At 48.2% G+C, this 242974-nt stretch overlaps 3 protein-coding genes, 2 long non-coding RNA genes and 3 pseudogenes across 13 annotated transcripts; 2 read left to right on the top strand and 6 right to left on the bottom strand.

Moving 5' to 3' along the window:
* Window positions 1-10523: 10523 nt before the first annotated feature.
* Window positions 10524-11610, top strand: LOC149337130 (uncharacterized). The gene is made up of 2 exons (XR_016284602.1): window positions 10524-10878; window positions 11467-11610. It is a non-coding gene; the product is annotated as an uncharacterized LOC149337130 (long non-coding RNA).
* Window positions 11611-23073: 11463 nt separating this feature from the next.
* Window positions 23074-154487, top strand: LOC149337125 (uncharacterized). Of its 7 annotated transcripts, XR_016284363.1 has the most exons (4): window positions 23074-23316; window positions 24107-24198; window positions 153038-153141; window positions 154099-154487. It is a non-coding gene; the product is annotated as an uncharacterized LOC149337125 (long non-coding RNA). The 7 variants fall into 7 exon arrangements; XR_016284366.1 differs by lacking the exon at window positions 153038-153141 and having other exon boundaries at window positions 24107-24268; XR_016284364.1 differs by having other exon boundaries at window positions 24107-24268; window positions 153038-154487.
* On the bottom strand, window positions 29297-31144 carry LOC149337129 (uncharacterized; annotated as a pseudogene).
* On the bottom strand, window positions 61082-63297 carry LOC149337128 (uncharacterized; annotated as a pseudogene).
* LOC149337127 (uncharacterized) lies at window positions 89311-92198 on the bottom strand (annotated as a pseudogene).
* LOC149337126 (uncharacterized) lies at window positions 114077-114601 on the bottom strand. Its single transcript, XM_089553633.1, has one exon. It carries the CDS (start codon window positions 114599-114601, stop codon window positions 114077-114079), a length of 525 nt encoding a protein of 174 aa, XP_089409759.1.
* A 19170-nt stretch (window positions 154488-173657) lies between the features above and the next one.
* On the bottom strand, window positions 173658-227043 carry LOC149337124 (uncharacterized). Of its 3 annotated transcripts, XM_089553338.1 has the most exons (12): window positions 226907-227043; window positions 220724-220954; window positions 219040-219270; window positions 207988-208035; window positions 206600-206831; window positions 199875-200099; window positions 191169-191420; window positions 187137-187367; window positions 183161-183391; window positions 178013-178238; window positions 174982-175161; window positions 173658-173927 (listed from the first exon to the last, which is right to left on the bottom strand). In XM_089553338.1, the coding sequence occupies exons 8-12, from the start codon at window positions 187307-187309 to the stop codon at window positions 173895-173897; spliced, it is 843 nt and encodes a 280-aa protein (XP_089409464.1). In that variant the 5' UTR covers window positions 187310-187367; window positions 191169-191420; window positions 199875-200099; window positions 206600-206831; window positions 207988-208035; window positions 219040-219270; window positions 220724-220954; window positions 226907-227043; the 3' UTR covers window positions 173658-173894. The 3 variants fall into 3 exon arrangements, with proteins under 3 accessions (XP_089409464.1, XP_089409465.1, XP_089409466.1); XM_089553339.1 differs by lacking the exon at window positions 207988-208035; XM_089553340.1 differs by lacking the exons at window positions 207988-208035; window positions 219040-219270; window positions 220724-220954; window positions 226907-227043 and having other exon boundaries at window positions 206600-207637.
* A 9720-nt stretch (window positions 227044-236763) lies between these two features.
* LOC149337123 (uncharacterized) lies at window positions 236764-240146 on the bottom strand. Its single transcript, XM_089554828.1, has 4 exons — window positions 239283-240146; window positions 238988-239089; window positions 238716-238895; window positions 236764-238252 (listed from the first exon to the last, which is right to left on the bottom strand). Exons 1-4 carry the CDS (start codon window positions 240094-240096, stop codon window positions 236847-236849), a joined length of 2502 nt encoding a protein of 833 aa, XP_089410954.1. The 5' UTR covers window positions 240097-240146; the 3' UTR covers window positions 236764-236846.
* Between the last annotated feature and the right edge of the window lie 2828 nt (window positions 240147-242974).

Here is a 242974-nt window from a genome sequence, read left to right as displayed (position 1 = left end):
TCAGTCTTGCTTGTTTTCCTTCTGCTTCGCTATGGACAACATGAAATTTTGGGAAAGATAGCTTTCTTTTCTGAAAAAAATCGTCTGCATCGTTCCGCCCTCTTTTTAGAGAGCGATCTGGTTTGGAAAAAGGGGAAGCCATAAATAATTAATGTTTTTCAGTCATGGTGCCAGCCACCCACCATGGAGCCCAACAAGGGGACGGGACAGGAACTTACAAGCAAGTCCTGCCCACGCCAGCTGTACACCCCAACTATAACCTAATATGACTCAACTCAGGGTAGTTGGTCACACACGGTTAACCCTCGCCGCCAGGAAAAAGAGGAAAAAACTGAAGAAGAGAGGAGGATACAGGAAAGTTGTAAGAAAGGAAATAGGAAAGTGATAGGTAGAGGGGAGGACAGGAAAAGGCGACTGCCGATTTCCTCCGGTTGGGTCAGGCCGGAGGTGCCGTCTACAGGAAGCTGGGGCCAAAGTGGTGTGTTGCCTCCGCCGAGGGGCCTTAAGGGTCCAAACGCTCGGCATCGGCTCAACCACCAGGATCCCCTTTTCCCCGGACACGGCGATGCCACGCACGGCTAAGCGCGGATGCTCGGGTCCGTGGTGACGCATTGTTCACCATCATCCCCTTGCGGGGATGTCCCTGCGGATGCTCGGGTTAACCCCGTGGTGTCGCCACTCACCAACGTCTGCATGTTGCAGACGCCTCCCTGCGGGGGGAAAGAAGAATGAGGGGACGTAATGAAGAAAATGAAAATTGCGTTTGAGGAAAGGAAATTATGCAGTAACTGTCTCACATATCTCAGTGGACACCCAAAAAGCAGGACACATTTTGTTCAGGACAACGCTGAGCCATTAAAGGCTTTCGCCTTAAAACAGGTTGGGATGTCAAGACATGAGCAGATAAAAGGGAAGCAGAACAGACAAAGCACTGCCTGGAAAGCAGCGAAAAGGTTAGCAAGGTTAGGTTAGCTCTGAAATTTTCCATCCATATCGCTCATCAAAAAAAAAAAAAAAAAGATATGTTTGGCACCAGAGCGCTAATTAAGGCGCACCCATATTTTCCATGCAACCTACTCTCATCTTTGTATTATGCCTTTGTACTACATAGCCATATTACTTATGGGATTATTGCATGGGGAAATACTTATCATTGCCATTTATTGTCTCTGCAACACTTACAAAACCAGGCCGCCCGCATTATTACGCGTAGCCCTTTCTCAACTAATGCTCGTTCTTTATTGCATGAGCACAATATTCTACCAGTCCACCAGTTTTTCCAGTATCAACTTGCAATCATGTTCTTCAGGTTACTACATGGCACCTTACATTTTCAGTTTGTAGTCCCCATTCCGCTGATCAATCACAACACTACCAGATTTGCAGCAAGAAACAATTTTCTGCTCCTCAAAGTCCATACCAATTATGGTAAATCGACGTCGTCTTTTCAAGCAATTTCATTTTGGAATACATTGCCACCTACTCTAAAAACATCAATTTCCTGCCTGCATTCAAAAATAAGCTCAAGGGGTTTTTGTTGGAATGCTGATGTGTTATTCTCTTTTTATCTATATTACCTGCGTTATTGTGATTTTTGACTCTGTTTTTGTGGTGAAGTACTGGTTTGATATTTACTATATTTCATAACTATCCGCTAACTATGCTGTAATCTTTTCTGCAGCAAGCGGAGTGAATGCATGGCTAATGAAAATACGCTTTTCTAATGAGAAGCATTGAAGACACACTGACACAGCAGCCTTTCAGCGATACCATGGCAATTTCCACTGGTTGGTTTAGAGTGCAGTGTCAAAATTTACGCACTGACAACAAAATCCACCATGGAATGGACCTTGACTGACCACCAGACAATAAATATAATATCCAGCAGGAAGTATATCCTCCGTTTCATACATAGCAGGCAACACTGCGGAGGTTGCTGAAGTAATGCGTCAGCGAAACCATGTTACTCCACCACATATCATTCGTTCTTCTCCAAACTCCGGTCATTGTTTGGACGAATACAAAGAACGGTATAAAAAGATGTGGTAGCACTGAAAATCACGGTTTAAGCTCTGATGCACTCAATGTTCGGGCTCTCTGGCCATAATTTTCATGGAGAGTGAACTACTTTTTGGGCACGGATTTAGTAGAAGCGATTCGCCCTACCAGCAGCATATCATACCACCACGTGTACTTTTTGATTCTCGAAATCTCGACGTGTCGCAGGACGAAAATGTGGCAAGAGGTAAAACGAAGTGCAGGAGGTGCCAGTAACGGCACTTAAGATCTGTCGCTACGAAATATGTTTGTGTTCACTTTTTGCGTGCGGACTTAGCCTGCGCAAACAGGCGCACTAGCATTGGCAGCGTTGCCTGCTATGTATGAAACGAAGTATAGTAAGAGCTGCGATACAACACAGCCGGTATGAACAAGTATCCGTCTGCAACATTTTGGTTCTCAACAGTGCTAAACACCTGTGCACCGCACTTCACAAGGCCTTATGGCCAACGACTAAGAAGCTCCAACTCCAATAATATATACTTACTTAGTGCACGTACACAGACTTCTTTGTCAAAACTGTATGTTATGGCGCTGATGCTGATAAAGGTGAGAAGCATAGCTGCTGGTCCACACAACACCATTTCAGCGATGCAAAAGACTGCACAGGCTTACTCAGCAATTTCCCAAGAAGCGTTTAAACCAGGCAAACTCTTACAGTTGAGGCAAAGGTCATAGCTGGATTACAGAAAGATATGCTGGTAAAGTTCATCTGACAGTCTCTTTTCTAGGCATTAATTATTCAGTGCCTTCAATCGCCAACTATATATCAAACATCCACAGCAAGTGGTCATGAAGACTTATCCTGCCTTCGTATTACATGCCCTGCCCAAGCCCACTTCTTCCTCTTGATTTCAACTAAGATGTCATTAATGCGCGTTTGTTCTCTCACCCACTCCACCCGCTTTCGATCTCTTAACGTTACACCTATCATTTTCTTTCCATAGCTCGCTGTGTTGTCCCTGGGTTTAATGTCCCAATATGACTCAGGCTATGAGGGACCTTTAAGATCACCACTGGCCACAAAGCTGATCTCAAGATTGCCCGATTCACCACAAGGAAACATAGAAACCCTGCAACTCAGCAAGCCAGCCACAAGAAGTTCAGCATTAAACTGCACTGCGAGAGCACTTACCTTTGGTTGAACACACACTTGTCTTCAGTGAGGCTGGTTCCTGTGAATGGCTTCATCACATGCTTCCGCAGGGGCAGCGCACTGTCTGTGACAAAAGCGGGAGGCAGCAGAACACTGGGTGAGCTTGCCACCTCCACAAGTTCCGGAAGGCGGGTACTCCTCTCCTCAATGGCCTTCGGCAGAGCTGCTTTCTGCCACAGTTCAACACCTTCCTCTCCACCCGGGAGACCCACCTCTACGTAGATGAACTTGCCGTTTGCATCCACAGCTGCGAGAAGAATCACACTGAATGTCTGCCTGCGGTTCCTGAACAAGTAGCTGGACCTCGCCGGCTTCTTGATGGTGACGTGTTTGCCACCAATCGCTCCTATGCAGTTTGGGAAGTTGCACTTGTCTCCAAAGAGTCTCATCACCTCCTTCCAGTCATCGCCGGTCGTGGGTAACTTCATGAAGTCCTTTCTCAGTTCCTCAAAAATGATTACGCAGGTCTTGTAGATGAGGTCACGCACCCTGGTTCGTGCCACGCGAAACTGCTGGCTCAGGAACTCGGGTGACTCTCCTGCAGACGTACATGCAGGGAGAAAAAGAGGCGTAATACAGGTAATTCCAAGAGAAGGCAAACGTAGCAGGGGGCAGCAGAAAGTTAGGTGGGCGGATGAGATTAAGAAGTTTGCGGGGATACAGTGGCGGCAACTGGCAAGGGACAGGGTTACTTGGAGAGACGTGGGAGAGGCCTTTGCCCTGCAGTGGGCGCAGTCAGGCTGCTGCTGCTGATGATGATGACAGGTACAGTCCTTGTCAAAAGTTTAGAGCCCAGGGGGTTTGCTTCTAAGCCTCACAGTGGGACTCCTGTAACATTCGTGGTAGTCCTACCCATTGGAGGAGACAGGACCAGAAATCTTCTGACCTTCAGAAAATTTGGAGCGCTGGAGATGCATTACGAACCACACAGTGTGCTTCAGAAGCAAACCCCCTGGGCTCCCAACTTTTGACAAAGGCTGTACTTCACATCTGACCAGGAAACAAAGTGAGGAGGACGAGTGTTAGAACCAAGACCTGCTGAAGTACAAACCAGCACAGACAGCACTGCTCCATTGCGCATGTCCTAGTTCATGCCTTTCGCCGCTAGGATAGAAACACTACCGGCAGTGTGGTGCTAATATATACCCGCTGGGAAGATGGCCTCCTCCATCATGTTTTTTAAAGAGGAGACTTATCATTTATCCACGTAATCAAAATCGTCAAATTATCTATGCTAGGTGCATTGGTGCCGACAAAAAGAAATGGGGGCAAAAGGGAAAACGCTTGCATTTCTCTCAGAGAGCGGGAAAAGTTGTAATTGCGGCTGTTTTCAATGCTGATTTCAAGACAGCAGGGAAAGACAAAGTAAATGTCCTTAAACTGCACAACGAAATAGTAGACAATGATGATTATTATAGCAGGAGAAGAGGGCTACCAAGCACCCTCAACGGCCAAATAGCTAACGAAAGTTGGTGCACACAGCTCCGTTGAACTCCCCCATCTGTGGAATCCAGTAGTTCTGTGGGTTTCGGTTTTAAAACACCATCTTGACATATGCAGTTCTCATTTCAGTGAACATCGATAAGCTCAAATTTACTGGGGTAGAAATAAGTGGTTCAGGACACCACACATCTGTATAAACACTAATTAGTGATTAGTACAAGGAACTTAGAGCACAAGCTGTACTTAGGGATGTATATGCACACGTTGAGACATCCTGAACAGCCAGACAACATAGGCTTCACAGTGTATTAGTGAAAATAAGGGTTTGGACAAGATTGGGATATCCCTAGAGTAACATATTCACCATGACTATGTGTTCAGAAAAACACTCAACATGGAGGCTGGCAAGCAATATCCACAAAGGCGTGCGCGATAAAGCGACAGTGCAAAGCTACACAATTGTTTGAAAGTTTTTTGTTGTATCCCTTCATACTGGTGCAAGGCTTGCCGGCCACTGCCACTATAGAACAGCCCGAAGACCAAATTGAGCTGGCCCCAATGGCTGGCTAGATTCCAAGGCAGGCCGAATTTGCCACACACTCAAATCACCAGCGAGATTTTTGTTACGTGCACGAAACCAACCTCGTTCGCACGTCAAACTGTTCGCCACTTCTGCGTTCCTCTGTCATTCGCTATCATCTCGTTACATGGGCTTATGTTCGAGCCCAGATATTATTTGAAAAGGCTGTCTAGATATGCTCTGCAACTGAAATCTCTACACCTCTACACGAAGGATGTTGTTGCAACACATGTGAATAAAAATGTAAACAAAATGACGGTGAAGACTCGCACACAATACGCCCCCTGATCGCGTTCTCGCATTTATCACCAAACTTCTTGCAAATAAAAACACAAGCCTTCGTCACTGCGGAGAATTGACCTCGTTCGATTGGTATGTGCAGTCGTTCAGTTTTGCCTGTCATTGTGCCGTGGGGTCAGAAACGTGGTGGCAGCGTGGCCACATGTAACCCGCCGAACAAAGTAGGCAAGCAAGAGACAGACGCACGGACGACACTTACCCGACGTCAGGTACCGCAGCGTCACTTGCAGCCGCGTTTCAGCGTTTACTGGACGGCGTGCCCCGGTAGCGGCATTTTCCTTTTCGATCCTCGCGCGCACTCGCGCGAGAAGGTGCAAGAACTGCTCTCGGCTCACACGCAGCAAATTCCTGTACTCGTCAGGGTCAGAGTCCAGGCGCTCCTTGAGGATCCGCTCTTGTGGGCTCACCACCTGCTCGCGCGACCGTTTTGCGACAGGATAAACGAACTCGTTGTCCTCCAGTCCACGCAAAAGTACCGCCAAAGCTATTAAACGACGCTTACGCGCATCCATCTTAGCGATAATAGAGTACAGAGGACACAGTTGGGGTGTCCCAAAATCGTGCAATGCGACGCTAGGTTAACTGAGCCTCGCTAGCCGCTTTTGTTGCCAGCCGCAAAATATCGCGTGTTGCGGAAATATACGCGCCCCGTAAATAGACTCTTTCAGCTAAACGGGCGCATTGTTCGAGCTCAAATTTCGCACAGAAATGGCATTTGGTCGGCAGAATTGTTTAATACCACGTTTGCTTGGGGTACTTACCTGATTCGAACAGAATAAGTCGGATATTCACATCGTCTGCGGCGACGACGAAGGAAATTAAGCCGCTCTGTCAGCGATCGCACTGGTGGCGCCATCTCGTTTGTTCGCCGCGAAGTTTAAGCAAATGTGGGGGATGTTTGCGGGAAGTTTGAAGGCTCTCTTTCAAATGTTTTTTAATTGGTCACAAAAAACGCAGTTTGGCAAAAACTGCGCGAAATTCGCAACGTTTCGAATGCCTTTAGCAATAAATCTTTCCGAGCTTCGAGTGTCGTCTGCTTTCGTCTGTTCGCTACCGGTGCGGTTTGATGTCGTACACTGCCACAGAATAAACGCTATGAGCGCTCTGACACCCTCCTGAAAGCATTTTTGCATTATGTTATCTGTGTAGATACCATTTGGTTCTCCTTTATTTGCAGAGGATCGGGTAAGGAGTAGCGGCGGTGCGTTAGCTCCCACCAGACAGGATTTTGGTGGCCCTGATAAGGGCCGTTTCGCGACTTGTTCTTGAGATCCTGTGCAGCTCAGACGTCAAAGTGGCCGCCGTTGGCTTGGATGCACCTCTCCAGGCGCTCTTCATAGTTTCTGAACACGTTTCCCCGCATTTCATCAGTGATCTGGTCAAACGCGTCCTCAATGCGGGCCTTGAGCGCAGCGATGCTCGTCAGTGTGCCGGCGTTGTATACAAGCGATTTTATGAAGCCCCAAACAAAAAAAATCGCACCGGGTGAGATCAGGTGACCTCGGAGGCCAGGGCATGTTTTCGGACCCGCGGCCCATCCACTTGCGCGTGAAATTTTCATCCAAAAAACGCCGAACCTTTGAGGCGTAGTGCGCTGGGGCACCGTCGTGCTGGAAAATGCACACCTCTTGCTGCATGTGTCTTTCGTTCAGTTCAGGAAGAACATCGTTCTGCAGCAGCGACAGGTAAGAGTCGGCAGTGACAGTATCACTGAAAAAAAATGATCCTACGACCCCTTCTCTCCAAATCCCGCAGTAAACTGCCACACCCGGAGAGTGAACAGGACGCGTTGTTGAAAAGCTGGGGTTTTCCCGGGACCACTGGCGCGTATTTTGCCTGTTCACTGCGCCGTAAAGATGGAAAATAGATTCATCAGTGAACAGTATGAACTGCAGATGTCCAGGGTCTGCAGCAATTCTTCTCTGTTCGGCGCGACAGAACTCCAATCGTTGTGCCAGGTCCTGGGCGGTAAGCTCTTGGAGCACGCGAACTTTGAAAGGACGCAGCCCTTTCTTCCTAAGGTGTCGGCTCACTGTTGACGCTGTGGTGCCGAATAGCAAACCTGCGCGTCGGCAGGAAAGCCGTGGGTTTGAGTCGAAAGCGCCCTCAATTGCATCAGCAATAAAACTCCTGGAGCTTCCAGCATCGCATCTTTTCGTTCTTCCGACACTTCCAGTTGACAGAAACTTGTCGACCCACCTTTTCAGAGATTCTCGATGCGGCGGTCGACGATGGAACTCCGCACGAAACTTCTTACGCACGAAGCGCATGGAATTGGATGCGCACATCCATGACACGGCCATGGCCTTCTCTTCGTCAGTGTACGGTCTCATTTGTCGGTAGTAAGCTTCCGTACTTTACGAAAGAAGGCAAGACTGAAAGCACAGACTCAGAAGCTGCAGTCGGTAGCGAACAGACGAAAGCAGACGACACTCGAAGCTCGAAAAGATTTATTGCTAAAGGCATTCGAAACGTTGCGAATTTCGCGCAGTTTTTGCCAAACTGCGTTTTTTGTGACCAATTAAAAAACATTTGAAAGAGAGCCTTCAAACTTCCCGCAAACATCCCCCACATTTGCTTAAACTTCGCGGCGAACAAACGAGATGGCGCCACCAGTGCGATCGCTGACAGAGCGGCTTAATTTCCTTCGTCGTCGCCGCAGACGATGTGAATATCCGACTTATTCTGTTCGAATCAGGTAAGTACCCCAAGCAAACGTGGTATTAAACAATTCTGCCGACCAAATGCCATTTCTGTGCGAAATTTGAGCTCGAACAATGCGCCCGTTTAGCTGAAAGAATCATTTTACGGGGCGCGTATATTTCTGCAACAGTCGATATTATTAGGCGCTGCCAACGCTAACGCCTTTCTGAACCCTGGACCTAAAGCAGGGACTCACCTGGGACCAGAGGCGGGCATCCTCACGAGGGCGTGCCCTCATGACATGCCTCATGAGGATTTCACTTGGTGCAGTGAGAGAGGATTGGCGCATGAAAATTTATGAGGACGCGGAGGCCGCGTTTCGATGGACGCGGAACGTTAAAGGCGCCCGTGCGTTGTGCGATGTCAGTGCACGTTAAAGGGGTGGAGACACCAAATTCTGAGGTTATAAAAAAGCCTGCTTTGGGATTCCTCTGCACGCAAGGGCGCTCACAGCCAGGTGTTAGACGCAACAAACGTTTAAAAAATATTTTAATTCGGTCCCAAACATTACCTAAATGCTCACTCTCACGATCTAGACCCAGCGCCAGCGCAATCAACGCTGACGTAACTACACTGGTAGAGTAATCAACGTTTTAGCTTCATTTGCTGCGAACCGCCATTCACTCGGTTAGTTTAGAGCGCAGCTCTTACGCTGTCCGTTATAACCAGCCGTGGACAGCATTTAAGTTGCGAAAGCAATGGAGCGGGAGCTTGGAAAGGAGAAAGTAAAAGCGCAACCTCCTCCCCTCCTTAGCAACCGGCGCGACAGGGGGGCGCAGCTGTGCATAGCAACCGTGACGTCACACAGTAGCGGTAGAACGAGCGCGCGCGTGTCGGCGGTGGCAGCTACACCGCCGCTCCTTCGCCAGACGTCTCATTGCAGTCGAGTGTGACGCATAGCTCCGCAGCGGCCCAGTGATTCCGCGCCAAGCAGTTCGGGGAAGCGGCAGAGGGCTAACACTAGCCTAGCCAAATAAGAAACCTTGTATAAGAAATCCGCGCTGAGTTCGCACAGGCGGTGGCCCCGCTTTCCCTCTAGGTAATAACAGAGTCCTTCGGTGCTTGTTAGCATTGATGATCGGACTGTGGTGATATTGAGAAACTCTCTGCGCTTTCACTCCACTCGCTTTGGGCACCGCGCTCCGCTATTCCTTTTCCTTTTTCGCCTCTTGCTCCCATATTCCTGGAAGCCGCGCTAGACCAACACTACACCACGGCCGCTTGATGCAAAGCGCTTGATGCAAAGCGGCCGTGACTACACTATACCAACAGACTTCTAGGAGGTGTTTGCTGGACCAATCCTCTCCCCTTCCCCGTTCCTCTTCTCCAGGCTGCCGTGGTCAGGCTTCGAGGCCAAAAAAAAAAAACACCGACACCGGACAATTTTTTTCGAGTTGGAGCTTCTAACGCTGACGCGTTGAAGCCATTGACTTTAAAGGGGCACTGAATCTGAACTCGTCTTTTTACCGCGGGAGCTCGATCTACACGTTACGAGCGATTTCCCTAATTTAAATCGGATTAAACGTCCCGGCTCCCTCCTTTTTTGAACTCGCCGCAGACTGTAGGAGGAGTCAACTAACCTCTCGGCCAGTGCCGTCCGCGGCCGCTTGCCGCTCTGCGATCGGCGGAGTGATACGCAGCGATTGGCGAAAGCAAAGAACCCACGCGTATTTTTATTTCCGTAGGCCTAACTTGCGACTGTAGTCTGCGACTGGGTCTATTTATTCCCGGAAACCTAAAAAAACAACAAAGCGAAGCCGTCACGCGACTGCCTGAAAGGCACCCCACGCGTTAGATGACTCCTCCTACCGTCTGCGGCGAGTTCAAAAAACAACCCAAGCAACCACAGATATCCGTCGGACGTACGAGCTAGATCCGAACGTCCTTTGCCGAGATCGGACGTCCATCGGACGTACGAACAGAATCCGATTTCGGATATCCGTATTCGTACATCCGCCGGACGTGCGGACAGTGTCCACTTTTGTATATCCGCATGAGAGACGAGGTGTACGTCCGAAGGATGTAAGGCCGAGTATTTTCCCAGGCCATGAGTATGGGCGTTTTTTATTTCACAGAAAATTCGCGTCTTTCGTGTATGTACACTGTTTTATTTGCATCAGTTGGAGGGTTTGCCGCGAAGATGTTTGTAAATTGGTGCGATTCCACTCCTTCCTGCAGTGCAAGAGCCGCCAACGAGCTAAATTTATCTAAGAGGAGAAGGAGGTGTTGCAGAATTTTGCAAGAACGCAATGACTAGTTTTATATTTGTAAAACTTCTCCAAATTAGTGGAGTTGTGCGACATGTCCACCGTTTTGCTAGCTAAACTTGCCGTTGAAACCATACGCAAGTAATGAAAACCATCATCATAGATGTCAGTTCGCGGTCAGTCCAATCCAATCCATCAGTACGGCTCCGTAGCGCTGTTGTTGGTTTGTCGGGTAGTGTTGTCGCGCAAGAGCTTTATAGCTCTTTTATTATAATTTGTGGCTTTGTTCGGTCTGTGGACGAAAGTAGTATGTAACTTAAGCAATTCGAAAGATACGGGAAGCGCCTGAAGCTCTTCTGGAACGCCGGAATCCCGTACTGCGTCGACCTTGGTTTAAAGAAGGCTTAGTGCACGTGTGATTGCCTACGAAGGTATGTATCCAGTACACTTCTTGGAACTTGCTTCTGGGACAATGCATGCTCATATAACATTCGTTCACAGGACAGTGGGAGCAGTAAGCGCGAGGAGATGGCTTCCACAAGTGTGTGCTGTTCTCACACTTTCGGGAGCCTACATCACACAGCTGCGGGAGCCCTCAACTCGCGCGGCTAAAGTTGCGGGACGGAGTATTTTCGCATCTTGTTAATTTTTAAGGCATCGCTAGGTTCACTGTGCCTATATAAAGAGTGACAACGCGCGAAAGGCAGACCATAGGAAGCACGTGTAGTTCGCAACGGAAGCTTTGCGGCTTTCTGTGCACAGTCGCGTACAGTGCTGCGCAGGTTAGTGCCCTAAGGCCCATGAGAATAAATAAAGAACAGATACATTGTCAAATATGGTGTGGAAAAGTGAGAGCTGTTATTGCCTTATTCTTATTGAGGTGTTTGTTAAAGTGCATTGTCTGTTATACTTGCAGCATTAAACACTTCTATTAATTGGTTCCAATGTTTTTACTTCGGCTGCTGCATTGTGCCATTCGTTTCACGTGACTGATGTTTGCCGCGTTCTTTTTATTTCAGAAATCCTGTGGGTGGGAAGACTACGGATGTGTGTCCCAAGCTTGCCACATTTGAAGAGTCACATTTAAGAAATTTTCCGAATATAACCCATTGCTCTGCTGATGTATCATCAACCACAATAAAATATGCGTGCTGTGCATCAAATTGTTTTTGGTTTTATTGCATCGCGCGGAGTGAAAAAAGCACGCATGCACCATATATGCGAATATTCGAGAAAGATCCGCCAATGGACGTACTCAACTGGACGTCCGTCGACGGGCGAACCGTATACCTTTGGCCACCTTTCGGACGGCCGACGGACGTCTACCGGCTGTTTGCGGATGTTCAGCGGACGTACAGAACATCCCAAACAGACCTCTGTCGGCCGTCCGAAGGATATCGGTGGTTGCTTGGGAAAGGCGGAAGCCGGGACGTTTAATTCGATTTAAATTATGGAAATCGGCCGCACAGGACAATAATTCGAAGTTTCTAAGAATGTTCGGAACGTGTAGATTAAGTTGCCGTGGTGAAAAGACGAGTTCAGATTCTTCTTCAGAGCACCTATAAGCTCTGCGTCCAGTAAAGTACAAATTGAGGAAATCCTCATTTGGATATTTATATATGGTACAATTCCCTGCCTTAAGCGCTGCCGCCCTTTTGCACTTTATAGACCAAGCACTTTGTTGTAGCACTTTCTTGGTCGCGTCTCTCACTCCAGACAACGCAAAGACGTCCAGAGTATCACCTCAGGATGTCCGCGTCATGACATTCAGACGTCCTCAGGTTGTCTGTAACTGGTCGTCAAGCGCTCCAACTAGGATCCATTTGTCCATCCGTTGCGCATACTCAGGATGTCTTGAGGGTCATGTTTGGGGACGCTTTCGGTACTACTTCAGGATTTGAATCGACCTTTTTTTTCACGAGAGTGTAGCGTTCAAAGCTAATGTAAGCGAAGGCAACCATAATGAGCAAATAGAATGGGTTCACCAAAGGCCGCAGGGTGTAGTTCTCCGAAGTTGAATTCTAGCTGCTGCCTGCGGTCCAAAAATCTAAACAGTATACAACCCCATCAGAACCATGCGATGCATAACAAGAGGTGCAAGCAAAAATACCTTAAGATATCTCCTCAAGGGTTATAATTTTGGGGGCCACAACCGTTTCCTTCGTTAGATCACTATTGTACACACATATCGTTTAACAAACCTGCAGTTCTTAATTAATGAGAGCAGAGTGCGAGATACAGCTGGCTTGATCTCAGTTCGGTTCCACAGTACTATCCTGCAATAGGACAATTGTAGGACATTTGAGGAATTTTCTCTGAGTACCAGCAAAGCACAAATCCCTCAATATCCTCATGAGGACATTTAGCGATTTATGCACTCAAAAGGTACTGAGAATGTCCTGTTCAGGATGAAGACGTTCTGATCATTTGAGGACGTCCTCAGGACGTTTGGTGTTGTCTGGGACATTGTCCTCTCTCTTCCATATATCTCTTCAGTGTTCTCACTTCACTGAAGTCGAATATTGTTTATAAAGAGGACTAAATGTTGCAAAGCATGGCAGGTCGTCCATACTATCTTCCTGTTATTCAGGCACTTCGGCATATGGGACAAGCACGTCCGTGACGTGCCGCCAAGAAAGAGCAGTGCATCGATGCAGATGCGCGCTCTTGGCGACGCAGACGGGTCTTGGTGCCGCCATAATACTCTTTGTACGGCTGCTGCTTTTGCACCCGCTTCGCGGCGCCAATTAACATTATGCTCAAATGATCTAATCTCTCAAAGACTACTCTTCCTTACCTTCAACGATGACGCCGGGGATGACGAAGTATCCCACACACATGAGCTTGTGATAACTGTATGTAGAGCCACATTATAGACACGAAATCATTGCAACGAACTGCATATGGCCGCACGTGATTAACGCGTTCCTGAATGATGCTAAGATGGTTTGGAAGCGCGTATGTATATATCCTTAACTAGAAAAACTCTCTCCCCAGCGATTTTGTAGGAATTAAGACAAGGAAGCTTCAGGTTGTAAGCAATGGTGAAAGTTGTTTTTCAGCGTTTTCCTCATTTTAAAAGAACTGTTTGGGATAGTTGGAAGTCAGACATAATAAACGGACGGAAGCGGTGGCGTAGTGATCTGAGCATCTGCCTCGCATGCAGGAGGCGCGGGGTTCGATCCCCAGTGCCGCCGGGCGCCCACAGGTGATACAAGGGCTACAAGCTTTCTCCTGGCCTGTGCTCAGCTTCTTTCGGGTGAAATACTTGGGACATCTCTTTGACCCAACCTTGAGAGGACAAAAAACAGATTGTGCTATGGCACTCTAGATCTTTGGCCCCAGATGCTTTTGCGCCACAAAAATTCATGATCATCATCACATTATAAAAGGATTCAAGCGTCGAGACGTACTTACAGCACAACACGGGCGCTTATACTCAGAACTGTTTAACGAGGTGAAAGCGATAGACATATCATCATCGTCATCGCGACTACGTCCACTCCAGGGCAAAGACCTCTCCTATATCTCCAATTAACCCTGTCCCCTGTTATCCATACCCGTCCTTTGCCGGCTGTGGCCACCGTATCCCCGCAAACTTCTTAAAGACATCCTAACTTTTGGGTGCGCTTTTTTTTATTTGTAATGATGCGCAAGACATTAATTACCTCGTGGTATTCTCCTGCTACCACAAAATGCTGTATAATCAAATTTGTTTCTCGTGCTGTTTTGGCTTCGATTTCAACAGCCGACCAATGACTGTGACTCCAAAGTGTGGTTATAGCCCACGTGAGTCATGAAAAAACTGCAATATAATAGCAGCTGCTACATTTATATTGTAATTCTGGCTAGCTTGCTTCAGCACTGCAGTAAATAAAACGATGAGGCAGCGATTATATACTGCCGCGAATCTAGCGTTTGTTTATTTGTAAGGCTGCCGGCACGCCGCTTTATCCCTTCGTTTTGACGCAAGACGCGCCTAGAATTATCTCTATTGATCGCAACCGGACAGAGCCGTTTCTAGTTTGCGCCAGAATGTTCTAGTAACTTCTAAAGCTTTATCTCGAAGGTTCGCTATCAGCTTTAAAAAGAGCACGGCCGACAGCGGCGGTCATTCTGTACGACAACCGCCGAGCACGCTACGCCGCCGCCGAGTGATTTACTTTGCGGGCGCAAGTAAGCCAGAATAAAGAGTTTCGTTTCGAAGACATTCTCGCTGTGTTCCTGTTCGCCGGACTGGAGTCACCACTACGTTGGCTATAAATTTGCTACCAGGATAACCGTTACGTAATACAATTAACATTCAAGTGCGCACTACTTTCGCCGCGGAGGCTGTTCGGTGGCGCACCTTGGAAAAGCTGTTTCCAGATACGTGCCTACTTGGCCCAAGATTCGCCATTACGTTCGCTTCCCAACAAACACAAAACCTCCTCAGAAACTCCAAAAAAGGATGGAATGTCCCAGTCCCAGTACAACGTTTATCAAACGTTTCCAGACCATAGAGGCACGACATAGAAACACAAGCAAAAAGGCAGTGCTCCCACTAAAGGTCTAGAAACGTTTTTTCTGGAGTGTTAAGCAGCAACAAAAGCGAGTTAATGCATTTTCGTCCCAGAAATGTAACTGGGCATAACGTTTTGGGACCAATGATTTTCAACAAGAAATAAAAATCGACTGCTCGCGCTCTCTTTTCTCTCTCCTTCGCGCCACAAGCTGCGGGGAGAGAAGGTTTTGCTCTTGCACTCGTCGTTTTGAGAGATGAAACGGCAGTTTCATTCGAACAGCCGAAGGAAGCGGTTAACCGCCGCATCTCTCTCGGTGCATGCGTTTCTCGCACGTGGGCCGTCGGCTTCATGCTGCAGGCAGGCGGCGGCGGTCTGCATTTTCATCGCGCCGCCGGCAGCGGCGGTCAACATCTTTCCCATCTTCTAGCGTTTTCCCAGCTTGCGCCCAACTTCAAAATTGTGTGGTGGTTCCTCCAGGCGTCTCCGACTATCGGCACTCCTCGCTGCGCCGCTGTCTAGCAGAAGTGCGGTAATGGCCTCCCGTCGCTCGCCCGGCTTCCTCGCTGGACGGACGCCATTTTGCGCACGTGCGCTTATTCGCGCTGCCCCAGACGTTCGAGCACAAGCCCCAGCGCGCGGCAGTTCTTGCTCTCGTCACTGCGCCAACTGGGCTGTAGTGGACTTCGTAGCTACGGATTCACGGAAGTTTTCCCGCGCACCTCGGCGTGCCCACACCATTCCTTTTGGAACTGTTATAGCGGGACAATCTTTAGGGCCAAGCAACCCTGAGCTACCATGTGTCACGTGTTGGCGGCTTCCCCGCCAGTCTGTACCCTGCCACCAGCAATAAAGGACGTAACATATAATTGGCGACGAGGTAAAAATGGCAACTGCGCTGGGCACGATTGAGGAATTCGTTCCAACAGAGGCGACGTCTTGGCCCTTGTATTTGGAGCGCCTCGAATTTTTCTTTCAAGCAAACGACATCGACGGTAACGAGAAGAAGCGAGCAACGCTCTGCAGCGTTTGCGGCCCAGCAACGTATGCCATCGTTCGCTCCCTTTGTTCTCCGGATGCGCCGTCGGCCGTGGCCTACGATGAGATCGTCAGGCGTCTCTCAAACCACTTCTCGCCGCGACCGTCGGTGACAGTACAGCGTTTCAAGTTTGGCACACGTCAACAGCAGCCCGGTGAGTCAATTGCCGACTACATCGCAGAATTGCGACGTCTCTCGGAACACTGCGATTTCGGTGCGTCGCTCGATGACATGTTGCGCGACCGGCTAGTGTGCGGGGTGCGAAGCGAGACCCTTCAGCGTCGGTTGCTGGCGGAGCCGGAGCTTACGTTTGCTACAGCTCGGGAGAAAGCCATTGCAATGGAATCTGCGCAGCGACAGACCGAGCAAATTCGCGGCAGTGCCGCATCGTGTGAAGTTGGCAGCGTGAGCGGGCAGCGTTTCGACCCGTGTGTTGCGAAGGTCTCTGCGCCAGTGACAGCCAAGGAGGGTACCCATAAGCAGGCTGGTTCGCCTGGGAGCACAAGCGTATGTTTCCGCTGCAAGGGTGCGCATTCGCCAAGCAGTTGCCCATTCATGAATATGCAGTGCCACTTCTGCAAGCAACGAGGGCACATAGTGAGAGCATGCAGGAGGAAGGCGGCAGCTCGCGCTTCGGCTGAACCCAACTCTCAGAACAAAAAACGGGCCAGTGGAGGCCGTCACAAGAATGCTGCGTCGGACGTTTACGACGTGTTCGTGCTGTCTGGTGAAGAGCCAGCCGTGAGAGTGGAAGTGCGCGTCAACGGAAGTCCCCTAGAGATGGAGGTGGACTCTGGTGCAGTGTGTTCAGTCATCAACGACCGGACTATGCAGAAGCTGCGAATATCGAAAAGGGCGTTGCGCCCAAGTAATCTTCATCTCCGAGCTTACAATAACAAGGAACTACGAGTGTTGGGTGAACTGACCGTGAAGGTGGAATTCAAGGGGCAGGAACATCGCCTGCGATTGGTGGTGGTTAAGGGTGCTAGTATCGGACTTCTCGGTCGGGACTGGTTCAAGTCTTTGGGAATAAGTCTGAGTGGTGTTCACAGTGTGTACGAGCCGAGTCGAACTGGCAGTAGGGGAACAACAGCCTTGCTCAAGAAGTATTCTTCAGTCTTTGAGCCTGGACTTGGGACAAGTAAAGGGCCTCCTGTACGCATAGAGGTGAACCCGGCAGCTCCACCGCGATTTCTGAAGCCACGACAAGTACCGTTTGCATTGAGACCGAAGGTGGACGAAGCACTGGACAAGTTGGTGAGCCAAGGCATTTTCCAGCCTGTGCGGCACTCGAGGTGGGCAACACCTGTCGTTCCAGTTGTCAAAAAAGATGGATCGATAAGGATCTGTGGGGACTACAAGAGCACAGTCAATCGTGTAGTGCAGTGGGAAACGTATCCCCTGCCGACACCGGAGCAGCTGTTTGCCAGGCTGGCAGGTTGCTCGAAGTTTTCAAGGCTAGACCTCGGACAGGCGTATCAACAGAAGACTGTTGATGAAGAAACAGCTGACTTGTTGACGGTTACAACACATCGGGGACTGTTCCGCGTAACCCGTCTTCAATTTGGCGTGGCAGTGGCAGTGGCTATCTTTCAGAGGTACATGGAAGAACTGTTGCATGGAATTGATGGTGTTCTTGTGTTCTTGGATGACATCTTGATCGGTGGAAAGGATGAGGTGCAGCACAATGCTCGTTTACAAGAAGTGCTCAAAAGAATTCATGAAGACGGTCTGCGACTAAAGTTTGACAAATGTCAATTTGGTGTTGAGGAAGTGTGTTACTTGGGATTCCGTGTGAACTCTGCAGGTGTGCAGCCGACAGAAGACAAGGTGCGTGCTATTCACAAGGCCCCAGAGCCGACATGCAAAAAGGAACTTCAAGCCTTTTTAGGAGCCCTGAACTTTTACAACAAGTTTCTTAAAGGAGCAGCTCATGCCTTGGAGCCACTGTACCGGCTGTTGGACAAGGGTCGCGAGTGGCGTTGGATGGAAGCTGAGGCGGAAGCATTTCGCCAGGCGAAAGATCTGCTACAGTCATCACATGTTCTGGTGCACTATGATGTCAACAAACCCCTAGTGCTGGCCTGTGACGCATCCCCGTACGGACTGGGTGCTGTGTTGAGTCATGTGTGCGAAGATGGCAGCGAGAGACCGGTTGCATATGCGTCGAGAACTATGAGTGCGGCAGAACGGAATTATGCCCAGACAGACCGAGAAGCGCTCGCCATCGGCTTTGGCATAAAGAAGTATCATCAGTTTCTATATGGGAGACATTTCAAAATTGTGACAGACCACAAACCCCTCTTAGGACTGTTGCACCATGCCAAGCCCATTCCCCAGGTGCTATCACCACGGATGCTGCGTTGGACCCTCATGTTATCGGCTTATGACTATGAAATTGAGTATCGACCAGCGGAGAAGCTTTCCAATGCTGATGCATTCAGTCGTTTACCACTGAGAGCCAGTAGGGCAGAGGAAGAGGAGCAGCGTCTTGGGGAAGTAGGGATGCTGGAAATGGCGCCGGAAGTAGCATGGAACTCTAGGAAGGTGGCAAGATTCACGTCAAGGGATAAGCTGTTGGCTAGAGTCTGCAATTGGGTGCAGCATGGGTGGCCAGAGGGTAAGCTGCCAGAAGAGTTTGCAGCGTTTGTGAGCCGCAAGCATGAACTGTCGGTGTACCAAGGTTGTTTGCTGTGGGGCAGTCGTGTGGTCATTCCAGAGCCAGCTCGACCGTATGTCATGGACATTCTTCACACAGCTCATCCAGGAATTGTCAAGATGAAGGGGCTTGCCAGAGGAGCCGTGTGGTGGCCAGGAATCGACAGAGATGTTGAGCAGAAGGTGAGAGACTGTGCACGTTGTCAGGAATCCAGGTCTGCGCCAGCAGCTGCAAAGATTCACCCTTGGGAATTCACCAAGCGTCCTTGGACAAGACTACACATCGATTTTGCTGGGCCCTTCCAAGGCAAAGTTTTCCTCATTGTGGTGGACTCTCACTCAAAGTGGTTGGAAGTGTGCCGGATGAATTCCATGTCGACAGCTACAGTTTGTGCGAAGCTTCGTTTCCTTTTTGCTACCCATGGCATTCCAGAAACTGTTGTTTCTGATAATGGCACTGCCTTTTGTTCGGAGGAGTTCAGAGACTTCATGTGCCGGAATCAAATCCGACATGTGACCGTTGCCCCATATCACCCTTCTTCGAATGGTCAAGCAGAACGCATGGTGCGCGAAACCAAGGGAGTACTCAAGCGAATGGTTGGAGGCGATATCGACACACGTCTGGCTAGGTTTTTAATGACCCAGCATATCCTGCCTCATGCTACAACAGGCAAGAGCCCGGCCGAATTGCTAATGGGCAGGAAACTTTCAACTGTGTTAGAGCGTCTGCATCCTGACCTGCAGTCCAGTGTGCAGCAGAAACAAGAGCAGGTGATGCAGCGCCGTAGCCAGGCAGTGCGACTGTTTGATGTGGGAGATCGAGTGTTTGTGCGCAACTATCTCTATGGGCCCAAGTGGTTGCCGGGCATTGTGGATGCTGTCACAGGACCAGTGTCGTACTTGGTCGTCACCAAGGACGGTCGTCGATGGAGACGTCATGTTGACCAACTCAGAAGTCGTTCTGCCAGCTACGCATTGGACAGTTTCGCTTCTGGGATGTGTGAAGAGGAGGAACCGCTGGTTGCTTCCCCGGCAGGGTGTTCCGGGCTTGGCATTCCTTCAAGCCTAGAGGACCCTGGAAGACGGGACCAAGGAGAAAGACTGGAGGAGGCTGCAGCGCCCAGTACCGAATCTGCTTCCTGTGGTGAGGACCGTGAAGCGAGTACTTCCCTTCAAGTCCAGCGACCACAGCGCCAACGCAGCCGCCCTGCGTATCTGAAGGACTTCGTGACGTAGGGGGGAGGAGTGTTATAGCGGGACAATCTTTAGGGCCAAGCAACCCTGAGCTACCATGTGTCACGTGTTGGCGGCTTCCCCGCCAGTCTGTACCCTGCCACCAGCAATAAAGGACGTAACAGGAACTGATGCCGCGGCTGCGCATCGCAAGTCCTTTGCGCAGCTCCACGGCCCTACTGATGCCGCTGTTCGAGGCGGCGTTCGTGGCAGCGGAGTTCGTGGCAATAGGTGACTCCTCGCACGCACCCTGCATTCCTCAGCGCCTCCGACGACTGCAGCACGTTGGTGGTGGCAGCGTGGCCGTCTACTACGGTCTGAGGCGGGAAGGACCTTCCGAGACCCGCCACTCTCTTTCTGCGAGTGCCCATGCATTTAGCCTGCTCTACCAACTTCTCCACCGCGCAGCTATCCTGCCGCAGCGGTATAGTTTGTGCAGTGTTCGCGTGGTTATATTGACTCTCTCCCACTGGATTAATCGTGCCTTGATCTTGACTCCCACGCTGGACTGTGCCGCATGCGCGGTCTGCCGCACCATGGATGCAGCGCGCCACCGCACGTACCTGAGCACGTTCACCTTCCCGCCTGGCTCCAAGCAGTCTTATCTCCACACTTAGTCACAAGAAAATAAAACTCCCAGGATCGTTACGAGGGTGTAACGCGTAGTTTGAGCGCTCGCTGTGCTGTGAGAAGGCGCAGGACAGAAGCCTGCGTTTAATTTATGGTTTCAGCTGTTGCAGCCTTGTATTTCATCCCTGGGTTTCCGTAGGCAACGTCGTCAAGGTATGTTGGTTTATTTTAATTATTTATTTAATTTATTTATTTAAGCATACTGCAGGCTCTTCTCGCATTTTTTTTTATTTTCGCCTAGTAGAAATAATATTTTTTTCTGTTTTGATAACACGTCGCTGAAGCTTGCTCCGAGTCTCTAAGCGTGAGGGGGGTTTCAACTTGAAGAAAATCCGTGACCTGAAACTGCGTGTCTGCAGCGTACGCCCATCTCGTCTTTTCTTTTGTCACCGAAGTTGCTCTTTACATACGTTTGCTTTTGCATGTGCATATCTGCATTTGAAGCCCTTAGAATGCTCGTTTAAGGTGCATCAACTTTCAGCCTGTATTCTGTTTTACTTGCTTCATATTGCAGATTTCTCAGGGCTGGAGAAAAAAGTGGCCATCATATGCATGGCGCCGTAGTGTTATGTACACTGTGTATTAAATGGTGCATACGTTTGCGTCTGCTGTTTGTATTCATTCAGATTTGCGCCGTTGAACGTAAGTTTTTCGGCACGGACTTTCAATTCGGTCTGTATTGTTTTTCTTTGTCTGAAACATGAATGCATTTTGATTGTGGTGGTGTATGGTGCGGTCGCCGGCATGGACGACAGGATGCAATTCGTGCTAAGAGCACACCTAGTAAACTGAAATTACTTCTGTATGGCGCTGCTATTTGCTCTTATATGAGCCAAATCGGGTGACTTTTTGAGTTCATATTTCCTTTGTGTGCAAAATGCTAGGACATTTCACGTAAATGGATAAGTGCAGAACGGCCGAGCCAGCACGCATTCAGACGAGTGGAAAGGTGGATTACACCACCTGTAACGTAAGTATGCACCTGAAATTTGGCACATATGTGCGCTTGGATGCCTGCAGGCTGCATGAAAAAAGGAGGAATAATTTTATTGAACCAGAGCCGAGAAATCGAGCATTAACCTTTTGGGGCTTTCCATGGGACGCACAACTTTTTGGACATTGCTAGTTGTGGGGACGTTTTTTAGATGTGTTCGGGAAAAATGAGCACCTCCTGGGGAGATTCCAGATGTCCCGATGGGTCATTTTTGGGAGATTTTGAGGAGGTTTTGGGTTTGTTGGGTTGCATGGTGACAAATTCTTTATCAGCACTCTGACCAATGTCGCCGTAATTCAGCTCGGTAGCCAAGATCTTTTACATCACACAAGCTGGTGTTTTCTCAAGCACATTGGAAACCAATATGAATCCCGACCATGACCGATCATTGGCTGTCGAAAAATGCTGCGTCAGCATACACCAGAGGTGTGACGGCAAGCCGGAAAACAACGAAAACAAAACTCTTCATTGGGCCATATATCCTATTACGTGGCTGACTTGCGCCCGCAAAGTACTGAACATTCCGTGGTGACAGTGCAACAAATATGTGCTCAGCAGTCGTCGAAGAGCAGAATTATATCCGCTCTCGAAGATGTCGAAGACTTTTCGAGATTAAGGAGCTCGGAGATCGCCTACGTATACGACAATTTCCAGCAGCGTAGAACTTGTTGCGGGCTGTAAATCTGCATGGTTGCATATTTCTTGTCAGAAACAAATTTATAAAGCCGCGTGCCGGTGGTTTTGAGCATGAACAAATAAACATTACAAAGCTTTTCGGCAGCATCTTTCCTAATGGTCCAAGAACACATATTATGGAGCGCACCCTTACCAAGCGCTAGCCGTTTACTCTTAATTCCTTCTGTACCGAACATTGGCAGTCAACGCAGTGAGGCGAATGCGGCCACGTGTCGTCACCTTGCAATGTCAGCCAGAAGCAGCAAAGGATGGCTCAGGTCTCGAATCTTCATGGTAGCGCCTGCTCATGTCTTTCGGGGTCAGTCTCAAAACTGAAATCGGCATTCCCTAGTGTCCCTTCCACGTGATCTGCAGCGAAACATCCCGTACCCGCTTTCCCGACGACTCAGTGTTGAACTGCGCATTGATATGGAGCCACCATAGCATTGACGAGCTCGTTCTTAGAGCACACAGGAAAAACCTCGATCACCAGTGACATGGCCATCGCGGTGACAAGCTCTGTTACTTCATATCTAAGTCCTTTATTTTGAGAGGAAGGCATAATGTCACTTTGGGGGGAAAGGGGGCACATATATACTGTGAAAGTTAGCGTTTCAAAGTACTAGCGAACATTTTGTAAACTCAAAAATTGCGCGCTTTAGGAAAAAAACAAAATGGGAGAAAACAAAACAAAAAAAAACAAAACAAACAGGCTAACTTTATGGTAGAGTTAGGAAAAATAAAGACAAAAAAAACGCTGAAAAGCCTTTAAAGTCTTTTTTTGTATTATTTGCTACAATATTTGTGTTTGAAATTTTTTTTTTGATAAACAAACTCTTGAAACGTGTTGAAAGTTGGAAGGTTGCCATATCGATTATGGCAACATTGGCATCGAAGCGCCGGACGCGCGAACACGAAGAAAAAACCTCCATGCGCGCGAACATGTGCGCAAGTCTGCGCTCTGCGCAAATTTAAGCGTTCCTTTGTGGCACGTCGTGGCAGGGATGCTTCAAACAAGTATTGTCACCTGTTGTCACCGGTAACTGCAACGAGGAACGTTACGCAGCTTCGCTTCAGTTCGGGTGGCTCCTTCACTGGAGATGCCATGTGATGCCAAAAACGCTGGAACGCCACCCAGGTAGTACGCCACGTCGATTTTTCGTCAATAATCGCATTTATTTTTTCGTGACCACATGTCTGCACGGGAACCACGCTTTTTGCTAGACCGCTCCTGCCAGTGGCCCTGCCTTGTCCCGGTCGATAATCAGCGTCATCAGTCATGTATCGAGTATCAGCGTCGTCGGACGCCACTTGCAGCGTTCGGAAAGACGACGCGCGCCGGGCAGAATATGATGCTGTGCTGGTGTTGTCTAGTTACGGAGGGCGCATTTTGCAGTTTTGTGTCAGGTCACCTTTTGCTGCTGTTCCGTAAAAAGAAAATGCTGCACCATTTGTGGCGTTACTGCACCAAACAGCCGCCCTGACCTGTCATTAGGGAACAGCGCAGTTTGCCGTCGGACGCAGTAGCGAGTTTTAGCACTGTTGTAAGGTAAACACGGTCGCGGTGACTGCTACGGTGCGGCATATGTGGCAAGCCTGGCAACGGAAGCAACGGCAACGCTTTACCGTATTTGCACCAATGTGCCGTAGGTGTTTGTTTTTTAAGCACCCCCCCGTGCAATTCAGGAAGGAAGCACTAGTAATGAAACTATGCAGCAAGAGATTCTGCCATTAGAATTAATTTTCTTTGTGCAAATTGAGTGAACAGTGTCATGTTCTTTAGACTAGAGTGAACTTTGCACCAGTCGCACTAGCAGCTTAGTGGCCTGTACGGCATCATAATTTACGTTGTGGCGTTTCTTCGGCATGCCACCGCTTTCCAGTGGCAATATGTTCTTAGTAGCCCATGGTATTATTGTCGTTTCCAGGAAATTTCTGCATCATGGATGAATCGTGTACACCTAGAGGGATCTCATCTCATAGGACCCCATGAATCGCCCACTGAAACAGTTCTGCACCAGTAAGTAGGCTTGGCAGCAGCAAGGCTGACTGGCAGTGTGCTCAACAATTCGTCCTGCTTCGTGATCCAGGTCAGAATATGTTTTCCTGTTGATTTCTCTTTTCGTTGAGAGCAGGTTTTTGTTGCTGTTTCCTTGCCCACTGTAATTGAGAGAGAGAGAGATACAGAGAGGTGGGAAAAGTAGGGATGTTAACCAGAAAGGTTTCCGGTTGGCTATCCTGCGCTGTAGAAAGGAATGAGGGGATGGAAGAGGGAAGTGAGAATGGACGGGAAACAAGTCTCAATCAAGGCAGTCTCTCGCAAAAAACAAAACAGTGCCTTGTAAGCCTTGGTGACAGTCGACTGTTTTGGCCACAGACTGAGGATCTTGGCCTCTGTGAAAGGGCGAGGATCAAGGCGGTCCAGAGCGCAACGTAGCTTGTGCCTTTCGTTCTCAAAGACAGGGCACTCACACAGGGGATGATTGATTCTCTCTTCCCAGACACAGTTTACACAAGAAGGGCTATCGGTGATTGCGATCCGGAAAGCATATTGTCACGTTGTCGTATTGTATCGTCGGTCGTCGAACTACGAATGTCCGCTGCTCGCGGCATTGTTCAATTTAAAGCCGGCAAGGAAACTTCGAGATAACAGGTCGAGATCATCTAGAGTAATCTAGAAACATGTAGATGCAGCTATTCATGGCTGTGAACAATCGAGATTAGTCCGGCCGCTTCTCACGTCACGAACAAAAATGATAACACCCCTTTTCTGCGGCCTTGCGCGAAAGAATGGACGCTACAATGATACGTGGCAATATTGATTTGTGAAGGCAACGCTGAGCCATAGACGGCACAGTAATGTTGCTTTGTGACGCGCTATATCATATGGAAAACGGAGGCCCAGTCCAGAGTCCTATGCCCTGAGGCGACGGTTGCAGAATTCTCCCGTGTTCCACGCTGAAAGTGTGAGCTCCAGCCTCAAAGAAAGAAGCCGACATGCTGCTTCAGCTCTCGTTACAGTGATATTGACAGGGATACCGTCGTTGTCGGCCGAATGGGCAGCCTTGTCTGCCTGGTGATTTTCAGTAATACTGCAGTGGCCTGGCAGCCATTGGGAAATTATGTCATGTCCTTTCAATGTGCCGTCGTGGTACAGCTTGTGGATTTCTGCAACACTGTAACTTGAAAAACCTTCCAAAGCGTCCACCATGTTGATCGCTCTGCAAAAATGGTGTTTGTTGTATCATAACTAGGACTCGAGAAGAGAGCAGTGGCAGCAGTCGACCTCATTCAAGCTGTTCTGTATTTGACCTCCTTCGTTTCTCATTTCGCATGTGCGTGGGCAACGCTTATCTTTTTCACTACATTTCTGCCACACTTAAAAAAAATTCTTGGTGGTAAGAGTTCTTCTAATCCTAAACTTTCCAGGTAGCTTCATTTGACATGTGCTTCTGCGGGTTGCAGTAGGAGTTTTTGCTGTTGAGGTACACAAGGGTTGAGGAGTGGTTGTCGGTTGTGGAGTGGGTGAAACCAGGCGCGATGAAGGGCCCTGACTGACGTCAGTGGTATTGAGGTTATGCTGGGTCGGAGGCGTATTGCAAGACGAACTCTGATTCACTTTTCCGGAATCTGGAGTGGTCGGCACTCGTGTGCAGTCAATGGGCGGCGAAATGTCACCAAAAAGAGCCGCTGAAGCTATGGACGATAATTGCTCCTCAACGACTTCCTGACGAACAGCCGAAAATTTGGATGAGTGCCACACTCGCCCATCATCTAGCAGGTATAAGGCAGGTCCACGTCACTCCACAACTCTATGAGGTTCAGAAAAGTGAGCAGACAGCTTGCCTCATATAATTGGCTTGCAAACTCGCACATACTCGCCAGTCAGAAAGGAGCGGTGCTTGACTCCACTCCACTGCTCCGCATAATGCTTATACTTGGCTTGCTTCTGCTCAAGCCTGTGTCGCAAGAGCATCGGTAGACACTGAGTTAGTCAGCAACAGCAACACGTAGGTCATGTTGCTCGTACAGAGCCAGCTGAGCATATGCCTTGAAAACCATATTAAACCGTTCAACAAGTCCATTGGCTTGGGGGCGATAAACCAAAGAGAGCTATGGCATATCCCCTATTCCTAGAGGAAAGTTTGCATATCCTCAGATCTGAATTGTGGTCCGTGATCAGACACAGTCTGCTAAGGATAACCCTCATGAGAAAAGGACCCAAGTAGTGGAGGAGGAAGAACATTTATTTCCGCCGAATATGGCGCGGCAGCCACCTCCGGCTCCGCACGCAGGCGTCCGGGGAGGCAGTCTGTCGCACCGCGGCCGGAGGACATCCGATCCCGTCTACGAGAAGAGGTCTTCAGCCTCGGCCGCCAGGCGGACGGCGAAGCGCTGAGTTTTTTCGTCGGAGCTTCTCAGCGTGGTCTCCCATTCATCTCTAGTTTTAATCGCGTTGTGCCCTGGGGCACGAACGCATCTCCAAATTATGTGATCTACTGTTGCCACGTGGCCGCAAAATTGACAAATTTCGGTTTCTGCACCGTCCCTCTTCCGCCCTCTGGCACCCGTCCAACTCCTCCACAGGGGCGAGAAGACATTTCGAGCTTGGAGTCTTCTCCAGTCGTACGACTCCGTTTTACTCAGGGATCTATCCGGTGGCGGATATATCCTCCGGTCTTTCTTCAGATTTTCGGTTACATCCCTAAACGTACCAATACTCTCTTTGCTTTTAGATGTTGTGGAGGCGTCCGCAGCACACCGAGGTAATGAGGAGCGGGCGAGCATGTGGGCAGCCTCATTGCTGGCGAGACCGGCGTGTGCTGGGGTCCAGATTATAGTCACGCTTTCGGCCAGAGACGACTCGTTCAGAATTTTGGCAGCACAATTGCTGACTCTACCCTTGCTAAAATTCCTAACCGCCGCTTTGCTATCGCTGACGACGTGTATCACGCCTGGTCGTGCAATGGCAATGGCTATTGCAATCTCCTCCGCCTCTACCGGCGGTAGATCTCGGTTTCTTTCGATTCCTATGGCGATCCCGGTGTCTAACAGGGCGACTTAGGTTACGTCGCCTTCTTTCCCGATCGCTGCATCGGTGTAGGCGACCGATCCCGGCGGGAGTTGTCCAATTTGTTAACGAGGTGCTTATCTCTGCTTTTCCTCCTCCCCTCGTCGTGTACGGGGGTGCATGTTCTTCGGTATGGGCGAGACGTATAGATGCTTTCTGATTTCTCGATCTATGCTTTCCCTGACACTTTCGCCTTCCCCGGGCGCTGGTAGGTTTACCCAGTCGAGGATTTGTCTACCTGCCGTCGTTCCTGCGAGTCGCTCCCTCTGGGATATCCTGACCGCCTCAGCCAGCTCTTTCCACTCATTATGCAACCCCATTTTCTCTAGAATGTCGTTAGAAGTAGTTATGGGGAGCCCTAGAGTGCACTTCGTGCATGTCAACCAAGCTCCTAGTGACTGTCACTTCGCAATCACACTCACGGACTACTATAGTCAGTGGATGGAGGTCTCTTTCACGAATACTGTCACAACTGCAACAGTTCAAGAATTTCTCCTTGGGTTGATATCTAAGGAGAAATTCTTGAACTGATGCAGTCGTGACAGTATTCGTGAAAGAGACCTCCATCCACTGACTATAGTAGTCCGTGAGTGTGATTGCGAAGCGACAGTCACTAGGAGCTTGGTCGAAAGGTCTCATGATGTCAATGGCAACCTTGTCGCAAGGCTTGTCTGGGAAGGCGACAGGTTGCAGAGGAGCTGCAACTGGTTGAGCCAACTTGTCATTTTGGGTAGAAAACAGCACGAACGGACAAAAGACCGAGATAAGGAGACACACAGACGAGCGCTGTGTCGCAACCACATTTTTTATTCAGAAAAAGACATAACTAACAATCACATCACCTAATAGCTCCAGCGCACATGCCCAGTGTACAATCTTAGGACCACATCATAGGTCAGTGGCTAAGAACCTCTACAGCCTAATAGCAGGACAGCTGAGACACAAAAAAATAATAAAAAAAAACAATAAAGCAAATCACGTGTTGTCCAGGAAAACAATCTCTTTACTGATTAGCAATAACGAGGGCTGACTAATGCATTCATCCTGTCTTTTTTGAATATGGTATGCTTCCATTGACTTCGTTGTTGTCTTATCTCTGTGATAAGATGAAATGCGTGTGTGTGCGACTAAAGGTCTGCACACTTTACTGTTTTCCTTCCCGCGATACTGGCAGTGCTTCTTTAGATGGGAATAGGTTGAATTCGAAAGCGCTCGAAGATGTTCCCTGAGCCGAATATTAATACAGTGGCCGGTCTGACTGATATAAACTTTATTGCACGAAAGAGGACGCTCATACACCACTGAGCAGACACATTCTACACATCTTGGTCTATGCGATACTTGACAATGAAATGGGCTGTTTCTTGGTACGGTGTTACTCGATTCTTATCATACAGCAGAGCCCCCCCAACTTGTGTGGTGCAGAAAACACTTTGTTCATGTCAAACTGTCCCACAACGTTTTTAAGGTATGTCACCACCTTTTTCAAATAAAAAAAAAATTTTGACCATTAAATTTTTATTTCACATTGACCGTATAAAGCACCGTTTTATATGATATTCAAAAGCAAAAAAGAGTGAAAAAAAACCATGCTGGCATTTGTTATTGACAAAAAATGGCCCAAACTTGGCTGTTACTCGAACATTCATAACTAGCGAATGGAGAGCAGGAATTGTGCACTTTTTGGCACAGAGTTAGCCAACTAACCAGACTGTGCAACCAACTAGGATCTTTGCCATCCGATAATTGGGAATCAAGTTATAGCAAAAGTACCAAAGAAAACAAAAAAATGCGTCATTTTTTCCCTGCATTCCTTGACATAAAACATGATTACATCAGAACTTACCATTCGATTTCATTCATCCTAGTTCATTGCACAGGCTGGTAATAAAGGAACGAGCGTGCAATGCTTCATTGAAAAATATTTATTCATTTCGAAGTTATAAATTGTTGGCGCAACAAGAAAGTACAAGAAATCAAGTTTTGAGAAGAACAAGACTAAAGTTTTTCAATCCTTGTAGAAACAAGATCGTCATGCCCTAGGAAGTTAAAATCCTCCAGGTTCATAGCTAGGGCCCTCCTTAGCTGCCACGAGCTCTCTTTTGGCTTTTGTTGCTGCCCGTCTTTTCTTGCGGAGATGTTTTGCCTCACCCATTGATTGACGCTGGGCCTTCTTCACGCGGTACTTGTCACTGGTGCAACATGCTACTTGAAAGCGGTGGCCAGGTTCGATGCCTGCTTCCCTCAAAATATCTGCTGTACTGCTGTGGCCATCATTGAAGTAGCACACAGCATCATGTAAACCAAAAAGTAGGATGGGCAGGCTCACGTGGACGTCTTTGGGAACCCGTTGCCAAGTCATGCCGTTGAAACTCTCATTGGCATTTTGGGTTTTTCCCATGCAGGCACTTCTCTAAGAGCTCACCCGTACAAAGGTCAGTGTACGCCGGCTTCACTTTGTTGAGTGCCTCATTGGAAAGGCCTCCCTTGTGCTTGCAGCATCCACCACCGAGTCCATTTTGTCGGTTAAACTGCTCCAACTCTCAGTGCCAAGAGGGCACAGACCATGCCTTGGTGTTTCAGGCTCGCTAATGCAGCTTGCTTCATGGCTTGCAGAAGTACTTTGATTTGGGCTAGTTGGTTCATATCTTGAAAGTTCGGACGGCGCGAAAACAACAAAGACAAAGGAGACACGAAGGAGACATGGCGCCCGTCCTGTTGTCTTCGTGTCTCCTTTGTCTTTGTTGTTTTCGCGCCGTCCGAACTTTCAAGATGGCTTGCAGGTCTCCCACATTCGCTCTGATGGTAATACCATAATACTAGTTATGCAGCCGATCGATGAGGGCATCCAACTTTCCTTTGCCTCTAAGCCCACGAACACTTTTTTTTTTCAACTTTTGTAGTCAGCATCCTACACGCTTCTGTACATGCCCAAGGCCCTCCAGTTTTGCACGCTATTTGCGCCATATATATATCCTTTATAGCCGCGTGGCTCTTGGAGTCGCCATCTCCATAGAAGTCTGCGTATTTTAAACCACGACTTCTTTCTGCACGCTCGAACATACGATAGAGCCCTACCGCCTCCATACCACCAGCACTACCAGTGTAGTTCGCTTGGCACTGGGTGTGATTAGCCTTCCACTCCAGAAATTCAGTGCTTGAGGGGTTCAACTTGCTTTTCGAATGGCATGCCGTACATTTACTTGACATGCCTTCTACGTCAGTTACTTTCCCAGTATCAATGAATATCAAGGGCACACAGCCGTACAGTGAAGAATGCCCATGCCTTTGCCATGTGCCATCACCTGACACACCACACTCGGTACTTTGCACAACACAACGCACTTCAGCAGCGGCATTCATCATTGACGCAACAGTCTCTGCAGTTTTATAGAGCTTTGCAGATATCTTTTGGTAGGCAGAACGCCAAGGCGGGGGTGGCGTGCGTGTTCATTACTTTCGTCAGCGTTACAGCTCCAGAATATCCCTTGCCCAGCTGACGTCTTGCGTAGACAAGACACAGGTTATTCTCAGGAGCACTTCCAGCCTTTTTTGACGATTGAATTGAATGTGCATATGCGCACACATCACATAGAACAGCATATGCACATGATATCAGAAGCTGCGAGCATGCTTCCAACCTGAGCGACGCCTTCTTGCATTCCGGGCAGGCCAGTTTTTCAAAAACAGGTGATAGGATCTCCATATCTATAATCCTATTACCTTGCAGTAAAGGTTCTTGCAGCGGCACTTCACTATTGTTCAACAAGTTCCCAAGCTTTGCAGCACTCGCCGATACATTCACGTCTGCATGTTCTTCGGTCGGATCATTCATCATGTGGCGATTGCCAAGAAACTTCAGTTTCAATCGCCTTTTTACCCTGAACTTGGCCATGCCTTCTTATAAAAACGTCCAGCCTATGTTATTACTGTTGCTACTAAAATAATACCTACAAAAAGGACGAATCTGGTAGCATTCAAAGCAGTAGCATAAAGCACACGCAAAGTAAACAACTGAGATGCTTCTAGCGTCATGCATCCCCCTTGCAGAAATTTAAAGCTGTTTGAAAAAAAAGGAAGCCTCACAAATTGCCTGTGAGTAATCTTTTACATATCAGGCTAAACATAACAGAAAATTTCCAATATACGCCGTTGATTATCGCTGAGTTATCAGTTTCTGTTACCAACCACATCAGTTTCGGCTTCAGAACTGTTCACCACCTGTTCGAAAGTTGGCTATAGCTTTTGAACTAAATAAGATACGAACATGATTCTTGCTGCAAAACGTTTTTGAATGTTTGGGGATTTTCGAGATTCAAAAAAGAAAAAAATGTCATTTTTACAAAAAAACGCCTTTTCAAAGGTGGTGACATGCCTTAAGATTATGAGTTGTTCAGTGTACATACAGAATAATTGAACCTTTCCTATCTTTTTTGTCTAATCTGGCTTTTGAGAAATCTTCCCGTACTGCCCGCAATAGCTTCTCGCAAGTTGCTGAAATTGCTACTTTTGGAAACCTTGCAGCATACCTGTAAAATCTACATACCTGTAAAAGCACACTGTCCACTACGCAGTGATAACATGAATTTGTCAGGCTTGAATGTATGCTCGTTATCGTTGCTCTACTTTTTACTAGTTTCGAGTGCCCGAGTCAAAACTTGACACTGGATTTCGGGGTCTGGGCGAATACATCAAGCAGACGTGTGCTTCCTTTAAAAACACCTTTAAGCTCAAAAACTGGGGAGCATTTTCTGAAGGCAACTCAAAAGTGAAAGATAGCCCTTTACCACATTCTTTAAAAACCTTTAGGATGTCATTACTTCTTGTACTGGAACTGTCCCTGTTAACCAAAATTAAAAAATCAACAAATCTTGAAATATGTTTTGCAAGCCCTCCAATCTTGTTCTTGATTTCCCTGTCCACCTTAGCAAGAAAAATATTGCTGACTGGCCGGAGCAACTCTTGAACCAATACATATGCCCTTTCTTTTTGGATATAGACATCCCCTTTCCAGCCCATGTACGTCGATTTCAAATAAAAAGACAAAAGCTCAAGGAACGCAGACACAGAAATGCGGCACCGACCCACAAAACTAGCGTCGTTTTTCCTTTCATCTGTGCGCTTGCGTACAGCTATCAACATGCCTTTTAGTGGAAGAGAATAATACCGGTCCTGTATATCAGTGCTAAAACCGGAACACCTCCCTGGATTTTCTTGCTTCAGGGACTTGACCAGTACATCTGCATTTTTCACTGCAAACAGATCATCCACTGTCAGACCTGAAAGGTGCTTAGACCAAATTCTACCAAGTGCCGGTTTCGGAAATGATAGCCCTAAAGGGGACATCAGTTTTGTTGGTTTTTGCCAACAGGCTCATGGGAATGCGGTCACATCCCACCACTGTCCCCGAATCCACTCTCTTGCCTGCTCTTTCCAACTACCGGTGCCCGACGCAGCTCAGCCTCCATTAGTTCCTAGGTAGGTCTCGGGATGAATGTACAGTCGCGGGTAAAAAAGATTAGCACACGAGACGGAACACCAGAGCGCCGGAATGACAACGCGTGCCGCTGCGAGTGGCGAAGAGGCTGATAACGAGAGTGCCGGGCCGTTCCCATTCTACAGTATTAGGGGGGTTCAGTGGACTGTCACGGACCAGCAAAATTACTGGCTAAAAGCAGCGCTATCAGCTATTGTTCCCGCGAGTTCCTTTTGACAAACCATCGCGGACTTAAAAAAACAGTAATAGAAAGAAGCCATCTTTTCTCATGAAAACCGAGCCAAAATAAATGCCGCATGCACAGTCACGTAGGGTCGGCACTTCAACGCTCGGGCAGTGCGCACTTGATAAAGCTTACTTCCTGCCGTACCCCCCTAGGCTGCAAAACATGGAAACGACCCGATAAGCAGGTCTGCGTACCGCAGCGCCGCGTGGTGAGATATACGAATTCTGATCGCCAGTGATATGTGCTAATATTTTTTGCTCGCGACTGTACCACCTACTGTGCCTCACGGTGTCACGTCCACCGATCCTTGGAGTGCCTGAAACCATTCCGTCAGCACCAGCTGGCAGTCGGGCCCCTTGACCATCTCGGCATCTGACGTCTTGCAGAGAGTTTTCTGGTGTGTCGTTGCCACTCTTGCCTTGATGTGGCACCAGAAATGCAGCGGCGCCTGTCGACCAGCTTCCTGCAGGTCTTCCGTAAACCGCACAAGTGCTGTGGAGAGCTCGTTGCTCCGAAGGCCTCCAGACGACGTGTGGCATCTATGGGAATGCGGAGGAGAGAGTGGAACACGTGACCATGGATAGTAGTTCAGGAGTGCAAACTGCTGGGCTAGTTGGTTCATATTGCATATAAAGGGAACCAGCGAAAAGAGACGCAAGACAAGAACAAAGAAGGCACACACCACAACGCTGTTTTTTTTTTTCCCACATTCAACCTGTTGAGAAGCCTTAAGGCCAACGCCTTGGCCTTACGTGGTTTTACTTCTGCCTTCTTGAAGTTCTCTGTAGCTTCGGCCGCTTTCGTCTTAAAAAGGGAAGAGGGAAGCACCACGAACCCACCTTCCTTGTCAGCTTGAAGGAGACTGAGGCTTTCTTGTTGGAAGTGGGTGACCAAAGGGCGCAGACCCCTGCTTGGTTGACGTCGTCCCATCCAGGTTCTCATGAGACAGTCAACTCTCTCTGAGATGCAACGAGCTTTCTCCTCAAAAGGGGCCTTGTCAGCCACTCTGTGAACCACTGCCAGAAGCTCGTGCTTGCGGGACCTTGGTTCAAGGGAGAACTTAGGTCCGAGCTTCAGGATGTCGTCGAATTCTGAGGGAAGAGAGGCTTCGCCCAGGTACGTGACAGCTGTACCAGTTGCTTTCTGTATTTTTTTCCTGGGCAGAAATAGCCGAAAGTCATTCCAGTAGGCTTCAGTGAGTAGTGAAGCGAGACGAAGATGCTCTCGAAGCCTACTTGCAGCCGCCCAAGGTTGTCCGGCTTGAAGGCACATAAGTCGCATCCATTCCCGCAAGTGCCGGACCTGCCGGTAGAGCCCCACTGGCGTTGTGGTGTGTGCCTTCTTTGTTCTTGTCTTGCGTCTATTTTCGCTGGTTCCCTTTCTATGCAATGTGACCGTGGAATGTCTGTCCATTTCTCCCTCAGCCTGCACATCATCGTGGCCAACTGCACTCTGGTTTAGGATGGAAAGCGACACAGTCGCAGCGGTTGGGGTGACGGAGAAGCGGCTCGAATATTGGTGGCAGCATGGAGCAATGCGGAGTGGATGCTACCCACTTCGTGTAATGTGGGAGTGTAATGTCCCAGACAGGACCTTTAAGGGTACAGTAAATGATGATGATGATGGTGGATTGCCATTCACCACTCTAAAGTTGTAAGTTTTACGAACGTGTTTTTTTTTCTTGGCTTCGCCGCACGATCTACGCAGCGCCGACCCCCGCTACATCACCATCATCTGTGATGAGGAGAGCTTGTCTGCTGCTCCTTTGTATACTCTTGTCAATCTTCACAAGCCAGTGATTAAACAATGGTGCACTCTCTTGTTAGCATCTGAATGTTTTTGAAACGTTCATGATGTAAAAATAGTGCACAGGGAACACAAGGGACGGAAAGTAAACGACACAGACAAGCGCTAACTCGCAACTGAGGTTTATTGCTGACGCGCTTAATGTTTCTGAAACACCCGGGCTTGTGTGATTTGCCAGCGCAGCTGTTCCCCTTTATAGGACCTATTGACTACCTTCGCCGTGATAGAGGGGTGCTGATTGTGGTGTTTGGTTCCTCATTTCTTTGACCCACTTAATCCTTACGGTCTCAAGATCATGGTGCTTTGAAAGGCCGAGTCCTTTCCTTATGCTGGGAAAAGCTTCGTTTTGATAAGTTTTCTAGACAGTCTTCCTGTTCGCTGGTGTATGTTAACGAAGTGCTCAGTGGGGTGCCATTCTTCTTGGGGATCTCATGTTTGTTTTCCTTCCCTGCGTCAGCTTCACGGAGAATTCGTACCTTTTCCTTTACTCTCTGAGCATGGTACTCGCCTCATTAGGACAACTTGCAGCTCTAACATAACTTGAAGCAAGTGTTGTAGTGGACAAAGAAAGGAGACACAGTGTCATGTTCATAGCAAGGCAACTGGGCGTACCGCATGACTCTGACTGAAAGGAACGACTTTATTCCGTGAAAGTGGTGTTATGTCAGGATGGTTGTGGATTCAGAATGCTGTGACGAAAGACAGTGGACGCCATGGTGAGCGGTTGATATGACTCTGGCCAACTCCATGCTGGGAGATTTACTGCCTGCAGAGATTGCCGAGATGGCACGGTGGCAGAGTTGGGCCGGCTGCTAGGCCTAGCCTTGACCCATGCTAGCGGGCGAAGCCGCAGCAATGAACTATCTCAAGACCAGAAGCCAAAGACCCTTTATTTCCGCCAGCGTCTATATTTATAGGGCGGAACAAGCGCCCTCTACACTGCCTAAGTCAACAAAAGGATCACATTGGGAACCTTGAAGAAATTCCCAATGGCCTTCCCGAGCACATCTTATTTGGCAGTGCTTGGAGTGACACCGTTCTCAGGTTTGAAGGACGGCCAGATGGAGCTCTTGGGTATAAGGAATGGTGAAGATCATAGTCATTTGTTGACTCGACGGGACAGTAGTCTTCAGCAGTTGCCTGATGATCCCTTGAGTAGTGTCTCACTCGTTGATGGTATCGGTTACGCATGTACACAGCATTGGTTACCATAATGGTGTTCTTCCATGGCTCTGGGCTTATGTGTTATGACTGCTTTCGCTCATTTCTTTGCAGGCCAAAACCACATAGGCAGGTTCTTGCTTAATGTAGACAGATCTTGATCTTGTCAGATCAGGTCTTGTCGGGCCAGCCTTTCTGGATGTACGAGGCTTCATTTTGGGGTGTGCTGTCAACAGCTGTGCAGTTCCGAACCTCAGCTAGCTTCGGGTTGAAGCTTGCACTAATGTACAGGCTAGAACCTGACGCTCTTGGTTCTGGGTCTTAATAGTCTCTTCTGGATTCCGCGCTCGAGACAGCGTGCCTGCAACTGTCATGTGTTTTCCAGGAACATACATCAATTTCGCAGTGTAGCGTTGGAGCCATAGTAGTAAGCGTTGTAGCCTGGGGCATACTTTGTGGAAGTTCTTGCACTGGAGACCGACTAGAGGTTTGTGATCAGTCTTGAAGACAATGCTTTGACCACAGATATAATAGTGAAACTGCTCACAGGCAGACAGAATAGCTAACAGTTGCTTTTCAATTTGCGCATAGCGCTGTTGTGCTGATGTAAATGCTGCAGATGGGTTACTCGGTATTCATTCTGGATGAAAACACTGCCGATTCCATAAGAACTGACATCCGTGGCTATCGCAATAGACTGCACCGGGTCGGAGCAGTGCAACACTGGTGGTGTTGTCAGCTTGCTCTTGATCTCTTTGAATGCACTGGACATCTTGGGGAGTTCAGTGCCAAGCAGCATCAGACTTGAGAAGTTCTTGAAGGGGCTGCATCCTTGTTGAGAAATTTGGGATGATCTTCATGAGGTATGTGGCCATTGCCAGAAAGCAAAGAAGCTCAATTATGTTAGTTGGTGCTGGTATAGCGCTGATAGCCTTTACCTAGCTGGGATCAGAGGTGATGCCTTGCTGTGTCGACTGATGTCTGAGGCAGGTGACTGAAGGCACTCAGCTTGAGCTTCTCATAGTTCAGTTTTAGGTTGTTAGCTCGTGCTGTGCTGTGCACTTGCAGATGAGCTCGTTTTCCACCGAACTGAGGCACTTCAGCTTTTCATCACTCAAGTCATTCCCCATGCAGTAGGATTTCATTTTAGCTAAGGTATCTATTGTGTCCCTGCGCGAGACTTCTGGCATGTTGTCTATGTCGTCGGACTAATCCGCTGTGCTTCCTGCAGTGCAACGCACCGGCGCAAAGATTGCCTTGTCGGTGGTTGCCTCATTGAAGATGTCGGAGACGTTTTCATTCTTGTCGACGTTGCTACGATGGCTAGAAGGGGAGGTGAGAGCATCGGCCAATGCGGAGTGTAGCAAGAGATTATGCTTGCAGCGGTGGTGCTGCTGTCTACACTTAGATTGCTTAGATCGCGCTTGGCGGTTCACTTCCCGTTGTACATCCCGTTAGACATCCGTTAGACATCTAGACCCGTTAGACATCTGCCTTACAAATGATGCTGTTGCTGCACTCGAGTCAGCATGGCACACCCATTCATGACATCTTGGTACGCACTAAGCCCTCTCAGTACCTCGTCGCTAAATATGACCTTCATTTTCTCAAATCCATTCGGCTCACTGACTGCCCTGTTACATGTGCAATTGCTTATAGCCTTGCAACATCCCTGTTGTCACATTTCGAGGCTTCTCTTACCATATCCATTCTAACATGTCCTTCCGATGTGCGAAAGCCTTTGGACACAACAGAATTACATACACATTTAACCAGATGAGGAAAGTCCGACAAAAAGTGCAAACTTCTCTTGTCATCTGCAGGGTGCTTGACCTTGCAGACTGTCTTCTTGGTGGTTCCTTCGATGCCGAAAGCACGCCACATGCTCCTGTTCCATGATGCAGTGTCTGTTGTAACAAAATCCACGAACAGGCAATACTTTTCAGCTGCTAGTGTGATGTAAATCACAATCTTTGAAAGAACATCTGCTTTCACATTGCTTTGTGAACCAAAGGTGGCAAGGATCTGCTGGAAGTTGCCAGAAAATGACTGAAATGATACCACTAGACCAAGGTCACAGGTCTCCTTGCTTTGGTCTGGAGAAGTGTAGGCATCCTTATCTACGAAGCCCTCTATAAAACCATGGTTTGTCACTTACAGGCTTTCTGAAAGCTTCATTTCATCGATCAGAATGCCTCCCTGCATCTCAAACTTTCGGCGATTGCGGCAAACATATTCTCACTGAGGCCAAAAGAGCTCTTATAGCCCTTCATATACTAATCATATACTAAAGATATAAGAATCTTGGAAGTGCAAGGCTTCATCTCAGCTGTCGGGGTTTTTTGCCCGACATTTGCGACAGCAGAGGTAGCATGCCAAATTCTGGGATGCCCGCACGAGGCAAGCGCACTCTCTGCCACATGCGCTATAGGTCTCCTCCCTCGCCGTTGGTTTCCTGCTAGCAAAGAGCTCCACTTCCGCGTCTTCGTGCCTTTCACTCTCCACTCGTCAATTTTCGCGCGCCAAGGCGTTGGCGATCCTCCGCCAGCCCCATCCACTCGGCTCCTTCTCTGGCTGCCGGTGCACGTGGAGTGGCCGCCGCCGTGGTAGCTGTGCGATGTCTGAAAGAATTTGGCACAGTGAACCAGTGATAATCCTTGGTTGCTGATGTCACTTGCACAATGTGACGTCATATTTCATTTCATTTATTTCACGTACTGAAAGGACATGAGGGGGCGAGAGAAAATAGCTGCCTTACGGGCAGCTTGACAAGCTCGCACCCCCTGTTACATATGGACAAGGGGAGACACAGTACATGCGCGAAACATTAGGAAATTACATATTTTGTAAAGCCATTAGAGTAACTAGATAACAATTATTATCAAAACACATGACAACTCTATAAATACTGCAATAACATGCAAATTTGACAAACCAGAGAGTGGCAATTTTCCATTGCCGTGTAAAAAAATGTCGACATAATACACACCACTTTCACACACACATATACACATCAACTGCATTCATCAGAATTCATATACCATAAATAAAATCAACTCTACAAGACGTCAAGGTTTCTAATATGTTCATGCATTGTATGGCCTTTATTAAGATTATTTAACAGTCTTGGAATTACATTACACAACATTTGCATTCCATAGTTCGTTCGTGATGAGGGAACTTCCCAGAGTTCTGTGTGCCTTGTGTGATATGGGTGAATGTTGTGACCTAAGTTTGCTAACTGCAAGAGGAAGTTACTTTGTTTTTTATCTTTCACTAGGGCCTTGCATAAACAGAAATCATAATAGTGTTCCATGTTTACTAAGTTGAAGTTCTTTAAGAAGTGCAATAGATGAACATATTGGAGGTGAGTTTGTAATAATTCTTACAATTATTCTTACAATATGCCAGGTTTTGCTCTAAAGCCCGGCACTGCGCATCGCCGCGAGGTGCAAAAGTGGGAATTTTTTAAAATGTATTGCTAATTTCCCACTCGCTTTTGAGATCTCGTACGCGACATGCACGCTCGGTGCTCTGTACTGTACATAGTGCAATCATTTTAAAGCCAAGCTCGAACACCCTTTTCTGTGGCCCTTTAATGATTGGTCGCTCGGGAAGAGAAACTTGGGCCCACCGCTGGGAGCACCTGCCATCACAGGGCAGTGGTGCATCGCTTAACTGCAGTGCAAGCTCCAGGAGGGGTTAAATGTCTCCCAGGGATGATGATAATAATAATAATAATAATAATAATAATAATAATAATAATAATAATAAACTTTATTCATACAATATTTACAATCTCGTACAGGCACACCAAAGCCACAAGAGGGCTTGTAGGGTGTCGCCCGGCAGCAGCGACAATCCAAGTACACAATTTATACAATAGAGAACGAAACACACACAAAAAATGTATATATACCTATGTACTATTGCGCTCAATATGAGTTGCAACGCGCGGTCATCGACCGGGCTCGTTCCGTGGTGTGCCTCCTCCAAACAGTCGCTCGGAATTCTGGGAGAAACTTTTTCCTGAGCTGGGGTGCTGTTGTTTCCTGGAGCAGCAGTTTCTCCCAGAAATCCGAGCGACTGTTTGGAGGAGGCACACCACGGAACGAGCCCCGGTCGATGACCGCGCGTTGCAACTCATATTGAGCGCGATAGTACACGTGCACCGAAACTTGTGCACTAAAATAAAGAATGAATAAGATAAAGAATGACCTTCTGCATATATGGCAATTAACTCATTACGCTATCACTTCATACCTTTAAGGCATAGCTTAAATATCTCCTTCAATTTTTTCTTGCTGTACCGTACTCTTTGTGGTGCATTTTTTTTCTCGGTGCGCCTGTCATTGGAGTGGCAAGTTCAGAGTAACGGGGTTATAATAATAATAATAATGTTTATTTCCATCATAACAGAAATGGTGGAGGTGGTGAGAAAAAAAAAAGAGAGGACGCTTGACTGAGTTCTCACCACCTCTCGGGCAGCGGCATACAGCAAGAAACACTGCGCTCTGTACATACTGCACACATGCAGCAGAAACAAAAAGGAAAGTACAACAAAAGAATTAACAATACGTAATACAACATTAACACACATAGTAAAGCAAAATAACACATAATGCAAGGCTTCATTCCAAAAGTGGTGTTAGTGCTGCTTATGAATAAGAATGAGTATAATTACATGCTTTCAATTATAAACTCTATGGCTTCTGCAAGGTCTGGTCCCCTTGCAGGGCACGATCAGCAAAAGCTCTTTAATAGTTCAGAATGAGCAGAAGTTGATCAGATGGGTACAGCAGTCCCCTTCGGTCTTGGCTGCGAGTGAAATGCAGGAGTGGCTGGTTGCTGACCGGCTTCGTACACAAAGAAATGCAGTTCGTGAAATTGATATGCTCACCTACAAATTGTGCAATGTGGCTGCCCACATAGGTGGTGGCGGAGATCTGAGTAGATGGCAGGTGCTGGGGCAGAATTGTTGCAGTCAGTCTCTGCTATACCTATATTGCTCTTGACACCTTCGGCGCTGCTTGCACAGCTGGCGTCAAGGGAGGTTTTGGAGAAGTAGATGAAATGGTATCAGCGAGCATGGGTCCTGACATAGCAACTCTCTCTGTGGGTGATATCGGACGCTGGAGTCGACGCAGCAGTCCGGCTATTTTGCATGTAGCGATATGCCTGTCGCAGTCAAAAAGTCTCTGCCATGCACAATGCCCCGGCACAGATCTGGCACACACAGGAAGCGCTGTTGTGGTGGCCAGTGGTCCACACTATTTTGCATTTTAGGGAAGTGGTGGACTGCGACCAACCTGTTGCCAGGTGGAGTGCTCGTTCCTGTGTCCTGAGTTTGGTGCCCGCTTCCTCTGCCGCCCTCATTGCCAGCGCTCCCAGCAAGCTCACACTTGAGCCTGTGTCTAGCAAGGCCTGGAATGTAGTCTGCCCGATCCGCACTTCCAGAAGAGGCTCTTTGCTGCCGGCCAAGGCCGCTACCCGCGGTGCAGTCGCGCAGGTGCTCGCCGGAGAAGCACCTACTGTCTCCCGTTTCCCGAGCACTGGGAGCGGAAATGTCCGATTCCGTTGCACCGGTAGCAGCGGGGCGGGCCACTTCGCCGACCTGTAGGGCACTCGCGGGCTAGGTGATCGGTGCCTCCGCAGCGATGGCAGGTAAATTCCCTGGAGTCGAGCGCTTGGTATCCTTGCAGCTGTGGCGGCGCCGGAGGACGTGGCCCGGTAGCGGGCAATCTGTGCAATTGGTCTCGATGGTACGATGGCTGTATCGCCGCAGGATGCAACGGCCAGTTGGGCGCCGCCAACTGATACTGGAATGGCGCGGCTGCCGCCGCCACCATAGCGGTGGGTTGCGTTCCAGGCAGGCCAGTTGCGTTTATAGCCGGCTGGAAGGCTAGGTCTCTCGTCACTTGGTTGGCCGGAGGCGGTGGTGGCCTGTACTGCAAGTGCCTCCAATAACGCTGCATGAGGCTGTCGGCAGCCTTTGCCAACTCCGCGAGGCTGGCAAACTCTTTTCCTTCCACCAAGTCTTGGAGCTGCGGGTGCATTTGCCGCAACACGCGGTCCACCTTTTCCGACTCCGGCACTTCGCCGCCAATCCGGTCATAGTAGGCAGCGATCGTGTAGATGAATTCTTTTAAATTTTCTTCCGGGTGCTGCGTGCGGAGCTCAAGTTCTTGCTTCAAGCGGCGCTTCGCGTCAATGGAGGAGAATTCCGCAACGAAGACGGTGGTAAATGCCTCCCAAGACGCAAATGGGCTCACAAAGCGCCACCACAACTTCGCGCTGCTCTCCAGCACAGCAGGCAAGATGTGAGTAAGCCTTTTGTCGGCGGCGACGCCGGTGACGAGGCAAAATGTTTCTAGCCGGTCCAAAAACTCCTCGGGAGACTGGGCGTCGTTGAATCCCGTGTATTTTGGGAGCTGCCCGGAGGTGCGCGGAGCGCAGTCCACCGCTGGTGGAACCACCATCGTCGTCGCCGCAGTCACGGAGCTGGCCGGCGCTGCCTCCGCCACCATTAGCCTTTGTCGGACGGCCGCCGCGATTTGCTCACGTTGTATGGCGGAGCCGTTGGTTTGCCCCAGAAGATGTTGCAGCAGCGCTTCAGGAACATCCACAGAGTCTCTGTCTATATTCATGCCAATCCCGGACGGGCCCCCACTTGTCACGCTTGACGACGGACTCGCACGTAGTACACGTTCCCAACCCTTTATTCACACCACCAACACCACATCGTTCTTCCCACTCCGCCGCTCGTCTGTCCCTCAGTCCCCTGCCTCCCGCCAGCTCTCCTCCCGCGCGTGCCCTCTGGTTCTTGCTCCCGAAACCACAGCTCTCCACACGGCCTCCGAGACCCGCGATCCACACACACACACACACACGCACACACAGCTGGCCTCCGAGATCCGCGACCCACATGCCCGCACTCACTCCTCACAGTACATCAACGATGCGGCAGTGATCGGACATTTAAAATAGTGAGATCAAAATACACGTACTGTGTACACAGTGCAGAGGTGTGCGAACAAAAAGCATGGCAAGCACACACGCTATGCATTCTTTCAGCCATAAAGCACTCGCGCAGTCTGTCTGTCTCGTTTTTGAAGACTGAGACGTGAGGCACTGCACACGAACACTGCTTGCGCGATTCTTTTAATTTTAAAATGGTTCAGTTGATTTCTCTGCACGGCGCTTCAGTGTTGTGCATCTCTTGTACGCACCACTGGCTAATCGGGAAATGCCTCTGAATGTTGCACACAAAATGCGTGACCAAAAACAAAGGCTTTAGCTTACCTCTCCGAGTAGCATCACCTTCTCTCCCTGCAGCCGCTTCGCCGACAGAGTTTTCACCCAGCCGTTCGTGAAATAGTTATGGGCTTCAAGCGATTTGTATGCTTTCATCTCTTCCAGAGTCGTGAAACTTGAAGACAACACCAAGTAGTTCACAATGTCTCCGTGAGAAACCCTGGGGAAAGTAGTTTATTTATTTATTTATTATTTATTATCAATACCTCAAATGCCCCAGGAATGGGGTATTACATGAGGGATGGGCTGAATGTGTCACTAATGGAAGATTGGATGGCAGCCTTGAAGTGCAGTGGATCGGAGTGGTGCACGGAGTCGAATGGCAGGCCGTTCCAGTCTCGAGCAGTTTGCACGAAGAATGATCGAAGATGAGCTGTAGTCTGTGCTGGGGGAGGGTAGACTGTTTTGGGATGGTTGGTACGGCTTGATAAGCGATGAGCTGGCAGGATAGCTGAAACATCAAGTTGGCTGTGATAAAATTTATGAAAGAGGCAGAGCCGAAAGATGCAACGTCTGGACTCGAGATTAGTAAGATTAGCCTCAGATTTAAGTGCAGTGACGCTGGTGTGATACGAGTAGTCCGAAAAAATAAATCTAGCTGCGCGATTCTGAACTGATTCGAGGGTGTTTGAAAGGTTAGATTGATGAGGGTCCCAGACTGAGCATACGTGAGTACACATGGCGCCCATTTTTGTATCCACATCCGGTCGCTATGTGTTTGGGTCCACATCGTCAGAGTTTTAGCTTTTCTTGGTATCGCGTGTGTGCCGACCCGATCAGTCAAGCGTAATATGCCTTGTTGAACGCAGGCTTACTGTAAACAGGTGGCGTTTCTCGCAAGAAGCGGTGACATCCGTCTAAAAACAACGACAAACAGGAACACTGCCAACACTACATGATGAGCCAGTGCAAAGTTAGCAGCGGCGGCAGCGCGGTGCTCCAGCATGGATCTGATGCGTTGGCACGGCCGGACGTGACGTCACGTGCAAGCCATGTGTACTCACACTTGAAGTGCACTGACACTCGCATCCACTCACTCGCACTCAAATCCACTCACACTCGTATCCACTCACACTCGTATCTACTCACACTCGTATCCACTCACTCACATTAACCCACATTCACATTCACTCACATCCACTCACTCACATTAACTAACTCACATTCATGTCCATTCACTGTGATGTTTGCAGTGCATGTTTGTGTCGACGGTGGCCTTCTAGCTTTATTTCTCCGTGTTTGCTGGCAACAGTGGGGTGAGAGTATTACTGCCGTGGCCGATGATGCTCGTGACTTCCCTACGTAGCCTGGCCAGCACAGTGCGGTGACGAGCTGCCCGGGGCTTCATCGATCTATTCAGTCAATTTTGAAAGTTTCGGTGCTGTAAGGAAGTGGTCACTTATCGTGTAAACTGTTGTTTATCAGCCACTCACGTATTTGGGAGGAACGCCGCTTTGGTTGCTCTTCCCGAGTAACCTCTCGCAACAAATCCTTAATTTAACTGTCACCCACCACAGTGAGCAGTTTGCTCACAATACGGTGGGCAGAGTGCCTCCTACCAGGGTGGCAAGTGGGTCGCCTGCTTTTTCCCTGAAACGCTGCCGCACTTTCTGCTGAACGGGAGACTTAACGCTTAACACTAGGAAAAATGGAAGTCCTTGTACTGAAGGGCCCTTTGAAAGGGTAGCAGTAGGCAGATTAGAAACTTTGCTACAAACCTGAAGTCAACCTTTCTGCCAAAGAAACATCCCTTCATCTTGGAGGTGCAGCTCATCCTGCTGGCTGGCGACTTCACAAGGCAGACCCGCACCTTTGCTTAATACCTCTAGCACGACATCATTACAAGCCAGAAGGGTGCCGCATATTTTTAGAACTGGTACGAATTGCGAACTGAATTTTTGCGCAGTGAATTCAGACAAAACAGAAGCCATTTCCTTTCAAAAAGAGAAATTTATTTGCAGGCACTGCAAGCCACATCTACCTCAGTCACCATCAGCCCTTCCCAGTCAAGGCTTTCGGTGGTTGTCAACATGCTAGTCGCCATCCCACATCGCGTTGTTCTGAAAGGATTGCAGACAGTTCAACGGCAGGGCTTGCATTGGTGCTTAGCGTCTGGCAAAGCGTTGTCTTCAGGACTGCACCAGTAGCCGTGTGTATGGTATGTACATTCACAGCAGTCCAGCAGTTCCGTTGGCGGAGCTTGTTCCTTACTGGCATTCCCCACCTCCTTGGAGCTGTCGGAAGAGTAGCTTGGTATCTGCGGCGTCCAGTGTACCCACAGCAACTGTTCTGATGTTTAGTGGAAATTTGACAGTGTGTTGGGGCGGTCTGCAACCCACGACTTGAACCACTTTGTCCTCTGCACGCAGTCTTGATTCCTTGGATTATCATCATCCTGCCCCTCTACGTCTTCAACTGCAAATATGCAAATAGAGCCATGTTGGAGGGTCAAATAAATGCATTTGCGAACTACAAATCGAGGAGGATGGTTGTTTTATGTAGACGTAACTTTATAAATTACTTTCGAAAGTCAATTACGGAATCTGCAGATGAGTAGAAGGGGACTCTGCTATGATATCCATTTCTGTCTTAACTTGCACACAATGCAGCAATAAGTGCGGCACGAAAGCAGATTCGGCAAAAAAGACAGTGGGCAGAACTTATGCAGGCACTTTCCAGAGTGGGACTCAGAGGAGTCCTCGTCTGAATTGTACTCTATGGGAGATGCATATCTTGTTTCTGTAGACCAGAGACGCACGATGTCTTTCTGCAAGAGCTGCAGACGTCATTGTCTATCCACCATAGGTTGGAAACGGCCTTTTTATACCCTGGAACCTCGTTCTTCCCTGAACCTTGCTCGGGACAGCTGACGTGCATGCTAGCTCTGTCGTCAGCATGGGTTTGATTAGTCCACTCTTTTCCCAGTCTGACTTTTCGCTCAGACTGTGTCTTTCTTCTGTCCTCGTCCAAGTTCGCGCTGTTAATTCAGAAACATGTCGTACCAACTCGCCCAAGCTTCCGCTCTAACTTCGCTCAGAGCCCTTTGGAGGGAGTAATGCGCTCTGTTACACTTCCTTCTCCCAATCTTGGCTACCCCTCTCTCTATGAGAGATGTTCTTTGGTGTGTGCTTGACAGTGCCTGGATAATTTTTGAGAGAGGGTGTAGCCCCCTGACCTTGCAGACCACATGCCTCGCCACCATCTCTGGTACACCGGTTTTTGTCTGTTTGCTGACAGGTGAAGGCTGCTGGTTTAGAGCTGTAGTACTCTTTTGTGCTTTGTCTGGTTAGGGAGTTGTAGCGTTGTCATAGCTGTGTCGTCATTCAGTTATGTAGATGCATCCTTTTATGTAAATGAAATCTCATAAAGCTGACCTTTCTTTTCCAACTGTACTTTATATAGCGGTCATGTGTTTGACGTCCCAGGGGAGTCCTTTATTCTAAAGGCATCTAGATCCCAGAAATTCTGCGGCGTACTGTGGACCTAGTCAGCCATTTCCAAACCTATTCTTAACTCTTTCCTGTCCGCGGGGAGAGTGGTGGTTTTTCGGGTGGTGTCATTAATTTTTTTTCTTTAACAAAACTTGCTTGGCACAGGAGTGTGTGGTATCAAATTGTAGAGGAGGAAATTCTCTTCACGTTGTTATTAGTCACAGTCAACATGTTTATTCGCTAGTTTAGACTAGGAAACAGTAGTCCTAGTGACTATCATGCCACCACGTGAAACAGTACCTTGTTGCTGTGAAACAGAAGTTTGCCGCACATGCCTAGCAGAAAACATTTGTTTTTTGTTCCACCTTTCTTTCTTCAAGGCACAATTTGCAGGTTGTAGTGTAGGACGTCTTCGAAGGTGCTGTGTCGCGAACGGCTAGCGGTACAGTCTCGGTTCAGACCAGAGGCAGCGATCAGTCTAGCACACGCACGGGCATCGGCACCGTTGTCTTCGTCATCTTCTTCCTTAAGCCAGCCGCCAAGGGTTCGGGAGCCGAAGGCCTGTATTACAACTGCCCCCGGGTGAAAAGGCGCCATCCTGGCGGCCTAGGGTGATGTGACGACAGCGGGGTCGTAGTATGGTTTGAGGCGGTCGGTGTGGACAATTTCACAGCCGTGTCGACGATGATCAGTGGACGGTGTAACGGGCTCGATGAGGTAATTGACGGGGGATGTCTGCATAAGAATGCGGTAGGGGCCCTGGTACTTGCTGAGAAGTTTGGAGGAAAGGCCGGGACTTGAGGAAGGAACCCAGAGCCAGACCAAAGAGTCAGGAAGATAAGTGGGACGTAGTGCAGAGGTATCACAGGTGCTTTTCTGCTGCTGCTGGGAGTGTGAAGTGAAAGACCGGGCAAGCTGGCGGCATTCTTCGGCATAAGTGGTGGCTTGAGAAAGAGTTGTAAATTCAGAAGCATCAGTGCGGTAAGGGAGAATGGTGTCCATTGTGCAGGAAAGCTCACGGCCGTAGAGGAGAAAGTATGGAGCGAATTCGGTGGTGGCTTGAGCAGCGGTGTTGTAAGCATAGGTGACGAAAGGTAGAACGCGATGAAGGATGCAATGTCGTGGGCTGTACCAGATGGTAAAGGTGACGTTTCGGCGTAGCGGGTAAGATGATCGATGGTGACGATGTTCTAGCGGTTGCCTGCTGATGTGCTGGGAAGAGGGCCGCAGAGGTTAATGCCAACACGATCGAAGGGCTGCACTGGGCAAGGCAGCGGTTGCAAAGGAGCGGCGGGCGAAGGGTGTGGTTGCGCCACAGCATCCGCGTACGTTAAAGGAGCCGCGATCAGTGGCTGCTGAGGAGGTGGAGGAGGAGAGGGCAGTACCTCGGTGACCTGCTCCTGTATGACACGCTGGAGGTTGGGAGTGAGCGGCGGCGCAGGCATAGGTGAGCAGGTAGTAAAAGCACAGCTGGCGGGTGACTTCCTCACGGACAAACTGCTGAATGTGCTGGAGGAGCGACAGGTGCTCCAGAGCACCGTCCCCGGAAAGAGCCAAGCTGGATATTGTTTCGTCTTGAAAGCCGGCCCGCCGGGTGGAAAGGCGCTGCTTCCGCAGCTCATCGAAGCCCTGGCAGTAGCTGATGACATCGGACACAGATTGGGGATTTTTGGCGACGAGCATCTGGAAGGCGTCATCATCGATGCCTTTCATAATATTTCTTATTTTGTCGGCCTCACTCATGGAAGTGTTGATGCGCTTGCAAAGGTCGACGACATCTTCTATGTAACTGGTAAAATTTGCACTGCTTTGTTGTGCCTGGCTGCAAAAGCGTTGCTCGGCACGAAACTTACGCACAGCGGGATGGCCAAAGACCTCCATGAGGCTGGTTTTAAAATCCGTCCAGCTGGAGATGTCCGCCTCGTGGTTGCGAAACCTCAGATTGGCAGCGTCGCTTAGATAAAATTTAATATTGGTGAGTTTGACACTGTCATCCCACTTGTTATGTGTACTTACGCATTCACAGGAGGCCAACCAATCCTCCACATCCGTGCCATCCGTGCCGCTGAAGATTGTAGGGTCATGCTGACGGACGGTACCGGAACAGATGACAGCAGTGGCAACAGGCTGGGCAGGTTGGGCCGGGGTGTCGGGCACCATGCTAGAGCCTGGTAGCCTGGGCGTCGTGGCGTATCTCGAGGGTAAGAGCAGACAGCACTTCCACCAAATGTAGTGTAGGACGTCTTCGAAGGTGCTGCGTCATGAACGTCTAGCGGTACAGTCTCGGTTCAGACCAGAGGCAGCGATCAGTCCGGCACACGCACGAGCATCGACACTGTTGTCTTCGTCATCTTCTTCCTTAAGCCAGGTGCCGAAGGTTCGGGAGCCGAAGGCCTGTCTTACAAGTTGCTGTATTTTTCTATTTTCTGCGGCTTGTGCTGCAGCCGCTGAGGGTGCATCATAAGGCGGAAGCAGAGGGCAAACGTTGGGGTCCCCAGGAAGTGGCTCATCAAATTCGCGGAGTTGCTTGATCAATTCAAGTCTGAAAGCGAGTTGATCAAATCTTGAGGTCTTCGACAATTCTGGCACTTGGGGATGCTCCTGCCGATGCGCGTCAAAAAGTATGAAAGTGTCGACGACAGCTATATCGATGCAGTGGAAAAGAGCGTATTCCACCAGTGAACGCTCTTTATGAGGCTTCCGATCAGTTGATCTTACTTGTCCACGCCGAGCGTACCAACATTATACTCATCGGTGAGTTCTGGCTTTCTGCTTTCTGTTCATTTACTGTCCACTTTCTTTCGTTGTTTGGTGAGAACGAACTTGTTTGCCGCGTACGCTGTAGATATCATGTTGACGACTTGCCTGTCCTTCCACTGGAGGCACGAAACATCCTTATCTCACAGCCAGCAAATATCCCCTCCTTCTGGTTTCTTCCCCCATTTTTATCCTTTAATTCACAATTCACTAGGAAAACCACGGTGATCTTTTCGCTTGGTACCGCAAGTGAGTGTTTTGCGCTCAAGCAGATGCGCAGCGTAGACGTGTAGAAATTGTCCCAAAAAATTATGTAGATAGTTATTGCATAGCCTCGTCACAACATTGAACACCAAGTTTTGTGGGCTAGGTGTTTCGTGCTTTCCCGTGTATACACTAAATTGAGCTGTGTAGCTGGTTTTCGAATCGGCGAGAACCCATAATTTATATCCCCATTTTATTCCCTTGTGTCGCATGTATTGCTGAATTCCAGACCGCCCTTTCGATTTCACCTTTCTGTCATCAACGGATAGGTAGCAATGTGGCTGAAAAAAATCCGGTGATGATGTGTTTATGTGCTCACTCAGAGGAGAAATACGGTGAAGCTTGCCGTGGGATGGTGTAGTGGACTCCTCTGGATCTCTTACACTCAAGAAGGCTAGCAATGCCTTGAATCGTGTTCTCGCCATCACTTTCGGCGGAACCAGGCCTGTAAACAAGCTTCCTGTGTTGCAGTACCAGTGCAATCTGAGGACTTGAACAATAGCCATGTATATTATCAGTCCAGTAAAATTTCTCAACTCTTCCGGAGTGACCTTGCGCCAAGATCCGTCTTCTTCGCTGTAAGAAGGTTTTTCCAAAATATGCATCCACGTATACTTGTTCGTGTTCGCACATATCTCCCTGATGATTTCCGTGGTGAAGAAAAGCAGGGAGAAATCGATGACTTTGGAGCACTCCGGAGTGCAACGCTGAGGTCGACCCCTGCCTGCCTTCTAGCCGAAAACACGACTCTCTGCGCTGCCGGCGGCGAGTAATCGCGCCCGAAAGACGTTGACACTTTGGAGATAAGTGTTGTGACCTTCAGAACATTCTGATCTTTTCCGATAAGCGCGCACAAAAGCGGAACTTTTTGGAGGAGAAAGCGAAACTTACCGGGGCGTGGCTGTTGACGTTCCGGGTCGTCTGACGCAGTTTCGCTGTCGGTGCTGAAGTCTGAAGAGCCGAAGTCGTCTTCTGGATCATCACTGCTGCTGTTCTCATCCAAAAACGATCTCTCACATGCATCAATTTCCGTGGGAACGTGCGGTTTCTGCGCAGCAGCGGCGCGCGACGTCGACGCCATGGTGTGAACAAGGTGCGCCGGTCACCTGACTCCGGAGGGTCTTTAAAAATCTCTGCGCAACGGGAAAAATAAAACAAAAAGCGAAACTGAAAGTTTCTTTGTTTCGCACTGGATGGCACTTGTTGTCCAGGAACGTTTCGAAAGCAGGAAAATACAAATTTGAAACCATCAATAGCGGGGCAATCGCCAACCTTTTTTCTTTCATTTAATGCCCCTTTTTTATTTTCTTTTTGCATATTCCTTTATGCCCTGAGGCAATAAACAGCGTTATTAAAAAAATCATAATTTTTGGTACCTAAGCAGTACATGCACGCCGGACAAAAAAAAACGCCAAACTTTTTACATCTAAGCAGAAGAAGGAACAGTTGTAACGGGGGGTTTATTATGAGGCACTGGGGCGACGGGAACGGCGACGGCAACAGTCTGGCATCAGGTCGGCGAAGCACACACAAGCGTAGCGCTGGCAAAACTCGTGAGAGCACTGCCACCTCGTCTTCGTCTTTTCAGATCATCGGACGCATCTTCGTCTTTATCCTTACACAATATTTAATTCCCGGAATGTAAAGGAAACAGTGAAGCATCAATTTACAATTTCACGTTTTCTAGACTGTGGCTTATGAAAGAACGTTTTGTGAGTGTCAGTCTTATCAGTGGCAGCTAAGGCATAGTTCACGAGTAACGGCTTTATAAATCTTGCACACACCAACTTGCCTACATCATGGTGGTGCTGGGTGTTGGGGCAGTGAAGGAGGCCAGACTTTGAGACAGCTGGCACAGCAGCATCTAAGAGCGTTTGCAGAGGTTTGTAAAGGGTTGGGCATTTTTTGAAGTGCTTTCTAGACAAATATCCGTTGGGTCTGTAGGACGTGAAGCAAGTTGTCAGAAGGATATAACAGCTCGCCTCTTTCCTGGGGAAAAGTGAGCATTGAAGTGGCTCTTTAGTTAAAGGCTTGGTGACGATTTCACAGTTCATATGCTCCTTGACAACACAAGCATTATATCCACCAACATAAACCATTGTTAACACTTGCAAACCTTGCCACATTTGGCTGCTTGAGATGTTCCAGTACATTTATAGCTTCCTTTGGAAGCTCAACCAAGCTGTCCAACACCTGTGGAGTTTTGAGTTTCTCTCTTGAATGGTCCAGGCTCTACAGCGCAAAGAACATTACTGTCCTGCAACACAGCTGAAATGCCTGTCTTCAGAACTTTTTCTAGCCCCGAGATGACGGGACGAACATCTAGCTGGTCATTGCAACTCACCGACCGCCTCAGTGTCCCAAAAAATGATTCCATGGGATCACTGCTAAACTTCCTTGTTAACACAAAACCAAACTTTTCTCTCATGAAAAGGTAGCGAACACTATGAACAATGAGTACGTTATGAGCATTAGTGCTCCCTACGTTTCAGCTGTAAGGAATCTACGAGTAGATTCCTCCGTGTACAAGGGGAACGTAACTTCTAGCCACTCAAGGCGATCATCACTTAGGATGTCGTAGTGCCTCGCATCAGGAAAGCATTGATGGATATGTTGTATGTTGTTGCTTGTGTCATGCAAAATGAACCATCTATATACATTCCTCATGAAGGTTATTGTCGGTCCCACAGCAGCAAAAGCAGTATGGAAGCTGTGGCCTGCTTGCTTCACGAGGACTTCTAGTGCTGCGGTAACATCTGAAGAGAATATCTCCACTGTAGGGGTGTGCGAATATCAAATTTTTCGAATACGAATCGAATACGAATACTTGGTTCCGAATATCGAATAATCAAGAGCAGACGCATTTAACCACTACAAAACATTATTTGCGCACCCAAGAACATCACAGTTCAACTATTAGTGATGAAATGAACAAAAAAGATGTGTGTGGCTGCACAAAAAGTATCAAAGCCTCGAACATTATTCTTAGAAGAGTGGAAATATCAGAGAAGATTGCCAGCACACAGCATCCATTAAGGTTAGCTTGCCATAAGCACAAAAGCGCGTTGCTGAGATGAACATGAAAGGTTGTCGTGAAGGAAAACCAGCTGCTCCACAAGGTCAGGCAGAAGTAGTTAGTTCCCTTCTAGGTGAAGCTACTTCTCCAGCCACAAAAATGCCCTCTCACTTGGCACTGAACTGGCACGTATTGCGAGGTATTTCGTGCACAGCTCTGCCTATACGAGCTTCGCAGGTATAGCCTCAAAGAAGCTCACCAGCGTAGTCAGCTACTTCATGGCCCAACGTTACGCATTGCTCTGGGCGCCGCCATATTGTTATGTCTCTGTTGATAGGATTTGCGGACCGAAATGAACGCCGGTGGTCGCAATAGAATGTTCGGCTGAGTACGAATATTCGCGCCAGGTCGAATGTTCGAAACAACACGAATACTTGGATTTCGAATCGAATCCGAATACTAAAAATATTATATTTGAATTATATTCGAAAATTTCGAATATTCGCGCACCCCTGCTCCATTGCTGTCTTAAAGGGGCACTGTGACGTTTTCCTCGGTACCGATTGATATCATTAAGTCGATTTATCATGCGTTCTTGAGACCAGTGCAAAAAGTCATTAAAATTGGAGCACGCAAACGAAAGTTATTGCACTTTGAAAATTCGAAATCAAAAGATGAGACGGAAACGCGTTTCACTCACCTATTTCACTCACCCGGTACTTAGATTGGGTGCTACCAATCAGAATCGTGCCTAGCGCAGACGCAGAGGAAGCTTGCATGCAATTGTTGCTTTCTCGGGGCAGCCGATGGCCGCGTATTTTGACGGAGACTCCCCCCCCCCTCCCCCCTCCCTGTGTACGCGGCACCGTAGACAGGGTAGGGGCAAGGGAAGCTCCCCGACGTTTCTTTGTTGGTAGGATTGCAAGTCTGTCGGCTGTTCCCCCCTCCCCACCAAACTTGTCTCCCTTCTCCTATCCTGCCTTTCTCATCGCATTTTTGGGCAAGGTGTGTCGACTGGCTTTTTTTTTTTTTTCCGCTGCCTCCTTGGCGTGGTTTGAACAGCGCTCGCCCCCACGAAGGTTTGAAGCAGAATGGAAGGTGCCGCCCCTAGCGTTATTCATATTAGTTTTCGTTCGCTGTCACTGCTTCTTTCTAGTTTTTTGGCGTGCGAAAAGCTTCGAGTATTTGGAGACATAATATTTTGGATCCATATCGTGAGTGTAGAGGAACAATGTGCAAACTGTATGCACAACCAATCAGAGGGGCGGCGCCCAATCTGAATGCCACCTCAATTCCGCTGTCGAAAATGGCCGCTGCGTTGTGACACCGTCGGCTCGTAACGAGCATTTCTGGAGAAGATTGAAGTATTAAATATTACGATTTGGGCGATCTCTTTGGGCGTTCAGGAGCCACAGTGCCCCTTACGCTGCATACAAAGAATAAAGACTGCATGCTTTATCTACGTCACAGGGCACCTTTAACATTTATCTTTTCAATATTGTCATGGCTGAATGGATAAGGCATTCTTCAAAAGTGTTGGAGAAGATGACATCATCCAGGTGCATGAGGCAGGACTGCCATTTGAGGTCGGAAAGCACAGTGTCCATCATCCGTTGGAAAGTTGCTGGAGCTGAGCATAGACCGAAGGGGAGCACCCAGAATTCGTACAAACCGTCTGGGGTAATAGATGCGGTCTTCTCCCGGTCACGTTTGTCCACCTCTATTTGCCAATAGCCACTGCGTAAATCGAGAGATGAAAAGCATTTGGCGTGGCGCAGCCAGTCTAGGGAGTCGTCAATGCACAGCAAAGGATAAACGTCTATCTTAGTTACTTTGTTCAAACGTCGGTAATCAACACAAAACCACAGGGTCCCATCTTTCTGTGCAACTAGGACCACAGGCGACGCCCACGGGCTCTTCGATGGCTGTATCACGCCGTCCTGGGGCATTTCTTGAACTTGCCTTCGAATTGCATCTCGTTCCTGTGAAGATACTCGGTACAGAGACTGGCGTAATGGTCTCTGGCTTTCGTCGACTATAATTCGATGTTTTGTTATTGGCGTTTGTCTAACTCTGGAGGTTGATGCAAAACAGTCCTGGAAAGAGTCAATGACAGTCTGCAGGTTACGTTTTTGACTAGGCAGGAGATTCGGGTTCACGTCGAGTTTAACCGGAGCATTCGTTGATTCTACTGATTTCGTAGTCCCCGTCAAAGCGTACTCTCCGGAGCATTCCCCGAGTTCTTCAAAATAAGCAATCGTTTTGTTGGCCGCTAAACATTGGGGTTCACAACCGAAATTTGTTATCAAAAGCGCGGTTCGCTTACTGTTCAATTCTATAAGCCCGCGAGCTACACACACTTGCCGACCCAGGAGCAGCGACATGTTGGCTTCATATGCCGGCTGCCATGCGTGCCGGCGCTGTCATCGCACTCCACAGTTACTAACATGCTCGTTCTCGACGGAATCACCATGTCATCATTGCAGACCAGCAAGTTAGTCCTGCGTTGCTGGGATTCGTCGTCAGCAGTGCCATGTGCGGCAAACGAGACGATGAGCTCCTTAAAGTCGATTACCGCCCCGTATTCCCGAAGGAAATCCAAACCGAGTATGAGGTCTTTAGAGCACTCAGGAAGCACAGCAAAGCAGCCGGGGAAAGTGATGCTGCTGATCTGAATTCGCAAGGTGCAGACGCCGGTTGGCGTGTCAACATGGCCGCCGGCTGTGCGGATCTGCGGCCCAGTCCAAGGTGTCAAAACCTTTCTGAGGGTCGTGGCTAGCCGGCTGCTTATCACAAAAAAGTCAGCACCGGTATCCACTAGTGCGGTTATTTCACAGTTATCGGTGGTTACTGGTATTTCAGTAGAAGCCAATTGCTGGCTCTTCATCGGTGGGCTCGTCGGGTCAGGTGGTCGTCGGTCTCGTCGTCGCTGCAAATCGTCGAGTGGAGGCTCTTGTCTCTTTCCAGCTGCGACGGTCCTGCCCTTGGAGGACGCCGTCTTCAGTTTTCCCGCCGTGGGGACGTGCCTCTGAATTCGCCAGAGGTCAACGGGCGGCTAGAAGAGAATCTCCTTGGCGATGGGGATCGAGACTGGCATCGCGCCACGATTGGAGCCTGCAAGTTGGATGTCAGGTACTGCTCAATCTCCTGAGGTTGCTCGCCATAGCGTGGTCGAGGAGCGTCTGAAGCAAAACCCCTTAACCCATTCGACGGTAGGGGCAGTTGCGCAGGATGTGGCCGGGCTCACCGCAATGGTAGCAGAGTGGCTGGTTCCTCGGCGTTCGCCACACGTCCGCTTTATGCATGGCGGGCCTGAATTCCTGCGGCACGATGGTGGATACAGCTGGACATGGTTACTGCACAGCCGGCACAGGTCAAAAAGCTTGTGCCACTGCCGCAGGCCGTCGAAGTTCCTCGCTGTAGGTCATGGTGTAGGGCTGCGGCTCTGGAACAACTGGTGCTGGCTGCACCACTCGCCGGATTTCATCCTGCACCACGTGTGACAGTGCAGCGACGCTGGCCTGTGGGCTTCAAAGCGGAGTTTCACAAGTTCTTCGTGAACGATGCTCCTGACGAGCTCTCGAAGATCCTCAGTGGGCAGCGCCGTAGGCATGCAGATTTGAGTGGCTGCCATACTAGCCTGCCAGCCGTACTGCGCAGCGCGTTCCTGCAAGGAGTGCTCCATGCTCATTGCCTCTCTTGTGAAATCGGCCACTGTTCTTGGAGGGTCGTGGACAAGTCCAGCAAAGAGCTGTTCCTTGACACCCCGCATTAGGTGCCGCACTTTCTTGGCCTCGGCCGTAGCAGGGTCGGCTCGATTGAAGAGGCGCATCATGTCCTCAACGAACATGGTGACGCTCTCATTTGGCTGCTGCGACCTGGAGTGCAGAGCGACTTCAGCCTTCTCTTTTCTTTCACTGTTGCCGAATGTCGCCAGCAACTCATGCCGAAAAACCTCCCAGGTGTCAAAAGAGGTCTCGTGGTTCTCGAACGAGATCTTGGCCGAGTCCTCTAGCGCGAAGTAGACGTTCTTCAACTTGCGCTCACCGTCTCACTGGTTGAAGGCTGCCACACGTTCGAAACTGGCCAACCAATCTTCAGCGTCCTCGAACCTGTCACCGTGGAACGTCGGCGGTGACCGGGGCGCGTAGAGTACAAGCGGAGCGTCAGCTCCAAAATGTTGAGTGGTCTGGCTACCAGTGGTTGATGTCATCTCCCTTGACGGTTTTGTCAGGCCGCTGAACTCTGGCTGTAGGCCTTGCAGGCGGCGGCTCGCTTTGTGGACGGGGGTTGTGTCCACGCACTGAGAACTGGCTTCAAAGGCATCCTCGGAGTCAGTGTACATGGGACGTTAGCCAGCACCTCCACCAAATATGTCACGGCTAGACAGATATTAGTGTGGGCTTAAAAATAAATAAGAAAGAAGTGCCCTGCCCGCACCGTCTTACGACACAACGGGCTCACGGCTAGACAGTTAGGACGGCCAGGACACGTTTTACTGGGAAGCGCCAGGCAGCAGCGAACTCCTGAGTGGCAGACGAAGAAGAAGCACTGCCCGCCACCATGGCTAAGGCTAGCTAGGAAAGCGGTTAAGGCAGTTTGGCCGGGAGACGGCACCACGAGAATGCCCTGGAATGTGGCGATATGCCTACCTCAAAACAGTCTGTCCGTTTCCAATGTTTGAAGCTTGTGATGGGTAAAGGCTGCTAGTCCGCAAGGTCCTGTCAGGCCAAAAGTCACGGCTCTCGCATCCAGACAGTCGTTACTGCCAGAAATTTGCCGCAAAGAACTGAAGAGGAGCTCGACGGGGTTGCTCGAGAGGTTCCTTGTTAAAACATAAAAGAAGCCATTCTCGAGAAGGTACTTAATGCATAATACAGTGGATTTGCTTGTTAGCAAAAAGGCTTCATAAGTTTCAGCACTAAGAAACTTTTTCCCGCTACTTTTACAGGCGTTGCAGATGGTTTTGAGGTAGTCTGGCAACTGCTGTGCCACATGAAAAATGAACTGCTCCGGAAGGAGAAAGGTTAGCCCTATCTGCACACTGTAGCAACTAGTAAACCAAGTACAATCGCGGACAAAATGTGTACTTTGCTTTAAAGAATTTTATCCTCTGTTGCCGATTTCGAACAGCAAAGCAGCATGACCTTAAACACAAAACAGATCCCACACACTACCCAGTGCTTCACTTCCAGACTATAAAACGCGGCGCACCATGACGAACATCAGTAAAAGTGGCTTACCTCGAGGCGTGCAACGATCGTTGACACTGTATCGCTATTTCAAACGAACAAATTGTTTCCGCCCACGTAGACACAAATGAAATCTAATTGAGGCCGAAGGTGAATTCCCCGGACAAGATCCGGCAGCGTCTCCGTCGTGTCTCCACCGAAGCTAAAGGTGACGACGTTCACCATATTCTGCAGCGGGATTCGGACTCTCTCGAGAAACTTAACCTGGCTGTCGCCAACGACAACTCCGCGCACGCTGCCTGGCATGTTGATCTTCCCGCGGCGCTGACGACAAAAGGAAAAAGTGGAAAAAGGGCAAAAGAAAAATCCTGGTGACAGGTTAGACCCAACTAGGGACATCTGTGTCTTCTTTTAGGTACTTTCAAAACACATGCAGTTCAATGCAACAGGGAAACCTAGGGACAACCTCACATTCCTATTGCCGGCGGATTTTAGTCTCGTGCCTGTAGGCGTTCGTCAGTAGCGCGAAAGAAGTGCATTTGGTCACGCTTCCTCTTATGCACATGGGCTGTTCGGTTGGCTGCATTGTGGATGGAAAACCACTTCTGCATCATCTTCATAAACAATATTGTTGCGTCTGCATTTCTGAACTGTTTCGCCTGGGGGTGGTAACCGGGATAGTCTTTCAAAAAAGAAAGCGCCAAGATAACTTAATCTGAACATAGTTGCACGGCTCTTCCCACATGCATTTTCTCGAAATTAGTTGGCTCCATGTGCTTCTATGTCAGAAATCGAACTGGTTTTACGATTTCGTGTTTTTGAAGAAAATATAGATGCTTCGCAAATTGTCCAGTGATTGGCTGACTTCCATCCGTCATGTCCTCCTCCGGCAAAAGGCTTCGCCCACACTTCTCAACTTCAGCAATCACTTCTTGTGTCAGGTGATACAAGAGCTTTCCACTTAATCGGTTAGTGGAGAAAAAGCCACAGGGAATTTTGTACGACGTGGGTACGCCTGTTGCTACAAAACACAGCACTTTGTTGGCAAGCACGATGTTGTTTACATTCTCTTCTGTCCCAACATCTTCTTTCACAGTCTGCTGACCAAAAAAGCAGTCCATTTTGCGATCGTAAGTGTATTTCGAGCTTATAGCCATTTCATCTACAATGATTGAGCAAAACCGCGCTTGCTCCTTCAGTTGTCCGCCCTTTTAGGCGTTCATTCATCAATGGTGTGATCCCACTTTCACTGTTGGATTTGCCAACATAGCGAAGCCGTGTATTTTGTTAAGGCAGTTTCAACAGACCTCTGTTACGTATGTAACGGTATGCCTTAGGTGACAAGTAGTACAAAACTACACATTCACGGACAAAGTCTGGTGACCACACGGGCCGTTGCCTTGACGCATTGGCGATCTGTTTTATTAGGCAGTCTTCTAAGCAAAACTGAGATGTGCCCACCTTGTCCAAGCGCTTTCACAGGGCCGAGTGCAGAGTGTGGTTTTCAAAGCCACTGAGCTTTTTTTTTTTAGGCGGCTGTTTTCCTGTTGCAGTCTCCTCACAGCATCTGCTTTCCTAAATAACTGCACTCTCACTCGGTTGATATTCCGTGAATCTGTCTGCTTGCGCGGGAGAAGGTCATCGGAGGTTTGCGTTGCGCAATCAGCTGTCTCTCCAGACTGCGGCAGTTCACCCGACTGCATCTTGTGCACTTCTTTCCTCATATTGTACACCTTCAGGACTCGCTTCGTCATCTCCTTCCAAAGGTGTGTGAGTCGGGCCATCTTCATGCACTAGAGGAAGCGAGCAGGCAGAAGCCGACGAATGGCCTCTGTTTTTTTCGTGAGCACAGGCTCGATAAATTAGCTGTCCTTTTCAGATCTGGAGGAGTATCCTATGGCAGTCGCTCCAACTTGCGTCCTTTCCTTGGCTGTTTTGCCTGCATGTAGCTCGGGTAACTAGCGAACACGTTGGGAACAGTGTCCCGTTTCAGGCGCCTCACCTTTGTGGACCCCGAAGAATAATTCGATTCTAAAAAGTGAAGGCTGCAGATGATACTGCTTGCGGACTTGCCAGGTAGCGGTCAGGTAGCGGTGCACGAAGCACAAACTCCTTGCTGCCGGCAAACTGCATTTTTTGTATGCGTTATTTTATCTTCGTGTTAGCAGCAAGGCTATCAACAGGAGATGCGATTAGCGAGCCTAAACACATATATCACGCATATGTTATGTCTGCACGGGGGGTTGTCAGAAATGTTACTTACCACCGCAAATGGCGACAATGACCGGTTGACAATCACTGTATATAAGCACCCTCTTAAAATTCAGGCGAAACGACAAATAGGTGTTGTGGTTAATATGGGCTATGAAGTGTGCTGTTGGGGAGCGCTCTCGATTGATTTCATTCATTGTCGCCGTGGCCAGGGTCGACCGCACCCGCAACCTTAGTATCAGCAGTAAGATGCTAAAGATTCTGAGCCATCGAGTGCGGTTAACTTTGCCTGGTCGTTTGTTCAGACGAGCCAGAGCAGTTCTGAAATATTTTGCTCTAGAATATGTAATGATTTTCGGCACACATGGCTATGGTCAGCTTTTTCAGCAGCCTTGTCGATTCTAATGAAAGCTTTATTTAAAAGTTGAAATACGTTGCGTTCAGGCAAAAAAATTCGCTTTTATTTCAGTTCTGCAGCAACAAGCAAGAAATACTCATAAAAATGACATTAAAGGCTCACGTAACACGACGCATTTTGAGGAAGTGCATCCTCTGCCTCCTTGCCTGCACTGCCCGATTTTGAGCTTTCACAAGGAAATGAAGTCTTGTTAAAGTATAGAATTTAATAGACTGTTTGTGACATCTTGCCTATGTTGGGGGCAGCCGACAAAGTTTGAACTGTGTAGTGTCAAGCAGAAGGTCAGGGCAAGATGACTGTTCGCCTTTAGCTTGTTGTGGCTAAAGCAATAAGTAAAAGTCCTCAGTCTTTCAAACAAAGGCCCGGAGGTCTTCAGAAAGGTAGAGTAGTCTGCCCATATCAACTTCCTTCGTGAGGAAGGCTTCTGAGGTGCCTCACACCCAGTGGGTAGCAGCATTGCCCTTGATCATTCTTCGGATATTGTTTTGTTGAGCATCTTGCAGGCAACATAGCTGGTAACATAATAAGTTATCCTTGAGTCACTTCTGGCAGTAGCGGTTGAACTGTGATCAAGGAACATATTTCACGACTCAAGGGGTTCATGTACCTCATTGATGTAGCCAATGTCCATTAGGTGATGCAGCTTCAACTGGGCTTCCTTTGAGTGTTCAGATTTTCCTATCAGGCTCCTGATGGCAGCAGACACATTTCCGCTACCAGGCGCTTTTGCTAAACTGCTAAAAGCTAGACAGTTTGTGGAAAGCAGGAATTGTGTGGGAGTGGGGTGATCGTTGCTTCGGGACATTTTTCTCAAGATTCCAAAAATATTTTCGAGTGTGTCTCGACTCAAACGTGAGGCTAACAATGTTAATATTTGTAGCTCAACTTTTCTGTGACCTAGTCAAGAATTGATACTGTGCTGCTTAACGTGACACGTAGCCCGTCTGCAGTTGGCTGACTGATGAAGCCCAGCTTTGCTTCGGGTTCCCAAGTGTTTAGGTTGGAAAGAAAATTGTTCACCTCGGAGAAGGCTTGCGATTTCAGACGCATGGCATCGCGGCTGCACCTTGACGTCATTGCGGAGAGGAGCTTCGACATTCTATCGATAAAAGACACTGTTGCGTCACTGCAGCCTTTGCCATAGGCACTTTCAATGCCATCTTTGTACCGTATTTTCCGGTGTATAAGACACAGCCTTGTATAAGACGCACCTGCCATATATGCAAGCTGTCACTGAAAAAGTTCGTATATAAGACGCACCCCAGTTTACCCAGTTAGGATAGTGAGGCTTAATTAAACACGCTTGCGCGACTATCGCGAAATGCACCGTACCTGTGAGCAATCCTTAAGCAACGCTAAGTGATCGAAAAAGGCAACACTCACGCCATACCCGTCCACGTCTTAGCAAAAAAGAAAGAAAAAACGATACAGCTCCCCATATGTCCATAACAACATTTTATTTCTACTTGAAATCTTCGAAGTCTTCATCTTCAGATGCGCTATCAAAAGGTTCACCCATTTCTGGAAGCAACTCGGCTGAAACATGCACTACGTACACGCAACAAAATAAGTTGCAAAGGGTGACTAAAAAAGAACGCCGGCTTGTCTTGACAGTGGCGAGAAGCGCGATTGTCACCATCTTTTGGCGCTTCTCATTACTTTTGCTTGGGGCCTCCGAAACAGCCGCGCGTTTGTGATCCCGGAAGTCATGATCCCCGCCGTTTCATGATAAAGATCACCTAGAATATGTCGCGCACGGCGGTCCCGGTATTGAAATATTAACCGTGTTACAACCGCGTTATTGGTAGTGATATTTTTTAGGTGAAAAAAGCTTGAGCATGAACCGGAGTAATCGATGAACTCGCAAAAAAAAGATGAAAAATTCGCATATAAGACGCACTCATGTATAGGACGCACCAGCAAGATTTTTGAAAAAAAAGCCGCGTCTTATACACCGGAAAATACGGTATGCTGAAAACCCTCTGAGCACCGCATCACTAAAATAAGTGAAGGCATAATTAACTTTCATTTTTTCAAACCCATTGCGTTCTGTGACAGCCCTTGTCACGTGAGGCATTGCTTGTAATCCGACAACATTTCTGTTGTCGCACTTCCATTCATCTTTCAACACGTCATTTCTCACTCTTCCTTCTGGCATCTGAAGGCCTGTCTTCACAACACTGTTTCGTACACATTTCACTAAGTGAGGAAAATCTTACAAGAAGTGGAGACTTCTGCTGTCATCAGCTGGGTGTTTGACTCTGCATACAGTCCTCTTCATGCTTCCTTTGATGGCGAACTGCTGCCACATACTTCGGTTCCATGAAGCACCATCTGTTAGAACAAAATCAACAAACAGGCCAGTTTTCTCTGCAGCCAATGTTGCGTCCGGAGTAATCTTTGACAGGACATCAGCTTTGACATTGCTGTGAGAACCAAATACCCCCCAGATTTGCAGAAACTGGCCAGAAAATGGCTGAAATAGCACAACCAAGCCATGATCACATTTCTGCACGGTTTTGTCTGGAGACGTGTAGGCTCCTAAATCAACAAAGCCCTCAATGAACCCACTGCTAGTCACCTTCAGGTTCTCAGAGAGCTTCATCTCATTTGTAAAGATTCCTCCGTGCCTCTTGAACTCATCCATGGTTTAGGTTTTTTCCAAAGCTGCAGCAAGCACACTTACACTGAGCCTAAAGCTGCTCTTATAGTTTTTCATGTATTTCAGCAAGCAGCTCTTGCTGAGAAGCGCCATTATTCTGTGTTGGCTGTTGAAAGCATAGTCACGGGTTTCCTGTTCTGCTATTTCACAGCCTTTATTCCATGCGAAAAAAGAGTGGAGCAATCACCCCTCTGCCGGCTCAACTTTTTGAATTCTTTCAGCATGTTTTTACGATGCTGCCTCGCAGTCCCGACAGCATTTGATTCTGATTCCTTGATGCGGAGAAACAGCGTTGGAGAGCTGTACCAATTGTCCATATATATGGTATGGCCATTTGGGAGGTAGTCGCCTGCAAGGTCGATGACAACAGCCTCGCTGCAGAGCATTCCAGCGGTCACAGGCAACTTGTCACTTTTTCCTGTATAGATTGAAAATTTTAGGCAGTATCTGCTGCTTGATTCACAGATCTTGTGGAATTTTATCCCAAAGCGTGCTCGCTTGGACGGATTGAACTGAACGAAGCAGAGTCGACCTCGAAACTTCATAAGGCTCACGTCCACTGCAAATCCTCTTGCGGATAGTAGGCACTTGAGAAAGCCTCCAAGACATAGTCTGGAACTGAGCGCAGCTTCCAGAGCCTGTCACCGTTGGTTGCGACACTATTGTCTGAGGAATGCAGGTATTTACATAGCGCCTGATAGTGCTGCCTAGGCATCAGAGATGCAAAGAATGGTGTGCTGATTACAGATCTCTGTGCCCAATAAGATTGAACTGTATTTTTTCTGACCTGGGCCATCAGAACACAGATAGCGAAGAAGACTTTCATTTCACCTGGTGATGTAGGAAACCACAAGGGCTCTGGCGACGAAGCCTGTTTGACAGCCGCAAACGCATTTGTTTCGTCAGCAACCATCTTCCAAAACTCTTCCTCAAGCCATTGAATGCCGACAAAGCCGTGGGATTGGCCGCAAGTGCTGAGTGAAGACTTCTCTGCATACCTGAATTTCCACTGAACAGCTACTTCTCTACTTTCTCATCGCTGTCGGTGATCCTCCACTTCCATTCCTTGACCCCCGTCACTTTAGGCAGCACTGGAGTGACGTCCGTCGAGTTTGACTCTGCGCCAGAGCCTAAATCTTGATCACAAGAGTCACTTTCACAGTCACTGCTTTGTAGGTCATCAAGAACCACAGTAGCATCGCTGTCCGATTCGTCGTCACTAGCAAACAGAAGCATCTACATTTCTGAATCTGTCTGACTTCTGCCTCTCCGTGATGCCATGTTGAACTTAAGAACAAGCGCATCAAGTGGGCAGGGAAGTATTTTTTTCCCGCCAAATATTTTGCGTATCTCACAGACAACTATTGCCATCTGGTGTAGAAACTATAAACGAAAACCAAGGAAATTGTCATGAAGCGCTATCTCTTATTCTTTACTGACAACGAACCGTTTTTCTGTCGGACGGCGATTCGCCGCCTTTGGCCAAATGGCCCTTTTTCCTTAGGACAGCGAATCGCCGTCTCCTGACAGGAATGGGTTAATGCAGGCACTGTTTTAAGTGCAAAAAAATACCAATAGGATAGGATAGGAAAACTTTTATTGTCCAACAGAAAGAGGGTAGCCAGAGGGCCACCCGCCTAGACGACGGCCGAAAGGTCTTGACTCTCGGCGGCGGCTTCGGCCAGTCGGACGAGTTGTAACTGAGTCGCCGGGTCGGAGCTCAGTAGCAAGGTCTCCCATTGGTCTTTCGTGTTTATACCTCGTCCCTCCCGGGGGGCATGAGGACATTCCCATAGTGTGTGGTTCCAAGGTGGCCCTAAGTTCGCAGTTTGCACATTTCTCTGAAAAGTGCCCTGGGTACATAAGACTTCAGAGGGCTGGGTTTGGAAAGGTGTAAGTTTGTAACCGGCGCCAGCTGATGGCTTGGTGTCTGGACAAGGATCTATCCGCTGGAGGAAGTCTAGCTCGTTGGAAACGATAGTGTTGTGTAATTTCTCTGTAGGTCACCATGCGATCCCTGTCTGTAAAGACCACCTCGCTCGGGTCCGCCCGGAAAGAAAAGCCTCGGGCGAACTCATGGGCCGTCTCATTACCAGGCAGGGATGCATGTGCTGGTGTCCAGACTAGTGTAATTTTCCGGTCTATTACGTGACGGCTAATAACGGCAGCAACTAATAACTGTATGTCATGTTCCATTCATGATTCCTATACGTGCTGTTGTAAGTAGAGCGAAAGAATAAAATAATGGGATTCTTGCTTTACTTTTGAAACTTGGCTCAGATTAGTCCAAATGCCCTTGCTTTATAAACAGTGCTCTTTCTGAAAGGATTACGTATTGGGCTTCTCTTTGTTGAGTCATTATAAAGACGCTGCTATTTTCCCTTCAGTAATCCAGTTATTACCGTCTAAAAAACTCGAACAATGTAATGTTAAGTTTCCAGTGTTCATAATCTGCTGGCGTGCATACCTGTGCTCATGCAGTAATTCATTCAGACAGGTCCACATAGACACAGTTTTCAATCTGGCCCTGAGAGGGGAGGGAGGAAGGAAGGAAGGAAGGAAGGAAGGAAGGAAGGAAGGAAGGAAGGAAGGAAGGAAGGAAGGAAGGAAGGCAGGAAGGAAAAGGAAGGAAGGAAGGCAGGAAGGAAAAGGAAGGAAGGAAGGAAAAGGAAGGAAGGAAGGAAGGAGGAGGAGGCTGTCACCACCCTCTCTCATGTTCATTCCTTCCCTGAAACTAACCAAAGCCCTTTTTCGTTTGGCAAACTATAGTAGGTCTAACAAAACCAAAAGGTCGGGTCAATCAAACAAATGAATTCATGAAATAAATTTTTGCTAACAGCCTGCAGCTTGCACAAGAAAGCATAAAGGGAAAGAAAAACAGTGTCAGCTGTGAAGAGTGCTTACCAAAACTTTAGAAGTTGAGCAGGCCAGGAGGTTCTCTGAAAACCACTGTTGAACAGCCCGTGCTTAAAAAGAAATGCTGTGCAACACCTGCTGTGCACACTGGAATGGCTTACCAAAAAATTCAAGGAAGCCTGGCCGCCGAGGGGCTACTTCCTTACATTGTTAAACAGCCAGCACACATACAGAGCAGTACCACTAAGTAGGTTTCCTCTGTCGTAGCTATCAATCTTAATGAAATAAAAACTTGGCAGGTCCAACAAGTCTATGCAGTAATGCATCCGGATTTCCACGGTTCCCTCAGCTCCTTTATTCTTTCTCTCGGTTCATAACCAACTGCAGGCCTAAGGCAAAACGCAACACTTCCGCAATCTTTAGCAACAAGGCATGTACAAGTGCAAACAGCAAATGAAATAGATCAGGGTGACCCTGCTCAAATAAACAGAAATCAGATAGTCATGTTTTCATCAACACCTGGAACAAAACAAGCCATCGACAATATATTGCTTGAGTTCTTAGTTTGCTTGGCTTATGCGTGTGGTCACTGAATTTCATGAAACAAATACAATTTCCGCTACATAATTACTTGTAGATTGTTAATTTCGAGGTTTAACGTCCAGAAGCGATATATGGGCAACGAGGGACGCCGTAGTGATGGGCTCCGGATTAATTTGGACGAATAGACATTCTCTTAACGTGTGCTTACTTAAGATAGCACACAGGAGTTTTCTTATTTCGACTTTAACGACATACGGCTACTGCGGTCAGCGTCAAATAACTTATGATCTTGGAATCGGTAGCTGAACGCAAAGTCACGCAGCCACCACGACGAGTTTCAAGATCACTTCATGATAATGGATACTGCACATTCTGGTTTGGTTTGGTTTATGGGGTTTAACGTCCCAAAGCGGCTAAGGCTATGACAGACGCCGTAGTGGAGTGCTCCGGAAATTTCGACCACCTGGGGTTCTTTAACGTGCACTGACATCGCACAGTACACGAGCCTCTGGAATTTCTCCTCCAAAGAAATTCAACCGCCGCGGCCGGGATCGAACCCGCGTCTTTCGGGTCAGCAGCCGAGCACCATAACCGCTGAGCCACCGCGGCGGCACGATACTGCACATTCTATTCTGCCATTATAAGCACAACCAAAGCCTTCTTAACACGAGTGTCTCCTGTAGACACAGTGCTACAGGAGATAGAGAATTTAAAATGTATATTGCGTCCCTGTAGTTTTTTATTATTCCACGGCAGTTCCAGTGGATAAGGAACGCCATGATTGTTTTGGATGGATGTACTTAAAACTTTAGGTCCCTCTTTGTTCGGGGCCTCTTATTGGAACTTTTTTGCGCTCTAGCGAGCTCCGCCGCCGCTGCGGCGGAGGTGAACTTCGACTTGTGTCCATCACCTCGACAGAGGCTACCGCTCCGTCGCTCCGTACCTCTCTACCGCTCCGTCGCTCCGTACCTCTCTACCGCTCTTCAGTACGGTTCACTTTGGACTATGGATGCATTGTGTATGGGTCTGCAAGGCCATCATACCTAAAAAAACTAGATCCTGTACAAAACCTAGGTCTCCGTCTATCAACTGGTGCATACAGAACATCCCCCATAAACAGGCTATATGTAGAAACAAATGAACAATCTCTTGCAAACAAAAGAGCAAAGCTTACCTGTGCATATGTACTGAAAATTAAATCCTCACCAAAACACCTTTGTTACCCCATAGTTACTAAGTGTACATCCAGAACACTGTTCAGTAATAAACCACAATCAATCAGACCTTTGTTATTACGCTTTGAAGATGCATGTGATGAACTTGGAATACTAGATGCTATACCTGTAATCGCTCCGAGACACAATCCACTGCCGCCGTGGTACTGCCTTCCCGCTACGTGCGACTTCACACTAACACAGTTTCGTAAAAAACAAACACCACACGGACACATACTACAAGAATACCTGGCTTTGAAAGAGAAATATGCAAACTACAGGGAATTTTACACAGATGGCTCCAAAACAACAACACACGTTGGAAGTGCAATAGTATAGGGTAAATGGGAAAAAATAGTAAGATTACCAAATTATGTATCAATTTTCACTGCCGAATGTTATGCAGTGTGTATTGCTCTGGACAAAATAGTACACGAGAACACCAAAAAAAGTATAATCTACACGGACTCCCTCAGCCTACTCACAGCGCTACAGTCAGGAAACGCAGTTGAACCCCTTGTAGGCAACGTCATTCACAGCATCGAAAAAGACAAAACGCGGGGACATATGGTAAAGTTCTGCTGGGTCCCAAGTCACGTTGGCATAGAGGGTAACGAGAGAGCCGACTCGGCTGCTGTCGAGCCCGGAGTGATGAAATAAAAAATTTGAACGTACCCTATACAGACTACATGAAGTTTATACATAGTAAATTCAAAAATAAATGGCAGAAAGAGTGGGATAATGAACTTAACAACAAGCTACACTCCATAAAGCCCACCTTGGGGGAATGGAAGTCATGCACACATCAGCAACGTTTCATTGAAGTAATCTTGTGTCGCCTTCGCATAGGACACACACATTTGACACACAACTACTTACTGACAAAACATGACAAACCAGTTTGTGAAGGATGTGGAGAGGAACTCACACTAAACCATATTTTAATCACATGCTCAAAACTAGAAAAACTAAGAAAGAAGTATTTTACTAAATTTTACAGTGAACACATACCTTTTCATCCAGTCTTCTCTTACATGATAGTGCCATTGTTAACATAGCTTCTATTTTTCGCTTTTTAAAAAAAGCAGGCATACTCGAAAAACTGTAAATATTGAACCACTGGCTCGCTTTATTGCATGATACACCTCAGCCACTTTCTCATTCCTGAGAAGAAGGCTGAGGCTTTTATTAGATTGGTTGGGATCCTCGACATCCTTGCCCAACCAAGGATGGACACTGCGGCTGCCTGACCTTTTTTTAAAGCTTTTACCATTAGCCGCTCTTAAATCTCGTTTTGTCTCTTATTACTAGGTAGTTAAACTTTTTAGGCCCTTTACGCCACTGATCACTTTCTACATTTTTATTAAATCCCACAGCAAACATTTCCTATACCTTGTGTTTGGCGCATGATGGCCTTAGATGCCTATGTGCCATTAAACCCAACACAACACAACTTAACACGAGTGTCACTGTTATTAATCAAATTAAGTTGAATTCGAACGTTTGCGATGATAGAACAGAGTTGTTGGCAGCAATAAAATCCTACCAGGATGCAATCGAGCAGACTTCAGTGTGCAGAAATAATTTGTGCCTTTCCTACCTGTGTTTAAACAAAGCTTGGTCGCTTTGAAGCTATGTCACAAATGATGACACTTGGTTTTTCTAGGGTTCCAATTTATGGACGACTTCCGTAAGAAAGCAGCTCGTAGAGAATGTTAAATATGCGAGAGGAACATAGCGGTACCCACTTAACGAAAGCTAAAAAGTTTCGAACACCTTGTTTTCGTACATCGAACATTACACTTTGGTATGAAAACACTGGCTGACACAGCTCTGCGATTTGCAAACCAAAGGAGGGACATACTAGCAGACAGTTGAACCAGGTGCATTGGTGGCTTAGCTGCAGTAAGGTTGATGCTTTCAACACACAAGAGAAATGGAAGGGGCTTACTTTTGCGGAAAACGAGGTGCACCTTTCAGCGCAGTTCTGGTAGTAAAAGACATTGCTGGAGAACTGCAAACAGCAGCGTGAAGCGGCGCCTACAAGCGCAAGACAAAGAAGGCAGAGAAACGTTGCAAGCGTTCATTTCTGCGCGTAGCAAGCAACTGCTAGAAACTGCAACGCCAAATGGCCTGACAAAGTTCTGCATTCTAAACATGCAAAAGAAACAAAGCAACAATATAAAAAGAATAAACAAATTGTATCATACTTTTATGTAATGCTAATCACTTACAACTTGCAGAAAGATTTATTTTTGCTTGAAATGGTTGAATTCACATAGACAGACTGTACAGTGTATCGCCACTGAGCGGAGCGACACCAAGCAGCAAGCTGAGGCATTCAGGGCGTGAATGGAAGAATGCGCGCGAGCCGCGAGCAGACTGCACCAACTGATTCCTGCGGCTAGAAAGAAATGGCTGAATACTGGGGATCTTGGCTTTGAAGGGGAGGAACCAGTGTACATTAACCTCTTCTCTACCAGCATAAGAAGCAGTCGAAAAAAACTGAATCTTTTTAAATGTTTTTATTACCCGTCTTGTTAATAGTGCATATGGAAAAATCTATCAAGAAATGTTAGTTATTTTAGCTGAAACAGGTGTGTCCACAAATGTGGACATTAGTTGTCAGCATCGTGAACAGGCTGTCCCCAAACGTGGACATTAGTTGCCGGCGCTGTGAAATTCAACGAAGCAGTTCTGTTTTTGAAGACACAGGTAGACGTTGCATTTGGTGCACCTCACTCTTGTTTTTCCCTTGCAGTCGTCTCTGCAATGTTTTGCATTGTTCAGCTGGCAGTATTCTGGGAAATGGTCAAAGCGGTCACTGCGGGTGTCTTTGTTGGGGAGTTGTACAGGCCTTGTCTGGTTGGCCGCGGGGCCGTTGCTTTCTCTCAGAGTCCTGGAGTGCTTTGCTGGGTTTCCCCTAATCAACGTTTCGGCGATGTCTTGCCTGAACTCCAGGAGGGGAAGCAGTTCTTTTTTCGGAACATCCATGGCTTGGCAGTCACGCCGATACTCAATCCAAGCATTGCACACAGCGAGGCCAAGAAAATGTGTAAAAAAACCGTATCGTCCATTTCCTCGTTCTTATTTTGATCCTGTAATAGGACACGTACCTGTCAGCCAAATCCACACTGCCCATGCGCCTGCTGTACAGCGACACGTTGGCTGGCTGTGGAACCGAAATATTCTTTTTATCCTCCTTTGACCATCGCTAGCATGTACCCATTGGATCACACCCAACTGCACTTGGCAGGAAAAGAACTCCCTTATTGTCCTTCCATTCCACGAGGCAGACACCCCGTCGTCACGTACGAGGCAAGCAGCGTCACCCCAGTTTATCGATTTGTCATTTGGCAGGTTTGTGACTGCCCCTTGCGTGCGGTTCGCATTCACTGTGCCTGTCAGGAACATTTCCTTTTCTATAAGGTAGTCCATAATTGACAGGCCTGTGAACTACCTGTCCGTGAATAGATGCGCCTTCTTCTCGGTTATGGTTGTTGCAAGACTTCACTACAGCACCACCCAGGCCATAGGACTTCATGTCTTCTCAAGGCAGTGTATTTTTCCCAGTGTATGCCAAAAAGTCGAGCACCAGGCCATCGGGGGAGGCTAGAGCAAAATTCTTCAAGCCAAGTGGCTTCGGCTTTGAATGAAGGTACTGTCTAAATGAGCACCTTCCCGAGAACGCTATCATCTGCTCGTCTTCCGAGTATTCTTTTCTCCATGGCAATGATCGGCAAGCACTTTGAAAACTATTGACTATTGGTCTGACAACCTGTAGCCTGTCTTCTTTTTGTTTATTAGTCATTAAGGAAAGGTCGATAAAGTGCAGATTGTTGCGCAGCTCATAGAACCGGTTCCAGGTCATGTGGTCTGCAATGAAAGGTGTCCGTGTTGCACGCGACCAGTACAGCTCCACTTGTGGAAGGCTCATAATTCCCATAATTCCCATGAGCCATGGAAGGCTCATAATTCCCATAATTTCCATGAGCCATGGAAGGCTCATAATTCCCATAATTCCCATGAGCCATGGAAGGCTCATAATTCCCTTAATTCCCATGAGCCATGGAAGGCTCATAATTCCCATAATTCCCATGAGCCATGGAAGGCTCATAATTCCAGTGTATTTAAATAGTGTGCCACAACAAAGAGTGAATAATTTCAAATATCTTGGTGTACATTTTGATTCTGACATGCACTGGAAAAATCAAGTAAAACAGGTTTGCACAAAGTTAGCTTATGGGTGTCATGTTTTATTGCAAGTGCGAGAATGTTTCGATTTTTCAATCGTTCGCATACTCTACTTTGCTTTTATACAGAGCCGACTAATGTATTGCATAGAGTCATGGGGTAACACGTATCCTCCATATCTCGAACCTGTAATCCGATTACAGAAGAGAGCGGTAAAAATTATTACTTCTTCAAAATTATCTGACTCTAGCAAACCGCTCTTTAAGTCAACCCATATCCTGCCTTTTCACTCAATATTCACTTTAAAGGTAGCAGTGTGTCGCAATAGTTACGGGCAAAGACTAATAGTATACTTGATGATATTAAACTGAAAACAAACTTTGTGCAATCTTTCAAAACGTCCCTGATGAATATGTGAAGTTATGGTGTATTGTTTTTCGTTTTGTGAGGATGTGTGTATTGTGTACGCTTACTTTTGTTTATCTCTAAATTGTTGAGAATGTGACTTTTATTTTATGAACGCAATGTGTCGTCTTTGCATGCCTCATTTATAATGCACAGTATTGTGATGGACCCGAAACTAGCCTCTGGCTATGGGTCCTAGAACATTGGGCGTATTGTACCCTTGTCAGTCGATTTTCTTTTGAAATAAAAAAATATATCTAGCGCTAGGAAAGCAGGACATTATTTGGGGTATGATGCACGTATTTGCATTGCACTCTCAGCACGCAGATTTCATACTAATAGCCTTCGTAATGCTGCGCTTAATGACACACACGGTAGATGCGTGCTGCACTTCAGTTTGATGTCACGCTTGTCTCTCATCAACAGCGTAAGTATTACACCACTCGTAAGTCGGAATAGATGAGACGACGGCAAGGGTGCACGTTGTCAGCCCACTTCCTTCGACGGAGCTTACTTTTCAACAAAGTGCGCAAGTGAACGCTGCGCAGCACGTTTCGCTTGGCCTAAGCGGATGATTCCATTAAATGCTCACTTCAGAAACTGAAACGTCGTGCGCGCGACTTGCAGCGTGAAACACCAGACCTGACTTATGACACTCCACTGCCAAGCCACGGCCGTCTCAACAACACTCTGACGACACAGTGAACGCAACTGCGCACAACACATTCTGAAATGTCTCTTTCGAGCAACGTGGCGCTACCCGAGCCGCGTGTGACTGCCGCCCCGAAGCTCGGCGGTGGAGGAGGGTTGTGGGGAGAGAGATAAACGGAGGAGGAGAGACGAGCCAACTTCCGGTTGCGAAGGCGGCTTCACAAAAAGTGACGTCAGGGCCTCTCCTTAGCTCTTTCCTTCCTCCATGCATGGTTGCTTAGGAGCCGGAAGTGAGGGCAGGGTTGCCAGGTTCTTGCAGAGTGACCTGCCAAATCTTTCACTCGAGATAGCCCAAAAATAGCCAAATGTCAACCCATAAAAATAGCGCAAAATAGCCAAACCAGAAAACTGCACACAGTATATTTCAAAAAAACTGTTATTAAGATGTTTGCTACAAAGACTTATTTATTTACAGAATGAATGAGAACAATAACCAAGCATCACTCGTTTGGAGTACATACAGCTCCACTAGTGTACATTTCAGCGGTATTAACCCTTTAACTGGCAAGATAATGAGCAATGCAATAATTTTTTTTCTTGGTTTGAATTTCATTTTATTAGCCTAAATATGTGGCAAAAGAAAAATGGGAAAGCTTTTGAGGAAGGATTTAGAAAAATGGAGAACGTCAACAATTTTGTCGATCTGCCAAGATAGGGAGCAGAAAGCAGGGAAACTGCCCCGCGTCAATAAGTCCTACTTGAGGCGGAACTAGAGAAAACAGTTGTTCCCACTTTTCAGGCACAAAAAGACGTCACACTTGGTGCACTTGGAACCTGACACCCGTTTATGGCAGAGAGCACAGCGCCCTCTAACTTGATGTGTTGAATGCGACTTCGGGTGGTGCTCGCTAGCAGCCACCGGGCCAGTGACTTGCGTTATCATACCTGGAATCGTGTGGGCAACGCATGGTTTTGCACCGTAGTTCCTTGCTGAAGGCTGTGCAAGGAGGTCCTCCAACAAGACGAAGGCTCATCACCTGCTGAGCTGACTTGAGTACATTTCCAACTGCAGCATGGAAAGCCTTCAGTGGCATCGCTTTCTCTGCTAACACTGCGTAGTCCATCTTGTAAACGAGCCAGGAATTTGCGATGCAAACATCAATTGCATATCCAAAAAGAGGAAGATGCCATCTGTTCTCTCGGATCATGAATGGTAGCTTACCTATATCCCTGAAGAGAAAAGTATACAACAGCTGTATCCTACCGGTACTCACCTATGGGGCAGAAACGTGGAGGCTAACAAAGAGGGTTCAGCTTAAGTTAAGAACAACGCAGCGAGCTATGGAAAGAAAAATGATAGATGTAACGTTAAGAGATCATAAGAGGGCGGAGTGGGTGAGGGAACAAACGCGGGTTAATGACATCCTAGTTGAAATCAAGAGGAAGAAATGGGCTTGGGCAGGGCATGTAATGCGAAGGCAAGGTAACCGCTGGTCCTTAAGGGTAATGGAGTGGATTCCAAGAGAAAGCAAACGTAGCAGGGGACGGCAGAAAGTTAGGTGGGCGGATGAGATTAAGAAGTTTGCGGGGATACAGTGGCGGCAACTGACAAAGGACAGGGTTAATTGGAGACATGGGAGAGGCCTTTGCCCTGCAGTGGGTGTAGTCAGGCTGATGATGATGATGATGCCATCTGTGAGATTTGGTCGGGGTCATATACAGGTGAACCAGCATATCAGAAAGGTCAATGCTGCCCATGTGTGGGCTATATTCCTTCACTACCACTGGGCAGCTCACGGGGGACTTTTGACTTAAGTGCACTGCTGTATCGCTGTACTGTGCCAACTGTCTCCACACCATGGGCGTTGCTTAGAAGGGTCACGCATTTGTTGTGCAATTTTACTGCAACTATACCGTCTGATGAGTGGAAGTCGAGAAACCCACATGCTTCCTTTGACAGTTCTTTGTCACTTTTTAGGACGTCGTTTGCTCTGCCTGCTCTGTTTCCGCGAACAGTGCCGACGCAGTGAATGCCAAACTTTTTCTTCATTAGGTGGATTAAATCATAGTTAGTAAAAAAGTTGTCAAAAAACACTACTTTGGTGTGGGGGTTCCTCAATGGTCTTGGAGAGCATCGAGGCGATTTTTGCACCCAGAAGGGGTACTTCATCAACCGAGCCCGCTGGCACATTGTAGAACGTGCTTGATCCTTGATACATGATAATGTCGTGGATTATTTCATTTGAGCTTGACCGACAGAACAACTTGAAGCCCCACTTATCAGGCTACTTCACAACATACTGCCGCAGGCGCGCGGCATGTGTCCCCTTGTAGGCAACCATAACTTCGTCGATGCTTTGCTTGCTGTCTTCTGGGATCTTCAAGAACTGTTCCCTAAGTCTTTCGAAGAGCGGTGGTTGAAGAAGCGGTCGCCATCCGGAACATAACTGAGGTTATCCATGAAGTGGACGTACCGCCTGAGCGCCTGGAACCGCTTCAATGGCATTGCATCGGCGACTGGTGGAAATCGCCCCTTCAACGACAAGTAGTCTTCAAGGGGTGGGAATTTATGTACTCCCATGAGCACAAGAATGCCAAGGAAGCGCCGAATCTCTTGTTGCGATGCGTTGAGACTTTTTTGCTGTTGAGTGGAATACAGATTTGTTTGCTAGGTTATGTGCTCCACCAGCTCATCCGTGAATAATGACTTGAAGTATGTGTACGGGGTGCACACATTTTGTGGTGATGTACGAACTTTTTCAGGAATGTGTATGTTTGTGATGTCTTCTTTCTTTCAAGCTCTTGGCTTCTCCCGGCTTCCAGTTTGTTCTTTAACATGAACACGGGCAGAGGTATAATGGACGTCATCGACTCGCCGGTGATCTCACCTCCATCGGCCGTGCACCCTAGTCTCCAGGAGGCGGAGGGGAAGCACAACGCCGAGGAGAAGGTAACCACCGTTGGCGCTGAGGTGGCGGCGTCACACTGCGATCAGATGCTGGTGATGAACTCCGCAAATTTGTCAGATGGTATGTGTCTCAAGCGGTCATAGTCTGGGATCGCTGCTGTTCAACGTGCAGTTGTCCATGAATATTCTCCGGGGGTCGGTAGTCTTGGGCAGTCGGGAAACGCTGGCTGCAGTATCTAGCGATATGCCCTGCAATGCCACACCGGTAGCACCAAGGTTGAGAGCGCTGTTGGACTCGGACGCCGTGAAGTCAAGTATTTATTCGGGCAGCAACACGACACAACAGACAGAAACAGTTCAGTGGCTTCGCCTTATAAAGACAGCCTGGGTGCAACTGAGGCATGCCATTGGCCAGCAATACAACTGCACACGTGAACAGTAATCGCGAACATCAGATACGCGGTGCACAGTAGCAAAGTGCAGCACACTTGATAAGTGCTGCGCCCCCTTATGTAATGCCTCAACAGAGGCCTTTAAGGGTAAAATAAATGATGATGAAAAAAAGTGATGATACAACACTTCCCCTCCGACAAGATCAGAAACTGTCATACATCAGACGATCCGGCTTCTGCCTTTCACGCATGCTGCGCCTGGGTAGCACTGACGAACAGGCATCGCTCTGTTCTGATGTTGACGCACTTTGGGCTTCAGTTGCGAGTGGGCGACCATCACTCCCATCCAACACTTGTGGAGTTGAGGCGGGTCCAAGGGAACACTCACTTTCTAACATATCACTAGCAAGTGATAAAGGTATCTCATTTTCTTTAACAACAGTAGTCTTCACACAAGTATGTCGCAAATGGTCCGCATGCACAAACCGAGTCTGTCCATCCACCACGACAAGATGTGTCATAGCAGATTTCACATCCACAACCTTGCCTGGACGCCACATCACCTGTTCCCCACGTACTGAACGCACAAACACCCTGTCCCCAACAGAAAATGCTTTAGGTGAACTCCTCTGCTTGTTTGCACTGCGTGCATTCCTCTCCGATTTGGCATTGACTGCATCTTGTAGACTGGGTTTCAACAACGATAATCTTGTGCGCAACTTCCTTTTCATGAAGAGTTCAGCTGGTGTTTGGCCAGTGAATGTGTGCGGCGTTGTTCTATAAGCGAACAGAAAATTATCGATTCTGTGCTGCATTGACCTGGAACTTTTATTCCTCTGATCTTCGAGTAATTGCTTCAACAGCGACTGCTTTACTGTTTGAACCGCGCGTTCTGCCGAACCGTTCGACTGAGGATGATATGGCGGAGTGAGCGTGTGCTTAACCCCGTTTGCCAACAGAAATTCCTCAAAATCTTTTGCACGAAACTGCGGTCCGTTATCTGTGACTATCTCAGTAGGTAAGCCATGACTTGCGAACAACGAGCGCACTGTTTCGATGGCTCTTTGCGCTGTCGTTGACGTCATGATCTTGATTTCCAACCATTTGGAATAGGAATTGAGAGCTAAAAGGAACGTCTTGTTTTCTTTTTCAGCAAAATCAAGATGTACCCTCTCCCAACTGTTTGTTCTCCATTTCCAAGATGAAAACGGTGATAGTGGCCCCACAGATTTTGTGCTTTGACAAATTTCGCACTGCTTCGCAGCTTGTTCCAGGCAGTTGTCTATCTGTGGCCACCAAACCATTGACCTTGCAAGGGCTTTCATCTTAGTAATGCCAATGTGTTGTTCATGCAACAAACACGTAACTTCACTTTGAAGCGACTGGGGAATCACGACCCTGTTGTTCCACACCAAACTACCACAATCCACAGTAAGTTCAAATCGCCTCACGAAGAAAGGTTGATAAGGAGCGTCAACAGCATGCGGCCATCCATGCCATACCATTTCACGAACAGTGCTGAGCACTGGATTTTTCACAGTTTCTCGCTCGATATCTTTAGCTGTAACGGGGAGTTTGTTGACAGGCGAAAAATAAAAGATTTCTTCTGCCTCGTCACCGGTTTCCGGCAGTGGAAGGCGTGATAGTCCGTCTGTGTTGGCTATCTTTGTTCCTGCTCGGTGCGAAATGCGAAAGTTGTAGTTTGCAAGAAAGGTCCCCCAGTGATGTACACGAGCTGCAGCTACTGCATTTGTGTGATGCTTTGCCTCAAAAAGGACGGTAAGGGACTTGTGATCAGTGACTACATTGAAGCTGCGCCCGTACAGATATTTATGAAACTTCCGCACTCCATAAACAACTGCAAGAGCTTCTTTTTCCACTTGCGCGTAGATCCCAGGGTGGTGGTCATCTCTGATGTCCTCGCTTGCCGTGGCGTCTTCGTCGGGTCTTTGTCGGTTCTGCTGGCCGGATCCATGCTTCTGCACGAACTATCCCATCCTCGTTGCCATGTTGGACTCAGACGCCGTGAAGTCAAGTATTTATTCGGGCAGCAACACGACACAACAGACAGAAACAATTCAGTGGCTTCGCCTTATAAAGACAGCCTGGGTGCAACCGAGGCATGCCATTGGCCAGCGATACAACTGCACACGTGAACAGTAATCGCGAACGTCAGATACGCGGCGCACAGTAGCAAAGTGCAGCACACTAGATAAGCGCTGCGCCGATACAACAAGTGCCAGCGGCCGCCATAAGAGTCCTGGCGAACAAAGTCGCTACGTTGGTTGTAGCCAGGCTCTCGCTGCTGACGAACCACGTCTTCAGGGTAGGTGGGCCTCCTTTCCGTCGGCTCGTGGCTGTAACGTTGGGCAATGTTGTTCCGATCGTCCATAGGCAAAGCGCTGCTAGGTTGAGCCCACGGAATCGATAGGGCGGCAACATCTGCCTGCGGTACAGAACTGTGCCGCAGATATTCTGTACGGCAGAAGGTGTCCCTGGATCTGGACAATTCCTCGCATACAATCTCTCGTCTCATATCAGCCATAGAATGTGGAGGACAGGCTTCAACACTGGCTATAGAGGTGACATTGGCCAGTCTTCCGAATTTAGGAGTGATTTGACGCAGCTTAAGAGCTTCAAATGTTCTACAATGTTTTATGAATCAGCGGTGGTGCTCAGGCACTGTTTACTAATCAGGAAATTATAAGTGTCTTTTGCAAATCCTTTTAGAAGGTGGCCGACTTTGTCTTCTTCAAGCAGACTGGAATTCACTAGCTTGCATAACTTTAAGATAACTTCGACGTATGCAGCGCAAGTTTCTCCGGGTACTTGCGCGCGGTGAAGCAATGTCTGTTCCGCACGTTTCTTCTTTGCCGATTCATCCCCAAAATTTTTCTTCATCTCGCTCGTAAAGGTAGCCCATGAACTTAGTCAATCCTCATGATTGTCGGAACCAGTCAAAGGCAGTGGCGTCAAGGAAGAACACCACATTAGCCAGTTTAGTAGCAGCGTTCTAGCATTATATTTGCTCACCCTTTCGTAGTGTTTCAGGTGCTCGTCAACGTCCTCCTCAGGTTTTCCAAAGAATGTGCGGGGCTCTCGATAATGTGGCCGGTTGTTTGCTGTGGATGTGTCCGAGTTGCTTGGTATTGTCGTCTCCAGGCATGTCCGATGGCAGTGGTGGGAAGCCTGCGAGTATACGGCTCCTTCGATAGATGGAACACTCCGTGGTCGGTACCCGGCACCTCTCACCAAAGCTGTTGCGTGCTTACCACGCACGGGGGTTTATTTACAGAGAGGATCGATAGAAGCAGGATGGCGACGAAGCCTACAAGCGTCCTTCTGCTCTTTCTCTTCCTTTTCCTCTACCGGTCAGTCCTACCACTGTTCTTCTGCTTCTTCCATCGATGTTCTGTGAAAGCGCGTGACAATAATGTTACGTGATGGCAAGCAATGAAGACAGGACTGCATGACCGTTGGCGATGATCTGATTTAATGTCTGTGAGCCTAGCACGAGCGCTCCTGCCCATGCCACTGCCCGCTTCGTCATCTTCTAGTCCGTCACACGACTTGGGGCCTGTTAAGGACTAGGTAGCAGCATCCCACCGCTGCCACCAGTTTGTTAAATACGAGGTAGCATGGTCGTGTGCCGGAGAGAGAATGAGGGACGTCTGAGACACGGCTGCTGGAAAAAGACAATGAGAGAGGACTTTATACAGGAATTTACATATTTACAAGTGAGCTGCAGGAACGCTGCATCACGACAGCTCATCAGGAGATCATTCGATGACAAAAAGCTCCTTGGCCGTTCCGCTGCCGGGGTTTTAAAGAGTTCCCTTCCCTAGGGTCCCTAGATGGGGGCCGGGCCTGCAGGGGAAGGAAGTTCTCACTGGCACCAATCACAGACACACACGCACTCACTCACTCACTCCCGAGAGATCACACCGCCGTCACGCGCTGGGAGAGGGGGGGGGCGATGCCATCACCGTAGCGTAGACGCCGGAATGTCCATGAGCGGCGTTCCCGCGCATTACGAACGCGCGTTCACACTCTGTGTAGGGGAAACGCTCGCTCAACCGGGCAGACGGACGCGGCTTCCGTGGCAATCCAGGCGCTCACCCAACGCGCGTCTCGGGGTTTGTCGGCGTTTCGCTGCTGCCATGTCGTTGTCTTCCCCAAGTGACTAGTGCTCTGCTAGCGTTAGAACCACGCCGAAAACCCGACCGCTCAGTCCGCAAGCACGACACAATCCCCACTAAGCAATGCCAGGCTCTTTCCCTCTTAGAAAGCCAATTAATCCCTGGGAGTGGTCCAGCAGCACTCAGAAAACTCCCACAGATCGGCACATTACACCACAAAGCGCATCTCAAATTTGAAACAATAAACAAAACCAATAGGTGCAAAATCCTACATCAGGAAGAAAAAGACCAGCAAACCACAACTATGATGCTGACTCTTGCGCTAGGGACGTCGACGTAAGCCATCGGCGTTGCCGATGAGACTCCCCTTTTTGTGATGTATTCCGATTCGTAATGACCACAACAATTACGAACACACTTGTTTCCCCGCAAAGATTCGCTCAACATCGGAGCCAAAGTCACCTTAATTTCCCAAATTCCAAAAAAATCAAGTGACTCCATGCGCTTATGCTAGTGACCCACAATAGCCCATCTTGCTAGCACTTCCGCGTGTCAGCGGACGCTGCTACACATGGGCACCACTAGTGCATGTTTCAAAACAATTTCATATCAAAAGAAACGCTTTCAATACAAACAACGCGTCGGGAACCTATTCCTGCTCAAAATTTTTTTTTTTTTTCTGCAAAACTTTTTGTCTGCAGGAATGGTTTAAAAAAAAGAAAAGCAAACAGCAGAGACATCCTCGGAATCTGCTGCTAACGAGCCGTGCCGCGGCTCAAAGGGGTCACCTATTTTTCAAATGCGCCCTGCGCGGACGCACACCAACAGTGGCTTTAACAGCCGACAATCGATAAAATTCAACTGCTCTTCGACACCTGCAAGCCCCAGACGCCAGGCAACTACGATTTGTTCCGCACCCCGGCCGCGCGTCTCCAACACCTGAGCCGCGTCTGAACATTTGAATGCGAGGGGTTGACGGTCGCGCATGACAGAAACGCCTGCGTGTACTCTCTCGATTCATGAGTACACTTCGCTCCTTTTTTTGACTGGAGCGCGCTCTGCTGCGTTCCCTCATGAGGTAGCAGGGCGTTCTTCTCTGTGGGCGGCTCCAAGTTTCACGCGTTCTGCTACCGCAGCGTTGCCACAATGGGTCAGGTGGCTTTCGCACTGTCTGTACACGCCTAGCCAGCCTGGCCTTTGTACGGCGCTTATCGCATCTGGCGTGCCGCGATGACAGTCTTGGAGCATTACATGGTTGACCGGCCTTCACCCTTACGATGCTTTGGGCCCGTCCTTTGTCCGTTCTGTCCCGACTGCCCTTTCGCATGGCTCTCCTTGCGCGCGGTCGCCTTGCGGAAACTTTCCTAGCTGTTCTGTCCTGCGCATCTCCCTTTCTCGCGGGGCACTCAGCCTTTTCATCAGCTTTTTGACTCAGCAGCGAGCCGCCTTTTCTACTAGAATTCGAACTATCGGCTCGCTCTTTCGATGAGTCACTGCGTGTCGCAGCACTTAAGTGTCCCGACTGCCCTTTAATTTCTGCTGGGCATAACTTGCTCCCCTGAGGCTTGCTAATCGATCCTACTACCCTAACGCTCTTGCCCGGAACTTGAACTATGAGACGCTGTTCGGCTAACGTAGCGTTATTGTCCTGGGTACTACCTTCTCGATCGCAGCAATCAGCCTCCTTCCCGGAAAGTGCATGGTTCTCTGGGCTCAAAACCAACGCATTGCCCCTTTCCTTATTTTTAGCAGTGCCTACATTATCCTCCGAGCCCTCATGGCTGGCGGATCTGCACTCTTTTTCATTGCTAGCCTTAGTGCCTATATTATCCCCCGAGGCCTCACGGCTTGTGGATCTGCACTCTTCGCTAGCTTCTTGACCGAACTCCTCGGTCCTCGCTGCCTAAGTGGCCTTTCTTTCCTGGACCAAACCTGTCCTATGCCGCCACTTCTGCACAGCACTCGTGTCATCCGGCGACTGAGCGGAGCTTCTAACTCGGTCCCTGACACTATTGCGGTGTAGCTTACCACCGTCAATTTGGCCTTCCAAATCTGCCTCCGCGGGAATTCGAAAGTATCGGAGGAGCGCACTTTTGGTTATCGCATAGTTGTGGGCATCCTCGTCAGACAACCTCGCCCAGACATTACAAGGTTCACATGGGAGGAATCCCATCAACACAATTGGCCAATAATCCTCGTCTAGCTGCTCCTCCATGCAAATTCTTTCAAAATTTTCAAGAAAAGCTCTGAAATTTTCGCCTTTTCTAAGAACACTTAAACGAGATCGCACACTCATTCCTCTGATCGCGTTAAGTTCACGCGTGAGTTCCCGCATCTCTCTTTCGTATTCCTGTACCCGCAGCTTTGTTTCGCGTTCCTGTTCCCGCAGCTCTCTTTCGCGTTCCTGTTTCCGCTGCTCTCTTTCGAGTTCCTCCTCCTTTTTCTTTGCCAATTCCCTCTCCTCAATGGTCTCAAGGCATTCCGCAAGCTCGTCATCTTCAGCCTCTAACGCAAGAATAGCCTTCAGCAGTTCTGGTTTTCCGAGTTTGTCTGATACATCCAGACCGAACTCTTTCGCAAGCTCCAGTAACTTTGGTTTGCGCAGCGTCTTCAAATCCATGGCTGCTCGGAGTGCTGCTTCTCTACTGCCCGCTATTGTCTTGCTGCAACTAACCCAGCAGCAACGACAACCCAATTACCAGCTCTGTTCCTGACACTAACAAAAGCCTGGCAAAACTCAGCAGAAGAAAGTCCCGCACTCACCAAACCTCGCAGCCAAGAATCCAGCGCAGTTGGTCCGCTGCAGGCAACTAGTCATCACAAAGGGCTGTTGCACTGCCCCCGACTCGCCGTTCTGCTGCTCTGCGTCTCGTTGTCCGCAACTCTCCGCTGGCGTCCGATGTTTCGCGTCCCACCGCTGCCAACCAGTTTGTTAAGGATGAGGTAGCAGCACCCCACCGCTGCCACCAGTTTGTTACAGACGAGGTAGCAGCATCCCACCGCTGTCACCAGTTTGTTTAATACGAGGTAGCATGGTCGTGTGCCGGAGAGAGAATGAGGGACGTCTGAGACGCGGCTGCTGGAAAAAGACAATGAGAGAGGACTTTATACAGGAATTTACATATTTACAAGTGAGCTGCAGGAACGCTGCATCACGACAGCTCATCAGGAGATCATTCGATGACAAAAAGCTCCTCGGCCGTGCCGCTGCCGGGGTTTTAAAGAGTTCCCTTCCCTAGGGTCCCTAGATGGGGGCCGGGCCTGCAGGGGAAGGAAGTTCTCACTGGCACCAATCACAGACACACACGCACTCACTCACTCACTCCCGAGAGATCACACCACCGTCACGTGCTGGGAGAGGGGGGGGGGCGATGCCATCACCGTAGCGTAGACGCCGGAATGTCCATGAGCGGCATTCCCGCGCATTACGAACACGCGTTCACACTCGGTGTAGGGGAAGCGCTCGCTCAACCGGGCAGACGGACGCGGCTTCCGTGGCAATCCAGGCGCTCACCCAACGCGCGTCTCGGGGTTTGTCGGTGTTTCGCTGCTGCCATGTCGTTGTCTTCCCCAGGATGAAGGCGAGACGTAACAGGCCACTGAGTGATCGTCCCGAGCGCGAACTAGAAGAATGGCATAGACGATGACAAGCAGGACGTGACGATGAGCGTGGCAGAACATATGAACAGAGAAGAGAAGATGAAGGGCTTGCCATCACGATGAAAGAGATGATGAGCGAGTGAAGCCAGGTCCATGAAGACTGAGGGGCCACCGGTTTCCGGAAGTGAACGTCGAGGCCCGCGGACACACCTAACGGCAGGGGCTGGGGTACTTGTTTCCCGTGTGTGGGTGAGTGCTCAATGGGGTCTCTGGTCAGTGGCGTCGTAGGTCGTTGGGTCTTCTAGGTTCTCATGTGGGTTCTCATGTGGGCGGTGAATGGGGTCACAGGGCAGTTGCAGCAGTCGTTGTGTCGTCATGTGTTCTGGTCGGAGCTTGGGGCGGGGCAGTGAAGAGCGGCGGAGTCGAGGCATACCTGGCAGGCTGGGGAAGTGCCGGGAGGTGCGAAGCCGCGAGCACAGCACAGAAGACCTCGGTGGACAGCAGGCTCCTAAGCTCCGGGACCAGGATGGCGATGAAGGGACCCCCGCACCTCACACCAAATGTTACGTGGCGGCCAGCCGAAGAATGAGGCGTGATGAACGATGGATAAGCAATGATTTAATAGCCACTGGCCTAGCGCGAGCGCTCCGTCCCACGCCACTGCCAGCTTCGTCTTCTTTGCAACATTACCCAGGCCACCAAGCAATCATCCCAATCGTAAACTGAAGAAGACATGGACGAGGGGATGCGTGATTCAGCGATGGCTTCCAGGGCAGAAAAGAAGCGGCAAGGTTGTGAAGTGCCGGCCGCCACGGTGGATGAAATGATAGGCGGATGAGCCCCGATCCACGAAGCATCCGGGCCGTAGGGTGCCTGGAGCTGACGGCCGAGGTCCTTGGACGCACCGAATGGCAGGGGCAGGGGGTTGGTGTCCTCGTGTGGGCAGGGTCTTGGGTCGGTTGGGTCATTATGGTCGCGGCAACGTCGTCAGTTCATCGTGTCTTGTGGTCCGGGTGGGGGACGGGGCTGGGGTGAGCGGCGAGGTCTGTTCAGGTCAGGCGGGCTGGGGCACGGCCAAGCGGGGCTGACCAGGTACTCATGGCTGACGTCCATGGCAGGCGCTGGACGCCGAAGGTCCGGGCTTGGTGGCCGGACGCTGGATTTTCCGTTGGAACAGATAGCAGGTGTGAGATCCAAATTTGCAAGTTCCTCTCGCACGACGGCTTGAATAAGGGACACATCGAGCAAGGGGTGACTGTGTCGGTGATGTTGAGAGGCGAAGTGGGAGGTGTGCTAGTTGGTGGCTGCTGCATAACACACGAAGATGTGGCGGCCGTATGGGGAAGTCATTGAAACTGTGGAAATATGCGCCGGCTCTTTACTTGCTCGAAGAGACGGCACTCCTTGATAAGGGCATCCACGGTATCACAGCCTTTGCATAGAAGCAAATGGAGAGCGTTCTCCGCAATCCCTTTTAGGATGTGGCCCACCTTTTTGGATTCCGACATGGCGGTGTCAACCTGGTGACATAAGGCAAGCACGTCTGGAATGTACGTTATGTAACTTTCACTGGAGGACTGCTCACGCGACTCAAGGTGCTTGTGGGCTGCGAGCTTCGAAGCATCCAGAGGTCCGAAGAGAGCGCGAAGCTTTTCTTTGAAGATGTCCCAACTCGTTAATTTGTCCTCATGGGTGTCGTACCATTGCCTCGCTGTGCCAGACAAATAGAAAATGACGTTTGCCAGCATTACGGTGTGGTCCCACCTGTTATGGGTGCTGACACGTTCGTACATCGAGATCCATCCATCAGCGTTGTCAGTTGAAGCACTGGAAAAGATGTCGGGGTCACGGGGATGAGCCATGACCATGAATGTAGTGGCAGTGGGACTTCGTGAGTCGCCGGGCTGCGTCATTGTAGTGGTCCCGGTGTAGCGACCGTGCGAAGCTCCGTGATGGGTTAGGCCAGAACGAGGGGAAAGGAAGAGTCCTCATCTCCATCAAGATGTTACGTGGCAGGAGACGTACACACCACACAAAACACTGGTACATTCACACCGATCACAACACAAGCACAGGGCTCACCGGATGCCAAAACACAGGCCACTGCACAGGATTCGGAGCCCGAGCACGCGCCAAGCGCCCTCACACTTCGTCTGCCTCATCTTCTATGAGTCGATCCGTAGCAATATTATCACCTGAACTGATTTCTAGCAATGAGACCAGTGTATCCACTTCACAGTTCCCGGGGCTGATTGCTTTCACGAGGCCATAAAAGGAGAGATAGTTTATAATGACCAAGAACTGGGACGGCGTAGGGTGATCATTGCTGCCAGAGTCTTGTCTCACAATTCCAAAAAGGTTGACAAGTTTATCATGGCTAATTCTTGAAGGAGTCATCAGATACTTATATCCAACCTTCTCAGCTAAGTAGGCAAGCAATTCGGATGTTCTTGGGATGGTGACGCGTAACCGTGTCGCAGTAGAATCACTTATGAATCCCCCTTTGCCATTCGCATGCTTCTTCCATTGATGCCAGTACAACAAAAATTCCTTGAGCGCTGTCGCATGAGAAGAATGTGGTTGTAGGGCTTCTCCGGGATGCCTTGATGTCATTAGGGTGATCAGATGATGAAGCTTACTGAAAAAAATATTGAAGATTTAACTTTAGTGTTAGAGCACATTGCGAGAGAAAGAAATAAGCTAAGCTACAACCATTAGTGTTATTTAGTGTTTGAAATATCTCGTCAAGTTTCCTCACCGCGAGAATTGCTGGGTGGCAGTTATGGTGCCAAATATCTTGTCTAGCTTTTCTTGGTACAGATGAAGGGCTTGTAAGATCCTTGTTCCAAAGAGTTGAAAGGCGTAGGTAACTCTCATTTTCTCAAACCCGTTTGGTTCTAGGTGGCGTCGTGTGGTTTGAGGCATGGCTTTAAGGGTCGCGTTGCACGAGTCTGTTTTGAAGGCTTCCTTCACATGCTGCATAGTAACCTGCAAGAAATATGAAGCTAGCTTAATATCACGCCCAATTCTTCGACAAAATACGTAACCACGATCGGGTACAGCTGCGCTTGACTATCGTTACTGCCGTCCACGGCCACTGAAAACACACTCTTTTTCAGGGCACTCACCGTGCTCTCTTGCGCGGGGCGCGCCATTTCACCGATAATTGTTGTCGTCTTGGTTCTAGAACATGCGTAGCGCTTCGCAACGTCAGACTTCGGGAACATTTTGCGCAACAGAGGTCCCACGTGCTCAGAGGCACTCAGCGGGATGTTATGTTCCAACAAGAAATCAGTAAACAAACACTCCGCACGGATGACATCGCTGTCGTCTTGTGCACCGAAGAAATCTTGGAGACGCTGCTGCTTGTCTTGGCACTGAAGGTTGCTTGAGTGCTTCTTCGATGAAATGTGCGTAGACAAGTCCGTTCTGCCGCCGTGCGAGATGCTTATGTCACAATTGCAGACTGTGCAGAACGCATGATGCTCGCCTTTCCGAGACGGCACAATACATCCAAACTCAGCAGTATACTGCCTTAAAAAGACCTGGAGAGATTTTTTGCGCTCTTTGCTTAGCGCCATGACCGAAGACTACGTTAACGCGGCACCAAACAACACACAACGCACGCCTCCAGAAAACTGCACTAGACCATGCAACTCAACTGCCGAAGGTAACAACGAACAGAAGCAAGCACGGAAGTTGCCTAAGCAAAAACCGGTGTTAGTGTAGAAACATTATAGGCAGAACCTTGGCCACTGGAACTTCAGACAAAACCCGACCGTAGCGCCACGCCTGAACCGCACCAGGCGGTGGCGGCGCTACAGTCTCAAACAGCAAAGTGGAAGTAGTTCTGGCAGTTTTCACTACTGTGCTTGGCCGACTACGCTTTTTAGACTCTTCACTGATCACGATGTCAATTGGTGTCAAGCGCTAGACAGCCTTGGAGCTATGTGGCCAGACTAGAAAAAGGATTTGGCCAAACGTGGGAGCGCTTCCGGGAGATTTCTGTTTTGGTCGTACAATCGTACAAAAGCATCAAGATTCGGGAGTCTCCCGGATAATTCGGGAGACCTGGCAGGTATGGAAATGTGATCTGCGGGCTAGCTCAGTTGGTGTGATTTGACCCATATTGTTCTGATCTGTTCTTTAAAGGAAAGTTGACTGGCTTAGCTTGCCACTACAGTTGGGGTTGCTTTACTTTCGGTTTGTGCCGCCGCGGTGGCTCAGCGGTTACGGTGCTCGGCTGCTGTCCCGAAAGACGCGGGTTCGATCCCGGCCGCGGCGGCTAGAATTTCTTTGGAGGAGAAATTCTAGAGGCCCGTGTACTGTGCGATGTCAGTGCACGTTAAAGAACCCCACGTGGTCCAAATTTCCGGAGCCCTCCACTACGGCGTCTCTCATAGCCTTAGTCGCTTTGGGACGTTAAACCCCATAAAACCACTTTCGGTTTGTGGATTTGGCTCATTTCGAAAAAAAACTCCTCAAATAATCAATCTTATAAACATGCTGCTGTCTTAAACATCTGAGCCAACTTACATGACCAGCTGGAGTGTTGAAACCACATTTCAAGAGGGAGTTCCGGAGGCATTTTATGAGATGTGGAAAGTCTGAGACAAAAAATAAATGTTGGCATGAATCAACAGGATGTTGCACTTCACAGGTGGACGACTTTGCAGTTGCCTGCACTCCCATGATTTTCCACATTTTGCGATTCCAAGCAGCACCATCAGTGGTAATAAAGTCTACGAAGAGACCACTCTTCTCGGCTAGTATCGTAGCCTCTGTCACAAATTTAGCAAGGTTAAAGCCTTTCATATTCCCATTTGTAGTGAAACAGCCAATAATTTAGCTCCATTTCCCTTGGAATGGAACAAAGAGAATTACCATGCCATGGTCAGATGGTATTTGCTTACCTTTGTTGTCATGAATGGCCCGAGATCTACAAAGCCCTCCACAATGCCAGAGTTCTTAACAGACAGGTGTTCCGAAAGTTTCAGTTCATCGATTAGCAGGCCTCCATGCCTTTTGCAGCTGTCAAGGTTTGTTGCTTTTGTCTTCAGTTTCCGCAGAACTTTTTCACTGAAGTCACTGTGGGGTATGATGATGAATACCTTTTAAGCATTGCTTTACTCAGAAGAGACAAAATTTTGTTCCTACGGAGGTGTTCATAGAGGCGAGGGCTCTTCATCTTCATCATGATATTGTCAAGCACCCAACTCTTGCTGTATCGCAAACCATTGGGCTTTACCTTAGATGCTGAAAAGCACTGCCTCACAGCTTCCTGCTGTCGCGGGGGAAGGCTTGCAATGTTTTCCTCGAGGACCTCCGCGTTGATGACGAAGTTCATCTTCTGCAGCTTTAAACTCTGCTCGTTGGCATGGCCGAGACGAGTCAGAAGCGTCTGGTTCTTCTGGATTGCAGCTTTAAGTTTCCGTGAAGCAGCACGGTTGGCATTTGTGGTGCTGCGTTTAATCCTTGATTTGCGCATGAGCAATGCTTGCCTCAAATACTTGCATGACACGCACTGCACACCTGTGAAAAAAAGAGGAAGGTAGAGTTCAATTCAATTCAATTTAGTTTTGCTGCAAAAAATACATCCTGCAGAGGTTACAGGGCTAAAAGCTGTTAGTAAAACAGCTTGACTGGATCCAGGAACCTCTACAATGGCAGTAGACGATGAGATGCACATAACTGGATGATTTTGATTTGACAATAATATTTAAGCAACATGAAATTGTGAAGAGATATTAGTAACAAGTTTAACATGAGTACATAAGTCAATTTCTACAGCCACACTAGGTACAAACTTGAACACAAGCATCAACTCATTCAAAATAATGTTGCATGAGCAAGCTATGCTACATTATAGGCAGCTTATTTTTCACACTGATTAAAACTGGGACCTAGGAGAGTTGGTACATAGTCACACTGGGGAACAGATATTAGTTTGGGCTTAAAAAAGAAATAAGAAAAAACTGCCCTGCCCGCACCGTCATACGACACAACGGGCTTAAACCAATAAAATTAAAAAATTGAACAAAAAAGAAGGAAGAAAATTTTGCATTTCAGAAAAGAAAGTATAAAAAATTGGAGAATGAAAGGAAGAGAGACAAAGAAAGGAAGAGAAGGAGTAGTACCGCCAGCGAAACCACCGCAAAGGGGCCAGGCCGGGCAACCTCAGGGCGTTTATTTATTGTTTGTTAGTTATCTTGACTTACAGCGATTTGTTTGTTTTCTTGACGCACAATAAAGTTGTGTTAGTACGATGGGTAGCTTGTTTCGACTTCACTCTTCTGTCTCCAGTCCCGCTCATCCTGGTATCCACTTCATGACCCAGGTATGCTCGATTCTTGACTGTCAGGGTGGCTCGCCTGAAAAACTCCACTCAAAAATTTCAATTAGTACACATCGCAGAACACAGCCTTCCACTTGAGAAATTGGGTATTGTACCGTGTTCTGTAACTTTATCGGCAAAGGTTTGAAAAATTCTCCCGCCACAACCGTTGGCTCGTTTGTGGTGAAACCGTGCACGAAGCTTCCTTATTGTTGTCCGTTTTAAGGCATAGTAAGTATAAAAGTGGTACTTACCAGGTTTGGTCACGCGAGATGCGAAACCAGAAGCACCCGTGTTGAAATCGAGCCGCCGTCATCGAATTTCTGCCATCTGGCATCGCTGAAGGAAAGCGCTGCGATGGAAGCGCCGAGGCGAGCGCTGCAACGAGCGCGGCGGCTTGATTTGAATGCATCCTTCGGGCCATGTCGTCTCAGGTATCGCTGTTATAGTGCTTTACAGTGCCGGCAATGTAAACCATAGACCGTTTCCAGGATTATCTATGACGATTTACGCAATAAAAGTGAACAGCATGCGTTAGTCTTCTCGAGCACTGTAGCAGAACGAGAACATTGCCTTTTCTCGGCATGCATGCTCTGTAGTCGGAAGGGGAATATGCCGGCGTTTGAACAGGAATACAATGATAAGTCAGTGGCGGTATACGGTGTGAAACGAGAAAAAAAGACGCTTTGTCGAGCTATTAGCAGGCAGAAGTTCGTGCTATAAAGTGCTCAGTTGTTTCAGTCCTCGAAGTGACCGCCGGCAGCATCGATACACCGCTGCAGCCTCTGGGCGTATTCCTCAAAGACGGCAGCACGCATCTCGTCAGTGATTGTGGTGAACTCTTCTGAGAATGCTCTAGCTAAATTTATTTGGAGAATTTTAGTTGTGTGAGCCATGTTGCCTGTTTTGAATTCTTTTACTGAAGGTTCTCGACTAGAGCTCTGGTTTCAGCTGCCTGTGCCGCCAGGAATGTAGGACAGGTAAAGCTCCAGAGAGAATGCTGGCATTCTTCCCTCGCACGACCAGTGTCCGCACAAGCCCTGCAGAAACATTCCGTCTCATTACACTGCCTGACGTGATGGTCTTGTCCGCAATCAATGCACCTTCGTGAGTTGTTGCATACTCGTTCTGTGTGCCCAATGCATGCACAGCACTTATACCTTGGTACGTAGGTTGCATCGTAGAGAGGACATTTTGTCCACTGGATGTTCACGTCCCTGCGTCCATTGAAGGCTTCGAAGCCTTTCTTTGTTAATTCCAACACTGCTGTTCTTCCCAATTTGCCATCTCTTTCATAGACAACTTTGGCATCATCCTCGGCACATTGCATGTCGTTCTGGGCAATAATCCTCGGGATTATTTCTGGCGTTGAAATCTCCTTGGGGATTCCTACAATCTTCACCTGTGGGAGCTTTGTTTTAGGTCGTCGTAGCTGTACCTTTTTCCTAATGGCCTCGCATTTGCCCACTTCCTCTTCTATCTTCTTGGTGGTCTCTCTGGAACCTGATGAAATGACAACACCTGCTCTTGCAGGGTCTCATAGTCACGTCCCTCAGTCCCAGGGCACATGGGTCCGTGTTCCTGTGAGACAAAGACGGGACAAGCACTGGTCTCATCCTTGTCCCGCCTTTGTTGCGCTGCTCCCCAATATGAGCTTATTTTTCAGTGCAATCTATATCTAAAGGGTCATGAATAACAAGTACCTTGTTTGGAAACTGAACCATTACAGTTGCTGGTGAAATACACTCCATGGCACATTAGGACTTTTAACTTTTCTCACAGCGGCGATTCTTGGTAGTCTGCTTTTTTTTTTTTGCCTCCGCATCCTTTTTTCAGTCATCACTTCGCTCATCAAAACACCTAGCCGGCAAATGTCTTGCAGATGGGGCTGGATGACGAGTGAAAAAACATGACGACCTTTTCTGACTTGACCTCTCCTTTCGAGGTCAACAACGATGTGCAGTATATGACGCCATCGCTATTGGGGACTTTGTGCATGTTCCAGTATTCCGATGGCGTTTTCAAGCAGCACAAAAACTTTAGACTGACTTCACTGCTTCCTGAAACTTCCTGGGCATGTAGAGAGATAGATAGATAGATAGATACAGATAGAGGGAAAAGGCAGGGATGTTAACCAAAAAGGTTTCTGGTTGGCTACCCTGCACAGGGGAAGGGAATGAGGGGATTAAAGAGGGAAGAGGGCAGGAACGAGAAACACAGTCACAATCGGTCAATCAAGGCAGTCTCTCGTAAAAAAACAAAATAGTGCCTTGTAAGCCTTGATGGCAGTCGACTGTTGCGGCCACGGACTGAGGATCTTGGCCTCTGTGAAAGGGCGAGGATCAAGGCGGTCCAGAGCACAACGCAGCTTATGTCTTTCGGTCACAAGGACAGGGCACTCACACAAGAGATGAGTGATTGTCTCTTCACAGGCACAGTTTACACAAGAAGGGCTGTCGGCCATCGCGATCTGGAAGGCGTACTTATTTGTGAAGGCAACGCCGAGCCATAGACGACACAGTAATGTTGCTTCACGACGCGGTATATCGCATGAAAAACGGAGGCGCAGTCCAGGGTCCAATGCCCTGAGGTGACGGTTGCAGAACTCTCCCGTGTTCCACGCTGAAAGTGTGAGCTCCAGCCTCAAGGAAGAATTTAGAGAGCTTTCGAAGTAAAGTTCTAAGCTGTCTTGATGATTGGTGCCTGCATCACCTTCGGCAACGCCTTCATTGCCAGAGCATGGCACTTTAGCTGGAAGTTCACAATGGTCTGGTCCTTTCCTTTTTCTAGGTGGTCTCTCCTGCGGTCTTTTTTTACAAGTACGTCGGCAAGTTAGGTAGAATAGTTGGGACTGCGTCGGCACGAAAAATCTGCTTCCCATGTGAAATTCGTACTTCTTTTCCTTTGTTGGTGTGCACATAGTCCCGAAGCACAAATTGCGGCTCAAAATGCAATTCTCAAACCGCGCTCGTGTCTTCCAGGGTTCTGTCCGCGCGGTGCAGATTCTTCTCCCATTTTTTTTCGCAACTCTCCGTTCTTTGGGACACCAGATAATGATATCTCTGGGGCAGCCTTCACGTGAACGTAACCCGTCCTTCACCCAGGTGCATAGCAGTGGTTTTGTCGGCATTGAGGTACGCTACCTAAATTTTATGCGAAGTCTTGGTCACGTTCGCTGCATACACCTTTTCCACATGTTACTGGAGAACGAAATTTCACAGACAAAACGCGAGCAGCTCGACGTTTCAAGAAAACGATATAATTAACACAAGCGCGCACGCACAGGCTCCAACACGGTTGACACGGTCCAGCTAGTACACTTCAGCTGCTTCAGGCCCAGTGCTACAGTGAAGTTCACATCAGTGCCGCGACGCGGCCTTTCGGTGAATAAAAAATCATTGACATTTCCGGCGCCACCGCCAGGGGGGGCTTGGCTGGAGAGTAAGCCCACTGCCCTCTTCGAGTACGCTTTAGCACCATGCTGGAAAGAGTTGTAGTTGGCTTAGCACATGCATGACGTGTGGTGAAACTGAAAATATGGTTTTCCTGTTTCCTAATTATCAGTGGCATCTTTGATGCTTGGGGGTTTATTGAGGATTAATGTGCTCTTGAAAACAAATAAAAGCCTTGCACACACCTTGTACTCTGGAAGCATTGGTGTCTTCTTTATGTACATCCTCGCTCTGCAGCATTTTAGTGTGGAAGCACTCCTTAATGGGGTCCAACTCCAGCCAAGAAAATTGTGTGAAGCTTGACCTTGAAGGTGACCCACGTGACCACAGCTGGTTACTGGCCGTGCTGCTAGATGGCGCCATGGGACCTGTGTCGTCAGCACGTGCATTACATGAGCGCCAGTAGCTCAGCATGTGCCACCAGGACTGCGCGTGTGCCTCTTGGGCTTCCTTTGGGCAGTTTGCTGGCTTCGACTACTACGAGACTCCGAAGACGCTGTTGTTGATGCATAAGCCACTGTGGTGGCGACACAGCTGTAAGGACGCTTGCTCAGTTCATTTTGATGCCAAGCTGAACACATGTTTTCGCACACCTACTCGGTTCAACTAAGTTAAAACCATACCACTTCTTTTTTGTGCCCTGAAGATTCATTTTCCTCTTGGGAAATGTTGCCGGACACTAATCAGTACTGAAGTTCTTTTTGAGTCTTGTACAGAAAGCAGAGGCAACAGTGAATAATCGAAGCGGCTGTTTGGACGAGTTGGCATGTCATGACAAAACCTTTAGTGCTTGAAAACAAGGACAAACTTGAAGACATGTGTGCTAACCTTGCTCTGCAGAGAGCTGTTGTTATATACGACATGGTGATAGCCGTACTTGCGGAAATGCATACGGACGGGCCCGATGAACTAGAAATGAACTTGATCAGGGTGGCTGTTCAGGCGAGTTGATATGTCATCATAAACTGGCATAAAAATAAAATGCCTTAGCTTTATTATACATTATTGTTGTTTCATACTGTTTTTTATTATCAGTGTATACGCTGCTGGGAGCTTTCGTTGCAGAGTAACTTGCTGATGACAGAAAACGTGCGGGAAATTTCTGCAAATGATGATGCTTTGTGAACTGATGGGAGGTAGTAATTTGTGAGCACGGCTTCCAAATCTGGATCCCAGGTCACATGGTCATGCTTGGAAATGACACAGCAAACTCGCTGGCCCGCGTGTACCTACCGGGCACCAGGCATTTCCAGTGGACGGGAATCCTAACAATGCGAGAAGGAACATAGTTCACTGAAAACACTGCAGTATCTTAACTATGCATTCGTCATCTCACACAAATCAGCCACCTAAAGAACCTGGATCACTACTCCAGCTACGTACGGGAACCTTACACACATTACTTTACTCGGGCACCACACTGTGTAGTTTCCCATGCAGAGACAACCCCTGATGCGTTAATCCTACACTCAGCTGCCCTGCCGATCACATATTTTATGCGATCGGCCAGAATGGAAAAAGTTTGAGAAATTTGCTCCGTGCGGACACTTGTGGCTTCTAAACACAACTTCACCTGATCAGTTCATTTTAGTCGAACGCACAAAACAAGTATTGCAACTACAGCAAAACTAAAAAACTATGAGAAAAAGACTGTGAATGAAGGGTCTCTCACAATGCTTATGCTGTGATAATTCCACGTTTGTCGACAAACGACTCTGTGCTACTCCTAGTGCTGTTCCAACCTCGGACGCCTCCAATGACATGTCTATGACATCATTGGGTCCCAGTAATAGGTACTCAGAAAATTCTGGCACCACCGGCATAGTTGCTCACTCTTGGACTGCATCCAAGGCTGAGCACTGCGGTCCACAAATGTTCCTGCTTCACAAGACTACTGCACCTTGGTGAAGATGGCGCCACGTGAGCCAACACCCCGATGCCATCCGCATAGTGTACTGAAGGCTGTAGGCTGGCAATTGTAGTTGATGCCTGTGTAGCGCCAGTGAGCACATTGGAACCTGATCCTGGAGAGACAAAGACAGGCAGCTGCTTTCTTGTACATGGGTGATGCCTCCATACTGGCAACGCTGACACACACTGTGCTTTCATTTGTGTGTTCTACTTGGTGGCGATGGGACAGTTTGCAAGTGTCTGCCAATTTAGGAGGAATAATGAAACTGCAGAAAGAACAATGCCATGCCAAAGATCTAGGAAGACCAGTGCAACCAGAATTTCAAATGTCGGTGATCAGGACAATGCACTAAAGGAAGTTCATGTCCTTCCGACTGGAGGTGTGAGCTTATCGCCAACAACTACGAATTCCAGGACATGCTTCTTTCCATTTGTGGCTGTTATCTCAGTTGGGCTTGGCCTTTTGAGCAAACTTCATTTCCATTTCTTGTCCGCAGTATCGTTGAGCTCGCTCTCAGCTACTGTGGATGGACGTGTTTGGCTGCTATCACGTCAACTGCCACTCCGCTGTCTACTTGAAACTTCACTTTGTTTCTGTTCACTTCTAGGAGTGTGTAGACCGAGCTGGGCTTTTCGTTGTTAAATGTCCCCTTCATTGCTGTCGACCTCTAGACGAACCACTAACTTACTGCTTTTGTACACTGCTGCTAAGTAGTTTTTTTTTTGCACTTCATGGACACTTATTTATTTGTACATACTATCGGTCAAACCTGGACCAATATAGGAGTGGATACAACATCAGACTTGTGGCATACGCAGACCAGCAGGAGCAAGATGCAGTCAATACAGTAGAATCAATAAAACGGTTTTAACAAAGTGCATTCATAAAATACTTGCTTCCAAGCTGGGCAGGCTGTTCTTTTCCGTTCGTGGCTTTCTCAGCAGTACTGACATTTTAATGGAATCGCCATCGAAGATTTCCCTCCTTTTCTTTCGGCCTTTTCCCATTGAATGTGTGACGGTTATGCTTCCTTACAGTGTTGACTTTGCTGTCACTTGTAGCCGATCCCTCTTTAAATGCTTTCATTTGACATTTTGTAGCCTCGTGAGCAAGACACACATTCACTACTTTCTAGAGGGTTGGGTTATCGAGCTTTAGGATGTCCGCTCGCGTTCTTTCACCTCGAATTCCACAGGCGATCTGGTCACGGATCACGTTATCTCATTCGTTTCTGAACCCGCACTCGCGTGCTTTCAGTTTCAAGTTTGTGATGGAATTATCGAACTGCTACTCCGGGTACTGCATTCTCAAGCAGAAGACATATCGGGAGCACAGTTCATTGTGCTTTTGTCTGATTACATGTCTGATTACAGAAGGCTGATTACGTTTGTGTAGTTAAATTCTGGATGTGCTCTTGCTTCGTTCTGCTCTTCGAAGTCCGAAGTGTTATAAATGTCAAGAAGTGTGGTGCCCCCGACAGTCAAAAGAAGTGCTACTTGCTGGGCACTGCTGTTGCTGTGTTGTTTGCTTCGAAGTATAGCGTGAAGGTCTGCTTGAAGGGTCGTCATTGTTCCACTGTGTTGCCGGTGGAGTTGAATTTCGCAGGTGGTGCAGTCTCTGTGGTCGAGGCGCTGATGGTACTTTTAAGCCTCTGACATCATGTGTTGTGCCAGCATATTGTAGTATTGCTTAATAAGCAGGACTGCTTAATGAGCAGGACTTCTTTTTCAAAGGGATAACTGAGACTGTAAGCTGGAACCGCATGGAGCGTTTTTCGCGAGCAACGCGACGCGTGGCGAACATACCTACTGAAGGGACCCATGTTCAGTAGGTACCTGTGGCAGTGTGAGCTTGCAGTGTAGCTTTTTTCACCACTACCCATGTTTATCTGCATAATAAAGAAATCGGGGATGACCTTATTGTTCCTATATGAAACTTAAATGAAAGCAATGAGGCAAGTAGTGCGTAAGCTGCGATTTTTAATGTGGAGGGAGAGGAAATGAAAGCAGTTTTTTATGTTTACGAAACTTTATGCTTTGAAAGATGCAATCTTATCACAAAGTGCTTGCTGCTAGCATGGCTGATAGCCCCATCTCTCACTCCAAAGCCATAGAAACAACTACTGTGCCTTCGAAACCAGTATATTATTTTGCAGGATGATAGATGTCTAGTAGAGGCATTGCTCTCCAGCTTTACAAAAATGACACCCCTAACCCTTTAGGCCCTGAATTTTTCATTTCGGTGGCAGATTTTGCTATATTTTTATTGGTCAAATAACATCCCTAGAAACTCGGCTGCTGGCCCGAAAGATGCGGGTTCGATCCCGGCCGCGGCGGCTGAATTTCTTTGGAGGAGAAATTCGAGGCCCGTGTACTGTGCGATGTCAGTGCACGTTAAAGAACCCCAGGTGGTCGAAATTTCCGGAGCCCTCCACTACGGCGTCTCTCATAGCCTTAGTCGCTTTGGGACGTTAAACCCCATAAAACCATAAACCAAACATCCCTAGAAACTATGAACCTCGTAGTGGAAGTAGGTACCGAGTTAGCGATATGGTTGCAAAATAGAACATCGGAGCTCAAGGGTTGCGAAATGAAGTTTTTGGATGGTTTTATTCCCGGAGTTCCACGAAGCGCCAAGAAACCACAATTTCTTTAGTACTGAGTGTGAAACACTTTGAAAGGCACAAGCGGACTTTACATTTCTCACATTGGATGCGAGATTTTCCAGTGCAATACTCCATTTTGCATTGCTGCTCCCTTGAATCGTCATGAATGGACCATTGTTCGATCTGATCAAACCTGACATCTTGAACAGGCCTGTTTTCTGTGAACCTAGCCTGCTGTACAGGCTGCAGAGGGGACGTTCAGGGCCTTCCTCTCTTCGGATCCAAAGGTTTGCTCTCAGCTGCCGAAAGCACCTCAGTAACGCTCAAGGTGAATTCGAGTAAGTCAAGCTGTTTTGTTGACGGGATAAGCTGCCTGTCTGCTTCTTTCCTGTATTCAAGCCAGGCGTTCACTGCTGCCAGATTCATGAAGTGGAATATCATACTGAGGGTCCACTTCCTTGACTGGATGGTTGTACGGTAAAGCTCCTCAAGAAAATCTGCTTTGTCGACGCCATCTATGCTGAGGTTGTATGCACAGACTACAGCTTGTCGTCTAATTTCCACAAAACATTTCTCTGTTTTGCTCCATCGCCTAGCGGCGTCTTCATCCTTTACGGCAAGAAGGTTGGATACCAAGCTTGCCGACCTGTTGTCCAGCCACTTAGTCACTGCCATCTTTCTGTCCCTACTTGCAAGGCAGTCTGATGAGCCGTGCCCCCTTTTCTGACATCCTTTTCGCTCATCAAGGGACACTTCTCACATCAATTAGACCTTATTGTTCCCGCAGCAAATATTTTCTCCTTCCGCATTTCATATAGCAGAGGCAAAGAAGTAAAATAATTGTCAAAATGCAACTTGTGTCCCATACCAGATGGAATGCGCTATGGTGTCATAACTATTGCACCTGTGATGCCCAAGTGTGGTGGTTCGCCGCGCCCGTCAAAGACGACACCAATAGGCGCGTTAGTTACGACACCTTTATACGTCGCTGCACCTTGACACACAAACTGCGAACAGGTGTGCACACAGGCAGGCGGTGGTCTTACGGAACACGGCCACGTACGGCTCCAATCTATCCGACGGCGTTCTAGCCAATGGCCTAATGCCTGCGCGGCGACAAACGTCCCGTGCCACTCACGGTTCGAAGTGGGTCCCGAGTACACGGTGGAGTCGCTAATCTGGAGCGTTGGTTTGCCAGGCGACACAGGTCGGTAGATGCCCAAGCGAAGCGGTGGCCGCGACGGCGGCGAACCAAAGTTGACGCGTCGTTGCAACTCTCCAAGACTGGCACTGGTCAGATGGCGGCTCAAAGCCGTCACATTACTGCGGCACAGCACACATGGGTCTCCCGCAGCTGACCCAGCCACAACCGCGGCGTTCGAACACTGCCACGTCCCCTACACTCCACGCGCACTCCACACCGTCATCGTCTTCGCCGTGCAGGCCACTGCAGCAGCGCCACCACCACACCAAGTTACGCTTCAGGTGGTCGGATATGGTAGCTGTCGAGCCTTGGTATGGCAGGAAGTCGTAAATAAGGCCAGATTTGCCGCAAAGCATAACTGTTTTCACGTCCCACTGGTGTGGCTTCCTGTTGTGTATTGCTTGATGTCCAGATGGCCCTTGAAGGGCACAGTCTGCTCGTCAATGCGGAGCCGCCCCTCTGGCAGCACGAGCTCATTGCACCGTTTCTGAAAAGCATCCAGCAGGGGCCTCACCTTCCAAGGGCCTTCTGTCTTGCTAGGGTTACTGCTGTCAACGATGTGCAGGTTGTTCTGGAGTTTTCCCGAAACAGTTTCGTGACAGGCTGACTGACTCAACAAGACCAGATTTCATGCTAGGCTTCCAGTATAGTCTCAGCCTTGGATAGCACAAAACACCCATTGTGAGATGAAGTGTCAGAAGCTGTCTTATCTCTTCATTGGTTTTGACTGAGCTTCCTTCCTGCAGAAAACAGAAGTTTTCACCTAATTTTTTGTTTGCTGATAGCAGAGCTTACAATTTTAACGTCTCTCCAGTTTTTGGGGCTTCTGAAGCGGGGGCTTTTGGCTCCTTCAAGATGATGCTGTTGAACCAGTACCTCCCTGAAAGCTAGATGATCAAAGGAAGCATTTCTGGCCAGTTCAGGGACTTCTGGATGTAATTTGCGGTATTCCTGGAAAAGTGTAAAACTGTTGATGCATGATGCCTGCAGAGTCGATGCAGTGGAAGAAGAGGGTCTTCCACCAGCGGACGCTACGCATCAGTACATTGTACTAGCCAATCATCTGATCTGATTTATCCACTCCAAGCATTCCAGAATTGTAATTGTGAATTAGCAAAGGCTTTGGGATAGAAGTTTGGGTCCAGGTACTTCCACTTTGTCTTCTTTTTGCGGTGACTGTCTCGTGGGCTGTGTGCATTGTGCTCATCATATTTACTACTCGTCGGTCTTTCCATTGTAGATCGAGAATTTCTTGGTTGCGCAACCATCTAATTTCGCCTTGTTTAGCTTTCTTTTCGCAGTATGCATCTTTCAATTCAGCAGGGAATCCCCGGCAATCGCCCGAAAACTAAAATGCCAATTATATTGTAATCAGCACCAGTTATAATTGCTGGAGCGTTGCAAGAACATGCATAAGTATTAACGAGGTTTCACTACTGATGGAAACGGGAGCACGAATGGCACATGCACACTGCTCGCGTAATACGCCAACAACTGCTCTGTAAGTGGTCACACTGAATCGCTGGTGAACAAACAGCACGAATGCCCCTCAGCGAGCAGCGGCGGTCTCCCAACGGCTCCGAGCAGTGTCGCAGTAGATGAAATGCCCATGCGATCATTGTCGCCGAGCACGTTCAAATCCGTGCACATGGCGTAAGAGTTTTGCACTGAATTCCACCTTGAGATGTGACTGAACGCTGTCAACATCAGCGTGTGAGTCCAGCCAAAAACAAACTGAAGCAGGTGAGGAAAGTACGCCTACGCCGCACCGCAAATGGTACGCTGTGGCCCTCTGCGACCAAACTTGCTTGTAAATAGCAACTACAACGCCGTTGCTAAGCTGTGCTCAGACAAAACGACCTCCCGATTGAGAAAAGCCACATGATTTCCTCCACACCTTTTTGTCCCAGGGCGTTGTATGGGAAAGGCCTCTCCTCAGTTTTCCTTCCTCCATGTCACAAGGACATACACGGAGCAGTGTCGTCTGCTACCATTGTTGCTGCAATGCGGGCTGCGAGATCTCTTGTCCCGTTTTCATGGGCAATGGAAGCAGCAGTTGTCGTTCATATTGTTACGGCTATAATCTCACAGCCGGGGTGTTCTAGCTGGTTCAACAGGCCAGCGGCGAGAGGTTGAATTGGCGAGCGGGAATCAGCGACTGTGGCCACCAGTTCACCGCCGATATTGTTGAAGAACTCTTTCGATTGTGCACAGTGCAGTTCAGACATTCTACCCTGCACCTCCACCACGATGTTACGGCTACAATATATCAGCATTCGATGAGGCGGGTTCTAAGCTGCGTGCCCAGATGATTATAGGGAACACGTGGCCGTGCTTCTTCGTCCTCTTCAAGTTCTGGCTCATCTCCGTTAGAAAGTGGGTCCCTTAAAGAGAAGGCAATGTTCTGAAAAGCTGCACGTGCTGTGGTGATTGCAGTTCCTAAAAAGTAGGTTTTCAATTTCTTGCTCAGACACGCACACCTTCCTTTCCATACCTAAAACCCTAAAAGGTGCGCTCAGTAAAGTTGCGAGTTTTTATGTGGCTCCTTTGGTGCCTAAAAAAAAGTAGGGAAGAAAAATAAGCTTCTATATTTCAAATTTTTTTTCAGCCTGCTTAGTTTTGGGCACAAATTCTACACTAGTAATGGCATCATAGTATTACCTTTGATGAGAATCCATTTCATTGTCATTTGCATCACTTTGGTTTCTTGTGAAGCAACGTTCGATGAGGTTGGTTCTAAGCTGCGTGCCCAGGTGACTGTAGGGAACACCTGGCCGTGCTTCTTCGTCCTCTTCAAGTTCTTGCTCATCTCCGTTAGAAAGTGGGTCCCTTAAAGAGAAGGCAATGTTCTGAAAAGCTGCACGTGCTGTGGTGATTGCAGTTCCTAATGAGTAGGTTTTCAATTTCTTGCTCAGACACGCACACCTTCCTTTCCATACCTAAAACCCTAAAAGGTGCGCTCAGTAAAGTTGCGAGTTTTTATGTGGCTCCTTTGGTGCCTAAAAAAAGTAGGGAAGAAAAATAAGCTTCTATATTTAAAATTTTTTTTCAGCCTGCTTAGTTTTGGGCACAAATTCTACACTAGTAATGGCATCATAGTATTACCTTTGATGAGAATCCATTTCATTGTCATTTGCATCACTTTGGTTTCTTGTGAAGCAACGTTCGATGAGGTGGGTTCTAAGCTGCGTGCCCAGGTGACTGTAGGGAACACTTGGCCGTGCTTCTTCGTCCTCTTCAAGTTCTTGCTCATCTCCGTTAGAAAGTGGGTCCCTTAAAGAGAAGGCAATGTTCTGAAGAGCTGCACGTGCTGTGGTGAATGCAGTTCCTAAAAAGTAGGTTTTCAATTTCTTGCTCAGACACGCACACCTTCCTTTCCATACCTAAAACCCTAAAAGGTGCGCTCAGTAAAGTTGCGAGTTTTTATGTGGCTCCTTTGGTGCCTAAAAAAAGTAGGGAAGAAAAATAAGCTTCTATATTTCAAATTTTTTTTTCAGCCTACTTAGTTTTGGGCACAAATTCTACACTAGTAATGGCATCATAGTATTACCTTTGATGAGAATCCATTTCATTGTCATTTGCATCACTTTGGTTTCTTGTGAAGCAACGTTCGATGAGGTGGGTTCTAAGCTGCGTGCCCAGGTGACTGTAGGGAACACCTGGCCGTGCTTCTTCGTCCTCTTCAAGTTCTTGCTCATCTCCGTTAGAAAGTGGGTCCCTTAAAGAGAAGGCAATGTTCTGAAAAGCTGCACGTGCTGTGGTGATTGCAGTTCCTAATAAGTAGGTTTTCAATTTCTTGCTCAGACACGCACACCTTCCTTTCCATACCTAAAACCCTAAAAGGTGCGCTCAGTAATGTTGCGAGTTTTTATGTGGCTCCTTTGGTGCCTAAAAAAAGTAGGGAAGAAAAATAAGCGTCTATATTTCAAATTTTTTTTCAGCCTGCTTAGTTTTGGGCACAAATTCTACACTAGTAATGGCATCATAGTATTACCTTTGATGAGAATCCATTTCATTGTCATTTGCATCACTTTGGTTTCTTGTGAAGCAACGTTCGATGAGGTGGGTTCTAAGCTGCGTGCCCAGGTGACTGTAGGGAACACTTGGCCGTGCTTCTTCGTCCTCTTCAAGTTCTTGCTCATCTCCGTTAGAAAGTGGGTCCCTTAAAGAGAAGGCAATGTTCTGAAGAGCTGCACGTGCCGTGGTGATTGCAGTTCCTAAAAAGTAGGTTTTCAATTTCTTGCTCAGACACGCACACCTTCCTTTCCATACCTAAAACCCTAAAAGGTGCGCTCAGTAAAGTTGCGAGTTTTTATGTGGCTCCTTTGGTGCCTAAAAAAAGTAGTGGAATGAAGAAGATGACTCAGCACCGCCACCAACGACGACGGAAGCGCTAGTGCCGCCCGTGGAAGGCTTGTGCTGGAGAACTGCCGCTTGTGTGCCGGGCTCTCGCCTCGCTGGTTCCTAGACAACTTGTGCCCGGGTCTTCGTCGCCAGCACTTCAACGTGCCAATATACCGCTCTACATTTGGTGGAGGTTGCTGCATTCACCGTTCCCCATCACCGTGGACCTTCGCAGTCACAAAATCTCGATGTCCAACACCAGTCAACAGCCCGCCCCTCCGCCGCAGCCAGTCATCTGCTCCGGTGCCGTCCGGCAGCGCGACCCCGCTGTTTTCAGCGGCCACAGCGACCAGGATGTGGAAGATTGGCTGGAATCATACGAACGGGTGAGCCGCCATAACAACTGGCATGTCACCGTCAAACTGACAAATGTTATATTCTACCTGAGCGACGTAGCGAACCTGTGGTTCCGAAACCACGAGGCCGACATTCCCACCTGGGCTGTTCTCAAGAGCACTCTTACGGAGGTTTTCGGCCGTCCCGCCGTGCGAAAACTGCGCGCTGAGCAAAGCCTGCGTGTCCGAGCTCAGCACACGGGCGAGACTTTCACGAGCTACATTGAAGATGTAGTTGACCTTTGCAAGCGTGTCGATTCGGCTAGGTCTGAGGCTGACAAGATTAAGCACGCCATGAAAGGCATCAACGACGACGCTTTTCAGATGTTGTTGGCGAAGAGCCCCACCACCGTCGCCTCGGTTTATTCCCTGTGCCAAAGTTCTGACGAGCAACGTCTTTCCGCTCGTCGCCCTCCCCCGCCGGTGGAAGGCTCGTGCTGGAGAACTGCCGCTTGTGTGCCGGGCTCTCGCCTCGCTGGTTCCTAGACGACTTGCGTCCGAGTCTTCGTCGCCAGCACTTCAACGTGCCAATAAACCACTCTACAGTAGGGAAGAAAAATAAGCTTCTATATTTCAATTTTTTTTTCAGCCTGCTTAGTTTTGGGCACAAATTCTACACTAGTAATTGCATCATAGTATTACCTTTGATGAGAATCCATTTCATTGTCATTTGCATCACTTTGGTTTCTCGTGAGGCAACGTTCGATGAGGTGGGTTCTAAGCTGCGTGCCCAGGTGACTGTAGGGAACACTTGGCCGTGCTTCTTCGTCCTCTTCAAGTTCTGGCTCATCTCCGTCAGAAAGTGGGTCCCTTAAAGAGGAGGCAACCTTCTGAAAGAGCTGCACGTGCTGTGATGATTGCAGTTCTCAAAAATTCGGTTTCCAATTTCTTGCTCAGACAGGCAAACCTTCTTTTCCATACCTAAAACGCGCACTCAGTAGGTTATGTTGTGTCATTTAATTACCCACACAGCACATACTTTATATAGTGGGCTCCAGTGTTAAGGAAACAAGGGACCCCAGGGCCAGCGCTCTTCAGAACGCCGGCTAAAGCTAACGCATAGCATGAACTTTAATAACATCACGCGAAGCCCACATGGACACATCACCCAACCGTTGAAACAACAAGTTTATCCATTCGTTGAAAATGCTGCTGACAGTACTCTGGTGGATATGAAATCGATGGCCAAGAAGGTCTTTCTGAAAAAGCCCAAGCCGAAGAGTCACCAAAATTAAAAACAGCTGGTTTTCTGCGCTAAGAACAGGATGCCGGCCTGGCTCTTTTCTCGAGGCCGTGGTGTTGTCTGCTGTACACGTGCTGCCAGGCTTCAAATAGTTTCACAGTTTTCTGAAGTCTGCGTAACAAGGCAACCCAGTGTAAAATTGCACATCCTCGTCACTGTCCTTGAATTTCTCTGTGGAAAATTCTGCTGTTGCATTTTCCAAGTACACACACCTCCTCAGAAGTAGAGAAACCCGCGTTTCAAGCCTTGCGTTCTTGTCTCGTTTTTCCTGCAGCTCACGACCGAGTTCAGGAATTTCTTGGCCTTTTTGAAACTCTGTAGATTGCTCCTGGCATTCTTCCAGAGCAGAACTGTCGTCTAAAGATATCTGAGAAGGGAGGGCTGTTGTCACTTTCTATGAGATTTGATGCTTGTGTTGACTCGTGAAAGGCAGCGGTCGGGACAACTGGATGAGGGCGAGCTTTTGGTGGCTTTTGTGTTTTCTTTGGCTTGGAGAATGCAAACACTGATGGTACAGCTGTGTAAGCATCCTGCGCCCACTAGCTATGCTCCTCAGGAAGCCATTTTCTGTGAAATGCGTTGAGCAAATGCGGGCACTCGCATTGTTGAACGAGGGATCCCTCTTTATGGCGATTAGCCATGCTTTCAGCATCTTCGGCTCATCTGGGATGCAGTGGAAAGACACCTGCAAAAGAAAAACGCACAGTAAAATATGCTGCATACCTGGAAATAATTTTTTCTGCATTTGGCTCAATGCATGCTTTGCACAACATCTTGTTTACATTGGAACTAGGAAATTTCATAGTTATGGTCCTCTGAAAACTGCTACTTAATGCACAATTGCAAGATAACTTCATGTACCATGCTACAGTGAGGTTAATTATCTGAAATAAGTCAGAATCTTCTTTCCAAACTTTCCAAACCTTCTTTTCCATACCTGAAACGTGCGCTCGATAGAGTTGCGAGTTTTTATGTGGCTCCTTTTGTACCTATAAGAAAAGGAGAACAAAACAATAATAAGCTTCTATACTTCAAATCACTACTGTAAAATTGTTTTGCCTTTCTTATGCAGATGTTCTAGGGTTTCCCAGTGATGTCATAAGATGAGGCACACTGTGTATCCCTGGTGACCAAGTAGAATGCAAAGTACTTCCTTCATGGACCGAGCTGGGCCACATTGCGACGACGTCATAAATCAAGTGCAGGGCCTGTGACAGCCTGCAAGCAAAGAAAACTTGATAACTCACATAAAACACCCTTGCAGTCTCAGGATGTGCAGTTTAATGTGAAGGGCATTGATGCTGCTCTACCAATGGGCGGGTTTAGGGTTTCAAGCTGTCTTGATGGCAGTTATTTTGCTGACATTTACCATCACTAAGTGTCCTTCATGCAAATAAAGGAATAATATTTCAACGATTAGTAACTATTACAGTGAGCAAACATAGGCAGGCACTGTTCAAAGAGTGTATGGCATTCACTTGCCTGCACATTTAACGAAAAGACACCTTTTCTATTTCCCTAGATTTTCAGTGTCATTCCCACCGAGACCCTTGACGGCCTCATGGGTGCAATCAGTCCACCGCCTGACACTGGGAAACCCGCCGATCTAAAATGTGGTCATCCTTCTCTTTGCTTCAGTTGAGCTTGGCACGCTCACGTACTTGAGAAATAGACGCACACATATTAGTTGTGTCATCTCCCAACTGCTTCCGCAGACTCCAGGCTGAGACACGTTCACAAGGTCCCCCAGAACAGTCTGCATGGCACCGGTCCTGTAAAACCGGAGCGCAGTGAGCAGCTTCAGCACGGGTGGTAGTGGAGCTCCTCTGTTGTCTGCCTTGTTCCTAATTTGCAGTTCCGCCGCTAAGGCTAGGAGAGCTTTTTGGAGAAGCGGTAGCATGCTGAAAACTCGTGGTCATTGTATTGCTCTAACGGGATGATCTATACACACTGCTGTGCAGCTGCGCGGCATAAAACCTTTATTAGGCTTCAAAACTGCCGACATCAGAGACGTACGCGCGTGGCAGCATTCTCACGAAGCACATTCGGCAAAAATCACGCGGCACAGCAAGAAAGACGACGGGGCGGGCACTTCACGACAGCTGTGCTGGCTCAGCGGCTGCTGCTTTTGCTACGCGTGCTCGAAGCTGCAGCGTGGGGCATATGCGAACTGCGTGCAGTATCGCCTGTAGGGCCTTGTGGGAAATCAAGCCTTCAGTTAGAGGAGAGAGGTCCGGAAGCATCTCTGTTTGAGCTCAAGGCTGCCTAAGTGGCAGGGAGCACCAAGGAAGCCTTAATTTAGTGCCCCTTAATAAAGGAGGAGGCAGGGAAAGGCAAGGGAGGTTAAGCAGAAGAATAAACCTTTCTACTACCCTGCACAGGGTGAAGGGGCTGCAGCAGTGGTGTAGCCAGAAATAGTTTTAGGGGGGTGTTATATATACCGCCGGTAAAAAAAATTGAGAGCCTGTGCCCGAACAATATGCCTTAGTCATTTTTCTGCTGTAATAAAGCCGAAGGGTTAATTGTTCTGTTGACTGCAATATCTGCATAATACAATCGCACACTGTGGACTCCGAGGACTTTATTCATAGAGAACATTTGTTTACTCAAAAAAGAAACACTCTTACGAAAAATCATGGATATTTACAATATTTTCGCATAATATGCAGCACATGCTTCTGCTCTACAGCAAAGCTAGCAGCTATGAATGAATTGCATTTGTTAGGCTTCTACCCATGCATCTCAACCTGTGCCCGGATGCAGAGGCGCAGAGGTCGAATTTCAATGGAGGCGAAGTTCTAGACACCCGTGCACTGTGTGATGTCATTGCACATTAAAGAACCCCAGGTGGTCGAAATTTCCCGAGCCTTTCACTACGGCTTCCCTCATAGCCTGGGTCGGTTTGGGGCGTTAAACCCCAAAGAACCAAAACCAAACATGACCATCGTGTTATGACATACTACGTCTTCGCTATATCCGTGATTTCATTATAAACGAAACTTAAGTTTGAACTAATTACCAATTAAGTCTTAACGAAGTGTGATTGACAGGTTGTGCGAACACTTTCTGAGGACTGACAAATCCTGCAGACACCTTGCTGATCCATGAGCCTGTTTTCCGCCTTGATATATTTGCATGTGCAGTTGCTCAAGGTATCGTTTTTATTCTCTTAATTTTTCCAGTTTGCTGGCTTCCGAAATGTGATACGATGTGTATACGGCACCTACATACCCATGCGCTGCCCAAAAGTTTCGAGTACAGTGTAATCTTATTCAGTGCAAGACGTTATATTCTGCTCTCTACATTTGCCTTCGCAATGTGATGTTGTGGTTCTTTGATGAATGAAGCATTTGTGTGCAGCGCGTGCAACTGTCTCTCTAAGCGGAGATCACCTTCGCTGCGCTGCACAGGGGGTAGGGGTTGAGGGAATGAAAGAGAGTGATGGGAGAGGGTCTGGTTGCTTCAAAGGGGCACCGGAGGGGAGCGCGGAGACGGGGGCGCCAAGGCAGGCGCGCGGAACAACAACAGCACAACAAAAAGCGCGCCGGTGGTATAGGGGGAAGCCTGCTTGGGGAGAGGAGGCCAGGGACCACGAGGGGAGGCAGCTGCCCTCGCCTAGAAGCGTCGCCGTAGACCAGCGTGGACGAGCGCGGTCAATGCACTCTGTGCTTTTCGGGGGGGCCCTGGGGAGAATGCGAGAGCGCCGACGGTGTCCGCTTGCAAACCGAGCTCGCGGTATTTGGACAACATTTCCGCGCGCGCGCTTGCGTGAGCGGGGCACTGACACAGCAAATGTTCCACAGTCTCCGTGTCACCACAGTCGGCACACAAGGGGTCGCCCTCCCCTCTGAGGCGATGACGGCGTTCAGCTGGCCACACACAGCCGATTCGGAGCCGCAGGAGAAGAGATATGGCCGCGTTCCCGAAGGCATGGAAAGGAAGCGACCGTGGCATCTTTCCCGATGCGACACGCGGATCTGGGTGGCACAGAGCGACGTTGTATCGCATGAGGTGACGGGCCACGTCGAACACAGTGATGTTCGTGCACAGTGGGACGGCCGTGTTGCCGTGAGCAGCTTTGGCCAGTCGGTCCGCAGCCTCGTTGCCAGGCAGGCCGACGTGAGATGGCACCCACTGCAGGACGATGTCGCAGCCGCGCGCACTGAGCTGACATAGTTTATAGTGCAGCCACTGCACACACTGTGCGCCGCGCTTGGGGCGCTGTAGTTGTGCGAGTGCAGCGCGTGAGTCGCACAGAATTGCGACCCGCGTGAGCTCCGGTCTCTCAGCTAGGATTTCGGCAGCGAGATGGAGTGCCGATATTTCTGCCGTGGTGGAGCTCGTGAAGTGTCGGAGGCGGCACTGTCGTTCCACTCCTAAGTCTAGCACAGTGCACGCTGCCGTGGCCGAGTTGCCGTCTTGGGACACCGAGCCGTCTGTGTACAGTTGGATGCGCACGGCGTAGTCGCCCTGGACGCGCTGGGCTGTCTCCTGTAGCATGGCGCAATGTGGAGTGGTCCTCTTGGAGCGACTCCTGGGATGCCCAACTCGAACGTGATGTGCGGCACTTGATGGGGCAGCTGGCGCGGTGGAGCGCCAGCTGCCGCTCGGTTCCACATTCCCGCTCGGTTTCCACGGCAGTGGGGAGCCCTGTAGCTGCAGCGGCTGTGTTGTTTTGGCGGCTGTGGCTCTAGGATGGAAGAGCATCGCCACGGTCTTCTCAGGCGAAACCGCGAGGCCGATAGATGTTCGCGACGATGGCGATGTCGTCCGCGTAAATAGCGAGCCGGATGGTGTGGTTGCTATGCGGAACGCATTGGGAAAGCCGTGCGAGCGCCAGGTTAAACAAAAAGGGACTGATGACGCTGCCCTGCGGGACTCCCTTCGTTACTGGTCGCTCGGTGCTGGTGGTGTTTGATACACGGACTTTAAACGTCCTGCCGCTGAGGAAGGACTCCACATAGCGCAGCAGTCGTCCAGTGACGCCCAGCCAGTGCAGCGACTCGATGATTACCTCATGTGGCAGCATGTCAAATGCGCTGCGCACATCGAGGAGAACGAGGTAAGCTGCATGCCGCTCGCTCTTTCTTGGCTTGCTCCAGTATGGACGTGACGTGGGCGATGCAATCTGCTGTGCAGCGCCCCGCTCGAAATCCACTTTGCGCGGGAGCCAGGGCACTGCGGGCAGAAGCAATCCATTCCAGCCTGGTGAGCGCCATGGCCTCGAGGGTTTTGCCCGCTGCCGAGGTGAGCGAGACCGGCCGATAAGACGTGATGGCTCGCTGGGGCTTCCCTTTCTTATGAATGGGCACGACCACGGCGCTCCGCCACTCGGTTGGGACCTCGCCGCTGCGCCAGACTGCGTTGAACGCAGCGAGCAGTGCTGGGCGCTGGTCCCTTGCGATGTTCAGGAACATTTTGTATGTGATGCCGTCCTCGCCGGGTGCGCTGCGGCTGCCGCGTCGTGCCTCCAGGGCTCGCTCGAGCTCGTGAGCAGCCAGGTCTGCTCTGCAGACCTTTGCGATAGCAACTTGGAGCTGGGTTGTGACGGGCGGGAGTGGAGCGTTCAGAGGCGAGATGGCCTGCGCCGCGTAGTTCGGTGCAGCAAAGCTGTCTGCCAGCTTTTCGGCCAGCGTCGCCGTGTTGTAGCCGGCTGCTATGGCGATGGCCAGGGCTGGGCAGCGAGGCACTGGGGGGTTCAGCATGGCGTGCAGAATGCGCCACGCTTGGCCAGGGCGGCGGTTGTCGTTGAGCGCGGCGCAGAGACGCTTCCAGCTCTGCTTTCGGCGGCGTACTGCGTGGCGGCGACAGGCCGCGTCGAGGCGGTTGTACAGCGTCCAGTGCTCGGGCTTGCGGGTGCGAAGAGCTCGACGCTGCGCTCTTCGTCTTGCTGCCCGCAGGTTGAGTAGCTTTATGTCCGGTGCCGGGGTGCCAGTTGGCACGGTTTAGCGGGTTGTAGCGCTGCGCGCACATTCGGCCACATGTGAGAAGTAATCCGTGCTGGGAGGAGCCGCAGTGGAGCACAGGTCGCGGAAACGCGACCACTTCACAACACTGTAGCACCGCGTGCCCGCACGGTCACGATAGGATGGAGTGAGGGTGATCGGATAGTGGTCCGAGCCCTGGGTGTCCGCGTCGTGCTCCCACTTGTACGCGCAGCTGCTTGTGACAAGCGAGAGGTCTATCGCGTTATGGCTACCCACTCGCTGCACATGCGTGGGGCAGCCAGTATTAATAACGTGCAGGTGCGCTGCCTGCGATGACGCGAGTAACGCCCGACCACGTCGGGATGTCCCGCTGCACCCCCAGTGGGTGTTGTGGGCATTGAAATCCCCACATATCACAGCGTCCCTTCCCAGTCGGTCGGACAGTTTGCGCACGAAGTCCGCGTCCCACGGTATGTTTGGGCGGACATAGACCCTTGCCACGGCTGTTTCTGTGTTGCAAACGCGCACTATCACTGCACAGCACTCGACTGATTCGCCAACAAGGTCGTCCACCGTCACCACAACGTGCTGAATTTGGAAATTGCTGTCAATTAATTTCACCTGGCGTTTCATTCTTAGTGATGGGGTTACAGTGTGTATTATTCGTGGCTGTTCTCAAACAACTCACTTTATGCTGCACACTCTTTTATTCCACAGAGGTGAAATGACAATATTCCATTGTGCTGAAAGCACAGTTCTTTTTATGGTCCCACAATAATTTCTGTATTGCAGTGCTTTTGGTTCCAAGGACTTCCTCCATCTAACGAGCAATCTGCTCGTACATAGCACGCTTTGTCCTGAACCTCATCAGTGGACCCACTTTTGGCGTATGCAGCGCATATTTATCAAGAAGGTACTTCGTTTCCCCAGAGCTCCAGGCCGCTGCGTGAAAAACAAAGAGAATATTAATACATTCGGGTGTACTTGTAGGTCTCGGCAAAACAGGAACGCAAAAATAAAACAGCTACTTAATGCCACTGCAATACAACAAAATCGATTTCATGAACAGCGGCTTCGGATTATTTCCTGCAATGCACAACACTTTCTGAAGCGCACATAGCTGAACTGGTCTGGAATGGCCATGGAAAACATTAAATAACGAAGAAGTAAACGTGGTGAACGGCGCACTAGGGCTGCATTCGAAATAGTCCATCATCTCCATATTATGAGATTTCTTTGTCATCGTCATTATTGCAGCACTAAAAGCCAGCCTGCCTCAAGAGCCAGAGAGAGTTGGCAAGTACCACATGGTGATCTGCATTTACTAGTGTGTTACCAATCATTAAGAAAACATAGCAAGTAAAGTTTGGTGTCTGTACTCCTTTGGGGCATGTCTTATGGGACGGAAAGAGAATAGTTTTTGTTACGTAAAGGAGATGAAAAGCATGTCACAATATTTAATAAACACTGGAAAATACGTGGGAATACATGGGAATATTTAATAAACACTGGAAAGTACATGGAAAATACATGGGAATCCCTACAATTATTCACTTGTGCCCCGTGCGTGCACGAATACTTGTTTCGTCGGTTCGGTGGATATCCAGCAGCCAGTTTGGAGTGTCCAAGTCACTGCTGACATTCATGTCTCTCTTAGTGGCAGTTGTGACTTCCACCTTCACGCGCCTGTCTATACCACCTTATCCTTCCATTTGTTCTTGCTTATTGTTGCACTGTTATGTCGTAAAGCTGCTAATGTGTCAAATCGGGTTTTCATTCCAGACTTCTTTAGTGTGCTTCTCTGGTAACCAAGCAACAAGGGATGAAGGAGACCTGAGTGAATAATGAATTCGAGCACTGACATTTATATTGCTGAGTTCTTGCGTCAATTCGTAATGTGAATGGGGTTAAGGCGGAGGCTTGGGCAAGTTAGTGCATCATATGTAAGTAAAACAGCGCTAGACACGTGACGAAGGAAGAACAACACAGCACAAAGCGCTGCTAGCACCTCGATTTTTATTCCGCCAGAAGTGAAATATATATCCGGAAAGTAAGAACACAAAAACATAAAGATAAACAGTACAGACACTCGGATACATAAAGTGTAGTCATTGCAGGTGCATGCAGAGGTCACAAAGTTAGGTAGCGAATTTCTTTGTCAAGTAGCTTAATGGATGGCTTGCTGACGCAGTTCTGTCCTCTCTGTAGTGCCTTGTGCTGTGTTGTTCTTACTTCGTCCCGTGTCTAGCGCTGTTGTACTTACATATGGATGGGGTGCATGGTGCAATTTACTGGTTACTCAGATTTTTTGGCATGCACATTGTATTCTGTGTTGCATCCTTTGTCTTCCTCTTTCATGTCCGTGTAAATGAAGAATGTCATGGTTGTGAGGAAGCTGGTATTGGGCTGTTGTACAGCTACCCTGTTCACGAAGTCCAGTGTCAGTTTTCAAGCATCACTCATTTGCTGTCGCATTCAACATAACAATCAAGGCTCAGAAAAGAGAGAGCAAAGCTTGCCTTTTATTGTGGCAGGAAGCAGATTTGTCAGACATTCACTCAACAGATGGTTGCATCAGCGGAGACTGGAAGTTAGTCAGTATAGCACATACAATCCACATTTCGTTTTTTATGATGGGGCCCAGAGAAAGCGGCACGGGCCTGTCAAAGATATTAAAACTTTTGATGCACTGTATGCGTCGCTTAACATGTATCCGCAGGGATGCTATTTCTTCCGTTTCTTTTACCTGTTCTTCTCTGAACTTACCTCTTCTGAGGAAAGGCGGGTTGTTCAAAGCCACGTTCATTGTCTCGAGCATTTCTTCAATCTTAAGACCTTTGTCCGCCATAACATCACCATCATTGTCAGAAATGGAACCTGGAAGCAAATTGGAGACAAAGGTCGCTGTACCCTCGGGTGAGATGCCAGTCAGTCCTTTGAAGGTGTTCGTTGATTTGTACGATGACAATGTTGCCGACTGCAGTGCAAGTGAGCTGGCTGCCTGGCATTCAATTTCTGTTGCAGAATACTTTCCTTGGAAGGAAAGCGGCATTTCCCTTCGAACGTGTTCCTTTGACATTGATGGAGGTATCTGCATTAGTTTAGGGAAAGCAAAGCTGGCCCAGGTTAACGCAGATTCTTGATACTGTGGCAGTTGACACACAAAACGTGGCAGAAAGGTCCTCTTCAAAAAGTCCAAGGCGCATTCTTACAAGAAAGAGGAAAAACTCGTTTTCCACTGTGAAGCTTCTTGGCCTACCTGCGTGCGATAGGCGTGCTAGTGGTCGCTGCACCAGGAGGCTGTTGTTGGAGTTTTTCCATACAGGGTTGAGGAGGTTCCTGCCCATAGTTAAGTCTGGACACGTGTCTTCGCTGACACTGTTGCCTATCCTAGTTAGAATATGAGGGTCCGTATATAAGGTGAGCCAGTTTTGGCTGATAAATTCCGATAGATGCCTGACTTATACCGTCATTCTGTGTGATGGGTGTTGAAGTGACAAAAATAGGAGTTTTTCGTTTGACTGGGGCTTGATACAGTCCCAAAAAAATGTTCTATGTTGTGATGGGGGTATTCATGTATCTTCTTTGATAGTCGAACAGGTTACGGAATCACAAGGCCAGCTAAAAACTGCAAAAACACAGCCCATGCGGAGCACGTGTGGCCTCCCAGCGTCGTTCCTCCTGGTGCAGAGGTACTTCAGCGTTGGCGCTCTCGAGTGTTCCAGGCGCGCTTACATAACCGCCAATGATTGTTCTACGTTCTGCTTACCGGCGAGTGTGAGTGCAGACTCGGCATACTCGACGTTCAAGCCTTTGATAAGCGCCCCTTCACAGAGGTCCCGAAGCTGTAGGATGCCGTACTTGTCGGCTGCTGCAAGAAGGGAGTCGTTTCTGCGTGCAGCCAGTGTACACAAAGCACAGCAATATCATCTCACCGATTCAAGCATCTTGTGGCTCAGCATGGCTTGAAACACTGGGGAACACTCGGAGAAGCCTGCCGAAATCATCGCAGAGCTGACGCAGCGATAGTTCGGCATTGGCCCTCTCACGTCTTACAAGCACGCGCACGTAGCCACCAATGATTGTCACCGCAGAGTTTATGCCTATACCGAGGTCGTGTGCCGCCAAGCTTTCCATGGCACTTGGGATAAATTCGCTCCAACCCCAGCTTCCGTAATCTCTACACTAGTATGCTCTTTGTTCCACTCCTGTCCACTTACAGACGAACATCACGGATGCCTGTATAAAACAGGAATAGAGAGGTAGTCCTGGTCATCATTGGCCTTCTTGTGAAGGACGGCAAGCTGTACATTGTGCCGAAAATAGCCAGAAGTCTTAACAACCAAAGGAAGGAAAGCTTTTCGGTTTCGATCTCTGTTATGCAGCTGGGCTCAATCGCAGACATGGTGGTTGTTTACGAAAGGTGGTTGCTGTGTGTCCGAGGGTGTGCTTTCCGCTGGTCTACAGAACACTGTGTCTCACTGTAACACTGTCCCTGGCAAAGGCCTATTCTAATACTAGTATGCTCTTTGTTCCACTCCTGTCCACTTGCAACGACCATGCAAAACACAGTGTCTACATAAACAGCAGGTATGCTTGTATAAAACGGAGAGAGAGATAGTCCTGGTCATCATCGGCCGTCTCGTGAAGGACAGCGAGCTGTACATTGCGCCGAAAATAGCTTGAAATCTTTTAGCTGCCAGAAAAAGGAAAGCTTTTCGGTTTCGATCTCTGTTATGCAGCTGGACTCAATCGCAGACATGGTGGTTGTTTACGAAAGGTGGTTGCTGTGTGTCCGAGGGTGTGCTTTCCGCTGGTCCGCAGAACACTGTGGCTCACTGTAACACAGTCCCTGGCAAAGGCATATTCTAATACTAGTATGCTCTTTGTTCCACTCCTGTCCCCTTGCATCGACGATGCAAAACAGTGTCTACATGAACAGCAGGGATGCTTGTATAAAACAGGAAGAGAGAGATAGTCCTGGTCATTATCGGCCTTTTCATGAAGGACGGCGAGCTGTACATTGCGCCGAAAATAGCTTGAAATCTTTTAGCTGCCAGAAAAAGGAAAGCTTTTCGGTTTCGATCTCTGTTATGCAGCTGGACTCAATTGCAGACATGGTGGTTGTTTACGAAAGGTGGTTGCTGTGTGTCCGAGGGTGTGCTTTCCGCTGGTCCGCAGAACACTGTGGCTCACTGTAACACAGTCCCTGGCAAAGGCATATTCTAATACTAGTATGCTCTTTGTTCCACTCCTGTCCCCTTGCATCGACGATGCAAAACACAGTGTCTACATGAACAGCAGGGGATGCTTGTATAAAACAGGAAGAGAGAGATAGTCCTGGTCATTATCGGCCTTTTCATGAAGGACGGCGAGCTGTACATTGCGCCGAAAATAGCTTGAAATCTTTTAGCTGCCAGAAAAAAGATAGCTTTTCGGTTTCGATCTCTGTTATGCAGCTGGACTCAGTCGCAGACATGGTGGTTGTTTACGAAAGGTGGTTGCTGTGTGTCCGAGGGTGTGCTTTCCGCTGGTCCGCAGAACACTGTGGCTCACTGTAACACAGTCCCTGGCAAAGGTATATTCTAATACTAGTATGCTCTTTGTTCTACTCCTGTCCCCTTGCATCGACGATGCAAAACACAGTGTCTACATGAACAGCAGGGATGCTTGTATAAAGCAGGAAGAGAGAGATAGTCCTGGTCATTATCGGCCTTTTCATGAAGGACGGCGAGCTGTACATTGCGCCGAAAATAGCTTGAAATCTTTTAGCTGCCAGAAAAAAGATAGCTTTTCGGTTTCGATCTCTGTTATGCAGCTGGACTCAGTCGCAGACATGGTGGTTGTTTACGAAAGGTGGTTGCTGTGCGTCCGAGGGTGTGCTTTTCCCTGGTCCGCAGAACACTGTGGCTCACTGTAACACAGTCCCTGGCAAAGGTATATTCTAATACTAGTATGCTCTTTGTTCTACTCCTGTCCCCTTGCATCGACGATGCAAAACACAGTGTCTACATGAACAGCAGGGATGCTTGTATAAAGCAGGAAGAGAGAGATAGTCCTGGTCATTATCGGCCTTTTCATGAAGGACGGCGAGCTGTACATTGCGCCGAAAATAGCTTGAAATCTTTTAGCTGCCAGAAAAAAGATAGCTTTTCGGTTTCGATCTCTGTTATGCAGCTGGACTCAGTCGCAGACATGGTGGTTGTTTACGAAACGTGGTTGCTGTGTGTCCGAGGGTGTGCTTTCCGCTGGTCCGCAGAACACTGTGGCTCACTGTAACACAGTCCCTGGCAAAGGTATATCTAATACTAGTATGCTCTTTGTTCCACTCCTGTCCCCTTGCATCGACGATGCAAATCTAATACTAGTATGCTCTTTGTTCCACTCCTGTCCCCTTGCATCGACGATGCAAAACACAGTGTCTACATGAACAGCAGGGATGCTTGTATAAAGCAGGAAGAGAGAGATAGTCCTGGTCATTATCGGCCTTTTCATGAAGGACGGCGAGCTGTACATTGCGCCGAAAATAGCTTGAAATCTTTTAGCGGCCAGAAAAAGGAAAGCTTTTCAGTTTCGATCTCTGTTATGCAGCTGGACTCAGTCGCAGACATGGTGGTTGTTTACGAAAGGTGGTTGCTGTGTGTCCGAGGGTGTGCTTTCCGCTGGTCCGCAGAACACTGTGGCTCACTGTAACACAGTCCCTGGCAAAGGTATATTCTAATACTAGTATGCTCTTTGTTCTACTCCTGTCCCCTTGCATCGACGATGCAAAACACAGTGTCTACATGAACAGCAGGGATGCTTGTATAAAGCAGGAAGAGAGAGATAGTCCTGGTCATTATCGGCCTTTTCATGAAGGACGGCGAGCTGTACATTGCGCCGAAAATAGCTTGAAATCTTTTAGCTGCCAGAAAAAAGATAGCTTTTCGGTTTCGATCTCTGTTATGCAGCTGGACTCAGTCGCAGACATGGTGGTTGTTTACGAAAGGTGGTTGCTGTGTGTCCGAGGGTGTGCTTTCCGCTGGTCCGCAGAACACTGTGGCTCACTGTAACACAGTCCCTGGCAAAGGTATATTCTAATACTAGTATGCTCTTTGTTCCACTCCTGTCCCCTTGCATCGACGATGCAAAACACAGTGTCTACATGAACAGCAGGGATGCTTGTATAAAGCTGGAAGAGAGAGATAGTCCTGGTCATTATCGGCCTTTTCATGAAGGACGGCGAGCTGTACATTGCGCCGAAAATAGCTTGAAATCTTTTAGCTGCCAGAAAAAAGATAGCTTTTCGGTTTCGATCTCTGTTATGCAGCTGGACTCAGTCGCAGACATGGTGGTTGTTTACGAAAGGTGGTTGCTGTGTGTCCGAGGGTGTGCTTTCCGCTGGTCCGCAGAACACTGTGGCTCACTGTAACACAGTCCCTGGCAAAGGTATATTCTAATACTAGTATGCTCTTTGTTCCACTCCTGTCCCCTTGCATCGACGATGCAAAACACAGTGTCTACATGAACAGCAGGGATGCTTGTATAAAGCAGGAAGAGAGAGATAGTCCTGGTCATTATCGGCCTTTTCATGAAGGACGGCGAGCTGTACATTGCGCCGAAAATAGCTTGAAATCTTTTAGCTGCCAGAAAAAAGATAGCTTTTCGGTTTCGATCTCTGTTATGCAGCTGGACTCAGTCGCAGACATGGTGGTTGTTTACGAAAGGTGGTTGCTGTGTGTCCGAGGGTGTGCTTTCCGCTGGTCCGCAGAACACTGTGGCTCACTGTAACACAGTCCCTGGCAAAGGTATATTCTAATACTAGTATGCTCTTTGTTCCACTCCTGTCCCCCTGCATCGACGATGCAAAACACAGTGTCTACATGAACAGCAGGGATGCTTGTATAAAACAGGAAGAGAGAGATAGTCCTGGTCATTATCTGCCTTTTCATGAAGGACGGCGAGCTGTACATTGCGCCGAAAATAGCTTGAAATCTTTTAGCTGCCAGAAAAAAGATAGCTTTTCGGTTTCGATCTCTGTTATGCAGCTGGACTCAGTCGCAGACATGGTGGTTGTTTACGAAAGGTGGTTGCTGTGTGTCCGAGGGTGTGCTTTCCGCTGGTCCGCAGAACACTGTGGCTCACTGTAACACAGTCCCTGGCAAAGGTATATTCTAATACTAGTATGCTCTTTGTTCCACTCCTGTCCCCCTGCATCGACGATGCAAAACACAGTGTCTACATGAACAGCAGGGATGCTTGTATAAAACAGGGAGAGAGAGATAGTCCTGGTCATTATCGGCCTTTTCATGAAGGACGGCGAGCTGTACATTGCGCCGAAAATAGCTTGAAATCTTTTAGCTGCCAGAAAAAAGATAGCTTTTCGGTTTCGATCTCTGTTATGCAGCTGGACTCAGTCGCAGACATGGTGGTTGTTTACGAAAGGTGGTTGCTGTGTGTCCGAGGGTGTGCTTTCCGCTGGTCCGCAGAACACTGTGGCTCACTGTAACACAGTCCCTGGCAAAGGCATTTTCTAATACTAGTATGCTCTTTGTTCCACTCCTGTCCCCTTGCATCGACGGTGCAAAACACAGTGTCTACATGAACAGCAGGGATGCTTGTATAAAACAGGAAGAGAGAGATAGTCCTGGTCATTATCGGCCTTTTCATGAAGGACAGCGAGCTGTACATTGCGCCAAAAATAGCTTGAAATCTTTTAGCTGCCAGAAAAAAGATAGCTTTTCGGTTTCGATCTCTGTTATGCAGCTGGACTCAGTCGCAGACATGGTGGTTGTTTACGAAAGGTGGTTGCTGTGTGTCCGAGGGTGTGCTTTCCGCTGGTCCGCAGAACACTGTGGCTCACTGTAACACAGTCCCTGGCAAAGGTATATTCTAATACTAGTATGCTCTTTGTTCCACTCCTGTCCCCCTGCATCGACGATGCAAAACACAGTGTCTACATGAACAGCAGGGATGCTTGTATAAAACAGGAAGAGAGAGATAGTCCTGGTCATTATCTGCCTTTTCATGAAGGACGGCGAGCTGTACATTGCGCCGAAAATAGCTTGAAATCTTTTAGCTGCCAGAAAAAAGATAGCTTTTCGGTTTCGATCTCTGTTATGCAGCTGGACTCAGTCGCAGACATGGTGGTTGTTTACGAAAGGTGGTTGCTGTGTGTCCGAGGGTGTGCTTTCCGCTGGTCCGCAGAACACTGTGGCTCACTGTAACACAGTCCCTGGCAAAGGCATTTTCTAATACTAGTATGCTCTTTGTTCCACTCCTGTCCCCTTGCATCGACGGTGCAAAACACAGTGTCTACATGAACAGCAGGGATGCTTGTATAAAACAGGAAGAGAGAGATAGTCCTGGTCATTATCGGCCTTTTCATGAAGGACAGCGAGCTGTACATTGCGCCAAAAATAGCTTGAAATCTTTTAGCTGCCAGAAAAAAGATAGCTTTTCGGTTTCGATCTATGTTATGCAGCTGGACTCAATCGCAGACATGGTGGTTGTTCACGAAAGGTGGTTGCTGTGTGTCTGAGTACGTGCTTTCCGCTGGTCCGCAGAACACTGTGGCTCACTGTAACACAGTCCCTGGCAAAGACATATTCTAATACTAGTATGCTCTTTGTTCCACTCCTGTCCCCTTGCATCAACGATGCAAAACACAGTGTCTACATGAACAGCAGGGATGCTTGTATAAAACAGGAAGAGAGAGATAGTCCTGGTCATTATCGGCCTTTTCATGAAGGACGGCGAGCTGTACATTGCGCCGAAAATAGCTTGAAATCTTTTAGCTGCCAGAAAAAAGATAGCTTTTCGGTTTCGATCTCTGTTATGCAGCTGGACTCAGTCGCAGACATGGTGGTTGTTTACGAAAGGTGGTTGCTGTGTGTCCGAGGGTGTGCTTTCCGCTGGTCCGCAGAACACTGTGGCTCACTGTAACACAGTCCCTGGCAAAGGCATTTTCTAATACTAGTATGCTCTTTGTTCCACTCCTGTCCCCTTGCATCGACGGTGCAAAACACAGTGTCTACATGAACAGCAGGGATGCTTGTATAAAACAGGAAGAGAGAGATAGTCCTGGTCATTATCGGCCTTTTCATGAAGGACAGCGAGCTGTACATTGCGCCAAAAATAGCTTGAAATCTTTTAGCTGCCAGAAAAAAGATAGCTTTTCGGTTTCGATCTATGTTATGCAGCTGGACTCAATCGCAGACATGGTGGTTGTTCACGAAAGGTGGTTGCTGTGTGTCCGAGTACGTGCTTTCCGCTGGTCCGCAGAACACTGTGGCTCACTGTAACACAGTCCCTGGCAAAGACATATTCTAATACTAGTATGCTCTTTGTTCCACTCCTGTCCCCTTGCATCAACGATGCAAAACACAGTGTCTACATGAACAGCAGGGATGCTTGTATAAAAGAGGGAGAGAGATATTGTCCTGGTCATCATCGGAGTTCTCATGAAGGACGTTGAGCTGTACATTGTGCTGAAAAGAGACCACGCTGCAGAGCGTGTTCGTCCTGGAAAAAGGAAAAAGCAGAAATCGCCATGACCTTCTTAGTATGTTTTGAGGGCATCAGATTATGATTTAGCCCAGAAAATGTGGGTAATTATTTGCTTAATTATTTGGTAGGCAGTGTGTCCACAGGGGTTGTGAAACAGCTTTCTTTTCGATTCGTTTGTCTTGGATTCTAACAAACAAGTTTTGCAAAAGTGCACATTGTAAGCAATTTGTCCACTTATTCACTGTCTTATTTTTGTGTCCTGCTCTGTGGCAGGACAATAGTGGTAAGTCGGCGCCTTGATATCATAGGGCAAAGACCAGGCATCAGTGCATGAGCAGCTAGTTAACCAGAAGCTGCGAGCACGCCCGAAGCTTGCAAAACATGACATGGGGATGGACTCGCTTCACTTCAAGGCCAAGTATACATCTAATGACAACCCTGAATAAATGCACGTAAGATACTTATCTAACGGACCTCATATAGTGACAATGGGTTCACTGCCTTGCAACGGCACCTGCATTAAAAATGTAATGGCCGAAAAGATTCTTTGTGTCAGCAGCACTTGCTCTGTAGTTTCTAGACTGCGTTTTTTTTTTTTTTCATTCATTCATTTTATTTCTACTTTTGCCATACAAATTACCAAAACACTGACTGAACCCAATGCCAGAGGCTAGTGTGGGGTTCAGAAACAAAATATATGAAGGCAATGACACAGCGCTTGTGAAAAATGAAAAGCACAAAATCACGGCGAAAGACCCAAATACATCATACAACAAGGAAAGAATAAAATAATGTGCATTTTACAGCAGAATGAAAAAAAAAAAAATCTTTCATGAACAACATGGTACAACAGACACAAACCGAAGACAACTGTCACATATGTCAAATAAGGCTCATAAAGTATGTTCGCAATTCTCTATTTGTTTCATAAGACTGCTTTATTTATTTATTTATTATTCCTCAAAGGTCCCTTTCGGGACATTACTATTACGGGGCTTTATTTCTGGGGGTAAAGCATTCCAAACCTTGGCTCCTGAAAACTGCACCAATCTTTCGCTGTAAACATTATAATTCGGTGGTAGATTAAAGTTACTATGTGTAAGGTTCAAGATGTGTAAGGTTCAAGATCTAGCAAGCTATCTGACACAACTTCACTTCTCCACTTCCCTGTGACGATATTCCCATAATCGTCCTTGGAATCCACATAGCCTGGTGGGGACAGTAGGTTGTTTCCTGGGCAGAAGAGATGAAGTTATGCTGAGTGCAGCAAGCCACGACAGCAAAGGTTGCATATTTGGCTAGAAGGTTCACGGGCCCAAGCAAGATGCCTGCACCACATTTTGTAAAAACATGATTATTTGTAGCTTTGCTGTAGCATTACACATGTTATTTTACTTCAAAGAAGTTCCTTCGAGTGCGCTTCATCTATTATTAATTGAAATATCACATGAGAGAACATTCGCTGAACCTTGTTTCAAAGGTGCATACACTCCAAACTTTAGTGCTGCATTCACTGCTTCATTGCCTTAATTCACCATAATTAATGAGAAAGCAGATGTATGCGCTGCACAAGCCCGGAATGGCCAAATAAAGCAAGTGAACATACCGCACAGGGATTGTTTAAAGTTTGTATACAGTAAACTCAAAAATAAGTGGCAGGCTGCATGGCAAGAGCACGTAAACAACAAACTACATTCTGTGAAACCAATTTTAGGGGAATGGCAATCATGTAGGCATCAAGAACGTTTTACCGAAGTCATTTTATGTCGGCTCCGCATTGGACACACTCACCTCACGCACAGCTTTCTGCTAACCAAACAAAACAAACCTCTGTGAAATGTGTGGTGCCGAACTCACAGTGAACCACATTTTAATTTCATGTGTCAAACTAGAAGAACTAAGAAAGAAATATTTTACAACATTTTATAGGGAAAAGCTCCCATTACACCCCATGTTACTTTTAGGCGATCGTGCACTGGTTGACATCTCATGTATTTTTAGGTTTCTCAAGGAAGCCAACGTTTTAAACAAACTCTAAGTATAAAAAGCTTCACCTTTAACAAAAACTCCAACCTTGTGTTTGGCGCATCATAGCCTCAGTTGCTTTTGCGCCATTAAAATCAATATAACTAACTAACTAACCTTTTTTCCCCACAACACAAATAAAACAATGTCATATTTTTACAATGGCATTCAATACCTTGCTCTGCTGGTAGTTGAATACCCTCCCTCTGGCTTGGTTGCATGCCTTTGCCGGGGAACGGACGCAAAAAATCACTCCTCAGTTGGAATGCTTCGTCCCCGACATAAACATGCGGCGCAACCTTCTGGCTTTGCGCTGGTGTTGATAGGGCCACGACGCCATCGTAGAGCTTTTTTCCAAATGTGCCGGTAGTTGAATACCCTCCCTCTGGCTTGGTTGCATGCCTTTGCCGGGGAACGGATGCAAAAAATCACTCCTCAGTTGGAATGCTTCGTCCCCGACAAAAACATGCGGCGCAACCTTCTGGCTTTGCGCTGGTGTTGATAGGGCCATGACGCCATCGTTGAGCTTTTTTCCAAATGTGCCGGTAGTTGAATACCCTCCCTCTGGCTTGGTTGCATGCCTTTGCCGGGGAACGGACGCAAAAAATCACTCCTCAAGTTGGAATGCTTCGTCCCCGACAAAAACATGCGGCGCAACCTTGGCTTTGCGCTGGTGATGATAGGGCCACGACGCCATCGTAGAGCTTTTTTCCAAATGTGCCGGTAGTTGAATACCCTCCCTCTGGCTTGGTTGCATGCCTTTGCCTGGGAACGGACGCAAAAAATCACTCCTCAGTTGGAATGCTTCGTCCCCGACAAAAACATGCGGCGCAACCTTCTGGCTTTGCGCTGGTGTTGATATGGCCACGACGCCATCGTTGAACTTTTTTCCAAATGTGCCGGTAGTTGAATACCCTCCCTGTGGCTTGGTTGCATGTCTTTGCCGGGGAACGGACGCAAAAAATCACTCCTCAGTTGGAATGCTTCGTCCCCGACAAAAACATGCGGCGCAACCTTCTGGCTTTGCGCTGGTGTTGATAGGGCCATGACGCCATCGTTGAGCTTTTTTCCAAATGTGCCGGTAGTTGAATGCCCTCCCTCTGGCTTGGTTGCATGCCTTTGCCGGGGAACGGACGCAAAAAATCACTCCTCAGTTGGAATGCTTCGTCCCCGACAAAAACATGCGGCGCAACCTTCTGGCTTTGCGCTGGTGTTGATAGGGCCACGACGCCATCGTTGAGCTTTTTTCCAAATGTGCCGGTAGTTGAATACCCTCCCTCTGGCTTGGTTGCATGCCTTTGCCGGGGAACGGATGCAAAAAATCACTCCTCAGTTGGAATGCTTCGTCCCCGACAAAAACATGCGGCGCAACCTTCTGGCTTTGCGCTGGTGTTGATAGGGCCATGACGCCATCGTTGAGCTTTTTTCCAAATGTGCCGGTAGTTGAATACCCTCCCTCTGGCTTGGTTGCATGCCTTTGCCGGGGAACGGATGCAAAAAATCACTCCTCAGTTGGAATGCTTCGTCCCCGACAAAAACATGCGGCGCAACCTTCTGGCTTTGCGCTGGTGTTGATATGGCGACGACGCCATCGTTGAACTTTTTTCCAAATGTGCCGGTAGTTGAATACCCTCCCTGTGGCTTGGTTGCATGCCTTTGCCTGGGAATGGACGCAAAAAATCACTCCTCAGTTGGAATGCTTCGTCCCCGACAAAAACATGCGGCGCAACCTTGGCTTTGCGCTGGTGATGATAGGGCCACGACGCCATCGTAGAGCTTTTTTCCAAATGAGCCGGTAGTTGAATACCCTCCCTCTGGCTTGGTTGCATGCCTTTGCCTGGGAACGGACGCAAAAAATCACTCCTCAGTTGGAATGCTTCGTCCCCGACAAAAACATGCGGCGCAACCTTCTGGCTTTGCGCTGGTGTTGATATGGCCACGACGCCATCGTTGAACTTTTTTCCAAATGTGCCGGTAGTTGAATACCCTCCCTGTGGCTTGGTTGCATGCCTTTGCCTGGGAACGGACGCAAAAAATCACTCCTCAGTTGGAATGCTTCGTCCCCGACAAAAACATGCGGCGCAACCTTGGCTTTGCGCTGGTGATGATAGGGCCACGACGCCATCGTAGAGCTTTTTTCCAAATGTGCCGGTAGTTGAATACCCTCCCTCTGGCTTGGTTGCATGCCTTTGCCTGGGAACGGACGCAAAAAATCACTCCTCAGTTGGAATGCTTCGTCTCCGACAAAAACATGCGGCGCAACCTTCTGGCTTTGCGCTGGTGTTGATATGGCCACGACGCCATCGTTGAACTTTTTTCCAAATGTGCCGGTAGTTGAATACCCTCCCTGTGGCTTGGTTGCATGCCTTTGCCTGGGAACGGACGCAAAAAATCACTCCTCAGTTGGAATGCTTCGTCCCCGACAAAAACATGCGGCGCAACCTTGGCTTTGCGCTGGTGATGATAGGGCCACGACGCCATCGTAGAGCTTTTTTCCAAATGTGCCGGTAGTTGAATACCCTCCCTCTGGCTTGGTTGCATGCCTTTGCCTGGGAACGGACGCAAAAAATCACTCCTCAGTTGGAATGCTTCGTCCCCGACAAAAACATGCGGCGCAACCTTGGCTTTGCGCTGGTGATGATAGGGCCACGACGCCATCGTAGAGCTTTTTTCCAAATGTGCCGGTAGTTGAATACCCTCCCTCTGGCTTGGTTGCATGCCTTTGCCTGGGAACGGACGCAAAAAATCACTCCTCAGTTGGAATGCTTCGTCTCCGACAAAAACATGCGGCGCAACCTTCTGGCTTTGCGCTGGTGTTGATAGGGCCACGACGCCATCGTAGAGCTTTTTTCCAAATGTGCCGGTAGTTGAATGCCCTCCCTCTGGCTTGGTTGCATGCCTTTGCCGGGGAACGGACGCAAAAAATCACTCCTCAGTTGGAATGCTTCGTCTCCGACAAAAACATGCGGCGCAACCTTCTGGCTTTGTGCTGGTGTTGATAGGGCCATGACGCCATCGTAGAGCTTTTTTCCAAATGTGCCGGTAGTTGAATACCCTCCCTCTGGCTTGGTTGCATGCCTTTGCCTGGGAACAGACGCAAAAAATCACTCCTCAGTTGGAATGCTTCGTCCCCGACAAAAACATGCGGCGCAACCTTCTGGCTTTGTGCTGGTGTTGATAGGGCCATGACGCCATCGTTGAGCTTTTTTCCAAATGTGCCGGTAGTTGAATACCCTCCCTCTGGCTTGGTTGCATGCCTTTGCCGGGGAACGGATGCAAAAAATCACTCCTCAGTTGGAATGCTTCGTCCCCGACAAAAACATGCGGCGCAACCTTCTGGCTTTGCGCTGGTGTTGATATGGCCACGACGCCATCGTTGAACTTTTTTCCAAATGTGCCGGTAGTTGAATACCCTCCCTGTGGCTTGGTTGCATGCCTTTGCCGGGGAACAGATGCAAAAAATCACTCCTCAGTTGGAATGCTTCGTCTCCGACAAAAACATGCGGCGCAACCTTCTGGCTTTGCGCTGGTGTTGATAGGGCCACGACGCCATCGTAGAGCTTTTTTCCAAATGTGCCGGTAGTTGAATACCCTCCCTCTGGCTTGGTTGCATGCCTTTGCCTGGGAACGGACGCAAAAAATCACTCCTCAGTTGGAATGCTTCGTCCCCGACAAAAACATGCGGCGCAACCTTCTGGCTTTGCGCTGGTGTTGATAGGGCCACGACGCCATCGTTGAGCTTTTTTCCAAATGTGCACGATTTGAAGACTGCACCGTCACTGTGTCGGCTTGGTGCACCGACATCTACCATCGTGAACTTGTACTTTGCATCCACGATGGCCATCAAAGCAATGGAGAATGTCCCCTAATAAAATTTTGAGAACATTAGACATGCATGACCACCCCTTGTATATGTATGATGTCTGGTCCAGCTTTATGGGGTGAACATAGTACCTTTTAGTTGAAAAAGCTGCTTCCAGAATTTGGTGGTGCAGTAATCTGGATGTGCTTTCCGTCTACTGCTCCTACACAATGAGGAAAGTTCGAACGTCTGCTGAATCCTTGTGCACATTCCTCCCATTGCGCAGCCTGGCTCCTAAATAGAAAAGAAAGAGCAAAGCTGAATATTTGGGTGAATGGTTACAGTGCTCTTCACTTTTCTCTTTCATGGAAATTTAAGTTTGCTACATAGCCTATTAAAGTTCCACAACAAGAGTCAGGAACAGAATTAGACAAGAAATACATACAGGCAGGTAGAGCGGCTCCAAGTGCTTCCAGATCACTGTGCAGGCATTGTGATCCACAAGCCGAGATGTTGCTGGCGCAACTCGAAATGTCAATGCTATTTGCTTGATTGCCATTCCCGAGGATAGGTACCTGAGTACTTACTGTTGAAAAGTTGTGTGAGAGCGTCACTGCAGTCACAAGTGCTGCAGTACCTGAGAGTTATAGCAAGCCTCTCTTCAGAGCAAAGAGGCTCCCGGAAAACAAAATTCCTCCTTGAGTCATTGCGGGCAATGCTGTGCAGTTCGGGACCTCGAGATCCTTGCTCAGCCAAGGATGGCTGCTGAGGATTCGAACCCCTTAAAGCTTTTACCATAAGTCACATTTAAAATTTTGTCTTATATTTCTACTAGGTTGCACGAATTAACTTTTTAGGCCCTTTACACCGCCGTTCATTGAGACTTTTGTATGACATCCTACATAAAACAATTTTCTATACCCTCAGCTTGGCGCATTGCTTCGGACTCATCCGATAGTATCGGAAGAACATGTCTTTATCTGTCTTCAGGACTTCCAACTATTTACCCCACCCTTTATTATTACACAAATGGTAGGTGACGTACAAAGATGTGGAGTTTGTTTTGTGATTATTATTATTGCAGTGGGTATTTTACTAGGTACGTGAACCTCGGTTCCATCGTCCCGGTTTATAAAGCCGCACCGCCAGCCTCTCCTCCAAGTACTTTTTCTTGACAGCGTATATTGACAGTAACGCAAAATCAGGAGCGGTACACACAACCTCACGCTACCTCGAAGAACGCCCTCCGGTCCTTCTTGGGAAATGCAGTCACAGACATCGAAAGCTTCCGCAGTGTATCCATGTGTAAAACAAAGTGTCTTCTGAGTGCATTCTGAGCTCTCGGATGCGTGTCCTGTTGGCATGAAAAGCGAGTGAAACTTCGTCTAGGAAACTGGATACTATTAATTAACGGAAAGCGAAGTGACCCTTTCATGAACTTAAAGATGAGAATGCCAAGACACTTATGAACCATGGATGAGACCCCTAGGAGATGAAGTGTTTTTATTTATGGTAGAAAACAGCACCTAGAGATTCCAGGAGGCACCATGCCTTCTGTGGCGATTGTGTTCTGCACCCCACTATAACAAATACGTCTTCCTCTTCCATTGTGCTTTTAGCCTCTGGCACGGTTCATTTGAGGTCGATTACCGTCCGCAACTTCTGCAGCTGCTGCTGCTTGTGCATCCTGCTACGCCTGGAGGTGTGCTGCCATTCTCGACGATCAACATGATCACAATGCTCACCAGGAGCACGAGGCCATAGCCGATCATCAACATCCACACCGGCGACACACAGTCGCCACAGGCCGTGTGCAGAGAGGTGGGGATGCATTTCGGGAACACCTGGGAAGATTCGGCGCCAGGCCTTAGAACATATGCACAAATATTGATTTATACAGAATAGATCAACGAAGGGGCGGTCATCGCCTTGACAGTGATAGCAGGAAAATGACAATGTAGCTGTAATTCACTGTTGGGGTAGGGATGATAAAGACATCGCTATTGGTGTTTATTGCACTCATTCAGATAGTATGGCTCCTTCTGCCAGTGGGGTCCTTTGTACCAAGACAATTTGTGTTTTTTTTTTACTGGGTCCTAAGCAGAGAATGCCTGCTGGCCAGTAAAAAATAAAAAAGACAGTCAGTCATTACTTGCAACATACTTTTCTAGAACTGAGAGTAGGTCTCTCTGGCACCTGATGAGGTCAGCAGGAGACAAAGAGCGCATCAGTGCTGCTGTGCCCTTTGCAAAGTGTGCAGCAGCGTCGTCTTGTTCCTGAAAGGCAGCTGCGATTTTTTCAATGGCTGCAGTTCTTTTCAGCATCGTGTCAGCCTGCAATGGCCCACGATTTGCCAGCCTTGAGGTACTGCTACGTGCTAATATGGGACGGTCAGCCTCTCTCCATTGCTGGCACTAGGAGGTGGCTCGGGAGCTCTCTCGATGTCAGGATATGTGCCTCCGTCGTCGGGCGGATATGAAAAGCACCAGATTACTTTCAGTAGCTTGCCATGACCACACCTAAATTTGTAATATGCTAATGCTGCAATGTTTTTGTAGGCTGAGCAACATAAAAAAAATGGGTGCATGTTCTTAACGCAGTGTAAGTATGCTGTATCGATTTTGCAGTACTTGAAACACAAGACACGAAGCTAGCACCACGAAGATTGATAAGTAGCTGTATGCATTGGCAGAAGACAACCAACTTTTCTAGCTTATTTAATATACTATATGGGCTGGGTAAATGAAACAGGCAGTTGTCACTTTGGAAGACATTTGGCACTAAATGGCATACCTGTTTAATGCAAAACACTGCCTGATATGTTCTGATATGTGGATAGTGCATGAGGCAGCTGTAATCTTACTGCTTCGGATTCCTCGCCAAAGCTTCGGTATATGTTCTGGATGATGCAGTTGGTTGTGTGGCTTCCAGAAACGCCGTACAGTTGAAGAACTTCCAGTTCCCAGTGTAGACTTCGCTTGCAGACTGACTACTTTTTGTGGTTCGTATTTTCTTTTTCTTGGCCCTATATGTCCGCCTCTTGTTATTGAAGAAGGTGCACAGGATCTGCAACAATGCGCAACATTTTGATTGATAACCGCTCTCGAGACATCGCACAGAGGTGAACAGGCTAGTAGGATCTTCGAGCGATGTCCTGCGGAGCGCAGCAAGTGAAATTTTATGGATTCTGTGGTTTCGGCGGGTAACGCTTGCGCTTAGGCGCTGCCGCCAGGCCGCGCGCACGAGAAAGGTACAAACAACAAAGCACCTGCGCTGAAATTTTATTTCGTTTGTCACGCAGCACACTGCCATAGTGAAGGAGACAAGCCTGCTACCGTCTCTGCGAATGCCAGTAACGGCGAACGTACTCCCAGGACAACGCACGTGAAAAAGTGAACAAATTACAACGTGAAGGAGAACTAGAGGAAATAGGTAACTCGGGGTTTTTAAGACGTACCTGGAGTGTGTGGGCTGCATTCCGGGTACTTAAGCTGCATTTCATCGCCGATGTTGAGCCACAGCGTTGCACCTTAGTCATCTCGGTGTGTATCCCACAGTGCGGAAAAACTTTCCATAAGCGCAATAAAAAAAAAAGGTTGCATCATCTGTAAACTTAGAGCCGTATGAACAAGACGCGCTTTGGCGGTTGATCAGCTGCAAGTCTTCAAATAATTTTAGTCAATTGCCTTTTTCCAGTATATTAAGTGTGGCACTGCGAGTGAAAGAAAGTTGCCAAAAACGACAAATTTTCACTATTGACAAATGCCAGCAGCTCTTGTGACATTAAAGAGAATAGCCTAAACACTTCTTAATGTTTGGGAAAGACAAAATCATATGGACAACTTTTTGCCTTGCCAGCACCCACAGTAAAGAAGTGCATTATATGTACCAGAGCCACAGTGGTCCACAGCAGGCATGGTGTTTTCTTCTGGCTGCTGTTCCACTTTTGCAAGAATTTAAAATGGTTTAACAAACTGTAAGCTTCTATGCGTCAATAAAAAGCTACATGTTACTGAAGCAGCTTGCAGAACAGCAGCAAGAGTTCCATGGAAATAACCATGAAACTTTACTTACTGCTTAGGATTTCAGGGTTTATAAGCACCTGCTGTGCCCGAACTTGATCTTTTAGGAAAGAATTATCCTCCCGCAGCTCTCTGTACAGTGCCTTCCAATGTTTTGATTCTGTTTTCATTTGTCGTAGCTCTGCGGCCGACACCAGAGAGTCGTCTGTATCGGACGTGCGTGTAGAAGCCCGCTGCTTCTTGCTCTGCACATGTATGTATACATAAGCAGCGCTTGCACGCTGCCTGGCAGGTCTCCGTTGTGTGCCCGTACGCTCCACAGCGTCCACACCGTGTAGCAGTGCAGCCTGCACCCAGGTGGCCCTCTCCTCCGCACCTAGAGCACACCTCTTCATGCCGCGGTATTCCAACATTGCGTGGTGACCCGAGACGGTGAGGAAATTGGGCGGCGCACGCTGCATTCCGAGCTTGACGCTGCGGCAGCCGTTCCGGACGTCGCCCCGGCTCTTGAAGACGGGCTCCGACACCGCCCGCACCTTCCCGTACGCACTCAGGGCCGCAGCTAGGGCGTCGTCCGAGACGGTTGGCGGCAGCCGGAACACCGTCACATAAACCACTGGCGCCGCCATCTGCGCCAGCGGTACAGATTTCCCAGCGACGAGGAGGCTCCCCGCCGCTGCCATCTTCGTCGCCTAAAGGCCGTTGTACGATCGCTTTTAAGCGGATCCGCCAGGCAGGCGGACTGGCGGACCGAACGACCAGACAATAGGCATTCGCCCCGTTCGGCAGGCGAAAGGAAAGTTGGTGAATTTCAACTTTGGGGCGGACGAGCGAACCGCCCGGCGACCGAATTGCAGCGATTGGCTGCTTTTTACGTGACGTAGGCATCCGCTCCTGCCGGGGCAAGATGGCCGTCCGTCGACTGAACTGGGGAGCGAGGCATAGGTCGTGGCTGTAGAGATGGCACCTATGCCGCGAGGCATACTATATTGACCACATGTTGATATTACGAGTGTTCAGAGCGACTGCGAACTTCTCCGCGTGCAGCAGCGGCGAGCAGCGACAGTTTCCCGAGTTGAAATCGACGCTGATGTAGTTGACAGAGCGCCTCTTCAAACAGACGCAAGACCTACGTGTTGGCGGTGTCACGAAGTGTTTATATGGAGCTGTTTGTGGTTGCTGCAAGCGTTCCTAATTCCTGCGAGGATCATCACGCACAGCGGCGAGCAAAAGCTGCTCACGGTGAACTTCTGTGCGTGCATGAGCTGCCTAGCACAGTGACTAGTGTCCGCGTAGTGAAAGTGATTGCGATCGAAGCGAGTGCTTTTACGTCAAGGCAGTGAAATGTGCATCTTCGAGAGCTCACTACGCATGCCGTGCTTTCCGAATGCTGAAATGAACGTGGCGTTGTGCAGCTAGTCGCATTCGTTGCGATGGTTGCAGTGATCGCGACCGAAGCGTGCACACGACGTTGTTGCTGGCTACGCATTCGTTACCATTTTGTTCGCGATTCGTGTTGGCACTGTGCTTGAGAATTGCCGTGTGTGCGACGTGACGCGACGCGAGCTTGGCTGCACGGCCGTAGGACTGTTTTGCGGCGACAACAGCGATGTCGCCATCCTCTGCGCTTTGGTGCTCCATTCAGTACGTTTTGTGATGATGGGTGCTCGGGTTACGACTCGCCGGAGAAACTGGTTTGGTTTGGTTTGGTTTATGGGGTTTAACGTCCCAAAGCGACTAAGGCTATGAGAGACGCCGTAGTGGAGGGCTCCGGAAATTTCGACCACCTGGGGTTCTTTAACGTGCACTGACATCGCACAGTACACGGGCCTCTAGAATTTCTCCTCCAAAGAAATTCCAGCCGCCGCGGCCGGGATCGAACCCGCGTCTTTTGGGTCAGCAGCCGAGCACCATAGCCACTGAGCCACCGCGGCGGCGCCGGAGAAACTGTGTAACCTGTGTTAAAACATCGGTGCAGTGCATATGTATCTTCGGGAGCATCATTTCTTATTTCCTGCCGGCTGTGCGCACATTTGCCTGCAATAAACATATCGGCGTGATGAATGGGTGACTGAACACTTCCGCTAGCCATTTCGGTTTAGGTTGTAACAACATGGAAACAAGAATCATTGCCGCTTTTGAATCACGACTGATTGACAGTGTACAAATCTCTAATATGTGCCAACTCATAAGTCTGTTTTTCATGAGCATTTCAATTGATGTAGCGCAGAAAAAAAAAAGTGTGGCAGCAGCTTATGCAATCAAAACTGACCACAGAGCAAGTTGAGCATAACGAGTCTTGATGAAAAAGAAAAAATATTGAGAAAACCTTTGCCATTGCTTTTTTTCTCTTTTTGCATAGCAGTGTTAAGTCAATATTGACAAATGCTTGGCAGTATTCAGTTCAAGTGGGATGTTGGTTTCCACTGCAATCAGAAAAATACAGTGGTCTTGAAGCACCTCATAGGCAATGACAGTGTCTGTTGTTGATTTTGCTCATGGTCCTTTTCGATCCGGGGATCAGTGGTACGAAACTGGATGTGTTCGCAATGCTATTGTTGCAGAGCTGCTTGCGAAATCGGCCTTATTGGTGTTAAGTGGTTGTTCAGCGGTGCTTCCTGGGTCAGCCGCAGCACTTTGTTTAACAAGCCATTCTCAAAGCTTTGAGAAGATCTCGTCGATGCACTTGCATATGTCTGTCTGCTACCACCTTCATTTGCCTGTGACTGCTTGCTACAGACATGACTACTTGCAGACTGCAAAATAAGCCCTGTGGAGCTGGTAAAGCTACGCTAGGAACAAAGACGATGGTAACAACATCACTGCACAGGGTAGCAATTCTTGCTCTGTCGTCGTCCCTTAGCACAGTTTCGACATGCCAACTTGCCACCGGTGCACCCCACAGTACGCTATGATCAAGTTCTGTGAAATTTACGGAAAGCAACAACGGGAGAGGAAGTAGGTTGTATAGGCATATCTAGTGCATGCTGTACAGATAGCTTCCTGCCTTATTATAGCCTGGCCCCTCTGTTTATAATCCTTCATCACCCAGCACCTATGGCCCTATTTGTGTTATTGGCATGTGCTGCAAATCACCAAACACATTTCATACTCTTGACCCTGCTAGATTGTTTTGGCCCATTAAGTTGTTTGATTCAAATCGGCAAGCTTTTAGAAGACATTTCTGCAATAGCCAACTTTTTCTTGTTCTTCACGACATGCACCGTGACTGCAACATCCCCCTATGATGCTTTTGTTCTTTGTTTTGAAAAAGCATGCATTTCCCCTATTTATGTGAGGCTGGTTTTCTCGTGCTTTAACTTGCATCCAATAGCTCTAAACTGGATCCAAGCTTAAACAGCCAGCCTTCGGCAAATTTCCCTTGCCAATTCTTATGTATCTTGCCTTTTCCTGCAATCTCGGACGTCCGCCAAGGCACTCCTTTGGGCCTCAGCTTTTCATTACTTGCATTATTACCGTCCCTTCAGTGTTTTGTCATATGCCTTCACTGACAGCCATATGGTGTGTGCCATATTGCAATCAATACCAGCATTTCAGTTGTTCAAAACAACAATTAGCATGCCCTGGATTGTCCTGTTTGCTAATGTTACTAAGAATGCAGTAATATTGTTTTTTATTGTCAGCATTACATTTTGCCAACTTATAAGGCCTTCCGATAAAGGTATATTCACTGTATACTGGTTCAAATACCTAATAATCCTCATACACCCACCCACAACCTAGGATATTTACACCATGACGTGTTGTTAGTATCACCGTCTTCCAAGTTACTTGCATTCAATTCCCCTGTGTGTCATCAACTTGGGTATTCTAATGGCACATGGCACAAATCTAACTTAACTAGAATCCTTGAATTAGTTCAGTCTTCAGTCCTGAGCCGCTTGTTTTATTTTCTCAGGCCATTTTTGAAGGTCCAGTGTGACAGCACCAAAAGTGCATATTTGAATGTCTTCATCTTATGCAGGTTTTTTTTGCTCCTTACCAACACGTCCCCAACTAATCAGTCCCAACTTGTAGTCTCTCGTGCACTAGGTGCACTAACACTCTTGTGCCTCGTTTAGCTCATATGCCACTGAATTTCAAGATTCGTTTTTGTTCGTGCCACAGAAGGCTGTAACGGTCTTGCATCCCACAAGGCTGTGTATCTTACTGCCCTGCGAAGTGGTTACTACAGAAATCATGCTATAAATTACGAACTCACTGAGCTCCTACCTGGCACACCATTTTAAAGCTCGCTACTAAAGTAACGTCATTTAGGACCATTGAGGTGTGATAAATATGAAAACAAATAGATCTGATATAGTGCTCAGTCACTCGGTCACCTCGGCAAACCAGTACAATGCTCTCTTATGCATAACGTGTTCATTGAGAACTATCGGGGCAGATTTACACAATAGTAGCATTTGGGCTAACTTTGCGCAAGCTAGCTCTAGCTACCTACATTCGCTCACTGCAAAGCTAAACATGCATTAGTGCACCCACCTGTTGTTGACCAGGCTTCTCTTTGTGCTTGTCTGTTCTGCTCAGCTGAGCAACACACTGACTTCATGATGTGGCTCAGTGAGAATTCTACATCTGTATGCTTATGCATGTAACTTGTATATAGTCACATGTACTAAGGATAGTATTAACTGGGCAATTGGTTCAGCTTAAAAGCTCTCATCATCAGATTGCAGCAAAGAGATAGCAATAAAAGACAAAAGTCATCACTGCCTTTCTGTTTTTCTTAGTCATCCTTCGGCCGGACTTCAACTTGGTTTTTTTCCAACTTCCTTATGACTACTGATGGCTCAGTTAATTCGTTTCCTTGCAACCCAGACTGGCAGTGGAATAAGGATATTTTGCTAAGAAATTGGTAATTAGTAACTAGTACGACATCATTCTATATATAACAAGTGGTGCGGATATCGATTAACAAATACAGATTCTCTCTTTTGCTTGCTGCTTTGGGAATCATAGTTGCCCTTAAAATTTCTCATATTATTTTTTACTGATCAGAAAGGACGTACCTTCAAGATTGCTGTAGAGCTTTACTGGAGAACTTAAGCATCTATGGCCCACACATACTTCAATGGCTTATTTTTCAATTCATTCTGTCCTGAGACATCATAGCTCTTATTTCTGAAAATTAACTTTTTCGCATTCTGCTTGATATGATTGTGTTTGTTTGAGGTAACTGCAAAATATGAAGCAGTTCCCGTTCCCTTGACTATACAACGCATTCTATCCTAGTCTCCGCCAATATTTGCTATGTAAACTTTCCAAATCGGTTCTTGCATTTCCTTAACCTCTAGGCCAGTGTACTTACTCCCTTATCTAATTATGTATGGATTAATGAGGATGGCACATGTATACTTTTCTGAAATATGAAGCAACCACTTTGTTTTAAATTCATGGGACAGTTATGAATGCTTTGTGGTCGTACGCACAATACACCACCTTGTTTCTGTGCATGTCAACATTGATTGGCTCTCAACAGAACTTTCCACACTTGTTTACTATGCTGCATACTGGTTTGCACAATGTTCACTGCAATGTCACCTCAGGAAGCACTGGTAAAAGGAAGCGGCCTGCCCACTGTCACTGCAGAACAAAAGCGCGCACTTTAGTACAGTGATGCGCACCATATCCGCTTTGAAGCCACTGAGCGGTATTTCTATTTCGATTTTCGTAATGGTGTGAAAAACATGAAAAAAAATCAGAAAAGAAATCAGTATTATTGCGTCGTCATTTTTCTGTGATATTGTAAACACCTGCAGTTAACACTGATCTTCCATATTAGTAAAGGTTGGGAACATTGTAATTTCCTCATGTATAGATGCATTCATATCTGATGGTAACATGCTAAAATATGCTGATTTTTTCATGCATGCATAATACACACATACACCTTTTCTTTAATGAGAGACAGTGGCGTGTTTGATGTCATTTGACCACACATACTATGATGTGGATAGAGTTGAAGTGCGGCGAGAGTGAACAGGGACACAAGAAGAATGATATACATATGCTGGATTTCCCACAGCTGAAGAACCAAGCTGGGCAAAAATGATCTGGTTTGGTTTGGTTTATGGGGTTTAACGTCCCAAAGCGACTAAGGCTATGAGAGACGCCGTAGTGGAGGGCTCCGGAAATTTCGACCACCTGGGGTTCTTTAACGTGCTATGACAGAGCATTGTTAAAGGCTGTGAACAAGCAGTCCACATCAGCAGCAGCAGATGCCCTCTCTACAGATGCAACAACCAATCTTGTCAAGGTCATCTTGACGTCAGAAGCAGTAGCATGGACTAAGCCTCGGTACTATTCCCTTTTATCTAAGAGCACACAGAGGCATCTGCTCTACGTCACCTCTTGTGTAGGACAGTCCAGCATACACTGTTCGTGATATCGCTTTGGACAGTTGGCAGTATCTGTGAGGTGTTTGTTGCGGGTTGTCTCTTTTTGTTTCATGTTAACTATGCGTATCTATTCCTACAACAAATATTTTTGTTTGCATTGAATTGGCATCTAAGCTCAGTCAACAACCAATGTTCAGTTTTGGTTTTTGGCTGTCAGAACATGTTATCACCGAACACTATAGTCAGATTCAATTTAAGTCTGCAGTGAAGCTCTGCCATCTGGACCGCCGCACAGAATTCTTCTGCGCCAAAAAAAGTAGTCCGCTGTTAAAACTTTTATTGTATACTACCATAAGAAGCTTATTACAAGAAAAAATGATAACTTCTAGAATTCTGATACCTGGATAGATTAATAAAGTCAAGCATCGAACAACTAATTTTGTTTACTGTTATTGGTTAGTGGAGTAATACAGGATGCCTCGGGCCATGACCGAGTGCTAACAACTGCTGTTTCTTTTAAGTTTTATCCTACTATACATGAGGTACGCGGTATGTGAACCAGAATCATAAAATTTCAGTCACAGCAATGTCATCTTGCTCAGATGTTTGATGTGGGTTCCACAAGGTCACCATCCTCAAATCCAGCAAACCATTGTCATGAAATGCACCATTATTTTTTTACTTGCAGTTATGTTGTAGGTAGGTATACGTCTGTGTTAAGGTACTCCACTCAGGATGTCGGTTTGCTTCTGCAAACAATGGAAACTCACTAAAAACATGTGTTTGATTTCACAGACGGTTACCAGTTGAAAATAATAACAGTCATATTCACCCGACATCACTGCTATCATTCAGCAGCACAGAGAACCCTATGCAACAATTTTGTGGCAACAAACGACAGAGTGCAGGAACCACTGTGTATACGCATGTATGGAGTGCATGCTGCACGTACTGTTTCTTACTTCAGAATGCTGGCCTTTGCCAGTTACCACCCAGCAGCTATTGCCCCATTTCCATCACTATGCAAGATCAATGCTCAAATGCATGTGCGGTAATTAGTATCCAACTGTACAGCACTGCATACAAGAATTCCCAGTAAGTGTCAGCAGTTCACCCATGATGGCTATCATTAATCCTGCTTTTCAATTATAACCTCAGGAATGCCTTCAGGTACTTTCCCTGGGCCTTTTCACACCTCTGTCCCATTATGGGGACAGTGCTTCTAATTAGCCCCCTCAGTTCATCCATCAATAACTGTTCCCTCTTGAGGCTGTTCACTGGTACATATGTTCCTCCATAATGTCATTTTCCGCCTGTCTTAGTTGTTTTTTGGGCTTCTCCCAATAAATGCAGACTTCATAATCTCTTTTGTCAGTTAAATTGTTATCCTTTGTCATTGTATGACCGTCGCAGCATTCCTTTCTGAAAATTTGACATCCTTCATTTTAAATACCCCTAGTATGCGGTCTTGACATTGCGCGCATCCATCCCGGCATCCGTGGGATTGGTACGCGTTACAGATTCCGCAAATATGTGCTTCCGAATTCGCTCACGCGGATATGTACAGGTCACAGCCTGCCTTAATTTCGAGTGCTACCATACTGTACATGCGCCCGTTTCTTCGCCCTCCATCACGTGCCCCAGTAGTACGGAAGCTCTTTCGCAGCGGCTCAATGCGCGGGCACAGCGGGGAATCAAGGCATCAACCCACGAGACGATTCACTTTGAAACCGGTTCGCATCTCCGTGGTTCGCCGCGTGGCGTCACCTTTGCGTGTGCAAAGTTCTTCGTCCTGTTGCCGGCTGAACTTCGGCACACCATGGCTATGCCGAAGTTCAGCCTAGGTGCCGGTCGCCGAGGAGCAAAAAAAGACCACGTTTTCGCGCCGTTTAGGTTGCCAACAGGAGCATGCTATTGGACAGACGGCAATCCCGGGCGCGCCAATCGGAACGCTTTAAACCATCCGCCTCGTCCGCCAGCTCCAAAATGATCGTACAACACCCATTCCGCCCCACGCCCGAGCGAAGGCCGAAAGCGAGCGGTTCGCTCGCTGGCGGATCCGCCCAAAAACGATCGTACAACGGCCTTAAGCCATCGAGCTCACAGCACAGAGGAACTTAGTTCCGCCGAGGCGCTGCAGGTACTGCAGCCTCCCGACACCGACGACCGCCTCGATGGAGTCGATGAGGTCGTCCGCCGGAACAGGCTCCGGCACTGTAAAGTAAAAACATTGTGCCTTCGTGGGGCGCGTTTTTCAGGTTTCCCAGCGACGAGGAGGCTCCCCGCCGCTACCATCTTTGTCGCCTGAGCCATCGAGCTCACAGCACAGAGGAACTTAGTTCCGCCGAGGTGCTGCAAGTACTGCAGCCCCCCGACACCGACGACCGCCTCGATGGAGTCGATGAGGTCGTCCGCCGGAACAGGCTCTGGCACTGTAAAGTAAAAACATTGCGCCTTCGTAGGGTGGTGCGTTTTACAGGTTTTCCAGCGACGAGGAGGCTCCCCGCCGCTACCATCTTCGTCGCCTGAGCCATCGAGCTCACAGCACAAAGGAACTTAGTTCCGCCGAGGTGCTGCAGGTACTGCAGCCCCCGGACTCTGACGACCGCCTCGATGGAGTCGATGAGGTCGTCCGCCGGAACAGGCTCCGGCACTGTAAAGTAAAAAACTTTGTGCCTTCGTGGGGCGCGTTTTACAGGTTTTCCAGCGACGAGGAGGCTCCCCGCCGCTACCATCTTCGTCGCCTGAGCCATCGAGCTCACAGCACAAAGGAACTTAGTTCCGCCGAGGTGCTGCAGGTACTGCAGCCCTCCAACACCGACGACCGCCTCGATGGAGTCGATGAGGTCGTCCGCCGGAACAGGCTCTGGCACTGTAAAGTAGAAGCATTGCGCCTTCGTAGAGTGCGTTTTACAGGTTTTCCAGCGACGAGGAGGCTCCCCGCCGCTACCATCTTCGTCACCTGAGCCATCGAGCTCACAGCACAAAGGAACTTAGTTCCACCGAGGTGCTGCAGGTACTGCAGCCCCCCAACACTGATGACCGCCTCGACGGAGTCGATGAGGTCGTCCGCCGGAACAGGCTCTGGCACTGTAAAGTAGAAGCATTGCGCCTTCGTAGGGTGCGTTTTACAGGTTTTCCAGCGACGAGGAGGCTCCCCGCTGCTACCATCTTCGTCGCCTGAGCCATCGAGCTCACAGCACAAAGGAACTTAGTTCCGCCTAGGTGCTGCAGGTACTGCAGCCCCCCAACACCGACGACCGCCTCAATGGAGTCGATGAGGTCGTCCGCCGGAACAGGCTCCGGCACTGTAAAGTAAAAACATTGCGCCTTCGTAGGGTGCGTTTTACAGGTTTTCCAGCGATGAGGAGGCTCCCCGCCGCTACCATCTTCGTCGCCTGAGCCATCGAGCTCACAGCACAAAGGAACTTAGTTCCGCCGAGGTGCTGCAGGTACTGCAGCCCCCCAACACCGACGACCGCCTCGATGGAGTCGATGAGGTCGTCCGCCGGAACAGGCTCTGGCACTGTAAAGTAAAAACATTGCGCCTTCGTAGGGTGCGTTTTACAGGTTTTCCAGCGACGAGGAGGCTCCCCGCCGCTACCATCTTCGTCACCTGAGCCATCGAGCTCACAGCACAAAGGAACTTAGTTCCGCCGAGGTGCTGCAGGTACTGCAGCCCCCCGACACCGACGACCGCCTCGATGGAGTCGATGAGGTCGTCCGCCGGAACAGGCTCTGGCACTGTAAAGTAGAAGCATTGCGCCTTCGTGGGGCGCGTCCGGGAGGGCCATGTTGCGAAGCCCTGGACACCACGACAACAGGCCTGGCGCGGGGGCAGGAGCAGCAGGTTCTCCGGGGTTGCTGGGGGTTGGGCGGGATCTGGGCGGGCCGCCCGCCGGGACCGGAGCAGCAGAAAAAGGGTCGGAAGTCTTCGAACTGCAAGTAAAGCCCTATATATATATATAATATATATATGACAGAAGCCAACAGCCACAGAAACCAAGGGGCACAGGGGATTTTTAATTAATTTATTTATTTTATGGTGTTGATCAATTTAGAATATTACTGAATATGTTATCACTTAAAGCTAATTGATTAGAAAAGCAGAAGAAAAAACCACTGCCGCCGGTGGGATCCGAACCCACGACCTCCGAATTACGCGTCCGGTGCTCTACCTCTGAGCTACGGTGACGGCTGTCAAATCTTCTGCTTTCGGGGGTTGAGATCCCCATGCACATCAAACTGAAAAGTGCGAGGCTGCAAAACAACGCACCTGCTTCTTTCTGTGAGAGGAGGTGTCGTCCTCGGAGCTGCTGCACAGCGACTCCATACGCACCTTCGGTATGTGCACCCTTTTATGGCACAGCAGCAGCACTTCTTCAGTGTCTGCATCAGTGATTATTGAACAGGTGGTGGCTACAGTTCCATCCATACGGAACAACTGAGCTTGACTCGCTTCCAGGTGTAACAAAAACCACTCTCAATTACATGCAGATGAGGCAGTTCGTGAGTCCCTTTACAAAAAAAGCCCCTGCGCATTTCGAACCAAATGGCAACGAAGACTAAAATTTCATATATTATATATGCACAATACAGCTATAGATAAGCACGGAAAATTTTGGTGGAACGGTTGGCAACCTATGGCAATGAACTGAACCTAAGCGCGAGATGAAATACAGTTCAGAAGAGCGTGTTGTCGGGCTAGTTGGTTCTGCATAGTATATAAGTAAAATGCGCAACAACTTAGACAGGACACAGGACACAGAACTTACAGTGCACTCGTGAACTGTTGTATGTGTTTCTTTCTGTGTTCTGTCTATATACTAAAGAGATGAAATACAGTCATGGAAACAAAATACTGTAATCAATATAGCAAACATGCAGCTAGCCAAGAAGTGCAAGCTAGGACAGTAAACTACAACGTTTGGGAAAACGTTGTAACGTACCATTGTGAGCAAAATTATGTGAGACCCTGCAAGCGCGTGCTGACGATCATGCCGAACTGCACGCGGACGCCATTTGACAAAGCGGTGTCGAGACCGGCGCAGTCCGCCGCCTAATGAAGCACTTCGGCCCAGTGTGTCGGCTTCGGGGAAACGTTTAGTCAGATGACGCCTGCATGCATTTCGGCATATTCCCGGCACGTGCTTGCATGCACTTCACTAATTTTGGAATGACTTTTGGGTACTATGTGCAACAGGAAAGCTAGTTAGAAAACAGAAAAAAAACGCTTCTCACGCGTACTTATGAAGTAATCAATAAATTAATGCTTGTTCCCTCTCATATTGCTCACTACTGTACGTGCAAGTTGTAAATACTCCAATGCCCTACTTCGCGGAGGAATATATTGCTTACCGCTGAGCAGAAGGATTTGGGCAGAGTAGTGACCAGTGTTTTCTTTGTCATTTTTGTCCTCCCAGAACACTCTGTACATTCCTGTGTTGTCAAAGTCCTCCTTGTGCGCAGAGCTGAAGGCACGTATTTTGTCCACGTGCACAACATGTCTACGATTATCCTGGTCTTAATTGGATTAGCGCGTACATTTCAAACACTTGCCAAAAATAATGACGATTGAAATGATAACCGCTATAGTAATCACCAAAATAACAGGACCAGTAAGTGAAAAAAACTGCAGCCGTCACGCAAACTGGTTGTGGATATATGGATGTGACTGCGGCTATGAACGTTTAAAACAGCCACCAGCAGCCACTCTTAGCAGAAAAGCACCCACTAATACATGCGCCGTAACATTCCAAAATAAACATTCCAAAATTGTTCTAAAAATCCATCATTGCTAAGTCGAATACTGTAGCAAGCTCAATGTGAATCCAGAGACATTGTTTACAACCCTAGTCTCGAGCCATGCTTGCTACATTCCTCCGTTTCCCACAGCTTGTAGCCCGTGCTTGCTCGTGGCATCTTTCCTCGGATTGTAGTATGTGATAAAAGAGTTTCCTCCGAGTGACGAGCATTGATTCCTGACGGCCAAAATGTCGAAGCCGCCCAAGCAGCGAAAGCTCTACTTGGAAACTGTCTTTTGATGGAGACAGCCTGCCGAGGACCACGCAGTACAAGTTGTGCCCGAACAAAACCAGCGGAGGTAAGCGACGGGGCCAACGATCCTTGTGAAGCTTCTCACAGCTTGCTTGAGGAAGACGACTATGTAAATGAAGGTTGTGCTCCTGAAGAGCGTGACGGATGCACGCCACTTCCTCAGTCTGATTTTTCACCGCAAGACATCGTGACCCTGGTGATGGACTTCGTGGTCACTCATGGTCTTTCGTGGACACAGGTTGTTATGCCGGGAAACCCGCCCAGATTCCAAATCTGCAGGCCGCAAGCTTTCTCCTGCGAACGTCCCTTTGACAAGCCCTGGTGCTGCGCCGCAAGGCAACGTGCCCTAACGCTCCCTTGACAAGCCGCGATGCTGCGCCGTAAGTCAGCAGGGTCTTAAGGAGAAGCATCGACGAGCAGCGTGCCTGGACACGTCGCTGGGTGCCAGACTACGAGGCGCCGGTTTCCCTTTCCCCAGGGCGTCACCGCGCGCGGCAAAATTTGAAGCGGGTGGCCGGCGCGGTCGCTGGTTGGTCCTTTCGGACTGCCGTCGAGTGCTGCCTTTGGATTGGCCAGTTCTGAGGGGCCGCCGTTCCTCAGGCTATATAAGCCCCACCGCTGCCGCTTGGGCAGCAGCTACAACTACCGGAGTGACCGAGTGACCGGCCCACCGTGAGTCGAGTGCTGCTCACGAGTGGAGTCGGGTGGTGTGACGTGCTGGTGTCTCGCTGATCGTCGCTGTGCGAGAACAGTCGCGTTGTATAGCTCTCGGCCCCCGTGCCGATGTTGAACTATATTATGCCCTGTACATAATGTATAAAGCATTTTCTTAGTCTCACCGACGCCTGACTCGGAGTCTTCGCTACCGCTAAGAGAGCTGGCAACGCTCAGTCACGAAACGGGTGGCGAGCGCTACGGGACCACCTCTATGGCACAACATTGGTGATAGCGGTGGGATGCCCAAAGTCACAACATTGGTGGCAGCGGTGGGATGCCCCAAAGTCACAACAAGGTGGAGCACTTAATGAAGCTCATGAGTTTTCAAAGTTTCTTTTCAAGAAGTTTGCTGGAATATCCCAGGAAAGTATGACTTTCCATTTGTACTGCCCCGACTGCATGTTGTTCCTAGGCGAATGTGACGGGGACCTCAAGAAGAGGAAACTTACATGTATGCAGTGCAAACACATGAGCGCCACAGATGCCCTAATTGAGGGTGTTTTTTTTGTCAGCCTCTTAGTGATGCAGCAGCTGAATTCAATCCTGTCATCCAAAGAAATTTCTAGGTCACTAAAAACGTCGCTACAAAAAATATCTGAACGACCTACCTCATGCTCCAAGCGTGGTATCACAGACGGGGACTTGTACTGCCAGCAGCGCAAGGAGCTGAACCTCAATGACATGAAAATCAGACTGCCATCAGAGATCACTGTCACGGAAATGTTCAACTCTTCCAAGTTTTCGATTTGGCCTGTACAGATGACAATCAACGAGCTGCCTCCAGCACAACGATTGAAGAATTCTAATGTTGCCATGCTCTGGTATGGTCAGCGTCACCCTGACAATGGTTCTGCAGAGTTGCTGAGACTGGAGTGGAGTGGATCGTCGACAGAGAAGTCTACAAATCAAACATGAGGACTCAATTTTTTGGAAGACATCTATCAGTTTGCTGCATCATTACCACATGCACGCATAATTAGATTAAATACAAAATATGGTTTATATAATGTTAGCAAAATGATGCAAAAATTAATTTTCAGCTGCCTTAATATGGAGCACCTTTTGGTCCTAATAGGTTAACAATTACAACCAAACAAGGGCAGTAAAAATTAATGGAACGAGGGAAGACGCAGAACCTCAGGCACACTGAGCAGTGTGACTGCTACTACCCACAGTACAACTATTTGCATCGTCATGCACTCGTAATTGCTTCTACAATGACTCTTGAGAGTTGTAGTTGACGCCACTACCATTTTTGTACGCCAGTAAAAAAGGGTTGTATGCCGCCGCGGTGGCTCAGCTGTTACGGTGCTCGGCTGCTGTCCCGAAAGACGCGGGTTCGATCCCGGCCGCGGCGGCTAGAATTTCTTTGGAGGAGAAATTCTTGAGGCCCGTGTACTGTGCGATGTCAGTGCACGTTAAAGAACCCCAGGTGGTCCAAATTTCCGGAGCCCTCCACTACGGCGTCTCTCATAGCCTTAGTCGCTTTGGGACGTTAAACCCCATAAACCAAACCCATAAACCAAACCAAAAAGGGTTGCAGGTTTTTCAGGCGATGTCTTCACATATTGCAGGCCTTCAGCCAAAACTTTCATGAGCCTGTTTTGTGCCAAAGAATTTCATAAGTTTGCTTTTGTCAATATTACAGGTATAATTCTTCAGTGCGCCCCGCCGCGGTGGCTCAGTGGCTACGGCGCTCGGCTGCTGACCCGAAAGACGCGGGTTCGATCCCAGCCGCGGCGGCTGAATTTCTTGAAGGCAAAATTCTAGAGGCCCGTGTGCTGTGCGATGTCAGTGCACGTTAAAGAACCCCAGGTGGTCGAAATTTCCGGAGCCCTTCACTACGGCGTCTTTCATAGCCTCAGTCGCTTTGGGACGTTAAACCCCAATAAACCAAACTTCTTCAGTGCTTCCGCTGACGCCCCTGCTAGAGCCCTAATAATATATAATGGCTATAATAATATAATATAATATAATAATATAATGGCCCTAATGGCCCTAATAATATATGGGCCTAATAATATAATGGCTGACGCCCCTGCTAGAGCCCTAATGCAGAACATGGTTCAATATAATGGCTATTTCGGGTGCAGCTGGTGTTTACATCCGGGCAAGTTCGTTGAAGGTAGGAAGATATAATTGTACACTTTCTATAAGAAAAAACCTCTAATCAGACAGAGATGGTTGTTGCTTCAATCCCTCTGTCTGCACAGAAAACATTCCCTATTACTTTGTGTTTGGCGCATGATGGCCTTAGATTGTGTTGTTGGGTTTAATGGCACATAGGCATCTCTCTGTCTGTAGATGTGAGAGAGCACCAATAAATGGGTTGTGAAATCCTCATCAGATGAGTTGCACAGACTGAGGTGCATGTAAATTACTGCTCATGCAAAATGCTAATCAAGCAGAACTTTTTGCTGGGCTAGTTGGCCCATTCTGACATACGTGCAACAGCGCGAAAGAAGAAGCCCGAAGGTGAAAAGAAGATGCAGCACTCTTTCCTGTCCCCTTCGCGCTGTTTCATGTATGGCAAAATGCTACATTTTTCTCTGGCTGTATGCTTGATGTCATTATTTTTTGTTAATTTTTGAAAACATGCACCTTGAGTTTCCTCATGAAAGGTCTTTTTCAACCTGCTGTTGCTTGTATATTAAACCTTGGTACTAACTGAATGCATATGTTCAGTAAGGAAGGGAAGGGAGCATTTTTTTTTTATCTGCATCTGTAAGTGTACATGTGACAGTCTAAACCCTGTGACTTTTGTTGCTTAGGTGATTCAAACACTTCCGCTCTCTGCCTAACACAGATTTATGCATTGCGACAGGAGCATGCTGGATGATTTTTGTATGTGTAAGTGTTGTCCTAGCCTGGCAAAACTAGCAGTATTTTGTTAGGGGCATTGCATGTGATGCGTAGTCAGCCATATTTTACACTTTTTGTATCGGAAACTTTTGCAGAAGTGTGTTGCAATAGTAGTGTTCAGGAAACATTGGAAATGTCTCGCCCCTTACTGCTGAATACGAGAGATGACTAGGGTTTGCGAAAATGCTTCACTACTGGTGTACCGAATATTCCCATATGAAGTTTTTGCATCGCATGCTTGTCTCATTACCAGGTAGCTAGCAGTGCCTTTATGCGCACACAAAACCTGATATTTCAGGCAGTTCTTTCAGGAGGCCTCGTGTGTGTTTTTTTTTTACCCTGGACCCCTTGCTGTTTACTTTTCTGATGTCATTTAAATGACTATAGCTCTTTATAAGCTGTACAGTTACAGTGGACCCCTCTTAAATGGAACGCGAAGGGGATTGAAAAAGTGTTTCATTTATCAGAAGTTTAATTTAAGCAAAGTACACATATTTCACAAAGCAAAACTTTAATTAATCTGCACCAGCCCTTATTGATGTGGGCGCAAAGGAAAAAAAACAATCAATGGTGATTCGCTTCACATTTCAGAGTTGTTTTTTCACTAAGTAACTGTGCATGCTTGAAAGGCTTTGAAGAAAGTCTGTGCACCCTTCATGCTCGAAGCAGTGTTGCAAAAGTGCCACTGCATCTCTGTGCCAGTCCTCACACTCATCACTGGAGGAGGATTGGTCCTCGGCTTGCACCTCGGCAATCATCTCCTCGAGACTTTCCTCACGACATGTGATCAAATTTTCATCTACTGCCTCGTAGTCCTGTCGCGAGAAAGGGGTAGATGGCACCACTTGGCTGAATATGGTGTCAGCCTCAGGTTCAGTATTGGCAACACTTGTCTCATCATGTGGAACTGGTTCCTGTGCTTCTAAACCTGCGTGGTGGAAGCACCTCTGCACAGTTGTTGCTTTCACTTGTTCCCAGGCGTGGGACAAAATGTGTATGGCCGACAACAAGTCGATGGCATAATCCTTACGGCTGTCGATACAAAGCAGCATGCGGTGGAGCAGCTGGCGGTGGTAGTGTACCTTGACATTTTGGATTACTCCTTGATCCATTGGCTGGATTTACACCCATCACATTGGCAGGCAGAAATTCGAGCCTGATGGACTTCAGTCCTTCCACCTGACCGTGGACAGGGCAATTATCCACGATGAACACAACTTTCCTGCCCTGCTTAGTGAACTTCACGTCTTCCTCTCGCAGCCAATTTTCAAAGATGGCCATCTACAACGCGAATGGAAGAGCGTAGATGACGGTCACAGGCAGAGTTCGAACGCCCTTGAAGCAACGTGGGTGCCTCGACTTGCCGATCACCAGCATCTTCAACTGTTTACTACCAGCCATGTTCGCGTCCACCAGTACAGTAATGCGCTCCTTACTGCACTTCCCACCTGTGCAGGCTTCGCCTTTGTAGGCGAGAGTCTTTGACGGAAGCGCCTTATAAAAAAGTCCCATCTCATCGACGTTAAAGGTGTCTCGCTGCTCATAGCTGCTTAAAATCTCCTGCAGTCGCCCCCGTTGTCAGTCGGTGCAGACACCTCTGTTCACTGCAGCGCTCTCACCTGAGATGGTCTTGAAGATGAGGCCATGGCGCTTTTTGAATCGGCTCGGCCATCCATCACTCACGCCGAGATTTTCAACGCCCATTTGCAGGGCTATCTTCCGCGCTTTCCGTTCCTAAATAGGACTGCTTATCGGGAAGTTAGCCTTCCACACACGCTTGAACCAGAGAAAAAGAACCTTTCCTAGCTCTTCATACGGCGTTGTTCTCATTCGCATTTGGTTTGAGGCGAAGGTACCACTCTTGACAGCCCCTTGAATGGTGGCCTTGTTCTTCAAGATCCGCGACAGCGTCGACTTCAGAATGTCAAAGTTCTTCGCTACCTCTATCTTAGATAGACCGCTTCGCTCAAGCTCCTGCAAAACTTGCAATTTCTTCTCAAGCGAGAGTGCTTTGTGCAGCCGTTTCCTAACGCTTTCCATTATGCTGAGACGCCGATCGCGCGTAGGCCTAACGCAGAGCTACAGCGACAAAATCGAAGCGCTTACAAATGACTACTGGATTGGCTTGTCCCGGCTATAGTGTTGGCTGCAAAGGATTTGTTCATGGTTGTAAGACTACTGTTTCATGTAAGAGCACAAATATGCCTTGGCGGTTTCCAAATGTTTAGCTTTTGTGCCGTTTAACCGAGGATAACAAGGAAGTTCTCCATCTGTCCTAGATGTTGAGTTGTCATCATAATAAGACAGGCAGGTGTCCAAAATTTTCATGCTGTTAAATTATCTGCTCCTGCACAGATGTAGCCCACACGATGATCCCATTTCAATACTATGTTCAAAATAACGATTTCCCGAAGGAAAAAAATTGTACAGCTGCAGAATAACAGCTTTAGATTCCAGGAATGTCATTTTTAGAAGATAAATTTTGTGGCCTTTTTGGTCTCAAAGACCAGTGTCCGCCCCTTAGATGGAATGTTGCTTTGCTGTAAACAGTACGAAGTACACCAAAATACAAAACAAATAGACACAATGCTGATATGCAAACTGAACTACCTTTTATTTGCAAGTGGGCATATAGCACGTTATTAATATTTGCAGTTTGCACGTGCACTCCCCAATATAAGATAGAAATGAAGTAAAGATGTGTCCATACAGCCTCGTTCAAGAATGCACTTTAGTGGAAGGTCAAGTTTAAACAAAACTGGCCTGATCATACGAGACGTACAGGGTCAATCACACTTAGCGTGAACACGGCTCCGCGTGGCACCGCGCTCCGCGAAGCGCCGCTTGCAGCGCCCGCAGGAAGCGGCGGTGGATTCTCGGGCAGGCGCAGAGAGCGCGATGGGCGGGGCCACCAGCGCGTCGTCTGCTTCTGCGCGTCGTCTGCTGTCGTGTGGAGTGTCGCCGCGAAGAGCGCTTGCCTGAGGTGCTGACGGGAAATCGTCGACTGTTTCAGACCGATCAAAATGCTCGTTACGCAGCACACACTTCTCTAAAACGGTAGCTCAACATTACTAAAACTCTCTTGGCGTGTAATAAGGCAGTTGCACGGCCCTGACTTCATACTGTAGGAATGCGAAATGGCTGGTGAATGGCAGCCGCATGCCGCGCTCCCTTCCTCGCCTATCTCTCAGGAACAGCGAGGAGAAAAAAAAAGAGTTCGAATTTCTTCTTTGTTTTATTTCGAACGAGAACGATGGATGAAATTATCACATGAGGCATGTTTATCTCCGAGTTTCCAGACTAGAAGCCACCGAAGACAAGCAAATGGCTGAAAAAATATCTGCAAAATGATCACGCAACGCGGAGTGCCGCATTCTTCAAGTCATTGCGCTGTCTCGGCCGGGAGTCGGCACTGATGGTGAGGTTAGATCACTTCGAAAACCACGGTGGCTGCATGTAGTGCGCTTGCACGAGAAAAAAATGCTAGGCGTTGTTATTAAGGGTAAATATTCGATGTGGCAGAAAGAGGCGTCGTGGTTATCGCTCTGATCGAGACCAAGCGCCGCTGGCGGCTAGCCAGCCGAGTCAGCGCAATGAGCTGCAGAATGGCGCACTCGCGGAAAGATTGTGTGATGAGTTTGCAGAAATTTTAGGCAGTCATCGACTTATCACTGGCAGCTTTCAGTCAGAAATTGCAGCCCCTAAATGCAGTAGCAGCTAATCGGTGAACACAGAACCACGTCGTAATGTCTTGTGTTCCAGAGGAGCAAAGAGTACAAATTGTGGAAAAGTGTGTGCTGCGTAACGAGCATTTTGATCGGTCTGAAACAGTCGACGATTTCCCGTCAGCACCTCAGGCAAGCGCTCTTCGCGGCGACACTCCACACGACCGCAAAAAACGCGCAGAAGCAGACGACGCGCTGGTGGCCCCGCCCATCGCGCTCTCTGCGCCTGCCCGAGAATGCACCGCCGCTTCCTGCGGGCGCTGCAAGCGGCGCTTCGCGGAGCGCGGTGCCACGCGGAGCCGTGTTCACGCTAAGTGTGATTGACCCTGTACATCCTGCAGTAATTGTGCTGTACGGAATCTCGTGTCATATGCAACATGACAACACTTCCACATGATGTCGATCATACGGTGTTTTCCTGGATGACACATTTCATGTTTTCAATGCCAGCATCTAGGCCAGATCAACCAAACAATTTTCAGTGCACTTTCCTCGTGAGGAGATGAAATCTGCCAACTTGAGCTAGCGATCACCATGCACCTTGGCATGCTTGCAAATGAGTTGTCACCCACCACCTACAAATGCAGGGTTTACAGTCATTACGAATAAGCAAGTAGTAAGGTCGAGGACAAGGTCAAGATGAGTGGGCTGCAATGCGGCAGAAGTGAATGCTGTTACGTACACTTTCTGTTGGTGACCGAGTTTTGCGACATTGGGTCCAGCAAAATCGGCACATGACCTCATAACAGCAAGAATGCTGTTCATCCACACAGAAGGGGAGCTGTCACTGCAGGTGAAACCTTTCACGTGGAACCACACCCAAAATACCCAAAATAACTTTAATGACACCCAAAATAGGCATTTATAGGCACTATAAAAACAGTATTAAACATATTGTCAACACCTAATTCGTGCTCATATGTAAAAATGGTGCACCTACGAAGCGTAGAAAAAAATAGGCATTTGCCTAAAATCCGGTCTCTAGTGATGTCATTGGTGCACGTTGAAGAGCCCACGTGGTTGAAACTTCCGGAGCCTTCCACTACGGTGTCCCTCATCATAACTGGAGTCGTTTTGAGACGCTAAACACTACAATTCCAACCAATTTTACCGTGACTGTGCAGACAAAACACACCCGGCACATATATCTGCTAAAAGCATTGTGGTTATAACATCAAAGCATAAATATGGGATAGGAGTAACCACGTTTGCTGAATAGCTAAATTTTCTCTGCTCTTAGTAAACTGAAAAGGAAAAAAAAAGTGTCTGTATTGATGGTGGTGCTTTCTGCTAGCAGCAACTAGGCAAGCTATTGTATGCATTATGATTGTACGTACTTGCATGGGTGTTGACAGGTAGTCACACAATTGTCTTAGCTATTCCATTCTGCAAAACTAAGTGAAATTATAATTGATGCTTATGCCTAATAGCTTGTGCACCTGTGGTATTTTTTTTCAGCGAAAGCAGCTGGTCCGCCTGCGGGCAAGCGCCTGAGTACAGCTTCCGTGGCCGCATGGGGAAGCAGTCTTTTATTGCCTCAGAACTGTGCAATGTGGCAACAAGTATGTTGCTATTGATTCCAGTAGCTTTTAATTGAATTTTAATACCGGTTTTCTTTTTCATAACAGGTGAATATTTTGCTACAGTAATTTTCTTGGGGGTAGTCATCTGCAGTTTTCATTCATGTGCATCTGAAGAAGAATGTGCCGCCGCGGTGGCTCAGTGGCTATGGTGCTCGGCTGCTGTTCCGAAAGACGCGGGTTCGATCCCGGCCGCGGCGGCTGGAATTTCTTTGGAGGAGAAATTCTAGAGGCCCGTGTACTGTGCGATGTCAGTGCACGTTAAAGAACCCCAGGTGGTCGAAATTTCCGGAGCCCTCCACTACGGCGTCTCTCATAGCCTTAGTCGCTTTGGGACGTTAAACCCCATAAACCAAACCATCTGAAGAATGAATCAGCAGATGCCTTTCAAAGAAAGCCCTCACACCAGTCATGTCCATCTCTCGCCATGGATCGCAGTTGTTCTTTGCATCTGCCAGCCATATGTGTTCCCATATGTTAGTAGTGCTAAGTGGTCGATCGTGATGTTAGAGCAGCTTTATACAGTTGGTTGGAAGAGCTCTCAGGTGAATTTTTTCCGTAAGTTGTATTTGGATACTGTGTAGTCCTTTCATTTTGGGACTCACTTTGTGTACTAACATGTACAGTCTTTGCCAAAAGTAACCAGGCTGCACGGTTTGCTTCTCAGTTGCATATTGAAGCTATTATGCCAGCCCTCAAGCTCTAAATCTCTGTATGGTAAGGAGAACCCCTGTTCTCACTTTCAAAGAACTTTTTTATCTTTATGAAAGCCGTAAAGGCTCCACTGTTCAAATGAGAAGCAAACCATGCAGCCTGGTTACTTTTGGCAAAGACTGTACTTGTGGCCTTTTCTGTTTTCTCTGTTGGTGAAATAATGTTGATTTCTTTGAGCCAGCAAACTTTTTCTGCTGGCGTAAAATGTACGCTTATTTTGTGCAGGTGCCATCCATGAGAAGACTGGGATTGATGTGTAGAAGCACAGGGGTTCATAAGAAAGTGGTTGCCAGGTTCGGTGAACCGTGGCGATAGAAGAAAAAGGCGCTTTGCTGAAGCATTTATGCCTTGCACCACTGCCGGTCTGGCAACCGCTGTGAGCCCCTGTGCTTCAGCCCCCAGCACGGTGCCCTCCCTTCCCCACGCAGCCCCCACCTCCCAGAATCTCTCCTCCTGCGCGGCCCTCGCTTCCTCCCAAGTTCCCGCCTCCTGCGTGGCCCTCGCTGCCTCGCAGGACCTTTGCACTCGTGCATCCCTGGACACCACCTGAGCCCTCTTGCCCTGTCCGAACCAGGCAGGGCGCCTGATACTGAATAAACTGTTCCTTAGTTGGATTCTTTCGTTGCCTCATTTTGTGCATGTGTATAAAAAGATGCAGCTTTGCAATGCTAAAGCCCATGGCTTTCCCATCGCGAATATCAACTGGAATATGAATATTCGCTGTACTGGAAAGGCAATGGCATGATGAACTTCGGGCCAGTTTTAGCAGGAAGACTGAACAGTGGCCTAATTGTGGTATGTATGAACGTCAGGATTGTGTTGGTAGAGCGGCTTAAAGCGGGTACAATAGCGGCATTCCCCGCAGGGAGGCGTCTGCAGCATGCAGACGTTGGTGAGTGGCGACACCACGGGGTTAACCCGAGCATCCGCAGGGACATCCCCGCAGGGGGATGATGGTGAACAATGCGTCACCACGGACCCGAGCATCCGCGCTTAGCCGTGCGGGGCATCGCCGTGTCCGGGGAAAAGGGGATCCTGGTGGTTGAGCCGATGCCGAGCGTTTGGACCCTTAAGGCCCCTCGGCGGAGGCAACACACCACTTTGGCCCCAGCTTCCTGTAGACGGCACCTCCGGCCTGACCCGACCGGGGGAAATCGGCAGTCGCCTTTTCCTGTTCTCCTCTCCATCTTTCACTTTCCTATCTCCTTTCTTACAACTCTCCTGTATCCTCCTCTTTTCTTCGTTTTTTCCTCTTTTTCCTGGCGGCGAGGGTTAACCGTGTGTGACCAACTACCCTGAGTTGAGTCATATTAGGTTATAGTTAAGGTGTACAGCTGGCGTGGGCAGGACTTTCTTTCAAGTTCCTGTCGCGTCCCCTTGTTGGGCTCCATGGTGGGTGGCTGGCACCATGACCGAAAAACATCAATTTTTTATGGCTCCCCCCCTTTCCAAACCTGATCGCTCTCTTAAAAGAGTGCGGAACGAAGCAGAGTACTTTTTTTCCAAAAAGAAACCAACATTCGCCAAATTCCATGTCGTCCACAGTGAAGTGCAAGATAAACAGGCCAGAATTCTATCCCCCTTCATCGTATCGAAATGCTTAACAGAAGCTTTGGGCCCCGGCTACAAAGTATCAAAAATGGCCAGCGGCGATCTATTGCTGGAACTCCGAGATAATGTTCAAACTTCCAAACTCGCAAACATAGTGTGTATGGGGGAGACACCTGTCTCCATCACAGCACACCGATCCCTCAACACTGTCCGTGGCGTCATCTCCGAAAATGATTTTCTACATCTCACAGAAAAAGAAATGCTGGAAGGCCTTTCCGATCAAAACGTCATTGATGTGTACCGAATCAAAATCCGCAAGGACAACAAAGATGTAGATACCAAACACCTGGTCCTGACTTTCAACACATGCACATTGCCAGAAACCATCGACGTTGGATACCTCAAAGTAAATGTTAGACACTATATCCCTAACCCCCGAAGGTGCTTTAATTGTCAACGGTTTGGACACGGATCACAGAGTTGCCGAGGCCGCAAAACTTGCGCGAAATGCGCGTCAAAGGACCACCATTCTGAGGAATGTGACGCAGCTCTACGCTGCGCTAACTGTGAAGGCGACCATGCTGCGTACTCCAGGGCATGTCCGTCCTGGAAGAAGGAAAAGGAAATAATCACCATAAAAACAAAGGAGAATATATCATTTCGAGAAGCAAGAAAGCGATTCGCAGTCACGAACACTTTCTCTTTCACAGCGAAACCAAACTTCGCTGATGTGGTGCGCAGGGGCGTAGCACCACACAGCACTCCTGCACCTGCCGCGGCCACTTCCACCGCGCCTGTGGCAGTGCCACCCACGCCCCAGGCAGAGACAGCGAAAGCTGCTCTGCCAACCCCAAAGCAGGGAATGCCGGCCCATGGGCCAGCATCCCGCAGGACTTCCCCCCGTCGGGGGAGGCCTGAACCCCACACGCCCGCGGCTTCACCGCGGTCTTCCAGCACCTCTGACGAGGTGATGGATCTAACCCCCAGCCCGCCTGCTTTACAGCGGCGGAACAGCTCTCTTGAGCGGAAGAAGGACAGGGCCCTCATAACGGGCCCAGAAAATAAGTAAACACTTTATTGTCCCTACCCCAAACATAAACATGGCTTTTCTAGTTCAGTGGAACTGTAGAGGATTGTTGAGAAATTACGATGACATAAAAAACATTTTAGGGTCAATGTCACCCGTAGCCTTATGTCTCCAGGAAACCAATCTAGGTCCACAACATATGAACATCCTGAAGCATTATAAAACTTTTAGACGAGATCGTGAGCAAGCAAATAGACTCTCGGGAGGCGTCGCGATTGTCGTACAAAGCGGCGTCCCTGCTAAAGAGATCAGACTCACAACAAAACTGGAGGCAGTTGCGGTCAGCATTGTCAGCTACAAAACTACAGTCCGTGACCTACAGGAACTCATCAATGAACTGCCAGAACCATATCTAGTAGTCGGGGATTTTAACGCTCACTCCCCTTTTTGGGGAAGTGAGCGCTATGACTCTAGGGGTCAAATAATCGAAGATTTTATCCTCACAAATAGTGTATGCCTTTTAAATACAGAAAAAGCCACATACTGCTCCCCTGCCTCAGGTAAAATGACCTGTCTAGATTTGTCTTTTAGTTCACCTTCTGTTTTTAACGATTTTAGCTGGGACGTTATTGACAACCCTTATGGCAGTGATCACCTCCCTGTACTAATCACTTTAACATCCACACCGGAAATAATCCCCACAAGGCCACGGCGCTGGAAGCTTCACCTCGCCGACTGGTCGCTTTTTAGAGCAAATGCAAATTTAGAAAATATACTTTTAGATAATCTCTCCATCGACCAAATAAACGAAAAGTTCACTAACTGTATCATAACTGCCGCACTCACAGCTATTCCTCAGTCGTCAGGAGTAGCGCGACAAAACCATAAAGTGTGGTGGACAAAGGAATGTAAAGAAGCAAAAAAACAGCAAAATAGAGCGTGGGGTAAATTCCGCAGATATCCGACACATGAAAATCTCTTGAATTTTAAAAAGGCAAAAGCTAAAGCTCGGTACGTCCGTCGCAGTGCCGAGAAAGCTTCATGGCAAAAATATGTTTCATCTATCAACAGTCAGATCCCATCTAAAAAAATGTGGGAGCAGGTTCGAAAATTAAATGGCACCTTTTCACCATTCACAATTCCTTTTTTAACAACACCCGGCACACAAACAAGCATAGAGGAACAGGCAGACATATTAGGGGAACATTTTGCTGCAGTCTCAAGTTCATCTCACTATACACAGTCTTTCTTAAAATACAAAAACACAGCCGAAAAACAAAGACTTCCAACTAGTGGAGGGGCAAACCAAAAATATAACAGTGTGATTACCCTCCAAGAAATAAATACAGTACTGTCTGCTGGAAAAAAAACCGCTCCAGGACCCGACCAAATCCACTACGAAATGCTAGCCCATCTCTCTCAACCTGCCGTAGAAGCACTTTTAAGGTTCTTTAACACAGTTTGGATATCGGGAAAAATACCTGAAGCCTGGAAAAAAGCTATTATTGTGCCGCTTCTTAAACCTAGTAAACCCTCAACCTCTCCTAGCAGTTATAGACCCATAGCCCTGACCAGTTGCCTCGCCAAATCCTTCGAAAGTGTTCTAAATATACGACTAACCTTTGTTCTTCAATCCTGTGAACTTCTTGATATCCACCAGTGTGGTTTTAAAAAGGGATGCTCAACTACAGATCACCTAGTCCGTCTCGAAAATACAGTCAGAAAAGCTTTTATACACAAACAACACTGTCTTGCAGTCTTTTTTGATTTAGAAAAAGCATATGATACAACCTGGAGGTTCGGGATCCTCCAGGACTTAGCTGAACTTGGCATCCGTGGCAGAATGCTGAACTCCATTAAAGACTTTTTGTCTAACCGCTCATTTAATGTCCGCCTAGGCTCGACCCTTTCGAGGGATTTTATTCAGGAAAATGGAGTGCCTCAAGGATGTATTTTAAGCACAACTCTTTTTATTGTAAAAATGAATTCTCTTAACAAAATAATACCAAAGTCTGTTATGTATTCACTTTATGTGGACGACCTCCAGATAGCTTACACATCCTCCAACATATCAACATGTGAAAGACAAATACAGCTGACAATAAATAAACTGACAACATGGGCAGACAAAAACGGTTTCCGATTTTCACCACAGAAAACAGTGGCCATTCCGTTTTCACTCAAACGAGGCTTACAGGCAGACCCCACCCTACACCTGAACGAAATAGATTTACCCGTAAAAAATGAACATAAATTTCTAGGCATAACATTTGACAGAAAACTCACTTTCCTGCCTCATATTAACGCGTTAAAAAAGAAAACTTCCCGATCACTAAACATACTCAAAGTCCTTTCGCATAAACACTGGGGTTCTGACAGAGCAAGCCTTCTAAAAATTTATCGTTCCGTGGTACGATCCTCATTAGACTATGGTAGTATAATATATGGTTCAGCAAGACCCTCGTACTTGAAGCGACTTGACCCAGTGCACAATTTAGGTTTACGTCTTTCAACTGGTGCTTATAGGACGTCGCCTATAACCAGTCTTTATGTTGAATGTAATGAACCATCACTTACAGACAGACAAATCATGCTCACATGCTCATACATTCTAAAAATCCGTTCCCTACCGAAACATATCTGTTACGAAATAGTTACAAAGTGTCCATCCAGAACACTTTTTAATAACAAACCACAAACTACCAGGCCACTCCTCCTGCGTTTTGAAGAGATGTGCGAGAGTCTCGGGGTACTAAACACGTTGCCTAACATAGCGCTCAGAGGAGAGCCACTACCTCCATGGTACAACTTTCCTCCAATATGCGACTTCACTCTTACACAGTTTCACAAAACGCAAACCCCACAACAACATATAGTACAAGAATTTCTCGCACTCGAGGTAAAATACAATGGTTTTACGGACTTTTATACGGACGGTTCAAAAACAGATGCCTACGTAGGAAGTGCAGTAGTACGGGGTCATGAGAAAGAAATATTCAGACTTCCACAGTGTGCATCAATTTTCACAGCCGAATGTTATGCTGTAGGCTTAGCCGTAAAAAAAGTATTAAATGAAAACCTCAGAAACAGTATAATTTACACAGACTCTCTTAGTTTACTTACAGCTCTCCATTCTAGAAATGCAATTACTCCGATCCTCGGTGACATCATACACAACATAGCAAAAGCCATAGCTCAAGGAAAAAACATAAAACTTTGTTGGGTGCCGAGTCACGTCGGAATTAAAGGCAACGAGAGAGCAGACCTCTGCGCTGCGCAGGCTCGTAGCAAGCAAATAACGAAAGTAGATATTCCCTTTAAAGATTGCATGAACTCGGTACTTTGTGAAATAAAGAAAAAATGGCAGTCTGCCTGGGACAATGAAGCCAACAACAAACTACACTTCATAAAACCAGTTTTAAGAGAATGGAAATCCTGCACCCACCAAGAACGCTTCAAAGAAGTCATTCTTTGTCGTCTTCGCATAGGACACACTCACCTGACACACAATTTCCTACTGACAAAAAAAGATCAACCTATTTGCGAGGAATGCGGAGTTGAAGTTACGATTAACCACATTTTATTCTCTTGTACGAAATTGGAAAAAATAAGGAAAAAGTACTTTACTCAATTTTATAACGAATACATCCCTTTTCACCCTAAACTGCTTTTAGGAGATAATGCAATTGTTGATATATCACATGTTTTTAGCTTTCTTAAAGAATCAGGATTTCTTAAGTGTCTCTAAATGTGTTTTACCCACTGGTCTGTTTTAATTCTAATGCACCTCGGCCACTTTCTCACTCCCGAGAAGACGGCTGAGGTCCCTATTCCATTGGTTAGGGACCTCGAGATCCTTGCACAGCCAAGGATGGCTGCTGAGGTGTCTAACCCTCTTTAAAGCTTTGACCATAAGTCACTTCTAAACTTTTGTCTTACGTTTATACTAGGTTGCATGAATTAACTTTTTAGGCCCTTTACACCACCGTTCATTTAGTCTTTTGTATAACATCCTATATAAAACAATTTTCTTTACCCCGAGCTTGGCGCATGATAGCCTTAGTTGCTTATGCGCCATTAAACACAACACAACACAACACACCTTAAGGCCCCTCGGCGGAGGCAACACACCACTTTGGCCCCAGCTTCCTGTAGACGGCACCTCCGGCCTGACCCGACCGGGGGAAATCGGCAGTCGCCTTTTCCTGTTCTCCTCTCCATCTTTCACTTTCCTATCTCCTTTCTTACAACTCTCCTGTCTCCTCTCTTCTTCGTTTGTTCCTCTTTTTCCTGGCGGCGAGGGTTAACCGTGTGTGACCAACTACCCTGAGTTGAGTCATATTAGGTTATAGTTAAGGTGTACAGCTGGCGTGGGCAGGACTTGCTCGCAAGTTCCTGTCGCGTCTCCTTGTTGGACTCCATGGTGGGTGGCTGGCACCATGACCGAAAAACATCAATTTTTTATGGCTCCCCCACTTTCCAAACTTGATCGCTCTCTCAAGAGAGGGCGGAACGAAGCAGATGTTTTTTTCCAAAAAAGAAAAGAGTTTTCCTAAATACCATGTCATCCATAGTGAAGTAGAAAATAAGCAAGCAAGTATCCTGTCTCCCTTCCTAGTATCAAAGTGTTTGACAGAAGCCTTGGGTATTGGCTACAAGGTATCAAAAATGGCCAGCGGTGACTTACTGCTCGAACTGCGAGACAACATCCAGCACTCAAAACTCGTAAACATTGTGTCTATTGGAGATATTCCTGTCTCCGTGACTTCACACCGATCTTTGAATACCGTCCGGGGCGTGATATCCGAAAATGATTTTGTCCACATCACAGAAAAAGAGATGCTCGAAGGTCTGAGTGACCAAGACGTGATAGACGTTCACAGAATCAAGATCCGGAAGGATAATAAGGATATAGACACAAAACATATGATCCTAACGTTCAGCACTAGCACACTGCCCGACACAGTCGAAGTAGGATATCTGAAAGTTAACGTAAGACCATACATTCCCAACCCTCGCCGATGTTTCAACTGCCAAAGGTTCGGCCACGGCTCGCAAAGTTGCCGCGGTCGGAAAACGTGCGCGAAGTGCGCCTCGAAGGATCATTCTGATCAATGTGACGCAGCCCCGCACTGCGCAAACTGTGACGGAGACCATGCAGCATACTCCAGGGCGTGTCCGTCCTGGAAAAAAGAAAAGGAGATAATCACCATAAAGACAAAGGAAAACATTTCATTTCAAGAAGCGAGAAGGCGTTTCGCACTCACCAACTCATTCTCCTTCACAACAAAACAAAACTTCGCCGATGTGGTGCGTGGGCGCGGCGCACCACACCAGGCTTCGGCACCCGTCCAGGTCACACGCAGTGAGCCTGTGGCGGTGCCATCCGCGCCCCAAGGCAGAGCAGCTAACGCTGCTCCGCCAACTGCAATCCAGGCTGCGCAGACCCCCGGGTCGGCGGGCCTCAAGACCTCTTCCCACAGGTCGAGGTCAAACTCGAACGCGACCGTGCCTACTGCACGGTCGTCCAGCGCCTCCGCAGAGGCGATGGACACGGCCCCGGGCAGCCCCGCGCCGTCCACGTCGGACGGTCGACGGAGCTCTCTGGATCGATCAAAAAAAGACAGGCCCCGAGTCACGGGGCCAACAACAACTTGATCTACCTTTCCACCCTATAGAAACACAAAATTAAGATGGCTTTCATAATACAATGGAACTGTAGAGGACTTTTAAACAACTACAGTGACATAAAAGACATACTAGGAGCACACGCTCCTGTCGCCTTATGTCTACAAGAAACAAATTTAGGTCCCCAAAAAAATAACTTTCTAAAGAATTACACTGTTTTCCGCCGCGATCGGGAACAGGCGAGCCGACTATGTGGAGGCGTAGCCATCGTAGTGAAAAGCGGCGTCCCGGCTCGAGAGCTTAAACTAAAAACAAGACTTGAAGCTGCCGCAGCCACTCTGGTTGCCCATAAAACCATCACAGTGTGCTCACTATATATCGATCCGCACTTTAATTTAACACTACATGACTTAGAGGATCTTTTAGAGCAGCTACCAGAGCCATACCTGGTAGTTGGAGATTTTAACGCACATTCATATTTTTGGGGAAGTGAGAAAACTGACGCTAGAGGCCATCTCGTAGAGGATTTTATTTTATGCAATGACGTCTGTTTACTCAACTCTAATAAACCTACATACTGCTCCCCAACCTCGGGGAAAATGAGTGTTTTAGATTTGTCTTTTAGTTCACCGTCTGTTTTTAACGATTTTAACTGGAGTGTTTTAGACAATCCATATGGAAGTGATCATCTCCCTGTCGTAATAAGTCTTTCATCCTCGCTAACAGTTATTCCCACAAAACCACGGTGTTGGAAGCTACATTTAGCTGACTGGCAACTTTTTACAGCACAAGCTACATTAGAGAAAATAGTTTTAGAAAATGTTGACATCAATGAGATAAATGAAAAATTCACGAATTGTATCTTAGCTGCCGCACATTTAGCTATTCCTCAATCCTCTGGAATAGTAAAACAAAATCACAAATACTGGTACACAAAACAATGTAAAGATGCAAAAAAGAAACAAAACAAAGCCTGGGGCATTTTTCGGAGATATCCAACACATGAGAATCTCATAAACTTTAAAAAAGCAAGAGCAAAAGCACGATACATCAGACGCAACGCAGAAAGGGCATCATGGCAACAGTACATATCCTCGATAAACAGCTCAATAACATCAAAAAAAATGTGGGAGCAGGTGCGGAAATTCACTGGAAATATTGGGTGAGCATTTTGCTACAGTATCAAGCTCAGCCAACTACACACACTCTTTTCAAAAGCACAAAACAATAGTAGAAAAACAAAAACTTCCCTTCAGAACATGCATACATGAAGACTACAATCAGCTAATTACAATGCAGGAACTAAACGCAGTACTAACATCCGGTAAAAAGACAGCACCAGGCCCAGACAATATACATTATGCCATGCTTGCTCACCTCTCTGAGACTGCCATAGAAGCTCTCCTAAAATTTTTCAATAAAATATGGATGAGTGGAGAAATCCCCCAAGCATGGAGAGAAGCAATCATTGTACCCTTTCTAAAACCTGGCAAACCACCAACTAGTCCCACCAGTTACAGGCCAATAGCACTCACTAGCTGTATAGCAAAATCATTCGAAAGCATTCTAAACATCAGACTAACCTTCATACTTCAGTCCCGGCAACTTTTAGATATACACCAATGCGGGTTTAAAAAGACATGTTCCACAACTGATCACCTTGTTCGCTTTGAGAACACAGTCCGGGAAGCGTTCATCCACAAGCAACACTGTATCGGGGTTTTCTTCGACCTGGAGAAGGCTTACGATACCACGTGGAGGTTCGGTATCCTCCGTGACCTAGCGGACCTAGGTATCCGCGGCAGGATGCTGAGCTGTTTGAACGACTTCCTAACCAACCGCACGTTCCGAGTCCGCCTAGGCGCAACCTTCTCCAACACTTTTATTCAAGAAACTGGCGTACCCCAGGGGTGCATCCTCAGCACGACCTTATTCATAATCAAAATGAACTCAATAGGCAAAGTAATCCCAAAATCCATAATGTACTCAGTTTACGTAGATGACCTCCAAATAGCATGCACGTCTTCCAGCATACCTACCTGTGAGCGACAGATACAAATAACAATAAATAAACTGGCCACCTGGGCAGATAGAAACGGATTTAGATTTTCTCCTCAGAAAACAGTAGCGGTTCTATTCTCTTTGAGACGAGGCCTACAGGCCGACCCCACACTATATCTAAACCAGACCCCATTACCTATCAAACAAGAGCATAAATTTCTAGGGGTAACTTTCGATAAAAAGCTCAGTTTCTTGCCACATATAAACAGCCTAAAGAAAAAAGCTTCCCAGGCCCTCAATGTACTGAAACTACTGTCAAGAAAACGCTGGGGGTCTGATAGGGCATTGTGAGGACTCTGTGAGATTGCAGGTCTTATTTTCAACAAACACAAAAGTACAAACAATAAACGAGGCGGCTTTTAACGGAAAGGAAACCAATTACAATATGAGCGAGAAGAAAGGAAAGGAACAAGAGAACAACGCAACAATACACGGGAAAAACACATGGGGGAACAGAACAAAGTGCTTATGATAAATGCAGGAAAAAGAGTCAAAGAGGAAAGTTCACACTACTTGTCTTATTTGAGCAACGAGCGGCGAGGACTGGCTGCGTGTCGGGTAGTCAAGGAGTCTCTTGGCGTTCCAACGTCGATGAAACGCTACCGCAGCGTCAGCGTTCGTGGGCACCCGGCACGGTTCCCAGGTCTGGTATCCCGGAAAAGGTCACGTAGGCGCCAGAGGCGGCCTGTGTGGAGCAGCTGACGGATGGACGGAGAAGAGTGGCGCCTGGGCCTGGTGGTTGAGGCTCTCGACGATGGATGTCCAGGTCTGGTGGCCCGGACGTCTGCGGCTAAGGCCCAAGCCCGGAACTCGGGGAGCCAGCAGAACTCGTCCACGTCCGTCGCCCACCGCGCTCTTCTCTTCTCTGCCCCGTAATCCTGTTCGACCTGTCCCGGCGTACCCCTCAGCACGCGCTCCTCGTGCTTTGTCTTCTCCTCACGAACGCCGCTGGGTGGCGCTATCTCCTTACAGAAGGCCCCCTCTTCGGAAGTTTTTTCCAAGGGAAAGAACTCGACTTCAGGAGAGCGACACCAGACGCGTTCGACGATCGCAACACAGAACACCGCACCACAGCGCGCACACTACACACCACACACAATACGACGGTCGTCAATGTTCGAAGCGTTCACAGACCTTCGCACACACAGCACAGAGAGCACATGGAAAGTCAACGTAAAGCGTCCATAGAGGGCGAAGAAACACGGAAAGCATAAAAAGTAGATAGCTGACACTCAGAAACAAACATGAACAAACAAAAACAATTCCAACAACAGGTGTGGGCTACATTCTTCCGTATTCCATTGTTCACATCAAATCACATCACCGTCGCGATAACTTTTTCGGCTAGTACTTCCGTTTTCCTTTGTGAAACCGTTTTCTCCAAACCGACCTCGGTTTCCACCATGATTTTACATGTTCCCGTCCTACGATGTTATTCACTCTGTTCTCCCTTGCCTTCGACACAGTCTGCTGACACATGTCACACGATCTGACATAACTCTTAATGTCAGCCTGTACACCGGGCCAGTAAAACTCACTGAGCACCCTAGCTATTGTTTGCCGTATTCCATGATGGCCGGATAATGCACTCTTATGTGCCAACTTAAGAACTTGCGTGCGTAAGCCCTTCGGTACCACCGCTTGCTCAACGACTTGGCCGGGACACACTTGGTACGACCGGAAAAGAACCCCGTCATCTGTATCAAACGAGTGGGCGGTCTGTCCCTTGCCATGAAATATTTGCCCCAACTTCCTGCGACACACCTCTAAGGTCGGGTCTTCTTCCTGTTTCAGGCGAAACTCCGGCCGTGACAAGTGGAGTGTGTTCAGAGTGGGGCTTTTACTATTCACTGAAACCTTTGCTGTCATCGTGAGGGAAGGAACATCGACCGAACTCGTCATGGCAAGGGAAACTGCCTGATCAGTTAGAACTGGCGGGTCAACCGGGAATGGAGGTTTAGCCCCGGGGACATTGCCTATTATAATGTCGTATAAGGGTGTAGACAAGCAGCGCGCGATGGCCTTACCCGAGAAGTATGGAGAAGAAATCACCACCTCCGCTTCCGGAACTTCTACACGGGTCCCATTGGCCAAGAATAATGTAGCCTTTTTCCCTGTTAGTGCCGCTGGCGGTACAAGAGACTCACGCACAACAATACCGGTGCTGCCCGTATCCCGTAATACCGAACCATGCTGGCCGAACACCTCACCGTGCGCCACGGGCATAGCAGTTTCCACCGGGTTGGAAGGACAGACCATCTCCCCCAACTGGCCCTCTACGCGCGTTACCACTGCAGTGCTATCGGGATGTGAATATCGAGGTGTCATGCAACAGGCGGACTCCTCACGGTCTCCTGGCCTCTTAGCTTTGCATGACTGGGCATCATGTCCTACCTCGCGGCACCAGGTGCAATACAATTGCTTCGGCTTTGTCCGACAATCCGACGCCTTGTGCCCAGTCTTCTCGCAAAGAAAACATCGAAGGCGGGATTGTGAACGTGAAACCTCGTCCTTGGCTTTAACTATCGTGTGCTCACCCTCCTCTTTAAAGAACAACAAGTTATTTTGCCGCTGTGCCTCGAGAAAATGATCGGCAGCCTCCGCCAGCTTAGAAACTGTCTTACCCTCCCGCTCACGTAAGAAAAGGGCTAAACGAGAATGACAGTTGTTCAGAAATTGTTCGCTCACGACCATCTCGCGAACCACCTCAAAAGTGCGGCCTTCTCCCCGCATCTCGACCCAACGGTCAAAGAAGCTAAACAACCTGGCAGCATATTGCGAGGCCGTTTCTCCATCCTGGGGCTTGCTCTGGCGAAACTTCTCTCGGTAACCTTCCGCGGTGAACCTAAACCTCTGAAGCAAGGCAAGCTTCGCTTTGTCATAATCCACGGAATCCTCAGGCGAGAGCCGACCGAAGACCCTAAGTGCTTCGCCACCAAGGCACAAGCTCAACGCCGTTGCCCACTTTTCTTTTGGCCAACCCTGCCCCGTGGCCACATGCTCAAATCTCTTTAAGTAGGCATCGAGGTCATCCCGCGCTTCATTGAACTGTGGTATGAGGCTGTGCGGGTTAATGGAGCTGGTCGATGAGACGCTACGCTCTCCACGGTCACTCGGAGGATTTGCGCCACCCTCCATGAGCCTTATTTGTAGCTGCAAGTTCCGCGCCTCTAACTCCAAGCGTTCCTTCGCAGCCTCTCGCTCCGTCTCTAAATTCCGTGCCTCTAAATCCAATTTCTGCTTCGCAGCTTCACGCTCAGCCTCTAAATTCCGTGCCTCTAAATCCAATTTCTGCTTCGCAGCTTCACGCTCAGCCTCTAAATTCCGTGCCTCTAATTCCAATTTCTGCTTCGCAGCTTCACGCTCAGCGGCTCTCTCTTCCCGTGCCTTACGAAGCTCGTCCTCCACCCACGCTCGTAACTCCGCGCCGCACAAGCCCATGCGCTCGCCTAAAGTAACCAAATCTGACGCGCTCATACTGTGCCTAAATTAACACAACAGGCAAAGAAATAATAACCGACCTCGTCCTGTCGTAGTGGACGCCAAATTTGTGAGGACTCTGTGAGATTGCAGGTCTTATTTTCAACAAACACAAAAGTACAAACAATAAACGAGGCGGCTTTTAACGGAAAGGAAACCAATTACAATATGAGCGAGAAGAAAGGAAAGGAACAAGAGAACAACGCAACAATACACGGGAAAAACACATGGGGGAACAGAACAAAGTGCTTATGATAAATGCAGGAAAAAGAGTCAAAGAGGAAAGTTCACACTACTTGTCTTATTTGAGCAACGAGCGGCGAGGACTGGCTGCGTGTCGGGTAGTCAAGGGGTCTCTTGGCGTTCCAACGTCGATGAAACGCTACCGCAGCGTCAGCGTTCGTGGGCACCCGGCACGGTTCCCAGGTCTGGTATCCCGGAAAAGGTCACGTAGGCGCCAGAGGCGGCCTGTGTGGAGCAGCTGACGGATGGACGGAGAAGAGTGGCGCCTGGGCCTGGTGGTTGAGGCTCTCGACGATGGATGTCCAGGTCTGGTGGCCCGGACGTTTGCGGCTAAGGCCCAAGCCCGGAACTCGGGGAGCCAGCAGAACTCGTCCACGTCCGTCGCCCACCGCGCTCTTCTCTTCTCTGCCCCGTAATCCTGTTCGACCTGTCCCGGCGTACCCCTCAGCACGCGCTCCTCGTGCTTTGTCTTCTCCTCACGAACGCCGCTGGGTGGCGCTATCTCCTTACAGGCATGCCTGTTGCATATATATCGTTCTCTGGTTCGCTCTAAGTTAGACTATGGGTCCATCGTATATGGCTCAGCAAGACCATTCTACATAAAACGACTGGATCCTATCCACAATCTTGGTTTAAGGTTGTCTTCAGGTGCTTACAGAACTTCACCAATAGCAAGTCTGTATGTGGAATTGAATGAACCTTCCTTAGAAGATCGAAGAACTGCACTAACTTGTACATACATCCTCAAAATCCTTTCACAGCCCAAACATCTCTGTTACCCAATTGCCACGAAATGCCCATCCCGAATACTCTTCAATAACAAGCCTCACGCGATTAAGCCGTTGCTTTTGCGCTTCGAAGAAAAATGCCAAGCTCTGGACATACTAAACGAAATTAAAAATATTGCCCCAACACACCAAGCGCTACCACCGTGGTACACTCTCCCCACAGTGTGTGACGTCACACTAACACGCTTCAGTAAAACCTGTACACCACACGACCATATAATACAAGAATATCTAGCACTACAAGAAAAATACAGAAATTACACTGCATTTTATACTGACGGGTCAAAAACTCATGCTCATGTAGGAAGCGCAGTAATACAAGGAAAAAATGAACATGCAGTACGACTTCCCTCATGTGCTACAGTTTTCACCGCGGAGTGTTATGCTATTAGTGTCGCGGTACAGAAAATAACAAATGAAAACATCAAAAACAGCATCATATATACAGATTCACTGAGCGTCCTTACAGCATTAAACTCCAAAAATGCCAAAGAACCACTGATTGGAAGCATCATACACAATATAGTAAAGGTCACAGCACAAAAACATGTTATAAAATTCTGCTGGGTTCCCAGTCACATTGGCATTAGGGATAATGAGAGAGCCGACATGTGTGCTGCACAAACCAGAACCATGGAAATAAAACATGTGAATTTGCCTCCTAGGGATTACATGAACTTACTGCATAGCAGACTAAGAGCCAAGTGGCAAGCTTCTTGGGAAAATGAACGACACAACAAGCTGCATACCATAAAGCCCATTTTAAAAGAATGGAAATCATGCCGCCATAAAGAACGTTTTATCGAAGTAATTTTATGTCGTTTACGCATAGGTCACACACACATCACCCATAACTTCTTATTAACAAAAAAAGACAAACCTGTGTGTGAAATGTGTGGTGAGGAGCTCACAGTAAATCACATTTTAATTTCTTGTTCACATCTCGAAGAACTTAGAAAAAATTTTTTTACGGTATTTTACAATGAACACATTCCATTTCATCCCGCATTGCTTTTAGGCGAGCAAACACTTGTTGAATTTTCACTTGTTTGTAAGTTTCTAAAGAAAGCCAATGTTTTAAATCTATTATAATGTAACCTCTGTACACTTGACATAACATCATCTAACCTTGTGTTTGGCGCATGATAGCCATAGTTGCTTATGCGCCATAAAACCCCATATAACTAACTAACTAACAATAGCGGCATGAATGTCTGGCCAGTGTTAGCAGGAAGGCTGAACAGTGGCCTAATTGTGGCATGAACGTCAGGCCAGAATCAGCAGATAGGCTGAACAGTGGTCCGATCGTGGCATGAATGTCGGGCCAGTGAGGGTAGTTAGGTCCAATCTTGGCCTCAACATCAGGCCAAGGTTGGAAAAAGTTTTTTTGCCCCAATGCTGACGTAGGTCCGACTTTTGAGCCGGTTTTGACCACCATTATGCCAGCGTCGGTCCATTATTGATGTGCTGCTTGGGTAAGTGCGCAGAGAATGGTTGCCGTCATCACGGCCTCACTAGCATGCACAGTCGTCAAGGTGCTTTCAGATGAGTGCAGTCTTCTGACGACTGAATGAAGACACCCGCACATGACACTTATGGTTGGCAAGCAGTTGGGAGGGCATGCTGTGTGCTCCAGAGTATCTCAGTTGCTGACACCTGCCTGCAGCGTTCCATAGTCTTTTGCAGTTGTCGCACATATTCACTACGCCCCTTAGAAACACAGTGACCGCTGCTTAAAACGCACCTGCGGCTCGCCGCGATCTTTATGTGGCAGGGAGAAAGCGCTGGGCGCGACGACGAGCACTCTGAATGTCTGCAAAGTGCTGATTTCGCCCGATGGCGAACATTGCGATCTGCCGGTCTGGTGTGGCCTTCCCACGCCTAAATAGCGCCCTCCTCTGGCGAGGGAGAGCACCAACGCCCAAGGGCTGATTGTGCTGCACCTGGCCGTCGTCGTTGCCGTCTCTATCGTCGCTGCGGCCGGGGCTATAGGACATAAAGCCCCTCAAACTTCGTAAAGTAGCGACATCTCTTTCCTCCTGCTCTCTCTCCTCCGTTTCTCTCCCCCGCGAGTTCAATGGCGAGGTCGCCGAGACGGTGGCGTCACCTGCATTGATGCAGCTGTGGCAGACGACAACCGTCACTCAGATGCCGCCGCGGTGGCTCAGTGGCTATGGTGCTCGGCTGCTGACCCGGAAGACGCGGGTTCGATCCCGGCTGCGGCGGTTGAATTTCTTTGGAGGAGAAGTTCGAGGCCCGTGTACTGTGCGATGTCAGTGCACGTTAAAGAACCCCAGGTGGTCGAAATTTCCGGAGCCCTCCACTACGGCGTCTCTCATAGCCTTGGTCGCTTTGGGACGTTAAACCCCATAAACCAACCAACCAACCGTCACTCGGGCTTTAGTCATAAAACGACTTCTGTATTCTAAAAGGCTATTGCCATAATCTTTCCAGCTGAAATTTGCACACTAAATTTCTTTAGAAAGATTTGAGAACCGAATGATTCTATTGCAGGAAGTTCGAAATGCTTTAATTTCTGTTTAGCCCAACTTAGCTTACCATACCGTCGCTTCCAGTGCTTTAACCGGACTGAAGTGCTAATGTTTACATGTGCAGAAGTGTTTCGCATACTCAAGTAAACTACTTACTGGACGTTCTTAAGATGTTTGTTTTGCTGTAATAAATAACGTTGCCTTGTCACTGTTGCAATTTAATTTAGCTTTCTAGCTGTCTAAACTGTTTTGAACAGCTGGTTTCTGGTTCATATTTATTCCGATGACAGTAAAATTCTGTTTTCGTATCTTCGATAGGGCCTTGTGGAATTCGCCTCTTCAGTTGTCCATCATCCCTGCGCAGTGAGTCCACACATTTCCACATGCTGAAGGGGTTTGCATCAATTTATTGGTTTATTTTTCATTAATTCGTTTCAGCGCTTAACGCTAGGACACTCTCTAACCAAAGCTAATAAGACAATCGTGGAAAATTCCGAACGTTCAGGAGCACAACTATTGCCCGAAGCATATAGGAGCGAAACAGCGCAACTAAAACGAAGGACCAAGAAAAAGAGACACGAACACGCGCTGGTCCTTTCTTGGTCCTTCGTTTTAGTTGCGCTGTTTCGTTCCTTAAAGATGCAATACCAACTCGCCCACTATGCTATGTTGCTACATATAGGAGGCCGGAGCCCTGCAGAGGAGTTATAGAGAAAAACCTTTAAAGCCTGGAATGGTTGGGTGGGACCTCATTCCAGGAGCCCATTGGCGTTGTCGCCGCTCTTTCCCTGGTTATCAGAGAAAGCCCGAATGTGAGTTGGAAAGCACCGCCTAGTCCTCAGCTGTTGGGTCATTTATTCTTGGTGTAATTTAGTTTTTCTGGCATTCCCATGCCATATGGTATGTTGACCACTTCACCGCAGAATGTACAATGCAGATGGTACGAATTTGGAAACATATTCTGAATTTGACGGGATATATATAATTATACAAGTGCAATTTCCTTACAATGGGCCCTTGCTCCTTTAGATTTTTAAGCGATCTGGCGTATACTTTCCTTGTTAATCCCAAATGCCCGAGTAAATCCCTTAACAGCGGTTGTCGGGAACGCCTTCATTTCCAACATCACGCAGAGTGTAGTTAAGTCGATATGACTGGATTTGAAGTCAGTATCGTCTTTAGTTCTGAGTATTCTGTTTGCGTGCTTACGAATCTTTCCCCGCGGCGGCTGAATTGATGCATCGAATTGGCATCGAATTGATGCTCCATTAACGAATTTCCCTTGCGTATCCGTGCATGTTTATCTCTTTGACCGCTTCGACCGCAACCACGTAAATTGCCTCTTGCACCCCACCCCATGGTTTCCCAATGGAGATCGACCTAGCCTTTCTTCTTTTTTTATGAAATTCGGGGTGCATTTTTGTCGGAACGGGCTGCGCACCTCAAACGCGCGTGGTAGATGCACTACTGCATACGGTAGGGCCTCTAGCGGGCGGCTGCCCAGAGCAGCATTGAATGACCGATACTACCGATAGGCACCCGATTGCGATCAGATATTTGTAGCCGGCCGTTAGTAATAGCCATATAGCTTTAAGACTTCCGAAAACGCGATCTTATCGTCGCCGCTGTAGCCCAACAAATTCGACATTCGAAAACCGCGTGCCTGCGGAGTGCTCAAGACGACGTCAAACACGTCACGCCGAGGCGCACGAAGCGCACTAAAATCTCTGCACCGTCTGAGCTGTGGTGCTCCCCGTTCCTCAGCACTTAGGGCGGACGGGGCAGAGATTGTAGTGTGATACGTGCTGTGATTTGAGTGACGTGGCTTTGTGCACCCCGAAGGCGCACGGTTTTCGAATAACGTGAGAACTGCCCCAGATTATTTGAACCACAGCGGCGAGGGTAACTGCGCGTTTTCGAAATTCTAAGAACTCGTATGTCTGTTACAAAGGGTCAGCTAAAAACCTGCAATTGTCATCGGGCCCCTATGGGCAATGGTTAAAAAGTTAACTATTACAATTAGATTAATCGCTTTACTAGCCGACATAGGCTATTTTTTGACCTCCGCCAACGCGGCGAAAACCTTCCATACCTCTAGAACCTTATTTTTAAAAATTAGTGTTTGGCTTCCGTGGCCCCTGCTTTATGGGTGATCGCGCGAACTGCCTGGTTTGAAGTAACTCAATATTCAAAAGGTACTACTGAATCACTGATTTCAGTGCAGCGATGTCACCTGTGACAATCTTCACTGGCGCATTGAATCAATCAAATATAGATTTATTCCAGTCAGCTCAACGTAAGTGTGTTGAAATTATGAGAGTCACGCTTTTATTGATTCATGATGCAGATCAAATAGAGGTTCTTCAGTTACGTTAACTGCGTGGTTTGAAGTAACAATATTAAAAACGTACTGAATCACTCTGATTTCAGTGCAGCGACGTCACCTGTGACAATCTTCACTGGCACATTGAATCAATCAAAAATAGTTTTAATCCAGTCAGGTAGACGCAACAGTGTGTTGAAATTATGGTGAGTCACGCTTTTATTGATTTATGATGCAGAGCAAATAGAGGTTCTTTAATTACTCAATAATAAAATTAGTGGCAATCTTTGAGTCACACAATTAGGTGCTGTGGTAGTAAGCTGGTGCGGAATATACTCCGGGCAGGCTGTACAAAATGCTGTCTTCCCATCCCACGCGCTGCCAAGGTGCTGTCCATCCGGATTCCTCTGCTCTCCGTCAGCGCCGTACTAGTAGTCAGTAAGGGAGAGCTTGGGCAAAACCTGGGCACAGGAAAATGGCTTGGTAATTAGCATTTCTAAAACTAAAGTGATTATTTTCCGCGATAAGATAGGACAGGTTCCACATAATTTAACAATGAATTTAAATAATATTGTGAGTGAATTTAAAATGGTAGGAGTGGTCTTTACGGAAAATATGTCATGGGACAGGCACATCGAATATATCTCAAGTAAGCTCGGTTCAATCACTGGTACTTTGTAAAGGGATAGGAATTTCCTCCCCAAGGGCATCTGGTATACTCTTGTATAATTCTCTGTTTCTCATTTACAACACTGCAGTCTGCCTAATTATGGTTTCCTCATGGTAAAATATTGAACTCGTGATATACTAAACACATGCCTAATAGATAACATTGATATCCTTGGTCGTAACCCAAAAGAACTGAAAATTTTGTTCCTCTAGTGTACTGTTCTTAGCTAGCTTTTTGCGTTCTGAGTATTTTGACGGCTAGTCAAAAAGTGTGCCCGACTTTCTTTTCAGGAATTGCAGGCATTACGCTTATGTGCTCCTTTTTCCTTGCTTTTTGTTCACTATAGTGTGTTTACAGCCTTGAGTCTTCTTTGTCTAATATCCTGTACACTATTTAAGTTCGCCTCGGAGATTTGAATATATGTTTTCTCTTTTGCAAGCAAGGAAATGAGTTCAGTGTGTATACCTTTACTTTCAGTGGATTCGTTCTTGTGTTTTTCAGTACTGTACAAGCTCTACATTCTATTTTTTTTTATATGCACTATTTTTCCGAACTAATGTGTGTCGGGTTGTGCAACGTGCACTGCTGCTGCTTTTTAGGGGACGAGGACTTGTCAAGCTGCTGTCGCAGATTTCTGCCCTGCCTCCACCATCGTTGATGGAAATAAATGAAGTAAGATAAGGTAACCGGTCCCGAGGAGGGAGCCGCACATAACAACGAATGAAACCATTTGGTTCCCAGACTCGCACCCCTCAACATCACGGTCCATTCGCTTTTCGCGTGAGCCAACAGTGTGACGCTGGTGCTGCTTCCCAAATCAAACACTGCACTGTCCATTGTTTTACCTTTTGCGTCCCATTGCTTACAGCATAGCTTCGGGCAGTCAGTTCCACACCACTGAGCTTGAAGTCAGTCTTCTTTAGCAAAGATTTCGTTCGCGACCAGCTTACGGATGACGCCGAACACATCCTCGCTCCGAATGGCGCCCTTGGCTTGTGCATAGATGAGGACCTGCAAATTGGTCTCTGAAATAAAAGTGAAAGAATGCAGAAAAAGATGTCCAGAAGGGCCCTTGACTCAGTTCTGACACCTAATTAGCGCAATTGAAAAGGACAAAAACTGATACGAATTGAATATGAATCGAATGGGAATGTGAAGATTGAGAATGTGAGAATAAGGTCATGGCTGCTAAAATGAAAAAAAAAAGGTGTATTGACTCAACACGATGGCAAAAAATGACGGTTTCAGAACTGCACATCGCTTATTAGACAGCATGAAAGCCTACAACCACGTGTACATGCTCATGCAAAATAAGCACCAAAACAAAATGAATGAATGCCACATTCACTTTGAACACTTTTCTACTTTAGGAATGAACAAATGCACGTCTAGTGAATGCGTTGTCTTCGTTCACTCCTATCTTCCTCCCTTCCCTTACACCGAGGTTCAGGTCTCAACCGAGATATGCTAGACAGATACATTTCCTTTCCTCAAAAACAAATTTACCGACAAGCAAGGCGTAGTAGAGCCATACCGGCGATGGCGTTCCGTGGACTCCCTGGCAGCGTTGGAACACGCTGTCACGTTCCACTCTTAGTGGCGAAGCTTAACACACATCAGTGACACAAGCAGCAACACTGCGCTTAAAGCTTTCGCCTCCCTGCACTTTAGGTCAACAAAGTGCCCCCGTGAATTGTTTGCCCATTCCGAGAGTAAAGTGAAAAAGCGTGTTGATATCCAAACTGAACGAGCAAGACCGCACCGCTAGCCGTGATACGGTTCATGAATCGGCAAATTCCACTAGCCAAACGACTTCGAAAAAGAGAGGCTAAGCAAACCAAGCACCAAACTGGCTCGAAGCAAACAGGCCAAATTCAAGTAACTAAGCATGCTCGAAAAGTGAGGCGAAGCCAAGTAGCTAAATGTGCGCAAAAAAGAAAAGCAAAGTCAAATAGATGTTTCGGTGTCAGCTTGGCTCGTCGCGCGCATAAAATGTCTAAATATGCGTGTGCCAGCGCTTCCGTCCGAGTCGCAACCATGCGCTGGACCTGTCTTACCAGCCGGAAACGCCGCTAATTCCAATCAGCTTTCGCTGCCTAATGCGCTAAGCCAATAAGTTTAGCTGTACTAAATTTGGCTTTATAAGTTTTTTATTCCGAGAGAGATACTGTCGCAGTCAGCTTGCTCCGTGTGTCTTGGCTGCACTAAGACGTATCTGAATGAGTTATGTACCAACAAAATTTCAGCGCTGTGGGGCCGTGGTGGCATTGGTATTAAACGCCGCAAACCACCAACATTCCTTAGAATGTTAAGGAAAGAGTGAATTGAAATGCTTCGGAAACAACTTTCAATGAAACTGCGCACTTGTGCGCTCCAGAGCGCACAACAACAGTGAGTCAACAAAGTGACCCGGACGTCCCGGAGAAAGGAGATATGTAAGCTTCTCTGCAGTGCATAGGAGCTCAACAGCCGCGTGATTGCCCTTGTCCCTTAAAAGCTTGGCGCCGTGTGGAAAACATATGAAGAATTGCGGCTTCCATAGGAAGCCTGTTTACTAACTCTAGTCATGATACAGGTGGGCTACATGATGTCATATTGTTGACAGTTGTGCGACTCATCTTAGCAGAAGGGAAAATATAGTTTCCGAAGGAAAATTTCAGCTGCCTCACTGTGCGAGAGAAGCCATCTTGGAGAAAGGGACAGAAGTGTGTGAAATAGCTTGATTGTATTGGCTTTAACTCTGCTTTTAATTAGCCTTATGAAGAAATGCAGCCTGTGTGAACTTGAGGTGCTGGAAGTGGTAATGGAATACGTCGACTTAGGGCACGTAGTATCCACTGATCCAGATCATTAGAGGAAAACAATGGGTTGGAGCGCATATGATAGGCTCTCTGATATCGGGAATGGAAGTTTACCAATATCCCTCAAGAGAAAACTATATAGCAGCTGTATCTTAAGGGTACTGTTGGGTCTGGGGCATCCCACCGCTGCCACCACTGTTGGGACTGGGAGTCCGAGCCAGGAAACGGTCGAGGCGACGGTGAGTAAAAGGACGTTTATGTACAGTATGTACAAGGGCTTTTACATGATACAAGGGCCAAGAGCAGACGGGCAGCAGAAGAGCCATCGCGCCGGAGCTACGCTCGCCGCCGGGGCCGCCCTTCTTTGTGCTAGCCCGTGGTGCTCTTGGCCCTTGTATCATGTAAAAGCCCTTGTACATACTGTACATAAACGTCCTTTTACTCACCGTCGCCTCGACCGTTTCCTGGCTCGGACTCCCAGTCCCAACAGTACTCACCTATAGGGCAAAAACAGAGGCTAACAAAAGGGTGCAGCTCAAGTTAAGAGCGCAGCGAGCTGTGGAAAGATGATAGTTGTAACGTTAAGAGACCGGAAGCTGGTGGAGTGAGTGAGGGAACAAACGCGGGTCAATGAATCCTAGTCGAAACGAAGAAGAAGAAATGGACTTGGGCAGGGCATGTAATGCGAAGGCAAGATAAGCGCTGGTCCTTAAGCGGAACGGAGTGGATTCTAAGAGAAGGCAAGCGTAACAGGGGGCGGCAAAAAGTTAGGTTGGTGGATGAGGTTAAGAAGTTTGCGGATATACGGTGGCTGCAGCGGGCGAAGGACAGGGTTAATGGAGATACATGGGAGAGGCCTTTGCCCTGCAGTGGGCATAGTCAGGCTGACGATGAGGATGATGTAAACATGAAAAAAATAGAAATTCCACCAGTCAGTGGCCTGCATGGCCCACAGGTGCGATATCGAATCGACGAGAATTGTCCCCAGCAAATGCACTGTGATACCCAGCGGTCGGCGCGTAACTCCCGCACAACTTAGGCGAATCGTTAGCATTGGCTGGGAACTAATCATTACCTTTTGCCCAAAAGGGCACCCCCTTCCGTGGCGCCTCGACCTTGCGTTTGCCCTCAGCGGGCCCCTCGCCCGGATCCTCCTTTTGTTCCTGTGGTGGTACGGCAGTTTCTTCGGCTTCCCTGGCTTGCGAGCGATGTCGATACCCCGGTTCGAATCCTCCACGTGATCTTTAGCCTTATCCTTGACCTGGTCGGGATGTATCTGGCTGCCCTGTGGGGTGATGTCACTGCAAGTGAAAGCGTTGGTTTGTCGGGGTTCAAAGTCCCAAAGCGACTCAGGCTACGAGGGACGCCGCACTGAAGGGCTTCGCAATAAACGCGGCAACCCACAAATAAATGCGTACCGCAAGCACAGCCAGCCAGTCACACTAGTAACCAGTGGCGCAATTACAAATCACCAAGAGCAAAATGTTTTCAAAAACACCACCACATGCTTGTATGCGCGGGTATCGTCAACTGTGCGTACGCAGTGTACGGAGTGCGCCTTATCGAGCCTTTCGCACCCATTTCTCCGATAGGTTGATGGAAGCAAAAAGAATTGAGCAAATGTGCATGAGGAAGTAAAAGAGTGGCGAAAGAGTGGAATTATGAGCATTGCCAATTAAGGGGAGCCTTTTTAATAGCTTTGTTGTTTATCTCGTAAAAGGCTCAATTTGGAAAAAAAATTCTAATCAACTGTCCATTCGCTGTCTTTTACTTCTGACGAATAGTCTCCACACAACATGGGAGGGCGTCCTCACCTTCATCTGATGAGGCCTTAATGTCCCAAAGCGACTCAGGCTATGAGGGACGCCGAAGAGGGTGACGGTGGATTTGAGCAGAAAAACATGCGAAAGCGAGCGCGAGGGAGGGCACAGGGTGAGGAGAGGGTGAGGGAGGGAAAGACGCACAGGCTTACTGGGAGGGCGTCTCAAAGCTGGTGGCAGCCCTCTGCCCCTATACGGCTACCGCTGATTGAGCGCTGCAACTGTTTGCCTGCTCTCGAGATTTGCCACTGATGGTTTGAATTTTTATGTGCACTATATAGCGCAGAGGAACGCATCTTTCGTGTCAGTTTTCGCAGCGCTTCGTGCTCCTAGAACGCGCTCGTAATAATCACTACCCATGGGGCTCCAGAGCTAAACTTTCTCGTATCCTGCGGGACGTAGCTTCAGAACCGGTCCACGGGGCAGCGATGACCGTAATTTACTTCCAAGACATCAGGAAGCGTTGGCCAATCGACCGCTCGGCTAGCTGATGTTTAGCGCAACAAAAAGTGCACAACAGAGGCGCTGTCGGCTCTTCCTTTTACACACTGGTTGATCGCTTGGCAGTCTGTTCTTTTCCTCGTTTCATTCTTTTTGCGCTGCTGTTCTTAATTGGCCGGTGCGTAAAGACAGCCGGCGTGTGCGGGCTGCTTGGTGCGCCTCGTATACGTAGCACGTGATGAAGCTAGCTGTGCGTATTCCGGTAGGGCCTACTGTGTTTCGGTGTAGATAGGCATATTTTTCGAGCTTGTGACATTAGCCCACATTATTCTGTTCATTCTTCCGTTGCAAGCTGTTCCTGTCTTGAGAACGATCGACTCACCTATCTAAACGCTCCAAAGAACAAGAAATCGCCTTCCGTTTTTATTTAGGCGTGCAATGGGATCCAAGAAAACGGCCTTATTTGCAGAACATTTTTCATTTGCCCGATGTCGTGGTTCGCATTTTTCGCTTTTACGGCTGTGATTCTGCGAGCAGCGCGGTCCCATCGCGTACAGCGCTTGTTCCGGCGCCATGAGGGATACAAGTGGGACATCCAGGGGCGTAAAGCAGATTCCAGCGTTACCCACCATCGTATCAGCGCAAACAGTATCTTCCCATTGCAGATCCAGTGAATCTAGCCGACCACTTGTGTAGGCAGTCGAACAGAGCGCGAAAAACGTACTCGTTTCGCGTTAGAAGGCGCTGGAGGACGCTCTTTTCTGCAATAGTGTGGGTCTGACACCCCGAGTGCGGTAACTATGGCGTCGAAGATGCGGTTTCGAACTCTCCGGCATCCATGACACGACATCGGCCCCGCACCAGCATCTGAAACCCGGGGCGCTCCTTACAACCGCACCTTGCCATTCCACAGATATGCCACCGCTTCCCCTCGCTCTCTCGAACTCTTTCTTTGTCCGAGTAGCTCGATCTCTGTATCTAGACTCTTACTTTTGTATTATTCTGTTCGGCTGCGTAGTAATGTGCATGTTTATGCATCCTTTTTTGGTCATTACGCCGGTATTTCCAATGTGTTACTTTAACCATGCCTCGTATTTTGTGTTATCTATGCAGCTTTGTAATTCAGTAATGCACACTTCAGTGTTTTGCGTTTTGTTAGTCATGTTGTTACTATATTGAGCTTTGTGCGTGAGTGCCTTGTTGCATCTTGATTCAGAGTAGTGTGTTTTGTTGTCAAATCTGCTGCATACTCCCCATACCTTTGGTGAGAGGCTCATCAGGCGAGACCCCCGTCGCCAGTCAGCAGTCCGAATCTTCTTCTTCGGCGCATGGGGAGTAGTGTGTTGCTCCACCCGCTCCAGACCTAAGGAGTGTGCAGCGGTGGGTTGATCGGCCCGAATAATTAGGACGGTGTCTATTGTACCGGCAGAAGGGATAACTTCCTGGCTTAAATTCTCTCGGCACTTGCTTCTCATGGGCTTCTTAGGACGTAAAGAGGATTTGTCTGCTCTTTGAACGCCCTCGATTCTCCCGGCACAGCTCATTTCAGCCAATGCCGGAAGTACCAGTCTGACCGGACCCTTACCCGTGGTCGGCTACAGAGTGAGCCTAGTCCCTCGGTTATTTCTTACAGCCATTCCTGGTTACTAAGAGGCTCGAAGAGCTAAGCGAAATCCATGCGGCTCGACACAGTCGAAAGTCGACGCGGTGAATAGTCTGCGCCTATAGCGTGACTCAATAACACCGGCACAAACAGCCGTGCTGCGTTAATAAGAACCTCGTTGGTGTGGACGACTCGAATCATGGACAGCATTTCTGGGGAGAAAATTTTCTTCGTGTATTTTCAACTCGTTAATTTGGAAACACGCTGTTCGGACAATAGAATGGGTGAAAACGCTCCAGGCCGATTGGGATCCATGCAATATCTTGTCGTGACATATGGACAGCGATGAGCACGAACTCAAATCCCCAACCAAGCCTTTTCATTCCTGCATTTTGTGTGCTGGACGCCAGCGGTAAAGCAGTTAAAAAGTGCAAATGCCAGAATCATGGCTCTATTTTGTCTCTTCCTGAGTTGAAGTGTCGTGCTCATAAATGGCTGCTAACGGTGCTCCCTTGGCGGCTTGTGTTGTACTGAAGGCCTGTTTCAGCAGCTGATCGTCGACACACAACAGTTATGTACTAGGGGCAGAATGTTCTTGCGGGCTACTTGGCTCATTTCGACAAACGGTATACGATGGCGGGGAGTGGACAAGGACAGGAGACAGAAACGAGGCCTACGTTTTGTCGATATGAACCAACCAGCCCGCAAGAAGGACTGCGCGCGTGGTGTCTATCTAATTACTTTTCATTCCCCAGCTCCACATGTGACGTCAAGACACTCTCAAACAATCAGGCTTTTCCGCACACACCGGCGACGACGCCAGCGGCGCCGGGATCTGAGCTGAACCGAACCCTTTGCGCTGTCGCGATATAGAAGTTGAGAAGTAAAAGGATTCACAGACCAAAGCAGGGAACCAGCATCTGTGCTGCCACTGGTACTTGGCACAGTGGGAGAAATCCTTTAAGACGTTGTGGAGTACTGATGTAATTCAATGTCGACAAAGTTAAAATCTCTGAACTACAAAAAGCGCACTCCTTACATCCATGCAAATCGTTCGCCAATACATAAGAGCGTCTTGACCTGGGCGGGGCACGTGATATACTGACATTATCGCATACAGCATAATATCTAGTTGCTGCATATTTGCGGCTACTAAGACAGACCACAAGCCGCCGCAGATCCATGCCAAGCAGCTAATTTTTACCTCTAATAAAAGGAACTGAAAGGCATTACACAGTACAGCAGACAGAAAATTCAATATCAATAATGATACTAAAATCTTCAGCAGTTAACAGTAAGCTGCAGTTGGACAAGGAATACGAATTTTCGGCACAAAGGGAAATTAGCAGAAAGAGATGAGGTAAACTTTTCATTAGAAAGCATGAGTTGCATGTGATGCAGAAAGTATTTTCAGCTATGGCATAGGGTGAAATTGTCATCGCGTGCCCCAATTACGACTTAATGTCACTGCTAGGTGAAATTTCTTTTCGTTACGCCACTGCTCGTTCCTCACGCTGGAGTGGACACCACTCTTTCAGGTCACTTCAGTGTGCAGGGGCACTACCGTCTGGTTTAGTTTGGTTGACAGGGTTTAACGTCCCAAAGAGACCGAGGCTATGAGCGACGCCGTTAGTGAAGGGCTCCGGATAATTTCGACCACGTGGAGTTGTTTAACCTGCACTGCCATGCACTGCAATCCAAACCACTCAGTTTTTTTAATTACATTTCATACAGCTACTAGCACCCCCCCCCCCCCCTCCCCCCCGGCATTTTTAGGGAAACCTTCTAGTCAGTGAGCCGGTCAGGTAAGTATATAGGGTGGTACTTCTCCATATACAGTGCTAGTTCTTTAAGTAATAAACAAGGACTCAGGGGGAAGAGTGGGTGCGCTTTACCCGGTATAGATGTTTGAGAAGTTAACGTTATAAACTCTGGTCCATATTGTTGGCTACACACGACAACAGCAGCTTTTTGGGAAGCCGGAAGAAAGTGTCCGCAGGAGGCAGAGTTATCATAACAAAGAGAACAGCAGCCGTGAGGTGTGTGCGCTTAAGCTGGCACTGAGTAACGTGTGCGGCCGAGCTATGCCCCAGCTGTGGCTGGCGGTGCTGCCTGCGCTAATGGATATTCCGCTTGAAGGACGGCTAAGTACCCAATTTCGTACATGCTGATAAATTTAATTTTGACTGCAGTTAAACAAAACAGGGAAGGCATGTCTATTGTTTGAAGCTGGCTGTCTGCCTGTTTCAGAGCGGCAAGTCTGAGAACCAGCTGCCCAAGAGAGAGACGAGAAACATGGACTCGTCGCAACTTATGACAAAAGTCGGGGCGCATGTACGTGTGAAATATGCAGGCGTACCCGTGCGACTCCTTCACAGACGTGGACTCGGCTGGTGACCGCGTTCTTTGGTCAGCAGCGCCCAATACGATGGACGTGTTGTCATGGTGGCGCTGGTCCTCCAGAGACTCGTGCACAGGGGCGCTTAAAGAAGCTTCGCACTTAGCCCCTTTGGTTTCCGCGTCTTCTGTCATGCGGTGCGCATCAGACGCCACCTGGGACTCGTGCCCAGGCACCGCAGAACTTGCTGAACTGAGAGGAAGAAGAAATTGTTATTGTTAGTCGAGTGAGGACATAAGGGTCACCTACATTACCGATGACTGATTAACCTTTTTGATCAGCAAACAAGTTGTGGACATTGTGGAACGAGTGGGAAAAAGTAACAATATGCCCATGGAAAGACCGCGGTCACGATAAACTAATCGGCTTGATCAGAAAATAAGATGGAAAATTAAAGCAAAAGATCCACTTGAAAGGCAGAAAAAAAATTTACGGAGGGAGCTGAACACTATAGTTACGCGCTGTGAATGCGGAACTGCAGCACGCGGTGCGTTCGGTTCCGGCGATGGCGTGCTATTCCAATGCACAGCGAAGCTGATCCGTTCGCGCCGCCCGATTGGAAGACGATGGCGAGGATACCCGAACCGAGCGCGAGAGACTGGCAGTACCACATGCGGGGCCTTTAGCTGCAGCGATGGCGCAGTGCTGTAATGAGGTGGCCAGCGATGCTGATCTATTCGGGTCGGTGCGAGTTCGAAACTCTGTTCGGAAGAAAGATCATTTTAAGAATTTTTTTTCTTTCTTGACGTCATGAGTTCACGTGGACCCATTTCTCGCGGAAGGGATGCCCGATTTTCTCACTAATGAGCCATGCAATACTCTGAGGGGGTGGTGTATAAGACTCCTCTCACCTGCGGAAAAATATTGCCACGTATCATTGCAGTGTCCGTTCGTTCGCGCAAGGCCGCAGGAAAGGGATGTTATCATTTGTGTTCGTGATGCGAGAAACGACCGGACTAATCTCGATTGATCGCAGCCATGAAGAGCTGCATCTACATGTTTCCAGATTACCGTAGGTGATCTTGACCTGTTATCTCGGAGTTTCCTTGCCGGCTTTAAATCGAGCGATGCAGCGAGGGGCGGGCATTCGTAGTTTTACGACTGACAAGCATCTTTGTTGTCAACGCCGCTGCCGTGCTGTTTAGTTCTTTTGCGGGCGTAAGTCAGCCCAAATAAAGAGCTTCGTTTGCAGATCTTGTTGCTGTCTTCCTGACGGCTAGACTGCCGTCACTACAACGTGACAATGTATCGGCCAGACAGGGAGGTGCATTGATACACGTCTGAAAAAACATCAGGACTCAACTAAGTTCCATAATTTAGCTGACCATCGCTGCAATTGCAAATCTTGTTGTCCTCCATTACGTCATAGTGACAATTTCTTCAAACACCCTGTCCGTTTAACAAGAGGCATCACCGAATATTACCACATAAAGAAAAAATAACATTGTGCGTCCGCCAGCCCTAGATGATATAAAGTCATGTTTCTTTATCCCATAGCAACACGTGCGTTATGTTTTATTCTATGACTGTTTGTCTATGCTTCTATTGTATTCGCCTTGTTTCCTATCGATAGCCTTCATTTGTGAGTCAGCGCATGTCTGTGTTTCTCAATCTTTCGTCCAGCTCTTTTGAGCTGCTACTTCACGTTTGAAAAAAAACTGCGTAGCTGATGGAATGCAGAAATTAGAGGCGATGGATCTCTAGAAATGAGCCAGAACGTAAAGTGAGCGGCCGAAACAGCTGGTTATGAACAAGAGATGGGCGGAAAGTGGGATGTTTACCCCGGACATGCAACGAGTGGAAGCACCTTCCCGCTCCACTGTGACTAATTAATGATCACCGTTTGTTCCAAGACTGCATTAGCTAACAATGTATAAAGAGCAACATTGTGAAATTAAGCTCGCATTGTTCTTTCATTGTATTGCTATACGTATAAGCACTCCCCTCTGTAATTCCGCATGTCCCTGAGGCTATTTCAAAATAAATTAATACATCGTTCGAAAACAGAGCGACCGATTAGTTTCCGTTTCGCTTCTCGGAGCTTCACGGCAACCTTTTGCTTCGCCAGATATAAGATGTCCACCAGCCACTACAATTGAGCTGCACGTCTCTCAGGTCGCTGGTTGACGCGTCACTGGTCATTCCTTTCCTTTCGTTGTCACCTGCCTAACCCCAACGCGCGTCTCCTTCGCTTCTGTATGCATGGGGGCTCCATTCTCGAATAATTGCCACAAATTTCTTTATGCTCCAATTCATTTAGTTTATCCGCTGACAATGATGTTTTAGTCATGTCGAAAGCTTCTAATCACCAGTTTTCTAATTTCTTAAATTACTTTTCATTCCTCAGCTCCAAATGTGGCGTCAAGACCCTCTCAAGCAATCAGGCTTTTCCGCACACACAGGCGACGACGCCAGCGACGCTGGGATCTCAGCTGAGCCGAACCCTTAGCGCTGTCGCGTTAAAAAAGCTGAGAAGTAAAATGATTTACAGACCAATGAAGGGAACCGGCATCTGTGCTGTCACTGGTACTTGGCACAGTGGGAGAAATCCTTTAAGACGTTGTGATATATACTTAAGTAATTCAATGTCGACGAAGATAAATTCCCTCAACTACAAAAACCCCGCTCCTGACATCCACACAAATCGTTCGCCAATACATAAGAGCATCTTGAACTGCGCGGGGCACGCGATACAGTGACATTATCGCATACAACATAACATCTAGTTGCTGAATATTTACGGTTACTAAGACAGACCACAAGCCGCCGCAGATCCATGCTCAGCAGCTAATTTTGAACTCTAATACAAAGAACTGAAAGGCATTGCACAACACAGCAGACAGAACATTCAATATCAATAATAATACTAAAACCCTCAGCAGTCACCGGTAAGCTGCAGTTTGACAACGAATTGAATTTTCGGCACAAAGGCAAATTAGCAGAAAGAGATGAGGTAAACTTTTCATTAGAAGCATGAGTTGCATGAGATGCAGAAAGTATTTGCAGCTGTGGCCAAGGGTGAAATTGTCATCACGTGCCCCAGTTAGGACTTAATCACACTGCTAGGTGAAATTCCTTTTCGTTACAGCACTGCTCGTTCCTCGCTGGAGTGGACACCACTGTTTCAGGTCACTTCAGTGTGCAGGGGCACTACCACCTGGTTTAGTTTGGTTCATAGGGTTTAACGTCGCAAAGAGACAGGCTATGAGAGATGCCGTTAGTGAAGGGCTCCGGATCATTTCGGCCACGTGGGCTTGTTTAACCTGCACTGCCATGCACTGCAATCCAAACCACTCAGTTTTTTTAATTGCCTTTCATGCAGCTACTAGCACCCCCCCCCCCCCCCCGGCATTTTTAGGGAAACCTTCTAGTCAGTGAGCCGGTCAGCTAAGTATATAGGGTGGTACTTCTCTCTACATTGTTAGTTCTTTAAGTAATAAACAAGGACTCGGGGGGAAGAGTGGGCGCGCCTTACCTGGTATAGATATTTCAGAAGTTCACGTTATAAACTCTAGTTCATACTGTAGGTTACACACGACAAGAGCAGCATTTTGGGAAGCCGCAAGACAGTGTCCGCAGAAGGCACAGTTATCACAGCAAAAAGAGAACAGCAGCAGTGAGGTGTGTGCGCTTACGCTCGCACTGAGCAACGGGTTCAGCCGAGCTATGCCCCAGCTGTGGCAGTGCAGCCTGCACTGATGGATATTCTGCTTGAAGGAGGGCTAAGTACCCAATTTCGTACATGCAGTTAAATTTAATTTTCAGTGCAGTGTAACAAAACAGGGAAGGCATGTCTAATGTTTGAAGCTAGCTGTCTGCCTGTCTCAGAGCGGCAAGTCTGAGAACCAACTGCCCAAGACAGACACGAGAAGCATGGACTCGACGCAACTTACGACAAAAGTCAGGGCGCATGTACGTGTGAAATATGCATGCGTACCCATGCGACTTCCTCAGAGGCGTGGAGTCCTGTGGTGACCGCGTTCTTTGGTCAGCAGCGCCCGATACGATTGACGTGTTGTCATGGTGGCGCTGGTCCTCCAGAGACTCGTTCACAGGGGTGCTTGAAGAAGCTTCCCGCGTAGCCTGTTTGGTTTCCGCGTCTGCTGTCATGCGGTGCGCATCAGATGCCACCTGGGACTCGTGCCCAGGCACCGCAGAACTTGCTGAGCTGCGAGGAAGAAGAAATCGTTATTGTTAGGGCAGTGAGGACATAAGGGTCACCTACATCACCGTGCGCCTTTCAAAAAGCCTTCAGTGGAAGTCAGTGAAACACTGCGCGTGGCATCACACATGGGCGCCACTAGAATTTCTGAATAGATATGCCGAGCCTCGCGTTTGGTTTCCCTGCGCCGCTCGCCCCTCTACAGGCCACACGCAGTCGCATGGCTCCGAAAGAATCTGCGCATTGCAAAGAAGCCAACTCCTCCGCGTCGTTAAGTCCTAGACTGCTGCTGACGGTCCGCTGATCACCTATTCTAATCGTGCTTTGTGCCATTAACATTTTGTCCGACTGCAGTTGTTAATTAAGAACGATGTTTCCTAACCAAACAGGCAAATATGTGAGTTCGATAATTGTTCGCTAATTTCATAAATGCGGTAAGTAGCACGTAGATAGGGGTAGTTTTATTGTGGACAGCTAGGTAGCATGCGTAGATACAACAGTGAAGAATTTGTTGAGTGTTTAAGTCAGGATATAATGGACAGATCATCCTGATAGGGGATATCAATGTCCACGTTGTGGAATAATATGCGCGCACGAAATACAACGGCACAATTCCATTAGAACTATGTGAGTGACATGACCTGGTGGTAGTTAACAGAGAAAAGCAAATAAGACGGACAAGAAAATTGGGAATCAAGAACTCAGCTGTCGAGGATCGATACAGTAATGACATCGAAGTTATTATAAAACGAAATCAGGTGAAGATGGTTTTTACGGCTTAGGAGGTTACCATAAGCGGGTTACCCTCTGCAGGGGCAAGAAAAACAGGATGGAGTTAAGGCAGCCTGATGACTGACTAACCTTCTTGACCAGCAAAGAAGTGGTGGACATTGCGGAACGAGTGGGAAAAAAGTAACAGTATGCCCACAGAAAGACCGCGGTCACGATAAACTCGTCGGCTTGATAAGAATAGAAGCTGGAAATGTAAAGCAAAAGGCCCACTTGTAAGGCAGAGAAAAAAAAAATTACGGAGGGCACTGAACACTATAGTTACTCGCTGTGAATGCGGAACTGTTGCACGTGGTGCGTTCGGTGCCGGCGGTGGCGTGATATTCTAATTGCACAGCGAAGCTGATCTGTTCGCGCAGCCCGATTGGAAGACGATGGCGAATGTACCCAAATGCAGGGCGAGTGATTGGCAGTATAGCATGCGGGGGCCTAGCTGCAGTGATGGCGCAGTACTATAATGAGGCGGCCAGCGATGCTGATCTATTCATGTCGGTGCGAGTTCGAAACTTTCTTCGGAAGAAATGTCATTTAAAAGTTTTTTTCTTTCTTGACGTCATGAGACCACGTGGACTTCTGTCTCGCGGACGGGATGCCCGATTTTCTCACTAATGAGACATACAATACTCTGAGGAGGTGATGTATAAGATTACTCTCACCTGTGAAAAAATATTGCTACGTATCATTGCAGCGTCCTTTCGTTCGTGCAAGGCCGCAGGAAATGGGTGTCATCATTTTTGTTCGTGACGCGAGAAGCGACCGGACTAATCTTGATTGATCACAGCCATGAAGAGCTGCATCTACGTGTTTCCAGATTATGGTAGTTTATTTTTACCTATTGTCTTGAAGTTTCCTTGCCGGCTTTAAATCGAGCGATGCAGCGAGCGGCGGGCATTCGTAGTTTGACGACAGACAAGCATATTTGTTGCTAATGCCGCTGCCGTGCTGTTTAGTGCTTTTGCGGGTGCAAGTCAGCCCAAATAATGAGCTTCGTTTGCAAATCTTGTTGCAGTCTTCCTGACCGCTGGACTGCCGTCACTGCAACGTGAGAATATATATTGGCATACAGGGACGTGCATTGATACACGTCTGGAAGAACATCAGGACTCAACTAAGTTCCATAATTTAGCTGACCATCGTCGCAATTGCAAATCTTGTTGTCCTCCATTACGCCATACTGACAATTTGTTCAAACATGCTGTCCGTTTAACAAGAGGGATCACCGAAGCGTACTACATAAAGAAAAAACACAAGAATAAGAGAAATCCTTTAAGACGTTGTAAAGCACTCAAGTAATTCAATGTCGGCCAAGTTAAAATCTCTCAACTACAAAAACCCCACTCCTGACATCCACACAAATCGTTCGCCAATACATAAGAGCAGCTTGAACTGGGCGGGGCACGTGATATACTGACATTATCGCATACAGCATAGTATCTAGTTGCTGCATATTTACGGTCACCATGACCGACCACAAGCCGCCGCAGATCCATGCAAAGCAGCTAATTTTTACCTCTGATACAAGGAACTGAAAGAGATCATACAGCACCGCAGACAGAAAATACAATATAAATAATAAAAAATGTAGGGTCACTGACCAAGTCAAAGTTTAATTAAACGTACTGACGTTTCGGAAGCCCTACGGCTTCCTTGTTCATAATGGGGAAACCAGGCAGGCTTTTTGCCTGGTTTCCCCATTGTGAACAAGGAAGCCGTAGGGCTTCCGAAACGTCAGTAGGTTTAATTAAACTTTGACTTGGTCAGTGACCCTACATTTTTTATTATGCCTCCACCAGACCAGACGATGTTTCGTCGAACTCGACTACAATTCGAACTCGAGGGGGTGGGAACCTTGTCAAGCGATAACCGCTTTTATTCCCATCCCCTCCAACACTGTATGGTGATGGAAATAAATCATTATTATTATTAATAACAATAATAATACTAAAATCCTCAGCAGTCACCGATAAGCTGCAGTTTGACAACGAATCTGAATTTTCAGCACAAAGGCAAATTAGCCGAAAGAGATGAGGTAAACTTTTTATACAAATCATGAGTTGCATGAGTTTGCATGGCTCAAGTGGGAAATGCAGAAACTATCTTCAGCTGTGACCAAGGGTGAAATTGTCATCGCGTGCCCCAATTACGACTTAATGCCACTGCTAGGTGAAATTTCTTTTCTTTACGACACTGCTCGTTCCTCACGCTGGCAGTGAACACCACTGTTTCAGGTCACTTCAGTGTGCAGGGGCACTACCGTCTGGTTTAGTTTGGTTTATAGGGTTTAACGTCCCAAAGAGACCGATGCTATGAGTGACGCATTAGCGAAGGGCTCCGGATAATTTTGACCACATTGGGTTGTTTAACCTGCACTGACATGCACTGCATGTCAAACCACTCGTATTTTTGATTACCCTTCATGCAGCTACCCCCACCTCCCCCCATCCCTCGGCATTTTTAGGAAAACCTTCGAGTCAGTGAGTCGGTCAGCTAAGTACTTAGGGTGATACTTCTCCCTAGACAGTACTAGTTTTTTTTTTAAATAAATAAGGACTCAGGGGGAAGAGCGGGTGCACCTTACCTGGTATAGATGTTTGAGAAGTTAACTCTGGTGCATATTGTAGGCTACAGACGACAACAGCAGCATTTTGGGAAGCCGGAAGACTGTCCGCAGTTATCATAGCAAAGAGAACAGCAGCAGTGAGGTGTGTGCGCTTACGCTTGCACTGAGAAACGGGTTCGGCCGAGCTATGCCCCAGCTGTGGCAGTGCTACCTGCGCTAATGGATATTCCGCTTGAAGGAGGGCTGAGTACCGAATGTCGTACATGCTGATAAATTTTACTTTGATTGCAGTGTAACAAAACAGGGAAGGCGTGTCTAACGTTTGAAGCTAGCTGTCTGCCTGTTTCAGAGCGTCAAGTCTGAGAACCAGCTGCCCAAGAAAGACACGAAAAACGTGGACTCGTCGCAACTTACGGCAAAAGTCAGGGCGCATGTACGTGTGAAATATGCATGCGTACCCATGCGACTTCCTCAGAGGCGTGGAGTCCGGTGGTGACCGCGTTCTTTGGACAGCAGCGCCCGATACGATGGACGTGTTGTCATGGTGGCGCTGGTCCTCCAGAGACTCGTGCAGAGGGGTGCTTGAAGAAGCTTCGCACTTAGCCCGTTTTGCCTCCGCATCTTCTGCCGTACGGTGCGCATCAGACGCCACATGGGACTCGTGCCCAGGCCCCGCAGAACTCGTCTTTTCCTTCGTGGACTCTGCTGAGCTGCGAGGAAGAAGACATGGTTATTGTTAGTCGAGTGAGGACATAAGGGTCACCTACGGCGCCGCGGTGGCTCAGTGGTTATGGTGCTCGGCTGCTGGCCCGAAAGACGCGGGTTCGATTCCGGCTGCGGCGGTTCAATTTCTTTGGGGGAGAAATTCTAGAGGCCCGTGTACTGTGCGATGTCAGTGCACGTTAAAGAACCCTAGGTGGTCGAAATTTCCGGAGCCCTCCACTACGGCGTCTCTCATAGCCTTAGTCGCTTTGGGACGTTAAACCCCATAAACCAAACCAACCATAAGGGCCACCTACATCACCGTGCTCCTTTCAAAAAGCCTGCAGTGGAAGTCAGTCAAACACTGCACGTGGCATCACTCATGGGCGCCACTAGAATTTCTGAGTAAACATCCGAAGCCTCGCGTTTGGTTTCCTTGCCACGCTCGCGCCTCTACACGCCACACCCCACACGGAATCACGTGCTCAGAAAGAATGTGCCCATTGCAAGGAAGCTAAGCCCTCCGCATCATTGAGCCCTATACTGCTGCTGAGGGTCCATTCATTACCTATTGGAATCGTGCTTTGTGGCATTAATATTTTGTACGACTGCACATGTTAATTAAGAACGATGTTTCCTAATCAAACATGCAAATATTCGAGTTCGCTAATTGTTCAAACGAAAATGCTCGCGACTTCTGGCGTTTAGAACCTATGGCGCCACGCTTCCACATGGCGAGGATTTTGTCGGTCTCGATGCCAGCAGTAAAAAGCTTCAGATTGGGCCAAATTGGATGGACCGCTTAAAAAAACAAAAGCTATAGGAACCAGAAACACATATAAAGCTTCTTTGGGTCTCTAGAAACGAGGGAAATCCTGGAAACCAAGCTGTCCACCTCGCAGCCCGAGAAATTATAAACCAGGGCACCCTCATCCAACGGACCGAGACGAAATGGCACTGAGCAACGGGAATCAGCTCCATCGGCAAAGGGAAGAGAGACGAATCTACCCACCTCCGTGTAGCAGACTGAGCAGGCAGTTGGCAATAACACTGAGAAGAACTCAGACGAGAAGCGCAGTTATTCCTAGCAGACTGGCAGCTATCCCCAAGGATGGTAGCTTGTCACAATGCAAATACTCTGCACTACCTCAAACAAGACAGGAACACATCCTTCGGGGATGCGACCATAATCCACCCCAAAAGAGTTAACCAGACTAGCCCCCCACCCTTCCCCCCAAAAAAGTAGTGGGAGAAGATATTAAGAAATTCTGACGACGATAAACAAGCCAGGCTATAGCCTGACGGAATGGTCGGCAAGGATTGCATCCCCTCGAGTCCCGACCTAGGCGTCCCTGGCCTGGCGTCGCCATCCAACTCCCCTTTTGTACAATAAATTCGTTTCCCTGCCTCCTTTGCCATAACTCGTTAAGATAGGTATTTTTGCAGTCGGTGCAATAATAAAAAACTGTCATTTACTGCAAAGTATTCCGACGAGAATAAAGCAAGTTTGGCAGCCGAACACAAGTGGACCGAGTTTGCACTCATTCTAACCGCTGCACGAAGGCTGCCGGCTGCAAGCACGAGTTACTCCTTTCCCTAGAATATAGCAAATGAACCTGGTCAAATTCCAATAAGGTTGCTCGCTAAACTGACCACGCAAAGTAAGAAAGCACTAAAACTATAGATAAAGCCTTCAACAGCAAAAATCTACCTGAATATTGCCTGCACACCAGACTAAGTTTAATATCAAAAGATAAGCCAGGACTGACTAATGCACACCGATCGCGATAATGAAGGCTTACATACAATGCACGCTATCAGAACAACCATGAAACATGAAAGAATAGGAGAACTGCAAAATGGTTTTAGACAGGGCACACTTTTGGAGGACGATTTCTTTGTAGCAACGCTAGTGCATTTTCAAGAGCGGTTATTTTGAAATAGGACGCTATGATATACCTTTTCTTGAGACGAAAGCTGCATAGGAGAGTGTCAGCCTGGAGTTATTCTTAAAATTTATGGTGGAAGCAGGGCTGGATAGTGATGTAACTGAACGTCTAAGCGCCATACACAAGGATGTTACATTGCAAGTAAACTGCGAAGGGCTCCTCAGTGCGGATGAGTTCATTATATAAAATGCGTGTCTCTAGGGTGTGCCTTGTCGCCAATGGTTTTCGTGATTTATATGGAGAGGACGGAGCGCCTACTAGAGAATGGTAGCACTGAGTTTATTTTGATGTGTAGTGGACATGCTCTAACAACATACCAGTGTCTTCCTGGTGTAGCCTATACGTGGATGATGTGGTAGTTTTTGCATACATCCATTACGAATAACAACTCCTCTGAGAAAACTTTTCGAAAGAAGCCCGGGATATCAGAAACGAGTCCTGCGTTGTGTCGATATGAATCAACTAGCCCGCAAGGAGGACTGTGCCCGTGGTGTTCCGTTTATTTGCATCCTGTCCTTGTCCTAATTGCGCACTCCTACCGTTTATCAAAATGTACGGTGCCGATGATACCACCATTCTAGCATCCGACTAGTCAATAGATATGCGAGCAGTCTGAATAGGAGATATGTAATCGACCGTCTCACCGACCACTAGGAGCTTCAAACTGCATAACGTTATTTTCGAAACAACGGTGACTAGGATAGCACACTTTCAGCCCCAAGATTTTATTTAATTTACACATCTCCGTTCACCGCTACGCACAGGTGCAGATATTGAATCACGAACTGCTTTTAACAGCAAAGCCGTTCTTGCTCGAGTCTTTAATGGGGGTTTTATGATTGTTTTCAACATATTTTTTGACAAATTAAACGCCCTTGGAGTATCTGGTCCTGCCCTATGATTTATTCGCAGCTACTTATTTATCCGGATTCAAGTTGTTTGCAGTTGTGCTGCTTACTCTGCTGCGAAGACTACTAACATTGGCAATGCTCAGGGTTCCATCCTTGGACTTCTTTTACTAATATACGTTAATGATCTGCCATCTTGCCTTACCTCTTCTGGATGTATATGCCGATGATACTACCATTCCAGCATCTGTCAAGTCAATAGGTTCCTTAACACATAAGCTGAACACTGATGCCGCAAACTTAGCGATCTGGTGTCGAAACAACTCGATGAATATTAATGCCCCTAAATCTAGCTTTGTAATCTTTTGATCTCCACGTAGGACTATTCCTGAATGTCCACATATGCATTTGCCTCTCACATACTGCTACTGATCATGCAATGTTGCTTGGCGTAGAACTTGACTGCCACTCAAAATTCCATAGGCACATAAACAGTCTATCAAATAAAGCAGCATATGACATAAGGATACTCATATAGGCCTGAAATAACTTTAATTTACAAACGCTCATTTCACTCTACTATGCTTTCATCCACAGCCATATCAACTATTGTATTTCTTCTTGGAGAAACACCCACACAACACACGCTATACAACATATACGGTATCAAGCCATACGAATTCATCTACTGTTTATGCAGTGCTGCACCCTTCAGGCTCATGTAATCCTAGGGGTCTCATCCATCGTTCATTAGTCTCTTGGCACTCTCATTTTTAAGTTCACGAAAAGATCACTTCCCTTTCCAGTTTCCTGGACGAAGTTTCACTGGCTTTTCATGCCAACACAATTTCTCACTACCGAAGCCTAGAACTGACGACGGTAAATTCACACTAAATTTCTGCGCCTCATTTTTGTGGAATTCATTACCATTTAGTATAACGGAATAATCTAACATTGATACTTTCAATAGTAGTTTCCGTACTTTTCTTCTGTCGAGATAATTTTTTTTTACACAGAGCATATGAAGCACTCACTTGAATTGTTGTCCTCTATTTATGCATTTATGTACAGCCGCCCACAGACTTAACACCAGTGACGGAACGCGTGGCCTGGACTGCCGTCAGCGCCACGAGGCGATAGTAATCGGGTGCGCCATATTGCCGACGACTGCTGGTGCGAACCGCGGCAGCTTAGCGCGCAATTCCTTCTTACCGCGATAAGAAAACTGAAAAGAGCGTTGCCGGGGCCACGGAGGCCAAATCGGCGAGCAAAAGGCGCAGAAACGTCCCCGTGACGACCGCGCTGTCCACGCGGCGATCAGGCACACGTGTTGCCCAAATTGAGTGTAAGAGCATGATCGCCGTACGTAACGATGCGGGTGAGGTTTACGGCTTGGAGCGATTGGCCAGGACTGCGAGAAGTTGATGATGTAAGGCTGCGGGGAAGGACGCTCACCTCTGCTCCGGTGTCAACGAGAAAACGGAGGCTCGAGTTGTGGTCGCGAATAAAGAATAAGCGGGTGGTCTGTGGGGTGAGACCACTTGCCGCTTTTAGTGATGTCGTGGGAAGTTTCCCCGGAAGCAACGGGGAGGGGACAACGACGCGCTGCTTCACCAAAGGCGCGGTGATATCAGCACTTGAAACACCTTGAAGAGGAGGGGTAGCACTGTGTCGGCGAGGGGAGGTCTGGCGACGGGAAGGCGAGAGAGAGCGGGATGTCGACAGCGCGGCGATTTGGTCGGAGAGACGAGCGATCTGGGAGTGGAAGTCGTCACGGAGGCTCTGAAGGTCCAGGCCGGAGAGAAGAGATGATGGCGGGGTGGGAGGCTGCGAGACCGCGCCGAGAGAAATTGCGGAGGAGGAAACGTCCATGATGGAGTCTGCCAGCTCAGCAAGCTTCTACAAAAACAATCCCTGGGCGGGCACAAGCACCATGCGGACCGAAGACGGCAAGCGTTGAAGGAAAAACTCATGCAGGAAGTCTTGATCGAAGGTAGCAGCCTTGTCGCCCAGGAGCTGCTGGAGCCGCCGCAGCAACTGTGTTGGCTTGCGGTCCCCCACTGCTGCAGACGGCGATGTTCCGAGGCGGCTGTTCACTTGATGAGCTCAGCAGCCAACGTTTCAAACGGGGCCGAAGCGGGCGGAGTTATGAGGAGGTCGCGGACTTCGGCGGCAACCTCAGGTGGTAGTGACGCAGCGACGTGATGAAACTTCTGCGCCTGGCTAGCGATGCGGCCAATAGTGAGCTGGCTGTTGACCTGAGCGAGCCAGAGCTGAGGATGGGAGGCTGAGAACTGGGGAAAGCGAAGGGACAGCGCAGGGACAGCGCTGCTCAAGTGTTCTGCATATAAGGGACGCAGACTGCGCATAGCCATGTACAGAGCAAAGAGAAACAACCACAGCAACATTCAGACAGCAGGGTCGGGTGCGTGTCTGCCACGTCTAGAGTGGCTGCATATGCTCCCTACGGGAGAATTCAGTTGCCATCTCTCTCTCCAGAGTCCGTCCAAGGTACAAGGAAAACCTCCTCTTGTGCTCGCAGGAACCACTATAGTCGCTCTGCTCAATTCACAGCGAAAGCTGCAGTCACTTTACACAAGCCATTCAGTACACCTGGCTACAACGGCAGCCGTAATGTGTTGCGAGTAATGCGTCCGCTCTTTCCCGTTCACGGCAGAGAATGAGTACGGGAACCGAGCGCCACCGTTTGCTACGACACCAGCCGAGTGGACTGCGCCATCGTGGAGAGCGAAAGCCGATTCAGCCGCAGGTGGCAAGGAACGGAAGAAGAGAACCGCGGCGTGCGCGTGGGTGGGAACGTCGGAGTGAAAAAAAAGAATTCGTTGGAGGCACTGAGATGTCTCTGAAGTGCGGGAATGCGAAAGCTGTTCGCGACTCAATGCACTGATTTGAATTTGCCGGGCTTGAATTCATTTCACGACAGAGGAGCAGGACCTGGCGAGAGGAAGCGGTGACGACACGCTGCGCATGCGCAGCTCGTGGGCAGTAGTTGCTTGGCAGCGGATCACACTGCTGCGACGTCCTTTCGTCTGATGTGACGTCGTCAACCAGTTTTCCTCGTTTTGGGCATTTTTACGCAAATTATAGATCCAATTACGCTTAATTACACATTTTTCAATCCAATTTGACACAAATCCGGGTTTTTCCGCGCATTCCGTGATAATTTTCACAATGCTGTGACGACTTCCGGTGGATGTGACATCACATCGCATCGTTTTTGTCGCTATATCGACGTCTGCGCTATATCGACGCATTTCGTTGTTTTCTTTGCTTTTTTCGCTATAATCTACTTTAATTAACTAACATCATCTACAGTCATAAAAGTTGGCGTCGAGGTTATTTTTTTGTCCCTTCTATCCGATGCTACCTTTCGTTTTCTCCTATCCTGATTAGTTGCTGTGTTATTCGTGGAAGACAGCGTTACACCGGACGTGACCTTGGCCACGAGTGTGAGCCATAAGAGGCTTTCGCCTTAAAAGAGAGAAAACGGTGTCGCGTGGCTTGCCGAGGCTCTGGCGGCCCGCTCGTCGCACAGCCAGTGGAGCACAGAGAGGCTAACTTTTTAGTCAATTAACTAGATGAAGAGGAGGATCGCCAGACAAGGCGGCGCAGCGTATCACGACACAGCAGCCGCGTCAGCCTTGCGAACGTCGCAAGCAGTCCGCTGTGGAGTTCAATGCTGTGTTGACGAGGTGCGAAGAGGGATGTATGCGAGAAGTGGGCGCCGTGGGATGCTTGTAAATTCGCCACGCCGACAGAAGTGGGTATTATTCATTCCGACAAGAAGGTGAAGAAACGTGTTGATATCCAAACTGAACGAGCAAGACCGCACCGCTAGCCATGATACTGGTTCATGAAGCGACAAATCCCACTGGCCAAACGACTTCGACAAAAAGAGAGGGTAAGCAAACCAAGCACCCACCTGGCTCGAAACAAACAGGCCAAAGCCAAGTAGCTAAGCATGCTCGAAAAGTGAGGCGAAGCCAAGTAGCTAAATATGCGCGAAAAAGAAAAGCAAAGTCAAATAGATGTTTCGGTGTCAGCTTGGCTCGTCGCGCGCATAAAATGTCTAAATATGCGTGTGCCAGCGCTTCCGTCCGAGTCGCAACCATGCGCTGGACCTGTCTTACCAGCCGGAAATGCCGCTAATTCCAATCAGCGTTCGCTGCCTAGTGCGCTAAGCCAACAAGTTTAGCTGTACTAAATTTGGCTTTATAAGTTTTTTTTTATTCCGAGAGAGAGACTGTCGCAGTCAGCTTGCTCCGTGTGTGTTGGCTGCACTAAGACGTATCTGAATGATTTAGGTACCAACAAAATTTCAGCGCTGTGGTGCCGTGGTGGCATTGGTATTAAACGCCGCAAACCACCAAGATTCCTTAGAATGTTAACGGAGTGAATTGAAATGCATGGTTACGATTCGGAAACAACTTTAAATGAAACTGCGCACTTGAGCAAAAAGGACGCCCAGAGCGCACAACAGTGAGTCAACAAAGTGACCCCGACGTCCCGGAGAAAGGAGATATGTAAGCTTCCCTGCAGTGCTTGGGAGCTCAACAGCTGCGTGATTACGCTTGCCTCTTAGAAGCTTGGCGCCGTGTGAAAAACAAATGCATAATTGCGGCTTCCATAGGGAGCCTATGCACTAACTCTAGTCATGATGCAGGTGGGCTACATGATGTCATATTGTTGACAGAGCTGTGCGCCTCATCTTACCAGAAGGGAAAATAGAGTTTCCGAAGGAAAATTTCAGCTGCCTCACTGTGCGAGAGAAGCCATCTTGGAGAAAGGGAGAGAACTGTGTGAAATGGCTTGATTGTATTGGCTTTGACTCTGCATTTAATTAGCCTTATGAAGAAATGCAGCCTGTGTGAACTTTAGGTGCTGGAAGTGGTAACGGAATACGTCGACTTAGGGCAGGTAGTAGCCACTGATCCAGATCATTAGAGGGAAATAATGGGTTGGAGCGCATATGATGGGCTCTCTGAGATCGGGAATGGCAGCTAACCAATATCCCTCAAGAGAAAATTATATAGCAGCTGTGTCTTAAGGGTACTCACCTATGGGTTAAAAGCTTGGAGGCTAACGAAAAGGGTTTAGCTCAAATTAAGGACAGCGCAGCTAGCTGTGGAAAGATGATAGCTGTAATGTTAACAGACCGGAAGCGGGCGGAGTGAGTGAGGGAACAAACGCGGGTCAGTGAATCTGAGTCGAAATCAAGGGGAAGAAATGGGCCTGGGCAGGGCATGTATTACGAAGGCAAGATAACCGCTGGTCCTTAAGGGTAACGGGGTGGATTCCAAGAGAAGGCAAGCATAGCAGGGGGCGGCAAAAAGTTAGGTTGGTCGATGAGGTTAAGAAGTTTGCGGAGATACGGTGGCTGCAGCGGTCAAAGGGCAGGGTTAATTGGAGAGAGACATGGGACATGCCTTTGCCCTGCAGTGGGCGTAGTCAGGCTGATGATGAGGATGATGTAAACATGAAAAAAATAGAAATTCCACCAGTCAGTGGCCTGCATGGCCCAGAGCTGCGATATCGAATCGACGAGAGCTGTCCCCAGCAAATGCACTGTGATACCCGGCGGTCGGCGCGTAACTCCCGCATAACTTAGGCGGATCGTTAGAATTGGCTGGGAATTAATCATTACCTTTTGCCCAAAAGGGCACCCCCTTCCGTGGCGCCTCGACCTTGCTTTGTCCTCAGAGGGCCCCTCGCCCGGATCCTCCTTTTGTTCCTTTGGTGGTACGGCAGTTTCTTCGGCTTCCCTGGCTTGCGAGCGATGTCGATACCCCGGTTCGAATCCTCCACGTGATCTTTAGCCTTATCCTTGACCTGGTCGAGATGTATCTGGCTGCCCTGTGGGGTGATGTCACTGCAAGTGAAAACGTTAGTTTGTCGGGGTTCAACGTCCCAAAGCGACTCAGGCTACGAGGGACGCCGTAGTGGAGGGCTCCGCAATAAACGTGGCAACCCACAAATAAATGCGTACCGCAAGCTCAGCCAGCCAGTCACACTAGTCACCAGTGGCGCAATTACAAATAACCACGAGCAAAATGTTTTGAAACACCATCACATGCTTGTATGGAATTAGATGCACGGGTATCGTTAACTGTGCGCACGCAGTGTACGGAGTGCGCCTCCCTGAAGCCTTCCCCACCCATTTCTCCGATATGCTGATGGAAGCAAAAAGAATTAAGGTGCTGCAGTCAAATGTGCATGACGAAGTAAAAGAGTGGCGAAAATTTGTCAAAACTACGCGGATTGCCAATTAAGGGGACCCTTTCTTTAATACCCTTGTTTATCTCGTAAAAGGCTCAATTTGGAAAAAAAAATCCAATCAGCTGTCCATTCGCTGTCTTTTACTTCTGACCGACAGCCTCCACCCGTAATGGGAGGGCGTCCTCACCTTCATTTTAGGGATGCTTTACTCACTGAGGTGAGGGTGGTTTATGGTTTACGGGTGTTTACGTCCCAAAGCGACTCAGGCTGTGAGGGGCGCCGAAGAGGGTGAGGGTGGATTTGAGCAGAAAAATATGTGAAGGCGAGGGAGGGCGCCTGGTGAGGAGAGGGTGAGGGAGGGAAAGATGCACAGGCTCGTTGGGAGGGCGTCTCAAAGCTGGTGCCAGCGCTCTGCCGCTATACGGTTACCGCTGATTGAGCGCTGGAACTGTTTGCCTGCTCTCGAGATTTGCCGCAGATGTTTTGGATCTTTATGTGCACTGTAGCGCAGAGGAAAGCACTTTTCCATGTCAGTTTGCGCAGCGCTGGCTATTCATTTGGTCGTGCTCCTATAACGCGCTCCTAATTATCTCTACCCATGGGGCTTCTGATTCGAGGCCTAGCCAGCAGAAACAGGCGAGCCAGGCAGGCGCCATCAAGCTACCACAACCGAAAGCGCTGCTGTTCGGGGAAGACGCAAGAAACGCTGGCGTGGGGCAGCTCCTGGCGACGGTGTCGGCGTGAACATTGGCGTCTTATCCCCTTCGCCGGCGATGCTGAATGCGGCTCTGGTGCCGAACTGCGCTCCTGTGGACTAGCAGAGGAGACAGCGAGCGCTTTCCCCTGTGCGACCCGACAAAGCGGGGGTGGACACGGCTGATTTGTCCCTTCCACCCACCTGAAGAGGTCACCGGTGTGAGCCGTCAGCACTCGCGTCTCCCACGATCAGGATCGCCACACAGCAGCGAACGACCCTTTGGGCCTGGTCAGCCCGCGGCAAACCAAACAGTTCACGACTGCAAGGCGCCAAGTTCCTCCTTGCCAGTGTGTGTGTCTGTGCGGTGTGCACAGTCACGTGGCGAGGGTAGAGCCTAAGAAGAAGCTAAAGGCCCATTGGACGCTCCACCAGCGACCGGATTCCCTAGCTAGGTGCTTGGGGAATATCAACGTTATTTAAGCCGCAATCTGCGGTGTGTCAGAGCACCCTTTTTCTGACTTTTGGTCTCCTTGCTATTTTGTAAATATGTAAAATAAACCTTCAAGCTTGCTATTCCTCCTGAAGGCTTCCATTCGTAGTCTGCACCTTCATCCTCATGCGGTGAAGCCCACGGTCCCGATCCCCGATCACGTCAGGCTCCAGAGCTAAACTTTATCGCATCCTGCGTGATGTAGCTTCAGAACCGGTCCACGGGGCAGCGATGACCGTAATTTACTTCCAAGACATGAGGAAGCGTTGGCCGATCGACCGCTCGATGTTTAGCGCAACAGAGAGTGCACAAGCGAAGAAACACGCATTAAATTGTACAATAGAGGCGCTGTCGGCTCTTTCTTTTACACACTGGTTGATCGCTTGGCAGTCTGTTCTTTTCCTCGTTCCATTCTTTTTGCGCTGCTGTTCTCACTTGGCCGGTGCGTAAAGATAGTCGGCGTGTGCGCGCTGCTTCCCAGTCAAAAAAAAACCATTGAGATTTCCAATTGGAACCAGTTGATTTTCGGGCACCATTGGAACCATTTGGCTAGAAACCAATTGGAAAGACCAATTGGTTCCAGTTGGCTTTTGAGCCAATTGGTCCCAATGTTTTTTTTTTACTGGGTAGTGCCAATCAATATTTTTCTACGGAATTGAAATTAACATGCTTTTATGGAAATCAAAGCCAACAGACACACATACATCACACACAAGCAACACTGCACATTCAGGCACTAGTAGCATACATTAGCTCAATATGTACATCCAGAGAACACACTTCTGCTCTAACTTATATACCCAATTTATTAGGCTCTCATGCTGGGGCCGGTGGTGCTTGCCCACTGAGCGCAGTTATTTAATTTAATTTCAGCTCCAGTGGTGGTGTAGGTGATGAGTACAATTTATTAGGCTAAGCTGCTGATAGCTCTTATTGTAAGTACCATATTAGTTCTACCTTTTTCGTCAAACATGCAAACATTCATTGGATAAATTGGGTGCAGTTCGGAGGAACAATTGGATGCAATGGGTAAGATCAATTGGGCTCACCAATTGGAAACCCGAATGGTCCAATTGGATAGTCCATTTGGACCACCCAATTGGAACACCATTCCAATTGGAAACCAATTGGAATCTGAACTCGTCCAATTGGAACCAATTGGAACTGATTGAAAATCCAATTGGTTCCAATGGTTTTTTTTGACTGGGTTGGTGGTCCTCGTATACGTAGCAAGTGATGAAGCTAGCTGTGCGTATTCCGGCAGGGCCTACTGTGTTTCGCTGTAGTTAAGCATATTTTTCGAGTTTGTGGCATTGGCCCACATTATTCCGTTCATTCTTCCGTTGCAAGCTGTTCGTCAATCTTCCTGTCTTGAGAACGATCGACTCACCTATGTAAACGCTCCAAAGAACAAGAAATCGCCTTCCATTTTTATTCAGGCGCGCAATGGGATCCAAGAAAACGGCTTTACTTGCAGAACATTTTTCATTTGCCCGATGTCATGGTTGGCAGTTTCCGCTTTTACGGCTATCATTCTGCGAGCAGCGCGGTCCTATCGCGTACAGCGCTTGTTCCGGCGCCATGAGGGATACAAGTGGGACATCCAGGAGCGTAAAGCAGGTCCTAGCATTAACCACCGTCGTATCACCACAAACAGTATCTTCCCATCGCAGATCCAGTGAATCTCGCCGACCACTTGTGTAGGCAGTCGAACAGAGCGCGAAAAACGTACTCGTTTCGCGTTAGAAGGCGCTGGAGGACGCTCTTTTCTGCAATAGGGCGGGTCTGACAACCCGAGTGCGGTAACTACGGCCTCGAAGATGCGGTTTCGAACTCTCCGGCATCCATGACACCACATTGACCCCGCACCAGCATCTGAAACACGGGGCGCTCCTTACAACCGCACCTTGCCACTCCACAAATATGCCACAGCTTCCCCTCGCTCTCTCGAACTCTTTCTTTGTCCGAGTAGCTCGATCTCTGTATCTAGACTTTTACTTTTGTATTGGTTTGTTCGGCTGCGTAAGAATGGGCACGTTTATGCATTCTTTTTGGGTCACTACGCCGGTATTTCAAATGTGTTAATTTAACCATACCTCGTCTTTTGTCTTATCTATGCAGCTTTGTAATTGCTCAGTAATGCACACTTCAGTGTTTTGCTTTTTGTTAATCATGTTGTTACTATACTGAGCTCTGTGCGTGAGTGCCTTGTTGCATCTTGATTCAGAATATTGTGTTTTGTTGCCAAATTTGCCACGTACTCCCTAAACCGTTGCTGAGAGGCTAATCAGGCGAGACCCCTGTCGCCAGGCAGCAGTCCGAATCTTCTTCTTCGGCACATGGGCCGTAGTGTGTCGCTTCACCCGCTGCAGACCTAAGGGCTGTGCAGCGGTGGGTCGATCGGCCCGGCTAGTTAGGACGGTGTCTGTTCTACCGACAGAAGGGAGAACTTCCTGGCTTAAATTCTCCCGGCGCGTGCTTCTCATAGGCTACTTAGGACGTAAAGAGAATTTCTCTGCTCTTTGAACGTCCTTGATTCTCCCGGCACAGTTCACTGCAGCAACTGCCGAAAGTACCAGACTTACCTGACCCTTACCGGTGGTCGTCTACAGAGTGAGCCTAGTACCTGGGTTATTTCTCGCCGCCATTAATGGTTACTGAGAGGCTCGAAGAGGAAGCGAGATCCGTACAGCTCGACACAGTCAAAAATGGACGCGGCGAATAGTCTGCGCCTATAGCGGGACTCAATAACTCCGGCACATACAGCCGTGACTCGTTAATATGAACCTCGTTGCTGTGGACGACTCGAATCATGGACATATTTTGTGGGGAGAAAAATTTCTTCGTGTATTTTCAACTCGTTAATTTGGAAACTCGCTGTTCGGACAATAGAACGGGTGAAAATGCGCCGAGCCAAATGGGATCCATGCAATCTTGTCGTGACATATGAACAGCGATGAGCACGAACTCAAATCCCCAGCCAAGCCTTTTCATTCCTGCATTTTTTTGTGCTGGATGCCAGCGGTAAAGCAGTTAAAAAGTGCAAATGCCAGAATCATGGCTGTATTTTGTCTCTTCCTGAGTTGAAGAGTCATGCTCATAAATGGCTGCTAACGGTGCTCTCTTAGCAGCTTGTGTTATACTGAAGGCCTGTTTCAGCAGCTGATCGTCGACACACAACAGTTATGTACTAGGGGCAGAATGTTCTTGCGGGCTACTTGGCTCATTTCGACAAACGGTATACGGTGGCGGGGAGTGGACAAGGACAGGAGACAGAAACGAGTCCTACGCTTTGTCGATATGAACCAACCAGCCCGCAAGAAGGACTGCGCGCGTGGTGTCTATCTAATTACTTTTCATTCCCCAGCTCCACCTGTGACGTCAAGACACTCTCAAACAATCAGGCTTTTCCGCACACACCGGCGACGACGCCAGCGGCGCCGGGATCTGAGCTGAACCGAACCCTTTGCGCTGTCGCGTTATAGAAGTTGAGAAGTAAAAGGATTCACAGACCAAAGCAGGGAACCAGCATCTGTGCTGCCACTGGTACTTGGCACAGTGGGAGAAATCCTTTAAGACGTTGCGGAGTACTTATGTAATTCAATGTCGACAAAGTTAAAATCTCTGAACTACAAAAAGCGCACTCCTTACATCCACGCAAATCGTTCGCCAATACATAAGAGCGTCTTGACCTGGGCGGGGCACGTGATATACTGACATTATCGCATACAGCATAATATCTAGTTGCTGCATATTTGCGGCTACTAAGACAGACCACAAGCCGCCGCAGATCCATGCCAAGCAGCTAATTTTTACCTCTAATAAAAGGAACTGAAAGGCATTACACAGTACAGCAGACAGAAAATTCAATAACAATAATGATACTAAAATCTTCAGCAGTTACCGGTAAGCTACAGTTGGACAAGGAATATGAATTTTCGGCACAAAGGGAAATTAGCAGAAAGAGATGAGGTAAACTTTTCATTAGAAAGCATGAGTTGCATGTGATGCAGAAAGTATTTTCAGCTATGGCATAGGGTGAAATTGTCATCGCGTGCCCCAATTACGACTTAATGTCACTGCTAGGTGAAATTTCTTTTCGTTACGCCACTGATCGTTCCTCACGCTGGAGTGGACACCACTGTTTCAGGTCACTTCAGTGTGCAGGGGCACTACCGTCTGGTTTAGTTTGGTTGACAGGGTTTAACGTCCCAAAGACACCGAGGCTATGAGCGACGCCGTTAGTGAAGGGCTCCGGATAATTTCGACCACGTGGAGTTGTTTAACCTGCACTGCCATGCACTGCAATCCAAACCACTCAGTTTTTTTAATTACCTTTCATACAGCTACTAGCACCCCCCCCCCCCTCCCCCCCGCATTTTTAGGGAAACCTTCTAGTCAGTGAGCCGGTCAGGTAAGTATATAGGGTGGTACTTCTCCATATACAGTGCTAGTTCTTTAATAAACAAGGACTCAGGGGGAAGAGTGGGTGCGCTTTACCCGGTATAGATGTTTGAGAAGTTAACGTTATAAACTCTGGTCCATATTGTTGTCTACACACGACAACAGCAGCTTTTTGGGAAGCCGGAAGAAAGTGTCCGCAGGAGGCAGAGTTATCATAGCAAAGAGAGAACAGCAGCCGTGAGGTGTGTGCGCTTAAGCTGGCACTGAGTAACGTGTGTGGCCGAGCTATGCCCCAGCTGTGGCTGGCAGTGCTGCCTGCGCTAATGGATATTCCGCTTGAAGGACGGCTAAGTACCCAATTTCGTACATGCTGATAAATTTAATTTTGACTGCAGTGAAACAAAACAGGGAAGGCATGTCTATTGTTTGAAGCTGGCTGTCTGCCTGTTTCAGAGCGGCAAGTCTGAGAACCAGCTGCCCAAGAGAGAGACGAGAAACATGGACTCGTCGCAACTTATGACAAAAGTCGGGGCGCATGTACGTGTGAAATATACAGGCGTACCCGTGCGACTCCTTCACAGACGTGGACTCGGCTGGTGACCGCGTTCTTTGGTCAGCAGCGCCCAATACGATGGACGTGTTGTCATGGTGGCGCTGGTCCTCCAGAGACTCGTGCACAGGGGGTGCTTAAAGAAGCTTCCCACTTAGCCCCTTTGGTTTCCGCGTCTTCTGTCATGCGGTGAGCATCAGACGCCACCTGGGACTCGTGCCCAGGCACCGCAGAACTTGCTGAGCTGAGAGGAAGAAGAAATTGTTATTGTTACTCGACTGAGGACATAAGGGTCACCTACATCACCGTGCGCCTTTCAAAAAGCCTGTAGTGGAAGTCAGTGAAACACTGCGCGTGGCATCACACATGGGCGCCACTGGAATTTCTGAATAGATATGCGGAGCCTCGCGTTTGGTTTCCCTGCCCCGCTCGTGCCTCTACAGGCCACACGCAGTCGCATGGCTCAGAAAGAATCTGCGCATTGCACAGAAGGCAACTCCTCCGCATCGTTAAGCCCTAGACTGCTGCTGTCGGTCCGCTGATCACCTATTCTAATCGTGCTTTGTGGCATTAACATTTTGTCCGACTATAGTTGTTAATTAAGAACGATGTTTCCTAACCAAACACGCAAATAAAAAAGGAACACACATTTCTAGGCATCACCTTCGATAAAAAGCTTACTTTCCTGCCTCACATAAGCGCACTAAAGAAGAAAGCGTCGCTATCACTGAACATACTTAGAGTCCTTTCACGCAAACACTGGGGTTCTGATCGGGCATGCCTTCTACAGATTTATCGCTCTGTAGTACGTTCCGTTTTAGATTATGGCTGCATAGTGTATGGATCAGCAAGGCCGTCATACTTGAAGCGACTGGACCCTGTGCACAATATGGGTTTGCGTCTTTCAACTGGTACTTACAGGACATCACCCATAAAAAGCCTTTACGTAGAAACCAATGAACCACCACTTGCAGACAGACGAACAATGCTCACATGCTCATACATTTTAAATATCCGTTCCCAGCCTAAACACATCTGTTACCCACTCGTTACAAAGTGTCCATTTCGAACACTATTTACCAACAAACCTCGAGCAATCAGACCACTTCTTCTCCGCCTTGAAGAGAAATGCCAAGAACTAGACATAATGAACATATTACCTAATATTGCTCGCAAACCTGATCCACTCTTGCCTTGGTACTGCCTACCATCTGTGTGCGACTTCACATTAACACAATTTCGGAAAAAACATACACCACATGAACAGATATTACAAGAATGTTTAGCACTCAACGAAAAATACGGAGAATACGAAGCATTTTATACCGATGGATCAAAATCGGCGCACTACGTGGGAAGTGCTGTAGTTCAGAATAATTGGGAAAAAATGGTACAGCTACCTGAGTGTACATCCATTTTCACCGCCGAGGGTTACGCAGTCTTGGTGGCTGTAGAAAAAATAATAAATGAGAACATTCAGAACAGTATCATTTACACTGATTCTCTGAGCATACTAACCTCACTTCACCATAGAAATGCAGTGACACCACTAATTGGTAAAAATTCAGGGGGCACTTTGACTGTCTAAAGTGGGTAGAGGCGAAAGCGTTTTCCGCACCACTTTGACTGCTTCTGTGGCACTGGTGGCGTCTCATGTAATTGAGTGCTAATTACTAAGTGACGACAAATCACTAATTAATGCTTAATTACTAATTTGTGCCTGAATACTAATTAACTGCTAATTAATGACGCTTAAGCTTCGCCTTTAGGAGTGCAACGCGACAGCGTGTTGTAGCGCTGCCAGGGAGTCCACGGACGCCACCACCCGTTCGGCGCGATGTCTTGCCCTTTGAACGGTTTTTGAGGAAAGGAAATGGCATTAATTGTCTGTCATCTCGGTGTACACCTGAACTGCACCGTAGAGGAAGAGAGGAAGTGGGAGAGGAAGAAGAAAGAGGGGCCGTAATGAAGAAACTGAAAATTGTATTTGAGGAAAGGAAATTACGCAGTACCTGTCTCACATATCTCGGTGGACACCCGTCGAAATTCAGGGGGGCGCTTTTTTGACCTAAAGTGTGGTCGCTGATGCGGGGTTAAGATGTTAAGCTTTGCCTCTGAGTGGAACGCGACAGCGTCTTGCAACGCTTCCAGGAGTCCATAGAATGCCATCGCCCATTCGGTTCTATGCCTCGCTCGTCGGCAAATTGGTTTTTTGAGGAAAGGAAATTTATGTGTCTCTCATATCTCGGTGGACACCTAAACCTCGCCGGAAGAGAAGGGAGGAGGATGGGAGTGAGCGAAGACACCGTATTCATTGGACGCGCCTTTTTTCTTCCCAAACCATCGAGCTGGCATGGCGGAGTGGATAGCATGCTCGTCTCACACTCCGAAGACCGGGGTTCGATTCCCGAGCTCGACCAATTTCTTACTCGGTTTTATTTATTTATATGGCATGACTTGAAAAGTTAATTAGGCTAATTGAGCAATTAATCAAATAACTAAGCTCAGTCCCACTTGGAGCATCACTATACGATCCCTTCAATTGGTTGCCTGGTTACTAGCCGAAGTACAATTGGCCCTGTTTGAAATTCGCGCACTGAGACGCCACGACCGTTTCGACCAACTGAAAAGCGTGACATTTTCTGTCGACAACTGCTGCTTACAACGATGAGACATTAAAGGCTTTCGCCATAATATCAAACACAACATAACAAGCGCCACAATACAGGGACAAGAAAAAATTTTGCTGGGTTCCCAGCCACATTGGAATCACTGGTAATGAGAAAGCGGATGAATGTGCTGCGAAAGCTCGGAACAAACAAATAAAGAAAGTTAACATTCCCTACAGAGATGGCATGAAGTTAGTACAGTATAAGCTCAGAGATAAATGGCAGTCTGAATGGAATATTGAAGGTAATAATAAGCTCCACTTAGTAAAGCCAATTATAGAAGAATGGAAGTCATGCTCCCACCAAGAACGTTTCATCGAAGTTATTGTATGCCGTCTCCGCATTGGACACACACATCTCACACAACTTCCTACATACAAAAGAAGACAATCCTGTTTGTGAAAAGTGCGGAGATGAACTAACAGTAAACCACGTATTATTCTCATGTACAGAATTTGAATCACTAAGGAAAAAACATTTTGCTACCTTTTACAAAGAACACATTCCTTTTCATCCAGCATTGATTTCAGGCGAAGATGCACTTGTCAGTATACCCTGTGTTTTTAGCTTTTTAAGGGAAGCCAGTATTCTTCATCAACTCTAATCTACTCACCCTGTGCTTCACTACATACAATTATACACCTCAGCCACTTTCTCAATCATGAGAAAGAGGCTGAGGTCTTTTTCTGTGTTGTTGGGAGCCTCGAAATCCTTGCCGAGCCAAGGATGTCTGCGGAGATAACGCAATCTTTAAAAGTTTCTGCTATCAGACATTTTTAAAATTCTTGTCTTTCATCAGCTAGTTAGTAAAAATAACTTTTAGGCCCTTTACACCACCGTTTTTATCCACTTTGTTTTCAAACTCTGCTCAAGCATATTTTTTCCATACCTTGTTCTTGGCGCATGATAGCCTTAGCTGCTTATGCGCCAATAAACCCAACACAACACAAACACGCAAATATGTGAGTTCGATAATTGTTCGCTAATTTCATAAATGTGGTAAATAGCACGTCTATAGGGGCAGTTTTATTGTGGACAGCTAGGTAGCGTGCGTAGATACAACAGTGAAGGATTTGTTGAGTGTTTAAGCCAGGATATAATGGACAGATCATCCTGATAGGGGATATCTATATCCACGTTGTGGAACAATATGGGCACACGAAATACAACGGCACAATTTCATTAGAACTATGTGAGTGACATGACCTGGTGGTACTTAACAGAGAAAAGCAAATAAGACGGACAAGAAAATTGGGAATCAAGAACTCAGCTGTCGAGGATCGCTACAGTAATGACATCGAAGTTATTATAAAACGAAATCAGGTGAAGATGGTTTTTACGGCTTAAGAGGTTACCATAAGCGGGTTACCCTCTGCAGGGGCAAGAAAAGCAGGACGGCCGAGTTATGGCAGCCTGATGACTGATTAACCTTTTTGATCAGCAAACAAGTGGTGGACATGGTGGAACGAGTGGGAAAAAGTAACAATATGCCAATGGAAAGACCGCGGTCACGATAAACTCATCGGCTTGATCAGAAAAGAAGCTGGAAATGTAAAGCAAGAGACCCACTTGAAAGGCAGACAAAAAAAAATTACGGAGGGCACTTAACACTATAGTTACGCGCTGTGAATGCGGAACTGTTGCACGCGGTGCGTTCGGTGCCGGCGATGGCGTGCTATTCCAATGCACAGCGAAGCTGATCTGTTCGCACCGCCCGACTGGAAGACGATGGCGAAGATACCCAAACCCAGCGCGAGAGACAGGTAGTAAAACGCGGGGATTTTAGTTGCAGTGTTGGCGTAGTGCTGTAATGAGGTGGCCAGCGATGCTTGTCTATTCGGGTCGGAGCGAGTTCGAAACTCTCTTCGGAAGAAATATCATTTAAGAATTATTTTCTTTCTTGACGTTATGAGTTCACGTGGGCCCATTTCTCGCGGACGGGATGCCCGATTTTCTCACTAATGAGCCATGCAATACTCTTAGGGGGTGGTGTATAAGACTCCTCTCACCTGCGGAAAAATATTGCCACGTATCATTGCAGTGTCCGTTCGTTCGCGTAAGGCCGCAGGAAAGGGGTGTTATCATTTTTGTTCGTGGCGCGAGAAGCGACCGACTAATCTCGATTGATAACAGCCATGCAGAGCTGCATCTACGTGTTTCCAGATTACTGTACATGATCTCGACCTGTTATCTCGAAGTTTCCTTGCCGGCTTTAAATCGAGCGATGCCGCGAGCGGCGGGCATTCATAGTTTGACGACTGACAAGCATATTGTTGCTAATGCCGCTGCCGTGCTGTTTAGTGCTTTTTCGGGTGCAAGTCAGCCCAAATAAAGAGCTTCGTTTGCAAATCTTGTGGCTGTCTTCCTGAGCGCTGGACTGCCGTCACTACAACGTGACAATATATATTGGCCAGAAAGGGAGGTGCATTGATACACGTCTGGAAGAACATAAAGACTCAACTAAGTTCCATAATTTAGCTGACCATCGCCGCAATTGCAAATCTTGTTGTCGTCCATTACGCCATAGTGACAATTTGTTCAAACATGCTGTCCGTTTAACAAGAGGTATCACCGAAGCGTACTACATAAAGAAAAAACATAAGAATAAGAGAAATCCTTTAAGACGTTGTAAAGCACTCAAGTAATTCAATGTCGGCCAAGTTAAAATCTCTCAACTACAAAAACCCCACTCCTGACATCCACACAAATCGTTCGCCAAAACATAAGAGCACCTTGAACTGGGCGGGGCACGTGATATACTGACATTATCGCATACAACATAATATCTAGTTGCTGCTTATTTACGGTCACCATGACCGACTACAAGCCGCCGCAGATCCATGCTAAGCAGCTAATTTTTACCTCTAATACAATGAACTGAAAGAAATCACACAGCACCGCAGACAGAAGATACAATATAAATAATAAAAAATATAGGCTCACTGACCAAGTCAAAGTTTAATTAAACGTACTGACGTTTCGGAAGCCCTACGGCTTGTTCACAATGTGGAAACCAGGCAGGCTTTTTGCCTGGTTTCTCCATTGTGAACAAGGAAGCCGCAGGGCTTCCGAAACGTCAGGTCTGGTTCGGTTTATGGGGTTTAACGTCCAAAGCAACTGAGGCTATGAGAGACGCGGTAGTGAACTTTGACATGGTCAGTGACCCTATATTTTTATTATGCCTCCACCTGGCCAGACAATGTTTCGTCGAACTCTCGACTACAATATCAATAATAATACTAAAATACTCAGCAGTCACCGATAAGCTGCAGTTTGACAACGAATCTGAATTTTCAGCACAAAGGCAAATTAGCCGAAAGAGATGAGGTAAACTTTTTGTTACAAAGCATGAGTTGCATGCGTTTGCATGGCTCAAGTGGGAAATGCAGAAAGTATCTTCAGCTGTGGCCAAGGGTGAAATTGTCATCGCGTGCCCCGATTACGACTTAATGCCACTGCTAGGTGAAATTTCTCTTCGTTACGCCACTGCTCGTTCAATACGCTGGCAGTGGACTCCACTGTTTCACGTCACTTCAATGTGCAGGGGCACTACCGTCTGGTTTAGTTTGGTTCATAGGGTTTAACGTCCCAAAGCGACTCAGGCTATGAGAGACGCCGTTAGTGAAGAGCTCCGGATCATTTCGGTCACGTGGGGTTGTTTAACCTGCACTGCCATGCAATGCATGCCAAACCACTCAGTTTTTTAATTACCTTTCATGCAGCTACGAGCACCCTCCCCCCCCCCCCCCCCCCCGGCATTTTTAGGAAAACCTTCGAGTCAGTGAGCCGGTCAGATCAGTCGGTGAGCCGGTCAGATCAGTCGGTGAGCCGGTCAGATCAGTCAGTGAGCCGGTCAGGTATATAGAGTGGCGCTTCTTCCTAGACAGTGCTAGTAATAGCAAGGACCCAGGGGGAAGAGTGGGTGCGCCTTACCTGGTATATATGTTTGGGAAGTAAACGTTATAAACTCTGGTCCATATTGTAGGCTACACACGACAACAGCAGCATTTTGGGAAGCCGCAAGACAGTGTCCGCAGAAGGCACAGTTATCACAGCAAAGAGAGAACAGCAGCAGTGAGGTGTGTGCGCTTAACAGGAACAGGACAGGAACAACAAGACAAGAACGCTTAACAAGACAGGAACACATCCTTTGGGGATGCGACCACGATCCACTCCCAAAAGGGCTAATTAGACTGGCCCCCTCACAAAAAGAGTGGCCCCCTCACAAAAAGAGTGGGAGAGGAGATTAAGAAGTGCTGACTATAAGCCAACAAGCCAGGCTATAAGCCAACGGAATGGTCGGCGAAGGTTGCGTCCCCCCCGAGTCCCGACCTACGCGTCCCTGGCGTATCGTCGCCATCCAGCTCCCCTTTCGTACTATAATGTCGTTTCCCCCGCTTTCTTGGTCATAACTCGTTAAGATAGGTCTTTGTGCAGTCAATGCATTGCTAGAAAACAGTGTGATATATTGTAAAATATTTTCACTAGTGCAAAGCAAGTTCGGCAGACGAAAACAAGTGAATTGAGTATGCACTCATTCTAACCGTGGGGGGCAGAGGGACACCGCAAGGGTCGGTATTATCGCCCTTCCTATTTAATCTCGCCTTGATAAAGATTCCACCCAGGCTGCAAGGGATATCGGGACTTAAACACACATTTTATGCGGATGACATTACTCTATGGGTAACAAGAGGCAGTGACGCACAATTGGAAGAAACTCTACAACAGGCGGTGGATATTGTGGAGGAGCTAGCAGGGGAAGCAGGACTCTCGTGCTCTCAGCCCAAGTCCGAGCTTTTTGTGCTGAGGGATAAACCAAGAGGGATACATGCGAGGCACTATATGCCGCCACCACCTTTAGAGGTGAAAGTGGGGGGAGTACCGGTCGCTGAGGTCCGAACGATCAGGATCCTGGGTATGTATCTGCAGACTAACAGGAAGAATAGCGAGTCCTTGCAAAGGCTTAAATATACGGTCAATGCTACCGTGCGGCTAATCAGGAGAATCGCCAATCGTAAGAGTGGTGTTAAGGAAAACGACTTGTGTAAGCTAGTGCAGGCATTTGTGCTGAGTAGAATAGTGCATGCGACGCCTTATTTGAAGTTGGACGCGGCGGAAAAAGGAAAGGTGGAGGCTATGATTAGGCAGGCGTATAAAGCGGCCCTTGGGTTGCCTCAGAATGCGTCTACCGAAAGGCTGCTGGCATTAGGTAACAAAAACCTTCACGGTGCTAATTCCGGAACCCTCCCGCCGCGGTTGGCCGCTGCCTTGCGCAGCCCCAGCCTCGGGGACCAACTCTGGGCCGTCCAGCAGGCCCGCGAGGCGACGGCGAGGCAGCGCCTCGATGTCCCCACGTGGGAGACCTAAGGCCCCGTCGGCGAAAGCTCTGCAGGACTATGAATAAAGTTGTTACCAACCAATTAGGGGTGCACAACACCCTAGAAGAACTACGGGAGGCGCACTTGGTGATGCAGCTCTGTAGGCTTTTAAAAACAAAAGCAGGAAGGGACATATTGGAAAGGATCGGCATTGGAGTTGACGTTCCAGCCGGTGACACGAAAATTCAGATGCGGGAAATGCACAAGGGCTTGTATATAATACCTTTGCCCAAGAACATGCCTCCAATACATCATGAGGACCGCAGGAAGGCAAGAGCCAAAGCTTTACATGTTAAGTACGCGAAGTACAACGGGGCAGTCTATGTAGATGTCGCCGAGTATAAGGACAAGGATGCATTTGCAATTGCTGTGGTGGACGGGCGGGGCCGCTTGATCGCCTCTGGATCAGTCAAAACCCGCTCCCCAGAAACTGCACAGGAAGCGGCGATAGCACTAGCTATGACTAGTAGTAATGCTGACCTGATCTTCAGCGATTCAAAAACAGCCATCCGAAATTTCGCGAGGGGCAGAATATCTGTCACAGCGGCGCGGTTGCTGAATCGGGCCACGGAGCGAGGGATTACGGAGGCGGAAATTGTCTGGGTACCTGCACACTGTGGGAACCCTGGGAACGAGACGGCTCACAAGAATGCTCGAGGTTTCGTCAGCCGAGTAGGTGAGCCGGACGTCCCGGGAAGGTCCACGAGAGATGGGCTGGTATCCTTTCATGACATTACTAATCATTTCAGACTTGAGCGGAGGATTTACCCACCCCCGGACAAGCAATTGGTGAAGGCGCAGGAATGCGTCTGGCGACGATTGCAGACTAGATGTTTCTTCAACCCATACGTGTTGAGCAAAATCTACCCGGACATTCAGCCGGAGTGCAAATGGTGTCACGAATTGGCAACCTATGACCCCATATTATGGAGCTGTAGCATAGCACCGCCACCGGCGGACATTATGCGTGATCCTTCCCTCGAGCAGTGGGAGGCCGTGTTGGCCCGGTCGTCCAGACCAGGGCCGTGGAGTGTGCCACCCAGGTCGCCGTCAGCCATGGGTTGATGGCCATCTAACACGGAATCGTCCACACATGCTCTCTGACGAAAATAGAGTTTTTCCATCCATCCATAACCGCTGCACGAAGACTGCCTCCTGCAAGCAAGAGTTACGGCTTTCTCTCACAATTTGGATGCTTGGGCCACAAATATGTCGGATCTACGCGCGACTCTGGGAACCTACATGGTAACTCCAGGCGCCACACCACCGCAAAGCCATCTATCCGAGAAAAGGCTGGCTTCATTGATCTCGTGCTCAGAGCTATTATCAGTCGTTTAAAGGGCCACCGAGGATAAATTGAAGTCAGCCTGTGTCAACGGATTACCACATTCTAATCGCAAATAGGCCACTCACTGAAAAAAGGGCTTGCGTAGACTAAGAAATGTACAAAGATTAAATATACCTTTCGCTGGCACCAGCCATTTCCACAGAGGTACATGCCATTCTAAGTGGACTGAGATCAAAGCGGAGCTGAATCAAAAGCCAATTAGTATTTGCAGTTTTACAGGCACGTGATTGATCAGCACAAGACTCACCGGTAATAGACAGTTATGTGTGGGAAGGGGGCAACAGAAGTGCAACATCAAGAAAAGCAGGAAAAACGGGAGCCAGCAAATGCATGGACAGAACATGTATGGATCAACCTCATAAGTGCGGTAAACAGCACGTGGATAGGGGTAGTTTTAGTGTGGACAGCTAGGTAGCGTGCGTAGATACAACAGTGAAGAATTTGTTGAGTGTTTAAGCCGGACATAATGGACAGATCATCCTGATAGGGGATATCAATATCCACGTTGTGGAACGATATGGGCACACGAAATACAACGGCACAATTCCATTAGAACTATGTTAGTGACATGATCTTGTGGTAGTTAATAGAAAAAAAAGCAAATAAGAGGGGCAAGAAAATTGGGAATAAAGAAATCAGCGGTCGAGGACCGATACAGTAATGCCATCGAAGTTATTGTCAAATGAAATCAGGTGAAGATGGTTTTAACGGTTTAGGAGGTTACCATAAGCGGGTTACCCTCTGCAGGGGCAAGAAAAGCAGGACGGCAGAGTTAAGGCAGCCTGATGACTGATTAACCTTTTTGATTAGCAAACAAGTGGTGGACATTGTGGAACGAGTGGGAAAAAGAAACAATATGCCAATAGAAAGACCGCGGTCACGATAAACTCATCGGCTTGATCAGAAAAGAAGCTGGAAATGTAAAGCAAGAGACCCACTTGAAAGGCAGACAAAAAAAAATTACGGAGGGCACTTAACACTATAGTTACGCGCTGTGAATGCGGAACTGTTGCACGCGGTGCGTTCGGTGCCGGCGATGGCGTGCTATTCCAATGCACAGCGAAGCTGATCTGTTCGCGCCGCCCGACTGGAAGACGATGGCGAGGATACCCAAACCCAGCGCGAGAGACAGGTAGTAAAACGCGGGGCTTTTAGTTGCAGTGTTGGCGTAGTGCTGTAATGAGGTGGCCAGCGATGCTTTTCTATTCGGGTCGGTGCGAGTTCGAAACTCTCTTCTGAAGAAATATCATTTAAGAATTTTTTATTTCTTGACGTCATGAGATCAGGTGGGCTTCTTTCTCGCGGACGGGATGCCCGATTTTCTCACTAATGAGCCATACAATACTCTGAGGGGGTGGTGTATAAGATTTCTCTCACCTGTGGAAAAATATTGCCACGTATCATTGCAGTGTCCGTTCGTTAGCGCAAGGCCGCAGGAAGGGGTGCTACCATTTTTCTAATTTCTTCATTACTTTTCATTCCCCAGCTCCACATGTGACGTCAAGACCCTCTCAAACAATCAGGCTTTTCCGCACACACCGGCGACGACGCCAGCGGCGCCGGGATCTCAGCTGAACCGAACCCTTTGCGCTGTCGCGTTAAAAAAGCTAAGAACTAAAAGGATTTACAGACCAAAGAAGGCAACCAGCATCTGTGCCACCATTGGTACTTGGCACAGTGGAAGAAATCCTTTAAGAGGTTGTGGAGTACTTAAATGTCGACTAAGTTAAATTCTCTCGAACTACTAAAACCCCACTCCTGACATCCACACAAATCGTTCGCCAATACATAAGACCATTTTGAACTGGGCGGGGCACGTGGTACAGTGACATTATCGTATACAACATAATATCTAGTTGCTGAATATTTACGGTTACTAGGACAGACCACAAGCCGCCGCACTTTCATGCTAAGCAGCTAATTTTGACCTTTAATAAAAGGAACTGAAAGGCATTACACAGCGCTGGAGACAGAAGATTCAATATCAATAATAATACTCAAAATCCTCAGCTGTCACCGGTAAGCTGCAGTTTGACAACGAATCTGAATTTTCGGCGCAAAGATGAATTAGCAATAAGAGATGAGGCAAACTCCATAAGTTGCATGAGATGCAGAACGTATTTTCAGCTGTGGCTAAGGGTGAAATTGTCATCGCGTGCCCCAGTTACGACTTAATGTCACTGCTAGGTGAAATTTCTTTTCGTCACGACACTGCTCGTTCCTTAAGCTGGCAGTGGGGACCACTGTTTCAAGTCCCTTCAGTGTGCAGGGGCACTATCGTCTTGTTTAGTTTGGCTTATAGAGTTTAACGTCCCAAAGAGACCAAGGCTATGAGCGACGCCGTTAGTGGAGGGCTCCGGATCATTTCGGCCACGTGGAGTTGTTTAACCTGCACTGCATGCACTGCATGCCAAACCACTCAGTTTTTTAATTACTTTTCATGCAGCTACTAGCACCCCCCCCCCCCCCCCCCCCCCCAGCATATTTAGGGAAACCTTCTAGTCAGTGAGCCGGTCAGGTAAGTATATAGGGTGGTACTTCTCCCTATACATTCTTAGTTCTTTAAGTAAGAAACAAGGACTCGGGGGGAAGAGTGGGCGCGCCTTACCTGGTATAGATATTTTGGAAGCTAACGTTATAAACTCTGGTTCATACTGTAGGCTATACACGACAAGAGCAGCATTTTGGGAAGCCACAAGACAGTGTCCGCAGAAGGCACAGCTATCACAGCAAAGAGGGAACAGCAGCAGTGAGGTGTGTGCGCTTAAGCTGGCACTGAGTAACGTGTGCGGCCGAGCTATGCCCCAGCTGTGGCAGTGCTGCCTGCACTAATGGATATTCTGCTTGAAGGAGGGCTGAGTACCCAATTTCGTACATGCTGATACATTTCATTTTGATTGCAGTGTAACAAAACAGGGAAGGCATGTCTGATGTCTGAAGCTAGCTGTCTGCCTGAGTCTGGGAACCAGCTGCCCAAGACAGACACGAGAAACATGGACTCGTTGCAACTTGCGACAAAAGTCAGGGCGCATGTACGCGTGAAATGTGCAGGCGTACCCATGCGACTTCCTCAGAGGCGTGGAGTCGGGTGGTGACCGCGTCCTTTGGTCAGCAGCGCCCGATACGATGGACGCGTTGTCATGGTGGCGTTGATCCTCCAGAGACTCGTGCACAGCGGTGCTTGAAGAAGCTTCCCGCTTAGCCTGTTTGATTTCCGCGTCTGCTGTAATGCGGTGCGCATCAGACGCCACCTGGGACTCGTGCCCAGGCACCGCAGAACTTGCTGAGCTGGGTGGAAGAAGAAATTGTTATTGTTAGGGCCGTGAGGACATAAGGGTCGCCTACATCACCGTGCGCCTATCAAAACGCCTCCACTGGAAGTCAGTCTAACACTGCGCGTGGCATCACACATGGGCGCCACTGGAATTTCTGAATAGATATCCACAGCCTCGCGTTTGGTTTCTCTGCACCGCTCTCGCCTCTACAGGCCACACGCAATCGGATGGCTCAGAAAGAATCTGCGCATTGCAAAGAAGCCAACTCCTCCGCATCGTTAAGCCCTAGACTGCTGCTGACGGTCCGCTGATCACCTATTCTAATTGTGCTTTGTGGCATTAACATTTTGTCCGACTACAGTTGTTAATCAAGAACGATGTTTCCTAACCGAACACGCAAATATGTGAGTTCGATAATTGTTCGCTAATTTCACAAATGCGGTAAATACCACGTAGATAGGGGTAGTTTTACTGTGCACAGCTAAGTAGCGTGCGTAGATACAACAGTGAAGAATTTGTTGAGTGTTTACGCCAGGATATAATGGACAGATCATCGTGATAGGGGATATAAATATCCACGCTGTGGAACGATATGGGCACACGATATAGAACGGCACAACTCCATTACAACTATGTGAGGGACATGACCTGGTGGTAGTTAACAGAGAAAAGCAAATAAGAGGGGCAAGAAAATTGGGAATAAAGAAATCAGCGGTCGAGGATCGATACAGCAATGCCATCGAAGTTATTATAAAATGAAATGAGGTGTAGATGATTTTTACCGCTTATGAGGTTACCATTATCGGGTTACCCTCTGCAGGGGCAAGAAAAGCAGGACGGCAGAGTTAAGGCAGCCTGATGACTGATTAACCTTTCTGATTAGGAAACAAGTGGTGGACATTGTGGAACTAGTGGAAAAAAGTAAGAATATGCCCATAGAAAGACCGCGGTCACGATAAGCTCATCGGCTTGATCACAAAAGAAGCTGGGAATGCAAAGTAGAAGACCCACTTGAATTTGAGAAGTTAACGTTATAAACTCTGGTTCATACTGTAGGCTACACACAACAAGAACAGCATTTTGGGAAGCCGAAAGACAGTATGCGCAGATGGCACAGTTATCACAGCAAAGAGAGAACAGCAGCAGTGAGGCAAGTGCGCTTACGCTCGCACTGAGTAACGGGTTCGGCCGAGCTATCCTCCAGCTGTGGCAGTGCTGCCTGCGCTAATGGATATTCCGCTTGAAGGAGAGCTGAGTACCGAATGTCGTACATGCTGATAAATTTAGTTTTGATTGCAGTGTAACAAAACAGGGAAGGCATGTCTGATGTTTGAAGCTAGCCGTCTGCCTGTTTCAGAACGTCAAGTCTGAGAACCAGCTGCCCAAGACAGACACGAGAAACATGGACTCGTCGCAGCCTACGACAAAAGTCAGGGCGCATGTACGTGTGAAATATTCAGGCGTACCCTTACGACTTTCTCACAGACGTGGAGTCGGGTGGTGACCGCGTCCTTTGGTCAGCAGCGCCCGATACGATGGACGTGTTGTCATGGTGGCGCTGATCCTCCAGAGACTCGTGCACAGCGGTGCTTGAAGAAGCTCCCCACTTAGCCTGTCTGGCTTCCGCTTCTTCTGTCATGCGGTGCGCATCACACGCCACCTGGGACTCGTGCCCAGGCACCGCGGAACTTGCTGAGCTGAGAGGAAGAAGAAATGGTTATTGTTAAGCCAGTGAGGAAATAAGGGTCACCTGCATTACCGTGCGCCTTTCAAAAACCCTCCAGTGGAACTCAGTCAAACATTGCACATGGCATCACACATGGGCGCCACTAGAATTTCTGAATAGATATCCACAGCCTCGCGTTTGGTTTCCCTGCGCCGCTCACGCCTCTACGTGCCACACGGAATCGCATGGCTCAGAAAGAATGTGCGCATTGCAAAGAAGCCAAATCCTCCGCATCGTGACAAGCATATTTGTTGCTAATGCCGCTGTCGTGCTGTTCAGTGCTTTTGCGGGCGCAAGTCAGCCCAAATAAAGAGCTTCGTTTCCAAGTCTTGTTGCTGTCTTCCTGACCGCTCGACTGCCGTCACTACAACGTGACAATATATATTGGCCAGAGAGGGAGGTGCATTGATACACGTCTGAAAGAACATCAGGACTCAACTAAGTTCCATAATTTACCTGACCATCGCCGTAATTGGAAATCTTGTTGTCCTCCATTTACTTCATAGTGACAATTTGTTCAAACATGCTGTCCGTTTAACAAGAGGGATCACCGAAGCGTACCACATAGAGAAAAAACCAATATTGTGCGTCAGCCAGCCCTACATGATATGAAGTCATGTTCCTTTATCCCATGTCGCAACACGTGCGTTATGTTTTACTGTATGACTGTTTGTCTGTGCTTGCATTGTATTCGCCTTGTTTTCTATCCATAGGCTTCGTTGTGAGTCAGCGCATATCTGCGTTTCTCCATCTTTCGTCCACCTCTTTTGCGCTGCTCCATGACATTAAAAAAAAAAACAAAAAGGCGGAGCTGATGGAATGCAGAAATTAGAGGCAGTGGATCTCGAGAAATGACCCAGAACCTAAAGTGGCCGGCCGAAACAGCTGGTTATGAACAAGAGATGGGCGGAAAGTGAGATGTTTACCCCGGACATGCAACGAGTGGAAGCACCTTCCCACTCCACTATGACTAATTAATGATCACAGTTTGTTTCAAGACTGCATTAGCTAAGAATGTATAAAGAGCAACATAGTGAAATGAAGGTCATTGTTCTTTCATTGTATAGCTATACAGATCAGCTCCCCCCTCCCCCGTCTGTAATTCCGCATGTGCCTGAGGCTCTTTTAAATAAATTAATACATCGTTCGAAAACAGAGCGACCGAATAGTTTCGGTTTCGCTTCTCGGAGCTTCACGCCAACCTTCTGCTTCGCCAGCTATGAGATGCCCACCAGCCACTAGAATTCGGCTGCGCGTCGCTCTGGACGCTGATTGGTGGGTCACTGGCCATTCCTTTCCACCTGCCTAGCACCAATGCGCGTTTCCTTCGCATCTGGCTGCATGGGGATTCCATTCTCGAATAATTACTACAAAATTCTTTATGCTCCAATTCATTCACTTTCTCCTCTTGGAATGATGTTTTAATCATGTTGAAACCTTCTAATCACCAGTTTTCTAATTTACTAATTACTTTTCAGTTTACTTAATCACTTTAATTACTTAATTACTTTAATTTAATAATAAATTTAATTACATTTCACCCACTCACACAATCAGGCTTTTCCTCACACACCGGCGACGACGCCAGCGGCGCCGGGATCTCAGCTGAACCGAACCCTCAGCGCTGTCGTGTTATGAAAGCTGGGAAGTAAAAGGATTTAAAGACCAAGCAGGGAACCAGCACCTGTGCTGCCACTGGTACTGGGCATAGTGGGAGAAATCCTTCAAAACGTTGTGGAGTACCTAGATAATTCAATGTCGACAAAGTTAAAATCTCTCAACCACAAAAACCCCACTCCTGACATCCACACAAATCGTTTGCCAAAACATAAGAGCAGCTTGAACTGGGCGGGGCACGTGATATACTGACATTATCGCATACAGCATAATATCTAGTTGCTGCATATTTACGGTTACCATGACCGACCACATCCGCTGCAGATCCATGCTAAGCAGCTAATTTTTACCTCTAATACAAGGAACTGAAAGAGATCACACAGCACCGCAGACAGATTATACAATATAAATAATAAAAAATATAGGGTCACTGACCAAGTCAAAGTTTAATCAAACGTACTGACGTTTCGGAAGCCCTGCGGCTTCCTTGTTCACAATGGGGAAACCAGGCATGCTTGTTGTCTGGTTTCCCATTGTGAACAAGGAAGTCGTAGGACTTCCGAAACGTCAGTACGTTTGATTAAACAACCCGCTCCCCAGAAACTGCAGAGGAAGCGGCGATAGCACTAGCTATAACTAGTAGTAATGCTGACCTGTCTTCAGCGATTCAAAAACATCCATCCGAAATTTGGCGAGGGGCAGAATATCTGTCACAGCGGCGCGATTGCTGAATCAGGCCACGGAGCGAGGGATTACGGAGGCGGAAATTGTCTGGGTACCTGCACACTCTGGGAACCCTGGGAACGAGATGGCTCACATGAATGCTCGAGGTTTCGTCAGCCGAGTAGGTGAGCCGGACGTCCCGGGAAGGTCCACGAGAGATGGGCTGGTATCCTTTCATGACATTACTAACCACTTCAGACTTGAGCGGAGGATTTACCCACCCCCGGACAAGCAATTGGTGAAGACGCAGGAATGCGTCTGGCGACGATTGCAGACTAGATGTTTTTTCAACCCATACGTGTTGAGCAAAATCTACCCGGACATTCAGCCGGAGTGCAAATGGTGTCACGAATTGGCAACCTATGACCACATATTATGGAGCTGTAGCATAGCACCGCCACCGGCGGAAATTATGCGTGATCCTTCCCTCGAGCAGTGGGAGGCCGTGTTGGCCAGCTCAGACCCGGTCGTCCAGACCAGGGCCGTGGAGTGGGCCACCCAGGTCGCCGTCAGCCATGGGTTGATGGCCATCTAACACAGAATCGTCCACACATGCTCTCTGACGAAAATGAAGTTTTTCCATCCATCCATCCATCTTCATTACGGCCCCTCTTTCTTCTTTCACTCCACTTCCTCCCTTCCTGTGCGGTGCGGTTCAGGTGTCTACCGAGATGACAGAGAATTACAGCGCCATTTCCTTTCATCAAAAAGCCTTGCGTTCAAAGGGGTGGTGGCGTTCCTCACTTCCTGTACGGTGCGGTTCGGGTGTCCACCGAGATGACAGAGAATTACTGCGTAATTTCCTTTCCTCAAAAAGCGTGGCGTTCAAAAGGCAAGGCATCGCGCCGAACGGGTGGTGGCGTTCCGTGGACTGCCTGGCAGCGCTACAACACGCTGTCGCGTTCCACTCCTAAAGGCGAAGCTGAAGCGTCATTAATTAGCAGTTAAATAGTGTTTAGTCGTTAATCAGTAATTAGTCACTAATTAGTAATTTGTCATTACTTCGTCATCAATTGTGTGACAATCCAGTGGTTACGTCACCTGTGTCACATAGGCAAAGTGGTGCGGAAAACGCTTTCGAATCTGCGCACTTAGTTTCGAACGCGCTGCATATACATTCTTGTCAGGCCTGCGTCTCGTCGTGTCCGCGTACGCTTCGTGTTATGCACGTAAACATTTCATGCTTACTCTACTCTCCTTAAGGCCGAGTCACACTGCGGAAACAGTCCGCCAACTCGTCCGACAAAACAGTGTTTTCGTCGGGTTGGCGATCCTGTCACACCGCGTCAACACGAACAGAGGGTAAACATGTCGCTGTCTCCCGCCAGCCTGTGTTGGCCACATGTGCGCCGCTTGTTCACAAACTCTCTGTCACACCGGAAAAACCATCTCAATCGCGTTCCCCGGCGCTTCTCTGCCATTGCTCGCGCGCTCTCCTCCGTGCGTGTGCACAACCGCGGAAACTGGAGACACCTTGCGCTGTCGTAGCTACTGGCGGTTTTGCAGAATATCGGGCGAACTATGATCGTGCGCGGCGGCTGAGGTGCAGCCTTGCTCGATTCTGACTCGGACAACCAGCCGCCACCGCAGAGAAACCGCGCTGGATGATCGACTGGCTGAGAAGGGCGCCTGAGAAAAGCGTTTTCGAAAACTTCATACGAAAGAATTAAACACGGACTACATGCGTCTACTTTCTGTGCCCTGTGTCTACTTCTACACATTTTGTGTTTTGCGCTGCTGTTCCACAATGCATTATCAACCCGGCCGGTCACTACAAAACACGCCACAATCTCGGCAGATTCATCGAGTTTGTTCCACGCTCTGAGAGTACTAAAAAAAAAGATATAATTGTACGCATCATTCTTGCAATCAAATGGATACCCAGTAAAGTTATTCTGATTGCTATCTCAAAGAAAAAAATGCAGCGCTGCTTTCTTCTTCATCTCAAGTTCAAAAATAGCAGGACAGGTAACTGGTAACTCGCGCTCACCTGTGAAATACAGTCCCAACTAGCGATCTCTTGAAACACAGATTCCTTCAGATCACACCGTTGATATTTTGGGCTGTTATATCCCATGGAAAGCGCCTCTCTTCAAACATCGCGATCAGGTCACTTTCCTGGCGGCACGAGTACGACGGCAGCATGTTCACGCGAGCAACTGGCACGCTCGTATGCCGGCTCCTGCTCGGGTGGTTCTCGCGCACAAACCCGTCAAGAAACTTCTGGAACTCGCAGCCGAGGCAGTCCCTGGAACAGGACATTCCTTTTGGCTCCCTACAGAACCGCGTTCGTCAGAAGTGTGCGCTTGCTCACAAGAATGCGACGGGGATCGAACGTGCTTCTCCACGGCGGCCGCACCTGCCAGCCGACGGTGGCCAGGGCAGCCGACGGTGGCCAGGGCAGCCTTCCCGTCTGTATGCACCCGCCTGCAAGACGCCGTACCGCAGCAGACAGAATTCCCACGAAAGGAAGCGCTCTTTTTTGCACTTTGCAAACGAAGTTTCCAAGCACGAAAGGCACAAAAGCGGTGAATCACCGCAAAGTGCTTGGTTTGTTCGTGCGGTGTCGCCAGGAAATTCGCCCGGCCGGCGAACAGCGCCAACCGTGTCCGCGAACGCTGTTTGTTTGTTGTTCCGGTTCCCGGAAGCTGTCATACCGAGGGAACTCCCCAGCAACCTGTCTCGTTTCCCTGCCGTTCTTGCAATGTGACAAGAAGTTGTGGGACAAGTTGGTTGGGCGACTTGTTGACGGCTCGCTTGCGAACATGTTTGGTTCATGTCGTTGTTGTGTTTCCGCAGTGTGACTCGGGCTTTACGGGAGAGGCAGACATTTTTGTTTGCTATTGTTTTGAAGCGAAAAGCTTCATGCGCCTTTCCTTTTTTTCCAAGCTCCCGCTCCATTGGTTTTGCAACTTAAAGCACGACTAAGGTGTTTACTGCTGGGTACAACGGACAACGGCGACGGCGACGCCGCGAAACACAGAAACGGGCGCCAAAGAGCTGCGCTCTAGAAATCGCCAGCGGGTTGACTGCGGCGGCGTGAACTGTACAGGGTCGCCCACTCTAGGTTAGAAACCGCTATAGCGCATGGCCGCACTCTTCAGAGGGCTACCGCGTGCGACACAGTCGCTCATCGCAGCAAAGTGGCGCAGGAGAAGGTGTACCTGGACGCGGTGCTTCGCGTCATCTGCCACTTCGCTTCGATGCGCAGCCGTTTCGGACGCAGTGACCCTCCAAAGAGCACTGCCATGCACTAGCGTGTTCTAAGAGTGGATGACTACAGCAGCGCTTACTACCTGTGAAACACGATACGAATTCACGTGCGGCTCGTTGCAGGAACGCGTGCATTTGGCCAAAGTACGCGCTCCGCGTTTCGCACTCAAGTGGATATAGATACTACACAGTTTGCCGGAAGTGAAGGCGGCATGGCGCACTGACGTAAGCGGTTCAGCGGCAGAGCGAAGATTGCGGCACTGCAAATGGTTAAAGATTAATGCTGGTCACACACTATAGCCACGTACCGAAAAGTAGGGAAGGGTAGGTGAAGCTCCCTGCGTGAGTGAACGCTTGCACAGAAGCTCACCTTTGCGCAGAGAACCTTCCGTGAGCTCAGCGCAGATGTGGCACTCCGTCGGGGGAGCAGCGGCGATGAAGCACCAGAAAGCACAACACAGTTCGAAGGAATGCATGATGCGTCACTCGAACGTTGTGATCGGCCACGTGTCTCACAGGCGCGTGAATACGATGATGATGATGATCATGTCCTCATGCTTAATGGCACATACCCTCGGTAGGGGATTGACCAGGGTTTGGTGCAAATCTAAACTGAAAAAAAAATTCATCCAGGCTTATCTCAAGCGGGTCATAAATAAAACAAATTGAGGAATCTGGGAAAACGAATAAATAATTTTGAGAGGTTTTGAGATGATGACGATGATCGATGTCCTCAGGCTTAATGGCACATGCATACCCACGGCGGGGGATTCGCCAGGGTGCACAGCGGATACAAACGACCTTCGAGACTATAGTGAACTAGAATAGTATTCTAGTTCACTATATTCGAGACGCATTCGCTTCTTCTTCCTCTTCGACGGCTGCGCGTGATAGGAAACGGCAAAGATCAACGCACGCGACTTTCATCCAGATTTGTTATTTTGTATAGCGGATAGCTGTACGGTCTTTCCCGGGAGACATATTTCAAGTTTAAATTTCGTAGAGATTTAGTTCTAGGCATGATTCCTTAATTTCGTTTTCTTTTCCATCATCGCGTTCCATTGCCTTTAAATGACTCTGGAAGGGACTCTCAATGAAAGCACGGTATTCCAGTGATGCAAAAGGACGCCTCTTCGCGAGTATGCTCCAGCAAGAACTGCTTTAAAGCGTTTTGCAGAAACTGAGTATTCTATAGCTAAAATTTGAATTTCAGCGTCTTCGCGCATTTCCCGCTCTTCTCGTGATTTTTTCCACGCTCAAAGACTCCGCCGGCCCTACCCACTCGGCCCTACCGCATGCTGCTATGACGAGCGCGGTAGTTGTGTCGTTGCGACTGAGAGATGTGCACGGGCTTGCCGACTGGCTCAAGTCGAGCAACCACCACTGCCACGTGCAGATAGAAGAGAGAGAGAAACAACTTTATTTGCTCGAGCTAAATACGACGTCTGCTTAGACGCCGTCGATGGGAGTGGTTCCCTCTTCACGGGACCCATATACATCCCTGGCCGCCTGGCCCCTGGAGATCAGGACGAGCTGGTCTTCCGCGGCAGGGCTGGTTAGCAAGGTCTCCCATCGCTCGGTAAGGGAGGATGAGGGATGGGGTGGGGTAGTGGGGCAGGTGAGAGGTGGGGGGATTTCCTTGATGAAGTTGCATACTCCAATGACATGTTGGAGCGTGCCTAACTCAGTCTTGCAGAAATCACGTTCCTTCTGGTACCTTTCCGGGTACATCTTGTGTTGAAGGTAAGGGTGTGGGAAGGATCCTACCTGTATCTGCCTGTAGATCGCTTGCTGTTCTCTGGTAAGCGATTTGTGAGGATCGGGGTCATCGCCTCTCCGTCTTGTAATAGTTCGTATTTTCCTTATAACTAATAATGAACTCTGGCTCACCTTCCTCTGCCCGGTGTTCCATCTCTCGGGCGAACTGGTGGGCAAGCTCGTTGCCCTCCAGCCCAGAGTGAGCCTTGCAGATAGAAGAGAGTTGAAAGAGGAAAGCGATAAAGAGAGAAAAGACGCGCGTCGCAACAACCGCGTCCGCCGAAGCGGACGCTCGGAATATTAAACAAGAAATAATGATGGATTAAAAATAATAATTATAATGATAATAATTGATTTTAGGAAATAAATTAAAGACATTCAGATGTGTAATTGAAATAAGTTGCCGCCCATGTCTTGGCCAATCCCCCGCAGTGGGTACGCGCCATTATTTAGAGGACAACAACAACAACAGCGGACGCTGGCGCGGGAATTGCCCGATGAGGCGTAGCTTGCTGACCCACCAGAGTGAGGACTGGTCGCGTGGCGTCTGAAACAATTGAGTTAATAACCATTTCTTAACCGGCACACGCAAGAGTGTGAAACGGAGGAGGGTCCGAGCTTGAAAATTCAGGGGGACACTGTTGACCTAAAGTTCGGTGAGGCAGAAGCCTAAAGCGTGGTGTTGCTGCTTGTGTCACTCATGTCGGGTTTTATTCCGGCCGCGGCGGTTGAATTTCTTTGGAGGAGAAATTCTAGAGGCCTGTGTACTGTGCGATGTCAGTGCACGTTAATGAACCCCAGCGGGTCGAAATTTCCGGAGCCCTCCTCTACGGCGTCTCTCATAGCCGTAGTCGCTTTGGGACGTGAAACCATCATGTGGTGGTTAAGATAACCTTCGTCTGTAAGAGTGGAATGCGACAGTGTCTTCCAACGCTGCCAGGGAGTCCACAGAACGCCATCGCCCGTTCGGCTCTACGCCTTGGCTCTGCGCCTTGCTCGTCGGTAAATTTGTTTTTGAGGAAAGGAAATGTATCTGTCTCGCATATCTCAGTGGACACCTGAATCACGCCGTATGTGAGAGGAGGAAGATGGGAGTGAACGAAGACAGCGCATCCTCTAGACGCGCCTTTGTTCATCCCAAACCATCGGGCTGGAATGGCCGAGTGGTTAGCGTGCTCATCTCGTGCTCCAGAGACCTCGGTTCGATTCCCCAACTCGACCAATTTCCTACTCGGTTGTATTTATTTATCTGGTTTGATTAGAAAGGTTAATTAGGCTAATTAATGAATTAATTAAACTCAGTCCCGCTTACATGGAGCATCACTATACCATCTCTTCAATTGGTTGCATGGCTACTAGCCAAAGTACAATTGGCCCTGTTTGAAATTCGCGCACTGTGTCGTCATGAATGATTCGACCAATTGAAAAGCGTGACATTTCTGTCGACAACAACTGCTTACAACGATGAGGCATTAAAGGCTTCCACCTTAAAAAGTTGCCGCAAGGGGCTCGCCAATTTTAAGGCGAAAGTCTTTAATGCCTCATACTGTCGTTAGCAGCCGTGCCGGCGAAAATCGGTAAATTGGTTTTTGACGAAAGGAAATGGAGCAGTATCTGTCTCACATATATCGGAGGACACCTGAACCGCGCCGTAAGGGAAGGGAAGAAGGTAGGAATGAAAGAAGAAAGCGAGAAAGGGGTGCCGTAGTGGAGGTCTCCGGAATAATTTAGACCACCCGGGGATATTTAACGTGCACTGACATCGCATCTGTCCTCGCTTCGGCGAGCGCGGCTTCGGCCGCTTATCTGTTTTTTCAGCAGCGTCCGCTCGGCCGGACGCAGTTGTTGCTGCGACGCGCGTCTTTTCTTTCCCTTTTCTCTTTCCTCTGATCTTTTAACTCTCCTCTATCTGCACGTGGCAGCGGTGGTCGCTTGGCTGGAGGCAGTAGGCAGGCCCGTGCAATTTCCTTTTCATGTTTCTCTCAGTCACAACAACACAACAACAGCACAGCACACGGGCGCCTCTTGCGTTTCGCCTCCATTGAAACGCTGCCGCCGCGGTCGGGTTCGAACCCGGGTACTCCGGCATGGTAGACTAGCGCCTTACAGTCAAAGTGCCCCATGAATTATTTTAGGTTCTGTGTTGCGCGTAGAAGTGTATTATTTGGTTGAGGCGTTCATGACAACACAATGTGGTGACTGAGAGAGTTTATCCGCTCTCCCCAGAAGGTATTCAGGGCGCCTTTAGCAATGGTTTCGGCTCTGGTCTCCTTACTTGTGGACAAACGAAATACAAACTTTTATTGCGAAAGCAATACTGCTTGCACTTTTCTGCCATCGATGGAGGTTCATCCTTCGCTCCGGCCATAGTCCTTCAATGCTCCGGCGCAGCTGCGGCGCACTACCACGTGACCGCGTGACGTCGCGACAAGAGGAGAGCACTGGGATAAAACGGGGCTGCGGCTGTGCTCCTCGCAGTGCTGTGCTATGTCGGAGGATGCGTACAAGGCGAGGCTGGAACGGTGTGCCGCGGCCAAGCGACGGCGCCGTGCCGAAGAAACAGACGAAGAAAGGGAACATTGAACGGTTGGCGAAGCAACGTGCGTATGCTGCAGAATGGCGAGCACGCCGGCTTGCTGCGGGTGCATCTACAAGTTCAGAGTCAAAAGCCATTTCTTTAAGGATCACCAAAGCGTGTTCATTGGAATAAATAAAGCAAATTTGCAGTAGATCCATGTTGTGTCCAGAATGAATCCATACGGGTAACCATATTAGCAGAACCAAGTCGTGACCAGAGTTGCGCTATACGGGAAACCATGTGCAACTACCAGCGGAACCAAGCGCAGCCAGGTGTTATTGCTTTCGCAATCAGCCAGGCTTAACCAAGCTAAGCCTTCAGCCAATTTTTTTTGAAGACGCACATTAAAAAAAAAAGACACCGAGATCGAAAGCGAATCGGTGCGAAATGGCTCCCTTAATATATTTCAACTTTTCAGAATTACGTATTTTTTTATCGCGGTTGAAAACGACGGGAAAGTTGGCGAATGACACGTAGAAGCTGCATTTTCTGACGATTTTTATTCTATACGTACTAGCTTGGGCACGCTGATAATTTTGTACTCTTTTTCAACTTTAATGGAGGCAGTATTCCAACTAAAGACTTTTCCTTAAAATAATAATAAATGTAGTACACACTTCTTTACACGTCCTCATATGCGCAGGGACGCCGCAACAATATTTTCAGTGGGTGGGCTCGAACAAGTTTCTTTTCACTTGTTTTTTTTGTTCATGTACTTAGGTTTTCTAGATATTTTAATCCAAGTTTGGCTCGAGACAGTTTGGCTCGAGACAGCTCGAGACAGCTGTGTGAAAAAAATTGTTTTCCTTACGCAATGTTTCTTTGATCGCTAGATGCTGCATATTATACAAGCATTAACAAGAGAAAAAACTACAAAATGAATTTTCAGTGTGCACATATTTATTGACATTTGGCAAATTTACATATTTACAATAGATGGAAGGAAAAATTTTATTTTCGTCAGAGAGCATGTGTGGACGATTCTGTGTTAGATGGCCATCAACCCATGGCTGACGGCGACCTGGGTGGCCCACTCCACGGCCCTGGTCTGGACGACCGGGTCTGAGCTGGCCAACACGGCCTCCCACTGCTCGAGGGAAGGATCACGCATAGCGTCCGGCGGTGGCGGTGCTATGCTGCAGCTCCATAATATGTGGTCATAGGTTGCCAATTCCTGACACCGTTTGCACTCCGGCTGAATGTCCGGGTAGATTTTGCTCAACCGAATGGGTTGAAGAAACATCTAGCCTGCAATCGTCGCCAGACGCATTCCTGCGCCTTCACCAATTGCTTGCCCGGGGGTGGGTAAATCCTCCGCTCAAGTCTGAAATGGTTAGTAATGCCATGAAAAAATACCAGCCCATCTCTCGTGGACCTTCCCATGACATCCGGCTCACCTACTCGGCTGACGAAACCTCGAGCATTCATGTGAGCCGTCTGGTTCCCAGGGTTCCAAGAGTGTGCAGGTACCCAGGCAATTTCCGTCTCCGTAGTCCCTCGCCCCGTGGCCCGATTCAGCAATCGCGCCGCTGTGACAGATATTCTGCCCCTCGCCAAATTTCAGATGGCTGTTTTTGAATCGCTGAAGATCAGGTCAGCATTACTACTAGTTTTAGCTAGTGCTATCGCCGCTTCCTCTGCAGTTTCAGGGGAGCGGGTTTTGACTGATCCAGAGGCGATCAAGCGTCCCCGCCCGTCCACCACCGCAATTGCAAATGCGTCCTTGTCCTTATACTCGGCGACGTCTACAAAGACTGCCCCGTTGTACTTCCCGTACTTGGCATGTAAAGCTCTTGCCTTCCTGCGGTCCTCGTTATATATTGGATGCATGTTCTTGGGCAAAGGTTTTATGTACAAGCACTTGTGCATTTCTCGCTTCATCTGAATTTTCGTGTCACCGGCTGGAACGTCAACTGAATGCCGATCCTTTCCAATATGTCTCTTCCTGCTTTTGTTTTTGAAAGCCTACCAGCATCAACAAGTGCGCTTCCCGTAGTTCTTCTAGGGTGTTGTGCACCCCTAATCCCAGCAGCCTTTCGGTAGACGCATTGTGAGGCAACCCAAGGGCCGCTTTATACGCCTGCCTAATCATAGCCTCCACCTTGCCTTTTTCCGCCGCGTCCAACCTCAAATAAGGTGTCACATACACTATTCTACTCAGCACAAACGCCTGCACTGGCTTACACAAGTCCTTTTCCTTAACACCTCTCTTACGATTGGCGATTTTCCTGATTAGCCGCACGGTAGCATTGACCGTATTTTTCAGCCTTTGCAAGGACTCGCTATTCTTCCTGTTAGCCTGCACATACATACCCAGGATCCTGATCGTTTGGACCTCAGCGACCGGTATTCCCCTCACTTTCACCTCTAAAGTTGGTGGCGGCATATAGTGCCTCGCATGTATCCCTTTTGGTTTATCCCTCAGCACAAAAAGCTCGGACTTGGGCTGAGAGCACGAGAGTCCTGCTTCCCTTGCTTGCTCTTCCACAATATCCACCGCCTGCTGTAGAGTTTCTTCCAATTGTGCGTCACTGCCTCTTGTTACCCATAGAGTAATGTCATCCGCATAAAATGTATTTTTAGGTCCCGATATCGCTTGCAGCCTGGGTTGTATCTTGATCAAGGCTAGACTAAATAGGAACGGCGATAATACCGGTCCTTGCAGTGTCCCCCTGCCCCCCAATGGGAAGGGATTCGATTTCATTTCTCCGACTACAATCTCCGCAGTCCTACCCTCCAGAAACGATCTGATGTACCGGAAGGTTCAACCCCCCGGTCCTATGTCCGATAGGTTCCTCAATATTGCCTCATGGGTAACATTGTCAAAGGTCTTATTTAGGTCAAGCCCCAAGATAGCCTTGGTGCCCGTGCCGTACCCAGGATCAACCACGTCTTTTTTTAGCTGTATCATGACGGCCTGCGTTGATAAATTAGCCCTGAAGCCAATCATTGTTTCAGGGATCAACTTATTATCCTCTACATAACCCTGAAGCCTGTTCAGGACCACATGCTCCATCAATTTGGCCAAGCACGACGTTAGCGAGATGGGACACAGATTCTCAATGCAGAGCTTCTTCCGTGCTTTAGGAATAAATGTAATCCTAGCATGCTTCCACTCTGGCGGAATCTCTCCGGCCGCCCAATATTTATTCACCAAATTCGTGAGTGCCCCCACTGACTTGAAATCCAGGTTCCTCAGCATTTTATTAGTAACCCCGTCCGGACTCGCTGCTGACGTGGCACGAAGCTCGCGCATTGCAAACTCCACCTCCGCCACCGTAAAGTCTGCATCTAATTCAAGATTTTCCTCTCCCGAGTAATCCGGCAAGCAACCGCCCGCCTCTCTGTTCATGTAACGACTTCGGAGTTCATGTATAAGTTCCCCAATCGTGCCTTGATACTGATGCACTAACCTAGCCATTTGCCCCTTCTGCGCAGATTTGGTTGCCGCCGGGTCTAAAAGGTGCCTCAACAACTGCCATGTTTTTTTGCACCCGAATTGCCCATTCATCCGGTCACAAATCTGCCCCCACTGTTTGCACTGCAACTCCAATGTGTAGGTTTCGATTTCTCGTTCTAGCTTTGGCCATCTTCATATGGAGGACACCATTATGCCTTTGTTTCCTCCACCTCCAAAGGAGACTCGCATGTGCTTCCCACATGTGTAACAATCTAGAGTCAGCCGTAAAGCCCTCCTCCTCCGTCGGAACCTCTTCAGTGGTACTCTTCACGGCCTGCTTGAGTGTCTCAACCCAAGCTCCTAAGTCCTCGATTTCCCCGTTCACTGTGTCATTCCTGTATTTCCGAAATCGGTCCAGTCCGTCACTCGAGTTCCTTTCACCGTGTCTTTGAGCTTGGCAGCACTAAATATTGTGGAAAGGATATAGTGATCACTTCCCAGTGACTGTCCCGTGTTTACCCACTTTGCATCCCTGATGCCATTCACAAATGTGAGGTCTGGAGAGGTGTCCATGCTCACGCTGTTGCCTATCCTCGTATGATCTAGCGGGTTGTTCAAGATCGTCCATCGCAGGTCCTGGGCAACCTGCCAAAGCTTATTTCCCTTTGGGCTGGCTCGGATGTAGCTTCACTCCGGATGAGGCGCATTGAAATCTCCCACCACGATGAGTTGAGACCTAGCCGCTAGCCGTTGCGTCTTCATCAGGAGGTCTGGCAAGCCCACCCCCTTATCTTTTGGAGAAGAGTATACATTAAGAACTAATAGACTCTTATCGTCCTTTCTTTTGGGTAAAATCTCCAGCACGACGTAGTCCTCCCTGCTGCTATCTATGGTATGCTGTATCACTGTGGTGTTGCGATGGACTAGCACGGCCGTGGACGCTCGATACGCCCCCTCGATCAATCTCTGGTGGTGTAAATGTCTTAAATCCCGGTAATTTCACCGAGCCGCTATCCTCCTGCAAAGCTATAATGTCCGGCTTACTATCCAGATTTTGTATGTGCAACTGCAGGTTCCCCCGCTTGCGACGGAAGCCCCTGCAGTTCCACTGCCAAACCTCAATTTGCTGGCGAGGGGCCATGGTGAAGCACTAGGTTCACTAACATCGGCTCTTGGCCGGCAAGTCATTGGTGAAAGCGTCAATACGGTCCTCAATGTTGCCTAGTCTAGACTTGCTCCCATAGTACAAGTTCCTCGTTCAAGTGTTAAGGAGCAATGCTCTTGGGCGATGCAGTAAGGGAAACATGGCTTTCTGCGTCCGGCCCCGCAAGTTGCACATATCTCGACAAAGACATCACGGTGGCGACTGGCATTGCATATGTATCTGGAACATGCGCGTTCCAAACAGCGCATTCAGAAATAGCGCGATTTACGACTAAGAGAATTTTATTGGACCCCATGGTTACACGATAAGGGACCACAGTCCGTCAAAAAATACGAGTACAGTTCGCGACCAGTGTCGCTCGATTACGGAAAAGCGATCACTCAAGACACGACGGCGACTCCTGTCGCCCTGCAAACAAAAGTCATTCACTGCACGTAAACAACAGATGCAGGCGTTCATTTATTGACCAAGGCGCCAGCGCCCGTCACTAGTCTTCGCCTTTGTGAACAAAAGACGCCCGGCCTTGCTCAAACTAGGCGATTTCTTGCGCACATTTTAGGACCCTTTAATTGTGCACAGATATGTGGCTGATTGTATTTGATCAGCGAAGGTCATCTACCACAAAACTGCTAGTCGCAACTTGAGTCAGCCATGAAATGGCAGTCGAACCGTCAACCAGCACATACATGGGTGTCTATGGGTCCGTTCGTAGTGTCCATGCCCTTTACCTTGGTTACGGTATAGTGCCTAGAATATTGCTAGTGTGCCGAGGGCGCCCGCTTGGATGGCTCGGATGGCAATGAAAGCCGCCGCCGGCCGTGCGGGGGCGCTGCTAGGCGCGAGTGTGCTGCTTCAGCACTCCAGTGTGCCCGCTTGCCTGTGCGCGTCGCAGGATGCCAACATATTTCGGAGAATGTTCGTCTTAACCACTGATATCTACCCCGCCGGATCTTCGTAGGCGTTATTAACAGTTTCTGTCAGCACTGCTGAGTGAAAATGTTGTAGGTCTTTTGTTTTTATATTTACAGAAGACAAAACGCAGCGTTGTGCGCGTGCCAGGTTCCGTTTTTTGTTCTGTATTTTGTTCTCTGCTTTCACATTTCTGCGAAAAAGCAGACGATAGCAGTTATCAGCCTAGTCATACAGTTTAGTGCGTGTTTGTGTGTTTACATATCAATAATCTGGGAATGTTGTTGTTGTAGCCTACGACAGAATGGCACTCTGGGGGATCGGCCAAGAATCTGGGAATAAAAAATGGTACCCGGAACGATTTCAGCTTTTATTTCATCAGAGAAAGAGCTCTTTTTTTCGGCATCTAAACACAAGACAGTACAAATACACAATACAAAATACACAAGCTCAATACAAATTATGCAAACCGGCATTCGACTTTTCAGCTTTACCTTGAACTATTGGCAGTGCCGCAGCTTCAAATACTTCTGCCGCTGCCTTTGTCCTTGACGCTCTCTGTTCAAACCTTTCACAAGGAATCGAAGTCGCAAAAGAATGTAGAACTTAAGCACAGTTGCTAAAGTATTTTTTCCGTGTTCGGGACACCCTAGCTGAGGAAATGTCAAAGAGTGCAGACACTGCGCAAACTCCTGCATGCTGCCTTCGTGCAGCTTATTTTTACTAAAGAAAGCAGTGAATGCATCCTCCATGACCCTTACAGCCTTTGCTAAGTCATCAGTTGGATAAATCAGCCCACCGTTATCAAAATGAGCTGTGAACCAGGAGTCAGCATCGTTCTGTGCATCTATTCGGGTGGTGCACAACAGGGCTGCGCAGCTGGCACACGGATTTCTAGCAACAGCTTTTCTAGCCACGTAGCCCGCAGCGTAATAAACTAAAGCTGAGTTGCTCTTTTTTTCAGAATATCCTTCATGGTCATCTTCAAGCTGAATGGATCGAAAAACATTCTCTGCTTCGTCAATGTTTCCACTGTCGAGAAGGCTGTCCAGTGTTTCTGAAAAGGACTTGCCTGCCACTTCAGGCACATCAGCAGTAGTTAAAAGGGATTTAACAACTGCAGGAGAGCAATTGCCTCCTCTTGGTGACCTTGCAAGGTTGTAAAATGACAAAAGGTTGACAGTTATCAGAAACTGTGATACAGTAGGGTGGTCGTTGCATCCTGAAGACTGTATGATTATCCCAAAGAGATTTTCAAGTTTGTCTTGGCTCAAACGTGCAGTTAAGAGGTATTTGAAGCCTGCAACAGTGGTGAGGTGGGATAACAGCTCTAGAGTGCTTTTAATTGTGATCCTCAGCCCTGCAGCTGTACTTCCGGTCAAAAAGCCTCCTCCAGCTGGCTTAGCATTGGCCTCCCACTGATCTAAGTAGTCTAAAAATTCCTGCATGAACGTTACATTTGGACTGTCAGGCTTTAATGCTCTCGTGCTCACTCTTGCTGTCATAACTCGGATGAGTTTGTTGAACAGTTGTATGAAATCCTCAGTTGGCTGCACTACTTTGTACTGAGAGGTGACATGTTTTCTGTGCACAAAGAGCCCCTTGATAACCTCGTCCCCAAAAAGCTGAAAAGCGAGATTGACTTTCATTTTATCGAAGCAGTTGGGCTTGATATGTGCATGTGTAATGCTAGGCATGGCCTTTAGAGTTACGCTGTCACGATCTGCATCCCAGGCTGCCTGTATTATTCCACTGTGAACTGGGCCAGATGGTGTCAAATAGCCCTTGTGAACAAATCCATTTCTAACATTCTTAATTAAATGAGGAAAATCGGAAACGAAGAAGAGCTGCCTTGTAGGGTCCACAGGATGCTGTGTGCTGTTCTTGATGCGGCCATCTGCACAGACTAAAAAAAAAGGTGGTAATTGGATTTCTTCTATAAGTAACTGAATGTTTCTCACATGACCTCTAGAAATATAACAAGGAAAGACTAATAAAACAACGACAGTAGTAAATAGTGGATAGACATATTACCAAATTAAGGAGTCTACATAGGAAATACTTACAGAAATAAAACATTCACCTGAACGCCGACAGAACAAAAAATTTATACAGCTGTCTATTAAAGAAGAGGTACTGTGATAACTGTTTTGCGCTCCTAAACTTTACCGAAGTCATACAGTTATCTTTAGGGCGATCATCCTTACACTGATGAATACTCAACATATACTTCAATATATTTGATACAAGCTACAGCGTCAGCTTATCAAGCGAAGGCTTAATATAATGAGCACAGTAAAGATTCCGTATATTGTTCTATCCTGGCTATTTTTTTCTTCACATGACACAAATCTGCATGACAATCTCACCTTGTACACCCAAGCGCCGCCACATGCTCCGGTTCCAGCTGGCGCCGTCACATGTTATAGTGTCTACAAATAAGCCAGCTTGTTCTGAAAGAATAGTGGCTTCTACAATGATCTTTGCAAGAGTTGGCGCCTTCACATTCCCTCTGGAAGCGAAAATTCCAAGTATCTGCGTCCAGTTTCCTGAAACAGGGGCAAGTGAGAATAATACGGATATGTGTTGCTGGCAAGTGCTAAAATTGTACATCTAGAAAATGTAATTTCTAACAGCTTACCTGTGAATGGCTGGAACAGTACAATCATACCGTGGTCCGCCAGAATGCCTTTTTGGTCACTTGATGATTGGTCGCCAAGGTCAACGAAACCCTCAATGCCACCTGAATTGCAAAAAAAAATGGGATAATACTGAGCCCTTTATTCTTTCTTACGCCATTTCCAAATTTTTACCTATGCAGCAATTCAGGTTGAGCATTGATTTTCTAAAGTTAAATTGGAATGTGCCCTTGGAACTAGGCACCTGAAAATTAAACCGATGATTTCATGCATTGTGGACATGGGAGTAAAACTCACCGTTAGATTTCACATCAAGGTGCTCTGACAACTTCAGTTCGTCGATTACGAGACCACCATGACGGCTGAAGGCATCCATGTCCTTTGTTTTTTCCCCGAGGGCAGCGTACACTTTAGGATTCAGTCCAAAGCAACCCTTGAAGCGTTGTAGATATTTCTTAAGGCAGGTTCGACCTGGAAGTACCATGACTTTTTCTTTCCGCAAATGTTCATAAAGTCTGGGACTGCGCATCCGCATCATTACGCACTCAACAATCCATTCGTCAGAGTAAGCCATTCCTCTGACTGATTTTCGTTGAGCAGCCGCGAAGCAGTTCTTGACTGCAAGTTGCTGTTTCTGAGGGAGAGCCCGAATCCTAGCTTCTAGAGCCTCTTCGGTGATTGATTTATTTTCTTCTTTCATTCGAGCCACTTGTTCCTGCACACTGGCAAGTTTCTTTTTTGTCCTTCTCAAGTTGCGGGAGATGTTCTGGCGTTTATTTTTCTCACTGCTGGTCCTTTTCTGCTTCTTCAACCTGCACATTCGGTTTTGAGCAAGCACTCGCTGGTATTTGCATTGGGCACAGGAACTTCCTTCAGTTTCCGTTGTTAGCAAGCACCTTGCTGCAAAGTACATCTTCCTGTACTGGATATGTTTGCTTGACACTGGCTTTATGCCACTCCCACAGCAAAGGACCATCACAGAAACTTTCTGTACCAGCAATTCTGCCTCGCTACGCGTTGTAAGCACCTGCTTGCTGTGCTCCCTTCCTCGCAAGTGCACAGTGGCTAAAACAGTCCCCCCTGCAGGCAAGGCCTTGCTAAATGTAACCATTCTTTCAATGAACAAAGTTTCGAAATTGTTTGCTTCGGCTTCGCACAAAGCATATGTAGCACAAATTTTCACCGGACGCACTTGGGACTTTCATCCATGCAATCGGGATGCAGATATCACTAAATGGGTGGCCACTCTCGGCTGATGGCAGCTGTACAGCCTGGCTGTCACTTTGCGACGGCCGCGGTGACTCTTTCTCTGAACCGACCCTTTCGACGGGGTTGATGCCGGCAGCGGCATCGTCATGACAGGCAGAACTGTCAATATTATCTTTTGCACTGCTATCGGTCACATCGAACGGCTCAGATTTGTTTCGGCGCCGTTTTGGAGTAGGCTCCTGCAAACAAAGGTTCCTCACCTTTCTCTTGAGTGCTTTTTTGGGCACTAGATGCTTGGGATATTGCTCAAACAATGTTGGCACGGCATCAGGTGTTAGACGCGGTTTTTCTCGAGCTATCTCGTTCACCACGCCGTTCACAGTCACCTTGAATGAACGTTCAATGTATTGCTCCTCAAAATGTTTCTCGCACACCACGGATGCTGGTGTCAACCGCCAGTCCTTTCTTTTTATCAGTCTTTCCCACTCCAGCAATCGCGCAGCGTCGGTGGGAGCAGTAAACAAAGAAACATGCTGCTTATTCGAACGGTACCCACTTGTACACAGCGGGACGAAACACGTTCTCTCCTTGCTCTGTCTCTTTGGTTTGGACATGTTGTGTCGATAGCACGTGATGAAGTGGCACCAAACATTAACCCTGTGCCTCGGTGATGAGCAGATACGGACACAAGGCAGACAATAACGGGCGCACAGCAGCAACAGCTTTCAAACGTGTGACTTTACGATGCGAAAGTGCCGCGTCGTCTGCTGTGGCAGTGCCCTCCCGACAAGCAGCGCCATCTGTCGCCTGCAGTGGGCTTTCATCGGAAACGCAGCCATCCTCTCCCATAGCGGAGCCCTTGCGCTCGTCACACTAGCAGTATTCTAGGCACTATAGTTACGGACACGCGCTACTTGCAATGAGCAGGGCACGCCCATTATCATGATCGTCAAAGAATTACCGATGATTGGCCGCTAGGGGGCCGAGTAGTACAGACGCACCCCACATCGGCTCCGCACAAAGACAGCGGAATTCGCCAATCGCCAGCATCATCGGCCCAAATTTCACCATCCACTGATCTACGAATGTGAGTGCCGCACGCCATCAATTTTTGGCCCGCCTAAGCCATTTTTCGGGCACCCACGGCCTTTTCTTTGTGACCTCTTCGCCTGAGCTAGGCCTCGCTCCGCTGGGAGCTAGGCCTACTGCGTCGGACGCTTCCGCCACCAACACCATCATGGAGGTGCAGGTGCAGGGAGAGGTTCTTAACCCCCACGACTACGACCCAAGGGACTGGACGCATATTCTTAGTGTGCCTGCCCGCTCCAAGGACGTCCTTTCACCATCCCGAAGCCAGGAGGCCGCAGCCTCTGCTACCGGTGCCCCCAAGTCTGCGCGCCTTGACAAGTCAGCGCACCTACAAGCAACGCGCACAGCTGCGCAGCGTTCGCGGCACCAGACGCCGCTTCCTGCTGCAGACTACAAGGTCGTGTTCAGATCACGAGGCGGGCTGCAGCTGGACCTGCTTCCACCCCGACAACTACGGGAAGCCATCCTTCAAGCGGCGTCCCAGCTACACGAACCAACGCGTACCCAAATCAGGGTACACCCCGTAAACAATACGTGCACCGTAAGCACGCCCATAAAAGCTGACGCGCTTGCCCTGGTTAGCGTTACCAGCATCAAAAACCAAGGCAAGGACTTCGCCGTCGCAGCTTACATAGCCCCGCCGGATGGAGCGGTACGCGGAGTCATCTCCAATGCTTATTTGTATGAGACCCCGACAGAGCTCCTGCAAGACCTGATCACCGGCAACCCAGACGCCCTCATCGTGGACGCCCGCCGAATGGGCTCCACGCGTTCCATCCTAATCACTTTCCGAGCTGGACCTGTCCCACGCGCCGTCCTTTATGGAGGAGCCCTCCACAGGTGCACACCCTATCGAGGGCATATAGACGCCTGCACTAACTGCCGCGTCCCTGGTCACCGGGCAGACGTGTGTGTCCACCCAAGATCCCATAAGTGCCCCCGCTGTGGGCAGACCCACCCAAAGGAAGATGTGCCCTCATGCACCCCCAGCTGCATTCTCTGCGGAGGCCCTCATATGACCGGCACCGGGAACTGCAAGGGACGGGGCCGCAAACTAGCGTCCCCGAAGAACGCTCTCTCCCCTCCGGGTACATCGCGGCTTTCCCGCTGCGATCAACCAGGCACAGCCAGCAGACGCAGCTCAACGGCTTCCCGGTCGCCTTCTACAAGCCGGCAGAATGGCAGCAAGAACGCCACGCGTCTCACCTGGGCAGACCGCGTTTCCGGCAAAACCACCCGTCAACCCCCACCACCCCAGTCCTCCCAGGCAGACCCGAGAGACCAGGAACTCAAGGCCTTGCGTGACGAGGTAAGCCGCCTTTCCTCTCTCCTAAGCACCCCCGCCCCCTCCATGCCGCCTCAACCCGCACCCCCTGTCATTAATTCGAGCTCATCATCCACAGACACTTCGAGCATCCCTCCTGCAAACAAACAGCGCACCACAGACGCCACACCCCCTCCCGTGCCCCCAGAAATAGACGCTAAATTAGCAGCACTCGAAGCAAAATTTGACCATAAACTAAAGGAGCTAGACGCCCGCCTCGAGGCCAGATTCAATCACCTTGCCGCCGCCCTCACCGAAAAACTTGAGCAGCGCATGGACGCTATGCTTACCAAGATGATGGAGCTCTTGGAGCATAATCTTACCCATCGCTTCACCCAACTTCAAACCCCCTCCACTCCCCCCATCC

The sequence above is a fragment of the Amblyomma mixtum genome, chromosome 7, assembly GCF_055824585.1.
Source record: "Amblyomma mixtum isolate Tamu chromosome 7, ASM5582458v1, whole genome shotgun sequence".
NCBI classification, from domain to species: domain Eukaryota; kingdom Metazoa; phylum Arthropoda; class Arachnida; order Ixodida; family Ixodidae; genus Amblyomma; species Amblyomma mixtum.
Note: the sequence above shows the minus strand (reverse complement) of the source record. Positions and strands in the feature narration are given on the sequence as shown.

Bases quoted from the DNA above. Each gene is read 5' to 3' on its own strand.
- LOC149337123 (XM_089554828.1), bottom strand. From the start codon at position 240,096: ATGGTTACATTTAGCAAGGCCTTGCCTGCAGGGGGGACTGTTTTAGCC. The intron at 239,090-239,282 runs GTGAGTTTTACT...TTTGCAATTCAG, and splicing joins CCTTGATGTGAAATCTAACG to GTGGCATTGAGGGTTTCGTT. The intron at 238,253-238,715 runs GTGAGATTGTCA...CTTTTTTTTTAG, and splicing joins GCGGCGCTTGGGTGTACAAG to TCTGTGCAGATGGCCGCATC.
- LOC149337126 (XM_089553633.1), bottom strand. From the start codon at position 114,601: ATGTCAAAGGAACACGTTCGAAGGGAAATGCCGCTTTCCTTCCAAGGA.
- LOC149337124 (XM_089553338.1), bottom strand. From the start codon at position 187,309: ATGACAGCAGACGCGGAAACCAAACAGGCTACGCGGGAAGCTTCTTCA. The intron at 183,392-187,136 runs GTACGCATGCAT...TCTTCCTCTCAG, and splicing joins CCTCTGAGGAAGTCGCATGG to TTCAGCAAGTTCTGCGGTGC. The intron at 175,162-178,012 runs GTAATGATTAGT...CTTTTATTTCAG, and splicing joins GGTGCCCTTTTGGGCAAAAG to AGACCAATTTGCAGGTCCTC.